Raw genomic sequence first — 288,358 nt, 5'->3', positions numbered from 1 at the left:
ATAAATGTAACAGCACTACTGACCTGGTTTTCCTTGCCAGATCTCATTGCTCATTGGGAACAGTCAGTAATGTTAAGTATTTATGATACATACATCAATTTATGAGCCTTTCTCTTCCCATGCTGCTGTGCCAGAGATGTTTAAAACTTTTGCTTACAGGGGAAATTTGTCCTAAAAGGGAATTTGTGAGCTGGTCAACAGATGCTCTAGGTCTGACCCCCCCATAAATTGGTTGCAGTATTATTGGGGGTATAAACAGCAATAATGCAATTTCTCTTAACCCAGTGCAAAAAATAGTGCAATATTTTTCTGGCCTAAGAGGTCAGACTGTCCTCACCTGGTTCCCTGCTTTGGCAAAATGGTCTGGCTTAGCCCTGTACCAAACATGGGTGATGGATCAAGTTGTTCCAGGCTGCTCTTTAGGGACCCATCTCGTCTCAACACTGTCCCTACACACTCTTCTTCCAGTCCAACAAGAGGAAAGGAATAATCCCCCAGGAGCACAGGTCTGTCCAAGGCATAAACAGTGTGAACTTGTTGTTGATACAGCCCTGTATGATCTGGGGGGCAAAAAACTTTTGCACATGGCAAATCCTGTTCCTGTGATTAATGCTCTTATTTTACCATATTTGCCCTTTTTAATGATTATTTTATACTGAGCCCTACAGTTCTCTTGTAATCAGTCTCTAGGTCAGTTGTGGGTCATGTGTGGGTGAACACAGATTGCCCCGAGCATCAGCCATGCCTCCTACAACAGGGGCAAAACTGGGGAGGATGGGCACCAACGAGAATTGTCATTATCATGACTGAATGAGCAGGAACAACCCTCTGAAGAGGGTGGAAAACATTGATTTTTACCTGATTTATTGCTATTTATGCACATGCTTATCCTGTCTCCCGGAAATGGATACTAAGGCTTCAGCTGATCTACTCATGTGAGTTAAGTACTTCAGAATGTGCAGGCTTTGGGCCTAAATCCATGAGAGAAAGCATCTTGCTGCATGCCTTGAATTTATCTAGACCAGAAACCTTTATTTCAGCTTGAAACTTCGCAGACCCTCTGCCTGTGCTTTCATAAGAGGATGACCTTAAGCCCCCGACATATTCTGCTGAAATGTGATTTAAAGTTCTGGCAGAAAGGCAAAACTACTTCTTTTTTTTTTTTTTCCCCCTCAAGAAAATCACAATAAACAAACATAAGCTCCTGCCTTTCTCTGGCTCTTTACTTCTGCTAGTAAATGGATTCCTCGGTCAGACAGGTAAGACACAATTGAATTTGTGAGCCTAATGCATATCAGTTCATGCACCTTAGATTAGCTCCCAAAACTGCACATCACACCATCTGTCATGAATAGGTGGAGGGCAAATGGCAAAAGAAAGTCTGCCTTGCCACACAGAAGAAAATCATTAGCACTGGAAAGGGTGCTGTTACCTGAAAAAAAAGGCAACACGTGCCTCAGGGAATGAGAGCTCATTAGAGTGCTTGTCTCTGTTTCCTTTATTGTTAACCTTCATGGGTAAACATAAGCCCAAATGTTCATTTAAAGGATTTTAATGCTCAGTCACACATAACTTTCAAGCACTTCCTGGATGTCTGTTCTTGCCACAAGCTGGTTTTTCTCCTTCACAGCATTTGGGCTTTCCCTCCATATTGCTCCATATCTCAGCCTGTGGAACTCTGTAACAGCCTCTCTATGAAAATGCTTCATTTTCTCAGTCCACCCCCTCACAAAGCATCACCAGAAGCCATCAGCTTCCTCCCAGAGCTGCTCCTCATCGTGGTGCAGTGCAAGGAACAGGCCAGGCTTTGCCAAGCAGGTTTCAAAACAATCTGTACAACCAAGGGTCCAAATTACATCGGTCAGGCATTTGTTAAACATCACCACATTCCCCAGTATTTCCTCTAATTCCAGGCTGACTCAAACACTTGTGTGAATGGGCTGTGCCTTCAGTGAGGTTTGGACTACGGTCCTTCCATACGATACAGGGGTGCCGCCATGCCAAAATCCCCATTTTATTTCCACTCATCAGCCTAGAGGAGCATCCCCTTTTCATTTAAATGATTCAATTACAAACTTCTCCAGTGCTCGCTCTGTAATGAATTCCTTGATCAGAAATACTCGAGACGTTGCTAGTCCTGGGTATAATTGAATCTTTGTTCTGTGACTTGAACCTGCTATCAATACTTATTGAAGAACTGAACACACACTTGTCCACTGAGTGCTTAGACCTGACTCAGGTTATTATGTTGTGGTTGATTTACAACAAAACTGTCTGAATTATGAACTGCGTGAGGAAGAGCTAATTGAATTTGAAACATTGTGGCTGATGGTACTTCAGACTGTGATTAATACCAAGTCAGAAGTCTTCCCCAGGGATGTTGGCATCAAGAGATGTTCAACAGGTCCACAGGCAAGTTTTATAGTGGGACGAGACTTTTATTGGCAAAATGGGATTTATCCTTTTAGAGGTGGATAATCCACAAGTTAAACCTGTATGAGCTGCAAAAAAATCACAATAGGAAAATTGTTGAATGGCTAGAGAGTTAAGAAAAACAATAAAATCCTGCATCAGACTCATTTTCTTCCATTACATTTTAGCTCTCAAATTCTGGGCACAGTTTTAACCAGGTGCCTACCAGCAGCCCAGACTTGAATATTTAGATGCCAGGAGCAAGTTTGCTGCTATTGCTACTGCTCAGCAAACACTAAACTGTCAAAGAACATTAATTGAAACTAATAAATAGTTGGTGGAGAGGGATAAGTTCCTCCAGAGTCTGATTCATCCCACTTATCTGAGATATCTAATTTAAGAGGGGATGAATTGTTCTTTGTGAGGCACCCATGTCTCATCAGAGACTGCAAATGGACCTTTTTGCACCTAACCTTGAGAGAAGTTATATTAAAGGAAATACTGCCTGGAATGACCAACTGAGACAGGAGATAACCCCTTGTTCAGTTTGTGTGACCAGTCTTTGCTCCTGTTTTTCCTGCTGCACACATATATCTTCCTCCCAGTGATAAGACCTGGGTGTATATTGTCTGGTCCAGCAATGCAGAGAATAGGAAAAATACAGAGGCACATGAGATGCAAGATTAATAACCTTCAACTTCAGGCATTTGCCATTCAGGATCCTGCACCTCATCAGGCTTAGCTCTTGCTGCAGTCAGTGTGCAGAGAAACACTCATTTCAGGGACATGATTCATCTGACCAGCTTTAGAGGACAAGGTGGATGCACACTTCCAACTGCCAAACTCCATGGTCTATAAGAAAAATAAATAAATAACTCATAAATGGGTGTTTTCAGCAGTTTAAGATGTTCAATCATGTGAGAAACAATTTTATAGTCATTGCAACTGGTGACTGGGATAGACCCAAATCACTGGCCAGAGCAGGAAAGCTTTGGGTGGCTGCTCCTTGAACAAGAGAGCTATTGATAGGTCCAGGATGAGGAATCATAACTGTTTGAGTTAGAGTAATGCACTTGATGTCACATATTTATTTTTAAGGTCCTTCTGAAAACATCTTCATGAGGTTGCTTCCCTCAGCACACTTTAGTCCCTCCTCAAACAGGTGATAGGTGAGATACTTTCTTTCACTCGTTTATTTTGTGTCTGTTACTCTAAAAACAAGACAGCTTTTAGGGGAAGGGAGGCTTTTGCTCTGATTCTGGCTCCCAGAAGTCCTACACTCAGGAAAGATAAATTTTCAAGGTTTCTTTCAGCTCTGTTTTTTTATGAATAGCTGATTTCTACTTTCTATCAAAAGGCACATTTGTCATTGACTTATTGCACACAGTTGTCAAGTTTACAAGGTCTGTTCCTACTGTTTTTGGTGTTAGGAAAAATAGTTCCTAACTCCAGAAGAGTCATTGTTGTTTGTGGGCAGCTTTAAAGGATGTGTTTGTATTTCTTGCTGAATTAAAAGCTGCAGACATGGAAGCACAGCAAAATTTGAGTCCTTAACCAATCTTACTTCTGCAAATACATAAACCAGAGGTTCTTGTGATTTCTTAGCTGACATATATTCACTTCAGTGGAGTTAAAGGGATTTCCTGGGTGGATAAGGATTTAAGCCATTAACCCTGGTCATTCCCTCCTCCCAGCTTTCCAAAGTATCAGTTGTCCTCAGTGCCTGTCTCCTTGAACCCCTCTGTGTGGCACCCTCTTCACCTCTGATCAGCTTTTCCAGCTAGACATTTTGGTGACTCTTACTGCAATACTTGTGTAGATGGCAAAATATATAATAAATATTTTATTCTCCAAGAACCCCATCATGAGAGCATCGTCATGTGCCTGGGGAGGAGTTTGCCATGCAGTGTTTCTGCCTTGCCTGGCTGTTAAAAACAAATTCTGAGCTTGCTGTACATGGGATGACAGATGCCTTTTCTTTTCAAATAACACTATTACATTCCTGACTCAGGGTCCCCTTCGACTGTGAACTGATGCAGAGGAATGTGCCCATGTCTGCAGCCTCCATCACCATCAAAAGGGAAATTTCTCTCTCTTATTAATCAGATTGTGATATTGGCATGAAAATTTGGTGATGGATTAACGTTAACCATTTTATGTGGGATCCCACCAGTGAATAGAAAAAAGTTCAGAATGAGAAACAAGTTCAGGACACAGGAATTTTGTGTCTGCTGCAAGAAAGCAAATATAGAAGAGTACATCCAGGTGAGGGGGAAAAGTGAGAATAAAGAGAAGGGAGAATTAAAAAGGCAAGAAAATGCAGTATTCTCAAATGGATTAACACTAGAACATTGAGCTCATGCCTTATCACAAATTTTCTGGTGAAGGTCACATTCTCCCACTGCTACAAACCACTGGCCAAAGTGGTGATCATTGTCTGCATTGTGGGATGAAGAAACCTTCCTTTAGCTTTGCCTACAGGATGTTAAATATAAAATCTGGTCTTTCTCCACAGTCTCATTTGATGCTTCTTGACCAGACAATGATAGAAATAGTTTTCATTAATTTCCTAGACTAAACCACATCTATACTCTTTGGGTATTCCTGCAAATTCAGCCTCCCCCTCTCCCTCCAGGTTTCAAGTTCCTGTCTAAATGAACTGCACAAATGGAGTTTTCTCTCTGCCCATGAGCATCTGAGCCAGGCTTTGCAATAAGGCTGACAGGAGAGTAGACCTCTATTAAGAGAGGTGGCAGCAAAGAACAACAGAGTGATTAAATGCAAAATTGAAATCATAATGGAAATTGGGGCACTGAAAAGAAATTTTAATTAAGTAAGCAACTGCAAATCAAACAAATGTATTCATTATTTAATCAACTAGTGAGTGCAGAAATCTCAACTAATCAGGAAAGTCTCGGGGAGCAGATAAAGAAACAAATCAAGAAACCAATTTAAAAGCCATAAGAAAATAGCACGCATCCTCCCTACGAAAGACTGTTTGTCTGAGAAACAGAAGTGAAGCTTCTTTTTTTTCCCCAAACATCATATTTCTTATCTTTGTAAGGCTCTATTTTTTCTTTTTTTTTTTTTTTTTTTTTTTTGCTGGATTTGAGATGCTATTTTCTTGCATAGTTGCTTTTAATCTGTTCCGTCACAGAAAGATTGACTGTAAAGTGATGTATTTCTTCGCCTACTTCCACCCATTTTTCACCTGCTGCACAGACCCCTTGAGGTATCACAATAAATGAGTTTTTACAAAGGTAGATAAAACACTGGGTGCCCCGAGCTACTGCTCAGCTCCATGTAAGAAGTGGGATGTTGGCAGTGCAGAGCACACAGGAGAGGTGGCTGGACTGTTTCACACACATGAGCAGGGCCAGCAGAGGAATATGATGATTTATTAACCAGAGCTTTGCCAAAAATCTGCCAACTTGCCCCTGCTTAAGGGAAAGAAGGGATGCTGAGCACCTCATCTGTATGGTCCAGAGGAGGGACATGAAGGTGGTCAGAGGACTGGAGCACTCTCCTAGGAGGAAAGGCTTGAGAGAGCTGGGGTAGTTCAGCCTGGAGAAGAGAAGGCTCTGGGGAGACCTTAAAGCCCTTTCCAGTGCCAGAAGAGGCGACAAGAGAGCTGGAGAAGGACTTTGGACAAGGGCATGGAGTGACAATGGGGAATGGCTTTAAACTGAAAGAGGGGAGATTTAGAAGAGATACTAGGAAAAAATTCTTTACAATGAGGGTGGTGAGGCCCTGGCACAGGTTGCCCAGAGAAGCTGTGGCTGCCCCTGGATCCCTGGAATGGTCCAAGGCCAGGTTGGATGGGGCTTTGAGCAACTTGGGATAGTGGGAGGTGTCCATGGCAGAGGAGTTGTAATGAGATGATCTGTAAGGTCCCTGCCAACCCAAACCATTTTGTGCTTCTGTGATTCAGACCTGCATAAGTCTGTGCCCCTGGGTATCTTTCCACCCTAAATTTTTTCTGCCTGACCCGTGTGAGTACCAGAGCAGGTATCCATCATTCACTTCAGTGAACTCCTTGCAAAGTCAGCAAACAGCTCAGCATGAGCCCTTTCAAGCCTCAGAGCTACGTCAGGGTAACCAAATGAGTCACAAGCAGCCATGTAATTACTTTTCCAGGCTTCCTTACTTAAGAATGTGGATCTGTGTACAAAAGCACAAATCCAGAGAGAATTTGCCATCATACCTTGTGAGTGTAGACATGTTTGCACTCAAAGCAGTTGGATAGGGGCAGGAGATAACTTAAAGAATAGTACAAACAAGTCATTTACTGCACCGTCTCGTAAGTATAGCCTGTCTACAGTCTAATAAAAATCACATATTTAATTAGTGGCTTCATTCAGCATTGTGTGAACAGTGATTCACTATGCCAAGCCAGAGGAAATGGGTAAAAAATAGACCTCCTTGCATGAGGTATCTGAGAAAAAGAAAAAAAAAGCTATTTTATTCTAAGAGTAAAAATCATCTGCTTAACAAAGATACGTGAGAAAACATGGTGGGGATTTTGAAACACCAGTGTAGCAACCTCTTATATAGAATAATTGGAAATTGAGTCTATCTTTGCACCAAAGGGAAAGGAGTCTGATTTCATAGCCAGACTCAGGGACTGGGACACCAAATATCTGGTTTCTTATCCTTTCTCTGTAGCTGGAGCACAGTGCAAACACTTTTTGTATTTCTGTTTGTCTGCATTATTTTGTTGCTCCTACTGCCAAAAGGGCCGAGCACTTCACACTCATAGCATTTTTCACCTCACCACACCTCTCCCACATCACACTGTGCAGATGAAAGTGCACATCCCTTCCTCTGCACTGAAGTCCCAATGGCCTAAACGCTGCTTGGAGCTCCAAGGTGAAAACCCCTTGTTCTGCAGGGGCAAGGCTCAGGAGGATCTCAAGCTCAGAGATGCTAATGTCTTTTGAAATTAACATTTTCAAGTACTTAAAGGTCTGACTATAACACTTCCCAACACACCCATCTTGGGAGAACCAGATATCCCAGAACCTTGCTCATTCCTCAAGCTGATCATATGGCAAAATTAGGAGCTACCAGGTGCAGTTTGGGCTGCAGATGTGCTTGGAAGATGCTTGCAAAATCAGACTTTTCCGTCTCCAACATTTAACAGTTCCCCACTGTCCTCCTGAAGGTCTACAGCTGAGGAAGCCTCTTTATTTATGGAAGCATAAATTTAGTTCTGCTTCCAACAATAGGAGTTGAATCTCCCTTGGTGAAGGGGTCAGAACAAAATGATCTTTAAGGTCCCTTCTAACCCAAACCATTAATGATTCTATGAGAACCAATTTCCTGGGCTCCGTGGCCACAGAATCATAGGGTATGCTGAAGGGGTGATGTGTGCTTCATTCCCTGATGTTGATGCAATGTTGGTCTTTGAAATAATTAAATTATAATTGGGTTGGGCTGGGAGGAAAGGAGAAGTGTGATTTTATAGCTTCATGATTAGGGTGCTCCTCTAGGAGGAAGGGTAGCTGACTTCCAGTCCACTTAATATCTTACTGCTTAATAAATAAAAGCTTTGCTTTTGTCCAGTTTTGCTGTCAGTTTGGTGTCCAGCATGGGAGAGCAGAAGTGTTGCAAGCCCAAATGGATGCCTACCACTCCTGTCTCTGGAGGGTCCATGGAAGCATGTGCCCATCAGGAGCTCATGGACAGTCCTAGGGAAGTCCAACTCAAATTTCACATGGTTTTTTTGGGGTTTTTTTTCTGAATCAGAGTTGATTTTTCTTAAACTGCAGAAATCACAACAGAAAAGTAATTTTATATGGGTGTCATGCTGCTGCCTAACACTGCTCAGAGCAGTCTCAGCACACAGGCTGTATTCCAGTGTCCCACTTTGAGCATTATTCAAATTCATGGTCAGGATAGAGCATCCCTGTGCCCTGCAAGCTGCAACTGCTCCCACAGCCAGGGGATTGCACACGTGCTCTGGTGCTGCTTCACCGCCACCAGCCAGCATCCCAGAGCATCTCCTGCTCCCTCTTAACCACATTAGCGGGAGGTAATGACGTTGTTTGGATTGAAAGGAAGCAGCAAATTGGATTGTGACCCCCTGGCAGGATGGGTGTGATGGGTGTGCTGTCAGCCAGCACACGCACACGGCCCCACGCACATGCCCACGGAGTGACCTGTCCTGGCACACACACCAGGGCTGGGCTCTGCAAACACACTCCCTATTAATTAGGCAGAGATCAGAAACGAGCCTCTTAGTCTACTACGGGAGGTAATGCCACTGGGGGCTAAAAATAAATCTATCAGCTGGAAACTGGATGTATAAGACTGGTTTTAAGGAGGGTGAGGTAATTTTTAGGTTACATCATGCAGCCATGTTGCATCCTGTTTGATATACTATGAGAGCATATAGCAATTTCAGCTCTGCTCTAGGACCATATTTGTGTGTGCAATCTCAGGAAAGAGGATAGAAATCTTTCTGTGTCCAGAAAGCTGCTTTATGAACTTCTCCATCCTACAGCGAAGGAAGCATTATTATCCCCAGAAAATCCATCTCCCCAACATCCCTGCTTATATGTGGAGTTGGAGGTCAGAATTGTGCTTGCTGGAGGGAAATCCCAGTCAGCACACATCTAATTATTCTCCTGTCTTCCAGATCCCACACAGCAGTTCCTGATAAAAGAATAGACAGGAAAAGTGGAATCAGTTGCAGTCTGGCTTATGATTTTACATTATTAAGCCATTGGGGACTGCCAGACAAGCTGAGAGCTTAGTGAACTGAACTCTCTAAGACCTGCTAAGTACTCAGGAGGCACTATGCAAACCCACAAAACAGGAGCATTAATCATCAGGCAGACTTGTCAGGATACTCAATACATGAGTGACAGATGAGAATGGAGTGGAAAAGAGAAGAGGCAAGGGCAAAAAGTAAGAATTAGGAGCTTTCCACAAACCCCTCCTCAAAATGTCACAGTTCTTCAGAACTTTTCTCCTTTTTTCTTTTTGAGCAAACCTTTGTTTTTCATTTCATCCATGCTTTAGCACTGATTTCACTGGAATTACTCCAGATTTACTGCGATCTAGCTGCACAGCATTGGCTCTTTATAATAATGTGCCTCATTAGTAGCTACTTACAGTGTAACTGAATTATGGCACATCTAGTTCTGGGCAGTTGCTGGAAAATGGGGCACTGACGTGACACCTAATAAAGTACTTGTTAGTGCCTTCTGGGAGTTACAGTGTTGTATTATTTACGAAGTGCCATTGTGTTTTAAAGACAGAAGACCAGATGTTAAAATCTGTTTTATTTACACACTGTCACCAAGGATTAAATCTATTGTCTTGGCTGAGAATATCCCAATCTATGCAATGCATATGTTGGCATGGAGCATCCCTGGAGGCACAGGCACGCCAGGGTACTCCAACACCATCTTTGGAGACAGAGCGGTTCAAAGGGGATGTGGCCTGGTGTGAGCACTGAGCCAGATGTTGAAAATTTGTGCAAAAATAAGTAGGGGATTACGTTCTTCCCAGATGTGACTTCCCACGAAGCTTTTTTGGTGATAACTGGTGCAGCACTCCTGCTAGCTGAAGAGTGCTCTTGGACAGCAGGACACCTCCTAAACAATAGTTTCCCTCTGGGACTTTCGGGAACAAACGGATTCCTGTCAGGTTTGGTTTTTTCCCTAAGAAGCAAACCTTTGTATACAAGCTCTGCATTAAAAGAGGCCTCTGCTGTGAGAAAATAAATGCAGTGTACACTTCCATCTCCACAGCAGCCACAGCCACACTTGCTGCTCCCGATGCTTGGTGCCTGAGGGCAGCACGCTGCCTGGAGTCCCGGAGCACGTAGTCAGAGGTGTCTCCTGCCACGTAGGAAGTATAGCCTGGTCCTGCCCCGAGGCTCTGCCACCAGGCTGCTGCAGCTCCCACCCAGCTGTCACATCACAGTGCTCACTGAGTGCTGCTGTGCAGCGCTCCAGAGCCCTCCCTGCCCAGTGTCCCATGAAGGAGAGCCACGCCGAGCTCACTGGCAGCAGAGCAGGAGCCTCTCTTGGGGGGAAAAGAAAAATTTAAAAAAAAATTTAAAAAGTGGATTTGGGAGCTCTGAGGACATTCTCCTCCTTGAACTAAAGGGGATCCAGCTTTTATGAAACCCACGCGTTGGTGAAGCAGCTCTCTTGCCAGGCTGGTGCCCAAAGTGGGGCTCTTGCGAGCTCCCACACATCCTCAGCCAGGGGGCCCATTGCTCCCCTGGGCTTATCTCCAGCTCTGAATATCAGATTTGGTGAAGTCACTCCAGTGGAGAGATTTTCCTTTCTTTTGTCACCAACACGTAGAAGCAAGACATATCTTGCCCTCGAAAATGCAGTGTTTTTCAAAGTACTTTCCCGAGGTGATTTGAGCATTCCTGGTGCCTTCCCAACAGGTGTGACCAGCAGTGTCCGACGGTGCGAGCTGCTGTAAGCAGCCATGGCAGCCCCAGGAACACAGAGGTTGTGCTACAAATCTTGGAATTACCCTGTCTGAAGCTTTGCTGAATTTTTGAAGAACACCTGAAGTGGAAGCTTGACTGGAAATGTTGACCTAATTAAAATAAGCACTTCCCTAGGAAGTGGGCTTGTTCTTGAGCTTTTCAGAGTAGTCTGGGACTTATTCTTTGCTTGAGTCCTGTCTGTACAGTGCTCCACAATCTGCTCTTCCCACTGGCCTCCATCTTCCCACTGCCCCAGTGTTTTCCCCATGAACGGGAAAACAATTTGTCCCATGAAAGTACCACTGACCCCCTCACCACCCTGCAGCAAAGCCCCCAAGGCCCTCCAAGTCATCATCACTCTCTGAATTCATGCTGAGGACTCCAGGGATTTTAAAAGATAGAAGTTTTGCTAAAATTATTCCACAGGCAAAAGGTTTTAGTTCATTTTCTAGAAAGAACGACTTTAAATTGTGAAATGCTTAAAACCCAAGGTTGCTTTTGCTTCCACAACACTGAAGGAAGGCAAACTAGAAATCCTGAGATGGATTTACTGAAAAAGTTAATTCATCTACAGGAGGCCACTGGGCTAAGATCTGCCTTTGAAGTATTTCCTACAGAAACTCAAAGGGGTGTGAAGGGGGCGAGGTTTTTGACAGGATTTCATGGTGGAAACCTCCGAAGCTATGAAGGTAATTAGGATGGTGAAGGCTGGGGAGGGTGTGAGGGTGATAGGAAAGATGTGTGCTAATGTCTTCACAAACAGTTCCATGGGTGAAGGGATGGGCTTTGGCATCTTTGAAATGGAGCTTAACGTCTCTACCAACTTCAAGCAGCAGGTTTGTTGCAGAACCCAGACAGCTTTACTCCTGAAACAAACGGGGCCGCACAAGCCTGGACTTCTGAACTTTGAGGGAAAAGGACAGGTCTAAGGGAGATATGTGCTAGGCTGTTTGGGAAGGCTGCACCTTCCTGGTACCTCAGCAAGGGAGAAAGGAAGAGGGCAGTATGCAGCCAGGAGTTTAGGATTAAAGGAGGCTGCATCCTCCAAAACCTTGAGAGAGAAAACCCCGCAGGGGTATGCCCCAGTGGAGTGTCTCCCTTTATCTGAATAAAGTTGCAGGACTCCTCTGTCTCCTTTGTGGACACTGGCTTTTCATAGCAGAATTTTCCATACAAGGGCAATGTTCCTCTTGAACAAAAAGACTGGAGCTCCAGGCAGCCATCCCCCAGCACTGGGGCAGCAGTGGGCTTGTGCAGGGACATGGAGTGGCACAGGACCTCTGATGAGCTTTGGATAGGACCAAAATCAGCTTGTGTTGCAAAATGTCCCAAGAGAAATGCTCTGTAAAAATGATTGCTTTCCTATAACTCCTTAAATCTTTAACAAAACAAATCCCATGTGGGGTGAACCTAAGAATGCATTGTTCTCCCACTGTGGAGAGCCCTGGGTGTTTAAGAGGTTTGGGACCTGGTCCAAGCTATGCTCCATGAAGATGGGATGGTCATTCTCTATTCAGGAGAGATGGAAGTGGTAAATAAGCTTTTTACAATGAAAAGAACTGAGTTGCAAGACTGATCAGAGGAACATGTGAGGCTCATCAGAATTATACCACGCAAGAAGAGCCTGGCTTTAGGACTGGATCCAGAGCAGAAACCTGTGCACTAACGCTGGAAGAGTGCTGTGTGTTTAAGAAAAATCAGGGGGAAAAAAATATTATTTTATGTATTGTTATTTGTATAATATTTATTTTATATAATTACATATTAACTATAATTAATAATATCATTCTAGTTAGAGTGAATGATTAATTGTAATTGTATATTGATATATAGTATGTAATTGTATAATATATATTAAAATATTAATTACACTATTTATTTATTATTAGAAATATTTAGAAAAAATTAAGAAAAATAATAGAGAAAGTTTGAGGCACTGACTGGAGGAGAGAGCCTGGAAGAGGAAACGTGATCTTATTTGGTTCCCGAAGCACTGAGGAACCAAATTAGGATTACAGACAGTTCCCATCCCTTCTGGAAGCAGCCTGTGGACCCCACAGCATTCAGTAGCTGCTTGACTGAAACTGGGGGACACGAATTCCCACCCTTCAATGAGAGCAGTGCCGTGACTCTGGTGGGTAGCAAAGGCTTTCTCAGAGATAATTTTGCATTTCTCAGTGGTTAAACAGTGTGGCTGTGTCACACATCCCTTTACACGCCACCTGCTGCAGTGTTGTCCTCCCAAATCCTGCTTAGCTCAGAGCTGGGTGTTCAATGAGCTGTTTGAGTGCACCACGGGCAGGGAGTGCATTTCTCCTCCGCAGAAAGCTCATAAGGACCTTGTAAACTCTGTGGGATAAACTAAACCTTGACTCAGCTCCAGTGGCCCAACGAAGCTAAAGCAAGGATGAATTTAATCACAGGATGGTTAGTACTGAGTGGCAGAAGAGTGTCTCTGCGCTGTGTTTACCATAATGTGAAAAGCAGCTGGTGCTGCAGAGGGGGAGCTGCCTCTTGCAGGTAACACTAAAGAGATGCTTAGGAAAGATTTATGTACTCCCTGTTCAAATGGATCCAGACTACAGTGGTCTCTATAGGCACACACAAAGTGTTTCTGTAGGAACAGCACTTCAGAGCAGTGATATTTTTCCCCTGAGGGTACCAGCAGGAAAGCGTGAAGTTTATTGGTTTCCTAAAGCAGCCCTGTTTGTAAACACAAACTGAGTTTTAGTTTGGGAAAAGTTTTCCTTCAATTTTCCAATATGTTTAGCCTTAGAGAGTGTTTTGTCACAGGGAGCATCCGGATGAGGCGGATCTGAGCTGTGACCCTGGGAAAGCTCTGCTCTGGAGGGGATGAGCAGGAGCAGGGGGGCACAGGAAACACAGGGGGTATTGATTTCAGACTTGCAGGCTCCTGCCAAAGGGTCGGCTCCGAGGCTGTGAGTGCCCTGCCATGCCATTAGCCGGTGTCATTTCCCAGAAGCGAGGCTGTGCCGTGGTCTCCCCTTGCTAATCCGTGAGGCACACTGCCACGCTGTAGGTTTGTTTTGAGGTGGCGGGCAGGGGGGAGGCAGGGAGGAGATCAAATTATCCTCCTAGGCATGTACACAGGCACATTGCCCCCCTCCTGCCTCTCTGGGATCGGCTGCCTGCATACAGCTAACATTAAGGGAAACTTATAAAATGCAACCAGCAGGATAACGTCGTGGGCACGTTTTCCCTTTCCAGAACCATGAGTGCCCCAGGGACAGGACCAAAGAGCTGAACCTGTGAGCAGCTGCCTCCTGTGAAGCCTATAACATTTGTGACTCAGCTTCTGACTGCTCAGTGCAGGGCAATTCCCCCAGCTGGGGAGAAAACCCACTGGGGCTCCCTGATGCAGGTGTCCCACGGGAGAAGCTGTGCCCCAGTCTCAAGGGGCTCCATGGGGACTTGTGGCAGTTTTTCAGGAGAGGTGAGCACTACAGCCACCCCACAACATTCCCCAAACACATCCAAGCTGTCCTTTATCTCACCACCATCACCCCAAAGAGAACCCCACCACCCTCACCCCAAAGAGAAGCACGGGGAGAACACCAGGGATGAACTTGAGTCGCTCGTGCTCCTAATGACTGTGTGTGTGCAAACACTGCCCTCTGCCTCCTGCAGAAAGGCTTTGTTGTCGGGTCGGGGATCTGATGGGTTTTTAATTTTCAGCTCCTGTGATTACAGAGATTCCTCCAGCCTGGCTGCATGCCAGCACACAAAATGTTGAGAGCTAAACGCCGGCGTGCCCAGCTTGGCACTGGTAGTGCCAGCCCAAATATTCAGAGCCATGTGGTGAGTGGGCTGTAAAGTTCTTCAGCCCTACAATAAGGAAAACCGGGAGATTTTCTGAGATGTCTTATGGAAGGGAGAAATTTGGGCTTGTTTTGTCTTTTAGACTCATATTTTCCAGCATTTTTCTCCTAGGAGAAAGGTTAGGAACATTTTTGTTAGTTTTAACTACTCAAGGGAAGGGGAAAATAAAATGCCATCGGACCTAATACCCAACCAGAGACACCTGGCCAGGGCTGACTCCCAGACCGTTCCTGGAGGACCAGCAGTGTAGATAAGCACAGCAAAGCCAAAGTTGAGCAAGGAGATGTGGGAGCAGAGCAATGAAATGATGTTTCCCAAAGTGACAGCTGGCCCAGGGCATGGCCAGAAGTCAAATCTGTGCCTCTGCCTAACCAGGACAGCAGGACAAAGTCCCCAAGCCTGCTTGGCTTGCAGGCTGTTCCCAGCTGGCCCCAGGAGGGTACATGAGCTGTGTCCCATTGTTGATGCCCCTGGACCTCTTGTGGGGTGCCCGTCACCCAGAAGTCATCTCTTCCCTTCAGCCCATGAAGGGCAGCACAGACAGCACCTCCCAGGGACTTCCAATAGAAGGGAGGTGCCTGGCTCCTATCACACTATGGAAAACCCCCTTGGCCTTTTATCTGGACCATGTATGGCCCCTGATAGCTGCAGTGTCAGGCTGGAGAAGCACAGAGGACAGGGAGGCAGCCAACCCAATCCTGTGAAGAGAAGAAAATGCACAGAGGTTGCACACAAACTGCTCACGGATGAGCCCGTAGGAGGGACCTGGATCTCCCAGGCATGGCCTGTCCTTCCCCAGACTTTGGTTTCTCCACAGAGCTGGCAGCTCTGCTCCCATTTCGTGTTGTTTTGTCTCGGAGGATATCACAGGGAACACACCTCTAAAGAATGCATCCTTTTTTTTTTTTCCCTTTCTGGTCAATAAAACTGCATTTTGACTTTAGGGTGAAGATTTGGATCAATTCTCATTTTCTACAAAATGATTCTCACTTATACACCAAGGAATAGAATTGAAAATGTAATCTATCTTGTTGAGAGGTAGAGTCAGGGTCATGAATATTAACCCCCAAGCGCCATTTAGTGTGTCTTTTCACATGCCAGCAAACAGCAAAGAACATCTTTGGATTGCTAAACAGTAATTTACTAAAAAATACAATCAGTTTTGCCCAGGCCTCTGAAGGAATCCTGCCACCAAGTCACTTTTTCTCCACAGTGTAAAAATAACTGAGAACAACCACTTTCAGCCACGATTTGCTAGCAAATACTGTTGCCAGATGAAAATCAGGATCCAGGTGACTTTGTCTCACAGAATTATATTCTAGTATTGTCTATATAAATTGAAGCAGAACTGGACTCTTTTAATTAAACAATTTCACTTTCAGAATCCATAGGATAAAAAATTGAAAAATATGGAATAAAATGTTGTGAGTGTTCTCATTTAAGGCCAGGAAAACGTGACACTTTAAAATGACTCAGACTGATGAAGAGAAAATGAGGTGTAGCCGGGCCAACAGAGAAAGCTTTGATGAGACACTACTCAGATATTGCCTTTAGATTTATAATTTGGACTTTATGCTGCAAGCAGGGGTACTGGAGGCAGACATTTAATCCATCAGGTCACTTGGACAGTTGTTAGTGCTGCTCACCAGAGATGAGGCTCGTAAAGGAGGCCTGGGCTGAATAAATGGGAAATGTGATCCACCAGGGTGTGCAAGAAGTGCTGGAATTTGGGGGTGAGGAAGGAGAGTGTTGAAATCTACTGAAAGGGTGGTCAGGCACTGGAACAGGCTGCCAGGGAAATGGTGGAATGATCATCCCTGGAAATGTTCAGAAAATGTGCAGGTGAAGTGCTTGGGGACCTGGCTTAGTGGTGGATCTGGCAGTGCTGGTTTAATGGCTGGACTTGATGATCTCAGAGGTCTTTTCCAAACTTAATTATTCTATGAAATAGGACAAGACCTAGGAATGGCTCCTCCTGGTACAAAGAATTTGTGTCAGCACCAAGTCACACCAATGGATCAGTTCTGCAAAAAGCATCTGGAATCTTATCTGGGAGTCAGGCTGATGGGCTCCCTTCTGTGAAATTCATTCAGCAATTGTCTGTCAGGGTTTTGACCAAGCACTTTATTCTCTTTAAACCAAGGAGTGGCTGCTTTCCATTTCCATTGCTTTGTGCTTTCCATTTGGACTGATTACTTAAAGCAAGGAAAAAATGTTACTCAGGAGGCTGCTGGTGATGGATGGCAGCAGTGATACTTCGTGAATTGGGCTTGGGCATGTCTCAATATGCTGTTTCCAGGATCTGCATGGTAACACAGGGACTGTGATGTACCACAGCAGTGATATGGGGGACAGGCAGGTAAATGATTTTCATTAAAACATCAAGGCTTCAATTCTTTGCAAAAGAAAATAAAAAAACCAAACAAAACCAAACAACTAACAAATGAAAACAAAAAACAAAACCCAACAAAAACAAACAGCAAACAAACAAACAAAAACCCCAACAACAACAAACCAAAGAAATAAACAAAAACTCAAAAAAAAAAACCACAAAAAAACCCACCAGAAGGAAGGAAATTTCACAGTGGCATTGCAAACAAACTAGCCAAGCCAACAAAGAGAAGAACCTTTGGATTCCATTCAACTGATGCATAAAGAAGAAAATTTTGAAAACAACTCAACTGTCTTTTATCCTCAGCTCTGAGCTACATAGTAGCGGTCGGCTCTTAATTACTATTCTTTTATTTGGCACTTAAGTTCCTGTAGCACTTCAGAGAGTACAGGATATCTTTGTTCCAGGGTCTAAAAACGCCAAATAAAAAACCCTCACAAGAGTTTCCAGGCTGAAGGAAAGAAAACATTTAATAACAGGTGCAATGGATTACTGGGAAATGATGAAGTGGCATCTGTCAGCATCATGGCCGTGATACTCATCCATCAGCCACTTAATTACTACCCAGGGCTCTCTTGCAGCAAAGGCAAGTTCAAAGGAGGGCAATGAGAGCACTTTACAGGTATTTCTAGGTGTCTCCAGGAAAACACAAAGTTGCTTATTCAAAAATTGTATTTGAGTGAGAAGGAGAAGGTGTGGGGAAGGTTAGAGCTGGGAATTAGAGGCAGAAAGAAACAGACAGGAGAGGTTTTGAAAACACAATCTGACTGCTCTGCCTGATGCAAAAGGAAGGCAAAGCGGGGGAAAGTTAAAAGCAGAGAGGTGTGCCAGCCAACACAAAGGGATGGGGAAATGGAGAGTAGGACTCTGCTTGCCAAAGGTCGGGGAAAATGCTGCTGCAAATTTGGATAATGTAAATTTGGAGTAAACTTTTTCCTTTTTGGTCTGTGGGAGCATAAGAGAGGTTGTGCTGGACAGTAAGAAGAACAAACCAGAAAGAACAAGAAACAACCTGTGTGGGGAAAGATTGGAGGGGTAGAAGAAGATTCTTACTAAGGGGTTGATAGGAACCCAGTTCATGCTGTCCGCAGAGGTTTGCCAGGGATGGAGTCAGCAGCTGAGTTTGGATACCCAAATGCCAGTGAGATAGCTCAGCCCCAAGAATCAGAGGAACATATTTGAACACCTTCCTGCCTCTTTCTGCCATCTCCACTCTCAGCAAGTGCATCTCTGTGGAACAAAAGCCGGCAGAGCTGCGAACGTGCCCAGGGCACAGGCGCCCATGGGTGGGAGATGTGTGCACAAAGCCACCCACCGCCAGCCCCTGCTGTGACACCCATGGGTGACCAGGAGAGGTGCCACCCAGCACAAAGACATCCCCCTCCCCACATCCCTGGTGGCCGTGTCCCAGAGCAGCTGGTGTCAGCTTTTCCGCTCTCGCAACAGCTGCTCAAGTGCTGCTGTAGTACTTCAAAAGGGTCTGTCAGAGTGGCGCTCCGGCAGGCACCGAGCAAGCCACTGCTATCTATCTTCAGGGAAAAGATAAGGCATCAAAGTGATTGATTCCCAGCTCTCCACGTCAAAGCGGAGTGTGGGGGCCGGTGACAGCCCACACATCCCCCCCATCCCGCAGGAGTGTGGTTGCATGTGGGGAGGGCTGTCAGATTCCCAAAGGCTTTTTTTTTCTTTTTTTTTCAACTTTATCTCCTTCCTGTTGGCAGCCAAGCTTAATTCGTGCTTTTGAAATAATTTCCTTACCTTTAAATAACAATAAGGAACACCCACGGAAAAATGTCTTGGTGCCCTGACAAGCAGATTTTCAATGGGAAATTGTGACCACCCAGCAGCAAAAAATGATCATTATAGGCACATAATCCGTTCTATCAGTCCACCAATCACCACAGCATGAAATGGTCCCATTAACACCCCCAAGACTTAATCATTCACCTTCCTCCAATGCCCTGTCAAATAAACAGCTCATGGAAATGCCTGTTATTTTTCTGGGTGCAAAAGCCTGCCTGCTAGCCAGTGGAAAAATGAAGGAAAGTTGCAAAAAATAACTTTTCCCTGATTTATTTTAAATTTGCTAGCAGGTAGTTGTTGATGGCCTACTTGAGAAGCAGCTGTCAGGCTGTTTTGCCCTCCCTCTCCGCTCTCCTTGTTGCCTAATACACATGGTATCATCCCTCCTCAGCAACACTGGGAGGAATACGTTTGTCACTCTGAGAACCCAAAGAAAATAAGGACATCTCTTATCAGAGCTGAGTCACCCTGAGAAGGTGCTGGCTGATGGAAGATAGGAAGAGGCTTCTTTGAGGGACCTCTGAAAGCTCCTTATGGCCTGTTGTGAGGTATCCAGATAGGGGCTGCCACAGGGTGATCCAAGGCTGTGTTTAATACGTGGCTTTCAGAGATTTAACAGCAGAAAGGAAAATGCATTGTCCCTACTTCCCCCCAGAGCGACTTCTGGGCTGCCACAAGGTCCCAGGTTGATGGTTCTCCTGATTGATGGATATGCTCACCAGGGAGAACCCAGCTGGCTGTGTTGATATGGCATTTTTAGGGACTCTTGCAGGCTGGTTCATTCAGCCTAGAGAAGGGGAGATTGAGGGGAGATCTCATCATGGTCTGCAGTCTCCTCAGGAGGGGAAGCAGAGGGACCGGCACTGATCTCTGTGACCAGTGACAGAACCCAAGGGGACAGCACGAAGCTGTGTCAGGGGAAGTTTTGGCTGGATGTTAGGGAAAGGTTCTTCACCCAGAGGGTGGTTGGATGCTGGAACAGGCTCCCCAGCACAGTGGTCACAGCACCAGCCTGACAGAGCTCAAGAAGTGTTTGGACAATGCTCTTGGGCAAATGGTGTGATTCTTGGGGTGTCCTGTCAGGGCCAGGAGCTGGACTCGATGATCCTTGTGGGTCTCTTCCAACTCAGCCTGTTCTGTGATTTTGCTGCTTGAGTGAAGGTCCCCAGCCAACATTTCTTTCACATCCTTCACACTGTGAAACCCCATTCCTGGAGCCCACCCACAGACACATAGGAAGCCACAAAATTAGGAAACAACTTGGGAAAATGCAAGTCTTTGTGCAAAGCAGAGTGTAGAAGTGAATGGAGTTGGCCTAGAAAGCCAGAGTTGCATAAACCCCACTTATTTTGCATTGAAGAAGGACACTGTGCTGGGACAACATCAAGCTCCCCTAACACATGGTGTGGAGAAATAAGGATGTGCTGCCTACTCTCCTAAAATCACCTCCTGCTGCACAGCAGTGACTGAATAAATGTGAGAAATTGAGTCCTGAGGCTGCTGGACTGGCAGAGGAGGGAGAAAAAAAAAAATAAAGAGAAAGAAGTGTTGCAATCAGTTAAGGGACAGAATTCTTTTCCAAGGAGGCAGTCAGTAGGGCAGGATACAACACAGGGATGCAAATAGCCTGGAGGAACACGCTGGTGGCTTTAGCACTTCTCCATTAGCGGGGAGGGATGGCTCAGCCGGACACGCGGGGTCACTTTCCGCTGGGGTTCCTCCCAATCAACAGCTCAACCAACAGGTGCAACCCGGTGTTTAAATCTGAACAGGGACAGTGGAGAGCTGCCAGAGCAGCGAGGAGAGGAACGGCGTCAGATGCCGGTGGAGATGAAAGTGGGGATAACAGCACACAGGCTCCAGGGAGGGACAGCGAGGAGAAGAGAGGTTCAGTCCTTCCCCACCACCACGGCTGCTGGATATCCTGTGTAACATGAGTGGAGGATCGGGACACAATTACAAGAGGTCAAGTATCCACATCAGAAAGCTATGAAAATCACGGGAAGTGATTATTTATAGCCATAGCAGAGAGGCTGGGGACTTGGCAGGTGGTCCTTTCACAAGAGGGATGTACCTGTTTTGCAGGGACAGCAAGGTCTTGTCCCTTGGTGCTGTCAATCAGCCCTTTCTCTCTGACAGAAAAGGTCTCTGCTGCAGGAAAAATACAAATGGGAGTGAATAAGAGCAGTAGGTTGGACGTGTGTCCTGCTCTGAGCCACCCTTTATGTGAAACCATGGGCAAAGCCTCCCTATGCCATCCCATTTGCCATCCCACACAAGCAAATGATTATTGTCTCTCTTTCTCTTGTGGCCAAGCATTGGACAGATGAGGCACATGGGAATCATGAGGGAGATGGTTTTCAAAGAACCCCTGGGTCATGCTTAATGCCCTGCCTCATGACTTCTCACCTGTAGGGGCAAAATCTGATTTTCTTACCCTAAAATTTCAGGTATGGGATGTGCCTTGGGGTAGAGAGGATCTGCCCTGAACAACTGGACTTCCATTGCTTCCAGCAGGCATGAGATCCAGCAGCAACTCCTGCTTTGGGCTGGGTGTCACACATCACAGAAGCTACCAGGTCATAAGCCAGCAATTGGTATCAGCAGTTTCCAAGCTTTCAGCCAGACCAAGGCGGGAGCATTTTCTCTCTCTGGATGGGTGACTTCCCATGGAACAGCCTCGTTTCTGCCAATCCTCTCCTTGGTTTGCCTCCCTAACTTGGGCTTCTCTATTTAATCTAGAATCCAGTTACTCAAAATACCCAATTTACTATCCTGGGAGACACCAGAATGTACCAGAAATTCATGCACATTTCTCCTCAGTAAAACACAACTTGTTTTCAAAATGGTTTCGCTTTTGGGGGAAAGAGGGCATGGGACCAAACTCCATCCAGGAGCACCGCTGAGGATGATGCCAGATTTGGGAAACCCCTGAGGATGATGCCAGCTTTGGGGCAAGTTAGTTCTCTGGTCAGAAAAATTCTTTCTCTCTGGGTGTAAGGATGAGAAAGATGTGGTACATGCTGCTTCGAGGGGGTTAGATGGCAAATGCATCCCTGGTGTTTTCTTTGAAACAACTCTTTCTCCTCCACTCTTGTGGAAAAACAGCTTACAATACCTGCATTTCCAGGGCACCTTATTTCTCTCGTAGTCTGAAGCCCATAGTTGTTATCCTGATGCAAAATAAAATATGTAGACATAAAATGGTCAGAAAATCCCTCATTTGCTAAGCAATAAATATGACTAGTGCTGCTTTGTTCACCCTGAGAGTCTGCAAAAAAAGGCCTAAAAATTTGAAAATGTAGATTACCAGCAAACCTTAAAGGTCATCTTGACACATAAGGCATTTAATGAATTCTGGATTGATCTTTTCCTTAGTTCTTCTGGAATTGGATTATAATGGTTGCATTTGCAGAGTTTTATTTTTTTTTGAAACAAAGTGTTTGGTTTCATTAAATAAACTGGGGGCTTTGCTTCGGAAAGTTTAATTGCAACTAAAATATGGATCTAGATGTTGCAACAATCATCCAGCTCCATTATTGTTTCAGTTATTCAAGTAGTCTGATGTACAAGAAAGGAAATTCAGCTTCGAGTTGAAGGCTATGTATAGTTGGAATTTTTTACTTCAGGGGATATTTATTAGCAGATTATTTTGAGAAAATTCATGCAGGTAGGACTAGGACTGCATTTTTAAAGAGATTGTGTACAGACACCAAAATAAATGATCATAGCTTATGATAGTTCAGCTTGAAGATCCTCTGATAATGTAGGTCCAAACACTTGAAAAAACTCAGATCCAGAGCTTCCTTACACAGAGGGCATGACATTTTCATAAATGCTTAAATCTACTCAGGAATTACCACTAATTCCAACTTCCAAGAGCTACATTGAAAATGTGCTTATTTAAAATTGCTATTCAGCAGTTCCTTAATTATAGTTTACAAAGCCTGGGTGTGCAGGAACTCCCACTGGAAGACCTGTAATTTTTGGCAAAGGGCAGGATTGAAGATGTGCTTTTTTTTCATGCTCCTGCAAGACAGCCTAGGGAGCTTTCTGCCATTCAGCCTTCCTGGTTAAGGCACCAAACCTCTCCAGATTCTGTGTGCAGCTCCCCTATGCCCAGCTCAAGGCTGCAGGGTCCATGAGATGTCACGGAAATAAAAAGTCAGGATGAATATTGTAGCGTTTAACCCAAGTGAGTCAGGTTTCCAGGAGGTTTTATGTCCTAGCACAAACTTCAGCAGTTAGTCCTGTAACATGTGTGACGCTTCTGAAACCTTATCTTCTCTTTATCAGTTGAATAATGCAGGCCTCTGCTTAGCCAGATTAAATGGGATTTTAATTGAATGTTTCCTTTAAAAAATCAATGGCATGGCAACGACAGGGTCAGTGTTGCTTGAGCATGTGCTCCACCCTCCCAAATGATGGCATGCACCCCCCAAACACATCCATGTGAGCAATGCAGCTCTAGTGTGATTACCATTGTTATAATAGACTTCTGAAATCTGCATTCAGCTCTCATTTCCTTGGGCTATGGGTAGGCATACACTTGGGGAGCAGGCAGGGAATTCTAAATGTTGCAGCTGGTGCCCGTCACCTCACCCAAAAAGCCTGGGATGGCTGCAGGAATCGCTGGGCACATCCTCATGACCTTCCCTCACCGTGCAGAAAGGCAAATCAGATGAATACTGTGGTCTCTTCTTGTTCCTGTCCTTGCTAAAATAAAAGTCACCCTGTTCCTCACCCCGTGATTGGTTCCCGAAGGCAAGGGCCAGCTCTCACATGGCTTTTCCAAAAACCCATGCACCACAGTTTGGATGGGCTTTTGCCTGTCCTGATCTGATTGCAGGAGACAGCCGGCCATGGATCTGCAAGGGATGGGGCTGTATTTAAGGGCTGGCCTAGACTTCGGTCTGAACAGAGAAAAAAACGTCCCTCAAAAGGAGTCAGAAGGGCTGGGACTCAATGAGAGCCCTTGGCGGGTTCAGTGCGAGCTTCACCCGTCCACAAAGAGAGCTGTGCCTCAGACTTGGCATCAGGCACCCTTTGTCTCCCAGTTTCAGCCCTCCCCAACAGGAGGGGTGGCCTAAGCAGTAGTTTGGTGGTGGTGGGCTCCCTGCACAGCTCGGATGACCCACCAGAAATGCTTCTGCTCCATCTCCTCTCCATGGATGGGATGGGTATTCCCAGCTCAGCTTCTGCAGGTGCTTCATAGTGGCATCTGCAGCTACAGGGCTCTGTTCCTGCATTTTGCTGCCCCTTCCCATGCCCACAACCCATGCCCATCTATCTGCCCCTTCTCAGTCATTCCCTGTGCACTGCCACAGGGCCAATTCTGAGCCCATTGGTGCTCACTCAGCTCAGATAAACATGGTGTGTGCTGTAATTCCTGCTGGTTTTCCTTCCTGTGCTCCAAAAGGGACACATCACGTTGTTCCCCCAACCAAACTGAACTTGCTTTGCCAAGTTGGCCCTTTGTTGGGTTTCCTGGCCCCTCTGATGCATCTCTGCAAATCTGTCCCCTTTGCCTACACATCCCCTCTGCTTTCCCCCATCATTCCCTTCACTGTGTCTAGACTTACCAAATGTCAAAGCTGTGGCTCAAACAGGGACATTTTTAAGCTCTGTGAGCACTCTAGAGTTAAATCCCTCTCCAGACTTCCCTTTTATTTTTTTTTCTTAACCCAAAATAAGGATGTTTTTTTCTGGTTAACTCATAATATCTGCACCCCTCTTTGCTCCCAGCTACATCTGAGCCACTTCCTAGTAGTAACAGAGAAAGAAGAATTCTGTGCAGTGTGAGCAGGAGAGACAAGGGCTGCTGTGCAGCAGCATCTGCTTCTGGGACCACTCCACGTCTCCACCTGAGCAGAGCTTGCATGGATGACTCAGAGCTAAAAAAGGTGTGTGCCCAGTACAGTCTGCACAGTAGAAATCTAACCCTGTGCTTGTGGAGCTGGAAGCTAAAGAATTCATACCAAGATCAAAATGCAGTTATCCCTTTCAGATTTGCTGCCATCTCAGTGAGGATGAATATCAGTCATCTTCATCACAGCCTTCTCCAACCATTGCTTTCCAAGTTTTGCTTTCCCAGCCTGAGGTCCCAGGTATTTTCAAAATATTGCAGCAAGGCAGTTGCAGTTTCTGGGACAATGATGCCAGTTTTAACCTACAGAATGAAGAAAACCTTTAAGAATCCTTTTCTTTTTCTTTTTTTTTCCAGTTGAAAACTCTGCTTTTCCCTTTAAAAGAGCAGGAACTATTAAAATCAGATGTTCTGTAGCCCTCATAGCTCTAGGATGGGCTATTATTGCCCTACCCATGTTACAGCACATCAATCTCAGTAGCATCAAGGCAAATTTTTTCCCTTTCACCTCCAGGCTTATGTTACCCATGAGCTGAAGGAAATGCAAAAGCTGGTGTTTGACTTCGGGGTGAGCTTTTTGGGGGACCGTGTGCCACTTGTTTTGCCACTTGCTTTGCCAGCAAGGCAAATGTTTCTCCACACCCCCTGCAGTGCTTGGCTGGCTTGGCACCCGTGATAACCCCACCAGACTCCTTCAGACGGCACCTTGGCTCAGAATCCACCCCCTGGCTCTCCAGGGAAAGGGCTATTAGAGAGAACATGCTTCCCTTCAACTTCCCCTGGCTCACTCAGGCTTGGAAATTCTCCATTTGCAGCTGCTTGTACCAAAGGTCAGGGTTTTCTGTCGGCTTTTTTTCTTCCCTCTCTCTGGCCTGGAAGAAACCAGCAGAACCACAGGTGATGCAATTTGATTAGAAGCTCCTGAGGCTTAAATTAAACAGAATGACTTATCAAATGTCTCGGCCATTCACCCTGTCTCTAGCAACAGCCATACCAGGACCTCTCCCTCTCTCCTCCCAAATACATTTCCCTTCCCTTCCAAGGGCTCAGTGAGATCTAATAAAATAAAATAAATACCCCCCTCCTTTTCAAAAAGAGGGAAATGGCAGTGACAATAACTAACAAGTGGCAGCAGAGCTGGATGCTGGATGCTTTGCACAGCTCTGGCTGTGCTGCATCCCTGGGGGGCAGTGATGCCCCCCCAAGCCCCTCCAAGGACCATGTGGGTGTTGTGAGGATGGCAGTGCTGCCCGCTGCCATTGACCTTTCCTTCATCCTCACCCTCAGCCTGCACAAGCCAGCCAAGCCTTCATCTGTATGAATAAATCGGAGTCCCAGGGGCGTGTAAGATCACTGCCAGGCAAATTTGCAATGATGGAGACTGCACTTAGCACTGTGCATTCCCCTGATGCTCTTCCAAGGGCTGATGCTCCCTATGCTGCCACCAATATCCCACACCTCCATCCTCACCAAGGAGCACCCTAAAGAACCAAGATCTCATGGCTGAGACTGTGTGCATTTCGTTGGTTTTTTTTTCAAATTTCTCTTTAGCTTTTTTGTTCCCTAATTGATGAGAATTTAGGTTTCGGGAGAGCTGGACTTGTTCATATTCACCTCTGCCACAGCAGCTGGGCTTTATCTGGGGCGAGACCTTGTAATGAAAGTCAGACTCTGCTCTGCCTTGTTGATGGAACTCGGAGCCCAAGTCAATCATCAAGTTATTTTGCAACGTAAGGTAAATCCATAGTAGCTGATAATGTGGCAAATGATCTCAGTGTTGCTGAAAGGAAATCAATAAACTGGCTGAGCCTGGAAATTTTTACTCCTCTGGCTTTCACATTTTATGCCATAGGTTCTCTTTGTCTGCTCGAGTTTTTTTCTCCAGGACAAAATCAGTCTGACAGACACGAAATTTCTGTTTACACTGAGAAACTTTGTTCTTTCCTGTTTTCCTGCTTAAGCAAACTAAACACTTTAAATTTTAGTCATCTCCAGCATGCCTGCCCTGCAGGAATGTTACTTGTGCTATTTGCAGAGAAATGATGCTGAATAAAAGAGCACAACTCATCCCTTGGTATTTTACACTTCCCCTACCCTTGGCTGATTATCAAAGGTTTCAGTTCTATTTAGTACTTCTTCCCAGCTTTATCCAAATTATTTGTCTTGAACAATTTTTGTCTTGAAAGCACGTCAAGTTCAGTCTCCCCCATGGGAATTCCAGGACTTCTGCTCCAGCTAGGAAGTACTGTGAGCGCAGCCTGTTCCAAAGCAAATAAATCAGCTTGCACAAGGAAAAGTGGCAGGAAAGCCTCCCCTCCAAAAATATCATTCACCTCTTGGGCCAAAGTTTGGAAACGCTTCTGTTTGACTTGCAGCAATTTATCAGTTCCCAAATGAAATAATCACACAGTTAGATACAGACCAAAGCAATCAGAAAACGTGGGAAATGTGGGGATAAGAAACCCACAGAGCTTCTATGAAGGTTCTGTATTTATTTATATGTATAAAGACAAACTTTACAAATATAAAGAAGATACGGGTTTACTGTCTTCAAAGAAGAAAGGTCTGTGTTTCATTTAATATTTAATTACAAGTATCAAACATTAAAGTTCTTCCAAACTCTTGCTTACTAATTGGAGGTCTGTCATGATGCTTTGAAATGGTATTCAAAGTGTTGAAATAAATGAAGTAATATACATGATTAAGATAAATATAGCAATTGTCTGATTAGGTATACAAATAATACAATAAATCTTATTTGAAAGTACGTTCTGACTGCCTCCTGAGCGGGGAGGCAACTAAAAATTAAAAAGGAATGAAAAATCCAGCTCAAAATGTATCACACCAGAACTGTTCTTTAGACAAAGGGCAAAGAAAAGTCCCAAGGCTTAGTGGTCACTCCTAAAGACAGAAAGAATTCAGGCTTTCTGAGTGGACTTTGTTTTTGACAAAACAAGTCATCCCATGTCTGCATTAAATCATAACCTGAAAATAAAGGGCATTTCAAATGTCACAATGATGTAGTGCTCTGACATGGCTGCATTTTGGTAAGAAACCTATCTTTAGCTAGATTTCTCTTTAAAGTTTGTCCAGTATCCTTTTCATGTTCTGCTGCAGCACCACAGAGATAACCTCAATCCTGGCCTTTTTTCCACTTGTCTGAGCTGGGCTGCACAACCTTAAGTCCAGTGTCTGTATGTGGCAAATACTTACTTCAAGAAAGACACTGGCGGGCTGGGAGCACGTCCCGAGAAGGGCAACAGAGCTGGTGAAGGGTCTGGAGAGTGAGTTCTATGAGAGGCAGCTGAGGGAGCTGGGGAAGTTTAGTCTGAAGGAGGCTCAGGGGGGACCTTCTCACCCTCTACAACTCCCTGAAAGGAAGGTGCAGCCAGGTGGGTGTTGGGCTCTGCTCCTGGGAAATAGGTGACAGGATGAGAGGACACAGCCTCAGGCTGAGCTACGGGAAGTTCAGGGTGGACATCACAAAAAATTTCTTCACAGAAGGGGTGGACAAGCATTGGAATGGGCTGCCCAGGGAGGTAGTGGAGTCACCATTCCTGCAGGTGTCCAAGGAATGACACTAAAATGGAAATTTTAGGGAAAATTTAAGGCTTTCAAAGAAGAAGGAGGATTTGCTGGGTTTAGGAAGTTCCCATAAAAATGCCTGCCTTGAGCCCACCTCACCAAGCAAAGTCAGGTCTCCTGCGCTCCAAAGTGACTTTGGGCTTTGGTCCAGTTGACACAGTGGGGATTTGTCAAAGGTTGGACTCGATGATTTTAGAGGTCTTTTCCAACCTAAATGATTCTGTGATTCTGTGGAATACAGATCCTATTTTTCCATTTCCTTACTTTTGCTCTGGTCATTCAGATTCATGCAAAGCCAGCGCAAAAAGTCACAACTGTGCTCATGCAAGGTCAGTCAATGCCAGTAATGTTGCCTCAAAGTTAATTGCCCTCTACTTCTGGAAAGGGGGAGTAAAACTACGAATATAATCCTGAATTTAACAAACATAAAAGAGCATTTAATTATTCTGGTTACATTGTTATCCCCAGACACTTTCTAGTTCTGGACAGGATCTGCGCCTCTAGGGCAGGAGGTAATTGCTTATTTCCTTGTACACTTCAGTGATGGTTCTGGAGTAGTTAATGATTTATTAGGAGAACTGGGAGTGTTCAGCTGCTCTTCAAGTCAGCCAGCATCTCTGTGCCCAGCACCTCCGATGCTGATAACAAAAAATCCAACAGCCCAGAATCGGGGTCACTAATCAGGAGTGCTGCCAGGCGGTGACACAGTGATGACACAGACTCTCTGCAGAGATTCCCCTCCTGCCATGAGTCAGGCCCTGGGAAGAAAAGATAATTCTGGTGTTCTGACAACTCTCCCACCCCCTGTTTACCTGCTGAAAAAACCTCCTCCAAGCCAGGGGAAGCCCAGCTGCATTGGCACAAACCCTGTGGTCTGGCTGAAACTCTCCCCAGACTTATAGGTTGTCAAATGAACATTTGCATCAATTAAATTTTCAATGACTCATGGTTGAATGATTCAGTCCCTCTCTGGACAGCCTTCAGATGGATCTGACCTTTCTTTCAGAGCTTGACCTCAGGTGGGGATTTAGAGGAGGAACAGGGGAGTGATTCAAGCACACATGCCAGAGTCAGGCAGCTTTGGCTTGACAAGGTGCAGCTCGCAGAGGAAGAGCTGTGACTGCAGAGATACCCCTGATTCCTGCTTTCCTGCTGCCTTGGATCCATTAGCAAAGAGGACAGCGTGGATAGGGACAGGGCAGGGAAGCCACTGCAGAACAGAACAAGAGCAAGTACAGGGACCTTAATGCTAAGGCTGAAACGTGTCTGTGAGGGGAGACCTACCAGCTGGAGGAGACTTACCCTGCTGAGCCTCTTTGCCCTGGGGTGTCTTTTTTGGCCACAACAAACTGGGACACCCCGGTGTTAAATATCAATAGAAGGGAGTATGGAGAAGTACTTGTGGGGGACACACCAAATTTTCTGAAAGCAGAAAGGCCCATCCCTTTTCAGCCTCTCTGACAGCTCCTGCAGGTCCATGTGCTGCCCCCAGACACCTCTCTAGTGCACAGAAACAGTGATTTAACACCCAAGCTGTCAGGCAGGGGAGTTTTGATGACCAGTCCCTGTACAGGGGATTTGCAAAGGGCCTGTGGACTCATCACTGCTGGGGAAGCAGAAGGGGCTGCAGCACATGGCTTGAAGGATGCAGAAATCAAATGTGGGGGTGACTTTTGTGCTTTTATAGAGGGGGAAGGCAAAGCTATGAGGGGAGACAAGCACCAGAGCAGGAATCCACTGATACCACTGGGTAAGATTTGCCAACCCACCCCTCTGGATGCATCTCCTGCTCTCACAAAACCAGCAAGGGAGCACACACCTGAAGTAGGTGGTCAGTCAGTCTGAACTCTGTTGTCAATACTTGTCCCAAATTGCCAAAATGTGGTTGGACAAGGTTGGGCTCAGCCTGGCAGTCACCTCCTGAGTGCAGCATGCCACTCTTACCTCACCACCACCAGCTAATGGGCCACCAAACAGAAGCTTCTGGAGGATGTCCTGGCAAAAGACTCACACAAGTCCAGGTCTGCATTCAACCCATGGTGATCATCCTCCACACCTCCCTTCCCTGCCCGTGTCCCATATTCCATATCTACAAAGGTGCAGTATTAAACCATTTCTCTAAAGCACCTACTTCTTTACACCATCCCAAACAGTTCAGAGGGAAACTCAGGTTGGATGAGACCTGCTCCAGTCCTCCTGTGCTGTCCCACTCTGTTTCTTGGAGGAAAATTAAAGGCTTTCAAAGAATAAGGAGGAATTGCTGGGTTTAGGAAGTTCCCATAAAAATGCCTGCCTTGAGCCCACCTCACCAAGCAAAGTCAGGCCTCCTGTGCTCCAAAGTGACCCCATTCCCAACTTCCCTCCCCTTCTTCTTGTGTGTTCCCACTCTTCAGCACCCTCCACATCAAAAATCCTCCTTGCTTCACCCAAAACCTCTTGTTTGCCTCAGTTCTTTGATTTACTCCAGCTTTGGGAGCCACCAGCAGCCTCTGTACCCTGCTGCAGTCAAGAGGGACACGAGCCTGATGTGGAACATTCTGTCTTCTCCTGAAGGCTTGTTTTTTGGAAACTTTCTGTTTTCAGAGGTTACTGGCTTGCTCTTATCATGAAAGCTGCCCCTGGCAACACTCGTCCTTCCTTTGTGAGAAAAACATCCCAGGCCTGAAGTTATATAAGTGTCACATGGGTTTAGGGCATTTTTTCCCCTCTCACTCATAAGTGTCAGCCAGAGTTTCTTATCCATGGGCTTGGAATCTAGGAGCAGTTTGTGTCTCTTTGGCTCCCCTATCTCATCACAGGGCACTTTTCACTTCAGAAATCTCTCTTCTCTTCTCAGGCTGCTCCTCAAGTCAGGAGAAGGATGATCAACTGATGTCTGAAAGGGGGGGTCAGCCCACCAAGTGGCTTGTTGGGAGATATTTATGAGCTGGAAAGATGCAGGGTTCTGATTCTTTCACCTCACATTTCACTGGGAGGAATTTGCACCGGTAATTTTCCCATGCGTCATCAAAAGGGACACCAAAGAAAGTCCCTAAAAACTGCTCTAAAAACTGCACAGCAAGCAGCAAGAGTCCCTTTGCTTGACAAGTGACTGCATTCAAAAACATGTAGATAAGCATGAAAAACTCTGGGAAACAGAGACAAAAAGCAAGAGAAAGAAAAGTAGTCCCAGGCTGTCCCCATACTTGGGCACTGAGCCAGCCACCAGCAGCACATGCAGGCCCAAGCTGGAAAAGCCCAACAAATCTTTGTCCTTCACTCTGTTGTGGGAATGTTCCTGCAAAAGCATTGCCAAAATCTCCCGGAAACCACGGCTTCCCAGGGTGTGAAGCTGTGTTGTTCTCCACAAGAAGCACAAGAAAATCACTAGCAGGAGATAGGCTCAAATTTCTCACAAATTGGACAAGATAGATAAGATGGGAAGATGTCATCCCATTTTTTCCTGACCAGAAATAATTCCATTTGTGATGGTTGTGAGCAAGAAGCACAGGATTTGGGTGAATGTCTCTCGTACCTCTGAAATTTTTGTTGCTGATCTATAAACTGTTCCCATGACTCAGCCACAAATTCCAGCTAAGGTTTAATACAGCTCTCTTTTCCCTCATGCTACATATGCCTGATTCACCTGTTTTCACAGAATCATAGAACCATTAAGGTTGGAAAAAACCTCCAAGATCAAGTCCAATAAAATAAAATTCAGCTAAATACACGCAATGTCACAGAAACACAGTTGCTGCCATGCAAGGAAATACTTTCCAGAGCTGAGGTTTGTGCTCTTGTTGTCCCTTTCTCCGACATGCTCACAGGTTATGGTTGGCAGAAAAGTTTAATATCTAAAATTAGAGTCCCACTGTGGACACTGTGATGTTAATGTTTCAGCCAATGCCCTTAATCCTTTACAGACGGGTGTAATGCGTTACCTGGTTTTAGTTTAAATAAATTTTGCCTTTTTTTTCTGATGCTTTGATCTTTTACAAGATCTTTACAGCCCACCGCTGGGCTCTTTTGATGTGAACTGTCACTGATCAGGACTGATGATACAGCAAAAGGCTGATGTGATGGGTTTCTTCACACCTCAGTCATCCATATGTTAATGAGAGCAGTTCCAGATCAATTGTGTTGCTGTGCACAAAACCTTCTAAAATAAAATATCTTGATACATAGCTTGTTTTGAGGTTTTATTTGGTTGGGTAATTTTTTTTTTTATTTGATTGGTTGGATTTCTTTACAGGCTACACGAATATATCTTGTTTAATAGAAACTCAAAAAGAGGGCATAAATGCAGACCAAAAGCAACTTAGACCCTTGGTGCACCTACAGATAAGAGAGCAGCTGAGCTATGGCTTTTAGAGCTTGGCTCATGCTGAAATGTCTGTCTTTAATGTTTTTCTTTTGGTTTTTCAGTTAAAGTTTCAAGAGATTGGAATTCCCAATTAATTTTACTTCTCCAGAAGGTTTTAATGGGTCATTAATATGTGCAGTTTATTAAGCAGGCGATAATAGCATTACAACAGGAAAAGAAGGGAAAAACTCAGTGCAGTAACTTAATCAAGTGGCTAAGCCTGCAAAACCAGGCGAGGGCTTCTGGGTTTCACTGACTCCACGTCTGACCTTGAGACAGCCCTGTCCATCTGCTCATTCATCAAAATGATAACCTGCATCACGGATGTGCTCCAAACTTTCAGTCCTGCCTAGGGAGTCCTCGAGGAGCAGGTGATGAGTGGTACCTCCGTGCCCTTCACAAACCGAGTTTGCAGCAGCACGGCTGGCAGGGAAATCCTGCCACGGGAGACAGCAGAGCAGCGCCTGTTAGACCGTGCGAGCACCCGGTTCAGACCCCGCTGTTCTCCCACTTACATTTCTTTCAGTAAACTTATATCGTCACCATTGATTGTTCTGCTGATACGGGGCAGCAGCCGACCAGCCCTCGATCAATTACCTGAGCAGGCATCGCGCCCCATCACCTGCCTAATTGCATCCCTGAAAGAAATGGTGCTCGGTAATGCTCTACTTAAAGGTAATACAGTTGTTATGGGAAGCTGCTAATGCTGCTGTGCCGCGTTCGGAAACAACACAGCTGTTAAAAACTCATTTGGGAGGAAGACGCTGACGGTAGGTATTGAGAGGAGAAGTGATGTAAAGCCTCTGTGCTTGCTGTTCTAATTGTTTCATGCAGGAAAACTGGCCGAGCTTGTCAACTCTGTCTTTGTTTTAAAGACAGAGCCCGTAATGTGAGGGCGGACACGGGGAGGACGGGACACACGGCCACTGGCAGGGGCTGGCACGGGCCCAGCGGGGTCGCCACACTTTGGGCAGATTTTCCATCAGCAGCAAACCTGGCTCTCCAATTGTACCTCTCCAAGGAGATAATTGCATGTTTCATGGCACGCCCTGACTCACCAGAGCAATCCTTGGTGCTGATTCCTAAATAAAAGTGCATCTCAGAAGGGTTTGGCACCGGAGGCACCAGGTGATCTGCTGAGGGGATTAATATGTGCACAAGGACAGCAAAAATACTGGGTGTCTTGCTACACTGGGATGATCCAGACTGCCTAAATTGTGTCTAGCTACATTGGGATGATCCAGACTGCCTAAATCCCTTCTCCCTTCAGTGGGAGGAGACCTCTGGAAGTTGAAGCCGGAAAGCTGTAGCTGAACCAGCAAGAGCTGGTAGGAGGCACCAGGCAGAGACAGGTACCTGAACTCCTGCCTTTCCTGGAGCTTGGGTCTCCCATCAAATATCTTCAGTCACTTTGAACTGTCTTGTGAAATGAAAGGAGAGCTCCTGCTCTCCAAAACACCACCAGTGAGGGAGCCACCACCCTGCCTGTGCAGGATGTGCTGGTACTGGTGTACCCTGGGGCAGCTGACAGATGGGAGGTTGAGTTTCTAAGCAGCAAGAATAGAGCCAAACCTACAGCTCCTCAGTTCCAGCCTCCCACAGGCTGCGGGTGTGCTAAGACTCAGGCTTTCTCCGTGCCCAGCTCTGGAGTTGGAATGGCCAAGATGGACCACTGCCAGGTTAGAGAGATGGAAAATTAGACCATCACCCTCTAGTGCAGGCCACACACAGGAGGACAGAACTGCTTTCTGGCCTGTCCTCACGGGACCATTTCTGAGTTTTTCAGTCAGTGACTGTCTCCTCCAAAGGGAATAAGCCACGATTAAAGCAGGGATCAGCACCCAGGAAGACCCTCAGAGAAGACTCAGCACCACCCAAGGATCACCTGGGCCAGAGTGTCACACGTCACTTCATAGTTAGGATGGCTTTCCCTCAAGCCTAACTTTGATTTTCTTTGATGACAAAATACGGCAATTTGTTCCTGCTCTTCCCACAGAGACATTCCCCACCATCCCAGGTTAGAAATTCCTAGCACACACAATAGGACCAGGACTGCTCATTTCCACATTCTGGTCACCATTTGCTTTAGTCACACCTCTATAATATTTAATAAGTGCTCACTGGATGTGACAGCAGTCATATGCACAAGCACAGACATGGCATTAGTCATATTTCCTCTGGGCTGGAGTAATGCAATCATGGCTGGGTAATTAAAACTGCCCCTTACTAACATTTTGCTTCGTGCTTTTCCTTTTATATATTCAAAATCTGGTCATTTTTCCCTGCTGATCAGCCCTGTCCGAAATGGGCAAAACCTTGTGAACTGCACAGTGAAGGCAGTGCCAGAACACCAAGGAATGAGGGACGAACAAGTGAAATGAGAAGAAAAAATGGAGAAAGTACACAAAAAACAGTAATGTGGATGGAACAGTGAGGGAGGGACTACCTGCAAGGCACAAACATCTTGGGCCATTTTCCAGTACCCATGCAAAGTCACCCCAAAAGTGAGGTGGCCACACCCATCCACCTACCTACCTCTAAAGAGGCAAATTTCCTTTTTTATGAAGAGCCCCCTTGGAAGTAATTGAGAATACTTGTGTGAAAAAGGGTTAGTAGGATCACACCTGAAAACTTTTAAGTCATTTGGGTAGGAACCTCACTTTCTCACACAAACACAGACACAGGAAGTAAACACTTTAATTCCTGTTAAGTTATACATCGCAGTCAAGACCATGTTGGATCTGTTCTGTGCTCCATTAAAAAGAGTGGATCTACTCAACAGCTGATGGAACTGGAAATCTCATCCTATGTTTGCAGATACAATGTCAGAACCAGAGGGACCCCATGTTTAGGATGAACTCCTTGAGCAGACCTGTCCTTTCATGACCTTCAAGGCATGGTCAGGTATGCCTGTACTAGTAAATTAAATAGGGTGCATATAGAATGGCTTGCATTCATTACTGTGTCTCTTCCTCCCCCCAAACTGGCTGCTTTTATCCAGATTTCTCAGGAAGAAAAGCCCCCAGCCCATGTCATCACCCCACCTATGTCCAGGTGTCCCACAGAGGAGTGGCAGATGGCATGGGCCAAGACTGTGATAGAAACTGTGCTGCCACTTTGCATTGTCCTAGCATTCTCCCTGCTGCCTTGGAGTTCCCAAAAGCAGCTTCTCCAGCCTCCTGCCCAGCTCAGGCAGCCCCACTGCTTGGACATAACCCCCTCCAGCAAAGGGATGTTGGACACCCTTGGAGCAGGGCATGGAACTGGTGTGTCACCACGGGGGATTTCACCTGCAGCCAGTGTCCTCTGGCATTTTTTGTCTTTTCTCCACCAAAACGTGGTGGACCTTTGCTGCCAACTGCCTGGAGGTGGCCTCAGGAAGAACTGGGCAGCTGCTTCTGCTTTGCCCCAGCAGGCAAGCCCTGCCAGGGTGAAAGCAGCCCCTTTTGGGATCTGAGCATGCTGAAACCACATCTCTCCTGTCCCTCAGCTTAAAAACAAGATTATACTTCCTTTTATAAGCCCACTCCTTCTTTCCAGTTCCCAGGGATCTCTGAAAGGTCATGAAAGCTGCATTAACAGTCTTTAGCAATATGTTTCTTTTCTACTTGTGTTACATGTTGGACGCTGCTTAATAAAACATTTACCTGAAGGGCACAGAAACACCCCCTCAGATGCACACACATATATCCTGTGGGTAAAAGATCCTTCTAATTGCAGCAGGATATGTGACATTTCAAACTGGGTGGATGAAGGCACAAATCATCCCTGGTGAGGAACGATCCTGCGGGGATCGGGAGAGGGAGTGCGCAACGGAGCTGCTCCTTTCCAGCTCAGTGCCAATATGCTATGGAATGTATTTTCTTAATTTAATAAACAGCCCTTCCCTCCCTCACACTACCCACTGCTCAGGAGGCAAATCCGAGGTGGGGAGAGCCTGTGTTGCAGCAAAAGTGGGAAGTTGGTTCTGGTTGTGAGAAAGTTCCTCCACTTATTTGTACCATATGCAAATAAATTATCTCCTGCTTCCAGGTTGTTAAGGAGGCAGGTGGTTCATTGCCATTGACAGACTTGTAGCCTCCATTTAATTCTTTTTTATCTCAAAAGGGAGGAAATCAGTTTCACTTTTATATGAATACAAGCATATATCTTAAATATGCCACACATAAAGCTGCTTTACTGCCTGTCATTGTCCACTCCCACAGGCTGTCACAGCTCCTGCAGGAAAGCCAAAAAATTATAGTAAATTCAGACCTTCACCTCAGTGTAAGCCCACATATATGCACAGGAATACCACTAGTTGAAAGGCACTTGAAATGACACATAGACACACTGACACATGAGCACACAGAAAATAAATTATCCGTCTCTAATTAAAAAAATGCCATCTCCCCTCTTCTCACCACCAACCACTCCTTCTCAGGCACAAATTTGCTGCATGGATTATTTTTTCTATCTTTCTTCCTTACCCCACCTCCTTTCACAGGTCCAGGCTCTGCCATGGGATGGTAGGGGGGAGCAAGGCTCAGTCCAGTGTGCCCAATGCCTAGAGACCCAGCACAGGCTGGGCACTGATTAGGTGGGCACAAGGCCCACGAAAGGCCCACCAGGAAGGGCTGATTGCTGCGTGCTTAACTCGCACTCCTCAAGGCTTGAACATGCCAAAATTGGGACAGTGTTGCCATCACCAAAGACACCTTCCTGCAGACATGCTCAAGATGCTTTTTAGAAAGTCTGGTAGGTGGTGCACCTCCTGCCCGTCCTTTGGGCAACCCAAGAAAGGTGAGATTCATCTTGGACTCATCTCGAAAGATGCATCCTTCCCTGCAAAGGCCTTGCCATGGCACATAAGGGAGAGGGAGACTTTCCCTGTGTGGGAGGCTCTCCCCATGCAGAAGAGCATCAGCATTGTTTTCAATGAGCAAGGTGTGCAGGATCAGGCATCAGGGACAGATGCATCTCCAGGCATCATTGGGATGCTCACACAGAAAACAGGAGACACCATTCCACGGATTGAGGAAAAATTGAGCTTTGTCTTCAGCTGCAGTTCAGCATGAAGTGGGTGGTTCAACCACCTAGAGCTGGGAAATGTTTCATGGCTGGCACTGGTGGGCCCCTTGTCCTTGGGCCTTCCTTAGCCCAGAGGTAGCCGTGGCCATTGGAGTGGAGGGGAGGGTGTCAGGAGGGACACAGGCTGTGCTCCTCCCATCTACCTCCCAAAGCAGTTTGGTGAAGGGACAAGGAACATCAGGGTAGGGGACACCCCATGCAGGGACACAGAGGTGAGTACCGGGATATGTGCCCACAGGACACTGAGCATGGCACAGGCAAACCTGACTCAGTGGGAAAAGGGATCTGGCTGTGAGTGGCAGCATCATCCTGGCAACAGGTACCAGGCTTTGGGCTCATGGGAGCTGCAGCAGGGATGTCCCTTGGCAGGGTGTTACCACTACCAGGTGCTCCCCTGGGCCCCTCTCCATCTTTGCCTCGCTGGCATCTTGCTTTTCTTGAGCTTCTCATTTCAGTGTTACAGTACAGCTGTACTTGAGGTAAAAATTTGTTGTCTTGGCAGAAAAAAAAAAAAAAGTAATTTACTGTGAAGCACTGGCTGAAAATCATTTTCTGAACCACTGCACAATTTTAATCAGACGACCATACTGTATCCAATCAAGGGAGGATTTGTGAGGGGGGCAGAGGGGTGTTTCTCTGTGGCCTTCCCCAGAGGACAGTAAATCCAAGCTCTGCTCAGGAAGATGAGACATCTCGGGCTTCACAGCCTGCCCAAACCTAATTTGCACTAGAATTACATGGCCATTACTAATGTATACAGTGACTCAAATTGATTACCTTGCTATTAGTAAGAGCAACACGCTGGCTTTGGTGATGGCAGCTTCCAACAGAGGACGAGGACAAAGGATCGAGAGCAAAGTGAAGTTGCTGTCTGTGGGGATGAGGGGGATGAGGGGAATGAGGGGGATGAGCAGGTGAGGAGGGCCATGGGGGTGAGGAAGGTCACGCTCCAGGGAGAGTTCAGCAAAAAAAAGAGCATGTGAATGCCTGGACTTCATATTTTCTGTGCTTGTCACATGTTGCATTAAAAAATATCACCTGGCCTTATCTTCAAGTCCCTGAGATCTCAGCCCATGTAACAGGAGTGTCTCTAATTCAGGACTCCTAAGGTCACGGGAAATCCCGGATCTCCCAGGGTTCTCCTGTTCACGTGTGCAGCACTGGTGGTGCTCCTGCACCTGCAACATGCTCCTGTGCAGCCTCACCCACCTCTCCGCAGCACTTACAGCCTCTGTGGGGCACAGACCCACACCTTGCAGCACCCACAAGCTCTGCAGTGAACACTGCACCTTCCCTCGTTGGCCCAGTGGCAGCCAAACCTTCTGAGCAGTTTTGGGACAGTAGACGCACTTTAGCAGGAGAGTTCACATCCCACTTCTTGCTACACCCCTACTGAGGACATGTTGCCCCTGCAACTGTGAGCCCAAGTTCAAATCCCCGGTGCAAATCAGGCGCAGGGGTGGTTGAATATTGGCCTCCAGCGTTTCCCATGTGTTTATGTGCTTTTCATATGATTTTGGAGAAGAACATGGCCTGTCCTGGACACAGAACTCCTGGCAAGGGCTCAGGACAGACAAGCCCAGAAGTGGTGAAAGTGCTGCTCTGCTACCAGTGGGACTTACCCTGATGGCAGCAACAGCAGCTTATTTCCTGAAATCTCCCACGCGCCACAGCACAGATCTCACGTAACGAAAACACCACCCTGGAGCCAAAACTCCTCTCCCACACAGCCACACGCTGATCCCAACTCCACATGAACACACATTTTACATTCCTGCCCACGGGAATCTCCTCACACTGTAAAACACCTGAAGACTGGAGCAGAGACAAGAGAGGATGGGGAAATTTCCATGCGGATTTTCGCTGCTCCTGCACAGCTTCTCCCTGCGCAGCTTTTCCCTGTTATACTTGCTTGACATCCTGGGATGCCTGTGACACAGGACAAGGAAAGGAATAAGGTATTGTCTCCCAGGATAACACACACCAAGCAATCTCTGCATTTGCTCTTTAACCCTGGCAGTACTTGCAGGGCTCCAAAGACTCCCCCCCCCCGCCAGGCAGCAGGGGGCAGTGGGGAAAGGCAGCCCTGTCACCAGCACATCTCTCACCAGTGAGGTCCTGAACTCTCAGTGAGCACTACTGGATTCCCTGATTAGATTTCTGTCGGCTGGAAAGTCAGTCTGATGTATTAATAATACAAAAATACAGTTAGCAGTAGGGTAGCAGTAGGAGTAGCAATACAGATGTCTTCAAGACGCAGCTAAATCAAGCTAGGTGAATCCCAGCACCTTTTCCTGGAGCTCCAGCACATCACAGCTTGAGGTGAGCCGATGCCTCATGTCAGGGTGATGCTCTGTAGTCCCTCAGTTCCCACTGAAGCAGATCAGGTTCAGTCCAAGGGACCTGATGAGGGGCACAGTTTGGCATCTTCCCCTCTAGCAATGCCATCGGTTGGGTCAGCTCTCTCAGCTACTTTCAAACCTTCCAGTTTTAGCTTACCTTGCACCTTACAACGCTCTAACAAAATCCAAGCTTAAGCTCAGTTTTACAGCCAGGTTGCCTAATCCTTTGTGTCCCACTGTGGCTCCCCAGGAGCTTGTGCATGGCCGCCTCACTTTTGGAGGCACTGCAGCACCAAAGAGTCACAAAACAGCCATGTGGACAGGAATATCACATTTCTTAATATATGGGAGTAAAAGGAGGCAGGCAGGGATACGGGATGGTCTTCCTCCATGTGGATGCATCCAAGGAAAGATGGGACAGGACATAGGGCTGTTGAGCACCAGCAGCTCAGCATGTGCTCCCATTCCCTCCCTGGCTCCAGACTGCTCGATGCCAATCCCTGCTCCATCAGCTGCTGAGAGCTGATAGAGAAAACTTGCATGGGCTTTTATTTGTTGTCTTGGGAAATATTTATTCTTGACACAACCCAAATTTACTTCTGTGATCTGCTAAATAGCTCTGCTCTGTTTCTTAAGCAGAGTTGGAAGCATTTCCTTCCAGACCTGTTTCCTGCCTCTCTCCCCACCCACTGATGGAGACATCAGAATGGCAGCCATCGTATTTCTCAAACCAACATTATCAGCCTTGTGTTCAGCTCTCAGGAATGAGTATTTTGGGAATACTACATTGCCACAGCTGTTCATTTTTCACACAGCAGGTGGGGAACCTGCCCTGTTTGAATGGCACGATGGGAAAGGCCAGTTGTTCCATAGTAATTTACAACATGGGAAGGTGGGGGTTGTTTGTAGCCAGCACCGAGTTCCATCCCAGAGCATCCACACACACACTTCAGATATTTTAAGCAAATACTCAAAGCTCTGGTTCAGTCTTTTCCGCCACACTATGGCAAAAGCAATTGCACGGGCAGATGGTTATTAGGAAGTGTGTGAGAACTGGCTGCACCACCACTGTGTGAGCAGAGCTGATTAGATGGACCTGAATCAAAAAATAACAACAAAAAAAAGAAACATTGAAACATTTCCTACATTTCCTTTGCTGCATAGTGAGAAAAGCTTTTCCCCTGTGACTGCAGAAGACAATTAAAAAATACCAGCAAAATTGCTCCTCACCTCCCCCCTGAGCCATGTTCTCAGCAACAGCACGCTGGGGTTTATATGCAATTCCTCCACAGCTTTACTGCTGGGAAACAAACATACATGCACCAGGATTGGCACAGGAAGGTTTGGGGTTTCCTCCACCAGGCTGGCAAAGGTTAAACATGTAAAGAGACCCAAGTGCTACAGTACCAGAGGTGCCACTGCTCTGCAAACTGTCTCCAAAAAGTCCCTTCCTTTTCCTCTGCTGTCCCAGCTCTGCTTTACCCACCTGGCTGGCCCTACCTGGGGAAGCATCTTTGGAGGAACTTCATCATGGAGACCTCCCACCAAAACCAGTCAAAGCAAGGTTGCTGTACTTCAACAATCCATTCCATCCACCAGCACAGATGCCAAGGGCACCTGGCAGGCAGGAGACTTTCAAATTCTCTGGGGCTGATATGGCTGTGTCTCCAGCCCCAGGGACAGCATGGTTCTAGCTGCCCAGTTTGGTAGGGATTGCACAAACTGTGGGTTTCCACTAGAAAGGTCAGGGGCTTCACTTCCATGAACCAAATCAAAGAAGGCTGTAAAAACACATCTGCTTGGACACCTCACTAAACCAGGTAGTGTAATGGAAGAACAGAATCATAGAAATGTTTAGGTTGGAAAAGATCTTTATGGCCATTGAGTCCAACTGATGCTAAGACTACCACTAAACCACGTCCCTGAGTGCCACATGTACCTGTTTTTTAAATACTTCCAGGGATGTGACTCTACTGCTTTGCCTGAGTAGGCTGTTCAAATGCTTAACAACCCTTCTGGTGAGTAAATTTTTCCTAAAATCCAATCTAAACATCTTCCAGCATAATCTAAGGCCATCTCCAGCAATCACTGCTTGTCAGATCAGCAGCTTATGCAAACCCTGGGTGTTGCTACCTGTTTGTCCAGGGAAGTTGTGCAATCACCATCCCTGGAAGTGTTCAAAAAACATGTAGATGTGGTTCTTAGGGACATGGTTTATGGGTGGACTTGGCAGTGTTAGGTTAATGGCTGAACTTGATCTTAGAGGTCTTTTCCACCCTTAATGATTCTATGATCTATATTGCAGGAGACACATGAGTGTCTTTGTCAGGGAGATGATTCCAGTGATGGAAAAGACACTCAAAGGAGGGTGTTGCAGCACCACTGAAATCCTCTGAGAGAAAAAACCCTAAGATTTCTGGTTGTGTATCTTCTGCCCTTCCAATTGTTGCCTGGTGTATCCAATATACGTCACTTTTTCAGAAGAGAAACCGTTTCTCTATAGTTTAGTGCAGCACTCAACACAACTAGCAAATAAGATCCATCTTTAAAACTACAGGACAAATTGAAAATTGCTCTGAAGTAAACCAACCACACAAAAATAAAAAGTAGAACTTTAAATTCCACTGCCTTCCCCCACCCAATTGTGCTTGTAGGTGCAAAGCAACAGCACTGCAAGACATCAGTGCAGGGTTAAATCCTCAGTTAAATCCTCACCTAGAATGAAATTCCTGAAGAATATGGAGACAAAACTGTCTTTATAGCAAATACACAACTTGGGTGGTCAATGTGAAAGCACTTCCAGACATTATTGTCAAAACCCTTATCTAGGAAAAATCATTAGCTTCATACTGCACTTGATATAATGCTTCAATATAATGCTTGAAACAGCTCATTTTAAACAGGTATTTCAGTATCACAGAGAGAAATACAGTTATTATGGGCCAGAGACACTCGATCCATGTCTCCCGTCATTTTTGGCTGCCGGGGCTGACACTGTGGAAGGAGTCTGCCCTCAAAAGGCCAAATACCAAAGTGCACCGAGCGCAGCCCAAAGTCCACGAGCACAGCAACAGCTCTCCCCTGCATTCCCTGCCCATCTGCCTGTCTCCCATCACTTTCACCCTGATTCCAGACCAGCAGAAACAATCAAGAGCAGACAGTCAGGGGAATATCAGAAAATCACTGTATCAGCCTAGCTGTCAACTTCCCCCCGTGATTTGGTTGTTCATCTTCTAAAACAAACATAGAAGAACAGTGGAAGAACAAAGAACAATTTTCTCCATTTCCAGGACTCCTGCTGCTTAGCTGCAGCACAGAGGCTCCCCTTGTCACTACAGATGCACGTGATTAATTGTGCCACAGGAATGACAGATGGACATGGACACCAGCACAGTTCTCATGGACGTTGAATCAATTACTCCCAGAGGTGGCTCAAACAAGTGTGTAAAGCCTCACCCCTTTGCTATTACTCATCTTGTATTTCCTACAGTAAAGAAAGCACATTTTTTTCTCCATGCCAGACTCCACAGTTAATTGAGATCAGGGAACCAGCAGGAGGGGAGCAGGTGAATGTTCTCTTTGGCAAGCAGCAGCTCTGGAAGTGGTTTCACGGTTCACCACCTGCTGCTGCCCTCCGAGGGGAGCTGAGGAACACCAACCACGCTCAAACAGGGCTGAAAACGATCCCGGGAGCCCAGTCTGTGCTGTAAGCCACGAGGCATGGAAATTATGGTAATTGGGGCTCTCAGGAATCCAAGGGGGCACGTAAGGCCTGAAGAGGTCCTCTTAGGGAGCAGCTGTCGCCATAGCAGGATTCCACAGGAACGCACTCGGCACTTCTGTTGCCATCACAGTGGCAAGTTGACAGCAGCGAGGGAAGGTACCTGGAGCTCCTCACGGGCACCTGGAACTCCTCACATACACCTGGCACTGTCCCAAGGCAGGTTTTTGCTATGGATGGACACGAATCTGTAGCACTGAGATCTGGGTGTGTGAGCATCGCAGGAGAGATCTGTAACCTCTCAGCTGAAAGGATGAAAAGGAAGGTGGAAGGCTGAATTTAAAAATGCAAATAATTCAAATAATGGGGTAGAAGAAAGAAAATGCAAAGGGCAATTAACTGGTACCTTTTCCAAAGGGTCACACCAAGGCAGTACCCAAAGGCTGCTCGGACTCCAACAAAGCACACTGGACTACCAAGAGGCATGTGAAGCATCTGGCAATTTCTTATTCCATGCAACACCCCCTGACAATCTCCCTGCAAAGGGAAATGTGGCTTCTTGTACTGCAATTTACTGTTTTTGTTACATCTGACAGGATTTACAACCACAAATCAAAATGAGCAAACATTCTGTCAGGATTTCACCCAATTTCTCTCTAATTCATGTGAGCAGTAGGCTTTTATGATGGCCTTAGCTAGTGACAATTCTCCGGATTTAAATGTCTGGATTTTGTGTACATGTTCTTGGCAAACAGGAAAGTGTCATGGGAACCATGGCTTGTTTTATGAAGTGATCTGCTTTGGGATACTGCAACTGAGCAGAGCTGAAGGAAACTACAGTTCTTAGAACCCCCAGCTGATGATTCACAGCATCCAAATAATGCTCCTGATTCATCCCCAATGAAAACAGCCCCATTCAGCCAGGCACTACATGACCCTTCTTTCATGTGAAAACTACTGAAGGTGTTTATGGCACAAACTCCAAATGTCTATCAATTCTCACCTTCAAAAAAAACTCTACATATTTCCAGATTTTACTCTTTCTTTCCAGATGTAAGATGTCAGAGGATACAAATCACAGTAGGTTGCACAAATAAAGTACGAAACTAATGAAAAAAAATTTCATTTAATCTTCCAATAAGATGCAAATCTGAGAAACATCAGTTGCCACTGAAAAAGAACTGGAAATGCATTTTCAGTCAATATAAAAGTTTTGTTGCACAATTTATAGTTCAAAGGCAGATGTTGGGGAAAAAAGCCAGTGACTACCAGAACCATGAAGAAAGCAGTGCTCACCTCTCAAATCAAACAATATACAAGAAAACATGTTTATCCAAACTTAGTGGTGAAAATTAAATATTAAGCTTACATTAATTTATGAAAACACAACCTACACTGGTAGTCACTTGTGTAAACTTCAGTTCTGTTAGGGTTTTTTTACAAAAAAATTTGCAGAATTATACATGCATGCAGTAAGTTTGCTGCAAATGACAACAGCTGACAGCTCCTTGATGTCAAGAGGCCTCCTAGACACAGAGACTGGACGGGAGTAAAATAATAAAATAAGTATTTATTTGAAAAGCCTTCAAGGGTACACCCTGGGAGCCACAGGCTACTGCCAAAAATGGACCCCGAGATGGATGGCAGGTCACGAGTTCTTCACACCTTTATAGGTTTGGTTCATTTGCATATCAGGGTTAATTCTCCAAGTAAAGCTTCAGTTCAGTGATGTAATTTCCCCTCTGCTTGCCACTCTTAGAAGCTCTTTGGATAATACTTTTGGGCCTAGGACAGTCTGGGTGACCTTGGAGAGCAGGCCCGGAGAGGCTTTGTTATGTCTACTTAGCACAAGAGAGCAGAAATTAGCAAGCTACAAGAAATCTCAGAGTTACACTCTAAGCAGTACAGAATCAGGAAAATATAAAAGCTAAAACCTAGGCATCATCCTGACAAGCCAAAATATCCAAAGCACACAAGATAAAGAGAGGTTTTGGTTAGTATAACTAAGGGAAGACCATAAGGGGTTCAGATTATGTCTTATAGGTCTCTAATAAAAGTGTTAAATTAAATACTTCTTAATTAATTTTCAAAATATTCCAGAAAGTACAATTGCTTCTACAGCACTGCAGTGAAAGACATTTGTGGGCAGAATTCCATTTAAACATGTTCCAGTTGTACTCCCAAGGTGTCTACTGTCTATTTTTGTGATATTCCTAGAAGGAAATCCACAGAAACCCTAAGTTTGACGTCCCAGGTGGAAAACAGCACAAGGCCTTTCCTGGAGGTCCAGTGATCTACTCAGGCCAGAAAGGGGTCATTTACACTTCCCATATCTAAGTACTGCAGCAAACCACGTGTTTGCATCGTGTAACACAAGAATGAGCATTATTCCAAACCCATCAGCTTCCAAATATTTCTTTATTGTTTTCACAGCTCAAAAACAGAGTTTTTCACAAAAAAGGATGATTCAAGGAGCCCTTGTCTTTGTTTGCCTTCAGTTCCCCTTTCCAAAAACCCAAACAACTTCCTGAGGACTCAGCCAGCTCTCCCCTCTCTAGCTGCTACTGGTTTTTCCTGCAGCAGTTCTTCCTCCTTCTTCTTGTGAAGCTTTAGGAGATACTCATCAGGCTCAATTCCTGCCTCCTGTAACTCTGCCATGGCTTTCTCCAGCTGGCGCAGTGTCCGGGCGCCCTGCACTTTGCGGGCAGTGATGTACAACGTGAATTCCTTGAAGCCCATCAGTTTGCAGGTATCCACCTCACAGATATTTTTAACATCTTTGGTCTTGTCCACCTGGGGGAAGAAAACTAAACCTGACATTTTTTCCACATCTTCAATACTGACTTGGAAGTCAGTCAGCTGGTGTTTGAAGCCTATGGGATCATTTGGTACCACGAAAGCGCCCAGGACCAGAGGCTCTGAGGATATTCTGCTCCGTCTGGCAAGGATCACCTTGTACAGGTGGGATGGTACAGCCACGTCATCCTTTCCAATCACCTACCAAAAGGAAAGGACTGTTACAGGTACAGATCACAGAATCATAGAATTGTGTTGGTTGGAAAAGACCTTTAAAATTATCAAGTGCAATCATTAACCCAGCGCTGCCAAGTCCACCACTAAACCATGTTCCTAAGCACCACATCTTCATGTTCCCTCTCTCTGGAGTCCCTCTACTTTTTATAACTACAATAATTTATATTATAACATATAATAAAAGTTCCTGACCTGACAGTTCCAAATCATGGAGGTTTTAATAAACACTTCAAGTCTAAGTTATCTTCTGTCACTCATTTTTTCTCTATTACCCACACACAGGAAGCATTTAAAAGCTACATTACCTAAACAAGCATTTTTTGAGAGGACCTGAATACAAAGCACATATAGTAACTGACTATCCTCCTGAAAGAGAGGCCTATCCAAAGAAAATGCACCTATTTCTTCCATAAATTCCATATGATCCAACTTAAGTGCTCGTACATGTTGGGTTTCCTCCTCTGTCCCTCAGACCAGGACCTAGGGATTTAATGGATCCCCAAGAGTGGAGGATCAGGACTGTTAAAATCTCACACTCACATGTACACAGTAGACACCCCACCCTGTGCCAGGGATAACTCCAAGGGAATACACCTATTGATGGCAAATGTAATCTCCAGGACTCAGAAAGTTATCCATGCACTGAATTAGGCTTTTTTTTTTTTTTCTTCACTATTCCTGAACTGAATCTGTCATCTTAAGAGAGTACAACAGGCTCACATGTGGAAAACCTGAGTTTTGCATAACCCTTCTCTAAGTACCTTCTCGTATCTGTGCTTTTATTCTAATTGCAACAGAAGAAGAAGACATAGATCCCTTACAAAAACCACAAAGGCATTTTATTCTATATATAAAATCCAGTAATTTGGTGCCGTTTCCAGGACTTGCAATACCTGCAAAAGCAAAGACTGCTTGTTTTGATTTTTTGACAGCTCTTTTTAGATACAGTTAAAATACCCTTTCAGGCAAAGCAGGTATTTATCACATCCACTGAAAGTATTTTACAAACTAGTTCAGCGTTATCAGCTCAGACATGCCTTGTCCACTCATATATTCAGTACAACTCTATCACATAACAAACACTTCCTATGTACACCTTTTTCTGAGTATTCAGCCCTTCCTCAAATGAAAATGTGTTTTTAAAATTAAATTTTGCCTGTGGCTACTGAACCAAGGTTCAAGTTAGTAATTCCAACAGTTAATTAAATTTTAGTTACAAATTCTTTCAGTGCTTCAAGTGTGTCCTGTACCTCTGTTGCCAGTTTTTTAAGTGACTGGTCTTTAAGTCTGGTTAGAACAAAACCAGAGAAAGTACCTGCAGGAGAAAACTCTCATAAATTTTTTTCATGTTTTGTGCAGTAACACAGGGGAAACATTACTCCTGTTTCTGGAAAACACGTGCTCTTAGATTTCTTTGCTGTGTTCTGAAATACTTCTCTCCCTGGCCCTAAACTAGGCTATTTAATAGTTTTCCTGTAGTTTAAGCTTTTTTGTTTGTGGGGTTTTTTTGGGGGTGCAGTGGGGTTTTGTGTGTTTTTTGGTGGGTTGGTTTGTTTGTTTTCGTTGAGGTTTTTTTGTTGTTTGGGTTGGGTTTTGGGGTTTTTTTTTGGTTCTCAGTTTCTTGTTTATTTGGGTTTTTTCTTAATTATCATGGTTATACCAACCTTCTCCCAAGTAATACTCTGCCTAGACATCAGTCACTGAAACTGATTAAGGAATAAATGCCTTATGCCAAATGTCCTCTTCCTTTCAATGATGACAAACGTGTTGATAGGGAAATTAGAGCTCCTGAGTGTTAAAGCACTTTGCATTTAGCATTCCGTGTAGGTGAAATCAGAGCTACAGCTCCCCAGGACCATAAATAATCAAAACCAACTGATGCACAGGTAATGCTAAAATGTACTAAAACCAACGCAGCAACACTCTGTTCTATCTGGTGAGTTAACACTGAATTACAAAATGAATGGTGCTGGGAGTTTTAACCTATTTAAGATCAGTGGCACTTGAGCTGGGGAGTAAATACTGGGGCAAAATACTGGGGGTGAGAGGGAGGGAGCCAGGAAAATCCCTGAAGGGGAGAGTAAGGAGTTCATATTTCCATATTCACCCAAGGGCACCCAGTGACGACACTGCCAAAGGCAGGAGGCTGGGGCTCCTTTTCTCCCCTGGAGCAGGGAGCTGGCAGAGCCTGCACTGCAATCCCACCTCCAGCATGTTCCTAGGGCAGGGAGGAACGGGAGGAGAGGACAAAGAGGCTGTAGCCTCCTGAGACAAGGCAGAAGTGAGGCTAAACCCAGTCCTCAGCTTCTCCCTGGGCCAGCAATCTCCTGACCTGCAGCATTCCCATGCCTGTACGGCCTTTTCCAGGCCTCTTTGCACACTTTTCCTACTACAAATCCATGGATATGTACTAGGTCCTCCTTAGCTCGGCTCCCTCCTTCTCCACACCTCCCACACACATCCACATCCCGGCATCCTCGCTCTGGTGCATAGAAGACCAGGGGAAGAGCGATCACACAGATGGAGCTGTACAAGGATCTCCAATTAGGGGGTTCATGGAATATGTAAAACAAACAGGTGAATGTGTGTGGAGCGAGCTGAGGGAACTTGGGATTGAGGCTGAGGGCTGAGTGGGTGGATAGGGAGGCTGGGGAATGAACAGAGCTGCACACAGAACAGTTAGGTATGAGATGGAAATGCTGAATGCCTGAAGTGGGTGTTAAGGGAAAACAGACCCTGTGCTTGTGTAATATTATGCAAATATATATATTCTATGCAAAATAATGCACATTTATGCAGAGTATGGGCACCTAGGAAGAGAGAGAAGAAAGAGAAAGGACTAGTTCTAAATGAAGGAGGGGCTTTTGAGAAACGTAGATCTAAATTCAACTCCATACATGCAATGGCCAGATATGTAATTTATATACCATTTCAGTTCCATGTAAACTCTCTTCTGAGAATTTAAATAAAATTTAAGCAGTGCACAGGCTTCATACCAATTCTCTGACCAGCAGCACACTACTACTGCAATGACTTCACTGAGTGCTAATACTATTAAAGTGGTTAAAACCATCTTCAGCTGCCAAACTGCCAGAGTCCACAGGTGTCCCTTCCTTACTCAAAACAGGGCATCAAAGTTCTATCCCCAGCTAAGTCTGCTGGAGGTGAACACCATCAAAGGGCAGTGCCTGATTTCTCTGACAGAGCAAATATGCATGACTAAGAATAAATGTCTTTTTCTGCAGTTTAACACTTATGTGAACCATGCACAGGATGCATCACCAGTAATTTCTGCAGTGTGACCCAATGATTTCTGTTAAAAAAGGAAATGCAGCTCTGGAGCACAGCAAATTATTTCCATCATTACTCCCTGTAATATCCCACAATTTGCTTTTTTATGGGAGTAAATAGAGAAGCTGCAAATCGAGAAGATAAATGTTTCCATAGAGCTGCCCCTCCACCAGCTCAACTAGCAGGGAAAGAAGTAAAGCGTGACCCTGCAAAAGTGAAGTTTGGAATAGAAGCAAGAGGCAGGAAAAGCAAACTCCACAATTCCATTTCCTATTGCCACCTAGAGGATTTTCCTCCTGAACTTCAGCAGCCTCAATCACTATTCAGATCTGCACCATCCCATTTATCTCAGAGCTTTGCCCGACAGAGGCAGAGAGCATATGCTCCCACTGTAACAGGATGGAAAATGGTTCCAGATTATCCATGCACAGATGTTGACTTTGATTTGTGCCTGTCTATCCACAGGCAGCAGATGATCTTTCAGAAATCAAGGCCTGAAACAGCTCTCTGTCCCAGCTGGAGAAGAGCAGCAGTTTTTAAGGGTATCTGTGATTCTAACAGGAATTTTGTGCTCCAACACAAGCAAGAAAATACAGCAGTGGCCTGTTGAAATCACTGCTGTCCCATATGCTTTCACACTGTGTTGGTAACAGCCCAAAAGGCAAATTTTTGTGCAGTCCTTTGAAAATTCCCATTTTGCTATTGCTATAAAATTTTGCTTAATCTTTCAAATTTTCAACACCCTCACAACATGAAAAAAAAAAATGGCACTCAAGCTAAAAGCCTTCTTTTTATAGCATTAAATATATTTCTTTCCCATCATCATTTGGGAAACCAATGTGAAATTTCAGACACTCTGCTGTCTGTATCCGTTCAACGTAAATATGTGCATTGCCCTAACTTTCTGCAGCTCCTTATTCCTTTTTGGTTTTTTTCTTTAACTGAACTGGTATCCCCTAACAATGTAACATTATCATAATACCATTTTCAGAGTAGTGCTTACTATTTTTCCATCATTACTGGCATTGTTACTGACATTCCACAAGTGTGTGTGAATTTGTTACTCTTCTCAAAGCCCAATTAAACATGGGCAGCTGTCACGAGGGCAGGTCATTAAAATGTGTGCAATTCCTGACATTTAGAGATGTTTACACATCACTAAAACAACACACATGTTGGTAAGCAGTTATAATACAAACCTAAAGAGCTCACAGGGACAGATAAGAGCAGAAGTAACATTTCTTAAAATAGAGAGAATTCAGTGAGCTTCGATAAATTCATAGCCAAGTCACTGGATGAGGATTTGTCTTAAGCTTGGTTTTCCTCCCAATTTTGGCCAAATCCTGTTCTTGACTGCAGTTTTTAAAAATAGAGGAAGCAAATTTGATAATATCTGTGGAGTCCTTCAGTATCACAATAAATAATGAAGATATTTGCTAATCGCATCCAGGGTAAGTTTAAGCATCTGGCATTAACTAATGCCACCTTTATGGTGGCAATCAGATAAATACAAGGCAGTCCCTAAAAATGTCACTTCGGAGTTTATGATATAGAAAAGTCCATTCCTACATGAACAAGTGAGAAGAAATATATGAAGTATAATGGAAGAACAGTTGAGATTATATGGGAAGAAAACAGAGTGTTACTATTACTGGAAATTTAAAATACAAACCAATGTTATCAAATTTTCATTTTACACTGGACTTGTTACAGCTTCCCACTCTGCAAAAAAATTTTCTTCCTCTGCAAGGGTATGGATCATTTTTAAAAGAAAGGGCTTGTGAATCCAAAAGTGGTATTTTGCCACCTAGTGACTAGAAACCGAAAATCAACCGTGCACAGAATTAGCAGAAGGAATTAATGAGCCCTTCATCAGCGAGAGCCAGCTCTGGATTGCCAATTATCCATGATTCTCTCAGAACCTGGCAAACAGAAATCACACTCAATCACGCCTTAACCACCAGCACACACTGAAGACACACACTGACACACACGTACACACACTCTATGTCCTTGCATCAGACGGTACCACTATCAAATACTTTAAAATGTCAGCTCCAGAAACTCCCTGGGCATTCCAGTACCTGTTTCTTCACTCTCTGTGAAGTTCTAACCTCAGTTTAGAAGTGAGCCAGAACTGCAAACAGAACTGTCTGAAAAGAAGCATACACAGCTCCCTGTGACAGACCTTCCCCCTGCAACCAGCAGTAGCAAAATTAACACTTCCATCACATTCTTGGTGGACAGAACTCAATGAATCATTCCTGTCCCCCAAGCAAGATCAGGTCCATCAGATCTTTCACTGTAGATATAACATAATTCCTGCTGATATGATCCCACATTTGACAACCCAGAGCTTTATTATAATTTGATACTGAATTCTGTATAGAAACAGACTTTCTGGCAGTACAAAACATTCCATTTACTATCAGTGTAACTTTATTTACTCAATCATTGTGACAGCATTAACTGCCTTCACTCAAGTTCCTTCTGGGTTTGTTAGGCAGCACTGATTCTGCTGAGAGTGTTTTCCCCCAATATTTGAGAGAGCTCTGTCAGATGGCACTGAGAAGAACTGAGGGGTGTGAAGGCAGGCCTAGCAACACACAAACCAGAAAACACTACAGATAAAAATCATAGTAACAATCTGCACAGCCAAGCACTCCAAAATGCAAATGTATGTACTTCAGGAAAATTTAATTTGTTATGGCTCGTCTGATTGCTATTGCCAAATCATTTGGCAATCCTAAAAAGGAAAGGAAAAAAAAAAAAATAAGACATGTAAAAAAAAAAAAAAAAAAAGCTGTTCCTGCGTACAGAGTTATGGCATTAAAACACAGACACCCCAACTCCTTTTTATTTTTATTTAATAAAGAGGGTGGGTATACACCTTATGTATGCAATAAACTGTATTTACATGACAACAGACTACTACTTCCACAGAACCCACTTAGTTTACTTAAAAATTAATCCACCACAGAGCTTAATACCCCTTTTCCTGTAACAGCACAACCTTCAGGATGGGTACAGTGCTAAATAAAAGCAATTCCAATTAATCTACCCTGCACCTTCAGTGTGTCTTCTCCTCCCATCTTAACCCAGTGTCTATTCCGTTCATTTGTACCTCACATCTAAATATAGGGCTGACAGAGCTCTGGTGGTTTACACCAGCTGATCTAAGACAGAGCCCTTTGCACAAAGTTTATGGGACATCTGTAATGGACCTATATCCAGCAGTTACCTCTGTAGCCTTAGGACCACTTGGAGCAACCAACAAACAAGTAACAGCTCCCAGGTTTATTTCCTCCTTTAACAAGGATTCCTCCCCCCATAGTATCTTAGCAGAAGACGACGACCTCTACTAGTTCTGAAAGTTAACTGGGCAAAACCATAAAGTACCTTCTTGTACTTGAGAAGTGCAATTTGTTTCCCAGTTATTTGCCACAGACATAGATGACAACTGTATCTTCTGGGATGGCTATTGTGCCTCTCTGGCCTTGCCTGGTCATGCAATGTAGAAAATTAAACAGCAAACACAATTCCAGTATGAACCTCATGTATCAGTTAAAAAGTACATTCAAATGTCTTTTTCAAACAACAAACACAGTATTATCTAAACTGTATTTTCATTTGCCAGCCACAGCTGATTCTTCTTAAATTAGCATTCACTATGATGGCATTGGGAATGGGGAGGGTGGAACACAGCATGATGCAGTTAATTATTGCAAAATTTGTATTTTAAACTCCAAATCTGCTGACAGAGGAAAATCACTGAAGTGACAGTCACTGGACAGCAGTAATGTATAAGACAAGACACTGTCATTTTGATCTGATCCGGACAAAGACGAAAAACCTGCATCTGCCTCTCCAGTGACACAGAACAGATTTTTCCTGTTGGCATTCTATTCTACATATATTCTCAAAATATGTTTTTCAGATACCAAGCGCGGTCATCAGTCTCCTCTTTGCAACAAAAATCGCTGCTGGAGACAGATGAAATGACAGAATATATCTGAGGATACCAGTTCAGCCAATAGATAGAACAATGCTGGCATCTAAGGAGTTCAAGGTTAACTCCCTTTCTGGAATTAAAGAGCAAATGGTACCAGAGTCCAAGCAGAAACTGGGAACAAAGCCATGACCAATGCTCTGTTTTTCCTCTATAGTGATCTAAAAATAACCTTTTTGGATGTCTGATGAGAAAAACACCAGCATGTAAACCCATGGATACATATTTCATCACTCCTTTAGCCAAAAATAAGGAAACTAAGATTGAAGAGAGGATCTGAAACAAATCAATGCAGATACATTCACTGTAGCACTTCTGTGTTTTCTTTTTTTCCTTTTCACAGTTCTAGTCTGAGAACAAAAACATCAGAGAGGAGCTGAGCCTTAACAGTGGCACTGGCAGATTACAGGTTGTGAGTTTCAGCACTCTTGTGTGTACTGCAGCACTTCTCCTTGAACAGCACAGACAAAGGAAAGGACATCTCCTCACATCAGCTTCTCATGCCCAAACAATGAAGACTAAAACCCCTTTCAGTCTGAAGTCATTTGTGGGAACTTAGCAGAGTTCACTCTGAAAGACGGCTAAGAGATACCTTCCCTTCACAAGCCTTAGTGTTCTTCATTAGGGGCAGAATCCCAGGCTACCAAAATCAATGGCAATGACTGCAATTATATCCAAGGTGTCTGTTTGAAAAGAACTTCTCTCCGGTGCTTTGACAGGTTGCATTCCCTCCACTAAGTGTATGTGTTGATAAAAGAAAGAAAAAAACCAAACAAAAAAACCCAACACACCACTCTACTCTGAAGTCCCACTCCTCAAAGTACAAAGTACACAGCAATGCAAAGCACAAAAACTTAAGCCATGAAGATATTTCAAAACTTAAAAGAAGCCAACATTCTCAGCCTGTATTTATTTAGAGGACCCAAATCAAAAAATTTAATATTTTAAAGAAACAAACAAACAAAAACCCCACAAAATCATTATTTTACTTTTCCCACCTGGAGACAGCATTATCTGTACTTAAATAAGAATCAATTTACATAATGAATGTCACTGTGGGAAGCTGAGAAAAAAGATTTATGAATGTGAACAAGTGGTGACACACAAACTTCCCTTCAGTTCATTGTAAGACCAAAACTGGTAACACATTTCTAAAAGACCTATGTTGTCATCAAACCCAAAGACGATGAAGACAAAAGACAAGAACTGAACAAGATGACAATCACAGCAGCATGAGCATTTTGTCCCACTATTATTTCACCACTGTATTCAGGCATCAAGTTATTTTGAATAAAGCCAGTAAGATGCAGTGTCTGCTCTGATTTTTACCTGTGGAATACTAAAATTTACATTTCAAAACCAAGACTGAGAATGACAATCATTTTTCAGGAAATGCAATCTTCCTCTTCTAAGTAAACACTTTCTCTAGAGAAAAACGAGAAGAAGGTGAGCAAGATTAAAGTGAAACTGTTGGTGGATGCAGTTGATAGATGATTCAACTTCTTCCTGGAAATGATTTCCACTTATAAAATGTTCAAGTCAGCTCAGAATTTTCAATTCTTTGCTATGTTAGACGAATATATATTTTTAAGGATGAAAAATAAATGCAATATCCTGACAGCTACCAGGAAGCAAATCCCAGCAAGCTGTGTGCAAGCCTGGAGAACTCTGTACCATTCTGAGTGACAGTAAGCCAAATGCTCAGTTGAAGATTGTTGAAAGGGAACATCTCCCTCCTGCTCCCAGCTATGTGCTTTTGGACATCTCATGCTGTCACCAGGAGGCACTGGACTACTCTGTGTGCTGCCTCTACAGCAGTACAAAACAAGCCCAGTAAACCCAGTATGGATGGTTTTCCATTGCATTGCGTAATTAAGCATTTTGTGGAAGGATCTGACAGTCACCAGTGCAGGCAGACAAAAGCAAGGCAGAGAAAGGCCTGGGAAGTAGAAGGGGCAATGGTGAAGTGAGCACCTTTGGGTGGCACAGGATGACTGCCAATCTAAAGCTGGCTTTGCTGCTACTAACTTACCATCTGGCACTGGTCATATCCCTTAACCACGGCTTATTCATCCACTTCAAAATGAGCACAGTCTGCACTTCCCTCACAAAGATGTGGTGAGAGATGAAGGTTCGAACTGCCACTAAACACGAAGAAGGTAACACTACTGCACTTCCATGTACATAACTTCCCCCAAAAATACCAAACCCAAATCCAAAGCTGTGATTTTGTGACAGTCAAGGTTTGACATGTGTAGCTGGGGACATAAGGGACAGTTTTTGAAGAAGTAAAAAAGTAAAAGCAAACAGGAAAAATCACATTCTATCATGACTGAGTTCCAAGTTCAATCAAGTGGAATTCAGCTGTGTGTTTATAAAGGAAATAGTGCCTAACTCTTACTGCTAAACAAGCCAGTGTTGAAAGCTCAACACCTCTCTCTTTTGTGTCTCTCATCCCTCTGAAATAAGGGGTTGTGCTGGCAAGCTCATTCATTGCTCCTCAGAGAACTCGTTGGAAGCTGAATCACTCACGAGCTGAAGCCACAGTTGAACCAACTATTCATTTTCAAGGAAAAGGGGTTTTTCAAGAGGTGCAAAATGCAGCATTTATTATTTTCATTATACCAGCTTTCATCTGCAACTGAAAATAGCAATGATATCTCACTGTAGTGGGGGCAGAAGGTAACACTCCCTTGAATAACTTACTATGCTCAAACATTACAGATGTCTAAACACAAGCCTACAAGGAGTAAGTCTGGGTAAGCAATAATAAATTCACCTCTCAACTTGATAGCCTGTCCCATCTGTCTGTCAGTTTCTACAGACTGTGCATGATCAATCCTAAAAAACTTCAGAGTATTTTAAGCAGGTAATAAAAACAGGGGGCTAAAAGAAGGGGAGTATCAGTACCATTGACCCGTGATTACACTGCACTTGAGTGAAGTCTTCCAAGTGACTCTGGCATGCTCAGAATCTCAGTTGCAAGGCTTCATCCAAGTGATGCCTACGGTGTAGCAGCAAACAACTGTTGGCGAAATTAATGGAGCACAGCACTCCAATACCCTGCAGAGTTCTGAGAGACCCATACTACCTTTGTATTGCACTGTCTCTAAAGCACATGAAGAAACTGACTGAATAGATGCCTGTGCATTAGCAAACCCCACTGACTCTCTGCTTAGATAAACAGTTCTGCAGACCGTGGACATGAAATAGGATGATTTTAAAATAATTTGTTTATTTACAGAGATCTTTCTCATGTCTAGGCAAGACATAACATTTCTGCTCATCTTGTCCCAACAAATATTGCACATTTTATACATTTTGCCTGTACTAGGATGCCCAACTTTTGTTTTATCAAGTTATTATATAAATTTTAAATAAATAATTACTACTGCACTATTATCCCAGCAACATATATACATACCTGATAAGTAACACTCTTCTTTCCATCACCATTTGTTTGAGGCAAGGTAAGAGGTCCAGAAACTACCCAAACATCTTCAAATCTCTCAGTCAATTCCCGACAATACATTTCCATTCTGGAACATATTTGTCAGATAGGGAAAAGTCAGCTGGGAAGATTTAATCTTTTGAGACATAGTGAGAAGGAAAGGGTCAACCACTGACAGGGAGCATTTTTCCAGACTCATCTGGGTGATTCACAAGCCAAAGAAAGTAAAATGTAGGCCCAAGTCCTACTTCCCATTTGTCCTCTGTAAATAAGGTTCATTTATTTACAGATAGATGTGTTTCTGCACACATCTGAAAATAGTTTCTGCAGCCTTACCACATGTCTGAATAGCTGAATTCTCTACTTACTCCCACACTTGACACTAGAAATATACTGTTGATGGTCACTTGGGATTAGTAAAATAGAATTGTTCTAAACAGCAAGATGAAGCATTTTTACTTTGAAAGGTTTTATCATATTATTGGATTTGTATGTTTCTCCCCAAGGATCAAAGTCCTGCAACACAGTTCTTTCTGTAGCTCAAAGTACTGAGCAAAGTTTCTATGTGTCATTCCCACTAACTCTACCTCTTTTTTTATAGGTATAAAACTGTTCAAAAATAAAGTAGTGGCACCAGAAATACTACCATATTTTTGCTTTTTAAACTGCTTCAGTTTACAGCATATAATATTTCTCAAATAAGAAGGTTTCTGGACCCCACCTATTTTACATAAAACAAAAGATTAACAAGGTCAGGTTGGATGGGGCTTTGAGCAATCTGATGTAGGGGAAGGTGGCCCTACCCATGGCAGGAGGTTTGGAACAAGGTGATCTTTAAGGTTCCTTCCAATCAAACCATTCTATAATTCTATGATTACAGCCCATCTTTGATCTAACACTCAATTGTTACAGAAATCACATAGAGTGAGGACCCATTGCTCCTTTGCAAAGGTAAGAGTTACACTTCACACAAACGGACAAACAGAGTATCAGACAGATTACCCCAGCTAACTTGGCTGCTACTGAAAGGGGGAGGTTTCACCCCCTTCTCTGTCTCATTCCTGTTCCTCACACCTCTCCCTTGGGCGACTTGAGCATTCTTCATCTGTCAACAACCCTGAAAAAACTAGTTTGGTTTTTTTTTTGTGCTGGGTTAGTGAGTTAAATCAGCAAGAATGAGCAACAGAAATGAGAATGAGCAAGAATGAGCCCTTTCTTCATGGGATACATCAAAGCATTGACTACAAGTGAATTCTTTTCCTGCTGTCACCAGCTTTGCTTCCAAGCAGCAACATATGTGAAATATGGTATCCTTAAAAATGTTCATTATTAAAGAAATGACTGACAAAAAAAGTGGCATCGCTGCCTTGCTCATGCATTTAAACTCTGGGAACAGAGTGCTGGGGTTGGGAAAAAGTGGCAGTAACTGCTTAAATTGCAGGGCTCATAGTACCAGAGGAAATTTTCAAACACTCCCCACGATTTCCTGATTAGGCAGAGATCCTGCTTAAGGGAAATGAAGAGCATTTTCCTACCTTGAATCGGTACAAATGCCTAGCTTTGGTGTAAGGAAAATTTATGTTCAAACACTTGAGTTATTAAAATAAGAAAAAAACCCTCTTAAAATGTTATGGCATTTTATTTGTCCATAAAACAGTATAACCTTACTGAATGGCTCATCTGATTTTATACACATTCTTGTAAAAAAGGAAAGCAGTGTGCAGACGAATGATGATGCATTTCTGATGGACTTTTATTACCACACCGTATATAATTTTGCTGACCTTCCCTTAAGTGAACCTTGAGAAATCTGTAATTTTCCCCTCCTGTTTCTGAGCCTTCACATTTTTTAAGTCCTATGCAAGAAGCACTGGATGAATGCTACTTTTGCTATATTCTCTGCTCAAAGGAAGGAAAGAATAAAAATCTTACATTAAGCAAGTTTAAATTTATCAACCACTCCACCTCAAAGGCGATCCAGTCAGCACTCACAAGTGACAGAGTGACTGCCCGACTGCTCCTTGGGAGCCAGGACCTGAAGGAACACCTCAGACCTGCAGTAGTGACAACTCAGTGGGGAGCGCTCAGTTCTCCAATTCAAAGGGACCCAACATCCACACACAGACATGGGAATACTCTCACTGCAAGTGCTTCTTTGAGGAAGATCTAAACCCTCTCCTTACTTCTGCTGAAACTTCCTTAAGGATGTTAAGCCTGGTACTTTTACCCCACATCAGCCAGAAGAAATAATTACATCTAAATAAATGTCCTCGACAGTTTGATTGAATAAAAAACTACAGTAGTCATTACACTGTTCTTTCACTGAAAGGACTGAGTTGCCTTTCATTTCAGAGAAAGCTCCTATGACCTCTACAGGTAACCTATAAACTGCTGTAGAATAGCTGGATGTGAAGAAACTTCATAAATAAAGCATTTTTGATTGATGCTACTGCCTGGTATTTTTCACTTTGTTTACTTAGAAGTAATTTCTCACCTGTTCCAAAACCCAGCATTATTTTCATAATTCTGAGGCACGATGTTAGACAGATAAAACGTTTCAGCCATAGCTCTCTGCATAGAGAAAGAAAATAATATCATTTCACTGAAACATTTACAAGCTGAGAACACATTTCAGCAGTTTTTGGATCAGAATCCAATTTCTAGTTTAGTTTTAATATTTATTAGCACAGAAAATAAGATAAAAACCTAAGTCAGAACACCTACAACAAAATTGTTTTGGATTAAGAGGTACATAACTGAGGTGAAATCTTGCAAAGTCATCTACTTTTTTTTTTTCCCCCTGGCAGAAACAACATGACAATGTCCAATTCTAGAACCACAGGAATTACTATGTCACCCAGTGTCAGTTTGGTAATGTCTTTGAAAGCAACTAGTCATTTTTCATTTTGAATGGGAAGGACACTTTCAAACACGCTTTTCATTTATTTGACTGCTTAATGGCCAACCTTTTCTTTCCTTTCCAAGAAAAAGTTTTATTAAATATACTCATCAATAACGTACAGGCAATGAAATTATTTATGAGACCATTAATGGTCAAATATCCATATATCTGCTTAATTTCATCTTGTAGAAGTGTCATAAACATCTCTGAACAGAAGCTCATATACCTCCAGAGGTGAAGGACCTGATGCTAAAACACTAGGCATATGCAGGGAAATACAGAGGAAAAAAATTCCAAGATCTCAATCCAGAATTTTCACAGGTCCTGCATTTGTCATTATTTTTCACATACTATTTCTGCAAAGTGAAGGGACTGACAGAACACTTTAGGATAATGAGCAAACACTACCTCCACTAATTAGACTGTGAAATTAATTTTTTATTGCCCTGTATTTGAAAGATTGTATCATCTCACTGCATTTCAAGCTAGGTCCAGGAGCTCTGTGCACAGGGAGCTCACCAGCAAAAATTCCCCAGATATCACAAATAAATAACAACAAAGACACTTCCAGTAGAAATAAAACTACTGATTCTTTCATTTACCACATGCCACTGTGCTGTCACTCCACCCCACTGAATCCTATTCTGCCTGGAAGAAATACGAATTCAAACTGCTTCTTAATTAACAAATTGCTGCATTAGGCACATTTCACAAGAGGATCCAATAAATTCAAGGCTGCTTTGTAAGTCAGCCAAGGCATTAAGGCATGCTTCTCTTACAGCTTGAATAAATGGCAGGTGAAGACATTTCACAGACTGAGAGAACCACGGCAAAAGGGTCTAATTTACCTCATACACATTGCAAGAAAGGAAAAAGCCTTTTAAATCATCCAGGCAATCCCCTTGCCAATACAGAACAGTACTTAACAGCATCTTTGCTTTGCCCAATCTAGCCTTAAATATCTCAGCAGCTGTTGGCCAGAATGACATCATTGTCCCTGTCTCCCTTTAACTGAGCTTTGAAGACTTCCAGGGCTTTCCTGGTGAAGGTTATCATCTTCATTTTACACGGAGACAATGTGACACGCAAGAGGCTGAGAAGACTTGCTTAACACCACACTGTTCAAAACATCATCTCTGCCAAACAAGCTGATCTAGGTGTGATTTAATTAAGAGAGGTATGTCATCAGAGCATGCACCTGATTTAGATGCCTGAAGCAGACTGTGAGAGCATCCTACACTGCTCAGTCAGGAATAGACCTTGTAACTCCAAATCCAGCTCTGAGCATCAATAATGACATCATGTTCCACCTCAAAACAAACTGCAAAAGGAATGCTGCACATTACTTCTAAGGGTCTTTTGACCCTTTCCAACTGATAAACACAAATTAAAAGGATAGGAGAAAAAAAATCCTACTGTTGAAAATTTGTTATCTCCTGCTGGTGCCATGTGTCCTCGTGACCATCCACTGCCAAGGTAGTCTTCATTGACAGCACTGAACATCAGAGGGATGTTAGGATCTGGTCTGAATTTACAGTGCTTTCGATCTGCATCACCTGAAGAATAACACACTAAATGGTCATCTTATCACAAAACCATCATAACCAGAATACAAAAAGATCTAATTCTGTCACATCTTGCCAAATGACCCATGCTTACGGACTCAGCACATTAATCTGAATTCTGTGCATCTCATGCTCATTTCTCTCTGCTATGTGTTCGAAATCTTTAAGTCCTTACTTACCAAAAAAATATATGGTTTTTTGCATCACAACTTTTCAATCTTCCCCAAACAACACAGGCCTGCTTCAATTCTCAATTCGAGTAGCTACAGACATAAATGAGAGCTGAATGCCTCAAGATGTTTGATTTCAACTTGCAGGTTAGTTGTATCTGACTATTTGGAAAACATTTCATCAATTCAGCCATTAAGGCCCACTTGAAAGTAAGCCTGAAATTACTGTTTTCTTCTCAGAAAGAAGTGGGATCAATGATGCCACTTAGGGGTTGGTCATAATGTTTTCAAGATCATGCTTTTAATTTTGAAAGGTAATTTGAAGACAGTGATTAAGATATATTTAGACGGCTATTGCTTTCATAAAACATTTTACAATTACACGGTTACCTCCATTACTAATATTCTGCCTTATAAAAACTGAACTAATGCTATAAACTTAATTTACAATGACTGTATACCACTCATATTTCATTCACCACCGACAGCAGAAAATCACTGAGCCTCTGTCTTGCATAAAGAACAGAGGAGTGAGTACGAGGTAAAGCACATCAGGAACTACGACAGAACTGCATCAGAGTAAATAATGGCTGCAGTGAGGAGGTAATGCCCTATCTAGTTTTGAACAACTGCTGATACCCTTTGCTCAGTTTTTATCTCACAAATGGACATCTTCCTCCCATTCCAAGCAAATCTCTACAATCTGTACATCAGAAGCTCTGGCTACCACTGGCATTGACTCCACTGACACAAACTGGACCTCAGAACTAACTCCACTAGCTAAGGAAGGAGCCATTTTTATGCCCTCAAGCAACTTTGCAGGTCCAAATCAAGCAAGGAAAGGTTAATTTTCATTGTTTCATTTTCTCTCTATTTGTGTTATAAAAAGGTAAGTTGAACTTCCCTCCCAGAGATCACTATAGGATTTTTCTCCCCTGCCTGCTCCAGGGTGCACCTTCTGTGAGCAGCAAAGCCCATTCAGGGCATCACAGATACGAGTAAAGTAAATAAACACCTACATACCCAGTGTCTTTTGTTTCGAAATATGTTCAATCACCCATCTAGGCACCCGTTTTGCCTGGTCATAAGACAGTGCATGATTTGTGTAACATCTGGTCTCTGTTCCAGCCTCAGGAAATCCGTATCTTTCCAGAAGAGCCTCTTCTATTGGTTCTAAGGAAAAAAATAAACAGAAAGCCATGCAAAGATGAAATGTGATCATAGGCAAGACAGTAAGAAAAACATCCCAGCGGGTGTAAACCTACTGTGTAGGGAATTACTTGAGGTTACTGCCACAATTAAGACCTAAAAAATATTAAGAGAGTTATACAGTTAAACTCTCATCAGCCAAAATAGTTGTGGTTCTCACAGTGCTTTAACATGAGGATCTCAGCTCTAGGACTAACTCACCTACTCTAATGCCTACAGAAAGCAGAAAAAAAATCGATCAGATAATTTTTCTTCTACAGAAGAAAAGCTACCAGATATTTAGGGACAAATCAGGCAAAAAGGAGTTACAGACACAGGAGATCAACACACACATTTCACCCTTTGGAGCCAGAAATCGAACTCCTCACAAACTGAGATTTACAAGCTGGGCACAAGCAAGTCCTGCCCTCACTGGGAACGCTTATACTCTGCTGAATGAATAAAAGCTTCACCGAATTTTCGGGGGTTTTTTTGCAAGCAATAATTTTCTCTCATAGGGGAATATTTACAACCATCTTACTGTCTTGTTCATTCTCCAGCCATCTGTCCAACAGCAACTCATGTTTTTAGAGCCATTCTTCCTCCGCTTTCCAACAATCCGGTACCTTTAAAGCCTTGAGGCTGCGGAGAAAACCATTCACTCCCTCAGGTGCCCCGAACATCTCCCCCCACACCTGAACCCCACCAGACCCCAGATTCGATAAACGAGCCTCGGCTCATCCAGGGCAGCAACAGCTGAAATTTAGTTGTGGTCTGACCCGAAATGTGTGTTTACAACTAAATACACATTCCTCTCCTGCCGTGAGCAGGTGCAAAGGGAAGCGCTTTTAAGCACAAGTTACAGCCCAGCATCCCAAATAACCTCCTCCCACCTCAGCCCGGCGCAGGTACTGGGGGAACCTCCCGATCTCCGCACAGTCTTTGGGCAGACCGGGAATGGAGGAAGGAAAAGTATCTTCTGAGGGGAAAGAGAGGGTTTAGGGACAGAAGCGGCTGTGGGGAGCGGGGCTGCGGGACGCGGGACCACGCTGAGCCGACCGCTCCCGCCTCGCCGGGCCGCCGCCCGTGGCCTCCCCACTGCCCCTGACTCTTACCCTCTGCCGGGGCCCGCCCGGGGCCCGGCTCCGGCTGGCTCTGGCTGCGGAGGAGCCGCCACGCAGCCCAGCAGGACGCGGCGGCCCCGGCCGCGGCCCCGCAGACGAAGCCGCCGAGAAAGCGGCGGTGGCGGGGCAAGGCCGCCATGGCGGCGGCGGGAAGGGAAGGGAAGAAGGGAAGGGGCGGGCACGGCCCCGCAGCGCCCCCTCACGGCACAGCCCCGTGGGCGCCATGGCGGCATCGCCTCAGTGCGGGGACGCGGCGTGAGGGGACGCGGCATGAGGGGAATGAGCCCGGCGGGATTTGCCCGATAGCTGTGGAAAAATAAAGACTGAGTCCCCTCACGGGGACTGCAGGGGCAGTCCCGGAAGGGGCGGCCAAACTGCCCCCATCCAGCTTGGCCGGGGGCGACCACCCTGGGCTCCAAGCGCAAAGGATTATTGAATTACAAGACCATAGAATGGTTTGGGTCAGAAAGGACCTTTGAAGTCTTTAGCTGCAGAAGAAAAGCTCATCTCCCTTATCAGGAGAGACTGCGGAAGATGGGTCTGTTCAGTCTAGAGAGGTCTGAGAGGGGATCTCATTAATACATATAGATATTCCAAAGGTGGGTGCCAAGAGGACAGTGCTGGACTCTTTTCAGTGATGCCCTGCGACAGGATGAGGAGCATCTTTCTTACAAGCCCCCTTTAAGTACTGGAAGGTCACCATAAGATCTCCCCAGAGCCTTCTCTTCCCCAGGCTGAACAAGAAAACTGTGGTATGGGGTTGGCTTTAGGCAATATAGGATGATGTTATATTGGATTTCTTTTCAGGAAAACCATCAGCCTGATTATTACTATTTTTCCCTCCCAAATACTTGCTAATGTTCATATTTGCCTCATATCTGTCCACACTAAGCATTTCCAACCCAGCACCAAGCCAGAGGCATTTTTTTTCAGCAAAAAAGGATCAGTTTAGCAATGGCAAACACCAGAACATGAAGATAGCATGGCCATACCATCACTTTACTGCAGGCAGCTTTCCTGGAGAGCTCTGGCCATGCTTCAGTGTGTGGCTGAGGGCATCTTCATACCTCATGTGAGGATTATAGACCTCAGTGTGGTGCTATGAGTACAGGGAACTCAGGCTTTTTTTTTTTTTTTTTTTTTCCTTTTTTTTTTTTTTTTAATCTTTTTCCTGGTCAAGTTCCCGTGCCTTTGGCTTCTGGCAGTTGCAGCTACGTTGCTGGACTGTATTGATACAGCTTAACATGCACATATTGCCCTGTGTGAATGGTTCTTTGCTAGGAGTGATAAGCAGCGTTACAAGAGGCAACACACTCGAAAGGGCAGTTAAATAATAAAAAAAATAACAATAACGAAAGGACACAAGTTGCCCCAAGATGTTGTGGATGTCCCATCTCTGGAGGTGTTCAAGGCCAGGTTGGATGGGGCTTGGAGTAACGTGGGATAGTGGAAGGTGTCCCTTGGCAGGGGAGCTGGAAATGGATGATCTTTAAAATCTCTTCCAACTCCAACCATTCTATGATTTTGTGAATTTGAGCTAATTCCCTCTTCTCTCTGGAGGTGTTTGCGAGGGATGGGTAGTAGAGGCAGGCCTCAGCTATGCCTCTGGAGGGACTTTTTAGGGATTTTGTATAGCAGAAATGCCATTGAAACACCAAAAACATTCATCTAAGAAGAAGGAAATCCTCCTGCTAGATGCCAAAGACAATAAAATAACAATGAGTTTTAATGTCACACCAACGAGGGAAACAGTTATTTGTAATTTACTGTTTATTTTCATATACAAAAAGATAAACTTGAAATAGTTCTTTCTAGGTTTTTTCCTCCTATTTGTTGGGGTGTAGCTGCTTCACACAGGGCAAATACTACATTCATACTGGTTTATTCGGACACCCAGTGCAAAGCTGAAGCAGCAAAACTCCAACTTGGCAGATCTAATTTCAAACTTGAGACTCATTTCTAAAATACCACAGTAAAAAGGAACAAAGATCCACTGCAAATTCATGAACTATGATACAATGTTCTTTCCAAAATGTCTTCATTTCATAACTGCAATACAATGGATGTCTGCATTAGGCCATTTTATACATACATTTTATATATGTATACTTCTGCAGAATGTATATATATAAAATGTACATATATAAAAAAAATCAGCACACTTCAATCCAAAAGGGGTTACAGCAACGAGCTTAACTCTCTGTATACTTTTTTCTTTAACAGGATACTTTAGAATAACTTTTGTTAACTCAGTAGTACAAGCTATCTCTGTTCTACATTTTTATAGCTACAAGAGTGAAATATAACCTACAACATTTACATTTCACATATCTTGGTATACAAACAGTACTTAGTGAATTTGAGCCAAGGACCAAGAGACTCTTTAAAAATTATTTCACCATCTGATAGAGCTTCCTGTAATTTACACTCAGTTTATTCTGCAATCTTCTAAATCATTTAATCTCATAGTTTGAGTTTAAATCCATTCCAACTGGAAATCCTGGAGAAACAGGTTACTGCAAACTCTTATGTATATTCTATATATACAAGTTAAGTAACACAGCGTAATAAGACTTAGCTATTTATCCTAAAACTGATATACACATATTTCACTACGCTAGACAAGTCTTAGGATTTTTATTTTATTTCTTTAAATAAAGCACAAATTTAGAAGTAGCTGGTAAAACTTACAATAAGATGGTTTTAAAATGACAAATGGTTAGGGTGAGATTTCTTCCTGCTGGTGTCAAAACATTTTCTTGTGAGTTTTTGTACTATGCTGTGTTGTTTAACTGTATGCATCTAATGTTACATGCAGAAAGCTCTTTCCACAAGAATTGACATCGAACTGTACTTAAGTCAACTTTACAGTACAAAATTTGTCAAACTTAAGGACGAATGTGAAAATATTAACAGGTGAAAGATCAGGCTTTCAACTCTATCATGAGGATCATGCAGAATTCATAAGCAGATAGTTTGAACAGATTGACAATGGCATTGTGCGGGCTTATGGCATATAATTGAGGCCAAAAATGTTGCTTAGTTTGCAGTAACCACCTCCTTCAATCCTCACCCACTAATAGATTGATTTTTGCATTATAGTTATTCCATTGGAAGGCCAGCAGCATTGCAAAACACCTCCTCCTGGGAGATTTTAGTACTTTGATTTACCAAAGATAATAATCATCAACCATCAATAGCCATAGAAACATTAGGCAGCCAAGAAAAATATGGGGAAAGGGAAATATCTTGTACTCTTCCTTTAGAAACAGTAAATTAATTACTATCCATTCATTACCAGTAATTAAATGAATTACTAGTAATAGTAAATTCATTAGTATTTGGACAGGAAAAGCTACTATGCTGTCCAAGTAAAATCCAGACTAAAATCCAGACTACATGGATATATTTTTTTAAAAAACAGACATTTGGGAGGGGATCACATACAATAAAATGGTGATTTAAAAAATGGTCTAACTTATATTTTTTCCCCAAAAAAATATAGCCTGAACAGAATTCTTTTCAGCAAAGTACCGTTAAGAAGTTGCTGTAGTTGAAGGTCTGATTTTATGAGCTGGTTCTTGGGAGTAGGTATTTGGAAAAAGGAAAGGGCCAGACAGGTTCTAGGTCTTGCCAACACGTTTTTTGTTATCCACAAAGTTGCTCTGGTGCTAAGTCCACTTTCCAAGCCTATGAGATGCTCCAATCTCCTCCTCTGTCATGGCCAGATTTTTGGTTTCAGTTGTTTTTTGTGGTTTATTTTGGTGTTTTTACAGAGGTGGCAATGCAGAGATGCCAGTGACTACTGAATTAGGATTTTAATTCACTAGGATGGTTACTGGTTAAACTTCAGTTCCTCAAAACACTGGAAAATTGAATGAAATGTGGCCTTCCTTGTCACAAAAACAGAAGCCATGAAATTTTCCTAGAACGTTTTAGTTTTGCAATACCAACCTTATTGGAATGTTATAAACTGAGTTTTGGGGTTTTTAATGACTGGAAAGATTAAGAGGCTTCTGCTTCAAAATGGGCCAAAAATGCAGAAGCAGTGTTTTATTCACATCATCTGCCCCATTAAAATACTGAAATAAAAGGCTAACAAAGGAAGCACTTTTCAGAAAACACTTTTTCTTTCTAGATATCCAGCACAATGCCATTATAGAGCTTCAGAAAAGCCCTTTTGGTTTCAATGTTGGAATACAAAATAAGTTTTGCTTTTTCCTTCAGTCCTTGGGGATCACTTTTCATTTACATATATATATCATATATATACATGTATATATGTATATGATACATATATATAAACACCAATATAGAGCAAAGTTCCTGTTTGTTTGTGTATGTTACAATATTGTAGTATCAAGGAGAATCCAGATAGCAACACTGTTTAACATGAGGTTTGAGGTAATTGGTTCTTGAAATACCTGGATCACAGACTGCATCCAGAAATAACAGCTGGGCAATGAAAAGTGTTTTTTTCAGACAGAAATAAAAAAAAAAAATAAACAAAAAGAAAGCTTACAGCAGTTGCTTTTGCATGGAAAAATAAAGGCACAACAGAATAGCATTACATTTCAGAACAGCTGGATGGACATAACACAAGTATGACCTCTTTCTGTGGACGTGTCCTGACAAAAAGCATTACTGCTTATTCCATAGGCTACTACTTCAGTCAGGGAACTGAGCATCACCCTAAGAACGAGTCATGAAAAGGGAAGTCTCATGTAAATAAGAGACCAGGTGTGCTTAGAAAATGTTCCAGGAACACACACACACACTCGTGGTCACACAGGATTGGATAGAAAATCTCTCACTGGTTTCCACAGGGCCAGGACTTCACCAGAACACAGCTGAGGGACTCGGCAATTGCAGGAGCCTGCTTGAACTAGTGAGCACTAATTGCAGAAGGCATACTGTCAAACCAGCTCCAAGGCAGTGCCATGTGCTGTTTGGTTTAAAGCTTTCTTCAGTACCTCTCACCCACTGACACTGTGCTATCATGGTTGAGAGGACTAAAAAGACTGGAGTGAATTTTAAGTCCAATGGAAAATTAGGTTAAACTCCCCACACACTTTTTTTAAAATTTTCTTTAATATTTTTAGAATACCTTGGATTGGTTACACAGATTTGGAAAGCTCTTTCGCTTAGTAAGACTTTGGACATGACAGTGCTCCTTTTTTTTTAGTGCCTCCGATGCAGACTGTTAAATCTGATTTTGGGAATACAGAGCACGTATCTGTGTGTTCTGGTGAAGCATGATTAGTTGTGTCACTTCAGAGAGAAGGAATTTCTAGGAACTGGTTTTATCAGGACTCCACTGGTAACAGCTCCTTACAGATCATATTGTCAATGCAGCAGACACAGCTGCTGTGAACGGATACAGCAGCGAGCGAGATCAGCCTGGCTATTTGGCCTCAGTAAATTCTTTACACCCTGACTTCACAACTCACTGCAGCACCACAGCATATGCCAAAAGACACACTGCCCACACATGGATACTTGCATGAACACATGAAAAAACTCCTCCCGAGTTAACTGAAGATGGCCGTAGAAAAGCAATGAGCATCTTTAGCAGAAGGGATGTGACATGCAAGATAACCTAAACATATACTCAGTGCCATCCTCAAAGCATGTCCAAGTACATCCAAACTTGCTCCTCAAACTGTTTTCAGGCTACACTTGTTCTATCCTCTAGACTTTGATGTAGTGCACACTTAATTTAAACATTATATATATATTTCTTTATTTATTTGCTGTGCATACACAGACCTTTCTCCCTTTTCCCTGCAGAAACATATTAGACATTACAAAAATAATCTGTGGTATAAAAGAATTCTCACACAATGTAGAATTTTTGTTTGTATATGTAACTAAAATATATATATATTTTTCCAAAAGTAAAAAAGTCAAAATGTCCTTATTTTCCTCTATTATATAGTCTATTTTATTTACAATGTTACCAAACAATATCCTGTATGTAAAAGTGATAAAAGTTTGCGGGACACTTCCTGCTTAGCAACTTCCCAAGTGGAGTGTGGCTTGAAGAGGACTGCAAAAACAGCACTGTCACACCTTATCACCCAGCACCTTCCTCTGCAGTACAAGTTCCTTCCAGACTAAATGAAACCAGACCTTTTCCCTGCAAAACAGGGCAAGCTCTGACAGTCTGCCTAGAAAGTAGTACAAGAGGAATAAAACGTGTGTTCTCCGGTTTCACTGCTACGATGTTAAGGGGGATCAGGATTCCTAATGGCCAGGCCTGACCCAGCCAGCCTGGAAATATCTGCTTCCACTGAAACCACTGACTTCAAGTGGGAACAGCAGGGAGTTAGGAGACCCAAGGAAAATGCATGGGAATTACTGGGGGGCACTCACAGACCTTCTCTTCAAAACAAAGACCTCGGCACTTCCATAGGTGTAACTGTGTAGCACTGGATATTCTGTAAGAGAATTTCACCTGAAGAACGAGGCAGAATAAAAAGTGAGTTTCTTTTGTCTTAGAGATTTCTTAATCATCAGGACCATCTAAAATCCTTAATCATAATGAATAGGCCTGGTACTACTTAACTGATGATTAGGCTGGTTTATAACCATCTCCTATAATATGCACATATATTTTAATATAAGCCACATACAATTTCCAGCCTTGCTGTACTAATCAATTTCATCAGCAAGTCACTGCTCTACCATCTTAAAAAAACTCCCCAGTTTTAGTTCCTGTGGTACTTCCAGTTTAAAAATGTGAACTCAAACTTTCTCCACCCAGGAAACCAGCCCAGCCAGTGCAATAAATTTATAAAAGGGAGTTACACCAGAGAGATGGGGAATCCTGGCTCTTAAAGTCAAGGAGAATTTTTCCTCAGGATATTCAATGCTAATGTTCACCTGAGAACTTCCATACGAGAGAGGGAGATCACCAATAAAATTCTGCAGCCAAATTTTGAAGAGCTGCTTCCTCTAAGTCTGAATGGGAGGTGGAATTTAGTGCTTGGGAAGCAGCATAAGAGGTGTTGTCACCATCATATTCAAGGGAGTGTTTAGAGGAAAAGAGCTGCAGTTGCTTATGACAGCTACACCTATGGATGTGCCCAATTCCTGACTTGGAAAAAGCCTCTGCAGTACCAAACAGAACCAAAATCATGTTGTCAATGAGAGTTCAAACAGATTAGAGGTGAGGGAACTACTTGCTTGACAGATCAACTGTTGAAAGACCAACAAGTTAATCAGAGCTTGTCTTTGTTCATAAAATAAATAAGTGCCAGTTTAGAAAACAGCTTTAGCCAAATTGGTACAAATTAAAAGTTCAGGATTTCCTTCTCTGCTGCAATAGCAAGACACACGTACCTATATACATATAAAACTTGTTACCCAGCACACACCCAATTTGGAAATTCTTTTTCAAATCAGTTTCTGAATCCTGTTGACAAGATGATCTATAAGGAACCATTACACCAGGAAGATGTAACACTTTACAATCAACATTCGGTCAAGGTTTGTACGGTCGTGCAGTTCCCCGCAGTAAGAAAAGCTACATGTGAGAATTTGTGTTATGCTTTCTCAAAAGAGAAGATTTCAGACACTGTTTAATAGGCTATTAAAATCATATGGCACTTTCAATAAATACTTTAAAGCTTCTTAAAGAAATCAGGATAAAAAAGCAACTGCTGTAATAAGCCTGTTTTAGCTATAATACGTAATGCTGAAGGAAAAAATCCAGAAGAGCAAACAGATATTAACAGTTAAAAGACAGTACAGCTTTTTTCTTTCTGCAGCAATAGGAACTGGCTCCCATTCCCGGGGAAAAGGGAGCAAGCCCACCTCGAAACAAGTATTCACTCAATCTTAACTGCTCTACACTCCACCCCAACGCTTACATCACTTCACTTCTAAAACATAGTCACATTTTCATATAAATCTCAGTGCAGAAATGTATTAAACATGAAAAATACTGATCCTGCAAACATTTACAACCACACTTAACATTAAGTGAGTGCCTAATGTCATGACACCAGAAGAGCTACCTACACCCTCAATGCTAAGCATAGGTATGTTGCAGCATCAGGCCCAAAGGTGCCAACGGCCACCGGGGACATTGGCTGGGTCAAAATGGTATCGTTCTGTCTGGTTTTGTCAAGGTTTTCTCAACAGAAGCACATCAAGAAACAGAAACTTTCAAACCTACACACGGAAACACAGTTACATGTGTGTACATACTAATATGCAATATACATTCAGTAACTTGAAAGAATAGGTTAAGACTTTATTCAGATAGACAAATTAAGGCAATTCTCTTAATGTCTCTTCAAGATAAAGGACCATGTCCTCATTTGTGACCTCTAGGTTTTAAAGCTATACTTTTCAAGAAATATATTTCAATTTTTTTTAATATTTTCTCCAATTAGTGGTTTCATTTGCTTAATAAATTATATCTGTGCAAGGGTGCACACTGATAATTTGGCAGTGTAGAGAAGTCCAATTCATTTACATAATACAGACTTTTTACATTTTCATTACAGGGTGATTAGTTTAGGACTGCATTTTGGCTTAACACAAAGAAAAATTTAGAAGATCTGGCCATCCAATGGACATAACTTTGTCAGTCTAGCAAGACACAGAATTCATGTTATATTCAAAGTAAGAAAAAGAAAAAAAAAATTTAAAAAAAGAAAAGAAAAAGAAAAAAAAGATGTACTGTCCTTTCACTAAAACAGACCAAAAAAAAAAAAAAATACAGCATGGAAACAGCCTTCACAAATAAGAGTGAATAATGCCCAGGTACCTTATATAGGCAGTTATTCTACAACTGTATACAGTTATTTACAATGGTGCTTTATTAAACAAAACAACAAAAAAAAATGGTAGCACTTCCTAAAAGATTTTGGAACTTTTTTTCTTTTTTTTCTTTTTTTAAAACTCCCTTGTCATAAAAGCCAACTTACATTAAAATATACTTACTACAAGACAACACAACTAACAAAATATATAATAAAACTCATACAAGTAGAAAATTCTGAGGTATTTCTGGTTTGAGGTGGTCTGTGGTCGTGAAGTTTATAATTTTTTTTCAGTTTAAACCTCGGAAGCCACGTAACGTGTGTGTGTATGTTTTGTGTTTGCTTTTTTTTTTTTAAGTTTTTTTTTTTAAACATTGCATGTTTTGCAAATTAAAAAAATATTTCAATGTTGAATCAGCAGCATTAGGAACATTCACTGACTAGAGCAAGTTTATGGCATAATAAGAGTAACGGTATTGTAGAATATGCACCATTTTAAGACAAAAGAGTTTCATCACAGAGTAAGGAGAAAGCAGGGTCAAAGAAACCAGTGGGAGAGGTGCTGTGGGAATCACTGCTGCAGCCAGGCAGCTCTCAGGCTTCTCGGATGCTACAGGAGCCAGCTGCCACCATTCAGGTGTTTTCACTCTCCCAACCTCAAATTAATAAAGAAGAAAAAATATATACCCACTTTTCACCCTTTTCCTCTTTCCACCGTCTGCACCATTAGTTTGGGTTGACAGATAATCAACCCAAGGCCAAATTTCCTCGACTGACTCACACTTGAAACAAGATGCACAAATTTTCCCATCTTTCAGTATTTTACCAAAGTGCTTCTGAAATCACACTTCCCCACCTGTCCTGATGACATTGCTTAAAAGCATTTTCCTAATACTATCTGGAATTGAAAAATAAAAGTTATAGTCCTGCTTTGTTCTTTTACCGCCCAAACCCAGACTCTGGAGGAAGAAACAAGTGCCTTTCTTCCATCCACTGCCTCTTTAATTCCACTTTCTCCATGCTCTGCAGCCGTAAATACTCTGCCCAGAAATGTCCTTCCCCTCCTCTAATGGTTACCTGAGAAGTAGCTCCATAGCAAATGATGTTTCCCCGAATGCTGCCAAGTCCAACGTCACTCTCCCCACCCCTATTCTATGCTCGCCCCTTCAATTCTACCATCAAGAATTAACATTCTCTGCCCAGTTACTTTTTTTTTTTCCATGTTACAATGACACCCGTTAGATCCGTAAAAGACACATCTGCTGTTTTTTTCTGAAGCTCACTTCCAAAAAAATAAAAAAAAAAAAAATAAAAAAGAAACTGAACCCAAAACCAAAATGGGGAAAAAATGCTTTTGAGGAAGGTGTATTCTTTATATAACAGTCTTAAGTTTCCTCCACAGTTTGCAGCATTGCGTTTTTGAAGGTGGTAGGTGGTTTTCCTGTATGTCACAGAAGCTTATGTCACAGATGCTCCGCTCAGAAGACAGACTGATAAAGAGAAACCCAGAAAACTGAATAAAATAAAAACAACTGAAGTGAGTTTGTTGAGGTTCTGAGGTACCTGCACCTTTTCTGCATTCATTAGTCGGCACCTGAATGCTTGCTGAAATGTCCATTTTTTTTAATACAGTAGAGCAATGTGCTGGTAAAATTGATCCAATCCAAAAAAATAATAATAATAATAACAATAATAATAAAAAGTCAAGATAAAATAGCAGCTGCATTCATGGGTTTGTTGAATTTTTGTGATTTTGTTTTTTTTGTATGGTTTTTTTTTAAAACTTTTTTCTTGTCGTTTTTTTTTTTTCTTTGTTTTTTTTTTTTTTAAATCCACTGGGTCTGGAAAGACAAAAGTGAACCAGGACCCAGGACTCAGATACTAGACTCTTTGGGTGGCAAGTCCACGTTGGTGACAGACGTCACGATGGAGACGAGGCAGTCCGAGGTAGTGCCGTTGACGGATTTGCGGATCTGCGCGATGCGCTCCTCGACGCAGCCCGCCGAGAGCCGCGCCTCCGCGTCGTGGTCCCAGCACTCTTCGATGGTCACACAGAGCTGCGCCAGGCCCTGCAGACAGCAACGGGGAGAAAACGCCTTCAGCAATGTCACCTGCTCTGGGTGATGCCAAAATGACTTTTGCTTTTATATTTCCTTCATATATATTCGTAGCTCTGTAGGCTGTTGTTGTATAGTTATAGTTCCTGGCTAGCTCCAGTACTTTTCCCATCCTGATAGGCAGAAAGATAGAACACATTCCAAAGGCTTCTGTCCTATCTTGCTTTCTCCTGGGAACCAAGGATCAGCTACACTCCCAAGACATTTTCTCATAAACAAAGTACATTGGTACCAATGGGAGGCTCCAGAAGAGGTTTTACCAAGAGGGGGAATTACCTCATCACCTGTGTTTCTAATTGGGGATCCTTGTCAATTTTGCTGATTTGCTAAACTTATAAAACGATTCGCCCTGTGTGGAGTGGGTATTTTTCCATATCTGCCCCTGTCAGCCTCCAATTAAAGACCAGTTTTTATATCACCTCCTATACTAATGTTGTCTCGAAAATGTGTTGTTTTATTTCTAGATCTTTAAGGCATCATGGACACCACCTTGTCAGGGGGTGGGAAGGTCCACTGAACACAGCCCATGCTCTAAAAAAGCCCTACAAGTACTTTTTCCACAGTATGCCAATTACCATCACATACATAAGCTTTAAGAACTACTTAAAATATGTGTTTTCATGGTTTTTTTAAGCATTTGCTTTCTAAGGCTGGGCTGCATCCAGCCCCAAAAGTGCTTTTTTTAATATCAAAATAAATCCCAAGATTTAGCAGTTAGAGCTTTAAAAGACAACAAGTATTGTGATTCCCATGATAAAATTGTGAGAGCTGGCAGCACTGTACCAGTTACGATGAAACCATTTGCTTTGTTTGCAATCACTTCTCTCGATATCCCCAAAATAACTGAATTCATCAGTGCTTGAAGAACGCAGCTCTTATTTGAACTCTCATTGGAAGTGGAACACTCATCTTTTTCTGCAGTCCACAGCTCTCCCTAACTCACGGGAAATGAGTTAGTACACCTGAGTCTAACCAAATCTGTAGCAGTTTGGTCAAAATAGAGGCATTTGACTTCTTACTGAAGCCCAGTGAGATACCAACATCTCTCACCTTCCCGATCTAAGAAAAATCAGCTCTTTTATTAAAAACATGAGCCTGAAATTAACTACCTCTGGGAAACCCACGCTGCATTTTGCTTCATTGTCTGCCTGCTTTCATATCTAATTAATTTTTCCTCCATAAACTGCTCCAAGTCTTGCATGGTATCTCGCTTTGTGAGGAGTGTGTCTCCAATAGTATGGATCATTTTCTTTTTCTTAATGAAAGGACTTTATTTTCCATTCTTTCACCATATTAAGGGAGTCCTACTAAAGCACCACATGCTCCACATTCAGCACTAGCTAATTATTCAGCTTGTTTAGTCTCTAAATACAAGAGATAAACAGAAAAGGGAGCACAAAGGTGTTGAGCAACCCCTCATTCCCCAGAGCTGAGTCTAACACTGGGAATGCATAACCCATCGCACAGGAAAATATTTTCCACTGTTAACCAGCAGGGACGTACGGGATGTTTTAGCCAGTGATCCTTGAACACGGGGCGCATCTTCTTGTGAACCACCACTTCTTGCAGGTCCTCAAGGGATGGGTGCTGACCTATTTCTTCTTCAAAAGGCAGCATGTATTCATCCACTGGACCTATGGTGTGCACAGAGAATCAGGTTAGGGTAGAAATGGCCTCTGCAGAGCCACGGCCTCCCCACGCATGAGTGAGCTGCAGCTCCAGAGCAACCTCAACCCACTGCAACAAAGCCTGGCGTTCACCTGTCACTGCAGACAAATGTGATTTACATTCCTCCTGCACAATGGTCTTTTCTGTCCCTGCTGCCTGTCTGGCCATGCATTTTCCACCTCATTGAGTTACGAATCCAAACCCTCAGCCGGACCTCCGGATCCCGCCATTTCCTTGAGAAAGTTTGCCAGGTAGTCCGGGATTTATTTTAATAGAAAGAGCAGATCAACCCATCCTCCCCACATTTTAACACAACAATTCAACCTACAATAACCTAGACAAAGGTTGCAGCATGAGCATAATTTCATTTTAGCACTGACTAGCAAGGTCAAGCATATACAACACTTATAATTTCTTGCTTTGTGATCTGGCTTGTTCATAGCTTTGAGTCAGCCCTGACATGCTGGAGCCAGATGCACTTGTCCCAAGTACCAGCTCCAAAGTGTAAAATGATTTCTGAATGCTTTAGTTATACCAGTTATGGCTGTGAACTGCCCAGGGCCATGGGAATGAGACAACTGTTATGAGTATCAGTGCAGATGCTGGATGATAGCAATAACTTCTGCTTATTGAAACATCATTTGGCTTTTGGCAATGCATAGATGCTTTCTCAGAAAGAGCAGCCCAGCTTAACTGATGGGCTTCTCACAGTGCTCCAAAGCATCACTTATGGTTTCTCAGTAGCAAAAAGTGACCTCTTTCCAGAGCAGAGATATTTCAAGAGGGTCTTTCCAGACTAAAATAAAAGAGCTGACCACTTCATCTGGTCATGAATTGTGACACCAACAACACGATATTTAAGTACTCTAAAGAATGAAATCACTAAACCAGCTTATCATTATTCTTGTCTACTCAATGGCAATCACTAAACCAAACTGAAACACTTGCTCCAATGCATGGCACAGGGTCACTTATGACTTTCCTTTTCCTCCAAGAGGAACCCAGGCTAAGAAGAGCTGTACTGGTGATCTCCAAGCTAAATGTGCTGTTTACACAACATCACTTCTGAGCTGGAAGTGCAGATGAGGCTCAGTGTAACCCCCTGTAATCCCAAAGGAAGCCTTCCCTCTGATTCAGTGGTGCTGTGTGTGTCACCTGGGGTATCTCAGATGCCTGAATTGGCAGGAAATCCCAAACATGACAGGAGAAATGAAAGTGGATATTTGAGGCACCTCAACAGAGAAGGGCAATTCCTACATGAATGATCTGTGTACCACTGTTTTACCCTACTGTGCTCCTAGCTCCCTGCTTCTCCAGCATTTCACCTGGTTACACTGTACATTTTTGAAGAAGAGACCTTCTGTTACCACATACTTACGGGAGGAATTTTAATTATAATCAAGCTCTTCAGTCCTACTGTAATGCTAACAAAAATATTTCAAGTCTAGGTGAGGTGCTGTTGTTTTATGAACTTGATATTCAGAGCACCCATATCTATACAAGAAGAAAAAAGTTGGAGGAAGCAGCCTTGGAGCTACTACAATGACATGATTGCTTCCCTGTCCTGCACATGGTCACTAAAGGACAGATGTCCTAACTGGACAGAAAAGGTGCCCCACTTTTCAGTATAATTTTAGTATCAAAAAAAAGGAGAAAGGAGACACCATTAAGTTCATAATTTTGGATCCTTCAGGAGAAAGTGAGATCCTCCAAAGCTGTAAATGAAACAATGAACCTAGCCCACTGCTGAGAGAGGGCTTGATGAGCAAAAGTCAAAGGTCAATAACTAATGACTTATGATAGCAGGGAAATGGGCTTGCTGACCCAGGAAGATCCTTCCAGCCCCGTGTTCCTGCTATTTCACTAAGGTGCTTTCCATTCAGGCTACCCCACTGCCCTGCATAAGTGAGGTGACAGCCAAGCTGGCTGTGTGACTCTTCTCTGGAGCCCAAGGCATGCCCTGGTCACAGGCAGGAATGCAGAGTGCCACGAGAGCAGCACAGAGCAGGCTCAGGTCTAAAGGACACCCATACTGTAGGGACCACATTCTCCCTCTCAATTCTCAGAAATTTGCAAGGTAACCAACATAGTAAAAAGCACTTTGAGACTTGGGCACTTAAAAAGGTTACTATCTACAGACCTTATGTAAAAAAACCAAATGAAAAACAGGTTAACTGCTTTTAATAAAAATATGTCATTGGTTATATTTTTTTTTTTTAAACAGAGACAGATCCATTCTTTGGACCACTAAACCATATTGAAGCAGAGCCCTCCCCAGGGAAGAGAAGATCTTTATTCTTACCATCAACTGCTCTGCATCTGGAGACTAGCTCCCACAACACCAGTCCCATTGCATACATGTCTATTCTCAGGAAGGCGTCTCGTTGGAAGTTGATTGCTCCCTCTAACACTTCGGGAGCCATGTACCTCCTTGTTCCCACCTACAGAGAAAAAACACAGCTCAAGTTACGCTGCATTTGGGCCCCTCAGCCTCTGCTGGTTGGAGGTGAGTGACAGCTAGTTTCATTAGCCTGGAGGCCACTGCTGCTGAAGGTGCACCTCGCTCAAAAAACAAGCGAAGGGGAGCTGTTTCTTCTGACACCGGTTCTCATTAAGATCACTCGAGTCCAGATAAGCTACATGAAGGAGAGAGCCAAAGCGCAAGGCTACGTGTGTGATACTCATTCAGTGCACACTTCAGGTCTGCATCCTGCTGCATGCTGCTCCAGCAGTAAACCCTGCATTAGAAAATGCTGTCTGTGGAGACACACACAACACCCCGACGTCAAGTCTGACTTGGTTATCCTAGTTGTTGGGAGGTCAGTCCTCTTTCACTCAAAAAAAACCCCCAAAACCCCATAAAACAAATAGATAGACAGATAGAAAAAAACCAACAAAACACACCAACCCCCCCAAAAAGCCCAATCAACCAACCAACCAAAAAAACCAAAAAACCAAAACAACAACAAAAAAAAGCAAACAAAACAAAACAACAACAAAAAACCAACCACCACCAACAAAAAAACCCAACCAAATAAAAAAACCCCAAAAATATCCCCACCAAACCAAAAACAACCAAGGAGAAAAATTGATATATCCTAAATGGTAGGAATGGTAGGAAAATGTGTTGGTTTGACAGCCCTGGGTAAAACAAGTCTCCTACATCCACAAGAGTAGTAAAGCAGGAACCCTGAATAGTCTGCCCTGCCCTAGCTTGCCACGGTTTGGAAAAGACATCCTCTTGTTTTGAGAGAATGCAGTCCTCATTATAGTGCCTCCATTGTTATGTTTTGTATAGCTCATAATGTAGGAGAGTAGACAGGACAACAAGGGAAAAACCACCTTTTGAACATGGGAATCGAAACACCCTTAATAATTTCCTTTAAGGAAATTCTCATCTGTTCTTGCTGTTACCTGAGGCAGTAGGGGCAGAGTGAAGCCAGGATATGAAAAGACGTGCAAAATACTGGAAAAGTCACAAAAAGATGACAAAAATGAGGAAAGCTGGGGAAGGCTAACCCAGAAGAGTGTTCATTCCTTCTGAGATAAAGGTAAAAAAGGGAGGCTGCACAGGAGATGGGAATTCAGAAAACCCTGGAGGCACAAGGAGGGGATGACGGACTTGCTGTACCCTGGCATGAGAGCAGAATGAGGGGCTGCTTGCTGCAACACAAAGGCACAAAATTAGGAACCCATAAAATTGCAGTATATTGTTTACACAGTGCACAGCCAGCTGTCCCAAAGGTCACCCAAGCAGCCAGCCTGGCTGAATTCTTAAAATTAAATCAATAATTTTAGGATTATTAATATTTGTATTGTGGTATTAGTATTAATATTTAGGAGCTTTAATATTTGTTTTAGGGCCTAGAGAAGTGGTCTGTGCAGCGGACTCCAAAACTAAACACTTCTAAGATTCAGCTGGACTGTCTTGCCTTGCTTTGCTCAAGAAATGTTGAACCAGATGATCCTTGAGGTCCTTCCCAACACGGTATTCTGTGATTCTATGATTCTATGGATATTTATTACCAAAACAATAAAGAGTCAATGAGCCCTGTGTCTGAAGGAGGAAGCCACCTGACCCCAGGGCTGGGGGGACCTCACCTGCACATGAGTCAGAAGCATTTGAGCATCCTCCCCACTCACACAGATTAAAGCAGCTCCCAGAATTTACGTCTGAGCACAAGTTTTTATGGAAAAAATCTATTTTCCCAAGAGAATTAAATGCATCTAGACAAATTAGCCCCCACTCCAGAGGAGCTAGGGCAAGGTCAACTTTTTAAAAAGTTGAAGGTAATGATTACCTGTCCATGAGTGTCCCCTGGAGGTTTTCCAGGTTCAAACCGTACAGCCAGTCCAAAATCAGCTAGCACAGCTGTCAAGTCGTTCTTCAGCAAGACATTTTTACTCTTGAAGTCCCTATGGACAAGCCAAGAAGTAAGGGTATTTCATGTCATGTGTCTAAGTCACATTGCAGTACATTGTATGTCTATAGGCTTAGCAGCTCCCAGTAAATCAGCTCCTTTCTTCCTTTCTTCCCCAGCTTCCCAACTTGGCCAGTGCTGACAAACTTGGCTTCTCCTCACTGCCCTTGTCCCTAAAACACAACCAAGCAGCCCTGAGCTCACCAGCACAGAGTCAGCCAAACTCTACAGTGAATTAATAAAATTAATAAAATAAATTAATACAATTAATAAAATAAAATAAATCTGATCTGAAGGGGCTCTTTTGATGAGAGCAAGCTGCATATAAGGTGCCATTTCTTGCTCCAAGTACCAGCTCTGGACCCCCACATCTGGGCCCTTCTCATTCCCAACAACAAAGCCAAGGCAGGTTAAGGGAGTAGATTACTCTTTATCCTAGTAAGGATGTTTGCTCCTATCTACAGAATTAGGTCTTTTTGGAAATCAGCAGATTCTGGTGAGACTCTCTCCAGCCTGATTACACGCTTCAACAGACTTTTGCCATAGTCATCTATTAGCCTTCTGTTGTAATTGCTGGATTGATCTTCCCTGGAGAATTCGGAGGGTTGGAAAACAAGCAGGGAAGGGGGTGAGGCCACACTCAGACATATTGTCAGGATCGAGCAGGCAGCTCACAGGCAGTTGTAAGAATCTGCAGCAGAGATGGTGGGTCTGTGCTTGAAGGGGATATTTGTGTCAGGCCTGTGCTGCAGAGGGATCATTTCAGGGCAGCTCAGGTAAATCTGCAGGGGCTGGGAAGGGTGGGGGTTGGAGGAAGATCACACTAAGATGCCTAACCAGTCAAGCCCTGTTCCCTGGGCTTCCTGCGTTTTCATCTGAAAAGGAATGTTTGGCAATCTAATTAAATTACAGACCTTAGACAGCAGATGGCAATTGTCCTGTATGCTCAGCATTATAATTTCCCTATCATCAATTCTCTCAGTGACCCTGCTGATTGCAGGACATTGCAGGCCTGCACAAAATAATTAATGAGGGCAGATACGATTGTTCTGCACTAGAGAGACCTGTCAAAATTCTTTGTGAAGAGAGAAACTGCTGGACCATAGAGAAGGGGCTGCTCTCTGCAGCCTCGGATGCCAGAATATCAGCCCAAAGCACTGCAAACAAAAATCATCCTGTGCCACCCAGCCCCTGATTCTGAGCTTAAAATATCATAAGAGAGGATTTATCCTTTCTAAGCTAAGCACAGCATGATGGGCATTTCTGGCTTGAGGATTAAGATGGGGTAAGTGGGTGTGAAGTTGGAGGGCATCCTGCAGCCAGTGAACCCCAGCAGAAACCAGCCTCCATCACCTCTAGGACCACAGTACAGCTTTGCAGAACCTCCCAGACATTGGTGCCCCTCCACTACACAGAAAAATTGCATTTACCACTACCTGTCATCTCAGAGACTGCCTGCTCCCATGCTACAGCAGTTTCCCCACAGGCTTAGGAAACAGCCATCATCTAACGACATGGATAAACGCCTTTGCTCGCTCAGGATTAGGGGATTATGCCCTCAGGGTGGTACAGATTGTGCAAGAGATTTTTGCAAAGCAGTGGCTCGATGAGGACCACACAGAAATTATCAGACAATCTGCCTGAACGATGTGGTTCCAAGGTGAAAGAAGATGTAAACCAGCATTACTGAAGGGGCACGTGCTGCTGTTGCTCACCTGCAGTGCCCGTTGGGCATGCAACAGTTAACTCCTACATCTTGATACACAATGCAGGGATTTCCCTTTGCAATTCCATTTTTTCCCCCTATTTCCATACATTCCCCCATTTTTTTCACACTTTGCTTCCTTCCTTCCTTCCACAAACCACCTTGAACTGGCAAGTCTGAGTTGCAATGCAAACGTATCCAGGCCAGGGAGAAGGACCTAATTAATCTAAGCCATGCCAAGGAGAATTCCCATAACGTCATAAGCACCATCCTAAAATGGTCACTGACAAAGAAAAGTGGCATGAAAAGAAGAAATGTTTTTGTTCCATCTAGCACTTCAAACTAGAGAATACAGAGCAAACAGACTATGAGTAACGGGTGAGTTAATTCGATTGAGACACCGGAGATTTTATTTGCAGCTTCCACGTGGGGGCACTTTTGCACCAACAAGTGATTCCATAACCGTAATCCTCCTTGTAATGCCGGGGGCCAGAGAGGAGTTGGCTGAACCCCTGCCCAGCAGTGACTGGGGAGTTCCACCTGGCAACCCCAGCATCTCCATCCATGTGCACTGTGGGAAGCCGTTCAAAAACATCCCCCACGCCCCCCTCCCCAGATTTAAAATGCATTTAGTGTTCTCTTTCAAAAATAAAATTAAAAGGAGTGGGGTAATCCGAGGAAAATCCCTTGTGTCCTGAAATCCCTCCTCCACTAGGTATGTGCTAAATTCACACAAATGCTGCATTCTCCAGCTTTTATCACTTGCTAAATGGACAGGGACACTAATGAGCACGATCTGTTGTTTTAAAGCCTTTCTATAGCCTTCCTCTGTTCCCCACCCTCAGGAATTTTCATCTATAAACTGCTGCCTTTATTCTACAGGGACAAATGTCAGGGACACAGGGGTCAGCTCCAGGAGCAGCACAAAGGCAGCTGCAGGTTCTTTCAACAGCCCCCAGCTCTTCAAAACTTTCAGGTTTGGGGAGGTGGGGTGTTTTGGGGGCAGGGATACCCTTGCAAAAACAGGGATTATCTTGCCATACATGAAGCCAGGCCTGCCAGAGAGGGTACAAATTGCTGCAGCTGGACGTAGGGTTTAAGTTCCTCCTGGATGAAATGCGGTGGGTGGCGCAGGAGTATGGCCACGGATTACAGCCTGTAAATCCCTTCTGGAAATCTCCTCCATCCTGCCCTACCACGAGCAAACCACTCAGAAGAGATGCTTTAGTCTAGGGCAAGCAGTGTGGGACTTTAGAGAAGGGCTAAATCATGAGGATGGTTTAACCCACTGCTTTCCTGCTGTCCCCACTGTGCTGCCACCCATGTGGTTTGAAATGTGTGCTAGGAGGTCTCAGAGGTAGGATGGTGTCTGCTGTGGTGTCTCTCATAAGCACCCTGGCATGATTTGGGCCTTAAAAAACTACAGGGAAAGATAACTAGCAGCCATTTTCTGCATTTCCACAGTTTCTCCACTTTTTACCTTTTTTTTAACGTTTTTTACAGATCAAAAGCTCTGTGGGAAGACACGCAGTGGAGTTATCAGTCTAAAAGATGGAAAAACAGGGTCCAACTCCTGGTATGGCCATAGAAATACATGGATTATAATGTGTTGGTATTATCAAGCAAAGTCCTTTCAAAGAGCAGTTCTGCAGTGACCAGTATTCCCTTCCCACCACAAGGGAAGAGTTGATGGAAGAGAGAAGCCTCTGCCCTTCAGACATTTGCCATCAACCACTACCAACTGTGCTATTCCACAGGCAAGACACTTACTTGCCCTTCACCATTTTATACGTGGTTGAAAAAAATTCTTGTCTTAGCACAGGATTTGCTGGGTTAAAAGGCCTTCACTTCCTAAAAGCACAACCTCCTCCATTCAACAGCATCATTTCAAAGAGGGTGTCAACAAAAGAGGCTTTACCTGTGTGCTATGGCAGGTTTGTGTCCTTCACCTTTGCACCAGGGGACATCTTCATGAAGGTAGGACAAGCCACGGGCCATCGTTTCTGCAACATGGCATAGCTCATTCCAGCTGATAATGTTGCCCTTCAGGTAATCCGTCAGAGAACCCTGCAGAACAGGACACTGTCAGTTCTTAGTCATAGACCCCTATACGTGATAGATGTGCCAACTCATCAGTTTGGAGAATGATTTAGAGAGTGCTTGAGAAATCTGAGCCTTGATTTAACAGGGGGGAAAAAATCTCTAGTGAAAGTAAAAAGAAGAAATAAAAATCAGAAGCATCCATGAGTTTTTAGCCCTTGACAGCACAGACCTCCTGATGTCTACTTATCTGTCAGGGAAGGGGAGGGAGGTAAGGAAGGGAAAAATCATCTTTAACCAGAGCAATTCATCTAACCTAAGCAAGGGGAAAGCCTTCCATGCAAGAAGATAATGCATGGTATCAGCTGGTTGTGGCAATGATTGACTCAGCAGACCTTGGATTTAACAGGGGGATAACACTGCTGGCTCAACCCCAGATTTGCCCATTTGTTTCCAGAGTTAGTCATGCTTTGTAACTAAAGCAATCCATGGAACAGGAGAAGTGCCCCAGGCCCCAAAAGCAGACATGGAGCCCATCTGCAAAGGGCAAGTTGGGTCTGCGAAATCTGCCTCCTGTGATGCTCATCTATGCACATCAAGAGATGTTGACCACCATAGACATGAGCTGTGGCCTTTTGTGCCTTTTTCCCAAGTCCCACCTTTATTAATCCTTGTTTGTGTAGGAAAGCCTTGAAAGCTAAAGGAAGGGCCTTTGAAGCAGGGGAGCAGGAGCACTTTGCTGCCACAGAGCCGTGGCCCATCAGGAACGGACTGGATAGATTACAGGGATTATAATCCTGCTCTATCACAACAAGCTCCCTCTCTGCCTTCCCAAAATGTACATGCAATGATACATTACCTTGTCATGGAAAGCTGTGATCAGCCAGAGCTCTGTCTCCAGGTTTGTCCCCCTTTTCTCTGCTGCGATAAATTGCAAAAGGTTTTCATGCTTCATGCCAGGAGTGTTGAAAATCTCCCTCTCACTCTGCCAAGATTGCTTATCCTGAAGCAGGGAGAAATGCACCATCAAAGATCACACTTCCCTTTAAAGCAAACAGCTCCTTCAGTTCAGTCAGAGCAGCTCACACTACTCTTAAAATCATGCTCCAGTGTTAGGATGTGATGTATCCCTTCAAAATGAGCCTGTTTTCCCTAAAGAAGAAAGACTGGAAATTGCTGTCCTTACTCTGCCCTCTCCAAAATTATCCTCAGCTATTCCTAAAGGACATGTGTGGGGAGTGGAGAGGAAGCCAAACTCAACCTTACTGAGAAATAAGATTTGTCAAGATCTCCTAAGGATACTTGCAAGAATAAAGCCTGTGCATGCAGCACTCAGATCAGCCTTGTAGCTGTAATTGTTGCAAATGCAAAATCTAATCTAGGCTCAATTGAATATTTACTAGTAGGTCACAGCTGACTTGGACCGAAGTTGTGCAGATCTCCTTTAGCAACGCTATGACAACAAACATGAGGTGGAAAAGTAATGAAGGAGACAGCGGAGGAGCACAAAGATGTTTTAGTCATTTTTCTTTCACTTGACTTTTGATTGCTTTACTCTTTTCATCTGCAATTCCTAGAGAATCAAGCCATGAGTGTTCAAAGGTTTCCTAGCGCAGAAGACAGGAGCTGACAGAAATGCTGCACTGCAATTAGCTTGCACAGCACTGGAGCTCTGCCTTTGGAGGCTGTAAACTGCTCACGAGGTTTGGATCCAGATTTACAACCCACCCAGGCAGGACACAGAAAGCTGGGGCTCTGGCCCTTTTTGTGCACTCTGGACACCGCAGCTGCACCCTGCCTTGCTGGATTTAAACAACACAGGCATTTGCAGGGAAGTTAAAATACCCTGTAGATTTCAGAATGTGCTGGGATTTGCCATTCTTGCAACAAGTACTGCATTTGGAAGCATTTGGTAATGAGATAATGCATGGAGAAGTGTAGGAAGGAAGGGTCCTTGAACTTTTTCCCCCAGCAGAAGAGCTCAAATGCTTCTTTGTTATGGTCTTAAAAACCATAATCTCCATAGGCACTTAGAGCATCTCAGCACTGGTGAGGAAGCCTCTGGCAAGTAAGTGAGTGTCCCTCTCACCTGAATAGGGAAGATTTTCACTGCTACGTAGTCGTTCATCAGCTGAGCCTTCCACACACAGCCAAAGCGTCCCCTGGCCTTGATCTCCAAGAGCTGCAGGGGCTTTAGGCCAACCAGGGGAGAAGGGGGTGGCGGGCCAGGGTCCTGCACAGGAGACAAAAAACACTGTCACCAGCTGAAGCTGGACTGTAAAATAAAGGGAGGGGAGGAATGGAGAGACTGTATGTAGGGAAAGAAGTGTGAAGAAGTGACATTTTATTTAATACAAATTATTTAGATGTACTGTTTGCAGCAAGAACAGCCTGAAATTCCCTCTCTTGCTTGCTCTGTAGGGTATTGGTATAGAAGACATATAACAGTCTACACCTCCAAGTGTCATTTCGTGACACTACTGCCTGCCATGCTCTGGGCAAAACCAGAATTCTCCTGTGTTTTCAAAGCAAAAGTTATTTTGGGCTGTAAAGCACTGATGTCCTCAAGGCTACCTCCTGCCAAAAGTGGGAACCTTTTGATCTTTGTGACCAGACAGCAAACTACATTTAAAACCTCCCACTGCTCTTCACTACATTAGTATGTTCCACGTCACCCCAGCCATGGGCAGTGAACAGCTCTGTCAGCATCATACAGATCATATCTGTTTAGACTCTCTTTTGTCCAGGAGAACAACTTAACCCCACAGGATGCGTGGGGTTGGAGCTCTGTCCTACCTGCTTTAGATGGTAGGATAACAGAATGGTTTGGGTTGGAAGGGAGCCTTAAAGATTATCCAGTTCCAACCCCCCTACCATGGACAGGGACACCTCCCACTAGACCAGGTTGCTCAGAGCCCCATCCAGCCTGGACTTGAACACCTCCAGGGATGGGGCAGTCACAACTTCCCTGAGCAACCTGTGCCAGGGCCTCACCACCCTCACAGGGAAGAATTTTTTCCTACTATCTAATCTAAACCCGTTCTCTTTCAATTTTAATCCATTCCCACTTGTCCTGTGGGAATGCTCTTTACATGCTCTTGTAAAAAGTGCCTCTCCATCTTTCTTGAGGGCTCCCTTCAGATACTGGAAGGCTGCAATTAGGTCACCCCAATGCCTCCTGCATCCATTCTCTGAGGGCTCACAAAACCTGAGCTTCATCAGGGAAAGCATCTTCCCTCCTCCCACAAAACTGGCAGGAACTTTATCATCTCTCAGAATCTCTGATGCTCTACAAAGTTGGCTGAAATCAGGCAATGGATTTGAGAGTTTGGGAGGAAGGGCAGGGTTGTCTAATTCCCTCCCCCAGGTATCTCAGACATGGTGATAACCCCACCTAAACCCATCAGTCCAACACTTCCATGGAGGCCAACTGTGCCACCAACTTCCAAAAACAGAGAAGAAAATTTAGGCCACCTGAAAAGAGTGAAGCAAAAGTGGATGTGAACATACACTGAGCAGCCTCTGTGCCTTTTGCAAGGCCCAAACAAAGGGGAGTGACTCCCTCACCTCAATGATGTCCACGTGGCCGTAGGGAGGCTTCCGGTGCCGGTACATCCAGAAGGCCAGCAGGATGGCCATGGACAGCACAGCGATGGGCAGCAGGGAGTACACCAGGATGTTGAGCAGAGAGGGCGTTGGCGGCGGTGGCTCGTAGATGACTGTGAGGAAAGAGCAGGGTAAGCGAGGGAAAAGGGCCTTCAGGAATGCAGCAGCACTGTCAGCTGCACATCCAGATGCAACCAAACCCCATCTGTCTCTCCATTCCAAAGCTGACAATGCTGGCTGGCATGTCCCATCCCGCCCAACAGTATTCACAAGGCTCCATGGTTTTCTCCTCTCCGTAGAAGTACTGTCAGTAATGGAGTTACAATTGCCCAAACCACACTTTGCAAGCTGAGCCTCCATCTGACCTTTATTTAAGATAGGTATTTCTTGCTGGGATACATAAAAGCAGAACATTTCCTCCTCTTAACCCTTCCAAATGTATTAAGAGAGCATAAAATCCCTTGCAGCGTTGCTTTACCTTTCACAGTGATTGACAAGTTGTCAGTTTTTAGTAAAATGCTGCCGGAGCCACAATCAAATGCACTATTCCCACAGTAGTTCTTGTTCCAAATTACATCAGTGCAGTTGAGACACAAACAATGGGAATACTAAATGGAGCCATGTTGCTATGTTGGAGACAGGGAAGGAAAAAATAGCAAGACTTGCCAAATTAAACAAAAACCTGTGAGAGAAAGAATATTTGCTACTAGGTTGCTACGGGTACGTTAATAACAGGAGATAGTATAACCCATGTAAACAACTAAAAACCTATCAGGAAAGCCCAGGAAAATCTGATAAAGGTCTGTTGGAACATCTCAGTAAATGCAGGTAGTTCAAAGTGGTGGAAACCAACCTGAGGAAAAGATTCACCTGCTTTAATAGTTTTTATTGAATGATACTTTAAAAAGTATACACCTAAAAGAATCATCATTTTTCTATTAGCCTCTGAAGAAGGTCCTGCTATTACTTTTCTTCCTTGATGCATATCCACAGACTCTGAAAGCTGACACACACCCTTTCCCTTTCAATCCCCAGACCAACAAAATAGAATCAAATGCAAAAATCCCAGAAGGTATCTGGAGATTGTGACCTATGAAATTAATGAGGAAGGTGTCAAACACCTTTTAAGAATTTGAGGCTCAATCCATGCTGTATAAATCACTCTGCCCTCTTTCCCTCATGTGGGATTTTGTTTTGTAACATCCCACGGTGAACTGTCCACCATAAACAAAACCTAATTCTTACTGATGGTATCCATTGCTTTAGCCACAGAGTGAAACAACCTTAAAAAACTGTTCTTAAAGAACTGTAGCAAAAGAATTTCTGACTTTGTAACCAAAACATCCAGCAATTCAATGTTGGCATGAAGTTGAATCGGAGGAGGTTTAGGACCAATACTTGGAAAAGGTTCTTCACCCAGAGGGTGGTCAGGCACTGGAACAGGCTCCCCAGGGAAGTGGCCACAACACGAAGCTCAGAGCTCAAGCAGCATTTGGACAACACTCCCAGGCACATGGTGTGAATCTTGGGGGTTTCCTGTGCAGGGCCAGGGGTTGGACTCGATGATCCTTGTGAGTCCTTCCCAACTCAGGACATTCTATGTTTCTATGAAAGTCATTGGAAACTGGGTCTAGGGGAAGAGACCCCAACTCCCCGTCCTCCCAGTCACTCACCTTCTGGGCCGGTGACTTCAGGCAAATGGGTAAATTTCTCATTGCAATAGTTGCCCTCGCAGCAGCAGAAAAACACCTGAGGGTTTTCTTCTGTGGCTACGCACTCCTGCCTGTGCCAGGGAGGGACAGACACGGAATGAAGAAGAGAGAAAAACAACGTCAGCCAACTCCTGCCTCTTGTCCTTGGGAGCCAATCTGCCCCAAACTGTCTTCTCCACACACCTTCTCCTGCGGCTGTGCCACACAGATCAGCAGTCTCCACTTACAGAAAACAACTTGGCACTCAAATACCCCAGTGGATAGCAAGGACCCTTGAAAAAACTGTGAAGGAAACAAATGCTTCCATATGTACTGAGGGCATTAGATGGTGAGTAATAAATAACAGCCGCCGCTGCTAACGGAATGAGGAGAAAAACGACAGAGACGCCTCAGTCCCTGAACAGTGACTTTCCCACAGCCCATATGAATGCTGCCAGGGCACAGAAGCATTTGATCATGCAATTAAAGATTGTGCCATAAAGCACACATGATGAGGGCTGAGCTAATGCTGCTCCCACAGCCTTCAGCATCACCAGCTCTGAGCACTTAAAGGGCACCAGACAGCAGCAGCAACAGCCCTGCTGCAGCAGGAGGAGGCTGCAGGTCTGAGGGCATGTAGTGATACCTCAAAGTGATGGCTTTATACTGAAAGAGGGCAGGTTTAGGTTGGATATTAGATACAAATTCTTTACTGTGAGGGTGGTGAGGCGCTGGCACAGGTTGCCCAGAGAAGCTGCGGATGACCCATCCCTGGGAGTGTTCCAAGGTTAGGTTGGATAGGACTTGGATCATCCTTGGTCCTGTGGAATGTATCCCTTCCCATGGCAGGGGGTTGAAACTAGATGATCTTTGAAAGTCCCTTCCAACCCTAACCACTCTAGGGTCCTATGATTCTCATTTTGTTTCTGGAGTTTTTAAGTTTAATTTTCAAGTGCCATGTCCTCCATAAAAAGCTTATTTCTGCACAAAAAACCTTTAAGAAAATCAGGTTGCAGCTCTCATTTTCTGCCTTAGCCTCTTATCCAGGTACTGCTACAGCCTTCCCAGCACTGAGATTTCCTTCCACATTGTGCAAGGCCTTAGGGGACTTCCATGGATCAGACCAACTCCACTTCCACACATCCTCCCTCTCCCCACAGATCAATGCCAAAAGAGATGTGCAGTGATTTTTGCAGTACTCTAGCTGTCATTTCTTTCTGTTTCTTAAATGTTGCTTCCCTTCCCTGCCACCTTTTGCTATGCTACACTCTGCTTTAGTTATTAGGCTTGCAGAGCTGCTCTCCGCAGAGAACTGTATCAAACTATTTCCTGAAACCCAGCTAAATTATATGCATAACTTCCTTCCCTCAGCCACTTGGAGGAAGTAGCAAAACAATCATATGCGTTTGACATTATTACTCATTTCTGAACCCAAGCCAAGCCTCCCTTTCTGTGGTATCACTGACATACTGCCATGAGAAGAATGGAAAGGGCTATCTTCAATCCTAGCACTGGGCAGTTTTCAGTGCTTTATTCCCTTTGAGAGAAAAAACTGGCTATAGCAAAACTGTCTCCTCCAAGGTTTCATCCGGGAAGCACTTGGTTTGTTTTTCAGGCTCTCATTTTTTTAAACTTCAAAGCAAAAAAGTGGCCATTTGACTTATTCAAATGAACAAAGATGTTTCAACAAGTTAAACAATGCTTCCAGATGCTTTTTTGTGAAATCAGATAACAAGCCCTTTGGATTTAACAGCATCAGTGTTGGAGCCTTCAATAGAAAACACATCCTTTGCTAAATCTGTTGGTTAAGAAATCAAGCTAATGAGTGAAAACAGCCTGCTCCACATCTGCAATTCATTATCCCTGCCTCTGAGTGAAGCCATCCAGGTATGTATGACATGTTACACTTAGCAAATATTACAAATGAGACAGTGGGAGAGAATGACACATTTTTCTGTGGCAGTGAGGGCACATTTCGGAGAGGTTCACGTGCTCTGCAGGGAATGTGAACATGACCTCTCCGGCAGGGCTGTGTAAATAAACGAGCGCACACAAGTCGATTTTTAAACACTACCTTTTTCCTATAACCTTAAATGTACATGTGCCACGTTCTTGTTTCCTCAAGATGAAGAATAGAGTAAGGAGCCATCACCCTCAATGTCCCAACCCTTGCACTCCAAAATTTTTCCACATTGCAGCGACAAAGGAGGCAGCACTTGGCACATCCCAGCGTGTGCTGCCTGTGCTCCAAGAGCAGCAGCAGCAGTCAACAGAGCAGGACCATGCCCTGCATCAGGGAGGCAGAACACAGGTGCATTTGCCAAGGCTGCTCCCAGAAACTCGGCATCCAAAGGTGCCAGAGACACAAAGGGCATCAGCACAGCACCACTGATCGAAAAATCAGCATTTTAGCCTTTTTTGCCACCTTGGTATGCAACACTGCCTGCATGAAAGTCTGCCAAGGGCACTCAAGGGAAGAGAAAAAATGAAAAGCACTGCATTTAAAGAGGCTTTATTCCTTTATATAATTAAAGCTAACGTTTATTTCAAATGTTGCTTTTGATATTTGTACTGCTTTTTAATTCTCAGAAGGTGTTTTAGCTTTGCCCTGGAATTCGTGGCTTTGAAAAGTCAGGCTGTGGCATACTGAATGCTCAATTCTATGGCTGCAAAAGACTGGTGAGGAGCCCTGGAAACTTTTTACCATTGTAACAGAGCAACACATTATAGCAAAGTTTAAGAACCACTACATCCCTGCAGAGACACTCAGTGACAATACAAGTGTCACTGGATATGAGAGCAGGCACTGAAAGGAGAAATCTGTTTACAGTAAACACTTCTGCTTGGAAGTAGGAAACTACAGTGACCTTCTGTTCTCAGAAGAATCAGCATTAAGATGACTAATGGGCCAAGGAGGATTGATTTATTGGGAAAGAATAAAAATTTAACTATATATAGAGCCTGGCTACTCAATTGGCAAGGGAGTAGGTGTGGTAGGAAAGTAACCCTGGAGCTAAAAATAGAACAAAGAGGAGGAACAACTCACAGTTGAGATAAGCCAAAACAACAGGCACAAAAGCTGGGGAAGTGTACAGCACCAAAGGGAGAAAACGCTGCGGCCATTGGACAAATCTCATCCCACTTTAACCCCACAGCTTAGCGCCTGGTGTTCCTAAAACTTTCGGAAGGAGAAGCTACAAACATGCACAGCTGAGAATTGCACAAAGGTGAGATCAACCTACATCGGTGTTATATCGAGGCAAATCCTTGAATTTTATGTTGCTAATCCTTATTGAAAGGGCTGGGCTTGGCTTGGTTTGTTAATCGTTGGTTTGGGTTTTTTTTAACAAAACCCCTGAGCTTAGAGCTACTGAACACTGTCCTTTTCAACTGCGGAACTTCATAGGGCTGTTTTCTTTAGCTGTAATTCTTTTCCCCCCTGTAGAATTGCATCAAGGGAAGTGAGAAAAGACTAGTTAATTTTCCCAGCTATTTAATGAGGCTGGAGCCTTCGTACTACAAAACCTCACTTCTTTTCAGCTCTCTACAGGCAGTGCCACACAAACTCATATTGCTTTTGCTGCCCCACTCTTTCTCCTGGCCCTTCTCTTCACTCAGCCAAAGAACGGTGGAACTTTTTGCCACATCACAAGCGCCAGAATATCTCAACCCCTAACCACCCCCAGATATCTGTGCTTTTCTAGACAACTCCAAATGATTCCAAGTTTTCACTTCTATCGCCAAATGCTCCTGGAAGAACATATTGCTCTTCATTTGATGGTACAGGACAGGTTTTTCAATGAATGCTTGAATTATCAAAGCTTTGCTAGGTATGAAAAAAAACAAAACAAAACACAACACAAAACCCCTAAAAGTGCCTTTTGCAGCTTCTATTTAGAAAGTCAAAGCAGGTAAGTGACAATTCTGAGAGCTGCATTAGCAACAGAAGTAATTACAGGGGATGATTTTGCCAATTAACTTGGACTTGCCTTCTTTTCCTCTATGCAAAAAATCACAAGCCTTTGCACTTAGAGGATTGATTAAACCTGTATTTAGATAAACCAGTTGGGCTATTACCTGTCATAGCAGTTGAAGTCATCTAACCAGCAGCCTTTCTTCACCAGCTCGATGGAGCCCGAGTTGTTTCTCCAGGAGGCATAACAGTGGAGCCGCTTGTCCTTCTCCCCCTCACAGCGCTCCACGCCGCTCTGGTTGGTCTTCTCCAGCTCCCAGTTGGCATTGTAGTAGATGCACTCCCTTGTCTCAGCCTCCCCATGGCCTGGTCCTGAAAAAGAAATCAAGCCCCAAGAGCATTCAAGTAAAATCAGGAATAAATCTTGGGAAGCATATCTCCACATGGCTGTGTTTTAGGTGATGCATACATTTGATTCCCTGGGAGCTGAGCAGCTCAGCAGTGTGAGCTTCAGCACAGATTATTCCTCTCCTCTGGGTTGAGGTGGGGGATGGAGAGGTCAGGTTTGCCTAAGGTCACACAGGAGCTCATGGTGAAGTCAAGAGGCCAGCTGAGAACTTTCCAGATCTCCTCTGCACAATGCTTCAACCTCAGGACCCTAAAAAAGGGGACGCACAAGGCAACACATACCCAGTAATGTCTAACCACAGAAACCTTGATTAGGAAAGACAACCTCCCAGGGTGCTACTTGATGCTTGCTGGGATGTCATGCAGTGGAGTTACTCTCCCTCTCCACCACTACTCTGGGAAACATCACCTAAAAATACAGTTTCTTCCATGGGTAGGATGTAACTGAGAACAGATAATATTCATCCTGCAGAGGAGGGCCAGACCAGTGGCAATTCCTCACTTAGAGCCTGGTTCAGACTTACTTGGGCAAGTCTCCATATGATAAATGCCACGTTTTTAGCTGCAGTTGACACGGCTCCCCGTGCCTCTCCACTCAAACAAGCCCTTCAGCAACAAACTGTTCCCCAAAACAAGACTGGCCACCACAAACGGATGCTTGGCCACCACAAACAAAGGAGTCTCCATATCCTGTGGGTCTTTCCTGCTTTAGAACCTTGTACCAAAGGACTATGGAGCTCCTACTGTCCCCAGGGAAACAATTCCCCCATAGCCACCATATGGCAGAACTGAAATACAATTGCAGACACATCCATTAAAACCAGAGTCAAGTAAGGGAACATTGATATCTGCAGGTGACCTCCTTTGTCCTAAACCTTAGAAATCTTCTCTTCATCTGGAAATACTCTGTTTTGTGGCATTTTGAGGATTACTTTAAAACAAAATGAAGAATGAAACAAACGCACATCTTGTAAGCAGACAAACACAAAAGGTACTGTGTGCCCTGTACCATGAAGCTGATGATTCTGTAAATCCTGAAATGCCCTGCAGCCATCTCTCTTTGGGATTACCCAACCTAAGGCAAGGTCAGGCCTGGCCATTATTTTGATGGATTGCAATCATGGAAAACGTAGGTATCTCAATAAAATATGTTGACAACTGGGTAGAAAACACAAATAGGTCCCGCAGGATGGTAAAACAAAAGTGCTGTGCTCCCAGAATAGCCAGACCTCTGTGAAGGCTAGAACTAGGTTTCTAGATGGAAAACCACAGTTCTGAATAAGCTAGGAATGATGTGTCTAACCTGCCCCCAATCCCAACACCTGGACTCAGCAGTGGGTCATTTTCATGGCACGGAGCAAACTCATCACACTAAGATGTCTTTGCAGGCTGAAGAGGTGTTCAACCCTTCATAACTCTTTTTAGGAAGACTGCTTGATCTGCATCATGGGAGACTGCAAGGGAGTAGGGGTATGAGAATGTCATAAAGCTGACTTCTGAAACTGGAAATTATATTCAAAGCACACATGAACGAGAGCTCAATTTCAATAGCACCTGCAGGTTTTATCAGCGCTTGCAAAGCTCCATCAGAGTTTTCCTCTGACAAGTTGCTTACAATAATGAAAACAACCTACCAATATCCCTCAACACAGAACAATGTCAATATTGACACTCCTTGTTAAAGCCTTGATATTTGTTCTCTTGATACTTACACCGTATATTTTTAGGGCAGATTAAGCACTTTTGCTAAATACTGGTTAAATCAGCAGGAAAGTAAAAGAGCTTTTTCTTGCGTGTGGGGGTGGAGGGCGATATCTTTTTTACTTACAAAGGAAAGAATAAATATCTTAACTTCACAGAATCATAGAATGGCTTGGGATGGAAAGGACCTTTAAAGGTCATCTAGTCCAATATCCCTACAATGAGCAGGGACATCTTCAACTAGACCAGGTTGCTCAGAGTCCAACCTGACCTTGAATACTTCTACAGCCACCACCTCAGTGGACAACCTGGGCCAGAGTTTCACCACCCTCATTGTAAAATGCACCTTCATCGTAACAAGTCTACCATTGTAACACAGCTACCAACTGGTACCTGACACCTAATCCTCACTTTTCACCTTCTGCACAACTCCTGCAAATACACTCTGTAATATCATTTTCATCATCCCAAACTGAATATCACTTTTGACCAAGACAGAAATTTTCTCTGCCTCCCCAACTCCACCTCCCAGAAAGCTGGGAGGTTTAATGAACCATTTCACTGGAAAGCAGCCCCAAAATCTAATCCTAGCTCAGCCACCAGCATGTGCAACCCCAAGCAATATCACATAGGCTGTGTTTTCTCCACCTGCAACAACGGTCAATGCAATGCACAGAGCTGCGGTGAGATTCGATATTTCCACTGTGCTTTGGAAAGGGAACGTTGAAAAGATGTGAAGCAGGAGCTGTATCGGATATGGGACCAGCAAACTGAGGCTGCTAAATCCTGTGTTGAGCCCAGGCTCCCTTCCCCCAAGACAGTTGTCTTTTCTGGAACAAGTTTCAGCTGAAGACTAAGAGCTGCTTGCAAACACGCAAACCCAACTCTGCAAACAGCAACCGCGCCAGGAAAAAGGCCTTTCCCAGTTTTCCCCCCGCTGTCAAAGTTTAGATGATTTGAATAAAAGCGTGCATAAAGTTTTGGATGACTAAATAGATATATGCTTTCTTTATAACAGCTCCTAAGGATGCTTGCATTAAGAAGACACTTTAAAAACCTGCGTGTTTGTTATCTGCTTTCAGATCTCTTTAAAAGCCATTTGGTAGGATCCTCACCCCGCTGGGTGCTCACAACTGCAAGAAACCCTTCTGTTTGTACCCAAGATGGTCTCAGCAGGAAGGGGCACGTCTCCAGGCCTGGGTATTAATTTACCTGCTGCTTTAGCTCATCAAGAAACACTCACACCTTGCTCTGTAATGGATCACGCAGAGACCAGAGTTTGCAGCTAACTGCCTGTTCTGCACTCTCTTCGGTAAAACCCTCACTGAACAGAGGGAGGGGGAGTCAAAACAGGGGCTTTTCCCTTTGAGGGAGAAAGGTGGTGACTAAGAGAAGGAAATCTGAGCTTTGCTCCTGCATCCCCAGGGAGCCAGGTAGTTTTTCCTCCCTCCTCTTCCCACCCTGGGCAATGGATACTCCCAAGGCCACTGTACGTCTGTAAAACACACTGAGCTGGACATTGGGTAATGGTTTTAAACAAAAAAAAATATTTGGATTTGATATAAGGAAGAAATATTTTTCTCAATGAGGGTGATAAAACACTGGGACAGGTTGCCCAGGGAGGTGGTAGATATCTCATCTGTGGAAACATTTATGGTCAGGTTGGACAGAGCTCTGAGCAACTTGATGTAGTTGAAGATGTCCCTGCTTGCTGCAGGGGAGTTGGACTAAATGTGCTTTAAAGGTCCCTGCCAGCACAAACTATTCTTCCAAGTGACAAAGGCATGGATAACCATGTCCTGCTTCTCATTTCAAGTTGCAAGAAGAATCAGAGGGTATTCCCCAAAATATGTGCAGGAAGAGCTTGTCTCCTTTCACACAGCTGATGCATCAGCACAAGGACTTGACTGGGCTCCCCTGTGCCCCCAGCAGTACAACCTGGTCCAAGAGAAGTGTTGCACCAAACTTGAGGATCTAACTGGAGGGACACCATTAATTTTGGCTAAAAGAGCTTTTCCTGAAACAAGTCTTTCAGTGCAGTTACAAACCACAGCCTGATTCAGACTAAAGGGGCTGTGTCCCCAGAGTCCTGCTCTCCCCCTCCTCACAATGCTCTAGTCATCTGCCTCATAGCAGCCTTGGTACATAGGAAAGCTCCTGAGCTCCTTCATTTGGTGGCACTGCCTGGTAATATCCTGCTCATGCAGGATGGAAAATAAAAATCCCAGAGAACTGCCCGGCTTTTGGCAGACAATCAATGGGACTTGGGTGCAATGAGATATAAAACCTTTGCTAAGCAAGTGTTTGAAGATTGCTGTTGGAACCTGGTCTCATTCATTTGGCTCCCATTCCTCTCCTGCTTAAGCCTATTCCACCAAATGCAAAATTTGGGAAAAAAAGTTGCAAAGCAGAAGCATGGATGTGGGGCAGGAGCATGGACATGGGGCAGAAGCACAGCATCCCCAGCACTGCATCCCACTGTCAGCCCCAGCTCTCTCCATGGAAAAGAGCCTCGTGTCAGCAGCCAGGCAAAAACAATCAGCGTTTTAATACCACAATCCATGAATACTTGTTTAAGCAATAAAGCCTGAAGTCCTGTTTGAAATCAAAGTCTAAGGAAGAATCAGGTTTTGCAGGAGCAGATGGGTTTCTGGCATCCCACTGCATCCACCCAGCGCTTCGGGGATGACGCAGTGTGGCTCGAACAAAAGCCACACAGAAATACCTTTACACAAAATACCAAGCCCAAATAACTCCCATACATCATGAAGGCAGAGGGAGGCTACCCACCATCACCCATTTTTGGGGTGGAAATCAACTTTCTGACCTCAGTCCTGAGGAACTGTCATTACGCTGATTCCCCTGGGTCAATTTTGTGCTCCAAATGACTGAAGCATCTCCAGGTTTTTGCCAAGCAGGACCCCCAGCACCCATCTGAGGCACATAATGATGGGAAGAGCAGTCGAAGCACCTTGCGACAGGGAAAGACCTCTCCCCTCTACTTGGGAGTTGCGAGGCGCAGAGGGAGCTCATTAAAAAAAGATCCTCGTGAACTGAAGGACTTCAGCTTGCTGAGACATGGGACCTTGCTGCTGATCTGAAAGTAAACCCTGCTCTCCTAATTTGGAGTCGCTGACAGATCACTGAGGCTGTATCATTATCCAACAGCTTCTAAATTATAGCCAAGATCCAGTGTAGCAACTCCAGGTCTAGGTGTTAGCAGCTGCTGGGCTCCTATCTCATAATTAGATACATAGGGAATATCTTCCCCAAGGCTGAAGGCTGCTATAAATCTCAGTTCTTTATCTCTGCCTGTCCCCTTTTGAAAACCTAAAATGAAAGTATATGTGAAAAGATGGGATGTGTCAAAATAGTCTGCATAAACACTGAGTGATTTACCAGACAGTCTGTTTGCCTGACTGTCAAAACCACCGGGCTTTATATATGAAACAGTGTATGCAGCTGAAGTTATTTGCAAACACTTCGTTATGTCCCTATATAGCTATTTGTACGTGTAATTTTATAATATAAAACGGCGGAGATTGTGCACTGAATTGGGGTAATTGCCCTCTAATTTGGAGGGTAATTGCATGTAGCAATTAAGCAACTGTGGATGCATTCTTGCAAGTCTGATTATGGAAGTTGGGCCCTTTGTTTGAGGTTCGGGTTTGCTTTCAGAGATCTCTCCCTCAAACCATGGCAGGGGTGAGCAGAGCTGGGAAATCCAAGGCTGCTGGGTGCTCACCTTGCAGTGCAGCATCTGCTGGGATGAGCCACTTCACCCCCTTGCCAGGGGATGCTAAACCAGCTGCCTCCAAACCCACAGCTGCATTTTGGCACGCCCTTCAATGGGGGACCACAATCTAAGCATTTGTGGAGCACTCTCGGAGGCACTGGTGGGGAAGGAAAAGCAGGGAAAGAGAGCTGCTGCCTCTCAGCTCTCCCTCTCACAGATACCTGCCCAGAAATCACATGCAGGACTGCAAATTAAATAATTTCCAATAGTTGTTGCTAGAAATTCAAAATCAAGCCAGATGAAGGCTTGCAACTGGGAATGTTTGGAAAATGTTGCTCTGGAGAGACCACCCAGTTGCATCTCTACAAAACGAATGTGCAATTCCTAAGCCTTGCTCCAGCATGTATTCCCCAAGTGGGGTGATTTCATTCCTGCTGTACTTAAATAATAGGGGCTAAATACATTTTTAGGCAAAACATCAAACTCGTGATGACATCTGTGGTTAAGCACATAACTGTACACGAGGATTTGAAAACTTGCTGCTTTTGTCCCCTGTTCTTTCACAAAAGTCTTTAAACAACAGCAGAAACAAACCTCTGTGACTCCGCAGAGCCTCTTTCTGAAGCCAACACTTCACCCCACCTTTGGGGACCTCAGTGGCCAGTGTTTGACCAGGCAGAAATGCCCCATCCAACCAGCTGGATGCAGGGATGGCTAATTAGAAGCATCTACTATTGCAAAATGTTTTGGTTCTTAAGCCAGATCAGGTAAATCTGTGCACAGGCAACACCAAGAAAGCGAAGGTGTAACGCCAAGGGAAGATATTACCTGGAATATTGTTTTCTGTCAATAGATTTGGCTTATCCCACAGTAAAAGAGCTCCAAGTTTTCGAGTCAATCAATGGCTGTTAATCCATTATCTCAGCATATATTGCCATGGTAACCTGCAATGATGCCATTGACAACCACTCTCAAAAGGACAGGAGGCTTTAAGTCATTTTCTTTTAAAATTAAAAAAGGAACTTTAATATTAAGAAATACATCCTCCCTGCTCACCAGGGATGACAACTCAGGGCTTCTATATTCACACCATGACTCACACTTCACAGCTTCCACGGACATCTGTGTAGCAAACCCCCCCCCACCCCCCCCATATATCTCTTTTTTAACTTGGGTTTAAGTCAGTAAACGATAACAAGGAAATTACTCCAAAGAATTAGATCTTTATTAGAATTTTCCCCCAAACTGACAGCAAAACCTGTTCTGTAAAATATAAGGATTGCATTTTAGGAGTTAATACTACAGCTCAGGGAAAGGATGTAATTCTTCTGAATAATTTCCCTGGTATTTTAAGTCAAATGGGTGGGTAGGAAAAGGACATGGAGAAGGACATGGAGCATCCCAGCTCCTCACAAGTCCACAAAACCAGGCGGATTCCTGCAGAGCCAAGTGAGATGACAGCGATACTCAGTTGAGTGAAATACTGAGTGTACACACACACATACGTGCACACAGAGCTGATGAGATTAATCTCTTGGCCCAAAGGGGAGGATCTCTCAGGAAAAGGTTTAGTAAATCATTCCTCTGGCCAGGCAGAGCGATCCAAGGAGGTTTGGCCAGGTCACCGGCTGGCCTGGTGTGCGGCAGGACAGAAACGTTGCCAGCAGTTAATCAATTTTTGGAAGCAGAGCATTTTTGACTTGAACTCAGAGGGTCATTTCTATATTTTATTTAAAGAAGAGATCATTTTAGTTATCCATTAGAAAAATCCTATTTTGTATCATTTCAGTTAAGGACAAAGCCAAAAATGTAATTACATTTCTCTGTTCACATCACTAACTGTATCTGTCTCCCCCAAAAAGATTTTAGTTCTTTAATAAAACCATCAGGGAGATCAATCAAAAGCATTTAATGCCGTGGTGCTTCTGCAGTTCATGTTTAAATGCACTTTGGGTCACAAACGAGGCAATTTGAACAGCAGAGCTCAAACCGGATTAGTAATAACACACAGAAAAGGCCTAATCTCTTTTTCCTTTTTGTTTTATTGGGTTTTTTTTCACAGATACACACCCCTCAGCTACACCCAAGAGAATGAAATCAAAATGAAGCCAGCAGTGACAAACACAAAGTCACAGATCCAAAAAGGGCACTGCTGCCGCCCGCCCGCCTGCGCACGGCGTGGGGTGGAGAGAGCACGAGAAGCTGTAGATCGCTCATCCAAGCTCCCAGAGCTGCTGAGCTGCTGCCTGTCTGTGTGTGACCATCCCCAGGGATGCCACCTCAGGCAGCACCTCTGAAATGATGCTCTTCCATCCCCCTCAACTCACTAGAAGATACCTCCAGGCTTCCTTTACCCTGCTACACCAAGAAAATTACTTGCTCCACAGAGGAATTCCATAATGGAGAAGTTGTGTTTTCTCCCCCAGACCACAAGTTTCCAAACAGGTATATAGTTATCAAGATTTTTATTTGTTTTCCTTGAATTTGAGGTGTGCATTTATAAAAGCATTAAGCAGGCCATTTATTTGGCTTGTAACAGCAGTGACTACTCTTTGGCATGAAAAATGGCCCCTTGTGGGCTGAGCACTCTGCACACAAGCTACCAAGAAGGTGTCTCAGCAGCCAAACTTTGCAATCTCTGTAACGGAAAATATTAGAGCTTAATTGCAAGATTAAGGTATTTCCAACTGCACTCCTGAAAATCAAATAGAGGGCAAGTCTTGACCAGATGCCACAAATCACTAAGTAAAATATGCAGCAAGTTCTGAAATGACATTTAAAACACAATCATTTGTCCTTTCCCATTCTCCTCGGGAGCCAGCATGGGGTCTCCAAAGAGCATGGGAGGAGGAAGTGAAATCACGTACATTCATAAATATTTTCCCCACACACAGCGAAGTTTTGAAAAGCTTTCAAAGCAAGCCTAAAAAATGAATTTCCTTCCACGCAAAGGAACGAGGGTGTGGGAGCATCTCCTTGCGGAGTGCAGAGGTTTAAGGAACAGCAATAATCATGTGGCGATGCCTTTCCCAGCTCTTTCACGTGCATCTGCTCCATCCCACTGTCCTCATCATCCCATACCACTGCCACCAGCAGAAATGCTTTTCAGAGCTCCTGAGTTTTGAGGTCTTCTCCAGGGAGAGAGTGATGTGTGTCCAACACAGCACAGCACACCTGGCATGCCACAGAGAGCTTTGGTACCCGAACAGCAGCACCTCAATTCATAATCTACACAGGGTCCTCCAAGATTTATCAGTAGGAACATTTCAAATATGCTTTCAAATGTGCTGAGTCTACTAAGATTGGGCCCCAAGTGCTTTTCTATTGATTCTGCTTGACATTTCCAAATACCACAATTCCAAATTTAATTCACTGGTAATTGGAAAAACTGTAATGCATGTAAATGGACAAGAAGATGTGGGAAGTCCAAAAGGTCAAGCATCAGGAAAACGTGTCCCCAAGAATTAAATGATGCTTGTTTGTGTTCCTGTCACCCTCTTCTGCTTGAATAATCAAAGCTTGGAGTTGAGCAGTTTTCTCGGCAGGAAGGAGGAAGAAAGGCAATAAAAAAACCACGACCACTCTAAACCATGGAACTGGTTCAAAAATCACTGTTTTAAACTCCATCATTGACCAGAATTCAAATACACCATAGAGATGACTCACTTAATCAGCAGATTACATGAGCAAGTGAGAAACTCAGGGAAGAATTAATTTGAAAATGCTCTCAGTGGAAGAAGATGATCTCTACCTAGAAAGGTTTCTAAGAGTACCTTTCTGCTACATCATAGCTTCTCCTTGCCAGCCAGTTGAAGGGGAGGCAGTGGCAGAGAGAAAATCTTACAGATGTCTAAGTTCAAACCTCACTTCCAGCGTGATGATGGATGGTTGTTGGCAGGTGCCAACTGGTGTCTCTTCTTTATTCACCTGAGAAAACCAAACTTCTGCTTCAGAGGAACCAAGGGCTTCAGTGACAAGAAATGTTGCAGGACCATGCAGGGGGTGCTTGCACAGCTCTTTGCACAGAGCTCTGAGCTGCAGCAAAGCTCGAGAATTCACTGTGTTGATGGGGTATCAAGCCCTTTTGGGCAAAGACCATTCACGTACAAAATACACCATGACAAAATCTCCCTATTTCTCCATGTTCTAGAGAATAAAACATGCACATTTTAGCTGCCAGCCTGACCTGCATTCCCCCCAGCACATAAGCAATCACCGACGGTCTGACAGCCTGGTGCATTTCAGCTCAAAGGATAAGAACATGATGGAAGTGCAGCACACAAAAAAGCATGAGCACAGTTTATAGCCAGTCTTACACTGATGAAGGACAAGCATCCATTACCACATCCCAAGCAGAGATTCCTTCACCCAGCCCACACCAGTACATGTGAAAATACTTGATAACTCCTTGGTGCAAGGGACACCTTTTGCATTACACTCTAGACCTTCAGGTCGTGCAAGGTTTGCAGAAGAAACCACTGACTTTTAAAAAGCTCTTTCCTTGTGTATGCTGGTATTTCAAGAGTTAACAAGCCAGCAGAACCTAGTCTGAAAGAGAAGAGAGGCAGGAAAAAAGCAACTCTCTGGCCCTTGCAATCACAAACTAGCCTTAAGCCCTCCAAAAGGAAGTAAAGACATTCCTAAAATTCTTTGAGGATGAGAAGCAAGTTGCCAGCCAAATCAGAAGTCCAGTTCTCCAGTCTTTATGCTCTTAATGGCAAATCCCACATGAGCAATTTTAAGAGCTTCTTTTACAATGGAATTTTCTCCCAAGTGGCTACGGCACATCTAGGACTTGTCTCATGTTTACAGAAATGTACCTTTCTCCTCTGAGTCTATTGAAAAAAGCTGCTGTCAAACGACCTGAGGAAGGAATGTAGCACAACCCAATACCATCATGCAATTTCCAGTGATTGTTTCTGTTACAATAATGAAAGGCACGGAAGAAACGGCTGGATAACTGCAGTGATTCTCTAAAGACAAGTTATAAAAGAGATGCTGAAGAGATTTTATGTAAAGGGGCATGGGGGGAAATAAAGTCACCTATTAGCTTTCATTTTGATTACATGCATTCACCAGCATCCAGATTCCACTTTGAAATAAAAATGGTTTTGAGCAGATTGTCCCAGGAAATTGAAATCCTGCCTGTTTCTCAGGTGGGAAGCAATAAAATAACTGTGTGCTCTGGGACAGATCTTTGCCTTCCTGGTTTTCTCACACCATAGGAAGACTAAAACACTTTGGACTGCAGTGCACACATGGAGTGAAGGAAGAACTTCCCCTCCATCCACATCTAAACTTTCTGGATGGCATGAGCTCAACAGCTCCACCCCAGAAACTGGGTACATTCCCTTCCTGTTCGACTTTCTATTTAGATGCCCGTTCCCATGGTGACCAGGCTCCAATATGACGTAAAAAAGCATAAAGTAATATTCTAAGATTCAGCACAGTACTCCCAATTTCCTGACCTTGGATAGGTGGCGATCTCCACTAGCACCATCTCTGATGCTGCTAATTAGATGTTGATGTAGGAGAATAAAGAGATGTGGGTGCCCTTTTCTGGGCACTTTCAGAGACACCACAAGTATTTAGAGGGATTTATCTCTGGAAATGCAATGAGAATCCAAGACAAGAGAAGGCTCCGGGGAGATCTTACTGCAGCCTTTCAATATACAAAGGAGGTTTACCAGAAAGGTGGAAGACGACTTCTTGCCTAGGCCTGTAGTGATAGGACAAGGAGAAATGGCTTTAAACTGAAAGAGGATAAATTTAGATCAGGAAGAAATTTTTTCCTGGTGGAACTGGAAGAATTTCCAGTTCCTGGTGAGGCACTGGAACAGGTTGCCCAGAGAAAATGTAGATGCCCCATCCCTGAAGGTCTTCAAGACCAGTTTGGATGGGGTTTGGAGCAACCTGGTCAATGGAAGGTGTCCCTGCCCATGGCAGGGGGGTTGGAACGAAAGGATCTTTAAAGATCCCTTCCAACCCAAATCTTTTGAACACTCCTCCATAACCTGTAACATGAACAATTTAAGCTGCAGTTAAACCCTCTCCTTTTGCCTGAAGAGCTTCATCAGCAAGATGCAATAATCACTTGTTTTGGTCCATGTGCTTGAGCTGGAAGATGGGAGAGGTGCCTGCAGGAATGCACACACAGAGGAGCGGCAGCTAGAGAGAGATGAGCAAACTACAACCCTGAACACGTCTTCTCACTGCCTCCCCCTGCTCAGAGTTACCTGGGGACACAGGCATGCAAACTACTCACACCTCTCTAATAAAAAGGTACTTTATGTGACATTACTGTACACTCCTGCTAATCAGCAGGGACAGAAATGGAAGACATGCTACCAGTAAATTCTATTCTTCACTAAAGAAAATAAAAAGTTCCAAGGCAATGTGAAAAGCTTCACAGTGACAGCAGCCAGTTGAGCAATAAAACCACTAATCTTGCCACTAGGTTTGAACACATAGATCCCAGTGCTCTTCAGCCAATTTCCCTGAACTTTGGTAAGGCGTTGCAGCCATCTGAGAAGAGCAAACAAAGCTTTTGATAACTTTTTGGAGGGTGCAGGACCATCTGCTTCCACACCAACAAGCAGGTGAACACACCTGCCCCAGGCAAGGCAGCAGCACAGGTGGGAATCCCTCCACCTTTATATCTTTCTTTGGGAACAAAGATAAGACTGTAGGAAAGTGTCAGCCCACGCTGCTTGTATTCATTTTCCATGGGCATCATGTCACAGTTCAAGTATTTCAATATAAATACTTTAGTACAGGATTCACTGTCTTTAATACAACAACCCCAGGAAAACATAACCTACTATTCTAGCAATATCCTGGGAGCTCTGGTGAACACTGAGAGATCCACTCTTCTTCATGATGAATTAAAACTGGAGAATAAAACTGCTGATCAACCTCCTCCAGCTCTATGATGGCCCGAGTGGGGCAGCTGCTGAAGAGGGAAACAAGTGATGAAGGGTGAACCAATCACAGCTGGTGAGAGCCAGGCTCAAAGCACACCTGCAGAAGGCAGTTCCTCACCCAAAGGGCAGGTGATGTGGGAATCACAATCTTCTCAGAAGATTCCCCATAATGTTTTAAGAAGAACCACATGCACTTTCTTGTTCTGCCTTTTCTCCCCAGGCATCTTTCAGCAAAAGATGGGGTCAGACCACTGGGCTGGGTGGGCTTTTGTTTTGGCCTAGTCTGGCCATTGTCCAGTTCCTATACTGCATGCCTTCAACCTAAAAACATAATTTAAAAATAATTCAAATGTTGAAAGATCCAAGCAGCTACTGGCCAACCAAATGCAGTATGTTACTGACTGCAACTTTGCTCTTGATTTCCATTCCCATCCATCCAGACAGCCTGCATTTCTTTTCATGTTGGGATTTGAGGAACTCAATCCCTCTGAACAACTGCCCTGAGCCCAGAAGTGCCATTTGGAGCCAACAGCTGCTGAGAGAAGAACACAAAGCCCTCTTCCTGCCAGAGTCCATCCCTGCTGCCCTTGCAACCATTTCCCAATAGACAGAGATTTTGCACAGGTTTTTTGTCTCTTTGCTGGTATTTTCCATCTTAACAAGTTTTTAAGTAGCAAGGATGCCCCTGCCATTTAAAGAGGGAAGCATGCAGTAGTAATTATTCATTAACAACACATCATAAGTGACCTTTACACTGAAGCAGAGGAAGCCACGTGCCTGCCTGGCTGTATTCTAGAAGGGCCAAGAGTTTCAAAGGGAGTAAATATTTTCATGCAGGATAGGCAGCTTAAGCTATCTTGAAAAGGTGCCTCATTCTTGAGAGAACAAAAAATGTTTAAAATGTCTCAAATTAAGTATCCAGAAGTCACTACACAGTTTTGCAAAATGTAAGTGGAGAGAAGAAGTCACCATAGTGCTTGGTCCAAGCTGGCATCTCACAACCCCCTTTCAACTCAGCATAGTGAGAAATGAACATTTTGTGTTCCTTGCCATACAAAGAACAATTTCTAGATGGGACAACTAATGGGGATTAGCTGTCTTATCATGAAATATGAAGGGTATTGGTATTTCTACTGAAAAGTAATTCTGCAGATTGAATCAAAATCCAAGGCACAACTACAAGCCCTGCAGCAAGAACTGGAGCCCTTTGTCTGCAGCAGCTGTTTTAGTGGGATACGTAGGTTAGTTTTGCTCATACAAGCCACACATCCCTAAAGCAGCAAAAATATAAATCCTGGTTTTGCAGAAGGAGGTAATGTAGCTCTTTTATTCCTGGAAGAGGATGAGTCCCATCTCTGGGTTGCTGTTTCAGGCGTACATGGATGAATGTAGGAAGCAGAGCATCATACAAGCAAGTGAGAAGCAGATCCAACACACACACACAGAATCCAGGCACCAGAATCATTAGCAAAGCAAAACTAACGTACATCACTTTATGCATGATTACATTTTCAAAAGCAAAAAGTGCTAGGAAATATTTTTGAAGACAGTCAGTAATGTTTTGCAAGAATCGCTGACTCAAGCCCTTGATCTGGCCGTTTAGCTGATGACTGGAAAAGAGCCCTGGCTATGTTTATTCTTTAGACAAAGTCCAGCTAAAAATGCATCCAGGCTTAAATAATCTGTGGAACAATGATCTCAAACCCCCAAATACAACACTGCATTGCATGCAGGTTTCCCAACAGGATAAAGCATTGTCAGGACTCATACCCAGCTATCTGCTTTCCATGCACAGTCTCCCAACACGGTGTTTTCATCCTTAGACTACTCTTGGAAGTAATGCACTCTTTCATTTCCATTTGCATTTCAATATGGCCCCAAGGGCTTAACATACATCTGGTCTTCACTGTGTTAAGATTCTTCCCAAACACCATATTGCCTAAAGATGGTGAGACAAAGGATGTGCTGCATTTTGAGCAACCTCACGCGTCGGCTCTCGGCCAGAACAGTGAGCAGCGCATCCTGCATCCTACCCCATTCCACTTTGCAGGTCTCCATGCCAGCACTGCTTTACAAAGAGCAGTAAATGTCACCATCCCAGTTATCACAGGTGGGGAGAGCCGGAGGAGGAGGCACAGCTCCAAGCTCAAGGTTATACATCAAGTCAGGAACAAGCCACCAGGAATATTTGACTCATCCATGTCAGAAGATCCCAAACTTTCCATGTTACCTAAACAACAAAAGCCTAACGGAAGATACTATAACGGGTCTGCTGAGCACAGCTTGGGAACTACAGATCTCACACACAGCCTGGGAGCTTTTTCTCCATCTCCTTGCTGTAAGTGCTTCCCTCTCTTCCCCCACCTCTCAGCCCACCCAGCAGCAGTTTTGCTCCCATCATGCATATCACCTTCAGTGGCAGAGGACTTCATATATATGATAGTCATACACTTGTACAGTATTATTATTTAGAATCTGTGAGCTCTCCCAGAGAGCAAAATGCTGCTTTTTTTCCAGACTGAGGAGTATTTTTATTCATGCTTTCAGTGTCTCCTGCCCCAATGCTGGCCCTAACTCCCCTGGGACACCCACCATCCTGGGGCTGAGCACAGGCAGAGATGATAAATGAGACCAAGTGCCTCAGACCAGCCATGCAGCTGATTAACCCTCTCTCCTCCTCACAGAGCTCGGATTGGTCACATCGGTTTTGCTTGTGCCATCCAGGGGACTGGCAGTGGGGAGACGGTACCTGCTGCCTGGAACAGAGTCAGTATCTGGCTGCTGGTAAGCAGAGAACTGCAGACAGGAGGATCCTGAGACCCATTTTAAAATCATCTTAAAAGAGGGCGCTGCCTCCCAGTCGAGCCAGCAGCACAAGCCTTGCCAAGATGCTGAAGCTTGCAGGCGCTCACTTTTCACATCGGTGTTTACTCCTACCCAGCCACCCACATGTCCCAGCCCATTCCCAGCCTCCACCACCGACTGCTGAGCATCCTTTTGGCACAGGTGTCTTCAGCAAGGGCTCACTGACATGGAGCATAAGACACTTACCTCTCCATATGTAAAATAAATATATAATTTTCGAAGCAAGGACACCAATCAAAGAGCACAGGATGCAGCACAGTGACTCATGCAGCCAGCAAAGTAGAAACTTGGCTGCATCCATGCCCGCACAGGGCATTCTGCATCTCTTCCTATAATTAGTCCTTCAAATGCTAGAGGGGAAAGGAACAAATTCAAAGAGGTTTCACTTCCCAATTATTCACATATTTCCAAATCAAATGGTTGTCTGTCAGAAAGCAACATGCCATTGCCCTAGGATATCAAAATGCAAACTGAAAAGTCTCTCCAGGAACAGGATTTGCTTTCATTACATTTATATCACCTAATTCATTTTAAGATTATATATAATTAGTCTCTCCCTCCCTTCCCCACCCCAATCCAATATACTCTCCCTAGCAATTTCAGAACATGCCGCACATGCCAATGGCACTTCTAAGGCAGCAGTCTCTTGCCTTTCAAACAATACCTGGAATTTTAATTTCTTTTTTTAGCATTTTCTTCCTTTGACTTGCCAAATCTTTCAGGTGTGCATCAGTACCAATCTGCCTCCACAATATTTTTATTTTAATTTTTTTCTTTTTGAAGCAAACACCTCTAAGGAGCTTTTTATCTTTGCTCTTCATTTGCCTTCTGACTATCTGAGATTTCAGTCTGCCATCCCTAATGTTTCACAGCCATTTTCCATCACCATCAGACTGTGTGTGCTACCTTCATTTGAATGTCTCCATTTTCATTTTAAATCCTCCTGATTCCAGCAGGTAAACCTGCTGTAAGGTTTAATTGAGAGAAAGCCAAAGTGCCTGGATCACTTCCCCATCAACACACTATTACAGCATTGCTCCCAGCAAAGATGCAATTTTCTTGAATCATGGAATGGTTTGGGCTGGAAGGGACCTTAAAAATGTTCTCATTCTGATCCCCTGCCATGGGCAGAGACATCTTCCACTAGACCAGGTTGCTCAGAGCCCAGTCCGGCCCGGTCTTGAGTACTTCCAGGGATGTGAACTAGAAAAAAGTGAGCCCCCTCATCCTGTAAAAACTCCCAGCAAACATATGAGGAAAGTCCTGAGACAGGCAAGTGTATTCTGACCAGATGTGAATATAAAAGAATTATTTCATTATTGTTAATCTTCTAATAGGGAAGGAGGAGGATCTTTCCCCAAGAGGGAGAGACGGTGTTTGCTGCTGCTTCCTGCTCTGCTCCACCCTTCTGCTGAGATTTCCCTGAATTTAGGGGGGAGAAGTCACATCAATCATCAACCCCTATAGCACAGATGATGTTGGAGCTGGATGAAAAGCATCCCATTTCTACCAGAGGTGAAACAGCACATTGTCAAATACAAGGAATCTGCCTGGGGTGTCACCGCCGTCATCCCAAACCACGCGTTGGCTTTAACTGAGATGAAATCGAGTGTTCCCCTAGGGCAAGAAGATGCCACAGGGGTGTGATGAGTCTCAACAGTCCAGGATCCCACAGCATTTTACTGCTTTGCACATTCAGCTGCAGCCCTGTACCTCTTCTCTTCACCCTTTTGAAACAATGGATTTTTGGTTTCTTAAGCAACAAAACAGAGAAATCGGTTTCGAGAGCTTCCTCCACTTTGGAAAAACTACTTTATACAAAAACCCAAAAAACAAAGGGATATTTCACCGAATTTCCACATGTGTCCTGGGCAGCTGGAGCTTGGATCAGCTGTTTAGCATCAGGGCTTTGAGCACCTCTAAATGACCAAGAGAAAAACACCAGAGCTGTTAACTCAGTTAACTCACAGCCCTAAAGGTAACACCAGGGTGAAGATGGGCTCATTTTATCACAGAATAAAGGTGAAGGCAACCTCAAAGGAAGGAGCTGCTCTGTGCTGAAGTAGGGACCAGGACTAGCAGGCAGAGTTGTCTGCATGTATAAATACCCAAAGCAAAAAAAGCATTACAACCCCTCATGAAAAGAGAAGGAAAGAAAGAAAATAAAAGGAAAAAAAAAGAATAACACCATTATTTAACTCTATCAAGGAGAAATGTGGCATCCTGCACTGCTTCCAAGCAGAGGACCCAGGAGTCTAAAATCCCTTCATCCTGCCCAGCAACACTGGTGCTGAGTGTGAGGACACAGGGGATAGCCAACCTGTCTGGGGTCATGGGCACAATGCCAGCTGCACAGGCAGGGAGAGGATGAGGAGGCAGCCTGGTGTGGAAACTTCTGCTGCTGTGAAGGCACCCTGAATGCACCCCAACCCCTCTGAGCTGGGAACTTCTCTCCTTACCCCAGAATCTGTCCAAAGGGGTCAGGGAGGAGAGTTTCTGGTTCGGCATGTCCACATATACAGACAAGCATCAAGAGAGGAGGGGGTGATGGAGGGGTGAGGCAGCCTGGTTTAGGCACACTGAAAGTGTAAAGTACAGTGATAACTTGCTCTCATCATACATTTATGTGGGTTTTTTAGCCTAACGAGTTCCCAGAACCACTTTGAAAAATTCCTCTTCTCCTCACACGACCCTCAGTGCAAACGAGTCCTGCAGAGCTGCCTGTGACAGAGCTGGCTAACTCAGAGCAGGCCTTGTGCCAGCACCCCAGAAAATTCTGCTTTGCAAGGAATTTGATTAACCTTGCTGCTTTTAAAACACTGATCAAGATCAGGAGCACCAGCTCCCATTTCTGTTTTTTCAACTGTTTTTACTTTGTGTTCTCCAACATTAAAACCACTTGTTCCCCTCACTGCAATTCCCCAGTAAGTCCCAGCATCTTATTTCCAGATTTACTCAAGTTTTTTACAAGCTGCACACCTTCGACTGGGGAGGAAAAGTGCTGCTTGTTATCTCTCCCTCCTGGCTGATCCTCAGGTGTGACTGACGTATCATCTGCAAGGGATTTTCCACATCATGGGTTCCTTCTTACAACTGCAGCAGCTGAGTGCTGCCTGCAATGGGTTCGTGGCTTGTGCACACATGGAGCTGTTCCAGCAGAGCTGCTCAGGCTCCTGTTCCTTCTCAATACTCACAGGCGAGCGTGTTTATACTGGAATAATACTGTTTTGTTTCAATTTAGCTTCGTGGATATATTGCAGTGAAATAAAACAGATTAAAAATTAATCCCCACTCCAGATTAGGAATATCTAGATGGATGCAGCCATTTGGGAGCAGCTATTTCACATTAAATTCATATTGCATTTTAATTTCAACAGCTCATGTGACTACATCTGTGGCAGCCACTTCCTAAAAGCTGCAGTGCTGAAAAGCAGGGAAGCTATTGAGTTCCTGCAGATAGTTTCTCCATTCAGGAGCTAGTAACACTTTAAACCAGGTAGGCAAACACGGGGCGTGCTGAGCCAGAGCATTACAACAGCAGTCCAAAGAGCTCTGCCCAAAGCAGCATCCAAGGAGCTGTTGGCAGCAGCACAAGGCAGGTTCATGTCACTGGAGGAAAGCCTCACGTGGATGTAATTTCACTGGTGATTTCACTGGCAACCCACCTTCCTAGAGACTCAAAGAGCACAGCGCTCAGGACAGGGACACCTTCTCCACTGCATTAGTTGTTTTAGCATCAAGACATGGTTGCATCCAAATTGCCATACTCCTGCCCTGTCCCCTTCTGCAGGCCATCCTCTTGCTCATCATCTAGGAGAGTTTGCAAACCAGAAAGCCACTACCTTGATTTTATCTGTACTGGAAATCTCACATGCAGCTCCAGGGATGCTCTGTGTGTCTCCCTGTGCTGAAGCTGCCTTGGATGGGGGTCTTCACTTCTAAGAATGATCACCATAAAGGCAAAACGTGCTAAGAGCTGCTGCAGAACAGAAATTAAAAGTCTTCAGGAATGCTGACTATCTGCTCTCCACAAAATCTTTGTTGCAAAAAGCTGCAGACAGAAAGATCAAAGCACATGTGGAAATCCCCATGGACCTGAGCAACCCCAAGAGGTGTTTCCAAGTGCCTCAGCAGATATTTCCCTTAGATTCTGGAAGTAGGGCTGAGTCAATATCATGTGCTTTTGGGAAATCCCCCCTTGCAAACCATCCACCTAAGGGATGGCAAGAACCGAGCACGCTGCAGCAGTGTTAGAAAGCCAGCAACTCTTTCTCGTGCTTTTCAGCACACAGGGAAGCCCAATGAATCTGCAAGATGTTTTCTGGGGCACAATAGGAATCCCAAACTCAGGGCATCCTCAGTAAGAGATTAAGGAATGACTTTTTTTATCAGAGAAATCATCTCCATCAGCTAAATGTGCATTCCAGGTATTTTCTTCAATGCTATATTACCTCATCTCACTATCCTAGAATGGAAGATGTCTTCATTATCACAGGATGAAAGATTTCTATCTCCTGATTCTTATTTCCATCTTCCACTTAGAGAGGAGGGACACAACTTCTCCCCACACTATCTTCTCACGCTGGACTAGCAGGAGAACTCAAGCAGATGGTTTTCAACTGAAACTCCAGAATGGATATTAGGTTTCTTGGTCCCATTCCTTCAGCAGATCTTTCTGTTGGTAACAACAGCCTCTGCCACATCATGGGCATCTCTGCAGGATTTGGAATTGATTTACCCACTATGATTCTGCTCCTCAGCAGACCCATGCATTTTGCAGCTCAACTGACTGCTAAGCAATCTTAAAGGCTTAAGCAGACTCTTATCTTGGAATGGATTTTAGGCATCCAGCACAAAAAAGACAGGTTGCAGGTATCAGAAGATCAAGTTCCTCTGTCCCTGCTAAGTAGAAGGTTAAATTAGTGCATCACAGTCCTCTTCAACCTTAACACTCAAGCCCGTCACACTAAGCTTCTGCTGGGTAATTCCTTTTGTCATCCCAACACTTCCCTGAATGGTCAGCCTATGGCTGAGTATCACACAGCAAATTCCAAGCACACAGATACATCATAAATCCTGCTGAAGATAGCATCTCTCCAGCTCTGCTTGACCAGGGAAATCAAGTAGGTTTGACTGGTTGCAGTTTTTAAAATGTGCTGGTTGGAAAGAAAGTGAGAAATACGCACCCCACCCTCCAAAAATTAGATATTTTGGAAAGTAAAGCACAGGGCTCATTAGAAATGAGCTTCACTTAATCACAAAGCATTCCTCCCAGCTGGCCTTGTAAAATGTCATGGTTAATCCAGCCTCGTTGCAAGTGGGTATTTTTTGACAATGCATCAGGTGCAAAGCAGTAATTTCCTCATGACGAGGCTGAATTAGGAGGGGCTGCAGCAAAGGCAGCTCCAGCAGAGCAGACCAAGATTTCTTTCTAGTCTATCCCCCTCTGGGGAAGAGGGAGACATGTGTCACAGATTTTCCACGTGGGCATTTCATGGGGTAAAGATCATTCCTTGCCTGTTACACAGGGACAAGCAGACCATGATCTGCCTCTTTGGAGCCACTGCTCATGCAAGAGGGATTTCCCACAGCTGCCTCAGGTGGCACCGACCCGAGCCCAGCTCTGCCCTCCCCCCTGGGTAAACCACATCCCACACTCCTGTGTGAGCAAGGTGAGATAATGGGACAGAAAGGGAGAATAGGTGAGCAATTATATGTATTTTATGCATTATATGTATTTTTCCTCAACCAAAACAAACCACCTCCATTGTTACTGGCGAGATGAGTGCGTACTTTACATTCCCCACTAAACAATTGCTCTGTTTCAAGAGGATGAGAGATTCAGAAGGTGAAAGAGATATGATCCTCATGAAAGAGATACTGTCCTTGAAGCAGTGATTGCAATGATGTGTGCCCATGAGAGGACACCTCCCTTAAAAGCAGGAATCCAGCTATAACATACAGTGATATAACAGTACTTCCATGATAGGGACAGAGCCCAGCTGAGGGTGACACCTCTGTAACTAAAGGCAGAGGTTTTCATATCAATTTATGTAGCCAGAATCAAGCCTCTCTTTGAAGGATTTCCCCCCAACAGCAAAAAATCTGCCAGGTTTCTGGATGCCTTTAATTACTGTAGCATCTCTGTTCCAAAGCCAGACTGCTTACTCTCTACCCCCAAACAAGAGGGGTTTTTTTGTTAACATTGAAACATTCATTCCCATAAGTGTCCATTCTCCATTTCATTTATAGCATAGTTAAATTGAGAGTCACTGGCCAAGCAAAATTAGCAGTCTAGTGTTCAAAGCATGGCTCATCCTCCTGTATAGTATGGAATACAGACAGATCACATGCACATTTTTAAATGCAATCTCCTTCAACTTCCACTTTTTTTTTCCCTCCCCCCTGGAATTCAATCCCTGTGGCAGGTACTATTACAAAAAACGTGTCACATTCAGCAGTCAATGGCTGCATGATGCATGCTCGCCCTCAGTCACTAACACAGCTGGCCAAGGTTGCCCATCCAAGCTGCAGCAGGACTGTGTGGCTGATACACCTCTGCCAGGGGTCACGAGTGCAGGGTGTATATCCCACAGCATAAATCACAGAACAGAGAGATTCTCCACTGATTTTTCCTTCCACCAATATTTTTCACCTTTTTTTATTGTTTTTTAACAAGATTGTATCAATGTAAAGCACCAACTCTTTGTCAGAAGATGCTTGTTCTGTGTTTACAAAGGAACACAGACTAAGCCACAGCAACCATGGGAGGAATTAATGCAATGGCAGCTCAAATATATCCATACTAGGGTCAAAATAAGCCCAAATAGAAGCAGCACATCTGCTCCTACCATCCTCAGTGTATTCTTCAAACAATGGGAAGAAAAGCCCGGAGAAGCACTGACCCTCACTTCATTCAGAGTGCCCCTGCTCAATTCATGAAAGTTTGCCTTTCCTTTTCAAGTGAAAAGGCCAGAAGAATACTTGGGAAACCAAAAGATTGCTTGGGAAAAAAAATCATTTTAACTGCAGGAGGCTTCAAACCATCAAACCCCACAAACTTGTCTTAAAAGATTTGCAGCAAACTAGTGTGCTGGAGATTTGATTTTTTTCTTTCTGGGTTTTAAAAAAGGGGAAAACAAATACAGTTTTTAAATCAATCCTTCCACAAAGAGATTTACAACGCTAATGTGCTGAAGCATAAACTGATACAGTGACAAACCCCCTTTCTCCTTAAATGTGCTAATAAGGTTGATCCTTTCTCCAAAGCTTTGTTCTTGGGAGGTTTCTGCAATGAGTTCACATCTTTCACCGGCACAGAGCCCTGCTCATGTGGAAATCATCGGGCTGAATACATTCGCTGCTTCATCTGGCCCTCAGCATCAGGTCTCAATTGGGATTTGGAGTGGTGGGCAAATGACTGGACAGCAATGGGAAAAAAAAATAGAAAAGGAAAAGAGAAAAAAAAAGAGATAAAGAAAAAAGAAAAAAAGAAGGGAGGGTTGCTTTTACAATGCAAAGTGAAGCATCGTTTAAAATGATCTGTCTGGGAGTGGGAACATGGGACATGCCAGGGACATGCCAGTCCTGGAGTGCAGCTTCCCAGCACCTTCACGTTAATGAGCAGCAGCATTCACCTGCAGAGTCATCCCAGCTGCCCAGGAAGTCCCATCCCACACCACTCATTTATCAAGGAAGCAATGACCCCACACTACAAGTTTAAGAACAGAAACACTAAACTGGAATTACCTGCAGGGGTAAAAGGCCCTAGAGCAGAAGGTTAAGCCAAATGCAAGAAATCCCACCCGACTGAGACATGCATGGGAGCAGTTTGACTTTTCAAGAGAGGTGAACTGATCAGAAGCAAACACAGCCAGAGGAAGACAGTCAATTCTCAGGGTCAATATTCATTTTGCCCATTAACACAGCAAACTGGGCACCTTGCTAGAAGAGGAAGTTTTGGTGTCACAGACTGATTCCTGCAAAAAGTTAGGCTGAGACCCTTCTCCTCACCCTCCACCTCTGTGCAGCAGCAGATTATCACACTGAGGAGCAACCTCACGGTGCTCCATCCTGCAGCTACCAAAGTTCAACTCATCCCAGTAACCTCCAGGTTTTCTGCTTTTGCAGGCAGCAGCAAACAAAGCCAACAGCCTCCTCCAACTCATGTTGCAAATAGCTGCCAAGAAGTCCTACTCCATATCCATTAGAGGATGCAAACAAAGGTCAACAGGGACTTTTGCTCTTCTAACACCCCGCAACAGCATCACTTTGAAGACAGATGAAGTTTAAAAACAAACAAAATCCTGCGACTCACAGCTGCTCTGCCACATCGGGGCTGTGGCCAAGGAAGCATTCCTCCTGCAGTATTTTTAGCTGAACACGTGCTACGTTTATTTCTTGAAGACAGGAAAGCTCCTTAAGGCTGTGGCAATGAACACATGTGAGAAGGCATTTAACTCTTTCCCACTCTAGACTCCATGAGACAAATATGAGGATAAATGTCCTGGTGACATTTTACAGGAAGACAGAAATTTTCTTTAATACCCCACAGATTTCAAAATGTTTTTCTCCACCCCTGTACCAAGAGGCATCTCCAAACCCCTTTTACTCATCTGAGTGCCGAATGGCCTCTTCATACCTATGTCCCAGGGAGGAAAATGTATATTACACAGTGTTTTCCAGGGACTTCACAAGTGGGATCATTGCCATATGAGCAGCGCCAATACCTGCTAAAAATTATCATATGCATGAACCTGTGATTTCTCCCAGCCCAAGGTGCCTGAAAATCTTTCCAGTGTTGAAAATTAAGCTGCCAAGGGATGGAGAGTGGAGGCTCTGCACCACCCAGCCCACTTTAACCTCTTAGTGCAGGATGTGGTCCTTGGAAAGGGTCTAAATCCTATTTAAAACCCCCTTCCCAGCCATATTCCTCCATCCACACTGGCCCCTGCATCCTACAGCGCCCTGCTCTTGCTGCTGACTGCTGCTTAGAGCAGTATTTATGGCAGAAGTCTTTCCCACTAAAATAAACATAAACGACTTAGCAGCACAAACACAGGCTGGACACGCAAGACAGAGTATAAATAACCTGCTTACCCTTAAAACCTTTTTCCAGCTCACCTATGCCAAGTGTTTGTGCAGGATCCCTGTCTCAATTTAGAAACCAAATGTATTTTGAACAGGAGCTGACACCGAGCGTCCCCCGCCTCCAGGCGAGCAAACCGGCCACGCCGGCGCCGCTGACAAGCAGGGAGCCAGATCCTTCCAGCTCATGGTTTCACCTTCCCAGCAGGAAAATACTGCAGGGGAAGGAATAAAATAGAGATGAATGCAGAGCCTTCTATTTAGACATGCCTTCTCCTTCCTTTTAAATGGGGCCTACGAGCAGCCTGGAAAGGCAAATCCCAGCCCGAGGTGCTGGGATCCATGGAAGTGGAAATGCCGACCTGATGGCAGCACTCAGGTGAGCTGGCCAAGAGGGATTTGAGGCTTGGCCCCAAAGCCCATCATGTGCATGCCAGCTGCCTCTCAGGCCCATTGCAAGTTCAGATGCAACCAAGGCTCTTAGGGACAGGAGTTCCTCTAATCTGAGCTCATCTCACCCAGTGCCACACCGCTGAACTCGAGACATTGACTCTGCAGCACCACAGTGCAAGCCCCACACACTTAGCAGGGGCCTTTCCACCTGTTAATTGGTCCCTCTCTTCTGTTTGAAAGTTAAAGCAGCAGCCTCTGTCCAGATGTCACAGAAAGAACAGTTCATGGAGCACAGCTGGAGCCCTGCAGCACCCACCTTCTCCCCACATGGCTTTTTGGCTGTGAAACGTGGTCCCTGCTCAGCTGAGTCAGGGACAGCTCATCCATGAGCTGGCACCAGGCTCCATCACTGCTCTTGGCACAGCCAGCCCAGCTCATCCCCTCCTTGCACCATCCCAGGGCGACAGGGATGACGGCAGGCAGAGCTGATGGAGGGGCGGCTCATCCCAGCACACCTGAATTTTCATCTCTGGTAGTGAAGGTGGAAGGCCAAACTCAAAGTATGCAAACTGGAGTTGTGTTTACTCATGCAATAAGAGATGAAGGGGGCAAGATTATCACAAGATAATCACTCCCTTGATTAGTTATAAAGCAAAGCCAGCTGCTTCTAATTCCTGCATGGTACCGGCTGCTTCCCAAGGAACCCACCAGCACAGGAAAAGTTTCAATTGCTTTCCTCCTGAACTGTTTCATTCCAAACTTTAGGAAATAATCACACTACAAACAGTCCCGCATCCGTCTCCCAAAAGCGCTCGCTGCTTAAACTGAACGGATTGCTGCTTAAACATGAAAAAAACCACCCAGTCATACAAAAACTACTCATTCAAGATTCATCTGCGCTCAATTAAAGAACAGAAGAGCAGCTGACGAAAACATTTACAAGCTATTATTAAATTTTACCAGGTGGGGAAGCCAAGAGGAATCCAGATATTCAAATGTTTGCCAGGATTGATTTTTATTCCATACGCACAAATAAAAAAAGCAGTTGTAGAAGGTTGTTTTGCCTCAACAGAATTGGTAAGTGCAGCTATCAATAACCATTGCAATAAATAAAACATTTGCAAGGAATAAAATACCTGCATAATCATAAATTCAATGGAAGTCATCTTTCCTAGTACGGGGTGTGCTAAGCACAAGGTGCATGGCCTGGCACTAATTACTCAAACAGCAAAGCACTCCAGGACTTGAAGTTCAGGGGAACAAATGAGAACAATTGTAAGAGTGATGAAAACGGGGACGCCCCCGAGGGGTTCAGCATCATCCCCATCTCCCACAACATGGGCATAAGTGAAGAAATCACTGAACATGCTACATTCCTTCCTAGCAAGGGAGAATTGGCAATTCCCCAAAAGCAATCCCAGAAGGAGCAAATCCCTAATTGCCTCATTCCCCAGCACAACCCTCGGGGACCAGCTGTGATGCCAATGGGTAGGGTGTCTCCAGAGCACTCATGGGGCTGATTGTGTAAACCCCAGCTCTTTGGGGGACTCCTGCTGGGCAACAATGCTGCCCCTCAAGCCTTGGGACAATTCCAGCAGCTTTTTGTGACCGTGAGTTCACCCAGGAGGCCACATGACACTCGTATGAAAGGGAACCTGCATCATGGAGCTGCTGTGGCAGGGATCAGGTGAGAGCCATGTGAGCATCCCTGCTTGTGTTTCCCTAGCAACTCCAGCTCCTGCTTCCCCTTACACATTCCCTTCCTCTCTTCAAAGTAGGCCAAGGCTGTCTCTATCACTCAGCCACACAAGCCAGAGATTAGGGGAGTTCAGTGAGCCCTGTGTCCATTCAATACAAATTTTGATGGAGGATGTATTGGCATTAAATCCTCTCTCTGCACCTGCACTCAACCTCCCCTACAAACACAGGAGGAACCCCTTTGGAGAAAGGGTATCTCAGCATCCCACCCAAAGCCTCTCAGCACTCAGGAAAAAAACAAGGATGAAGATGGAAGACCAAACTTGGATGTGCCTGGGCAGATATCACTTAAACCCAACAATCACACAAGGGGTCCAACATCCTTTAAGAAATCAGCTCTAAGGCTCAGACCTGACCAGATACTGAGGTATTTAAGTATTATTTTTTTATGGCTGAAGCCTACAAAATCTTTGCCAGGCTGGAGAGCAAAGCACAGCCAGGGTGGACACCCCAGACTCCCACCCACCATCACCTTCCTCTCACTCAACACCGACACTTCACCAGTTAAACCAGCTCCTGACACTGCTTTTTTGCTTCTCCCTGTCATGAAAGTGACACTTGGAGTTCAGGCATGAATGCCCAAACTCAGTTGTGGGCATTAATCAAGCTCCATCCATTCAAACCTATCCTACAACAGAGGAATTTGCTTGAAAAGCAGGTATTTAATCACCCAACAGTTCCCCCAGCATTGTGGCTGATCCATCCCTGGCTGATGTAGCTACAGCAATAAAAATCTCAAATACAAGCACTGTGATATCAGTGAAAAAAATACCAGATGGGTGGATGGTCTCACCCAAAATACCCCTGTCTGATCAACAAGGGTTATTGGATATAGTTTTGGAATGTATTAAACACTGAGCTATTTATTTACTCATGTCACAGGTGTAGCTGAAAAAACCTGGAGGTTTGTGATAATTTTTTAGACGAATTCTCAGGGAAAGTGGCAGCTCAGGGCTCAATCCTCAATCCAAATACCCAAAGCAGCACGTAAGCACATGTTTAAACTGAAACTAAAAGATGCTCAAGCTTCTAGGCTTTGTGGAAGCAACCTGGTCTAGTGAGAAGTGTCTCTGTCCATGGCAGGATGGTAGATGATCTTTTAGGTCCCTTCTAACCCAAACCATGCTATGATTCTATGAAGGCACACACTTAAAAAACCCAGCCAAACAACAACAACAAAAATAGAGCAAGAAACACTACAGGGAAGAGGAAGCAGACAGTTTTCTCATGAGAAGACCTACCAGATTGCAGCTAAATTTAAACCCACCCCACAGGAACACACCTTCATCCCCAACAAAGCCAAGACTGATCTTTCACCCCCTGGATTAAAAGGAAAAAAACACACCCCAAAAGCCCATCTCGCAAATAAATTATTTGATCTCTGGTTATTTCTCCTGCTTTTACACTGTGTAGACAGAAGGGATCAAGCTAAACCATTTTGATTATTTGGCATTAAAAGAAAACCCACTGTAATGGTGGACCATTCGGTGCTCGGTGCACACGTGCTTTGCCAACCAAAAAGTCTTGAGACGTGCTTGACAGTACACACTCAAAACTCAGATGTTTTAGGCTAAAAACTGCATGTGGCCAGAATGAGAAAGCACTTCAGTGGCCGAGGAGAAGCTGACAATGAGGCACCTTTGAGTGAAGATTCTCAACCGCACAAAATCCATTACAGCCTGAGATGAAATCCAAGTGCTATTAATAAAAAAAGGTGGGAAAAGGCAGCAGCTGTAGAAGCCTGCAGGATTGCACGAGCTCTGGGATGCCCCATCCACCAGAGGTTTGCTGAACGGGTTGCTGGAGGGCTGACCCATGGGGCAATGCCTCCTGCAGCTCCACCTGGCAGCTGGGCTTTGTACCCCAGACAGTCCAGATGGGAGAAAACATCTGGCCAAGATGATGGCAGAGCAGAGCTCTCACAAGCCAGCAGCCTTTACTTGGGACAGCTGTAGGAACACACGTCACCTTCAAAAAGTCCATCCGTTGGAGTTGGCACCAATATCAAAAGGCTGAGCAGGAGCAGAGAGGGCAGAGACGCAGTGCCATCACCAAACACCTTTCAGGAAATACTTGGGATAAGAAGAGCTCATGGAAGGAAAGCCCAAGATATGGCAAAGGACTTAGACAATTTTCTTGAAAAATAGCTAAAACCTGGAACATTTATTTCACCTGGATATAAAAATGTGGGTGATAAACAACTGTGTCCTCGAACTGTTAGAAAAGCTGATAGAAAGATGTCACTGCTACATTCCATCTACACGTCCCCCTCAAAGGCTGCCTAACATCTGGTTAATGTTATTAAAAACAACCAGTTCAGAGCATTCAGACCACATGCTTTAGTCCACCTCTTTCAGCAAAGGCCTTAGCCATGACATTAAGGCAATATAAATTAATACATGCTGGGTCCAAACAAGAATAACAACATGTGCTCCACTAAGCAGGGACCAAAACTGGGACATAGGATGGCTTCAGTCAAAATTTCATGTTCTTGGAGTGAATTGAGCAGCTTCAACAGTAGAATACATGAAAAGAGAGGGAAGTTTTGCTTTGGAAGAACCAAAATGCTCAACTCTACCCTGCACCCAGCTGCCCCATAGGGGAGGACTTCACTGTAGACACTGCAACCTGGAGACTGCAACTCCAGCTGCAAGGGATGGCAAGCAAAATGTATTTAAATCGAATTAAAACACTAATGTACCATAACTAGCACTGGCGGTGAATATATGTTTATTTTATATTCATGTATTCTCTTTAAGTGTGCATGTGTGTATACATGGTATTTTAAAAATTCAATAGTAAACCTTCCACTGGCCACAAATCTCTTTTTTTTTTCCTTCCACAAAAATGAAGCATTGCCTGGGTTATCTGGCCACAAATCTCTGCAAATTTTTTTTACTTTTTTTTCCCCCAAGAATGAAGTACGGTGTAGGTTTGGAGATGAGCACCATGGATCCAGCACAGCTCCATCACACATGAATCCTCCTCACGCCAGGGAACACTTTGTATCAGCCTCGTCAGGTTATATGGGAATATAATTAATAAGGTGACACATCCCACATAAATAACTTATGAGAAGCCTGTCGCTTGGAGGAGAGATGGGAGCCAAAAGGTATCTTAATTCACACTAATAATGGATTGAGGCGAAAATACAAACACCTGGATGAAGCATCCGTCTTTGCACTGTCAGATATCCTTGGCTAAGGGGAATCTGTGCATCAGCCTAGCAGATATCCTTTTGTCTTCCTTTCTTCCCCCTCAGCCCTTTTTGGGGTTGGAGGGTGGCATTTGCAGCACATTGTAGTTTTGAGGTAGTGTGAAAATGAGTGAAGGCAGAACTTTTGGACAAGATGGGCTTTTTATTATTAAACATCCTGCAATGAGTTGTTGGGATCACACACCCTTGTCCACCAAGGGTGACTCTACACCACGGTGAAAATCAGGTGAGATGTCAACTACCAGCTAGGCAAAGGAGAAAAGTTTATGAGGAATTTTCAGAAGTGGCAGATCAGCTATTGAAAGGCAGAATAATCTATAAATCACTCCTCCAAATTAATGGAATGAATGAAATGGCTTTTGAGCACAGTAATCTGACAGTCTCCTCAAAATAGCATTTTACTCTTTTAAATATTCCCAGTAGTGCATGTTAAACAAATTTGAAGTAATTTAGTTTATACCAGACTTGGCATCAGGGCATTCACTTAGAATCATAGACTTATTAAGGTTGGAAAGGACTTCTAAGATCAGTCCAACCATGAGCCCAGCACTGCCAGGCCCACCCATGAACCACATCCCCAAGCACCTCATCTACACCTTCCCTCTCTGTGGAGCCCCTCTCCTTTCCCATCTGTGCTACGAGTGCAGAGCTTCTTCATGTGTCCTTCCTTTCTCCCTGCAAACTTCTGCCTTGGAGCTGCCACCACAAAGCCACTGAACCTTCCGACCACCTGAGGTCACCCCAACCCCTGGGTTTTTGCACCCCTCTCCTGCCCTCATAATAAAACCAGCTTCTTGAGTTGTTGTTTCACTTTGGCAGAGAGGGCAACAAGAAACCACCTCAAGGTCCACCAGCACATCGCTCCTACCACCCCTTATGAAGGAGCACAGAGCATTTCAGGAGGTACATTAAATCTTCAGCTATTACATGCAACAGCTCCAGATTATTTGGTATTTTATAGTGATGGAGCATGGGACACCCTGGCATCGCTCCCACTCTTTGAGCGTAACTAACCTCCAAGACTGCTCAGACTGTCTGGAGGCTGATTACATGAAATAAAACACTGCATTTGACTATTAATTAATATTGACTTCACTGTTTGACCTCCGAACATGTTGAATTTATAGGATCACTCTCCAGGTTTATTAGGGCACTATTAATAATCTGAGGAGTATTTGGAGTCAGGCACCTTAAGGAACTCAAAAGAGCTCTTAGGTATAATGCATAGACATCATCTCGGGCTACTTTCAGCTTGGAAAAAGCATTTGGCTAATTTTCAATTTGTCAAGTGAGCCTCTGACAAGCTGCTAACATATCACAGAGCAGATCTTCGGGAATCTCCAGCGGGCTTTTTCCCAGCTGCGCCGGCCACAGCAGCGTGGCACGGGGATATTACAACAAGCAAGATAATAACCAGACGGAGCAGAGCAATCATCTAGGCTATTTTGGTAGATCCACTGCAGATGAACATGATACAAAAGCCAATTAACTCCAATATATCTGACATGTAAAATGGTTTCACACTGAAATTCTGGGCGGTTTTTTTCTTTTTTCCTTCCACGTTTTTCCTCCAATACTGGGCCTTCTTAATATACGACAGTCTGAATGAAACACAGAACCAGACATTTCAAAAAAAAATTCAAAGGAAGCATTCAAGTATGGAATGTTTTTGAGTCCATAGAAAAGTGGAAAGAGTTAACAAGTTTTCTTAAAAACTTGGGTTTCTACAAAAAAACACAACCCAACCCAAACCACAAATTAAAACCACAACCCACCTTGCTATTTTCAAGCTTGTTACTTGAAAACTAGAAAGCATCTTAGACTCTTACATGTGTCACATATAAAATTGTTAAGGACTATATTTTTGGGTAGCTTCTTCAGTGGCAGGGAAGAGACTTACAACAAAGTCTCCAGAAATCTTGTTTCTAAGCCATCTCTTTCTTTACAAAACCCAACATGTTTTTTAGAAAGACCAAAATCTGTGAATATGAATCTCTAAACACTACAAAGGGTGATTTTAGTCAGCATGCTTTCTCCAAAAGAATAAATAAGCAAAGGATGTGCTGAGAGAACTAGTAGCATCCAGCATTTTATCTTCTAAATCTGTTTGTGACTCACGGGTGCTTAAAAGCAGTGGTCCAAGGCCTGGGAGCTCAGTGCCCGAGATGTCAAAAGCACTTTAAATCCTTTAGGCTGCTTTGAAAAATCTCCACGTCTTTGCCACATGTGGATATTTTGCAGTGCGGAGCCAGGAATCAATGCAAGCATTTAAACTTCCTTTTGTCAGGAATGACTTAAAGCAGAGAGCACGGAGGCTTGTAAACAAAACTGCTGACACCTCCCGCGTTATTGAAAGAGAACCATGATGCAGCATTAATTGAACGAGCACCTTCAATCTGTCAAGTCAAACAACACCCACAGGGGCTGTTCCTGGCAGAGCTCGGGTTGATGCTGCGGCCGTCAGGGCCATGCCATTAAATCGGGAATTTTTCAGGATACCTGAACATCTGTGACAGCACTCGGGTCATCTTGGAAAGATGAAAGGACCAGCACAGCTGCTGAGCCTGGGCTTGATTATCAGTGACTAAGTGGCTCCTGGGAGTCTCACTCCAGTTGAAGATTTCTTTCAGATTGGCTGATTGCCACCTCACTAGCAGATTGTCACCTCTGATGAGTCTTCACTGACCCTCCAGCCCATGGAAATGGATTTTCTCCCACTGAAACAGGTCCTCTAACCCCAGAAAGCGGATGTTCTCCTCCATATCCCCACACACACATTTGTGTTGTTTCCGCCATGGAAAGTATCAGTTGCAGTGGGACAGCTCTGTTTTCTCACCAGGCAGAAAAAGAATAAGAAACTCAGCACCTCATCCCAACACAAAAACCAAACCATTTCTTTCCAGCATTGCAGAGTCACCACAGCAGAAGTGCTTGGTTTTGCACAGTTTGCTGAGAGGACCCCAAATAGCTACAGCAGAAACGAGCTCCAAGAAAATAAAAAATAGCACCATCACAAGGAACATAAAAACTGATGAATGTCTGAGCCACCAAACCAGCACGACTGTTCCTGCAGAGCTCATGCCTCTCCAGACCAGGAGGCTACACTAGTCACCAGTAAACTTCACTGGTCTGAGTGAATGACGATGCCAAAGAAACAAGCCAAAAATGAAATCTGGTTTAAATGGCTCAACTGTTTAAAATCACTTTTATGACGAGAAATCAAGTCTTCCAGTTTTCTCTGTGTTAAAACAGGAGAGAAATAGAAAAGAGTAAGAAGATGTTTTATTTTTAATCCCCTTCATTGCTACCTCTGCTCAGAGGAGACCTGCATTACACTTCCTTTTAAATGAAGAGTTAGAGAACGCAGTGGAGAACACAGAAAAACATGCAACAAAATTAAAGACTAGCTAATTTAGAACCAAGTTTACAACCAGCAGAGCTCCAAATTGTTAGAAAGTGACAGATAGAAGAAAGACAAGGCTCAACACAAAGCCTATTATCCCAAGGATCTTCTCTGATGGGGAAAACCAGAAGCGGGTGGGGTCTGACCCTAAGCCCGTCGGACACACCTAAAGCAGCCATCAAGCAGCCCATTATCATTAACACCTCACTAACGAAAAGAGTGGTTTTACCTTTCCTTTCAACCCTCCATTCTTCTCCATTTCTTTAGGCCATGGCATTTTGCAGCAGAAGCTTCTGCTTGGCACTAGAATTAATTCTCCCTGCAGGCTCATTTTTGGTAAAAACCTGTTAGTATGAACACTTGAATTTGACAGACATTTGCACTATTCACTCCTGCAACTCAAGGCACAAGACCTCTCAGAACTCTCTCTCAGAGTAAAATTACTGTTTTTTCTTAATTACACCGGTGGTTGCAACCTCTGACAGAGAAAAGGTTGAACATTTAATTTGGCAAGGTTTAGTGCCAATCTGCATTAGGCCACAATGATTTAACCTCTACCTCCGTGGCACCGTGCCTACATCATTCTCCTAATAGCACATATCCCTGCCCTACATATTTCACTGGGATCCCTATGGCAGCTCTGCCAGAGTGCCCGGGACCAGCAGCTCTCAGAGAGTCACCAGGGACACTGCGACCCTGTCATAGCAACCTGTATTCTTCCTTACCACCAGTACACTATTTCAGATGTCAAAATCAAGACTTTCGTTAATTAGAAGGCTAATTATACTTCTAACTACACCGTACACACCAATATGCTCCTTTGCACAGAGTTGTGTTTTTGAGATGTGCAATCTCATACTCCGAAGTTCAAACAGAGAAAGTATCCAGCAATGCTTTTACTGCTGAAATAACCCCACAAACCCCTCTCCATAACTTCCATGCACGTACACATATGAAAACATAAGCACATAAGTAAAAACATAAGTAGCAATAAAGAAGAGATTTTTTGGTTGGGGATGATGCATTTTGCTCTTTGCACACTGAACTCACTTGAAGTCCTTCAATCCAACCCAAACTCATGCAATCTCATCACCTAAGACACCTTATACTCATGCAGGATTATCACAGAGGCAATCTGCATATAACCAGGAGACAATTTCATAAGGCACATGCTGGGTGAGTACATAACTGCTCCTTAAACTATTATTTGTGTACTTATTTTTCTTATAATTATTCATTCGTGATTGCTATCTATTATTAATAAACCATTAATAATGCATTAGTTTTTAATTATTATATCTATTATTTGAGTACCCCACGAACACTGATACATCACTTCCAGCCTCCCAGGGCAGCTGGAAAGTGTTTTCTTTGGCTACAGGCATGGGGTTGGGGCGCTGGAAGACAAAGTGACGTACGGAGGACTCTGGGGAAAATGAGCAAGAGAGCAGTGGATCAACCCAGGACTTTCCACATGCCCAGCATGTCTGATGACTGTTTCATCCTTCCTCTCATCAACAGGATGAAGCAAAAGTGGCCCTCAAGTATGGCTATAACATCTATAAAACCAATATGGCCATAGGGTCTTTGAAGAGGAACAAGTTTATCTTTTCATTCCCCTTTTTTTCTGGCTTAGCAGAGGAGTTAAACATGAAGTCTCGTACTTTGTTTTGCCTGTCATTCAAATAAGCAGTGTGGTTTCAGCCTCTCACCACTGATGCATGACCTTCCAAGCTGCACCAGGAAATGTGAATCCCCTTCTGGAGTGGTGAAACTTGGGTGCATTGCACCACCTCAAGCAGAAGGTTTTCAGCTCCTAACTATGAGCATAGATGCTTAGAGAAAAAAAAAAATCCTCTTATGATGCCAGGTTTTAACTTAAAATGCCTCAATACAGTAAAAAAACAAACAGACAAACAAAACCAATGTAAAATGTGGAGGCATTGTGCCACAATCAGCAAAAAGAAGGGTTTGGCCCCAGAGACAGCAGTAACTTCCTAACACCCTGATGTGGTCCATGAACTGTGCAACCCAGGAATGAACCAAAGTCCACACAGGAAGGCAATCACTGCCAGCAGCCCCCAAAGTGCTTTGGGTGTTTGTTTCTCATGTGGCACCTTCTGCTCTTAACATCTCCTTAGTCGCTATCTCTCGTTTATTAGAGAACAACACTTCCCTATCAGCTACGGTTCCACAAACAAGCCAAGGCCACCGATGAGAGGGAGCTCCCAGGGACCAGGCAGCAAAAAGCCTCACTTGGCTCATGTTCCTTAAAGCTGGATGATTTAACTCTTCCAGAGTTGTGACTGTAAGAAGGCTATTTGTCAAAAAAAAAAAAAAAAACCTAACAAAAAAACCAAAACAAACCAAAACAAACCAAAACAAACCAAAACAACAAGAATAAAACCCTCCACATAAATAGCATTTTATCACAGAGATAAGAGTGTCCCTCTGGACACTGGAGTTCTTGTTGCCAGAGAAGGTGAGGATGCACTGGTGACCTCTGGATGAGGCTCAGCACGGCAGCGATGCCGGGGAGCCCCTGGAGGGGCGGCCAGTCCCTTTGCACCCCCTCAGTGTCCTCACAGACCTTCACACCAGGAACGGGGAGGAAAGGGGCAGAACCACAAGCTGATGATATCTGTCTGCTTCAAATCATCTCTAAGGCAAAGGGCTGAGAAAAAGGAACTTTCAGCATTTTAAATGGATCATATCAAAGCAGAGCTGCTCACCACGGGCAAAACAAACAAAGTGTGGGACTTCGTGCTTTACTCCTCTGCTAAGAGAGGGGTGAGAAGATAAGCTGGGTGCAGCCAAGTAAGGGCTGGGTTTGAGGAATCACCCGCCCCTTAGCACTGCCAGGGACATCAGCCCCCTGTCCCATTCCAGAGGTTCGAGCCACTCCGTTGTCTCGGCACTGCGAGTCCCCAGCACAGACACACATTGCCGGGCAGTCACTAATTTCCAGCTCCCAATGCACTCTCCCCACCCAAACCCTGTGTTTGCTCAAACAAATGCAGCAGCACCTCTAAAACACCTCCCCCACCCCCAGAGCCAGCATCAGGCAGAAAACATAGCCCAGGAGAAGGATCAAACCTGGTCGGGAAGGAGGTGCCCCCATGTCCACTTCTTTACAGACTCTCCAAACAGTCCCTTGCAAACTCCCAGCTCAGCCTGGCGTTTGATCTCTGACCAGCATGAGCAAACACCACCGTGCAGAACAAATTGTTCCTTTTCCAAAGTGGAAAGCCAGCCCTCCACGTCTGGGTTCCATCTGGGAGCAATCCTGGAGCCTCAAAGAGGACAGTGCCCCACCAGGAGTTGCGGGTTGCAACCTTCACTTGAGTTTAAGAGAGGGCTCTGGCGACCTTCTTCACTCAAATTTGCCTAATGGCATTTCCAGCCACCAACTCCCACCCCATCCCATTCCCTCCTGAGGGTCCCACTCTGATCCAGACACCTGAAGAATTTAGAAGGGGGGGGGGGAAGCATCCCTGGGTCTCTCAACCAATCCTACATTTTGCAGCATTTTACATTTCACCTTGGGAGATCAAAGCAGCCCTGACATCACAACAGCACAAAAGAAACTTCGTGTTTCAGGTCCTCCTGCTTGGAGCTCTCTGTGTCATGATCCAAAAGCAGAAATTACAAAATCCCAACCTAAACCTCTATAAAAGAAATATCAGCAATTCAAATGAGGCTGATTTTCTTTTGTCCTTTTACTCTAGCCACATAAATCAGATAGTGAAAAATAAGACCATGACACAAAAGACCAATCATAAAAATAGCCCTATTAATTTTCCTCTAAACAGTTCAAATAAATAGAGTGTCATTCCTGCATTTTGAGACTATTCAATTACAGAAGGAAAAGAAAAAATGATCCAGCAACACAACGCAGTTATAGCATTTGAACAGCTATGAAACCAGAAAGAAGGAGATTGATTTCTTTTTTTTAAATTAACACTGCATTACCCGCATTGCAGGATGGTCAACACAATTAGCAGGAAGCTTCAAACAAAGAAAAAACCAACATAAAAAAAGGGAAAGTCCCCAAAATATTTAAGAATGCAAACCCCACAGTGTATGGCTTTTCTGAAGCACATTGTGGAGGATCTGAGGTTATTCTGGTGACAATAACTGCTAAATCACATCAGGACACAGCACAGGCAACCATAAACACTTGATTCTATTGTCCTGCCTCACAAGCAATCATTTCCTCATTATCATCACTATTAAAATCCAGTGCTGCCATCATCAGCTGATCAGTTGATCCCTAACGTCCTGCTCTTTTTTTTTGCAGTGTTAATTCATCAGTTTGAAAGTTTTAAGGAAATCTTACCTAGTTGAGTAGGTCATTAACTGTACTTCTTAGACATCGTATTCTTCTATCATAAATGTTTCTCACTGAGTTTGCAAACAAACTATCATAAAGAGAGGGAAAAGTGAAAAATTCCCTAAATTTCTACTTTTCGCACCTGGTTTTAGTTTGTCATAACTCATTGAAATATTCAAATTTCAGACTAAAATTTAGCAAATCCAAAAAAAAAAAGAAATTTTGTGCAGTTTTTATTGGTTTTAAACGTGAAAGCCAAAGACCCCCAGCTCTCCTCATCCTCTTTCCTTCCCACAAACCTGGCAGGCTCTCCAGGCTGAGCTGTGGTTTTCCTAGGAAGCCTTTCAGTGGAGCTGAGAGAACTGGACTGAGGGAAGTCAGGTGTTCCCCATTCCAATTCAGTCTTTATTGAAAAAGCGTCTCTAAGTGTTCTGATAAAAATTCATTTAATTCGATAGTAACTGGCATTTAATCCGTGCTTCTATATGGCACTTAAAAGTGCTTTTTACTTGCTTCTTTAATACATATATAAAGAGAAAAAGAGATAAAAGTCTTCTTTTAAAAAGTCTTTGATTAAAAATCAGTTATCTATGCACTGAGGGGAAAAATGTATTTATGAAGCATTGATTTTGAGTGTTTCCTTCTAGTCTATTTGCACAGCCTCAGTTGTACCTGGGTGCCATAGTAATTGAAGAAGTCATCACCATCCCCTGGACGGGAAGAGCCTCAGCAGCAGGTTTGGGGTTGTGAGTGCTCTTTGGGGTACCCAACCAACAGCTCAGCCCCAGAGATGATGGGGGACAAGGGAGCAGTGCATGACGGTCCCATCCCTTCTGCTGCAGAGGGACCATTCCCACTTCCCGTGCTTGAAGTCCAAAACCCACTGGGATCTTGGGCTGTCCTGAGAAGCCTGGGACACCCATCCACACGTGCAATGCCCCAGTTCAAACGCAGCGTTTCCAGACCAGAAGAAAAAAGGCAGAAGAAACTTGAGTGACATCAGAAGCAGTTGTAAAACCACACCCAAAACCTACCTGCTTCCCAACCCGGCACCACTTCACCAGGGATCCTCCAGAGCATCCTCACGTGCTTCCCGAGGCCCGAGGGACCAAGGCCGCCCGCAGCATCACCAGCCACCCTGCCCGCAGGCAGCCATTCATAAAATCAGAGCCCAACAAAAGACACACACACGGAGACATCCGCACACACCTCTAACCGGAGAAAGACCATCTTACTCACTGCTCTCTCCTTCCCACGCTACCTCAAAACACTCATCTGCTGAAGCAATGCGCTGCTTGGACCGCAGCCAGCTGGAAGCCAAAAGGGGCTTTTCCTTTCCTGCCGCTCAACCTCATTCAGGCACTTCTTGCTTGTACACAACAGCTATTTATAGCTGCTGGCGAGCACCCAGGCACAACCCAACCGCAGAGCCCCAGCGGTTCCAAAAAAAAAAAAAAACAACAACAAAAAAACCCAAAAAAAAAAAAAAAAAAAACCAAACAAAGGAAAGAAAAGAAGAGGAACCCAAAAATAAATTTTAAAAAATATAAAATAATAACAACAGGAAAATAAACTCAAGTGGAGTCGGCTCGTTGCTCTGCTCCCGCAGACCCTGAAGTGGGAGAGCGCGGTGCAAGGGAGAGGGAGAAGCGCGGATGGGCTGATCCGAGTTAAAAATAACCCAGCCAAAAAAGCCACCGCAGGGAAGCGTGACCTTTACTACTACTACAGGAGGGAAGCACGCTGCACCCTGCGCCTGCCTGGGGAGGGAGAGCTGCTCCACAAGGCAGGATTCAAATTAAAATTGGGGGTGGGGGGGAGAAAGGAAGATGGAGAGAGAGAAAAAAAAATATATGCGCCAAGAAAAACAGATACTGAATTTTTAAAAAAAGCAGCTTTTTTCTTCAGAAATGGTTTGTTTTTCTCACCTCCAAAAAGCAAAACTCTCATTCCTTTGCACACCTCTTTGGAGGGAGTGACTCTGAAATATGCTTTGTTGGGGGAGAGAGTGACTCTGAAATACGGTTTTGTTGGGGGAGAGAGGAAGAACCAGCTTAGTTCCTTGCAGATTTTGATAATAATGATGATCATAATATTAATAAAAATAATAATTACAAACACTGTATAAAACATACAATATAGATGTAATAGATACTATATATATTACAATATATCCTTTATTACTGTTACTGTTGTGGTTGACGTTGTTATTGCTATTATTATTACTATTACTACCACTACTGTTATAACTATTATTTTTGTTTTGGAAGGGAAAGGCAGTAGAGAGGCTGCAGTTTCAGTCCTAGGAAGAGCTGGCCCCCAAGAGAAGCTGCAGCAGGGGCTTCACCTGCCTGCACCATCCCTCCAGTGCCAGGTGCTAGCAGTGATGCCACAATAAAACCCATCCCTCAATCCTCATGGTTTGCACCCATTTTCCTCCCAAATCATGTTTAATCCCAATGGAATGGCACTGCTGCCTGCAATGGAGACTTCAGCTGTTCACATACACCAAAAACATCCTTTGGCCACTCAGCATTGCACTGCCCCCAAATCAATGACCAGAGGAGAGCTTTGTGACCACTACTTTGGCCTCTCCCAGCAAAGTGACTGGAGCTGAGGTTTTCACAAAAACCAGAGGGTTTTGGCCCTTTTCTCTCTGCTGTGACATCCCTGGAGACAGAACATGCGTCCTATAGAGAACACTCAAAATTTCTTTGATTTTGGGGAAGAGTGGCAGGAACTGGCAATGATGTGTCCTGAGCAAGCATGTGCACGTGAGAGCAACTAAACATAAATTGGGCATTTAAAAAACACATCACACCTCATAAAGGGTGGAAAATGGGGGAACAACCCCCCAGGTCAGCAAACATCAGAGACCCCATCCTTCCCTCCCACTCCCCTATTTTTTCTCCCTCAAATGAAAACACTTTGATTTTGCCAAGACAGGTGTTTCAGATACAGCTTGAAAACTAATTAAATCATATCTGCAGCTTGAAAACTAATTAATCCTTTATTCCCTATTATAATAGATAATTACAATGCATGATAGGAAACGACTTGTCAGGTTTTCTGTTCAAAATCCTGGCATTTTATGGAAAATAAAATGGGGGAAATAGGGGGCCTTCCCATTCTTCTGCAGGCCACCAAGGGAGGCTGCTAAAAGGGTGGATTTTTTTTGATATCGAGTAAACAAAAATTAGTTACTGAAATTTGCATGTGTGATCAAGGGGCTACTTGTGAGAGTTGAACCTCCATGCAAACAAACAGCAAAGTAAAGCATCTGTAGTTAGAATAGCAAGCAAGGTAGGGTTCAGCGTGTGAGATGGGCAATAGAGATGCTCCTTGCTTCCTCTCCAACACCTTTTCCTCTTCCAGAGTAACACAAAGCCAGTAATCCAGTGCCACCAGGAAGGTGAGAAAACACCCACACTTACTCAACAGCAAAGGCACCCCAGAACCCGCCCCCCCACCAGATTTCTCTTAAATGCACTTTATTCCCACAGCGAGGTAAAAAACTATGATTGTGCTGAAAGTTTCTGTAACCCCTTTGTAAAAAAATTAAATTCCCAGTTTTGCTCTGCCTTTAAAAAAGGAGAACTGAATGGATCAAAATCTATTTGATCCAAATTCTCAAAACCATAATTCAAGGGATGAGGACTTTGAAGGTACTGATGCACAGACTGTTTATGAAGGGTCTAGGGAAGCAGCAAATAAAAGCAAGTCTATTGCTCTATTGCCAGTATTATTAAAAGGTGCTCCCCAAGACCTGTAAATCCTTAGTAAAAATGTGGATGGGCCCACAAAACCACATTGGACAAAACCAAACAGGCACCAAAAAAACAAAGTGATTCCAAGAGCTGGATATAAGGTTATGATGTGATTTGCACTCGATAGAAAGTAGCGTGCAACAAAGGCACCATGGATGGCCATTTTCCATCAAAAAACTAAACTAACTCCAGTCTTTTTTTGTGTTTACTTTTGCCTTCTCTTCCACTTGGTTGCTATTCTGCAAAACTTCATGACCTTGACGCAGCTCCATGTTGTCACACACCCCCATTTTGGGGAAAGCACAAAGAACCAAGGGCAAGCAATCCTGCTCATTACTTCTTTTGATTTACATCTTTGTTTCTTTAATTTATTTTAGAAACAGATTTTTCTAAAGTACCCAAAGGTGAGAAGAACCCTCCAAACCCCCCAGCTCCCTACTAAGTCCACATGGGCTTCCTCTCCAAACTTCTACCACTTCCTCCAATCCCCCCAAGCAGCACTGAAAACCAACCACAACCAATCACATAAAATGATCAAAAGTATAAGCAAGGTTGTTTTCTTTCCAAAGAAACTCTCTGCTGCTCAGGAAAACCTCCAGAACCTTGCATAGCTGGCAGCAGGGAGAGGAATGACACAAGCAATTAGCATCACAGACAAAGATCTTCAGCACATTCTGGTGCCAAACTCACTTATCAGAGAGTCCCTAAGCAAGACATCCTTGGGAGCAATCGCCCAGAGATTGATTGAGGCCCTGTACACCCCTAATGAGGTTGATTAAAAGCTGTGTAACCAGCAGGGGGACTAAAGGGTGTGAAAATAACTCAAAAGTGCCATCTCCCCTCTTCCCTTCCCAGGGAAGGTGTTATGCTACCTGGTTTTCCTCTTTCCACAGGAGGATGAACAAAGGTCCTACATCCAACAGCGGTTTTAGACCACACCTCATCCCAGCAAAAAGCATCCCCCACCTCCAAGGCATCCAAACTCCTCCTAAAGCAGCCCTCACCGTGCAAGCCGCAGCCTCTCAACTCCAAAAAAGGTCAGTACATCACCCAAATTCACAAACAGTGGTCTGTTGCCGATAGGATGGATATGTAAAAAGATTTGGGGAGGAGGAAGCAGAAAGAAAAGAGGGGAAATAGGTTTTAAATCAACACAATTAATGGGTTTGGTATTTGTTCATATATTAAATTAGTAGACTCTTATGCAATTAAGAATCCTTGATACGAGGATGCCCCATGGCAAGCTTACCCTGCTCCTCCTGCCATTTAAGAGATTGGGATGGAAGGGAGGGAGGGAGGAAATTCCACTATTTTTTGTTAGTTTTTTTATTATTTTGTGCTCAAAGAAGATATTTCCAAAGTTTGCACAACTCGTTAAGATACTAATTTCAAACTAATTCTTTGCATTTATCACTTTCCTTTAGAAAATGGATTTTTAAGTAACTAAGAAGAAACTAATAGCTGTGTATGAAAGAAGAATATCAGAGAGAAATTAAACTCTCCGCCTTATTTTGGCTACACTGATTTATTTTCTATTTTTCACCCCAACGCAAACCAATACTCTTCTAAAAATATTTAGTGAAACCTATAATGGAAAGAAGTGTTTCTTCCAGCATTAAATCATCTGAGGATACTTAAACTGACATTTCATATATATTAGAGCCTATTAAAAAAACCCCTCATCCCTTCACATACTACTGACTTCGTTTTCATTGCTATTGTCAGTATCTCATGGACCTTTCTACCCATGTGACTAAAACCCCTTCCAAAGCCACCGAAGCATAGCTTGGGGGATGGATTTGAAATACAACTGAGGTTATCTCCTAGCTTTGATCACTGGAGCACAGCTCTCCCTCCAATTTGGTATTGCTTAATCTCCACCACCATCCTAATGCTGTTTTTCACCCAAACACTCATTTCCTACTCTTTCCGTAATTAAGGTTGTAATGGAACAGCCTGGCAGCACTTAATGCTGTTTTTATTAATGCTGTAATGACTCGAGTTACAAGATATTGGGCCATTTTCATGTTTTTGCAAACGAGGGTAAGGGCTCCCCCCTCTGCTGCAGGGTTTCTTGTCCTCCATATTCCTGTTCAATGGATCATTTAGATTCCAGGGCAATACAGGCATTCCTAAGGAAGGCACAGCCCTGCAGACTTGCCAATTGAACTATAAAGTCTGCGCACAGAGAAAGAATTTTTCAAAACTAATTATATCATAGCCTTCATTTTTTCTGGTGTCCAGTTGTGTCCCAATTAAAGGGTCCTGACTTTCTAAGACAGCACCAGCTCTTTATCCACTGAATATAAACCCCTTTAAATAGATACCTCTATTTTGAAGCCACTGAAGGCACTGACAATATTTGTAAGACACTGACCCAACATCTTGTTGTTATGCTGAGAGCTACTCAGTGGCATGTCTTTTGGTCAGTAGTAACAATATTTTCTTTAAGGAAACTTTGAAGTGGTTTCAGGCAAGTTACAAGACATATTAAAAATGACACGCCATCTGCTTCCCAATGTGATGTTTTGCATTGTGTAACTAAACCAATTTAAGAACTGAAGTCTATTTGACATCTAATTAGTCTGTTTGGTAGCCTGATCACTTGTAGATGTTTTGGAGGGAAAGAAGCACTATAACAATCTTGATCTTTTTTTAAAAAAGACAACAATTAAAAATAATTAGTCACAGAACTGCTTTTCCTTCCTAAATATTTTCTTTTTTCCCATTTAGGAATCAAGACATATGTTTCTGCCATGCTACCCTCTATTTCTGGTTGAATGTAAATCTAACCATGCTTTTTTGGGTACCACAATCACAGAGTTTTACCAGAGCCTTGGGAAAGGAAGAGGAGCATTCCCTGGGTTGCAGAATCGAAGGATCAATCATCAACACCCAACACCACATGGCACCGTGCCAGGTCATGCCTTTGCTTGCTCAAGTTAATGGTATTCCCCAGGAAATGCGTGGTCACCTCAGGAGTGATTTATCCTGGCAGGGGAGGACTAGGGGATAGAAGTGGTAGGCGCAATCCAAACAGAAACAAAACAGCTCATACCAGAGCATTTAAAATTCAAAGCCTACCCTCCAGCTTCCAGACTGCTGCAGCTTCCTCACTGGCTACTCCAGCACGAGGGGGAAGACTGCAGATAGTAAAATATCAAAGCAGGCCAAACTCAAAATCAGAACCTGCTGCGGTCTGCGCACCACGGATGGGGATGTTCAGGTTCACCCACCCACTGGGAAGGCACAGAGAGAAATAATTGAAGAGCATTGTGCTCGGGACAGCCTGTGTGGTGGTCATACCAAGGAGAAATGACTGTTTTTCACAAATGAGTGGATGATGGACAGGGAAGGGCACACAGCTTCTCCAGAAGTGTTTCAAATATGCCTTGTAGAAATCAAAGAAGACAGTTTGCAGTGCTGCAGACCCACTGCATGCTCCAAATGTGGACGTACGCCAGAAGACCAGTGAGAAAATTTGATTCCAGCATCAGCCATGAACAACAGCATTGCAGAAGCACAATGCATTGCTCCACATACCATCCCTCCAGAAAAAGTCCAGTGGTTCTAACCCATGACATTTGTGTCAGGTACATTCACACCCTGATGGACCAGCTGGGGAAGTTAATGGCAACATCTCAAGCCTTTCCCAGGAGCAGCCACGTCCATCCTACCTCGTCTTTGGAGACAACCCCATCTCCAGCAGTCTCTGCCCATAACCCACAACTGCTGCAAGCCCCAAACCTGCTTGGAGCTATTTTGGATAGGGGGGGGGGAAGATACATGAATGAGAGTTATGATTAGGTAAGGGTAACAGTGGGAGGGAGGGTCAGATCAGGTCATTCCCAGAGGATGTTGTTCCTGGAACAACAGCTGTGTAACCTTCATCACCTCCTACAATGAAATATGACCACTCTTCTGGCCTGTCTTGTTTTCCAAGTTTTATTTTCTATTGTTCTGTACTAAGCAACTGCCTGCCGTTATCAGCACTGTCCTGGAGCCACTTGTTTTCCTGTTACCTTCAGGAATGGCTGAAAACTCCAGTTTTTCAGCCATTCCTGGACGGGCATTTGGAAGATGTGATGAGTTTGGTAGTCTGATCTAATTACCGCCTTGCTGAAACAAGTCAGAAAGAGAAGAAAGAAGTGGGGAAAAAAAAGACCATTTCAGCTAGTTAAACATGCTGCTACCCAAAAAAAGGAGTTGGAAGGAGACGGGGGGAATTTGCTAACTTTCACTGAGCAGCAGAGCAGGGCTGCTTTCAATGTGCCATATTGACTTACCGCTGCTGGAGGCACAATAAAGGCAGCCCTTGGAGTCAATGCGGGCTCCCGCGGCTCTGTGTAAACTCCGCTTAAAATGTATTTCAAGGAACTTGATCTATTGACATGGCAACTGTGAAAACTTGAGGCCATTTGAAATTTAAATAGCATTTCCACCCCTCAGTAAATGCCAGCCGCGGGGTGGGCCCCACGGCCCTTGTGTGGAAAATGCTTTCACTGGAAGACATCTCCCCCAACAGAATGCCTCCAGACACAACTGCTCTCCTCAAAAGCAGCCAGCACAACTGATTGGGACCCCTTTTTGATGCAAATTCATATTATTCTGTTGGGGAACAGCAGGTGTTCAGCCATGCTTTCCTTTAGAAAAATTAGGACCATGCTTGCTCCCCCCTCCTTCTTGCACTTGGTTCCCGGTTAGCTTCGATGGCTCTCACCCTCGGCACACACTTGGGTGCCTCCTGGGCTGGGAAATACAAATCAGCACTACTGAGGAATGGGGCAGTGTGTCCTATAAATCAGTAAACATCACCTTTATTAAACACGACAAATGCTCGCCAAAGAGTGCTCCGAGTCTTCCCGCTGTGGTGAGCACACCTCCTCTTTTCAATGGCATGGCCATTGAGACCCAGTGTGACACAATGTGAGGTTAAAATACAGGAGAAGCATTTCACAATCAATATTTTGTTTGACTTATGGAGCTGGGCTATCAGGCACCTTACCAGCAACCGTGCCCCATAAGTAACTTACTCCAGCTTTAGGAAGGAAATAACTCCTTGCTGAGTATCACAATGTCATTGTGGTCCATATAAGAGATACGTGAAATTGCCTGCCCACACAGTCAGCACAAAGTAACCCCAGGAAGGTGCCAGGGGATGGTTAAGTTGTGGAATTTTGTGTGTCACTCAATGAAAAAGCCTGTATTAAAGTAGTATCAAAAGGTCTGAAACAGCACGAAGCTCTCACACTGGTAGGAACCATCAAAAAAATGTGTTGATGCTTGGAGACATCTGGTGGGCCTGGCAATACTGGGTAAATGCTTGGACTCAATGATCTTGAAGGTGTTTTCCAGCCTTAATGATTCTATGATTCTGTGAAGGGTTCCTGCCCTTCCCCCCTCTCTGCTCTGCCACCTTGTCATTTGCAACTTAATTTGAGAAGAAACAATAGAAAGGGAGAGCAATAGAGATAAGAACAGAAATCCACAAGACACATAGATAATGTGATTTTATACAGGCACCACCTAAAATTCTTTGGGTTTGGAAAGTTCCCTTATCATCCTGTGGAATTTTATCTCCAGGATTCTCTGAATTATCTAAGTAAATCTAAAGGGCCTTTTTCCTGGAACAGTGTGAATACCAACCCTCTGTAGAATCCCTGGAGTCTTAAAGAACAATTAGAAGGAAGAAGCAGCATCTTCATGGACCCATTTAAGGAGCACTGAAAGAGCTGCTGTGGACACCCACAGCAAAGCCAGACAACTGGATGATTAAGGCCGGCATGGTCCACGTGAGGACCAAAGCACCACATCACCTAAGTGACTGGGGATGGAACTTGAAGGAGAAGGAAAAGGAGTTTAAAAACAGATTGTGTTATGCTGGGGATGGAGGACATGTTGGAGGGGAAAAGGAAAGACTGGGGGATGTTCAAAGAAGTGAGGGATGGCTGGAGTGTTCGTGGGTGGAGAAGAAAGGCCAAAGGAACAGAAGCCAGGAGCCTTGACATCAGAGAGTATATACCACTTGTCCATCACTACAACTTACTTTAAAAACTAAAAATTAAGAAAAAACAGTAGAAAGGGTGGAAATTTATGCCTGACATCTTCTACTCAAACTTCAACTCAAACCTGCTATTTGCAGTTGAAGGCGCCTATTAAAAAAGATACACAACCAATATTTCATCTGGCCACTTAGAAAATACTGTCACTTCTGTCCTCTTCAGTAATAAAAAAGGAGAAGAGTGACAAACCAAAGTGAATTTATTTCAGCTCTTCAAAGTCAAAACAAATCATGAAACCTGTGGGAATATTAGGCTAACTTAAAATTTCTAATTTGAGACCCGTTTATTTAAGCACAATGTTAAGATAGACATCTGAAGTTATGAAATCACAAGACACATCCAGCAAATTTGCCACTTTTTATTGCCAATAATGATCACTGTCTCTATTACAGGCTCCAGTTAGGACTCTATTATGCTGGGCTCTTTATAAAATACAATCCACACCATTAAAAACCTACCTGGCTCTCTTACAGCGGTTGGATGACACAAAGAAGAATAGCTAATAAAGATCTGAAAGAAGGTTTGAAAGTCTTCTCTATATTTCTTTTTACAGAATATTTTAATCAAACAGACCAATACTCAGTGGTTATAGCTGCAATGCTTTTTTTATATCTTTATACATTTATATATATAGACATACACATGCACATATAGATATATATAAATTTTTCCTTCATTTGTAAAAAGCTCGGGCAAGTCCTCTTTGGAACAGCTTGATGTAAATAGACAAGCAGAGCTCACAGAAGCAGTCCCATCAGTTTAGCAGAGATGTAGAACACAGGCTGAGGAATTCATCCACCAAGAGCTGCTCACAGCACTAGCACTGAAGTGGCAATCAAATGTTCAGTAGTGAAAGCTAAGGTGCTTTTCCTTTCTTCTCAGCCATAGAGACATAGAGCAAAAGCAGGAACATGCTGATGCAAACTAACTAGTTTTAGACTGTATCAAACTTTCAGCTCTTATTTTCCACCAAGAAATCAATGTCCATTCCTCCACAACTCCACTTGAAACTATTCTTAATGCCTCAAGACCCATCTCTGTAATGGCACAATATTTCTCAAATGAGGGGAAAAAGGCAAAAAACTAAGTAAAAAAAAATTGAGCACATACAAAGATTTATGCTGCTAATAAATACTTTTCAAGATGAATGGATAAACAACATTTTCAGGAGCACCCTGGTCTGCCAGGAGCATGGCTTCTCCTGTGACCAGCATGCATGGAAAGGATGCAGGAAGAAATCCAGATTGCCAGAGAGAAACCTGGGAAATAAATGCAATATTGAAAGAAGAGGTTTTACAACAAATGCAAAAAAACGTGGGAAAGATACTTGTGTTCCCATCATTTCATATGCCTGGCTAAATATCCGTTAACAAATTAAAAGAGACACGCTGAATCAAAGTCAATGTCAAAGCACAATGCCTGACATTTGTTCTTCAAAAATTAGTTATTGGCAGCATCTAAAATGCACTGTCACACCAGAAGTACAGCCATATAATTCACTTTTTAGCTGCTCAGAAAGAAGGATAACAAAAATGTATTGGCCAGTCACACCATGGTTCGTATTAGCAACACTCCCAACATCTGAAGTTGCTTCATTCTGCCTTTGGCAGAAGTTTGGAGTTTCATTCTTGAAGTTGTATAATAGATACTTTTGATTTGTGACTGAATGGAAGATTATAATCAACCTTGGGACATTCACTCACTCATGGAATAAAGCCGCTCATTCCACTATAAATATTTATAATTTTCCCCACATTTGTTAGTATAATTAAAGAGAATGAAATTCAATGCAACAGTTGGGGGAGGGAGGGAAGTAAAACCTGTTATTTACAGTGTCCTCTGAAATTAAATGTATAGACATTAATTGCTTATTACACACACTGTTACTCAACTAGCACCACACAGGGAAAACTGAGCCAAAGCGAAGAGTCTGCTGCTTAGAAACACCCTGCAATAATCTGTCCCAACCGGTCATTCAGACAAGAACAGGCACAGGGCATCTTGTTCACTTCCATCGGTGCCAGCAGCGAATCCAAGATGCCGCGGCAGCAGGGCGGTGTCGTTTTACACCGCAGCACCCCCGTGAGTGACTGCGCCGTGTCAGGTGCCACCAGCCCGATTTAGGAGTGTTTTATACCGCTGCATCCCAAGATAAATTCAGCTGGCCCTGTTATCTCTATATGTGAACTACCTAGGAGCACCTGGCAGGAATACAAGGGCACAGAGGTAGGGAAGTGCAGGTTGTTCCAGCCCCATATTTGCTGCTGTTCCTCTTGGAGGAACAGAAGAAAAAGAAACCAAAAAAATGCACCCATCACCTGGGTACTAAATTTGTGAAGGTAAACAAGCACCTCGCCACAAGCTCAGAAATTCAAAGTTTGCACTGCAGTCCCCAAGGAGAAGCTCCGGTTTTCAAAAGGGTCAAATATTTTCACTTAGAGGTTTTTAAAGCTTCTCTTCAGCAAGAGGAAGGGAGATTTTATTCTGGTTCCATCGCCTATTCATTCCTTCTTTAATAATACATGGTTCTGTTAAAAAGGGCAGAGCACTATTTTTAGACTATCCCATAACATATAAGAAAGCATTAGCTAGGGGATTTTTTTAAGCCTGGTACTGCAAAGGTTTGGGAGTCTGGAAAAATGGGGCACAGGTAGGAGTTGGTCTCAGGTTGGAGGGAAAGATTGGCAGTTTAGGTGGGGAAACACGGAAAATGTGTCTAGCTTTCTTCAACTCTTCTCAAACCTGAGATGTGCCGACAGAAAAGGAGGGAGAGAAAGAAAGAAAACAAAACCACTGAAGTGTTATTGCTTGGAAACCACCTTAATGAAAGCCACTGAAGAGTGTAAGCTACTGAACATACCCTGACAGGGAAAACAGGCAAAGAAAATCCACATAGCCACTTCTACCTGCCCTCTGCTACAGAAATAGCTGGATAATAACAATTTCACAGCCCAAGACGTTTGCAGGATCCAACGCCTCTCTGAACCTAAAGACAGAAGGAAACCCTTCTGGAAGCATCAGCTTTGAGACAGGAAGATCCTTCTTTACTACTGCTGCAAAGGACAAAGAGCTTATAGGAATTAAGGGATGTCTTAGTCCCTTCTCAGTGAAATACTGGTTCTTCTTATTTGCCTTGTTATAAATAGGCTTAGATTTCTTTTCTTTCTCTCCTCTCTTTTCAACACACGAACACAGTGCAGAGAGAGTCTCTAAGGGATGATGCCTATGAAGAAAATAAAAAAAGGGGAGGAAGGGGAAAAAGAAGAGATGGGGGAAAAAAGGGGGGGAAAGGAAAAAAAATTAAAAGTGAAAAAAAAAAAGCATTTTTGCCTTTTGGCAGTGAAACTGAGCTCCTGCCTCAGGATTTGATAAGCAATGCTGACTTTAAAGCCCTGACTCTGGGCACAAATGCAGGGCATTCAGACACCAGGCTCTACAGCAGGATCACATCCAAAACAATACATGTGGAAAAGGTCATTGATCCAACCTTTACTCATTAAATACTTCCCAGAGCCCAGCATAGTTTGCTTACCAGATATAATGGCATCTCTCAAAAATGTGTGACACCTGAGCCTTAAAGCAGATCTCTGAACCCAAAGAATAAATGCCGAGCCAGAGGCAGCTACTTATGCCAAGGGACATTCTGCTCATATAAACCCAAATGCATTTTAAACCTGCTCTGTTGGATAACTGTGTCCATCCAGCACTCCAGGCCTACCTGGATGTATTCTTGTGCCATCACAGGGAATGTCGCTTGTTTCTCAACCACAAAAACAGTGAGAAGCTAAAAAACAGTCACAGAATGGTTTGGGTGGAGATGATCTCAGCTTTAGGAATCCCAATGGCAAATGGGTAAATCAAACAAGGAAAGAAAAAACAAACCAAAACCTACCCAAGCCTAAAACTTGAATTACTGTTCTCTAGCCCCAATATCTAAAAAAACCACCAACCTACTCTGCACTGTTCACACAGCCAAGCTGTCATGGGATTTGTATCCTAATCCCACCTCTACTCTTTTCAGGCCATTCATTATTTTTTAAAGAAATCTGAGTTCAATTGGCCCAGGCTTTATAAAGCATGAGGAGAAGGTTATCACTCTCTTCCAGCAAAACCAGGAAGTGACCCAACCATGTGCTACCTCTTTGGACCAGCAAAGGTTCATGGCTGAGCATCCTGCCCTGTCAGCTGGAGCATTTGGAGGCTTCGATGCAGTGCAGTGGCTCTTCCAAGAGCTTACACATGTATTTTCTGAGCCTCCAGCCCAGAAAAGCACTTCTTTATGTTGCAACACCAGTATGTACTCCTGCTGCAGTCAGCCTAAACTGGAGTCCAGCTAACCACCCGAACCCCACCAAATTCATCCATGAGAGTGACAGTCAGGGGCAGGGGCTCAGCTTTCTGGATTTTTCTATATCCTCTGATCCCTCCTCCAATGCCAGCTGTTGCAGCACAGGGACGGGAACAGCCCCCCATTAATCACAGAGAACATATTCTTCTGCCATGAGAAGCTACTCTGAGATGAAGAAAACACCACTGTGACAGTCTTCACCTGCTAAAGAGCAGGAAGAGCTCTGTCCTCTCCCCCTTCTCTCAGAGCAGCAAGATTTCCGTACCGTAGATCCGCTTAAGAGCCACCACTGCTCCTCACCCCTGGGGAGACTTAGAGAGCCTCAGCAGGAATACGTGCAAAATCCTCATCAGGTGATCAAAAGCTTTGCTTACTACCACCCCTTACGTAACCAGCAGCATCCTAATTATCCAGCTAAACGTAATGAATTCAACTCGCCTTGGCTTCACACACTTTCACTAGATACAAATTAGGGCACCGGGAGACTCATCCCATTGCACTTTAGTGAAAACTAGAGAGTTTGGGGAGGTGGAAATGCTGGGTGAAACCATCCAGGTCTGCAACTGAAACGTTAACCTAGATCAGGCCCAGCAAAACCTGAGTATTCCCGGAGGAAAGTCCCATTTACTGCTTGGGGTGGGGTTTTCCAGTGCTTTTCGCTCAGCCAGAGATGGAGAAGCAAGATAACAGCTGCAGCAGAGGAGTAGATGGATCTTTTTTTTATTGGTCCAGTTCCCTATTGCACTGTAAGTAATCTCTGCTTTCATCAGCAAGAATGCTTGCAATGACTGCAGAATGTAACCCAAATTTTCTCTGTTGGGTCCCTCTACCCTGACTTAACATCTATATTAAGCCTATTTTCTACCCTCGGTTTTCAACTTTGGTTGTTGTGTTGGGTTTTTTTTTTTAACTGAAGCTCACTGTACTCCATCTGAGCCTTGCACGTAATGAAGTAAACAGCACCACAATGCATTCCTCAGCACAAGCTGAAGCACTAAATAGCTGCCTGGAGTCTGAGGCCAAAGCAGCTGGGTGTTGGATTACAAACGCAAAACAAATGCCAAGGCATGGCCGTAATATGTGCGATACATTGATGACCTACTGTGCTTAAATAACTCCTTGGAAAGCAGACCGGCCACTCAAATTGGGTTTTTACACCTGAGAGAGAGAAGAGAACAAGATTTGTGCTGATAATGAAGATTTGAAAAATAAGAGGGAAAATTTTAGCAGGTATAAAAATCACCCTGGTGAGCGGGGGCAGGGGAAAATTCAGCCCAGCACGGTCAGCACGCTGGGAGGGACAGCATTTCAATGCTTCTGAAACATTTCCAAAGGGTGAAATCCCTCCCCACCAACGCCAGGAGCAAGGCTCTCACTCAACACAGCCAGGCAGAGGATTTCCGAGGCCGATCACAGCAATTTGAGCCCCCTCAGATCCTTGTTTTCCTGCCTAGAGCAGAGCAGTGCTTTCCAAACCACGTGGAGTCCCCAGCAAAAATCCCCAGCCACAGGGCGCATGGCATTTTGAAGCACAGTGTATCAGCATACCACAATCCCAAGTACACCCAAGTAAAGCTCTCCTGGGAGTTTGTTGAGTGCCTTTGGGTTCCAGACAAGGTATGCAGGGTCTCTGACCCCGTGAACAGCAGGATGAAATCGGGTGTTTTCATTCAAACCGCAAAATAAATTAAGATAGAGCTGCTAAAGAGCAAAATTTCCCCAAATTTGTATTTTTATCACAAGGTAACAATTGCATTATAGCCCTACCCCTCTGAAATCATCAGAAAGGCAAAACAGGGGCGTTCTCACCACAGTTAAGCGAGGTCCTGGGAGGTCACCTAACCACGTCACCATGAACACTATGTGTCCAGCAAACCTCACAGCACAGCAAGGAGGATGCAGTTTCTTGCCTTCCCACCACAACACTCCTATTTGGGTGCTGTCACAGCTCCCCCTCACCTGGTCTTCCCCAAAATCAGAGCTAGGCCTAGTTTAAAGCTGTTGTTTAAAGCCACATGATATTGGACCACAAGCAACACTTCAAAACCTTAATTTGGTGCTGCAGAGTCAGCTGTGGGAGTCTGCACCGTACAGCTGCCACTCTGCAACAAGAAATGAGCTGCCAACATTCCCAGTATCCCACTTTTGCTAAAGTGCATCAAAATGGAAGCAAGTCTTTGGCCAAGACTGCAAGGAGCTGTAGCACTTCCAAGGTTTTCTGTGGAGTTACAGAGGGGCTAGCATCCACCTCCTCTTTTGCTTTTAAATGCTATGTTCGGTGCAGACAGGAACATCTCAATCTGCAAAGACTATTTCAAAGTGGTTCTAAGGAGTCAAAACTTCTTTAGTAATTCAGCAGCAGATGGGATGTAACCAGCAGCATTTCCCCAGATCTGTATCCTTCTTGGTCAACTGGTTGGAGCAAGTCACAGACTCTTGAATACAACACTTGAAAGCGTTTGGAAATTTTTCCTTTAGGAGACTGTGGAAAAGGTCCCCCTTATGTTCAAATATCATAGAAATCCTAGAATCCTTTGGGTTGGAAGGGACCATAAAGATCACCTGCTTCCAGTCCCCCTGCCATGGGCAGGGACACCTTCCACTAGATCAGGGTGCTCAAAGCCCCATCCAACCTGGCCTTCTCTGGGCAACATGTTCCAGTGCCTCATCACCCTCACAATGAAGAATTTCTTCCCAATATCCAACCTAGACCTACTTACTTCCATTTTGAAACCATTCCCTCTTGTCCTATCATTACATGTTCTTGTAAAAAGACCCTTTCCACATTTCTCGTAGGCCACCTTCAGATACTGAAGGTCATGCCAGAGCCTTCTCCAGGCTGAACAACCCCAGCTCTCTCAGAAGTTCCTCAAAGGAGATGTGTTCCATCCCTTTAATTGTGGCCCTATCTAAACTGCTAAATATCCCTGAGAGCATGGCACTGAAGCTGGATTCATTCAGTACATCACCCCAGCCAGTGGTGGCAAGGCTGTGTCTGGACTTTGCTGCTCCTGGACAGAGTGGCTGTCTCCAGCTGTCCTGGGTGGGTACCTGACAGCAGACAACAAGCAAGAGCAGCAAGAAAACAAGAACAAAATTCCTATCTGTGTGTGCCTGATTGAAAACCTGATGGATTAAGAGGCGACTCAGACTGGGAGGGAGAAATATTTAAGGAGTCAAAAAGGACATATGCTTCACAAACCAGAACTTGGCTCTCTCCATTTTGCTCAATGATAATATTCTTCCCGGTGAAAGATGGGAGGTGCTGCTGGGAGCATTTTTGACAATGCATCCAAGAGAAGAGTAACTCAGAAACCTCTGTGGCTGCCCTGTGCTCAGTCCCCATCCAGCCCACCACCCCTGCCCCAGATGCTCAGGCAGGGAGGGAGGATGACGAGCTCTCAATGCACAACCACTGCCCTCAGTTAAAGGGTTCAGGTAGACTCTTGGGAAGGCAGAAAAGCTCTGAGAAACTGGATTGGGCCTGAGAGCAATAGACTGAGGCAGATGTGGAGAGACCACCAGGGGAAACAGAGATGTTCACAAGTGCCAAACTGGATTAGGATCAGGGCAAGTGTACTTGTCCCCAGTGGACCCCTCCTGCTCCCTGCTGGATGTCCTGCTGAGTTATCTCAATTACTGCAAACTTTTCCTCTAGTCCCTCTGCTACTGGGTCACCAGTTGAGTGCAGCAGAGGAAGAGTCACCTCATCAGGGGGGTGGAAAAACAAGGAAAACTCTGCTATAAGAGGAAAAGCAGCTCTCTCCACTCTGTCCCCTCACATGTGCCATTGTCTCAGGTCACCAACTGCCTGGTGGAGGCACAGGAACCATCCACCACAAAGGAAACCACTGCCCTTTCACGCTGCAGACTTACAGCCCTCTCCCGGTGCTGACACAGCTCAAATTTTAATTAAAAAGTGCAGGATTGTGCTTGTAGCAGAATAAATGGGGGGGAGGGGTGGTAAACCGCTATGGCAAAATACTATTTCTTTTTTTGGGACCCACTGTGTGTGAAACCCTGGCTGGTTTTGCCAACAGCTGGTCCACAACCTGCACAGTATTTCCAGAAGTGTTTCCAGTCCAATCTACTCAATTTAGCTAGAATAACTCACTCATTTCATAACGGCAGCTGGAGAGGTTTGAGCACTGCTGCTTTTAAAGAGGAGAAAATGTCTGGATGATTTTTAGGAATGCAAACAAAACCAAAAAGAAGAAGAAAAAAAAAAAGATGCAAATCTTGATTCAGCTGTGATTTCACATTAGATGGCACTCTCAAACGCAATTCTACCAGGACAGCAGCAGCTTTTCCACACAGGGATTTTTACTCAAAGCAGTTCCTTCTTAGATGGAAAATCCTGACTGCCTCTCCAAAATATGCACTAGTGCCTGGAAACAAGGGGTACGGGAGACCCACCATGGGCACCCTCCAAATGCATGCAAGCCCCCTTGCTCCCCTGGGATGAATCCCCTGAGGATCCCCAGATCTCCTTCACCTTCCTGCTGCTCCCCACATCACACCAACTGCACGTCCCCACACCCCTTTGGTCCATCCTGATGTCCATCTGGGGTGGGATGGCTGTGCAAATGTCCCTCAGGCCACAGTGGTGCCTTGGAGAGCAGCTCCCATCCCACAGCCTGGCTGGTGGCCCGTAGACAACACGGAGCCCATGTCGGGATTACAGTGTGGTTTAAAGGGCACCCAGCAGGGTATCAGGGAGATGAGTGCTGGGACAAGGAGAATCAGGAATGTTGGACGAGATGCAACTGTAGAAGGGGGTGTGGGCAGAAAGTGTAACAGCAGAGCACCCGGCTGGCTTGTGGCTGCAGAGCTCCCCTCCCTACATGCTCGTGGGACAGGGACCACCACATCTTTCTTCTGGCTCTTCCCATTCTTGGGCTGTACCCAGCAGAGAGCCCAATGAGAAATGCAACCCCAGCCCAGCACATTGCTGCACCAATATGGGATATAGATGGGACAGAGGAGCAGCCAGCTCACCAGCCAGCTGCTGGGTTTTGGGAAATGGGATGAACTGAGAAGTTGCTGCCTTTCCTCCTGGAGACACCACACGTGCCAAGGAAAACTGAGAAAAACACGATCTTTCAGCAACTTCTGCTCCCAACGACAGGCATTTCATTGCCTCAAACATCCCTGCAGCAGCTGCAGCTGTTCTGCCAGTCCAAGCACCAGGAGCTGGAATAAGGGCAGGGCATGCAATGGCTCCCACGCCAAGGCGGGACCGCCCATATCTGTTGGCTGCTGATGGCACAATCCAAACTGTACAGTCGTGGAAAGCTGGATGGCAGGCCCAAGAAACCCTCACCCTGGCACAAAGTCAACAGAAAGTATCACAGTGCCTCAAAGCCAACGCTGTTACACAAAGACCAAAAAAAAGCAAGCAGAGCAGCAGTTGGAAAGTCCTACCCAGGCTTATAAATACTAGACCCCACTGAAAAGAAAAACATTACAATACGGAGAGGTGCTTTATTTTCTGTAACCTCTGGCTGAATGCTTCCTGGGGGAGGGACTGCACCTGCTGGAGCGCAGGCAGGATGCACTGGTAACTCCTTCCTCTCAGAAGCACACTGCAAACTTGCAGCTCCTCCACAATGGAGGGCTAAAAAGGGAGCAAGAATCTACTGCCTCCACTTACAAGCAGGGAACATGCACCATATCAGCCATAAAAGCAGAGGGATCATTAAGGAGACTTCTGTTTGACAGAATGGATGCACAAGTTTTGGTACACATCTGCATCCCAATATGCACCAAGTGAGGCACCAAACACGTCAAGGACCCAACCAAACTTAGGAAACTCATGGAAGAATAATAAGTCCTCACCACAGAGTGAAAAACCCCTCATTTTATACAGTTGTAATTCAACCTGAAGATTAATACACTGTAAGGATCTAAAGCAACTCTGAACCAGCCCCGCCATTTCCATTACAAACCTCCTCTTTTCAAATAAGCAAAATGTCAGATGGCATCAGGTCAGCCTCAAATGGGATTTCTCTTCCCCTGCTCTGACTGCGAGCCACTTACCCAGCTTACCTTGAAGGACATGTGGTACAGATCAGCTGAGGTGAAGCCTGGAAGGACACAGGTTACATTATTCCCTTCGCAGATGGAAGGTTTGCACATACAGTGACCTCCGTGTTTTGCAGAAAAGATGATTTTTTACTTGAAAAATATTTATGTCAGCCACCACAACCACTTGAGGAGGAGAGGTTGCAATGTGCTCTGGCAGGCAAGAAACAAGAAATCGCTGCTGGGTTTTGGAGCAATATCCCTGTTCCAGAAATTCTCCACGGCTGGGTTTTGTCTTTTCTTGGACAACACTGGGGCAAAATTTCCAAAGTTTGTACTTTTACTGACAAATGAGGGGAATTAGTTCATCAGTCACTTCCAGAAAATCTATCTCTTGCACCAAAATCTGACCTTTGTCAGTCCCAGCATCCAGGCCTGGCTAAATGCCAGCACAGCTCACAGGAGGGTTGAGCCTCATGCCTTTACAGAGAAGGAAATAGCACGAAAAATTTAGGTAGCTACATCTCATTAAAAGATATCCGCCTGAGACACTTACATAAACTTCAAGCTGTTTTTTCCCCCTGCATTTCCTGAATACCAGGGATTTCCAAATATGTTCTGGTACCCACAAATGCCCCACTGCCCATGCACGTTCTCAGCTACACATCTGACAAGAAACATCAACATCTCCATGAGAAATTCAAAGGGGCATCAGTGCTGAGAATGCTCGGAAACACCTCCCTGTTACTTCATAATTGCTAATTCACATCCCAGGGAACCTGAAATAACACCCTCTGTGTGTGCCACCACCTTCTTCCACCCCCATCCATGTGCCCGAGTTCCCCTTGTAGAGCCCCAGGAAATGAAAGCCAGCATTTCAACAGGAAGGGTTGAGCAGAAGGATAATCAGACATGTAGAAGATGCAGACACCGTAAAATAACAGAATCATAGAATAGTTTGGGTTGGAAGGGACCTTAAAAATCATGTAGCTCCAGCCTCCCTGCCTTCCACTAAACCAGGTTGCTCTAAATCACATCCAGCCTGGCGTTGAACACTTCCAGGGATGGGGCATTCACAGCTTCTCTGGGCTGCTGTGCCAGTGTCTTACCACCCTCACAGTAAAGAATTTGTTCCTAACATCTAATCTAACTCTCCCCTCTTTCAGTTTAAAGCCATTAGCCCTTGTCCTATCACTCCATGCCCTCCCCAGAAGTCCCTCTCCAGCTCTCTTGCAGCCCCCTAAGGTACCATAAGGTCGCACAGAGTCCTTCTCTTTTCCAGGCTGAACAATTCCAGTTCTCTCAGCCTTTCCTCACAGGAGAAGTGTTCCATCCCTCAACGTTAAGTGCTCCATCCATCAATGTTAAGTCACGTGAGATCAAGATCCAGAGGCAGAAGAGGACAAACAAAAAATAATGGGAGCACTGACAGGCCACCTTGTCTCTCTTCCTGCAAATCTTCCCGTTACTCCACTCCTTCCTCTCTAAATCGTGTTAATGCTCCCTGTTCCCCTTCCTTCTCTTCCCTGGGAACTGGACCCTCTAAAGCTCCAAACCTGTGATAATTAAACCAAACAAAACCAGCCAAACAGAAACACAAACAAAAACCAACACTTCCTCCCCCCGCCTGGCAAAAAACCCCAACAAACAACAAAACAAAGAAAAACATCCTCCATAAAACTATTTCTCTTGTACCTTATCTCTTTAAACAAACTTTGTATGCCACTAAACTGCAGTATTATTTTAAACACTTATTTTCTGGTGCTAGATCAGCTTTGAAAACAGAAAGGAAGTGCTGCTTTTCCTTTTCAGGTTCATCTATGGTAAATAAATACCAGAAAGCCAGAGAAACAGGTCATTCCAAGCTATTAGGGTTTTCTTGCTTTGTTTTGGTTTTGGGGCTTTTTTTTAAGTGCCATTGAAGAAGAAACATCTAAACAAAACCATTACATTCATGATGCTGACCAGGACACTTTAAGCCAGTGAAACCTCAATAAATATTTTTACAATGAAGCCTGCAAAAAGAGATAATACTTCAGACATTTATTGGACTTTTATTTCTCTATAAATGTATCATGAAAGTTGAAAACACAGAATTATTATTTCCATTCCAGCTTTGAAAAAATTAGGGAAGAAAGGAAAAAAGATGCCAGAACATTTACTAAGAGGAGGCTTTCATGGAAGACCTCTCTCAGGAGCTCCCATCAACTCATTCTTGCTGCTTCTTTGAAGCCACATCAACAACGATAATTTAACTTACAGTCCAAATAAAAAGACATTTCCAAAGATGTGAGGGGAGGAAGAAGGGGTTTAGTAGGGCGTTCCCAGTTTAATTCAGTCCAGCTACCTACTGCCTGTTTGGGATCTAACTCCTGACAGCTCATCCTCCACCAAACAACAGAGCTGCAGCAGATAACTGTGTCCCAGATACCCAGGGGATGGAGGAGGGACGAGTGTCGCACAAGAGAACCCTGTGACGTCTTTAAATTGCAGCCAAAATGGATCGAATCACAGCGGGCACTGCAAAAAAATGTGGCAAACATAGTCCTGCTGGGAACAGGAGATGAGCCCAGGACAGGGGATGCTCCAGCCAGAGGGTTTGATTCCCCTCCAGGGCTCTTGGAAGACAAGGAGCAGGAAAAGAAATAAGCATAAAGCATTGCAAGCATCCACCCCCAAACATCTACTTAGAGATAGATAAATAAAAAGCTTTTATCAGGCATGGTTTTAAGGAGAATAGACTAATGGCAAATTGTCACTAGAACCCCAACAAGCAAGCCAGAGGATTTTCAAATGGTTTGGGTTGGAAGAAACCTTATAGGTCATCTCATTCCAATCCCCTGCCATGGGCAGGGACACCTTCCACTAGACCAGACTGCTCCAAACCCTGTCCAACCTGGCCCTGGACACTTCCAGGGATGGGGCATCCTCAATTTCTCTGAACAATGGAGAGGATCACACATTCAGTGGGGAAAGAGCAGGGACAGGTTTCTCCAGTTCCACGGAGGCTCCTCCATCTGTGAGGAGCAATGAGCACTTGGGGAGGGAAAGAGTTCACTGCAAACACAGAAGGTTCAACAGGACCATCACAGCAGGATGATCTCCATCACATCTCCAGTGATGGAGATGCTGCAAGAGGGTCCCTGCCCACAACCCCCATCACTCCTCTCTACTGAACTGTGAAGATTGACTTCAGGCCACCCTTCCCTGCAAACTGGAGATAAAAATCTGCAAAGGCATCTAATCTATACCAGAGTCTGGCTTTTCTGCCCAGCACTGCTGATGAGCTCAGCAGCAGCGTCCATAAAAATACCCTGGCAAAAACCCTGCACACACACAAACAAAAAAATCCACCAGCCTCAGCTGCTTTTGTTCTGGTAAGTGAGGAAACAATTACTGAAGCTGGAACAGACAACTTCTTGTAAAGAGAAAGAAAGGTGGAGAGGACACAAACAAAAAGCAAAACAACCCAAATAATGAGAGAAGTAGGCAAGTTGCACAAGAAGTGATAAAAGGTTAATAAAAACTCACAAACCAAGCTCATGTATCACTTGCTACTGGCCATGTTTCCCATTAGGAGAAACTTCCTGTAAACACCACACCTGAGCATTGAGCAAACCAGGATGGACACAGGTATGAAAAGGAGGTGACCCTCATGAGGTAGGGACAAGGCCAACACCTTACAGGAGGTGCCTGATTTACAGCCTGCTGGATCAGGAGGCCAGCAAACACAGCAGACAAGTGAACAAAGCTGCTCTAATCACTGGTGGTGCTCTGGCACAGAGTAGGGGTGACATTTTAGAGCTGCAGCAGGAACGGTTTGTCTTTCCCAGGAAAACTTCCTCCATGACAAATTGCTCAGGGACACCAACCACATTCTGCTCCACATGGAACGCCCCCACAAGGTCCAGAACTCTCACATAATCCATCCTCCAAGTGGTACCTTAACCTGCAGCACCAAGAGAGCTGCTGGCAACAGGGTGGCACCATAAACAACAAAACTACTCTTTGTTTGAAGAAAGCAAGCAATGACAAACACTGCCTCTGTCCAGCTGACAAGAGCCAACCTGTCCCTGCAGATATGGTGGCATCAGTTCTTGCCCTGTTCTTCCTGCCCAGGATTTCTCACTACCCCATGAGGAGCTGGATTTTTGCTGCTACACTCCTCAGGGACATTTAGAAGATGTAAAACATTGCTTTTCATTTAAAGAAAAATATTTTCCAGCCCTCAAAGAATGGGAAAAGAAATACAGAAAAGCACGAAGGCATGATCAACATGCATTCTTGTACCTGAAACCCCAGAAAACAAAACCAACCTCATTATTCTGTCTGCTTTCAATTCCCAATATCTAAAGCCAAGTCTGCAGGTTTTACTGGGAGGGAGGGAGCAGAACAATGAACTCATCACTTCTACCACACTGAAAACAATCTGCTCCTCGGACCTGTCTGTCCAGCATGGTGATGGAAGGGGAGGAGCAGCAGTATTTCACACTCCCAGATCCATGGTCTACATCCATAATCAGCTCTCCAGTACCTCCACACGCTTCAGGAGAAGATCCAAGCAGATTTATAGGAGGCTGATTCTGGATTACTAGTCCCCAAGGAAATTTTCCTCCCAACACCCACAAGTCAGAGGTTGATTTATACCCAAACTATAATAGACTGTATTCCTTAGAGACAACTCCTTGTCTCCAGCCCTGCTGCCATTGCTGAAACTGGAGGTTTGGCTTGGTTTAACAGTTGCAGAGTTTATAAATACCGAAAGCAGCACTCAATTTAGGCTGGAGACAGTTAAACTACCTTAGACCAACAGGATGCCACACAGTAAGGAACAGTAATGAGATGATGACACATTCATAACCTAAAGTTTTCACTAAAAACTCACAGCCTGAGGAAGCTCACCCCTCCAGAGCACAAATATTCAATTCTCCTAATTACTCAAAGAGCAAATTTTTGCACAAACCGGGGAATCCAGGGGAGAGCTCCTGAAGAGCACATGTATCCATTAGGCAGGAACTGGAGAAGTACCAACCAGGGGGTTGTAAATGAGGTGGTGCACAACCCATTTCTGATGCCACTCAGCACCTCAGCGTGCATCATGCAGGGAGGAGTTGCTGGTGGTGGTGAGGTTGGGAGCCCCTGTAAGCAGATTCAGGAAAAAGCAGGACTCCTGAAAAGAAGCTGCTAGATACCAAAGTCTGTGGATAGAGCTTTCTCCATCTACAAGCACAATACAGTCTCTTTTCCAGTTTTTACTTGTTTTTAAGGGCATAATGTGTTGTCTGAGCAGAGCCACAGCACATATGCGGGCTGACTGCAAAACCAGGCAGTGTTTGTCATATCATCCATCCAAATAGAGGTGATGGAAGCCACCAAATTTTAGACTCTCCAAAACCTTGAGAAGGAAGCTCTGCTAAAGCACAGATTTAACTTTTATAGCTGTGCAAAGTCAGATCTAACTGCCAGTAACTGGGAAAGATCCATTTATCTATCCAACTAGAAAAATATCTGCTGGTTAAAGAAACAGCAATCAAACAAAGAAATGGCAAGCGTTGGCTATGTTTTACAATGCACAAGTCAGAGCCACAAAAATACGTTCCTGGGAGTGCCAACATCTCAATGAAAACAAATCCCAGAACACAAAAACAGGGATAAAAGCACAATACAAACCTCTTTCTTTCCCCCACAATTCTTCCCCGTGACCGTGTGCCACAGAAACAGAAATCTGGCTTGGGTAGAAGGCTTTTTTTCCCCACCAAAAAAAACAATTAAACCCCTTTTGTTTGGATTTAAAGATAAAGTAATGCCAACCACTAATAAATTTTGGGTTTGTGAAGTTTTATGTTTTTGGGATTTTTTTATTGTTTAAGAGCACAAACCAAACTGAGTGGTTGCTCTTTCCAGAATATCTCTTCCTACTTTTCAACACAAGATGAAGAGGTTGAATATCCCAGCTCTCATAACCCTTGTCACAAACAGGAGCCTTTTGGGAAAGAAACACCACAAAAAGAGGAAACCAGCAACTTTTCATCCCAGGTCATTTTTCAGACCTTTCTCCTTCATGGGGTTCATGGAGCAGGAAAAGAAAGGGAAGCCATAATGCGAATTCAGATACAGAAGTACATTTAAGAAAGCAAAGCACCAAGATTGATTAGAGTGTTCCTCTGCTTTAATAAAGAGCCTAATGATGTCCAAATTATAGCAAAGCTCAATTGTGTAACCAAGGAGCCAAGATTTCATCCTTGATAAGGACATGGATTTCTGTCTTGCAGGAGAAGCCTGCAGTTCACTAACAAAGATGACCTTTTATATTATATCCTTCAAGGCCACAATTAGCTGGAGAAATACTGGACTAACTTGGCAACATGAGTTTTTATACACTGTGCTAATTTTGAGCAGAAACTTGCCAAGACCATTACCATCATCTAACAAGGCAAAACAAAAAAAAAACCAAATACAAAACCCACTGCTCTCCAGACCCAAATTACTTTCCACAATTCAATGCAGTTTTAATTAAGATGATTAAATTACAGCAAAAATGATTAAGATGATATCCCGCAGCAAACCACTAAAGGTATAACACCTTAATCCAGAAGAACCTGGCATGCACATATTCGTGATAAAGTATTCATGAAAAGCTAGAATTTTACACATGAACCAATTTTACATCACTCAAACAATACCTTGGGAGATATTTGTCACAAGTAAAAAAACAGTGACATCCATCAACAGAGCACAGATTTTCTGAGACTACACAGAAAGAAATCTACGCAGAAAAAAATTCAAAAGGCTACAATTACTTTGACAATGTTTCTACAGCTCAGAGGAATTTGGGGGTTGAAATAAGTGGTTTCCTTCTCCTTCACAGGGCTCCCAAAATCAATTTTATATATAACACTTTCTTTTTTTCCTTTCTCTTCTTCTTTTTTTTTTTTTACCAGAAGTCAGATCAGAAGTGCATGTGAAATCAGGTCACTGCAATAACCATGTACATGGTACATTTCCACTATTGCCTATTAACTATGAGGTTTAAATGAATGAGCAAAGTCTCAGATCCATATTTCACCAGTGGAAATTATTAATATAAACATAGCACAGCTCAGGTTTTAACCTTACCATCCAACTGGGCCTACTCTCCTTTGGAGAAGGGTAAATGGTATTAAATTAACAGACAAGGTTCAAAAGGCAGCTACATGGAGGCATGGATTCCATTAAGACCTGGGAAACAATCCTGTGATAGGAGCTCTGGACTTCAGGTAGCTGCTTGTGGTGCTTCAGCACTGGATAAATTCTAGCCTGAGATCTCCAAGGAATGGTAGCTTCAGCTTGTTTTTTAAAAAAGCTGCGCCACCGTGATGAAAAGAAGTGACAAACCAGCTATTTCCAGGTGCAATCTTCTGGAAACCCTCCACAGGGACAGGGCGAGGTGACAGGACATGGTGGGAGAGTTTTGCAGGGAGGATGCAAACCCAAATTGTCTTAAAAGTTGTGGCTGAATACATGAGAAGATACCAAGTAAGGAAGCTTTGCCTCACTCCAGACCTCTCTGCCCCCAAGACTGACCCACACCAAGGGGTTTTACAGAGTTAACTGCATCAGAATAAAGTCCCACAAAGCAGATCCATTCCCAAAATGCGGCTATGCTTTGCATCTGAGACTCCTTTGGGGCTGTTTGCTTGTTCACACAAGAGACCTGCTAGCTCTCAAAATGGGGAGAGGGGTGGAAATCACTAAAAAGTAAAAGGAAAGAAGAAATCTACATGTTGCACTCCATGGCCATACTAGGGAGCTACTAACACCTGAATCACCCATTCAGGACACAAAACCCCTGGAAAGCGCACAAAGAACAAGTGCACTAGAGAAACTTAATGATTTTTTTTGTTTGTTTGTTTGATTAATATGGCTCTGAATGGCCCAGTCACCAGACAGCTTCCCCCCAGTTGTAATGGATCTGATGAGAGGCGAGCCTCAGTCCAGGTGAGAGGTTAACTTGGTATTTTCTTAATTAGACGAAGAAAAGCCTAAATCGAAAAAGATAAAATTCCAACATAAATCCCCCACCGAGGCTGCTATGAAATAACTCTTTTGTTTAATTATTATGAGTTGGATCGGCAAACACTGGATCCCGATGGACAGAGAGCAGCTGTTACTATAACAGAAAGACATTCATCTTCCCTTCTCGGGACTCTGAAACTCTATCAACAATGCCTGTAAAATGACTCTCAGCTTCCCCCCCTCCCAGTTTTTGCCTGTCTTTCATATTCAGACCTATTTTTAGCCAACTTTATTTTGTTGTACCACATTTCAAAGCTGTGCATGTTAGCTCATTTGAAATCGTTTCTAAGTACAAAAAGCATCGGGGTGACTCTGGGGTGCAGGAGAAGGGCACGTCCCTCGCTCAGGGTTTCTTCTTTCACCAGGGATTCATTGAGAAGGAGCCTACAGACACAGTTACACAGCCAGACACACTTGCATCTCATTTACCTCTGAGGCTCACGGTTACCTTGGAGGGCTTCTTTTAGCTGCTACCTAATGAAATAGTCAATCTGTACATGATTGCATGGGAAACAAAATTCTGTTACCAATTAAGAAAAAAAAAAGTTCCTCATGTTTGCTTTTAGCAGCACTAACTCTGCCGCATTAGATGATAACAGAAGCTATGTATCTAGAGAAAACTTTCTACAGCAATAAAAATTAGCTGTAAAAGACTTCCACAGTTATCTAAGGCACAATATAAATGTTAAAATACCTTCCAGGAATGGGCACATCCAGCCAATCTCCAGCCAGTGTGAACAGGCAGAGTGTCATGGCACCAGGAGACAACAGCCCTGGGACAACACATTCAGCGGCTTGGGTTTTTTTTCCTTTCCTTCTTTTTGGCATCCATCAAAATTCAAGCTGAATGAGCTTTGTGCCACCAAGCTGTAGTCACGAGAGGAAACACCCAGTGACAGCAAGCGTGCTCATCAGAAGGCTCCATCAGGCATTGCTGGTCTTTATCCCATGCCTAAAGAAGCCTGGAAATTTCAAGCACTGTAAAAGGTGATTAAAACATACACGGGGATTTCTTGCTATTACTGAGCCCTTCCACAGGGCCCAGCTTCATGCTTTCACTTTGCAAAGATCCTCCAGGAGCCTGAAGAAGAGACTAAGGTCTGTCCTAACACTGAGGCATTAAAACAACAGCAATCAGATCAAAACATTCATCTCCATGAGTTTTGGGTTGTTGAGGAGATTTTTTTGCTTTTTCTGAGGTTTGCCTTTTTGGGTGAGGAAGCTGGCCTTTGTGTTTTGGTTTGGGGTTTTTTTAAGCATTTGTCTTTGAAATATTTCAGAGGAAGCCCAGGAGCATGGATGAGACAGCTCAGCATCAGGGAATGCCCCATGACAGCATCCCCACCTGAGGTTCCACGCAGAGATGGTGATGCTACAGCTCCAGAATTGTCACCAGACCTAGGCACTCCATTCCACACCACATCTGCCAGCAGCCAGAACCAGCATCCCACTAAGGCAGCACCTAGCATCAAAAGCACCATCCTGCTTCAGGTTGTGTTGTGCTTTATCTGCATCCCAGGCTCCTTACATAAAAAGGAATTTCACAGCAGGGAACTGACCCAGGTGTGTGAGCACCAGTGCCTACTGCCCACAACAAAAATCCACTTTTTAGGAGCCAGGCAGGTGAGTGCTTTCCAGCACAACTGCAATAGTTATTTGGAAAAATGCCTTACCCCAGGTGTAAGAATGTGCTTTAACAGAAACTCCTATAAAACTAAAAGTGCCTGATAAGCTTTGGGTGCATGTGAAAGCAAAGGATTATGAGTTCAAACTTTTGTGCACCCAGGAGCTGCCCAATAGCTGCTGCCAGGCTGTAACTGGATACTCTCGCCACAAAAACCCAAGGACAACCGAATTTCTCAGCCTGCAAATATAGAGGGGAATTAGCATTCTTAACCCATTAATTACTCTCAGGAGCTAAAGTGGCCGTACAAATCCCACTGTTTCAGTTGCCACACTGAGGGGGAAAAAGCCCAAATCATAAAGACTTGGAGAAAGAAGAGAGCTCTGAGCCTTAAGGTCACATTGCCACGGCTCTGTTGTCCCAGAAATCCCAAAAAACCACCAGGATAACCACAAATCTGCACTTTGCTGAGCAATTGCATCCCAAGTCAACTGTATTTTCCCTCTGCTGAGTACAGGGACTCCTGCAAATCCATGTGGCAATGCACAGGTCTGAAGCAAAGCCAATGCCTTCCCATATTTGAGTGCCTACAAAGACCAGTGCCACAGCCTTCTCACAACTTTCCTATTGTAAAGCTCAGCTTGCTGCCTCAGAGAAAGGCCTGAATGTCGATTTTGCAAATCTCAAATGCCCTCTTTTCCCAGAAGAAGAAAGTATCAGTAGCAAACAGAGCAGCTGGAGAGGGGAGTTTGCAGACAGCTCAGCCAAACGGCAGCAACAGCCACCAGCCCTCAGAAGCAACCCAGAGACTGCAAAACATGAGAGCAGCACTAAAAGGGCTTTAAAACCCTGCAATATTCTCATTTTCTGAAATGCTTTTAGAAAGTCACAAAAAGGAGACAAGAGTTTTGATTGAACATTTCTTCACTTCAGAGGCACGGTTGCATTCCTCCCTCCCCAGGAATTCAAAGCAGTCTGCAGAGGTAAATTATGTATAAGCAAAATATTCCTAAAAGCCAAATTTTAGAAGTTGCACACATTACACAAGGCATTTTTAAATAGCTAAATGTTGGAGAAAAGAAGGGTTAGCCACCTAGATTGACCATTTGATAGATCAGGCACAAATGGAGCTAACTTTATCCCTCTCATCCACTCAAGGGCTTATCATCTCACACCTTAGAGGAATAAATTAGGAAGAAGCATTACATTAGCACTACTGCCACCACATAGAAAATTTAAAGTTCTGCTCCCATTTAGAAAACAAGTTTTATAATGGGAAAAAGCTTTAAATTAAAAAAAAGAAAATTTAAAAAAAAAAAAAAAAAAAAAAAAGGGCAGAGGCAGTCCTGGCACCTAAGACCCTACAATGTCAGCTACTATGGAATTTTTAAAATGACAACCTTTGCTGCTGTGGTTTGGGACTCATTCAGCACAGGTCTGGGATTTGGGGTTGGTCCGGGAAGTGCCAGAGATGCACTTACTTCCCCCAGGTTTTGTTTATTTCTCTATAAAACTGACAGCAATACATTCCATTTCCAGCTTTACTGGAGGAGGATTAACTCACCCCCTCTGCTCCCAGGAGCACCTTTTTCTTCTCCCGTTGTCACACAAGGGTACATATTAGACATAAAGAGTCCAGTTCAAAATCCATGTCTAAATTTGCATGAATATCCACTTCAGTGAAAATTAATGGAGCTCAGATTGTAAAGCACTGCATCTTTTCATGCACGTGCTTTATTATCTTTATTTAAAGAGGAGGCACTCGTACACTACACATTATTATGAGACTGAGACAGGAGAAAAAAAAAAAAAAACAACAGAATGATACCTCTGGTTTAATAAAATTACCAGAACATTCAATTTTTCCCAGCAAATTTAATTCCAGGTGGACAAAAAAGGATAATGTGGTGGTCAGAGCACCAACCGTGGACCCAAGAGGATGAGGAGCAATGCCCTTGCCCTGCCACTGACTTCCAAGATCTCAGAAAAGTCACTCCCACCAGGGAATAACTGGTAAATTCCCAGATGAAACATCCAGAGATACAAGTTTTACTTCTTTCAGAAGTAAAACATTTTCAGAGGTTTATTTCAGCTCCTTAATACCCCAAACCCATCAGTGTGGCAAAAAAGGGTGCTCCAGGTCCAGGCTGCCTCTTGCCCTGCAGCCAGACCTGTGCCCCCCTCCAAACAGAGCTCCCCCAAACTCCAAAACTGAGTCTGTGATGAAATGGCACACCAAGGTGGAAATCACGGAATTATTAATGAGAAACAGCTCATTCACATCTTCCTCCAGCTGGGCACAAACAGGCTGCTCCTTCCTCTGTATTTCTTTTTGCACACCCGTATGCATGAGCCAGTCCCTGCTTGCAGGCAGCCCAACCTAAGAGAAAGGGATCTTTCCAAGACCAAAAATACATCAACCACCCCTAGCAGAGTCACCAGATGAAAAGAAGTTCAATAATCACATAAGATGGACAGAGCACCCCCAGGCTGCAGCCAAATTTTACCCCATACTGAAACATTTCCTCACGCAGATTAAATTTTTAGTACAGGTACAAAAGATTTGGTGTGACCTTGGGTGAGCCACTTCATGATTCAGCAGGGAGCACTTGCAAACAGTAGAATTTTCTCCCTCTTGGCCCCTCTGCTCAGTGTTTTTGGGGCAGGGACCCTCTCTCTACACAAACAGCACTTTGCAAAAAGAGGAGCCGTATTTTTCTGAGGCACTTAGACACCAGTTACAGATTTTTTTCTTAAGTAGCATGATGGACCAATGCCACATGCAATAACCTAATCAGAGTAAAAGACTCAAATACTGGCAAAATAAGAGGCACTTGGAGGGAAGCATATTATTATTTTACAATGTACACTGACAATTGCTGCTCTTAACTTTTAGTTTGAATTGAAGCTATACGGTAGTAAAGGAAGAAGATGACAGAGAGAAAAGAACATGAAATTGGTGAAAAAGACCAACAGTTATATTCAAATCTAAGCATAAAATGTGCTGGGTCTGCAGAACACAGAGAGAGTGTTTCATCTTTAATTTACTTCTTTGCCCCTCTGACTTCAGTGGCTCCAAGAAACCTTACAAAGAAGATTGGGGGGGAGTGGTGTATATTTTTCTAATATACCTTAAAGGAACAAGTGGCTAATGAGATACAAAATTATTTCAGAATGAAGTAATAATGAAGAGATTAGACATTAGTTGATCCTCAATGGTTAACAGAGGGGAAAGGGAAGGGGAAGAGTAGAGCTAATACTGGTGAATACTTCGGCCACAAACACCTCTCTTAAACACATCCAATTTCACTGATGTGAAAATCTCCACATGAAGGAACAGGCAAAAAAGAGCTTGAGTGGGAACAGGGTGCAGAATGCCAAGTGCTACACTGAATAATTCAGATCCAGGCAGTGCTATTGGCCAGGCAGGAAAATCACACTCCCCTGCTAGTTTTAAAATCAAAGGCCAAGGAGGAATAAAAGAGAAAGACAACACCTCTTTAAAGCAGAGATTACACTCTGCAGTTCCCATTTCCCAACTTCCCACAACGTTTTGTTTCAGGGAGAGTGCTGGAGCCCGGGTGCTGCGGTGGTGCCGAGGCACAGCACCTCGCTGCCCACCTCGCTGCCCGCAGCTGACCGAGGGACCTGGGAAACTCGGCCACCTGCCTTGGTGACACCACTCCTCCAGCCCAGCAGCAAGAAAATGCCAACTCTGCAGCAGGCACCCACCAGCCCTGACTTCCCAAGCTGCCTTCACAAGACTCTGAGTGCACAAGCACTTCTCCAGTTACCAAAGCTGAGGGCAAGACCCCATCAGGGCTTTCACGTGGGTCTAGATCACCACTGAACTCTAGCAGGTTCTCTCCCCTACCTGCACCCTTCCCAAATTACAGTCACCCTTCTCCAGTGCAAGCTGACAGGGCTGGACACAGAGATTTCCAGGCAAGGGATGGGAGGCACCTGGAGAAAGGAGAGCCGTGCCTGGCATTGGGTGTGGTGCTCCCTGCAGAAGGGGCATCCAGGGTCTCTCCTTGCCTGGGCCCTGCATAGCCAGAAGCAGGGGGTTATCAAGTCACTTTCACAACTTTTAGGCCACTGTCCTGGCTGTGTTTGATAGAAAGATGTTACATTTCATAGGGATTGAAAGATCCTGTGCTCCTAAAATCCCATTTAATTCTGACTATTCTAGTGCAGCACCACAAGGTCAACTACTTTTAACGCTAAATTTTAGAAATTCTTCTAAAAGCAGGTCCTGAAACATGACAACCAAAACACCTTCTGCTACAAGGCCCCGAACATGGAGTAACTTTGACTTCTGTTTATTTTATTTTAAAGGTGTCCCAGCTTTCTAGGAACAGGCACCTTTTCCTTTGGGCAGAGCACACAAACACATCTCTGACAGATGCCCAGGCTCAAAAAATCTCTGCCACCCACCTCCTTCACCCTTGATAAATAAACATCCCTTGGTTCCTTCTACACCTGCAGGAGGACCCACTCCATGGACAGGCACGATGCAAATCACAGCAGCAGGATTCCCATCATCCCATTACCAACGTTTCAAAAGATGCCCTCCTCCATCTCTACCTGTGCACTGGTCTTGCTCCCCAGAACTGGAGAAGCCAGGGAGCCCTCCTAGGCTGATCTGCAGTGCAAGGAGTGTGTGCATGGGGAAGGGGGAAAATGGTGGGAGGGAGAGAGGAGAACAAAAACAACAACAAAACAGAAAAGAAAAGAGAAGAGAAAAAAAAAAAAGGATGGGGGGGGAGGAAAAAACAGTGAGGCTGGCCTGTTTCTTTCTTCTCTACCATCTATTCAGTGTCAGCAGGGGAGGTCCACAACTGTTGCGTCACATGGAGCACAAAAAAACCTGACAAGCGTGTTTTAGCTGATGGAGAGCAGAGTGGACAGGAGGCTGGTGACAGCTCGAACGCGGGGAGTGCGAGCCCTCCGCTTTAATTGGCTGTTTCTTCCTATCGCATCCAGCGAGCAGGAGCCTCACAGCCTGCATGGGCTGCTCAAAGGCACCAGCAATGGCAGAAATTTCAGCGTGTAAATACTTTAGTTAACTCCCCAGGCTCAGGTTAGACCCTCGCTCTGGTCCAGGGATATGGGATTTTTAATGCTGCTTGATCCGCAGAAACCAAAGGAATGATGCAGGAGATGCTTCGAAATGGAGAGTGGGGAGAAGGGGGGAGTTAAACCACAGGTTGTGCAGGACCTGGAGAGGTATTTATAAATAATGCCACTAAAAATAATACACTGATCACTGGCGTCTCCAACACAGCATTTTCTTCTCCACAGAACTCTGACAGCGGTTATCTCGGTGGTACAATTATGTAGATTTGACAGCAGATTAAAAAAATATATATCCTAAACACCTGTTCAAGAGTTTTGTGTTTTTAAAGGCCATTGCCATTAAGCTTGGGCCACGCACTTCATTGTGTTTAATTAGCAAGCCAATGAAGCCAGTTTTATTCTCTTTCTCAAGCACAAGAGGATAAATACAAGACAGTGAAAGAGGAGACCAGATCCATTTGCTGCACAGTTCCTTGCTGCATGGCATTACTTAAACTTGCACCGAAATAAAAGTAATGCAATGGCTCGGAAAACACATAAGCAATGCATTCTGCAAGGCAAATCCTTTTACACCTTCTGTATTTTCTCAAGCTCATCGATTAAAACATGATTTCTGAACATTTGGGCTGCAGAGAATTTGCAAACAAAGGGCTAAAAATGAACATAATGTTTTCCTCAATGAATCCTCAGTATTCCAAAAAATTAAGCATAACAGAGTCTTTTTTTTTTTTTTTTAAAGAACAGCAGCCCGTGCTTGCTTTGTTACAGCCAGCCAAGGTAGCGATGAGAAGCATCAACAATGGAGGTCAAGCAATTTTCGAAAAGCCCACCACTTTCACAGAGCCCTAACATGTTCACACACAAAAGACATACTTTGAGCAAAGCCCAGTGCTCTGAATCCCAGCAACACATTCCAACTTCGGGTATCTGAGCTTGTTTTCCTCTTTTTTTTTTTTACTGAACAGCTTTAGGAAAAACTGGACAATGAAGATCACGTTGATAAATACTCATAAACATCACAAGAAAGGCAGAAAGGCTTTAAAAGAGAGTGAGGGGTTTACAGAATGGCTAATGCACTGATTTAGTGATCAAGAGGACCTCTCTAAATAAACAGAATTATATTCATTTTTGGGGATTTCTTTATTGTATTTTCAGGGGACGAGGAAAAAGTCAGCACAGGTATGCCCTGTCAGATTATCTTTTACATAACATGATACATTTAAGAAGGTTTCAGGGTGCCTTTTTTTTTTTTCCTAAGAAATTGCTTTTTTCCCCTCCAACTTAGATTTCAGTCACTGTGCACAGAGCCACAGGATCAGGTTAAATACCAAAATCAAACCAAACAAAAACCCAACGCCATACCCAAAACAAAACAAAAAAAAAAAAATCCGGAAGCCATCTCTTTTATTGAATCACCCGAGATAAAAGGATTCCAAGATATATGGAAAGAAAATACATTGACCATAAATCTCCTTTATGCACATAATAGAATTTTCCAGCCAGGAGAGCTGTTGTGATGATAGCAACGCCAAGCACCAGGAATGCTGCTGGCACACACCCCCCCCCCCCCCCCCCCCCCCCGCCTGCTCCTTCCAAAATACCTGCTCTCCTCAGCACTGCTATGTAAATACAAACCCGCACAACCCCCTTCCCAACACATGGAAACAAAGCTGCGTACAAGTGTCCCAACCATCAGATAAAAAAGCTCGAGCTGGCTTTGCTCACTAAGACATTTTTTTTTTTTTTTAATTTTTATTGTCCGCTCCCTTTTTATTGCCACTCGCGCACACTTTCGGTGTGACTTAAAAAATAATGAAGCGCTGGCACCGCCGGTAATGGCAGAGGCAGGCGGTGGCAGCGCATATTTAATGGGCACTCGGAACAAAGGAAGCCCGGTTGCAGGAGCGCCCCGGGGCCGGCTCCGCGCCCGCTCCCCTCGCTCCGCGCCGCGGCCCCGCCGGGCAGCTCCTTCCCCGGGGCGGGGGACCCGGACACGCGGGGAAACCCCCCCTGGCCCCCACCCCTACAGCGGAGCCGCGATGGCAAAGCCGCCGGGAACTCCCCGGCTGCCCATCGCGGAGCGGGCACGGCCACAGCATCGCTGCCTCCGGCACCCTGCCCCCGGGAACCCCCGGCCACAAACAGCCTCCCCTCGGCCCCGTCCCCCTCCCGCGTCCCCCCAGTCCCCGGCTGGGAGATGGAGGGAACGTAACAAGTCACTGCCCAGCGCCGGGGCGGGGGGCTGCGGGCTCAGCCCCGGGGGGGTCGTGGTTACCAGGCAAGGGGGGGGGGGGCACAAAATTGCATCCGCACCGGTTTCTCCTGAGGAAAATGCAGCGATAATAAAAAGCAATAGGGAAAATAATAATAATAATATAAACAGAAATTAAAATAAGGAGGGAAAGTGGGGAGCGCGGGGATTTCCAGCGTGCCCGCGTTTTCAGTGCTAGGAGCAGCACAGGGATCTGACCCCTCCCGCCCCCCCGAGGGTTGCGGGATGGGGTACCCCATGGATACCCCTCCCCGCCTCCCAAAGCGCTGCCCGGGTGCCCCCTCCAAGTCCCCCGGCCGTGCCCGGGCTTTGGGCGAACTTCCACCCGCGTCCCTCGGCACGACGCGCACCCCGCAGGTTGGAGGTGAAGTTTGGAGGCCAGCCCATGTCCGTAAAACAAATGGGATGAAGAAGATAGAAAATAAAGACTCTCCTCCGCCACAGAAGCCTCCTCCGGAGGGATGCTCCCCAGGCACCCCCTGCCGCACACACCCCCTTTTTCCCAACTTTCTCCCGGCTCCCCGCGGAGCCAGCCAGCCCCAATAGGCTCGTTCCGTGCTAACCCCCACGGGACCGCGGCGCCCCGGGGGGCTGATGAGGAACCGGGGGGGTCTCTTCGGGGCGGAGGCGGGGTCCCCCACATCCCCCCGGGTTACACAACCCGAGCCCGGCAGGAGCAGAGCGCACACATGGCCACTACCTGAGAGACCCCGCACCATTCCGGAGCGACCCGCAGGTCTCCTCCCGCTGCTCCCAACTTCTCCCCCCCCACACAACCTCGTCGGCTTCTCCCCCACGCCCCCGCCCAGAAGTAAATGCCCATTTTTGCAAAGTTTCCTCGAGATCGCGCCGTGTTTACATTGCCGTGAATTCCCACAGGCTGCCTGGAGGGAACAAAAAGCAGCACGGGAAGGCTCGTCCTGCGAGCAGGGAGAAAACGGAGAGGGAGGGCGAGGGAGTGAAAAGAAAAAGAGAATAATAATAACAATAATAATAATAATAAAGGAAATTAAGCCGATGCAGCAGTGGGGGGATTCCCCAGCTCGGGTGCTGTGCTCTGCTTCCGAGGGTGCTGGAGGGCGGCTGCAAATAACCGCACGGCCCATTCAATTCTGCATTTGGAGACGCGACCGAGAGCCGGAGCGGGAGGTAAACACGCCGAAAGGCTCTTACCTGCACAGAAAGTTCCCCAGAGCACGGCGAAAGTCAGCCACGAAGCAAACATAGTCCTTTACTTTTTTTTTCCCTCGCGTGCACCTCTATCCCCCAGGGAAACAAAAATAAAAAGATCGAGCGCGTGAAAAGAGGGGGGAGAAGCCCGGCTCTGCCCTCCCTCTCGCTCTCAAAAAGAAAAAAAGAAGAAAAAAATCCTGGGGGCAGGGGGTAGGGAAAAAAAAACAACAAAACAAAACGAAAACAAGAAAATCGGATTTAATTCCTTCGCAGTTGCAAAATTTATCCAGTGGAGACGAACAGACCCGGACGGTTCGACCTGCTCCTGCCCGGCCCCACCGTTCGCTCCCAGCTTTCCAAGAGTTTCTTTCCCTGGGCTTTTGTGCTGGGAGCGCGGCGTGCACCACACACCGACTCCCCCTCCTCCTCCTCCTCCTCCTCCTCCTCTTCCCCTTCCCCCTCCTCCTCCTCCTCCCAACCCAGCCCCTCCGGCTCCCCCAGCAGCGAGGGGCGAGCGCACACACGCACACGCCCCCCCCCCCCCCCGCGCGGTTCCCGCGCAATGCCCGCGCAGCCGTGCGCAGGTTGCGCGCTCCCCCCCTTCCCCCGCACACAGACGCGCATCCCCCCCCTTCCTCCTCCTCCTCCTCCTCCCCTTCCCCGCGCAACCCACGGGCGCTCCCCGCGCCGGCAGCGAGCGGGGCGGCGGCGGCAGGACCAGGACCGTGCGCGGTTTTTACGGACCCCGCATCCCGGGAGGCTGCGGAGCGGCAGGCAAGGGCCGGCGGAGGGGGCGCGGGGCTGCCGCGGGGGGCCGGAGGAGGAGGGGGAGGAGGAGGAGGCGGCGGGGGGCCGCGGCATCGCGGGGCTGCGCGGGGCGGCGGGCGCGGGGGCGCGGCGGGAGGTGCCATGTGCGGGATGGGGAGGCGGGAGAAGAAAATTTAAAAAACAACGTGGAGGGGGAAGGGGAAGGGAGTTTTGTTGGGGTTTGGGGTTTTGTTTTTGTTGTTGTTGTTGTTTTGGGGTTTTCTTTTAATAATTAAAAAAAAAAAAAAAAACCCTGAACCGCGTCCAAAATGGCTTCTAAAAAAAGGGAGAAGCCAGCGGGGAAACCCGGATGTTGGATACAAAGGGGCTGGAGGGGGCGGTGCGGCGCGGGGGCTCCGCGGGCGCTGAGTGGGGAGCGGCGCTGCCCGTCACGGCCGCGCCCCGCGGGGAGGCCCGGCGGGAGCGCTGGGGGCGGGGGGAGAAGGGGCAGGGTTAGGGGCAGGGGGCTGCGGAGGGTGTGTGTGGATATGGGCAGGGTTAGGGGCAGGGGGCTGCGGAGGGTGTGTGTGGATATGGGCAGGGTTAGGGGCAGAGGGTGGGGTGAAGCTTTAGGGGCAGAAGGTGTGTTTGGATAGGGGTAGGGGACTGCAGGGGGAAGGTTTGGGTGAAGATTTAGTGTCTGAGGCTGGAGGGAGAGGTTTAGGGGAAAAGTATGCGGAGGGTGTGTGTGGATAGGGGCAAGTTTCAGACCAGAGGGCTGCAGTGGGGGGAGGTTTAAGGGCAGAAAGTGGCTGAAGATGCGTGTGCCTAGGGACAGTTTTAGGGACAGGAGATTTTAGGGGCAGTGGATAGGAGTGGGGATTTAGGGCCAGAAAGTGGCAGAGGGTGTGTGTGAGGAGGGACAGGTTTAGGGGCAAGGGGTGGCAGGAAGAGACTATGGGGCAGGGGGTGAGGGAAATGCAAATAGGGCACAGAATGGCAGAGGAGGCTGGCGGGAGAAATTTAGGGGCAGAAGGCTTGGGCGGGGGTAAGATTTAGGGGAAGGGCAAAACGAAGGATATGTGTGGATAGGGGCAGGTTTAGGGACAGGGGGATGCAGGGGGAAGGTTTAGGGGAAGGGGGGAGGTTTAGGGACAGAACACGGCAGAGGGTGTGTGTGGATAGAAGCAGGTTTTGGCGCAAGGGGCTGCAGGGGGGAGGTTGAGGAGAGGAAGGGAGGCTTGGGGGTAGGGGGGCAGTTTTAGGGGCACTGGATGGAGAGGAAGGTTTAGGGGAAGAGGGTGGTGGAAGGCGTGTGTGTGGATAGGGGCAGGTTTAGGGGCAGGGATGGCTTAGGGGGTTTTGGGACAGGGGTCGTGGGAAGTGCAAATAGGGGCAGGGGGTGGTGGAGGGAGCTGGGGGGCGAGGTTTAGAGAAGAGGATGGGGCAGGGGGTGGTAGAGGATGTGCGTGGATAGGGACAGGGGATTGCGAGGGGGAGGGTTGGGGCAGGAGGCTGCAGGGGGCAGGTTCAGGGCCAGGGGGTGGCAGGGCAGAAGATTTAGGGACAGGGAACGGCTGGGGGAGCAGGGAGTGGGAGGAGTGTGAACAGGGGCAGGGGTTGGCAGAGGGGACTGGCAGGGCAGGTTTTAAGGGCAGGGGGTGGCTGGGGAGGATTGGGGTCAGGGAATGGTGGAGGGTAGGGCTGTGGATGGGGTGGGGGGAGGGGTAGCTATGAGGCAAAGCCACCTCAGTGTCTTGGAAAAATTCTCTGGCCCCTTGCCTTCCCAGGGGAGAGGGCAGCATAGCCCCCACCAGGGGAAGGAATAAATCGTGTCCTTGCAGAAAAACCAGTCCTCCTCTTCCAGGCAGTGGGATGTGTGCTGCCTGCTCGTGTCCTGGAGCTCCCTTCACCCACAACAGTCCCTTGACCCCAAGATCCAGCAGCAGCAATGGCTCAGTGACAGTTTCCAGGGACCCCAGGGCTGAAGGGGCACCTCAGCAGAATCCATTTTTAGACTATTTCAGGGTTAATAAGGTTTTTTCCGTTACCAGGATTACAGGAATTGAATGCTCTCCACAATTTATTTTAATTCTAACTAGGTAATATGGCAATAGGGAGCACCAAAGGAATCTTAAGAGGAAGGAAGAGAAAGGGGGAGATGCTGAAGTTGGGTTATTCTCAAGACTTTGGGTCTGCAAGGTCCACTGACTCACTGGAGAAAGGGCTGTGGCCTGGATGGACGTTGTGCACAGCAGTGAATCGCAGGTCAGCTCCCTCGAAGTTGTCGGATGGGGACTAAGGCTGAAAATATTCCTAAACTCATTTTCTTTTTCCTCTGGAGGGAGATAAGAGTAAACATGAATCATTCTTCTAAAAGTTTGAGAAGCGTTTTGTTCCAAGAAGAAATATGTAATTTTTTTTTTCTTCTTACAGTAACAAGTTCACAGAAAGCTTCAGGAGGCTTTTACAAAGGCTTGTAACCACTTTGAAGCTGGAAACTGTTTTTATATACGTACAGCACTTGCGTAACAAGGTCTTGACAGTGAATGGGATTCCTGGGTGCAGTTGCAATAAAGTGATTAATAGTATCATTCATGGTATCATACCTCACTCATAGGTTTCCTGTAAGTTAAGAGGAATACATTGGCAGGAACACACTGGTTGTGACTTTAAACACGATACTCTTGGGGGGAAAGTTACAGCTAACACATGCACTGAAGGGCAGTGCAATTAGTAAAGCTACGTAAAGGGCTAAAGAAAACAATTTTTAGAGCAAAAGGTGTGGAAAAACAGGACCACAAAGATCTAGTTCTGAGCTAGTTCTGTGGCACAGAGAAAGCTAAGTGGATATTGCCACACAGGTGGTGAAACCAAGGACAGAAAACAAGATGTGTCTGTCAAAGGGATGGGTCAGGGGTGATCACTATTCAGAAATACACAAGTTGGGTGTGCGTTTGGTTTTTTGGTTTTTATTTTTTTAATCTGGACAGAGGGAGGACCGATTTTGTCACCAAAATGTTTGTCACTTGCTTGTGGCACAAATCACTGAGAAGGCCAGGCAAGATGCAAAAGAGGGTGCAGAGCACTTGTCAAAGGAGAAGTAAGTGTTCTGGCTGTGGGCTGCAGCAGCTTGGGATGCATTTGGAGCCTCAAGAGAAGTGACAAGGTTTTGGGTCAATATTCCCTAAAAAGCGGCTTATTTCATTTGAAAGCAAATAATGGGTCAATATTTCTGCTTATTTCGTTTGGGGATTAAGTTGTTAAACAGCTACCACGCGGCTGAAGCATGGAGAAATGTGCGGGGTGATAAAATACGACCTAGTGTTTCACTGTACCAGCATCCCATGATTAGCTCAAACGAGACATTTAGCTCGGTCCAAGAAAACATCAGCCCTCGGGAGCAGGCGGGGTGAGTAACACAGGATCGCTTGGGCTGCGTCCCTGCCCAGCCTCAAAACACTCCCTGGCCAGCGCTGCTCCTATTTTTAATCGCTGCGCTATGAAAAGCCCCGTTTCTCAGCACCTGACCTGGCGCTGCGCAGGCACGGACTCGGCAGCGCGTTTATCACGCGGCTGTCATCGCTTTTGAGGAAACGGGCCCAGGGCGTTTCGGATGTTGTCCTAAAGCCACCCGGTGCGACAGGCACAGCGTGGCCTTTCTGCACCGGGGCAGCTCCTGCTGCGAGGCGCAGGCAAAGCGATCCACCCACGAGAGCTGGACCCGGGGGGATTTTTGCCCAGAGCTGAATGACACCCCGAAGTTGCATTTATTAAATTGCCTCCCGTCTTGTTTACATTGTTTCACAGGGAGGTGTTTACCCGCCCGAAAAGCTGAAATGTTTCCTCTACTTGCAACACAAAAGCGCAGGAGTGAGTATTGTCGCTGGAGATAATGTTACAGCTTTGGCAGGATGAGGCTTAAAAACTTCATCAGCCTTCCAAGAATTTCGGAAATAGCGATGAATAAGGGCAGAAAGTGCTAAGAGCAGGCAGTGCTTGCAAGAAGTGCCCTCACCAGCAGCGCTTTCAAGAGCTGTTTTCTGTTTTCACTTATCATTAGAGCTGCACAGCTCAGACTGCTTTTAAATAATTATACTTAACAGTTTAAAAACCCTCCCGTGCTAAAATAAATTTTAGCTAAGATGGTTTATGCTTTGCAGCCTCACATGACACTCAATCTTTCTCGTGTGACTCTTGTAACAAGTCAAATTCATGTATTTTGATACTGCGCACGTGATTAAGATACTTGGATCACTTAAGCCCGCACAAAACTGCAGTGCTCGCATGTCATTTATCTTAAAATCCCATTGTAGCGCTCGTGAAGTGTAATTTCTTCAGTGAATGGAAATTTATACTGACAGAGGTGTTATAAAACATGGAAAATACTGGGAGGAGAGGGCCCAACGTTTTCTTTATCTCTTCAAGCGTTCACTAACGGGGATTTATTTTTCAGCTCGGCGCACGTTACAGAGCTCTGGTGCAATTAAAGGGACCCGTTTCCAGACTTCTTAAGCAAAACTCCCATTACTTGCAACAGGTGGGGACTGTGTGCTGCGGCCTCGAGGCAGCAAACTGGTTCATGGGCTTCACTTTCCATGTTGGTCCCTAAAGCTACTTGCAGAAAATCACCCAAAGAAACTCCTGGGATCCCAGCCTCTACCTCCCCGTTTCAAAATGCATGGGTAAGAAAAACCAATTTATATTCATAACCTTGAGTAAATAAATTGTCACTTTAACTACACATTTTATTGTAATTAAGCGCTTCCCGGTAATAACCAACCCACACTATGGAGCTGTTTCCTAATATAACGGTAAGGCAAGTTCTCAGATGAGAGCACAATTAGGAAGCTTTTAAAAGCACAGACCAGTTGGTACAGCAGGGTGATGTTGCACAGTTCTCAACATGTGGAGAAAAGGTAGTTTTGCTAAAGAGGTTTGTCCTTATTTTCAAGAAGTGCTGTTGCTGTGTGGTCAGCAAAATCAAATCTCACCTGCGGAATTTCCCAGCAGGATTTTTACCCAGTATTAGCTTGAGTCCCAGTGGATTTGTCTAACACCAAAGGGAGCATGACTGAGGCAGATTTAGACCTTCCCCAGCTTTCTAAGGACTCGTTGCTGTCACCTCTCCATAATGTGGCTACAATTAACTTTGCTGGAATTTCTATATTTGAAGCAGCTTGAAATTAGAGCCTGAACTTCCAGACATGGATGCAGATAGTCTTTGCTACTGTCTGTATGACCCCTTGGGCTTCACACTAAAAAAGCCCACTTATGTTGACAAATTTGCCCTTTGCAGTCTGGCTTCACTGCGGCTGAGCAAAAATAGCAAGTGATACAGCAGACAGAATGGGCCCTAAACTATATTTTTTGATAGCTTTTCTTAGCTCCAGACTAAAGAGCAAGGCATCAGATGTTGACAAATTAGCAGGGAATATACGGAGCAAAGGGATTTGTTACTGAAATGCCCACAATCCAGCAGTTTTGCCGTCCCCCAGAATTTGAACTTTTCCCTTGGTTTTCAGTTGTATTTTGATTAGAGTGTAAATACCAGCCGCTGGCACATGTCAGCTGGCATCAGAGCCGCGCGCCAAAGCTTTGTTCAGGTTGGAGCTTTAGTGTCGTTTTGTTCATCCACGGATTTTGTTAGGACTTCTGGGGCATAGCCCATTATTTTTACCACTGTAACCACCAGTTGTTGTATAATTATTCCTCTTTAAATCCAGGAGAGCTTGTCTGGCCTTTTGGGTGGGGAAGTTAATTGCACGAAGGCTCTGGAGGATGGGTGATGCTGGATAGTAACTGTGCTGTTGGTGTGTTACCTGCCCCCAAAAAGGAGAATCCAGGCGCTAATCCATGCCCCCAAGCCATGCCAGCTTGCTGGGTACCAGAGCACACCCACACTGAGCTGGAGACTTCTGTGCTGAGACAAGGAGGATTATGGGCACCGCGTGACTAATTCTGCAATCGAGGTATGTGTTTAATTGGTGAACAACTGCATTTTCTATCCTTTTTTAACCCAGGTCACAGTGCCAAAGGACTGCCTGATGTTTGAGGTTCCTTTCAGGTATTTTCTTCATTGAGATGCACTGTGCTTAAGGTTACTGTTGTTGCCAGCTTTGTCTTATGCCCTCAAGCACTACTTTGCCTTCTAGTGTTGAGAAACCAGCATTCAAATTCCCCTGAAACACCAGGCTGTGCTGCTTTCACAGCTCACAGAGGGCCTTCCCTCAACCTCAGATACAAAAGCTCTGGCTTCTCCAAAGCCAGTGACCAGGAGTCAGGAAAAGCACAGTTTAGAGATATATATAGATATAGATAGATATATATATATATATATATATATAAAAGCAGACTACAATCCCAAACTTTAGACATGTCCTGCTTTTAAGCTCTCTGCCTCAGATGCCCTGTGAAATACAAATAACAGCATTGATGATGTTTAGCTCATAAAAAAGTAAGTATTTCTAACTTCCAAGAGTGTGTGTTGCAGTCAGTTGAAGTCAATGCAGGTTGAATTCAGTGGAAGGAAGGTATTTCTACCAGCTGATGGTACGTAACCATTCAAACAGTTTACCAAGTGCCACGGCAGCAAAATTCCTTCTGTTTAAGACTGCCCGGTTGCCTGGCAGGAAAATGTTCCCAAATTGGCGTAGTAACACTGGAATCACTTCCTGGTGACAGTCCTGTTGACTGAAAGCCTCCAGTAATGGCAATCTATTAATCTCTTGCTCTGTGGCCATAAAGCATTTTGTCCTCCTTCCATTAAAAGCTGAAAGTAAATAAATACAGGTCACATCATCAGATCATTTTGCTTGCATTCTTGCTGTCTACAAAGCCTCTGCATGACATGGACAAGCAGAAGGGCTAAAGAAAATGTCCCCATCATTGGCATAAGGCCAGCCAAGATGTGACACTGCAAACGTGGGGCTCAGGAGCTGCTGAGTTGCAGGGGTCATTCCACTTTGCTGTGCACAACAGCCCACGTTGCTGACATTGTCGGGGGGAAGGGCGAGGTGTGAAACCTGCTCTGAGCTTGGAGCATGTTTGGGCCGGGTCAGGGCAGCCTGAAGTGCTTCGTGCCTTTGGGTGGCTGCCAGCAGAGCCTCTGGGGTTTTGCAACACCTGAAAAAGAGCCTGGGAATACAACAGCCCTTGAATCTGCAGTGAGGAGAGCCCTTAGTCTGCCCCCCAACTTTTTCTGCTTAAGTTACCATTCCCTGTAAAAGAGGACAGGAATTCTTTACCCACATTGTGTTCAGGTGTTGATGTTCTACCTGGAAATGCAATGCAGGTCTTTTAAAGCACATATGGTGGCTACAGCAGCCTAGAGCCAAAGCCTGTCTTCTCTCCTGCTCCCTCGCCTTCCTCTCTCCCCAGGTGTTTAGTTGGCAGAAGAACATCTTTCAAATTCCAGTATTTTATTTAAAAAGCTCGACTCGGGGATTTTAAATTGGTTGCAATTAAGATTTAACAACGGGAAAGTTCTTACAGAGGTGCCATGTCCCTTTGAAATGGCTGTGCTGAAGAAAATCATCCCTATCCGTCCTGCAGCCAGCTGGACTGCACTGCAGGGTTAACTTTCACTGTTACCTGTGGCCTTGTGCCTCCTGACACACTCAAGGCATGTGTGGAAGGACCAATAAAATATGTCCTGGAGTGTTTGGTGTATTTTTAGAGTTTGTCCCAGATTATTGGCCTTTGTCCCAGATTTCAGTGGTTAGGGTATAAGAATGCCCGGTGGGGCTCAGTGCTTCCTGCCTTGCTCTCAGGAAGGCTTTAATCAGGAAAAATACCCTCTCAGAGAAGGCAAATAATTAAGTTTTTGTGGCAAATCCTCTATTGCCATTAGCAGGAGATGATAAACACTCAAGACCACAGTATAAATAGAGCAAGGCAGATGCACTAAGATTTAAAGTGCAACATTATTGTGTTACATGGTATTGAGTAATGAATTGGACACCATAGCAAGGTAGTTTTCCTTTTTTCTTTACTGGGACCAGAGTTTGTTTTTACACTGTAAATTATCTGTCTTGTGGGGAAACGCTGGTGCAACCCTCCTGAAGGAAGCTCATCCCACCTGCTGGCAGTGTGCAAGCAGGCAGCTAACGATGGAAGGGATCTTCACGTATCATCCCATCCATCCTACTCTGTTGGCACTGGTTAACTGATGTATGGCAGTCCTGGCAAATGCTTATCCAACCTCCTCCTGCAGTGCCCCTGCCTCCCAAGGCATTACAAGTTTTGCGTGCAGAGCTTTTTGCCTCCTGTGCAACCTCAGCCTTTCCTGATGTAATTTGGTCCTTACTGAGCACATGGGGAACAATTCCTCCTTTTCCCTCTTCTTCAGCTTTGTCACATGGGAAGATGGTCTCTCTTTATAATGCCAAAGCCAAAACAATCAAATTCTTTTGTCCCTTCCTTGTATTTCTGGTTGTGCAGCATGACCCTCACTCCATCCCTGGGCTGCTTAGCCATATCTCAGGGGCTAAATTCCCTTGCTGAAGTCCTGGGCTCCCCATGCCAACATATCTGTCATCCACTCCTCAGCTCTGGGGGACTTCTCTGGATTCATCCCTCCCAGTGACATTGCAGGTCATTGGGATGCTGGAGAGCTCCCTGATGGACTCATCCAAGCGATTTCTTGTTTTCGTGTGCTTCCACCTTGGTCTTGCCTCTTTACCTGCCTACCAACTACTTCTTGTCAAGCTGCCTTCGTGCACTTTCTGCATAGGACATTCCATGTGTCACAATAAATACGAAATACAAAAACTATTCTGTGAAGATTCCAGTCACTGATGCACCAGTTTTGTAGGGACGTGAGAGTGACACATTGCCAGTACAGATGCAGATAAAGTCCTGCTGCACCCAGTCGTGCCTATGAGAACTTGCTTTCCTTCCCAGTGCTCCCCAGTACTCAGCTCTTGGACATTTTGGCACATTATCAGTGATAAATGTATTCACAAGTGAGAGCAGACAGTCCTGCAGGTTCTGATGCCAGGGTATTATGGGTTCTTGGCATCAGCAGTGCCTCTCTGTGGATTTCAGACGAATGAAACAGAAATATTTTTATAGTCAGCCTCAAGTTTTTATCTATTTGTAGGTGTCTTGGTTCTCCCTAAATAGGGATTAGGTCCTTTGGAAGGAAGACTGCATTTTGTGTCTTGACTTTCCTGGCCTTTAATGCACCCAGGCTGCTCTTGCTCCCAAAGGCCACTGATCTTGCCCTTTATTTTTACCAGGAAGCAATAATACAGGAAGCAAACAATCTGTTTTCTATTTCTTGTGGCCTACCCATGCTGTGGGATGGTGCACAGACCCTTAATTATTCACCTACATTAGTTCAAATGCTTGCAAGTGGCTACTAATATCAGGTGTGAAAAGAATTCAATAATAATGGAGGGAGAAGGATGATTTTTTTAAAAACCAAGGATAGTGTGAGACAAGGGTGAGAAGGGTGAAGGACATACAGCAGAGGTACTGGCTGGGGTATTCTGGTGTCCTGGGTTCCAGCTCAAATTTCTGCAGAATTTCTGATAGGCTTTTCTTTACTTATCTGTTAAGTCCAGATCAGAATGGGAACAACGGACTTTATCCACAGAAGTAATTAAAATGTTGCACTCCCTGGCAGGGGAGTTAAAATCAATTTCTCAAACGCAAGATCAAGAGCAGTTGGCCAGGCTTCTGCCATGTGGAAAAAGATCCAGGACTGTGATGCTTGGGAGTACAGCTGAAACCCAGTGCTGCAAAAATCCAGCAGTTCTCCTGGGGTGCCTGTTCTGAGGGGCATACACTGCAGAAGACATTGGACAACCCCTCCATTCCACTTGGTGAAGGTCTTAGCTCAAGGACAATTTCCACACCTCAGGAAACACATGGCTTAGCTGGGAAAAGCCCAAAGAGGTGCACAAAGAGTTGCTGGAGGTGTAGAAAACGTTTTGCCTTTGAGGTAAAGCTGGGTGTGGTCTGAAGAGGGGACTGAGCTGACACAAAACAAGTTGCCAAATACATGCAAGGCTGATGCAAAGAGGAGAGGCACAATGTGTCCTTGTACCTTCTGCAAGTAAGGTGAGTAATCGGCTTCAGCTCCAGCAGGAGGTAAAAGATTGCGAAAAAATTCCTGGTGCTGGGGATAGTTTAGCTCAGGGATATTCCCACAGACTCTTGTGGAATTGGCACTGCAGGAAGTTGTTAGACAAAGCTCTTGCAGGGATGGTTGAGGTGTTGTTGATTGTACTGGGAACCTCTTAAAGGGATTTATCCAACTGGTTTTTTTCCTATTTTTTCCAGTTGCCACTGAAATCATTGGAATTCAGCTCTTCAGTGTTTGGGAAGACCTGCCACAATAGCAGTCCCCTGTTTGTAATCAAGAGGATTGCAAGACCAATCAAATGCATATTGAGCTGATGTGCAGCTCCCAGGATTGTGAGGGGCACAGAATCAAGCTGAGAAGTACGTGTGCCATAGCTGTAGAAGTTGGTCCTTCTAAAGCATTGAAAATCCAGCTTTTCTTTCACAAGGAGATGCTGCACGTGAGGAATATCACAGGTTATATTTAGTGTTACAGAGGCACGAGGGAGATCTCATTAGAGCCCAGCGACAACCATCCGTTTTAAAGGGAACAGGAGCAATTTCTAAGTCCTCAAAAAATAGTGTGTCTCTGTTCTGCCCTGTCCTCACTGACTGCTGCTGCTCTAGGACACAGCTTTCCTGAGAGAAGGATCTGTGCCTGCCTGCTCAGTTAGCCCTGATACATCACGTTTTATTTGCTGGGGGACTTGAACAATGAGCAGCAAACACTCCTGTTCCTATTTTAAACACATGGAAACTGCAGTACAGAGAAATAAAATGACTTGCACAGAGTCACAAAGCAATTTCATGGCAGGGCTCAGACCAGAGTCTAGCTCCCTTGCTCCCAAACCCATGTGCCAGCTTTTCTTTTCACTGACCCTTAATTTTAATCACCTTCCAATAAATTCTGTTGGCCTTTTCCAGTTGACTTCCATGGGACTAATGCCAGGTACCAAATGAAGTCACCCAGAATATCGAAGCAAAAGGAGGCAGTATTAGATGCAAAGAAAGAACTGATGGAAGAGGACAAGTAGATTTTACAAAAAAGAATAAAAAGGAGTAAGTTCTAGTGCCGCTTCCATAATATCATTCCCCTTTTAATTTGTGCCTGATCAAAATTAAAAAAAAAAATAGATTGCTAATATTAATAAATGAAATGAATCTTGAATTTTATAATAGTGGAGGAAATGAAAGGACCAAAGTAATATTGTGTTGTTAACTGAGATTTTAATAATGATTCTGTCTTCAGTTGGTGCATTTATTCCACAGAAAGTAAATAATTAATGAAGAGGAGGGGAAAACAGTTTGTGGTGATGGATTTTTGAAAGAAAAGTTTAATTTTGCTTAACTTGTAGAGACTCTGAAATATGCTTGGAGCACTAAAACTAAAGTACCACCACCTCAAAAACCATTTTTAGAGGCAGAATTTAGCCAAGGGGCTGACAGTGCCTGGGGTAGGATGGAGAGATGCCCACAGCTCCGTTCTGGGAGAGCTGAGATGAGTGAAGAGGTGGGTTAGAGATTTTGGTTTGATGGAGGAAGGAAGGTTTGCTGTTGCTTGGTTGCATTCTAATAGGTATTTCTGAATGACACCTGGAGAGCAGTAGGGTATCATCCTGACCCTAAACCAAGGGAGATCCAATTGGGCTCACCCCACATTTTCTGTGGACTTTATCAAGACCTGCTTCCACCATGTCCTCTGCAGTGGGGAGGGTGGACTCAAACCCCTCTCAGTTCTTTGAGGGTATTTGACTTCCCAGGTGAAGAAAAAAAACCCACCAAGGCTAATGTGTCCACTACCCACCACTGTCTTCAACCACTTCCAAGGCGTCCCCAAAAAAGGGCTCCCTGGAGCAGCCCCCTGGTTTGAAATGTCAAGCACAGGGAGGTCTCACAGCAGTGGAGAAGAAAAACATCTCTGTAGTTGAGATTTGCTGCCTAAGAAAAAGCAAATACAGAACTTACATCCCTGTGTGTGCATGAAGGAGGTGGGGGAAAATGCAGAATTCCCCTGATTCCTTGATGAGCACAGCACCCCGAAAATGAATGTAGAAATTTGCAAATTAAACCACATTTCTGTATCTAAATTACCAAATCAATAAAGAGATGTAAACATTAAGCAACATTATATGAGAGCCTGGAGTGTCACCACAAAAAATTAGGACTCTGTAATTAAAAGTACAATGCAATTTATTTTTATATCTTTCTTCATTCAAATCAACAAATCTTATTACTTACCCAAAAATGTAAAGCAGGCTGCAAACTAATTCAAAAGATGAAGATGGAGTGGCTATTGAAAATCCTATGTTTCTTGTTCCCTTACATCTGGCAACAGTCATGATTTAATATTTTAACTACTGTGATAGGTTTTACTGCTGAAGAAAAGTGCATTAATTACTATGGGAAACCTAAAAAAAATCTAATTAAGAACAATAAAATCACTCTTATTGACTGGGAAAAATAAAACTATGTAAAGGGAAATGAGGGATGAAAAAGCTGACAACACACAAATACTAATAAATGTCTGTGCCGGGTAGAAAACACACTTGTGCTGTTACTGGGGGTGTGGATTTGAAGTCTGGCTGGAGATCACAGTTTGGCTAAAGCTCTTCTCTCACCCACTGGAAGCACCTTCTAATTATCTGCAGCTCAGGGACTTGAGTTTGCTCTGAATTCAGCTCAACATGTCTGTGCAGAGTCAGCCCCACTGGCTGTGTCTGAAACAGCACACTAGAGCAGGAGATTGAACTGCATTTCTGGGTGTAGTGTGGAGTAATGAAGTAATTATCTCAATAGGTGCCATCCTTCCTGCAAAGTCAGAGAGGACACATGTGAGAAAGCAGCCCTGTGTCCCAAACACTCATCGTGTCCTGCCCAGGGACGCCACAAGGAGGAATCGCCACGGGCAGATGTGAATCCATCTTTCAACCAGCCACAGCCACTTTGAAATAATGTAAAAGGAACCTTTCTGTGTGAAATATCCACCACCTTGTTTGCTCAGCCCCAACTGAAGCCGTCTGTTGGCTCTGCCATAAGGAAGGACTGGCACCCCCATCCATGCCTTCTGAGGATCCCCAGGGATGTAGGGCTCCTTAGGGAGCAGGTGCCTCTTGTATCGGCCAGAAACAGCAGCCAAATGTGTTAGGAGGTGTTTGTCTGTATTTTCCAGATGTGAAACTAGATTGGACTGTCTGGTTTTGTCATTGTGGGGATCGGATTCTGGGGCTGTGATTTTGAAACTCCATCCCTCATGATCTTGAGCATTCTTGTGATGGCAAGACTCATTTTCTGCCCAGCTTTACTGCCCTCATTCCTAAAGATCTCACCAATGTTGAAATGTCTGTGGATTTTAGAAAGAAGGGAGAAGATGCCACAGGGTCAACATTTATACTAAATATTTAAATATGTACATGTGATTTAACTACTTCAGCTGATATTAATAGTATTAATGCCTTTTCAAGGCAGAGGTAGTCCTTTGATCATGTATATTTACTTCACACATAAAATAGACTGCAGGAGTTTGACCAGTTCTCTGGTACCAAATCCAGTAGCTTGCATATCATTAATATCTCCAAATATGAAAAATTAGTAGTATAAATTTTGCACAGTCCTTCCAGGATTTCAAATCTTCGTCAAAGGCAAGAGGAATTGTCTGAGGAATAAGGACTTCTCAATTCAGTGAGTGCACACTGTGCCAGAGAGGAAGAAATGAAATGAAACCTTCGCAACAGATGATCCTATTATAGATGTGTGCTTGCACAGAAAGCCAGAAAAAGGGGGCTGCAGCACCTCAGCTATATTTTGGAGGTATCACTGACACCCAAAGTTGCACAGCTTTGTGCTCAAAGGTAATTATGTTCTCCTTTCCCACCTTCTCCCCCAGGAAAAAAGGTTGCAAGGCAAAAAGCATGGACAGGGGTTTTATGAAGGAGTTTTGATTGACTGGGGGTTATTTTGCAGCACAAAAACATCCAAGCAGTAATGCCTTTTGATTTGCAAAGAATTTTTATGTTGAACCTTGCAAAACACCTGAGGATTACTCAGGAAGAGTGTCACATACACCATGTGCAATGATCTACACAAGGGTTGCAGAAACAGCCTTTAGATATAAAACAGGAATAAGCAAAGCTTAAATTCACTCTTTGAGAGGAAGATAGAAGGGGTTTTGATGTGGTAGCATCTGAAGGTGTTGTATTAGGACTTGCCACGCTGTACATGCTCTGCTAATCCAGGATCCATAGACATAGGACTTTGTATAGTCTATGTGGAGCTCTGCACTGCCAGGCACCCAGGGCTGATGCAATCCCAGCTCACACACGGCTGTGCCTCTGGTTTGTGCATGGAACTGGGAGCTTGGGGTCTTAGGGGCACCCAGAGGCTGTGAGCTGTTGCTCAGGGGTGGAATGTTTCAGCTACCTTAGTTTGGGACTGCCTCTCTGTTGTGGCATCCCTCAGTCCAGCTGTAAATCTCTGTGCACTGCAGGGTACAGGGAGAGCTGCACCACCAAGTGCCTGAGGTGCACCAAGAGCACCAGGGCAGGGGAAGGTCATGAGGGCAGTGGTGGGATTAGACTCAACTCATTTCAGGTATTTACAGAGTAGACTTCTAAGTGAGAGCTGTCACGCTGGGCTTTCCAGGCAGCAAGGAGAAATAGGTGGGTTTATTATGCCATTCATCTGCTCTGTTTTAACCATCTCCTTTAGGAAGAGATGAATCACTTGTAGACTCCATCAACAGTATTGACTGGCTCTCCATTGACTCGCAAGGGAACCACAGGTGACCTGCCCAAGTGCAGATTTCTGCTTTACTGGGGTGAACCTGCTGAGAACTTCGTGCCCATGGTGTAGGACTTGGCTGCTCTGAGCATCTCAGACTGTGGCATTTCAGTCAATAACTACTTCAGCAAGCTTGGTATTTTTGGAGAAGCGACACCCCTCAGGAGGAGTTTGCGGCGTTAAGTAGACAGAAGAAACAGCAGGTGGGAAACAGAGATGCCCTGTGGTCAGTAGGAAATAAAGTCTGTGCTTCCTGCTCCCGCAGCATGTGCCTCAAAACCTGCCTCTCTTTTATAGCAGGTTTTCGTGTCTTGACAGAGAGATTAGTTCAGGTGTGAACTCATCATACTGATGATAAGTTCATGATGACTGCTGTCATCTCCCTCCAAACTGAAGGGGTCCTGTTGAAGCCGTATCTCATCCCCTGTGGCTATTGCTGCACCTTGTCCTCAGAGCATCAGCTGCTTCTGAGGAAGCCTTGGGTCATCAGGAAATAAACTGTCTGGGTCGTCAAGAAAGCGTGTGCTTGAAAGAGAGAAAAAACCCATCATACTGTAGGAGCAAAAAAGCAGAAAACCAGCCTACACGTGTAAGAGTGGCAGCCTCTACAGTGTGGTGTGTGTCCACACGTTGTTTCAGAAGCCATCTCCCTTCGGCTGTGATCACTCTCAACTGTTTGCAGTCTGTGTGCGGTGACGTGCACGGAATATTACTATGAAAATGTGCATTCTTGTTAATAGGTATAGTTTAGGATGATTGTTAGCAGAGCATAAGGCCTTATTGATTGAAAGTGGCATATGGCAAGGATGTATAATGATTCGCTTTGGCTGCTAGTTTGAAATCCTATTCATGGGTGAAAAAAAACCCCACTCGCCTTTGCAGTCAGGCTTCATTCTTTCTGCAGCATGTTTTTCAAACCAGGCCATTTTACAAGTGATCCGTAGGAGAGATTTCCTGCTCTCCTGGGTGTGTGCTCAAAGCTTTTTTCAGTCTTGCAAGGGCAGGTCACAAGAACAAAAACTGAAGTTATCATATGCCTCCCTTTGAGGGAAAGGTTGGTTGTCTTGCAGTTCTCTCTCTAAAACTCTATTTCTGGGCGTTTAGTGTTTAGGAAAGGTGGTGGACTTGAAATCCTGATCACAGTAAATGCCAGGGATAGGTACAAGGCTGGTTTCCAGCAGCATTCCTTGGTGCCTGGTGGGAGAGGGTGTAAATCCTCACCTGCAGCAACAGCCTTGTGGAAAAGGTTTTAATATTTTTTCCAATTGCATTTTTGAAAGGCAAAGATGCCAGGGCTCCAGCAAGCTGCAGGGAAAGTGAGCTCTTCTCTGGATCCAGCTTCTCTTCACAGGGGGAAAAAAATGCATGTTCCTACATGGCATTGGCAAATACAGAGTAATTAACCTGAGGTAAAATCCCAAAGTAGACAAAGTATTAATAAATGTGAACTGACAGAGATAAGCCCTGAGGACCTCATCTATCTTCCCCATGCTTTAGCAGGTCCAAGTGAAGCTGAAGTTGTCTCACCTGTTCTGCCTTGTGTGGACTGACAGGGTAAGCACAGGCCTTGCCCTGGGTAAAGCTGGCACCTTGTGAGTCCTGAATGCCCCCCATCCCCCATCACTGGTGCTTCTGAGGAATCTGTTGAACCTCAAGAGAGTTGTCCTGAAGGATGACAGCTCAGAGTGGCACTGTCCTGGTGCTCAAGAGCAAATATGGCTGCAACTGATCCCAGTACTGACCCCAGCACCCCCTCAGCCACTATTGCTGGGGGGCAGTGCAGGGAAGGGTTTTGCCAGGTTGGCTGGACATTGGAGGAGAAGGTGATCCCAGCAACCCAGAGCTATCTGGGTTGCCTTCACTGAACAGGGAAAAGCTGCAGGGACTCATCCTAACCCAAATGGATCAGCTCATACAGGAGGATAACTAGCTGGCAGAGGAAAAGGGTATGATCTGTGCCCATTCCTATGAGCCTGCAAACCTCCTTGACTTTTATCTGGCTGATGTTCAGTATTATCTGAACACTTTTCCTGGCAACAGCACCAAGAACAATTCAAATGGCACTCACTTCACTACTGGAGGCACAGCTCTTGTGTTTCCCCACCAGCAAATAAAGAGCAGAGCCGAGCCTTCATATATGTCTTTTCTGGGAACTGATGCTTTCTAAGAATTGCTTACAAAGAATTAAGTGATCTATTTGATTGTCATCCAGAAGTCCTGGGCTTGGTAAATGATCTTGCACAATTCTTTTTTCCAGGAAGATACTCCTTCAAGAAGGTCTCAAGGATTTGCCTGTGGTAGGCAAAACAGGGCTCCCTTGAATAAAATAACCCAGAGCAGGCAAATAAATGGAATGTCTTTCATTATACCTGTCACCAGTTTATTTACTCTGTGTCCTCTTTCTGCCATAAAAATCTTGAGTGATTTCAGCACAGTAAAACATCTGCACTCATTTTCAGAAAATAACAACAACTGCCAATGTATGAACTCACTATTTTCTCAGAACGCCTATTGTTCTGTGTCCGGCCCTTATTGTTTCTCATCTCCTGTGAGTGGTTTACAATCAAATCCGCTTTATTTACAGTGGAAAGCAAAATATGTCAGAGCAAGACAATTGACTATAAGCCTTCAGTCAATAACAGCTTATTTTTGTGCATGCTAAAATGTAGTAATTTCTTGCCTTTGTTGAAACCAGTGGCAAAATTCCCATTGGGAGGTGTCAGTTCAGTCCCGTGCCAGGTGCTGGGCTCCTGCTAAGCCTAAGTTGGTACACCTTACCATGCACCTTCTAAACCTGGATCCAGCACACACAGACCATCTTTCCACAGGCTCCACAAGCCATCCTGCAGTGAGCACTCACAATTAAGGCCTTGTATCAAACAATACTTTAGCACTGTTCAACTGGTTTGGTGCTTAGGGACTTTTGTAAGATACTGAGCTGTCAGCAGGCAGATCATCTCTATCCCACAGTGTCTCAGTCTTTACTCTTGGTTTGTGGCCAACATCAACTCCCACTGAAGGCCTTTCTTATATAGTTTTCCAGTGAATGCTTTCCATGGGGTCATCACATCTCAGAGATAAACACTGAAAAGCTGAAGCGTGCTATTAAGCTTCTTAAAACATTAGAAAGACAATCATTTTGACAGAAGAGATGTTAATCACACTTCTATAAAAGCTTTTCATCTTCAAAGCATTTAACCAACATTAATTACAGGTAATTGGCTTTTCCACATACATCATGCAAAACACACCTTTCATGTCACTTGTCTCTGCTATCTTACCCGGGATTTCTGAGACAAAGCTGTGCCTCTCCAGTGCAGCACAGCTTCCTGAAGCCACCTGAGGCCTCATCTTGCAAATCCCAAAGGGCAACATTTACAACAGCAGTTGTACAGAATACAGACACCTCAGCTGAACTGAGAGATCTGGGAAAAAAAATAATGCCATCCCACTCGGGTGACTGCAAAGCTGTGTCTCCATTTCCCCAACAAAATCATCTGAGGAGACTCTCTGAAATTTTGATGTCCCCCTTGCCTGGGGACGTCCCTGTCTTCACCAGGCCTATCTAGGTCCCACACCCACATTCTGGTGTCTGCCCAAAAAGTCCAGGACGCCCTAGCCAGAAGCAAGCTGCTCTCTGGACTCCAGCAGCACTGCATTTGATAGGCTAGAGTAAAAAGAGAAGAGACCACATTTTCCATGGATACCTTGTGTCCAACCACTTACCCAAGAAGTCGAGAACTTGGGTCCACTCCCTTCATCTGCTGGGGGATGTCTGAAACCCCCATCTGCCGCCACCTGCCTTGCTTTTCTTGCATGACCTTTTCATTGGAACAACTGCTACATTCAGCCACAAACAACCTGAGAAAGTTAAGATTTTTATTCCATTTTACAGCATGTGTGAGACAAAAAAACTTTCTTGCCCAGTGAACTGTCAGGATTCAGCTAGGAAATACGAGTTCCATGTGTCCTTGGAAGAGCTGGCTAGTATTCAAGCTCCCTGTTGCTCAGGGCTGAAAGAAAAGGATTTTGGAAGCATAAGTCACAAAACAGTAAATTTCACCCAAAAGGCCAAATGAAGAAAATGCCCAAGAAAAGAAAAAAAAAAATGTTTACAGGGACTATTGCACAGAGAATTTATCCTGGACATGAGCACTGGTTGGAGGATAAGGTTCACAACAGGTAAGAAATAAAACCCAGGCACTATCTGGGATCAACAGCACTACTCAGGTCAGGAGATAGGTGAAGGTCCTGATAAGTGTCTTCCCTCTGTTTGGCTGCCTTTCAGAGGGCAGTATTGAAGGTGATATTATGCTTGTTTTCATATTCAGTGTAGAGCCATTTACAAGCTGATTAGCTCCATCACTGTTTATATATGTAGCTAACAGAGCTAAAAAATGTGCTGTTAGTTCAATGGCTCATGAAGGTATGAAGGCTCCACCTGGCAGCCTGGCATTCCTGCATTGCCTTGAAGTAAATAAAGGTGCTTTCCCAAAAGTTCAGGACTTTGCTAACTTTTATTCTTGGCCCTCAACTTGTATTCTTAACCCTAGATGGCTGCAAAGCCCTCTTGCCCCCTTAGCTGGAGTGGCTGTTTATTTTGAAGACATCTTCACGACCTCATTCTCAAGATTATAATTCAGTTGTTGGCCACACAGTTCTGTCAGACTACTCCCACCCTGGAAGTTAAGTAAATGGTTATTAAGTAAGTGTGTTATTGGTTCAGAACGAGGAGACTCCACCTTGCTGGATTGAGCCCTGTATTCATATTTCCTTTTAAACTTCTCCAAGTAACCCCAAACAGGCTGGCAACACTGAGTGCAACGTTACAGGAGATGACTGTGGCAATTTCTGAATGACAAGAGCATTTAAAAGAAATGTCAAGAGTCTGTGGGCTGCAAGCTTTTATGTTTCAAGGAGAAACAAGAACAAAGGAGGGACAATAAATCAAACGCAACAGCTTAGCATGCTCCATGTCTGAGAGTTAACCTCTTGAAAGCCACGTCCCTGACACAGCGAGGGCCACACTCCTTTGATGGGGTCCATTATTTTGTGCAAAGTGATGGAAGCAGCAGGGTGGGCACCTCTGTGCATGCCCAGGGGCCATGTACACTGTGCTTTGCTTGACATGTGCTATGCATTTATGGGTTAACATCAAACATGAGCTGATTTATAATTTTTAATCAAAAAAGGATTATAACCTAATAAATCGTAATAACGTATTCTGTCTGGAGGTTATGTGGTGTAGTCATATAATATACTGGTAGCTTTGCTCTCCTGAGCCTGGAAGATGGTGTAAAGTTCTTGATTTGTCAGTAAACTGTTCCTTGGAAATGCTTAAATGGATCAAGACCCTCCAAGCACCATGAAGCAAATGACGATCCCCTTGGGTGGAGCCTTTCCTGCTGTCGCAGGTTTTGGAGTACTTGAATGAGACACATTTGGAAGCTTGCAGCACCCCTGTGTAATGAGGATCTCTTCTCACTTTCAGATGCCAAGTGTTTCTGGTTAAGTGCTAATTATTGACAGTTAGCTAGTTGAATCTAAGCATTAAACATATCAAACACATCACTGATCTTAGAGCCCTAAGGAGTCCTCCAGCCACCAGAGGGTAAGCATTGGTTTGTAAGGGCCCATCATTTTTTGAAGTTAAAAAATTATGGCCACACAAAGGAAGACTTAGCCCTCGCTACTGGATTTCCTGGGTTTTGGTTCTCCCACCCAGATAGACTGGTATTATCCTGGGGAATCTTTGAGCAAGCCAGACCTGTCAATTATCAGAGGGGATTTCTGAGCCTTCTGTTCCCAAAGAATGATCATCTTCCCTCCAATCCTTACTCTGCCTCCCAGCAAAAGGCTGTCCTGGAAGAACACTTACTTCCCAGGAGACCTAATTAACATTACAAGACTAATGGAGACTAAGCGTAAAGAATTTTTAAAAAGTCCTTTGACTGCAGTGCCATTTTTAAAGCTGCTCCTCCCTGCTCTTTGTTTGCACACAATAGCTGAACAACCACAGTGGGGATGGGGCAGGGGTCAAGAGGTCCAAGGTATTTTCAAGCTAGTTTTAACTATCTTGCTGTTACCTCACACTCTTCCGCTATGTTTGCACCCATCTGTTGTTTGTTTCAGCCTCCTCCTAAAGCTGCCTTCTAGCCAGGGATGTCCTCTTTGTGTGAGTGCAAGTGCATGTCCTGATAATGCTCCATGGGTGGTCAGTAGAAAGGCCTCAACAGAAGCTCTTAGTCTTGCCACATCTTCACCACTGCTGGAGGATAATGTCACCGGGGGCCTGATCCAAGCCGTAGGAATCTCAAAAGCAGTTTGGAGCTACTCCTTTAACACTGGTTTACTAATTAAGGAAAGATTTCCAATCCAATCAGATAATGAAATCCATCAGGATCAACCAAGTCTATGACAGTAGAATCGCTCTCAGGTGTCACAGAACCACAGAATCATTTAAATTGGGAAAAAAACCTCCGAGACCATGGAGTGCAACCTTCGAGTGACCACCGTGTCAACTCCACCATGGCACCGAGTGCCATGTCCAGTCATTCCTTGAACACCGCCAGGGATGGTGACTCCACCACTTCCCTGGGCAGCCCATTCCATTGCTTAACAACCCTTGCCATGAAGAAATTTCTCCTCATGTTCAACCTGAATTTCCCCTGGTGCAGCTTGATGCTGTGTCCTCTCAATCTGTCAAAAATGAGAATGTGGAGAATGTGTCCTGTGTCAAGAGGAGAGGATGTTTCTCAGAGGGGATCCACTTACAACCCTTTGGTTAGGAATTTTTTTCCAGTACAGCTGCGATCTTGTAGATATACACCTGGAAAAGGCAACTTTTTTGGCTTTTTTTCCACTAGGCTATAGTTGAAGCTTCTACTTTCTCCAGGGTTCAGCTAAAACCAGCCTGGGCTGAAAGTCTTCAGTTGCAATCTTTTGTGATACTCAACTAACAGTGTTTCCCAATAGGTCTTAGACATGGAATTCTTACACTTTCATCTTAATTTTACCAAAGCATCCTAAAATACTGCTCCTTCCACACTCTCTGTGTAAAGAGGGCACAGAAAGAGTGTCTCCTCTCTCCCTGGCTCAGAGGAAAGGGTTGCCTTCAGTTTTTATTGTACTAGCATTGACTGTATTCCTATAATAAAAGCATCTGCCTGGTATTTCCAAAGTCGTCTTCTGGGAAATAGCAGCTGTGCTTTCACTGTTTCATTGAAATTCAGGATGAAAAGGGGTGTCTGTCTCCCCACCTAGGCCCAGACATCCTCACCATTTCTTTCCTTGCACTCTTTGAAAACCTCTTCTGCCCTTTGCTTCTTAATGGTTCTGATACAAAAGCAATGAACACAGCAGTGCTGTTCCTAACAGCCCATGAGCCAGCCAGGCTGTGCACAGATGAAGATGTTAGATCCGAACCTATTTCCTGGGAGAAAGGGATGCCTGTGTGAACAAACAAAAGCTCAGCCAAGTTCTCAAAACAGAAAGTTTTCTGCAATCTCTGAGTGGGATTTATCCAAAACCCTGTCATTTCCAAGAACAGGACTTGTTAGACCAGACAGAATCCACCCAAAATTCCTCCAATTTAAAGACTGCTGCAATTAGAAATTAATTTTTAAAAAATAATCTCAGTTTAAAGCAAAGTCCAACTGCAAACAAAGAAATGAAAAGCAGAGGAGTCTGCCTAATTCAGACAAAGTGCTACAGAGAGGAGCCTCGCTCACCGCAGTCATTGCCTTTCACCAGCATGTTCCTGGAATGTGAAAACTGGAGTTTGGAGAACAGGTAATTCACAGACCCAACTCAGCTTTTAATTCTGCTTTGCTCTTAGCACATCTTGACCCTAACCCCGATCCAAAAGGATGGATGTTACTAATGGCTGCACACAACAGGCAGAGTTCTAATCTCCTCTCCCCTCCAGCCAGTCTCCACCGTATCTGCAGCATCTGACTGTGCCCTTAATAGGCAGCTGGATGAGCCCATCTATTACCACCACCGTCTTTGCCAAACCCGAAGGCTTTCAAGCCTAAAATGGGGAGCTGCCACAGTTTGGATTAAAGACACCAAAGGCTGTCTTGGTGGAGCTGCAATAGATCTTTTCTCTGAGGGTGAGATAGCAAGAGAGTCATGCAACACACACCTATGGCTTCTGTCACCCAGCTTCCCAACCCAGCCTCTCAGACTCCCTGCACAGCTGGCGTTTTGGGGAGCTGGAGATGCAGTCCTAGGGTACAAAGCAATTTCTGCATTCCTGCTGGGTGAGACACAGCGAGCTGGGAATTCTCAGGGAGGTTGTTTCTTTACCTGTGAATGTCCCTCGGCAAAAGCACCTAAAAGAATTCATGCCGCAGTTTTGGGTTTACAATCAAAGTCTGAGACTGTATTGCAGGTCTTAAGGAGTTGTTACCATTTTTTATGAAGGCAAAACACTCATTAAGGACTTCTTTAATTGCACGAGCCCTGATCTTTGTAGCTCCAATTTTATAAAATATGTTCATCTCTTATTGCCTTAAACCATCAGAGGTTACAGAATTGTCCCCAGGTTTTTAAAGACCTGATTTTTCAGTCGCATTTTAGAGTGTCCTGGGACTGTTATGAAAAATGAGGCTTTAGCCTTGCTAATAAAGAAGTGATAATAATTAGAAAATCTCCTGGCCAGTGCAGGTTTTATAACTCCATAGATACCACAGTATTAACATTCTGTTTGTCCACCTGTTAGAAGAAACAGATCTGAAGAGTCATAACTCTAAAACAGTGGGTGACAATTTAATGAAAAATTGAGCTCTGCATTTAATTTCCTTTTAAGTTCAGTTGAGCATTCTGCGAGATCAAAGGGGCTTTGTGGCTTGCAAATGATCTATGATATCAGAGAAACAGATTATAACCCAGGCACAGTTTGGTATTTAAGTAAGTATCCGCTTTTAATACCGATGTTTAAAGTAGGCTAATGGAACTAAAGCACAAGGATAATTTCCTATGATACAACTCTATAATCCAGTTTAACATATCAGTTGAACACTAAAAGCATATTTTGAATTTATTTCAGTGCTTTGGTCCCCTGTGGAAAGTATCCTGAGACACCATAAAACATCTTTAACAAAACAAAAGGTCCTGCCATAGTTTGTAAGATTTGGGGGCAGGGACTGGACTTATGCACTTGTAGAATGCCTGGAGAAATGAGTCCCTCGGGTTCAGTGTATGGAGAATAGTTAAGCAACAGCAACACTGCATGTCAGTGAGGATTTACTTTTAGTGTGGGTTCTTGAGTTCTACATAGAAGGTTGCTATCTCCCCCCTTCATATCCATGCAACATAATTGTGGGCAGTGGACTTGAAAAAAAGAAAATAAAAAGAAAGAAAGCTATTCAAGGTTAAAAGGTGCCTCTGTTTTGTTTTCTTTGGGTTGTTTTTTGGTTTTTGCCTTTTTTAACAAGTCCCTACAGTGGCAGATATCCCATATTTTCCTTTTCAGAAATGATCATGCTCCAAATTACACCTAGCCAGGGGTTTCCCTCCATGGCTTAGAGAAGATGCTGCTACAAACTCACTTCTGTTGCTTGAACTCTTCTTCCCCCTTACTACCTTAAATTTATGGACAATTCATTCTTGTTTATTCTCCTGATAGTGTTGTCCTTCAGGCTAATAGATCTATTCCCCCCTTAATGTTTACCTTCCTGATAGGTTTATAAGCCATCATTATGCACATCTGTCTTTCCCAGGCAGAAGGAGTCACATTTGTAATCTGCTCTTGCAGAGCAGTTTGATGTTTCCCTGATCAGTGTTCCTTCCTGCCTCTGTCTGAATTCATCAGTTTTGAACACCAGGGATGGGAATTGCTCATGCTGTTCCAGAGGAGGCTTCACCAGCCACGTGTACAGTGGCATTAATACAGCTGCAGCTTTGCTAGAAATGTCTCCTGGTGCATCCCAGCCTGGCATTAGCCTGACATGACGCGACATGGTGTTGGGGGCTCAGACATCTCATGATTAACCAGTGGATCTGGATCTTTCTCTGCAATCTCAGCAAATCCACAGAATCTTTGATTATGTCAGGAATTAAAGCAAAGTGCACTCAGGGTTTAGTTTCACCCCCTCTCTGCTATTTTAATCTGTGAGGTCATCCAGACATTCCTGTAGGGTATCTGGGGCCCTTTCAGGACTGATAGTGCCTCTCAGCTTGATGTCACCAACACATTTCTTTCCCTCCCTTCTACCCTTGGTGCTAAGACCTATCTGTATCTTTTGTCCCCTAAAAAAGTCACTGCTCAACTCAACTGATTCATATCTTCTCAAGATAATTCCTTGCCCTTCTCGTAGTCTCTTGCTTATTCTTGCTTTTGCCCACTAACTCATCATTTCTCATGTTCCATTGCATAAAAAGCAAGATGAGAGGTTTAGGTGGATGGAGAATGACGATGAAATCCCCAGTCAAACTAGCACCACATTTGGAGTTAGATCCATTTTACTAATGCCCACAAGGACTAGTCTGCTGCACATCTTTGGTCTGGAGTATCAGTTGTCTTTTCTGTGAAAACAGCAACAAACCCCCTCATGTTTTCCTGACTGGAGGTATGCTGGAGATTTTGATTTCCTTATCACTGATTTGTAGAGATGAATATTTTGCTGCACTCATGATTAAAGCAGCTCTTTGAGCTGGCTCAGGCAAGACTGTCATGGCTAGTTTGGGATGCTGTTGATGCTGTGGTAGTGCTGCTACCTGTGGCCTCACAAGGAACAAGGCTGGTATTTTCAAACAAATTCAGAATATATGCTGAAATACCAGCAGGGCCTGATGCTTAGTTCCTCTGCTTTGAAAGTCGAAATTTACAGGCATAACACTTCACATCCCAAATTCTGTTTCTCATATCCCAAAGTGAAGGAGGAGGCATCTAACTAAGAACAAAAATGCATGATTTGGTTGTCAAAATAGGTATGTGGTAAATGGATGTGGGGATATCCAGGACACTTGGGGCAAGTCAGTACCATGTAAAATCTACTTGTGCTCCTCTGCAGCAGCAAGTGGGAGAAGTTTGACCATTTCAGATGGCACTAGATATATATCTCCAGGGAACTGAACATGCTTCTTCTGGCTAATGGAAAGAATTTGCTTTGAAGAACATTATTGGGCAAATGGATACAAACCTACTGCACAAGACTGAAGTTTTGGAACAAGCTGAAGAATAAAGATTTGAGGTCTGCAGGGAGCCTGTAATGCAGAAAAATTGGAAGAGTTGGGTCCTGGGAGCAGGGCAAGAAGAAGAGCAAAGACTGCATCCCAAAGATTTCTTTAACATCATTGACCCTACTGACCCATTTTTAGCTGAGTTCCCTCTTCTGAAGCTGGACAGACTGAGGTCAGCAGCTTTGCTTGGACAAGAGGAGCAGGAGAAGCACAAGAGAAAGTATCTTAGGATAAATTAAAACATAGAAGTATCAAAGCTTGATCATCAGTTGTAGAAGAAAAGGGTAGGTGCTCCAGTTTTTACCTCATTAATCCAGTTGTTCCACTGGAAAACAACTCTGCCTTGCAGTTAATCTTCAAATAAATATGATCTTAAAATCCAGTGGGTACTTATGTAACACAGGATAACTGTCTTAGTGAAGCTAAATTAAATGCTTTTGGATAAACTTAATTTGGCCTCCTGCTGAAATGATTTTCTGAATGAGATGGAGAAGAAATGCTTAACTCTTGCTCGGAGTAAGGATGGTGGCACTCACTGACAGCCAAATACTCCAAATAGTCTGTTCATGTTCACCATGGCAGAACTGGGTTTTAACTTCTCACATGAATGGTCAGTTCCTCCTTGAATCTCCATGAGTCCTTGACCTCTACAACCTCCAGTGGAACTGAGCTCCACAAATCCATCACATTTTCCATGGTGACATCTAATCTTGAAATTCCTGCCTTCTACTCTTTCATTTTGCACTGTGTGTTGGGAGACATGAAAAAACCCAAACATGAGCCTCCTTTCCCTTTGGAGCCCTCATGTCCTCCAGCCTAGCAGGATTTCTGGCTCCTTCCTGATCCTCCCAGCTCTCCCATCACCCTGCCGGATGCCTTCCCCAGTGGGCTCAGCAGCCCGTCTGCCTGCAGGCTCAGGCATTTTCACACCTCCTGGGTTCTTTCACCACTCCCCCTCTTTCTCTTGCCACAGGCCTGACAGCGCGAGCTTTTATCACAGAACTTCTATTTAGCTCCCTTCCACCGTAAACACCACTTATCTTTTCAATCTCTCTCCATATAAGATTTTTTTCCCCCCCAAGTCTCAAATTATTCTTGTCATCCTTATCTGAACATCCTTTAATTCCCTTGGCAGTGACTTATAGCATTCCAGATGAGAGAGAAGCCTTGGTTTTATACCACACTGAAATTTACTCCATCCCATTTCTTACACATCCTAACCTTTTGTTTGCCTGTTCGACAGAAGCTGCACCCGAGCTGAAAACTTAAGTGAGAAGGGTGCAAAAATGATTCAGAGATATTTCTGTTGGCCAGTGCTGTTACTAAGATAATTCATTGTTTCTAAAGCTTTCTGCAAGGGCATTCCCCCTTTGAGCTCATATTTCCAATGCAATACTCCAGACAGGGAGCTGCAACCTACCTCCCATTGCTGCCAGCTGTTCAGGTCCTCCAGGGTGGAGGAGGCACCTGTAATTAGTGGCTGCAGAGATAAACATTAGCTAGTCCCCATAGAGGACTGGTATTGAGCCAATATAAGTTAACATAACTCAGGATTTTTCTTCCTCTAATTAAAATCTTTGTGATTAATAGAAGTATCTTGTAAACCCTTTGAAGTCCCTTTAAATTACCCTGAGACCTCCTGCCATCTATCACTGCAGCAGTCTTATGATAGTGCTGCATCTGCAACTGATAAGTGTTCTCATATTCCTTGCTACCCCTTCTATATGGATTATTTCAACAGCAATGGCTGAAGGATAGCAGGGCAAGGTCTCTCACCTTGATGTGGGTTTATGTGGTGCCTAACAAAGTAAGACCTTGATCCACAGCTAAGCCCACAAAATAAGGCTGCTGCTAATACTGACTTGTCAGGTCTTTTCATGCTGTCCACTCGCCTATTTCAGTTATGACCTTCAGAAATACTTTATCACCTATTGTGGACACAGGAGCAATGTTAGCCATAAATTTTACCACCTTGCTTTTCCATCCTTTTCCTCTATTGCTCTTTCTTCTCTATTAGTTTATGTCTTCTTGCCTGTCAGTTCTACATTTTAAGTTATTTTGGATTCAAATGTTCCCTTGTTGAATATATGGTCTAAGATGCTATGCACTCTTCCAAAAACAAATATAAATTAATAGTACCTTTATCACATGAACCAGCCCACTGAAGTTAAGAGAACTCCTGATGGAAAAGGGCCCAAGGTAAATAACAGTAGTAGAACGTGTCCCTAAGAGTTTGTCTTAATTAAAAGTATAACTACACACATTAATAATTTACAACTGAAAAGGTTATGAATGTGCACTGTTTAATAACAGTAATGCAAAAAGGTGATATTTAGTTTCCAGCACTCACACGAATGTTCATCCTCTGAATTTAGAAATAACTGTGGCTGTGTGGTTTGATCTGTAATTAAGATTTAATTAATCCCTAAAGCTCAGTTCAAGTTAGATTAGACCTATATTGATTTGAAATTCTTTACAGCTGCACTCCTGGTGTAGCAAACTCACCTGCTCCTCATGGTGTTGTTCATAGGGACAGCAATGCATTTCAGGGGTCTCTCTGACCTTTAACAAGGGTGTCACCAAAAATCCTATAGAAAAAGTGGAAAATCATCCAGCTCACTTTGTTCTGCATGCCATAATGAGCAATTCCTGATGCAACATGAACATCAAACATCACTTCTTCCAGAACTTGCCTTTTACCTCTCGGGTCTGCGTGGTAGGAAACACAAACCAGTGTTCATCAAAGTCGATGAGACCTCTTTCCCCTTGATCACAAACACATAGCTGTGGTTCTGACAATGAATTTATCTTCTCATAGAGGAGGCAAAATCCCCAGAATGGCTTTCATTGCCAGTGGTTACCAGAACTGGAGGAGGTAAGGGCACACCTGCATCAAGGTAAGTTCAACTCTTTCCTGTGAGGGTGGTGAGGACCGGGCAGGGGTTTCCCAGAGAAGCTGTATGTGTCCCATTCCTGGAAGTGTTTAAGGCCAGGCTGGACAGGGCTCTGACTAACGTGGGATAGTGGAAGGTGTCTCTGCCAACTCCAGAGGGGCTGGAACTAAATGATCTTTAAGGTCTCCTCCAACCTAAGCCTTTTATGAACCTGTGACTTCCCAAGGCAGGAATAGACCAAAAATCTTCATGCAACCTCCGTTGAAAATCTCAGTGATGGTCGGTGCAATTCCCATGGGGACCCCTCACTTGGTCATTACAAGACCAAGAAATCTTGGACCTGGTTTGTGCAAGTCCAGCTTTTCTGGCTTCAGCAGAACCGCAGATGATTGTAATGGCTCTACCCAATGGGGCTCAGTCACTCAGAACAAACATACCAGGCTGCAGATCTCAGCTATGCTAAAATGAAATAGGGAATAATAAAATGTTTCTCCTAGACTTCACATTAGTCATCCAATAACAAAATCAGGAAATCAAAGAAAGGGACTTCTAACCCTGACTGAAGACTTGGAGAGCAGCACTCCCCACAGAGTCTGCAACAGCCTCTCATGTATATGTTGGTGGCAGAGTTTTGGCCTGACTCTCTTCTCCCATGCCTAACCTTGCTGCCTCAGACAGAGATGTGCTGAGCTGGAAGGCTACCTGAACACTCAAAAAATCCTCCTGCAGATGCTTGCCCTGAGCCTAACAAGCAGCTCCTCTTATCCAGCTCCTGAATGAAACCATCTGTTAAACAAGTCCCGTGATCCACATGAGCTCTACAGGGGCTCTGGAGTTACGACTGCGGCAAACCAATGCAGCCAGGCTTAAAAGGCATTATTAGGAGGATTCATGGGGACTCCATAATATCCAGAGATACATTTTAGATAATATATAAGCAGATATAATATTCCGCTTTCTAGGATTATTCAGTTGAATATTTGTTTTCAGGACCTGCTGGCTACCTATTAGCAGCATATTACCCTGAAGTGGCACTTCTAAAATAGCAAATTAACCTCCACAGAGCAGACAGCACCCTGCCCACAAGAGGATACCTGGAAAATGATCAACATTTGTTTTCCATGTTAGACTGCCTGGTAATGAATGGCAGCTTGTTACAGCCCTTGCAGACGGAGTGAAAGGGCGTTGGACTCGTGTCTGTTGCAGTGTGTTTTTTTCCCCTGGGTCCCTCCATGTTTTAAGAGAGGTTTCAGAACAGGGCACAAAAAGTCAGACTCATTGTTCAACAATGACAGCTGGTGGGTAGGGATGGTCCAAAGGCAAAATCCTGAGCTCCATCCCCAAATGTGTAAGGAGGGGAATTTCAAAGGCACCCGCCTGAGAAAGTCCTGGCTTTGAAGATGTAGTAACGTTCATCTATCACTGCAATTGCAGATACAAAACTTGGAATAAGAGTCATGATCCCTCCTGTTTAAAGGTGCTAGCATCCCTGCAGGTAGAGGTAATGGCTTTCTTTCAGCTCCTAGAAATGGGAAACACTGTGTAAACAAGACTGGAGGCTGTGTTGTGCAGGTTCCTGAGGTCTGAGCTCTTTGTTTCTGTTCCTAAAGAAGGGGCAGATCTGTAGAAGTGGAGAACATGAAGACTACAGCAGCTGCTTTAATCCTGCTGGTGATTCACACAGTGGCTCTGCCTCAGGGAGAACAGGAGAGATGGTTCTGGGGAAATCATATAGACAATATGTACTGTCTGGGTTATAAAAGGAAAATCCTGGTTACTGCTCACAAGTAAAAACAGTGTGCATGGTGTAGCTTTATATTTAACACAATCTGACATGCAGTCTGCTGCTGGAGGTACAAAGGGGAAGGTTCCTGATATCACCTTGCAACCCAGCACCTTAACCTGGGCAGGCAGAGAGCTACATCTCCAATAACTGGGAAAAATTATTTTTATATTTATTTTTTCCCTCACATCATAACCAGAAGACATGGAGGACACGTTGCCTTTCAAACTCTTAATCTCAAAAGTCTGTTTAGTTTGGGAGGGTGATTTAATTGTTCACAGCTCAGGTTATCTGAAGTCCTGTGAGGATCAAAACATTCAAATCTAAAGAGTTTCAGTTTGGGTTTCCTCTGTTCCCATGCAGTCTGAAAAGGGTGCTGTTACACAGTTTTCTGTTTATGGCTCCTGCTGCTTGTCTGAAACAAGCTCCCCTATCCACAGATGTTGCACCCATGGTAGCTTTCCCTTGCTGAAGTGACATGCAAGGTTGACAATTTCTGCCCCTACTCAGGGGAAACTGGGGTCTGAAAGGGATAATGAGCATTCAGAAAAGAACAGTCAATCTAGGTTTCTAGATATCTCCAAATTTGTCTCGAAGAAAATTGGCAGAGCTTCCTTAAGAACTGTCATTATGATGTAAGATTAAACCAAAATTTTGGTCCATTAGTTTTGATACTGTTGAGTCTAAGATCCCTTTAGCCACTGGCTCTGGAGGTGGCCTTTAAGGTCTGTATCCCTTCCCACACCATATAATTTCTGAACACCCTCTTATATAGACTTGAAAACCAACAGGAGCCTTCCCGCTCACCAAGAACACTTGCATACCATCAGCAGAATTCCTGGTCACCTTGACAGTGTGAAAGCAGCTAAATATCCCAGTGGCACATTTTAACAGCACTCTTAAACCCTGTGCACACTCGACACAGACACACCATCACAGTTACAGACCTGCAGGAACACACACCTGAAAATCTGGGTAACAGCCTTCCAGAAAGACCCCAAATATTGCCCATCTTTCCCTGAATCTTTTGTTGTGCATTCGATAAGTCCCATTCACTGGAAAGAGTTTTGCTTATACAGTAGTTCTCTTTGATTATCATAGTGCCCTTTGTCAGATTTCGAGGCCACCCTCCATCACAGAAGAAATCCAGCCTGGAAGAAAAACCTGTGTGGTTGCTGGATCTCCACCCACAGAGGTTTTCCTCTGAAGAGATTGTCCTGACTGGACATAGATATTCACTTTGTGTTCTGCTTTTTCAGGTGTTTTCTCTAATATTTCATATCAAGTCCCCTGCATTCTTCAGATCAAGAGAGAGGGATTTGTGCAGAAGAGAAGGCACAGTGTCATTTGGCAACTAAAACAGCATTCACAAAAAGAGTGAGTTCCCAAGCACTTTCATGTGCCTCTGTCACAAGTATCTATGCTGACCAGAACAGGCTCAGAAGGAAAAAAAAAGAACAACATGGAAGTTCCATTCCCACTTCTGTCTCTGTGCCATTTAAGTCATGAAAACTTTCTCAAAGTGTAATAAAGCTGGGAAAGCAAAGAGATAAAAAGCCATTTCTAGGAAAGGAAGACCAAGAAGCTTCCAAAATGACAAATTCCTCATTTTCTTAATTCATTTTCTTACTGAGAACTTGGAGCTGCAGAACATGTACCCATCAGTGATGAGAGCAAAGGTAATAAACACTGTCATGTAACCTTGGCTGTTCCCTGCAAACTGCAGTTACCCAGAAGCCCAGCCACCTAACATAAAAGGAAACTATCCACTTTAATTAGCAGAGCAATCAAAAGACTCTTACACAGGAAAGCATTTATCACCAAATAGAAAATGAATGATACTTTAAAATTAGAATATGCAGAATTCATAGCCAAAGGCACTCAGGGGAAAACGAGCTTTGCACCAAACAAGACGGGGATTTTTTTTTTTGGCTTCAGTCTAATGAACTTTAACAATAGATATCAAATTCTGTCTGGCAGCACATTTTAGCAATGGATCTGATTTTTCAGAACTACTAAGCAAACCTCACCAGTTACAGGAGGAGGAGACTAGCATTTAGAAAACCATTATTAACCTGTATTCAGATCTCAAACCCAGATCCTTGTAAATCTGGTTTGTAAAAAAATTCTTTGCTTATACTTTAAAAGTACAGTAGAAATAAGCAGCAGGGAAATTTAATTTTAATTGTTCATGTTGATGAAGGTTTCATTGTATCCCACTTAAATGCTGTGCAGGAAGAAACCAGACAACACCACATTTCATTATCAGGAGTTTGGGCAGAGCTTGAATTGGAGGATGAAGAGAAGAAGATGAGGATGGAGAAGCAATCTTCTCTTGGTCTTCCTGTACTTAACAAAAAAAGGAAATGCCCAAAAATCAGGGAAGAGCTACAGATAAAAATACCTTCCTCTCAGCTTGAAAGCTTACAGGGATATTGAAATATAGAAGACTGGAGATGTTTTGCAAACAGTAGGAAATGTGGTCACTTAGAGGTCAGTCTTCTTAGAAATCATTAAAAAGCAAAATACAGATTTTTCCACAGAGTTTACAAATCTCATCTCAGAAGGGAGCTGAAACCCATGGGGACTAAGCTTTAGCTCAGACAAAATGCAGTTCCATACCAAGGCAGTTCCATAATTACTGCAAAAAGACAACAGTAAGACAGCCTGCTACAGACTCCCAAGTACAGATGGGATTATTTGATTGCAACATTTCAAAATGCACAAGCTTTGGTTCATATCAACACAAATTACCCAAGTTACCTTAGGTCTGCAAAATTAGGATCCCACAAGTTGCATCCAACAGGAAAGTTGGTCTAAAAGGTAAGTAAGGTCATAATGACAGATTTACTCAGTAGATATTCAGCCATTTGATGTAGAAAGAGCATAAAGGGAATGAGACAGGGTGTGGGTTCTGATAAACAGAAAGGAGACAATTCAGGAAGTCAACGCATATTCACCCTATTTGTTTCTGCTTTCTTCAAAGGCCCTTTAAGAAGATCTGTGATTTTTACAGACCCACTGGGGTTTCCGTGATCTGCCAACTGTAACTTTTAGAACTACGATATACAAAAGGTACTTTGTCCAGGGAACGTAAGTTTGGGTCCGCAGTGTATTGCTCCAGCTTCATATTCCTCAGTTCTGGGAGTGGCAAGGGATATCTGTGCCTTTGGTTACTGTTGAACTCCCAGTTCTTTTTTTACCAACCACTATAAGCAGGCTCACATGTGGCTTAGCTGCAACAGATTTGCTGGATCAGAAAGTGCTAATGCAGAACTGTGTAAACAAGAAAATCACGATCCAAGAAGAAGGTCCTTGTCTGAACCCAGCCTCGCTTCACATCTCTACACAACCAAGCAACCCTAATTCCATCTATTTCCAGTTGGTACTTGCCTTTTGCTTTTGGTATCCAGGATGTTCTGCGCTTCAAAGACACTATAACCACCAAGATAATTCCTGAAGCTCTGGGCACTAAAGATATAAATTTGTCTGCAGAGATTTTAGACGCACTTAAAACCCTCTGTATGTAACCCTGCTGTTTGCACAAAAAGATCTCTTAATACTTTAAGTGCACTTGGATACCAAACTAGCATGGCTAGCACAGATATGAACAGGATAATCTAAATGACCCCTTGTTACATCCTGGCGGAACAATGACTTCCTCAGCAGAAGATTTGAAGAACTTTGTTCAGCTCGCTTGAGAAATGTGTCTCACTCAGTAGCTGGTAGCAGTCATAAGCTGTGGAGTGGGGAGGGTGGTATCTGGGTAAAGTCCTGCAGAACAGGTCCATTGCCATCTGCCAGGAATGGCCTCAGAATTACTCAGGATGGCAAATCCATCACCATTTTTCTGTTCATGGTCTCAATGGAAGTGGAGCTGGAGGTTGCCTTTTGGATGGTCATATCCTATCTCGGGGCATTTAAATCTAGACCTGGAAACAAAAATCAAAGTATTAGAGCTGCCACTGGAAATCATTCCATGGTGTAAGAGATTGCCTTGTTAAGAAATTATCTTGATTTCTAGGATGGCATTCCTCTGGTAACACTGTCTCTGCCCGGCTCTGTGGGGTCCCCCATGCACCCATATAAGCATGAGTGGGTTCAGTATCACAGTCAGCAGCAAAGAGTCCAGAAGGGCATTTGGGTGCGTTCTGGCAGGAGCATTTATTGCTGCTACGCTGCCGAAGGTTGCAGAGGCAAATACAAACATGATCCCAAAGCTCAGTTTTATCTGGGGGCAGGGAAAAGGCAGGACTATGGAATGGGGACCAATGGGGAACTCTGGGGGAATGATGAGGGGTAGAGGCTGACAGCCAGCTGGGGAATCCAAACTGGGGTAGATTAACATAACAATGCATCCTGGGAGAAGCCTTTTTGGTCACCCTAACATGAAGTGGTTCTTGTAGTACTAGGGACTTGTACTGAAAACTCTCTGTCCCTTGTAATGTGTGTCCACTGGCAACCACACTTTGGCCCAGGCTTCACCCTCTTTAGACCATCTTATGAACGCTATAAGATGGACATGTGGAGTGATGGGAGATTCCAGATCTTCTTCCAAATGGTCTGGCTTGACTATGCAGCACCACATTGGTGCCCTGGCTTTAATCAAGCCTCCAGTACCCGCAGGAGCATGGAGATCTGCCCAAGCTCATTAGGCCTCCATCTCAGTTGCAGTCGCTGCTCCCGATTTGGTAGAGGCACTCTTTCCACACTCCTTCTCTGCCTTAACAACGTCTCCAAGGTTATCTGCGTAGGGACAGTATAAAGGACATGCCTTTGCAGCAAAACCAGATGCAACTGGAGCTGGAATGATTCCTACCTCATTGAAAGGTGTTGTAAGTATCTCCATTGTGAGTTTGCGTGGATTTGATAACAGCCTGAAATGAAGACAAGAGAGATCCGTGGAAGAAATGTTGAAAATATTGAACAGGCCAAACACAGTCATGGAAGCAGCAGTCTGGCTACTTACAGCATTAAAGGAAACACTGAGCTTCTGGTGATCATTTGCAAACATGGAAAGGAAAAGAGAAAGACCCTTTTCAGAGAGGACTGGAGGTAGCTCCACTAGAGGCAAAGCTTGAGTTGTCCCCAAGCACAGCCAGCACAGCTCCTGCAATTATACGGAACTGTGGTTTGAAGAAGTGGGCACCTCTTGGCAGCACCTACCCCTCAAGCTGGACCTGTGCAGAAAATGGGATCAGCAGTTCCAGATAACCTGCATTTACCCTAAGCCCAAAAGTTTCTTGCCAGCCTTGGTGAAGGAACTCAACTCTGGAAAAAGGGATTGATACCGCAAGGAAATAAACAAGCTTTATGAAGTCAGTCCCTCTGCAGGGAAATGCAATTGGTTGAGAGCAGTGTGGAACATGTTGTTCTTTGGCTTCAGCATCTCTAAGACCATTCTGCCCATTTGGTCTCACCTCCCTCATAACGTAGACTGCAGACTCTCCCTATGGGAATCACGAATCAGACTCTTGACTTTTAGCTAATTTAGTGTATTTTCTAGGAACACATCCAGACTTGATTTAAAGCTGTCAGATGATGGGGAATTTAGGTAAGTTGTTCCAGGAGCTAAAAATGCCTATGGTTATGTGTGTATGCTCATTTTTAGGTTGAATTTTGAGATATTCAGCTTTCAACTACTGTATTTCATCATGGTTTTGATTTTTCTCTGTTGGGGGGAAAACACCCCTATCCCAAATACAAGCTGTAAGTATATAGCACACAGTACTAATGCTGCTTGTAGTAATTCTACTCATGAAGAAAGTGAAATGGGCCTCCTTGTACTTACTGAGCCAGGAGAGTTGTTGCACCCTTTACCTCACTGTGCAACAGCTTCCCCAGGTAGCCTTTAATCTGCAAGATGAAAGAGCCTTCTAATAGTGTATCAGGAAATTTACCTGCACAGTATGATTAAGTCTCAAGGAAATTTCTTTTTGCTAAGTTAAACAGAATAAACCTCTTTTCCCCTCCCTCCCCTTTTATGGCTGGTGCAGACGCTATGGGATATTCCAAATTCCAGAAAATCCGGATCATCTTCTGTCCAAAAGGCATCTAGTTCTTTCTTTCTTAAGTCAGAAATTGCTAAAGACTTTCTGAGATACACTGCAGATAGGGATTATTATTTTTTTCTACACTACATAAAATAAGGAGACATGAACAGAATGACTATTAGGAACATATATAATATGAAAGCATAAAAATCTTCTTGTTGTTAAAGACTTTTATAAGATGCTGTAGGATCACAGGCTATTTACTCTGACATCTCTGCAAAAGTTGCTGAAGCTGCCAACATTAAAAAAAACCTTAGCAAAACCAGTGTCTTTGGGGATTTCTCCAATGATAGTTCTTTATTTATGACTCCATTTAAAAAATTTAACTCAGAGCATTTGTTTACTTAGGATGGGATTGGCTTCCCCCATCCCACACGCCTTTGTAGGGGAACAAAAGAGTGCCAAGAGCTAGCCCTATAGCAAGCAGCCCCACGGGATGAGTTAGTGCTCTCTCTCCAGCATTTTTCCCATTATGCCCAGGGCAGGGAGAGAGTCACAGCTTGGCATATAGGAAGCTAAGAGGAAATTAATCCCTTGGGCTCATGTGGGGGGCTCATACCCAGCACTTGTGACAAGTGAGACAGCATTCAATGCTCCTGGACGGGTACAAAGTCAGCTTCCAGCGTAGGAGGGGTAATCCAGAGAAAATATGGGAAAAATTCAGTCACAGCCTGAATCCCCAACAGCCAGCAAACCCTGATCCTAACAGCACTCCTATCACCCCCAGAATTAACACCCCCTTTTCACCCCACTGTGGATACAAATCCCTACCACAGCCAGAAAGAGGGAAATGTACCCTCTCCTTGTCCCCAGCTGAAGAAAACCTCAGGTGATTTGTGGGGAAATAGAGCCAAAATCTAGGTGGGAAGGCAAAAATGAGCCAGCATGGGACAAGGAATGAGAGAGATGTGCTCAGTCAGCAGGCAGCAGATCACTGAAACCTGTACCCACTCGGATTTCGGCATCAGCTTGTCAGCATGGAAAGAGCTGACTGCCATCATCATTCTGTGCTTGAAACATCCAGAGGTGCTCAAGCAGAGACACCCCAAAGCCTGCCCTTAAAACTTCCTATACCTTAAACACCCTTGCCATTTGCAGTAGTAAACGAGGGCACATTTTTTACATTAAAGATGGAATGAAAAGGTTTTGAACGTGCTGGATTTCTGCCTGGCTGCGGGACTGGATTGTGTTAGAGAAACTTCACAGAGCTTTAAAAGGGATTGTGTAAGGGCAGCCATCCCCCTCCAAAAAATAAATGTCTCTCTGGCCTGAGTTTTGTTTCCCCATTGTCTTCCTTCAGCAGCCCAGTAATCCTAGCGCTTTGCTGTTTTGCTTTGTCCTATTCAGAAGGAAACCCCTCACACAATGAGAACCCTTTGGCACAGGCAGGACATCAGGGGTGTTGAGCTGTGAAGAGCTGTGTCAGTTGTAAGCCTGGTCAGAATCAGCATGGGGTGTTTTTGTCCCCAAAATTTGATTGAGACAGGGGAAAAAAGGAAAGGAAAAAAAATAAAGAATGTGGGGGGCAGAGGAGTATGTGCAGACCTCTGAAGTCTTGAAAACAGTAGGAATGTCCCATTTCCAAGTGCCGCTTGCAAGTGCAGCTACATGGATGAGCGAGGGGAGCTAGAAATTCCGGTGCTCACTTCCACCGGCAGGCAGATGCCCCCCAGGCTTGCAAAACGTCTGGCTCCAGGGAGCAGAGGATGCTGAGCCCTGCCTGAGCCGCCCACAGCCTTGGACATGCCATCAGGGACAGCATCAGCACACAATGCCCTTTTTCCATCCACCCTCTTTGAGGATTTGTTTTTGCCACGCAAGGGCTGAATGTGAAGCTTGAATGTCTCCTTAGAGCAGTGATGATTTACCATGTTGGAATAAGTCTGTAAAGTGGCTTTTACAGAGCAGCAGGCCTCCAGCCAAGGGGCCTTTTTTTCGTACATACTTCTGAATGGCAGAAATTGGCATTCATCTCTCCAGGCAGGTTTCTGAAATGTATACTGTCCTTTAAGTGATTCCTTAATATTTAATATCATGGTAGGATGAAGTCTGATTTTATGGTTAAAAATGTCAATTTTCACAGCTGATTGGACTTATTTAAATGGCAAGCAGTTTACTTGTATCAAAAACCATATAAACAAATCAACTTATTTACTGACATTAAAAGAAGAGGGTACTTTATACTCCAAAGCTTTTCGGTTTTTGAAACTGAAAATGAGCTCAGATGACTAAGTTCATTTTGCAGTTTCCCCCCCAATGGCAGATTGATTGTAGTTTATAAAACAAGCCCATGTATCCGGCAGCAAAAGGAATTGCTTAAGATGCTAAGCCACCCTTTCAAAAGTCCTCTGTAATTAATTATCAGCTGCTTGCAAGTCCATTCTGTTTTTCCTTTTGTTTGTATTACTTTAATGGTGACTGTAACATACATATAATGAGAAAAGCTGCATCTTATAAACATACAAATAAATCTTAAGACTTTAAGCAGGATTAGGCAAGCTAAAAAAAAACAAAACCCACCCTGAAATCCAGATGCGTGGAATCACAGAAATCAGCTTTGTTAATGCATTCCTAACTCTGAAGCCAATTAAAGCATTCATGGACATGAAGGAACCAGAGTTCATACTGGCACAGATTTCCTGTGCCTCTTCATAAAAATAGCTGGAAGATCCAGTCCCATGTCTGTGCTATTAAAAAAAAAGAAAAAAAGAAAGGTATTTTATTTTGATTCGAGGGAAACAGGGAATATAAAGAGATCTGGATGTGGCTAGCAAGTCTCCTGCCTCATTAATTGGTCTAAGGATCTTACCAAAAATTCCAGTGGATGGAGGAGTTCGACATGTATCCATTAGAGGACAATGCACTGTCCACAGTGATGTCAGCGAGCAGCAGCATGAGCTTCAGGAGGGGGCAAAGAGAAGGGCAGAAGTGATAGGCAAAGAGAAAACTCAAGAATGAGGGCTTGGGTGGTGACTGGAAGATGTGCTGGATGATGTGAGCCAAAAGCAAATGCAGACGACCAGAGGGTAACATGGAGCACCAGACCCCTGACAACATCTGGCTGATAGGACCTACAGGTTTGTCCTCAAAGGAGGGCAGCCCAAGAGGGGGCTTCTTCACAGGACAGTTGTCATCAGCAGCTGGGTGACCCTCATGCAGTCTCCACAGGCAATGACCAGTGGAAACTCAGGGTTCAACAGACAACTGAGATCAGTCTTTAATATCTAAAAGGCCTTAAAATTTTGAGCTTGCAAGGGGAACCACCATCTGTCTCTGAAAGCTGAAAACAGTGAAAAAAGTTCTTCTCTGCCAAAGTGTTCCCAGGGACATGATGTTTTTAAGGAGCTTGTTTGCCTTCCAGTTCTTGCCCCCAGGGCAACTACTGAATTTGCTGTCTGAGCCAACCGCTAAGGCTTCCCTTGAGGGCATCAATTCCCCATCACCTTCCCACAGTGCTGATGGATCTGCTTCTTTGGAGACTTTCCTGGGAGCAGCCCCAAGATGACGAAACTAATCCAACCTGCAATGTCTGGAGATGCCCCCCATCACCCATCCCAGGCTAGACACAGGTCCACAGCCTGGCTGAAATCCCTTCCAGGAGACGTGGGCACTGTCCCTCCACACCTAGCTGGAACTTGCAGGGCTGCTCTCAGCAGACAGCTGGGATGTGGCCTCCCTTTCTTTTCAGAAGAAGAGTGTTTGCCCATGTGGATGCCAGCATGGCCGTGCCAGTTGGCAGGAAGATGGGAGGATGGGTGGCAGCCTGCTGTGGTCACTGGTCCAGGCATAGCCTCGGGAAGCACTGGCTGGGAGATAAGGAGCAGCACTGTGAGCCTTGCTCACCAACCACCTTTTTATTGCAGAACGCTTTGAATGACGGGGCAGAAATTGTTCAGTGAAGAGAGAGTGAAGAAGGCACTTGGTTATCACTGAGACGGCTGCTTTCAAGAGAAGAGTAATTTGTCTAATATACAATCTGTCACCCTCCATTCATGCTGGAAAAGTGAGGAGCTGCTGGAAGCTAACCACACATATGGTGACATTGCTCCATCATTAGCTTGGGTAGGAGACAAATCTCCCCACATGGCTTTGGCATGCTGCACTGCAAACACTTATCTCTTGGGCTTGTGTTAAAAGACTGGCCAAGATGGACCCCTCTTTCCACCTGCTTTCCCTCACAGGCTGTGTTGTCACCACACAGCCTCCATCAGGAAATAAATGTTTCTCTTAACTCCAAGCAACTTGTCCCTGGAAAAGTTAACTGGTTACACTGGGGAGCTCTGTGCCATATATTCAATGAAGAAAAACACAATATATATGCATACACATAAATCAGCAATTTTGGCTCCCGGTGTAACTCCTCCCTGCATCAAAACACACCTCTGTAAGTGCCATCTTCTGTGATATTTTAGAGTATGCAGAAATTGCCTGCTGGGTGGGTGTGGATATTGCCTCTGGTTCTTCCTTCAATGCAGTGTTTTCCTAATAGAGTGTCTCCAAAAGGATCTCTTCCCACTTACTGGGATTTCCTCAGGCTTCATTTTGAAGGACCAAGGAGGGCAAGGAGTATTTATTACACCAATAATAATAATTAAATAACTACTAATTCAATTACCATGTCTAATAATGACGATAACTGCCTGCAAATTGTTCTTTCAGGGCTCTCCCTACAGCAACAGAAATTTTATGGTGGCTCTTCCAAAGACGCCTGAGGAGTACTGCATAAATATTAATGGTAAGGGGGGGGGTCTAGGTCTTCCTGACAGCATTGAAATACTCAGCCCCGCTGGACAGAGGCTCATGCACAGCAGTTTTGAGGTGGTGTAACTCTAGCATCAGCAGAGTTATTTCAGATTTACACCCCGGCAGCCGGGAGCAGAGTCAGGCTCTGATCATTTAGCAGAGCCTATAAAACAGCGACACATCCCCCTGACTTCCCGCGAGCCTTGACACCTCCACGTCAATATTTATTTCCAGCCCTTCTCACTTTCCCCTGGCATTCAGACGTACGGCCAGCCTTTGCTAAACATTTTATTTGTATTGCGTGTGGCTGAAACAAGTTTGTGTTGGGTGAGGGATGGTGGTGGGTTTGAACATACACCGGCTACAAGGGCCCTCTGTGCGCGGCGGCGGGCACTGGCTCCGCTCCTCTCCAGCAGCTGCGGTCTCAGACATGCACAAACACCCTCACATGGCGCTCTGGTCATGTTCATCTGACAAAGACAGCAGCAAAGCTTTAAAAAGGCTGTGGGATGCAGACCCTAAAGAGAAACCCCCCAAAAGGAGATGTTTCAGGAGGGCTAGCTGGCTCCCATGTCCTTTTGCAACCAGCGGGTTTTGCTTCTGACTTGGACTTGGTGGGAAGGTACAGAACCCCTTTGGAAGCAAAATAAACTTTGATGTTTTCTTAGAATAAAGGACTGGGCACAATGAAGTAAAATTAAATAATCTTTCCATGCCACCAGCCTTCCCCCAGCCTTGCTCCTTTCCCAAACCCCAGGACAGCAGGCTGCCTTGCTGTCTGCCTAGGAAAAGCAGCTCTTAGGTGGTTATTCTGATACACAAACACTCTGCCAGGTCCATGGAGGTGGCTCGGCTGCCTGGATTGTGGATGAAATTTTATTCCAATAACACTGGGGCGGGTTTCTCTTTATGCTAATCCCCCGTGCTTCAGGGTGTCACGGTGCAGGGGAAGCACAAAATCATGCTTTATGAGTGTGATCTGTCTGCAGACTCAGTATCACTTCCCTCCCAATCCTACCTGCCACAGTCAGCCAGAGATCATAAATACACCCCTAATGCCACGATTAGCATACGCTCTTGAAAGAAAATTGTGCTTGTAGCAAGAGTCCCCGAGGGCCAATATCAACAGAGAGACATTACAGAGAGAAACTGGAGATTGGGGCTGAGCTTTCAAGTCCGTGCTCCCTTGCTAGGCAATGGTTTCTGCAGAGATTATTCCTGCTTTTATCAGGAACAGACCTTGCAGAAGGACTGCACATGGTGACTCTGCTTTGACTTATGGTTAGACCATCTTTTTGGTGGGGCAATAATCAATACCAGGCTTTCAGCTCCACACTTCACTAAATCTGGCTGAATAATTATAAAAAAACTCAAAACCAACCACCCTATTATTTAGCTTAGTTTTCTTTCTCTTTTCCATCGGTTTTATAAGCTGCTCCTGGCAAAGGGTACCAACTCTCACGCCAGCTCTGATGAGATAGATTGACAGAGTCCCTGCATAAAGCACGAAGGAGAGATGAAGGAGAGGAGAAAGCAAAGGAACAAGAGGAACAAGACCTGGTCTTTGGTTTGGGTGTTTGTCATCGCAAAATGAGGTCCCATCTTGCACACCTTTTTTAGAGGAGTAGAGTTAGGCACCTGCTTAGGGGTTTGCAGCTGGGGTACAGTGCACTGCAAACCCTCCCCAGCAGCCTTGGAGGAGTGTGGGTTTGTCTACTGCCTGCTCTAACAAGCCTTTGATCTTCCTGAGACTTCTAATGGGATCCAATTGCAACTGTAATCATAAATAAGTGAAAAATATAAAATAGGTAACAAAAGCTGCATAAATGTGTTGCCACTTGAAGGTTTCAAATTCCTCCCTTACTCAGCGTGGGGTGCCAAAATAAATGGAAACAGCAGACCTGCTGAGGAGGAATAGTGACATTTTGTGGCACCTGATTTGTGATGCAATGGGGATGCTGGGGGGCAGTGGGGACAAATTTTCACTTTATATTCTGCTCAAATGAGACAAAGATTACAGTTAGGAGTCAAGTACTATCAAATTATTTATTGAATTCTGTTGGGGTGGAGAGGGTATTTGCTCTTTTTTTCCAGAAAAAAATATTGATTCTAAGGATGGCTTTGATATCAATTAGGCTCAACATGAGAGACAGGCAGTCACTTTGTATAGGGAATTTAATTAAAAGCTCTGTACTTAGTCAGAAGAGTGTTCTAAGGATAAAATTGTTTTCCCCCTTTGGGTCAATTTTCTGTTATGTTTGTATAATGCAATTAAAGAAGGACCCATGCCAAGCAATACTCATGCCTGGTATAAAACTGTCCATGCATAATGACTGACTTCTTGGACTTCCAGTCCACAACAGATTAATGAGTGTTAGCTGCATTTAGATGTGGTTATCTCTTGTTTTATTGCTACAAGAACACATTGCCTTGATTCTGAATTTATCTGATTTTTTATATGTATGTATATATATATATATGTATGTGTGTGTGTGTGTGTGTGTGTGTAAGGATTCTGATTCCACATCTCTATATATAATTCTGAATAAGTTTTGAATACAGCTAGTTTCCATTTTGCATATGATATTCTTTTCCTAAAAAACTATTTCCATCTCCTCCATTTTAACTCCTAATTAGACATGTAACAAGTAAGACTTAGGCCTGGACAGGTAGGAAAGGGTGTCTGAAGCCCTTCTGATTTTCTGGGAAAGTCACAGCCAATCACCTTTTGTTTGTTGGAGGATACACAGCAACTCCACGCTGTTTCTGATGCAGGATAAGGCAGGATACCCAGGAGAACTCAGCCCTGCTGAGTCTGCTCCCAGTGAAGCTGGCGGGAGACCCCTCATCTCAGCAGAGTCAGAGCAACAGTGCAGGATAACTGAGAATCCCAGCCACAACTTTGGAGGAAAAGTGCAAAGACAAACACGCACAGGAAAGAAGCCAAAAGAAATTGGCATTGTCGAGGATGATTCCTGCCTTATACACTGCAGTGGTGGGTACTAGGGAAAATAAACACATAAGACAGTTATGTAAACAGAGAGGAGAATCACAGACAGACACAGTACACAGGGCTGATGCCAGTCCCGCTGAAGTCAAGGAGAACCCAAAAATGGATGTACCAGATAACTTCAGAACAGGTTTAGGTAACGGAAGGGATAAGGGAAAAGATCCTGCTTGAAGCCAGTCTTTCAACAGAGAGCTGCTCAGATGACTCAAGCAGACACTGAGCCTCTCAGAACAATGCACAAACACCTCTTTTATCCGTTCGTGCTCTGCCGTAGCACGTGCAGTCCTCACACGTCCTCCTGGAGAGGCAGAAAGCCCACATGAGCCTCCTGCAGCACTGAAACCCTCCCCACATGGCTTGCAGCATCCTCTGCAGATCCTCCTTGCTGGAGAGGGTTTTGCTCAGATGGAGTTTATTACACATGATAAAGCTGGTCGGTGTATATTTGCTCTGATGCAATTATCGTTTTACAGCGAGAGGCTGCAAATCACTCAGAAGCCTGCCTTCCCAGTGGTGCCCGGGATTTTGGGGACAGGTAGGCAGCAAAACACCTTGGGGGACGTTCATATCTCTTGCCTTCCCCTCCATCTCTGTCAGGAATTTTCAGCCTGTGCTGCACCAAATCCATTCCCTCGCTGCTACAGCAGCAACAAGTTTCAGGACCCTTTGCACCCATCAAGGAACGTATGGAGGCTGTGACCCCACACGAGGCCCCATGTTCCAAGTGATTTCTCACTTGAATGCCATATGGATATGCCAGCACATGCAGCCTTTTTTTTTTCTCTTCCCCTCCAATTTCCATCTGCTAAGAAGGAGCCGGAGTGTAGGGCTTTGCAAGCAGTAGATGAAAATGTTAAAAAACTGAAAAAAACCTACAGTGTTGTTCAGGGAACATAAAAATAATGTTTGTTGGATCTGATTTTTCTGTTGTACACAAGGAAAATGTCTTTCCTTCTCTCCTTGTACCCTGTTCTGCAAATCCTTCAGTCTAGCAGAAGCAGTTGCCTCAGGGATGCTCCCAGACACACACAATTCCTTTGATTTTAGTGGGGCCCTTCCAAAGTTGGCCCTTTTGACAGCTAAAATGTGGTTTCATTGGCTTCCACTGATTTCCCCGGAACCAAGATCTAGCCTGTTGTTCTGGCTACACAGAACAACAGCAACTTCTCAATTATTAATATTCTGATATTTCTTTTGAGTCCTATAATCATTATTTGCACTCACTTGAGTAATTTCACAAAAAATGTGGACATCTTGGCATCAAAATTATTATGCTTTCCCATCATACCAGGGATCCTGAAGCAAGCTTAGGCCATGGATTGATGACACACCACTTCTGGCTTTGGGGTCAAAGTTCTGGATCTAAAATACCCTATGGCATAGAGAATTGCTTTGGTAGGGGCTTACCAGTTGTTCAGAACTATTCAGAGATTCACCCCATATCAGGAATTGCTCTGTCAGATCAAGTGGTTAGTCTTCCCACAATTATCTTGTCCCTTTCCTGCAAGTTCATGGAAGGTATGTGGCTGCCCAGACTCAGGTCTGTAGAGGTGTCTGATCTGGCCTTGCAGAGACCTGACACTAGAAATCATGGAAGGGTGATTTTAAATTTGTAGCAGCAGAGTTCCCCTCCACAAGACAACCTTCCAGCATATTAAGTTTCAAATATTTTGTAAAAGGAGAGGTGTGGGAGCAGCGGCAGCCCCTGAAGGCATTTGCACCATGTACACTTAAACAACCTTAGAAATGAAGCAAAGATGAGCAGATTTCTAATGACAAGCAATATGCTGGGTGATAAAAGTGTGGGAAGACCCACTGCCACCCAGACTGCACTAAGGAAAGATGCCCATTATTCCCCAGAAAGAAGAGATTCATTTACCTAACCATCATATGCAGGTAAGACAGCAAAGGAGGTGTCACAAGACAATACAGACAGGCACAGAAGCCCTCCCTTGTGAAATAAAGTCCAGCAAAACAAATGGAGCTTTGTGTACGTGCTTGCAATGGATTTTAGCTGTGCCCTCTAATCAGAGACCTGGTCAAAGGGAAAACATCTCACTACCAGCAATCTTGGGAGCTAGGAATTCCTCGTGATCGTCATTGAGTGTTATGGGTTCGTACTAACTGGGATATTACCACTGTGGGAAGCAGCACCGACAGCCTCATCAGCTACTGAGACCTGCCCTACCCTTCCTACTCCTCACTGCTGAGCTCAGCTTTAACCCAGATGCAGAGAAATGCCCTCTTACACATGCAGTCCTCATCCCACTGATGGGAGAACACATCCTTTTTGCTATTTAATTCCTCCACACACACAACTCCACGCTTCCCTCTCAGCATGGGACATCCCACACTGAGGGATGGAGCTGCTGACACACAGGAGCTCACAGTGCCCAGGCTGCACCTCTGCATCCATTTCCCCCAACACTCAGACCCTTTCTGCTCCCTGAACCTGTAGCAGCAAGAACAGAGTTACCCTCCTTGGAATAACTGGGAAACCAACACTGAAAAGAAAGCCCTGTCATGCTGTTTTAAAAAACACATTTCTCCCATGCCAGCCTGTGTATTTTGTTCCCTCTTTCTGCTATCCAGTAAGGAATCCTGCAGAGACAATGATGGTCCCTGTGTCTTCGAGTAGTGCAGCTCCTGCTGGCAGCAGTGCTGCATCCAGCATCCAGCAGAGCATCCTTCCTGCGCCCTGTACCCACCACCCATGGAGGCTCAGACCCCCCAGCTCTGCTGCCACCCCCCTCAGGGTCACACCAGCACCTCACCCTGACACGAAGCTCTGTGCTCCTCATATGGCTACGCAATTTCTTTGTCCTCCAAGCCTGCAAGGATCATGTTGGGAAACAACAGCAGGCCCTCTCCAAGCCCACGCAAGTCAATGGGAGTTCTCCCATTAAATTAGGTCCCCAAGGCATATGCCTCAATGGCCAATAACCTTTTAAATGAATTATTTTCCTGTGCTGGTTTCAGGAGGCCCAGCTAGTACAGTTATTTCAAAAGACACTGCTACAGGCATGATCTTAACATTTAATTACATAACATTTTAATAAGTGCCCGAGAGCATTTGAATATGTCTCCCACCCTTTCTGATTCTGCCATGTTTGCTTCTCCTAAAAAAAAATTTGAGCAAACAGTGCGAACTAAGGTCTAGTTGTTTCCAGCTACTAAGATCTCCTTAAATTTCCCCAATGAGTACAGACTCTCTGCCATAGACAGATCCTCATTCATTTTAGGAAGAAACTGGGACGGAGAGAGTGGGGGAGAAGAAAAGACAGAGATGGAAAAAAAGAGTGGCTTATGTTTCAAAGATCACTACAGGCCAAATATTCTCAGGCACCCGGCTTTTACAGAGAAATCCTTAACAGTATAAAAATGGAAACACTTCAAAGATAAAATAAATAATTTAATAATAGTCTGCTTCTCCAAAGGGTTTTGAACAAGTTTTATATTTGCCAGTGAATGTTTCCCTTAGGCTGTAGGCCAGTGGAAAAAAAAAAGGCACAGTGTGCCTCTTCTTTCGTAAAATGTACTTTGTGTTATTTTATTTCTTGATAAGATTCAGAAACAATTCTTTCCCCTCTCACCCTGCCTCCACAGAAGGAAAAAAAAAAAGCTTTTTTTTTTAAAGAAAAGCCAAGGACTGTACAGATGTAAATGATCCCTTATATACAACACACTCTAAAATAATTGTTGAAATAGATCCAAACCCATCCAGATTGCATATTTTCCTTTCTGGTTGTTTCACTTACTATCACCCACTGAGAAGCACCTCAGATTCTTCAGCCAGATGTGTTTAAAGGGAAGCCATTTGAATATCCCAAGAGCCTTTTGTGTAATTAAGAGAGTATTTATAAGCAAGACTCTACAGTATTTATAGGCTTGTAAGGAAAACACACAAGAGTAAACTGTGGCATTAGTGGTTGTAACATACTTGATAGGTCAAACAGGCTGCTATTCCAGTAAAAAAACCATTTATTTGGCAATCACATGAACAGTAGGAAGGACTGAGCTGCATTAGAGTCCTCTTCAGACACTACACTGCCTGGCCTCTACATTCTACATTGTTTCATCTCAGTTTAAACACCATTTCTTGCAATTATTTACAAGGTAAAAAAGATGAGAGGCTGCCTTGGTTTTTTGTGGCTGAATGTTGTCTTTTTCTTGTCTTCACTGATAAGACTTGCCTTTAGGAATCGCAGAACCCTGTATCAAAGTATGGAGCAAGGAGAGTTGCCCTCGGTACAGTAGGATCAGGTTAGGTTATACTTGAAATATCTGAATATACAGAAGTCCCTGGAACCTTGTGGTGTGCACCCAGGAGCGCTGAAAGACCTGGCCAAATGTCACTCTAAATTATTTTTGGAAGGCCATGGCAACTGGGAGTGGTTCCTGAGCTCTGGAAGAAAGCAAATGTCACTAAGGTCTTCAATACAGTCCAGTCAGCCCTACCTTGATCCTTGGCATGATGATGGAGCAAATCTTCTTGGAAGCCTTTTCCAAACACATGAAGAACAAGTGGATAAATACCTAATGTGGGGGCGTAAAGAGGATGGAACCAGATTCTATTCAGTGCTGTCCAGGGACAGGACAAAAGGCAATGGGCATAAATTGAAATATGTACAATTCCATTTAAATGAAATAAAATCTTTTTTACAGTGAGGGTGGTCAAGCACTGAAACAGGTTGTCAGAGACTGTGTGGTCTCATTTGGAGATACTAAAAACTCAGCTGGAATAGGTCCTGGGCAACCTGCCCCAGTGGCCCAGTGCTGGATGGGGTACGCTGTCCCCATCCTTTGCAGAGCACATCCCCAGCACACTGAGTGCAGGGAGCTCTCCCACTAGGACTGGACCAGCTGCTTCTGTGGTTTTGGGCATTACAGGCTGTGGTGCAGACTCCAACAATGATGATAATAAAACCAGTCTTTTCCAATGATTTCACCACCTCTTTATTTTATTCTGTGGTTTTCCCATGTTATCTGAGCACAGATGCCTGTGATTTCTTTTTCTGATCCATTACTCTCTCTATATTAACCTCTTCCTACCCAATACCTTTCCTTTACCAAGGTGTGCTTAGATTATGTGTGCAAAGTAAAAATTTTAAGCCACATTACTCCATATATACCCACATTCAAGGGCAATAATGAGGTCCATACTTTGGCCAAAAAGAGAGGAGACCAGAGGAAGAGAAGTGATGAATGGTGAACAAAAGGTCAGACATCTCCCTTCCACTGTAACCCTTTCTTTACTTTTCCATGGGCTACAGCATTACACTCAGCATTATGCAGACTGCCTTTGAACAAGGTTGTTGTTCAAAGGGATGTTGACAACCACACATAGGATCTGACTCCTTTCTCGTGGATGCTGACACAGGGCAGGAGGATCTTCCTGCAGATATCCAGTCCCTCAGTGCTGAAGGTGTTGGAGCAGGAGACTCACAGGCTTCATAATGGCAGATTTGGGAAAGAGGCAGAAGGAAATTAGAGGGCTGGACTAAGAATCTGGGTAATGGCTTGACCCTCTTGAACTAGCACAAATCAAGGATTATTCTGTTGCCATCCAGTGAGTTATGTGGCTGTAAAACTGGTACAAGTGGAGAAACAAGCTCTACATCTTCCTGACGCTGTGTCAGTAAAAAACATTTTGACTTATTTTGTCTGTGTCACCCTGATATTTACCACCATAACTGTTTCCTCTGACTTTTTTTATTACTGGTTCACTTTAAGCCATTCTATATAGATACACAATATTACCTTTAATGTGCAAGATCATCCCTCGGTCAACACACCATTCACTGGTGAGATGACATTCGGGCAAAATGGGGAATTTTCACTTCTCCCTTTCCTGTCCCTTGCTTCCTATCAAGCATGGGGTATACATGGAGATAGCATACTAGACCCGATCCTTATCCTGGTTGCAGCCTTGGCATTGATCTGGATTTACACAGATGTAGCAGAACAGAACTGAGCTTGCTGTCTGTCTCTTTTTCATGCATACACATCACAAGTCGAGATTTTGTTCTGACTTCAAAGCAAATGCGGGATGTAGATTAATATGCTCTACCTCAAAGGAAGTTGTCACCAGGCACACAAAGTGCTTCTTCTTTTATGATAACTCATAATTTATCAAAGAAAATCAAATCAATTTGTTGGTAAAAGAAACATGTTTTTCATTAATTTAGACCACGATGAAGGTTTCGATGACAAAGCAAGAGAAGGCTGAATTAATCAGACTTGGCATCTAACACTCAGTGGGAAAGAGCACAAAGCTCAGTTGGAACATTTATTCTCCTGGGATCTCAGTCCCCAGACGGCAGCTTTGTCCCCTGGTGTCACTTGCCCTCTCCTCCCATCTCCCTGCTGCTCTTTGCCCTCTGAAGATCAATAACTGCATGGAGTGGATGTAAAACTCGAGTACATCCTGGTGCAAACGACTGCTTGGGGTACAGGTCACTGGAGATGGAGCCAGGAGCTGATGTATGCAGAGCAGCCAATGTCCCTGTGCTTCCAGGGTAGTGTCCCTTGTCACAGGCACAAAAATGAAGGCCAATTTCATAACATACCCAGAAGTTGTACCTCAAAGCCAGGCAGAGATTTTCTCTCACTTCCCAGTGTTTCAGATTCAGGGTTTCCATCAGTGACCTCTCTATTTAGTTCAGAACCAAGGAACATTCTGCAAACATAAACAAAAAAGCTGGAAGAATAGGACAGATGACGCCATCAAATGAAAGGAAGAGCAGAGCAGCATCCTACAGCTTATATAGAAAGGTGATAGCTGAAATAGTCACGTCTAGTACACATCCAATCCCAGGGCTGGATCCCAAGGGACATTGTGTGCAGACAGACAATACAAAGATTGTTATGAATAAGGATTACTTCACCACCTCCTGCAGCCACTTCAGAAGAGAGTTAAAGGTAAGACTTGAAAAGTGCCTGGAAAAATTGTAGCACGTCTGAGGGCAAAAAGTGTTATATTTATAAACCAACAGAACTGAAAGCGCCAGAGCTGGAAGAAAGATACTGAGTCCCAGTCCCAGGGCAGGTTCAGGTAGAGCTCAACTATTCCTGATGTTTTTTAACCTATTTTTTTTAACCTCTAAACTCTCCAGCAATGAAGTTGCTACACCTTCCCCAGGACAGAACCAAACAGGGATTGCTGGGAGGCAGCAGGGAGCAGACCCTCCTGTTTTGTGGCAGATGAAGGGTTTAACTATGCACAAGAAAGCTGGGCTGGGCTACCTGTGCTCAGATTCATTTCATTTACTAGCACAGGTATAGCCCTTTTCTAATAAAGCATTTTTATAATTGCAAGCAACGTTCCCACCTTTTTAGCAACATTTTTTTTGTAGTTCTAATGGATCTTTCTCTGGCTTTGAGGACCAGAGCTGCACACTGTACAAAAGATGTGGTCACACCTTTAGTTCAGCATGCTATTTTTAGAAAGCCTTCTCTTTTCTGTTGAGACCACCTGGTAATTAGTTGGCAACACTGGGCAATATTGTTGGAGTCTTGATAAGCTTAAATTTAACAAACGCACACATTCTTGAGATCTCTATAATTGAAAGAGTCTGGTTACAGCAATCTAAGAGAAGAAAGGATGATTTTCCCTGCTGGCATGGTTTTATGTAATTGTATTATTACTTGCTCCTTTTTGAAACTAAGTCAAATGAAATGTGCCCTCTCATGATGCATTTTTAACATGCTGATATAATTCCTTAAGTACAATATTCATGGCACCAAAATGCTCTTCAGTATTAATTACTGTGACAGTGACACAGACTTTTTTTGTCAAATGCCTTTGCAGCTTAGCTGGTCAAGGCTCCTTTTCATCATTCATACTCTGCTTTCTCCACAGTAACTCCTGCTAAGCTTGTGATGCAGACTGAACTTAGCAGATGGGCCAGGTTACATCATGGAAGAGCAGAAATACAAAACTCCTAAGCTCCAAAGCCTGCTCTGGAGACAGACACGATGTAAGACCCTTGTCAGGGAGAGCATAAACCACATCCTCTTAAATTTGTTCTTATTAATAAGAAGTAACAAGACCAGCTGTAATTTATATGTGCTGGTTGGTCATGATTTTCCTTGTACAAGCAGCCAACATATGCTTTCAGTCTAACATCACCTAGTTCAAAGAAGACAATAAAAAAGGACAAATGTCAAAGGACCATGAACATCAGCTCAGCAAATGTGTCGTGTCTGTAGCAGGCAGTGGCTGTGCCAAGGTTTCAATGACAGCCTCTTGCCACACAGGCAACGATCTGGAGCTGCAGAGGAGCGGTGTGTGGAAGACAAGATGCTGTAATTTTGGCCAGAGCCTGGAGCAGTTTCTCTCCCCTTCCATGATGATAATCACTACTGTGCAGTTCTTAAACTTTAGGCAGTAGTAATAAGGCCAAGATGAGTTTTGTGCCAAGATCAGTTTTGTTTGTTTTTAAATAGGAGTTCAAGTCTTCTCACTATTTTCCTTCTGCAAGATCAAGCCTGCTGATTATCTTTCACTTGTCTGGGCTTGGGACTCCAGCCATTCATTTTTTGGTTCCCCAGTGCAAGTTTCTAGTCTGTGATTATTTGTGGCAAGTCTTCCTTCAAAAACATCCACATTTACACATAGTAATAATGTTTGTATTCTTCTACCTCCTCTCTGGGCTTCATTTCATTGCTCAAGTGTTGCTTAAAGCAACAAACAACATGCAGATATGTTAAAAAATCTTGGGTGTTTTGTTCTCCTCCTTTCTCTGTGCTGGTGTTGATTTACCCTGTGAAAATATTCGCCTCCTGATTTTGTCTTTCAACATGTTTAGCAGTGTCTTCCAAATTGCCCTGTGTGAAGGTGAAAGGCATAATCTCTGTCTTATTAAAGCTCAGATCTCTCAGAGGGGTCTCTTTCCCTCAGCTGAACTAGTTGATGCTTTCAGAGGCAGGCAGCACCCTGGGGCATAGCAGCGAGGAGAGAGTGAAATTTCAGCATTGATGTATCTAAGAAGTAAGTAAACAAAACAGTGCCCAAAAAACATGTCAGAACTCCGTTTTCGTGGGTTTATCTTTGGCTGGACCACTGCAAAGCACTTCTAATTCTGCAGTATAAATGCCAGGCAGTTTAGGAATAGTTCCCAAGCATTTCCAATGATGCCAGGGCCATCAACGTGAACAGAGTTTTAGAGAAAAATCTGGGTGTTGCATATGTCCACCATGTCAGGCTCAGAAGTTCCACTGAACTAATCCTTTTGAATGTAGTCATGCCAAAATGCTTTCCAGACAGAGATGAAGAATCAGGAGAAAAATTTTAAATAAAAGCTGTAGCATGCTAATCTACTGCTCTTCAATCTACACCCCTTTTTATATACATCCGCTTTACAATTTTTGTTCCTAAAATGCTTCTCAGTTATGAGAAGCTCCTGTCAATTGCACAATCTGATTCTGTATAATAAATATTAAAAGAAAAAAAGCAAACCAGAGTAAAAATATCAACTTTGTTTATAGTGATGACCCTTACCCACCTCTTAAACCCTGTGTTCCTTATACCCCTTTGTGCCATCCACCTTCTCCTCAAGAAGATGAAGTAGGGAAGCACGTCTATGACCCAGACTGTAAAAGTCAAACCCACCAAACAGCTTTTAAGCAGTGAACTCCTTTTTCCAATCTCGAATGCAAGAAGGTCATTTGCAGTCCTCAGGGTTCTGAGATTATTTATGAAGCAACAGCCACTACACTCATTGTACCTCCTGCTCTCAATGGGACTCATCGTTCAGAGCTGTTGAGCAGTTGGGAACAATTACAGAGGATAAACTGAATGAAATATGTGATGCTGTGAATGTGTCAAGATTTCAACCAGTGGAATTTACATACATGAATAAATATCAAATGCTGTTTAGTAATGGCACTCCTGCATGGCCTCTGCACTGAGCATCCTGCAATGTAAAAATAATCACTACCTTTATTATCAGTTACCAGCCCTAACAGCAAGGAAGAAGCAGCTTCAAATCTACTCAAGACAGAGGGGGAATTAGGACATGTATCTCCATTAGCTTGTGCAAAGTGTAAAAGCTCCCTCTTAGCCTCTTTTTTCAGCAGGGAGAGTAAGTGGACTGTAGTTTTCTCTTTGCCTAAATTTAGACTATGACGAACAGAAACATAAGCATGTTGTGGATTAAGATAAATTCCCCCAAGATGTTGTTGTAGAAGTATTAGGACCAAAAAAAAGGGATTCTAAAAGTCAACTGAGCAAAGCTGTTATTCACAGAAGAGGAGTGATCTCCAGACACACAGTGATTTCACAATCCTGGCTGGGGCCTCAATGTTCAGGGAGGCTCATTTCCACCATGACTCAAGCCCCAAATAACTCTTTTGCTCAGCCAAGCACTTCCTTGGCTTGCTGAACCTGGCTAAGTGTCCATCGGGTACGAACACAACATCTGAACCGGAATCACGCAGACACGTGCCAGGAAAGGCACCCAAACTTTCCTTTCCTCAAAAAGCACGTGGTTTGTAAGATGGAAAGCCTCATGGGGTTTCAAAAGCTCATAGCTCTTCAAAGGGTAGAATTTTGCCTACAGCTCCTCATCCAAACTGAAGTGGCAATGGGTTGCTTTTCACTTCAGGCTCGGTCATGGACACAAATTTCCCTGACTCCTTTCCATCACGAAGAGGGAAGGAGATGTATAACACAATATGAATGTGCTCAGTGTCCCAGGCCAGAGAGCTTCCCAGCATTGTAAGCTTAACAATAAGGGAAATAAGAGTAATATGTGGAAGAAGAGGACAAAAATGAATCAGATTTTATGATAAAGATCACAAGATCCCAGTTCAGGGCAGTATTGCTGTCCAGGGTAAACTGGAGAAAATTTCTGATATAAAAGCACCCAGTCAGTAGTGGCCAAGAAATGACTTAAGCAAAATGCCCAGTGGGCTGAAAATGGCTTGAAACCAGTTTCTAAAAGAGGTGTGACCCTTTGAAAGGCAGAGAAATGCATTTGCTGTTTCTGAGTTCTTGGATAGCTCTTGACCATTTTAGAGGGAACTTTAGCCCAAATGTAAAGTTAAATATTTGTGTACAAGTTGTCCTAAATGCAGAGCTGTGGGTTTGGTCCAAGGCTCTGCCATGTGTCTCCTGCACAAAGAAGTCCTAATTCATTCATGCAACTGGGGATTTAGAGTGCTCTGGGGAAAATGATTCTGCACTTCTCCCATCCCATCCATCTCTGCTCCTTTACCTACTGCAGGTTCTTCAGTGCAGGTTTTGTTTCCTATGATGAGCCTTAGCTCTTGCAGGAGCTCTTTGCCCACGTGGCTTTCCCATTCCTGAGGACAGGAAGGTAAGATGGGTGGATGGAAATATTTGTTCTTTCCTGCTTTTCCTCCCTTTAATATCACAATGCCAGTCATAAGGCTCTGAAAGCCACATTACGTTCTCCTAATCATCCCTTGCTAACTCATTAATTCATCAATTGCTATTGTTTGGCCCTGCTATTAAATGCAATTAATTGCAAGAGCTGACAAAGCAATGCAGTTGGGTTCACCTCCCCGTTGGTGTTTACAGACCTCTGAGGAGCACACCAGCACCAGGCTCTGGGCTACACCAACCTCTGTGTCTCTGCCCTGGCAGCAGCTCTTGTGGAGGCAATAAATGGAAGGATTGCAGGTTTTTCAGCCACAGATTGGAGTTTACAGCAACACTACTCCAAAAGCTGACATGATAACTCCTGGCCTGTGAATGGTAAGGTGAAAAATACCCACGTTGTTGCTTTGTCCATCAGATGTGTCACCTGCAGGTTTAAACATGGAAGTATTTGTTTATCTTGCCCCACTTTATATTTAAAGAGGATATCCTCATCAAACCTCTAAACAACCATTTTCCTATGAGCCATGTTACTTCTCTGGTTCAAAAAAGTATTTTTTGTCCTTTTTCTTCCCCAAATGAGGATGGAGGTTAAGGAAATTTTTCTTCTGTTTCCACCGGTAGATATAATGTATATATATATATATATTTTATAGATGCATACATGTACTTTGCTCTGTGACTTTCAGCTTCAGCAGGATGGACATGACCTGATTTTTGTGCCAGTTGCACAATGGATCAGCAAGAGCTGATGAGGGTCTGGATGGTTTTGCATCCCCCCACTTTGACAAAACCAGGAGCATCAGGAAAAGCACCTATTTGATTCCTGGGCTGGGAATATGAACAAGTCCCAGGTAATTATCCAAGTTTCTAAAGGACTTCCTAGCAACCTGTGGGCCTGGGGATTTCTTTCCATTTTAATGAATGTTTGGTTGGGTAGAATTCAAAGGCAATTTACAGAGTGAAACTTCCTACTTGCTACGAGCTATTGGCATTTTCATGTTCTGTTTATATGTCAGCTGGATACTCAGAAGTATTGTTTAGGTTTTGAGGGAGAGGTGTGCTGTTTTAGAAGCACAGTTTTCACAGAGGAGTGCTCTAAGATTTCTGAAAATCACCTCTCTAAGGGGTTTTAATGTGCACACACAAATAATGGCATCCAACCCCACTGAAATCACTGTATTTGTAAATCTTGGCCAAGTCTTTGCCTAGTAAATATTTTAATGCTGTTTTCTTTTTTTTTTTTCTCTTTTTTTTTTCTTCTTTATTCTGACACATGCAACCACCATCTATGTTAGACTATAGAGACAAAAGGTTATATGGGCCACACACTGGATCTTTCACCCCTCATATTTTCTTTCATCCCAGTCTGGTCCAAAACAGGCTTGGAACACATTAGCATGATGATGTCTCACCCTGCCTGGAGTCTATTCTGTCACTATTCTGGCAACAAGCAGAGTTGTCAATCTGGCACTTTATACCAGCTCGGGGTACACTTAAAAATGTATAAACAACAGCAAGATAGAGAAACTTCCTTCAGCATTTATTTACCAGATAGATAGGATGAGAGATGCCCTGTTCATTTCAGTGAGCAATATGCATTTTATGACCTTCTCATGATGGTTTTATGCCTATTGTGATCGGTTTGCCTTTTTTATCAAATAAAGAAAAGCTAATGTAAAGAGCTAACATTCAAATAACATTTAAAACTGAGATAAAGTGACAAAGCTCTGCTGGGCTGACGTTATGACTGATATTTTGTCCTTTGTTGGGAGTGGCAAAAGGATAGAAATGCAAGGGGAAACAAAGGAAATAATTTCCAACCTTCCATTTAATTATGGGAGATTATGACAATTAGTGTCACAATTCATCATTTTAAGGGTAGGCCCCTAAAGCTGCAACAACAATTCCTCTCTGAGCATCACTTGCTGCTGTTGACAACCTTCACATGCTACGTGGTATCTGCATGGAAGATTTGGGTCCAGCGGCTCCCTGGATGGAGGAAATTATTTTCTACTCATAGCACTCTGCTACTCTGCTGTTCTGTAGAGTGGAAGAAGCTAACCTCAGTTTGAAACTTCTTCATTTTTATCCCTGGCTTCTTGGACAAGTGGCTATTCCCACCTTTAAAATGGAGGTGAGGATCCCTGGCTAAGAAACGGTGAAATAATGATGACACTAGAGATACTGATAACTCTGGAAAAAGTGATATTGATCCATACATTTTTCCCTCCTCCCCTGCTTTCATAATTGAACAGTTATGAAATAAAGTGTTCTTTCCCCCTTCTGTACTTGGAACATGGTGATTTATCAGCATAGACAGTCTGAGGCCCAGCAGATAAAATGCAAAGCGTGAACTGAAGTAAATAATTGAAGTTCACAGCATGAACTAAATCACATTTTATTACCTTTAATAATTCAATTGCTTCTTAGCATGAGAAGCAGAGACCAGGATGCATTCAGGAGCTCTAAACCTCCCTCTCCTTTGTACGGCTTTAGTCTTTCTCCTCCTTCTCCTGGGAAGCCATCCTTCACTGCATGGAAAAGCAGAGATCCAAACTCACCCTCCTCAGGAACCAGCTCTGGGATGTGGCAATTTCAGGATTCCTCACAGAGCAGCTCATTAAGGAATCTAAGCTGGAAATTTAATCTCTTCGGGCTGCTTCTGTAACAGAGGGAGCCGGGACTCCCCAGTGAGGCATTCAGATCTCACACACCTCAAATTTTTCCCCAGCAGGTGTATTTTTCTCTGACATTTATGGAGAGCATCTAAGGCACTTCAGCAATCCTACCAACAAGCTGACATGCTTGGCAAGATCAAAAATCATCTTTTCTCCTGCCATTCTCCCAGTAGTTTATTAACTAATATCAGCTGTGATTTCCATTTTGAATCTGGCTGACCCTGAAGATTCTTTTAGTGTTTCAATACATTCTTTCCTCTTCAGCAGACCATCTCTAATGTGTTCAATCCTCTTCAGTAAATCAGTGTCTCCTGCATGGGTCAATTCAGACTGAAGTCTGCAGCTGCATGCAGGCTGGATGGCAGAAGGACTTCTCACCTGGCTCTTCCATAGTCCCTCCAGAGAAGAGAAACACATGGGAATTAAAAGCACACTGGATGAAAAACTATGGGCTGCAGCTCATTAGCAGAGATCATGACTAAATGACTTGCTGCAGGAATTTAAGCATGGAGGAGTTTGCTCACTTTCTACTAATTCTCACTCCTGAATCCTTTATTTTCATGTTCTACCACCCTCAAGTCAATTATTAGATCCCCAGAACCACAGATAAATAACCACAGAAAATGTTTAATAAACTGATTTTCACCTTTCAGCACCAGAAAGAATCACCGCATTAAACTTTATTTATGATCACTGAACATTTAAACACTTCTACTCCAAAAGTTTCCATTTTTTATGTTTAGGAATTGGTTCAATTCTTATTCCTAGATAAAACTGTATTGGGCAAACCAATTACTTAAAATGACTGACTTTTGCACCAACAGAAAAATGGGAAGAAGGGGTTATAGCACAATATATTTGGGAAAGTCCTCTGTCTTGCAAACCAACAACTGCAAACTTTTATTCAACTGCTCTCTCAAAAGGCTTTACAATTTCATACACAAGTGTATTGGCAGTGTCTACTGAATGAATATGAGGATGATTCTTTTAAAAGAGTTTCCTGGAAAATACCACCTTTGGTTATTTTTCTTTTCCAGGAATTCTGAGAGTTTACACAAAAGATTCAGTGGAGCTATACACACAGACAAGTGAACGTGTTATTTTCAAACTACTCTGCTGCTACTTTCTCACCATTTCATGCTTTTTACTCAGCCATTCCGATCATCTTTTCATTATCAGACAAATCCTTAAGAATTTCCTCTGGCGACTTATCCGCTGCAACAAGAGAATGTTTTCCTTGAGCAAGGATGAATCAACATTAGGTAAAAGCTTCAGGATTTTACCGAGGCTTTAAAAGGCTGGAAAGTACCAAGCTAAAGCACATGTGTCTTTTCAGCCTCGTTCTCCTTTCACCTACCACACTTAATGCAGTCATCCTCATTTTACATCCACTGTTCCAAGATGAAAAGCTTGTAGAGGTGCCAAGTGTTTGTAAATCCAGCTGAAGTCATTAGACTGAAGGATCTCAGCAATTCTGAAACTCGGGGTGTGTCTTCCTTCCTTTTGCTTCCCTGATTGCTATAAAGGAGATCTTCAGACTTGTAACATCTGCTGCCTTATGCACATCTCCCAGCACGAAGACTGGGACCTGGGCACTGCTGCCATCCTAAACCACGTGTCCTTAAAGCCAGTGCAAATGTTTGGGGTGTGCTCTCGCCCACGAACTCTTTGTTTTCATGGGCTTGGACAGCTCATCAACAAAGGCCAGGTCAAAATTCTCCAGTGCCACCTGCCAAAAGCTGGTTTCCATGTAGGCTGGTCCTGTGCCTGGTGCCTGTGTCTCAGGGAGGAGCAAAGGAGCAGCCCTTGAGCTGCTGGAATTGCAACGAGGGCTGGGAAGAGATGGGTCTCTCCATCCTCTCCTGCCCACTGAATTGCCAGCAACAGATGAATTCTTCCCTTGGAGGGTTTCTTTCCACTCACATCAGTGCCACCTTTTTCCCTTCACAAAATTGCTCATCTCTCCAGTCCTAATGTGTCTTTTCTTCCCCAGCTCACCTTCCTCTAAGGGGAAAATTATTGCAGTGATGAACAGATTTCCCAAGCAGGGGTATAGCTCAAAAGCAGGGTAGAGGCTGAAAAATTGCATTATGCATTAGGCATTATGATGTTTTAACAGGGCTCAGGATCACTTTGCTTCCAATCACCCAGAGATCCAGCTATTCTTCTGCACTGGGAGCACCAGTAAATATTTGATCTGTTCAATCTGCAGTCAGCCAGCCAAACAAGGACTGACTGTTCCACTAGTCTCCTTATTTTCTTATCCCATGCTCTTTGGAGGGATTCTTAAGTCAACAGACTCTCTCTCCCTCACTCCCTCTCTCCTCTCTCAGATAATGCATCTCAGCCCTGATTTCACCGTTAAACTCCATAGCATGGTGGAAAATGCCAGCCACAGATGTTGCCTCCACTTCATTATATTGCATGCGCATAACAAATTCCTCACCAAAATTTTCCAGGGCTGCATTATAACTTATCCCATAATGTAGGAGAGGAGTTAAAGCAGGGGGATGGGAGCTCAAGAATGCTCAGACACACAAATATCCCTGTGCACAGACCCTCTGAGCTGTTCCTTAGCGTGGAGAAGTGTTTATACCCTTAAGTTGTGGTAGGAGTGATAATAATTTCCCACAATACTAATTCCCCACAGCACAAATTTAGCAATTCATTCTCCTTTGAGTGGTCAAAAGAAGCTCAGCAACCGTAAGATTTTATAATTAAAGAGCTGGAATAAGGCTTGAGAGAGGTAGGTTGATTTATCTTCTTCAAACTTGCATATTCTCGAAAAACACTTCACTTCCCCAGACAATGCTGGCTGATGTGACTCGTGATTTTGAATGTTCCTCTTGACATACACAGCTTTTCAGAGATTGCTAAGCACCTGGAAAGTTAAATCCCTGCCTGGCAGCTGCAGGCATCCACTAGGGTAAAAATGAAGAAGTTCAAAGCATCTGGCCATTGGAGATGCCACAACCAGCACCAGAGCAGCTCTGCCCAGCAAAGGATTAAATGTGCCATTGAATTAGGACCCACAAAGCATCCAGGCTCCATGTGTACCCATAAATAAAACCACAGCTTCATGTCCTGGCCTGGCCTGCAGTGACCCACATGGCTGCACTGTCCCTGGGGTGTTTTTTGTCTCATGCTCTCTGTCCCTGTCCCTGTCAGGGGTTTGTGCACCTGGCCATGGACAGGAAGCAATCTGGACACAGCCACTCTGAGACTGTGAAGGAGAAAAGAGGGAAAAAGGGTTTAGCAATTCAAGTATAAAGTGTGTTACTTCTCCTGGCTTCAAATGAGGGAGCAGTCCCTTCTTGTTACCAGCTTCAGCCACAGCCACCATCCACAGGCTTGGGCATGGGCCTCTGGAGCCCAGGGAGTCTCAGTGGGCATCCAGAGGTGATGGATCAGGATGTTCTCTTTGGAATGTTCGAGCATGGCCAAGCAAGAGGTGGTGAGGTCAGAATGACCAAGAAAGAGGTGTTGAGGTCAGAAAATACATCTGGGCCCAGATGTAGAACTTTAGGTCTTTACTTTCCTCAGAAGAGACTTTAATGTTCATGTTTCTGTTGTCTCTCTTTTCCCTCTCTATGAAGGAACAAGCCCCAAATAAATAAATAAACAAATGAACGAAGCCTCTGTTTGATACTTTCCATCAGGAGACAAAAAGTTTAAAAGCTGGGAGATGTTACACGTACAGACAGCTGGTACATTCTTTTGCTGTCAGTTCTCTCCAGCAATCAATATTATGAAATGTTATGATTATTATCAAATATCATTATGTTCATTTTGAAGCTGTTATGAGTCCCATCTACTGCCGTCGTTACACTTTGAATAAATGATCTGAGTTTTAAAAAATAACAAAAAAAAAGAAGAAAAAGTGTTTAAGACAAAACTCCCTGCCTAGCTGTTAACTAACAAGGAAGATTTAGGTAGGCAGACGGATCCGCTCCTTGCGGTGTTCAGCTTGATAAATCATGGCTTTCCTCCAAATAGAGGCAGAGTTCAGTATTTCACACCATGACAGGTTCTCTCTGTACTTTGTGGATAAGGTTGCTTGGATCAGAACCAAACTTGCAGCTATTCACGGAAGGTGGTAGAGTTTCTAAAGAGGCATGTCTTTATTGTGTGCTGGGGCTGCTTGCCGCAGGCAAGCTGAGCCCCCAGTGCCAGAGTGCCAGGCACTGCATAAACACAGGGAAGAGACAAGGCAGCTATGGAAAAAAGCTGTATGGAGAAGCTGGAGAAAGGCTGTAGCTGGGGTCTTGCTGCCCAGTCCTGTGCTCTGTAGCCAGTGGACCGGATGTTTCATCAAAAAGCTTCTCAGACCTGTAGCAGGCAAACACAGTCATTGCAAGGCTGGTAAGAACATTACAGGTTATCTCAATGGCTACAGTTTTGAGGTGAGGAATATCTGACCATGAGAACTTGCAGAGGGAAATTATAGGACATCATCAAAAGCAAACGCTGCTGTCCCAAAGCGCACTTCTTCACCCTTAGGGATCTGAAGCTTCGCGGTGTTGTTTCTGCTGCTCTCCAACTCACCTGGATTTCATTTCACACTTGAAGCTCAGCTGTGTTTTCTCAGGATGGTGGTGGAACCCGGGGGCTGCTGATGCTGATTTATGGCCCTGAGGTGCAGAAGCCAGGTGCAGACTTGCCAGGGGCTTCAGGTCTGCTTTCCCCCCAGCCCAGGGCTCCCTGCAGCTGGCTCTCCCCTGGTCATGTGAGGCAGGAATGCCTGCGCAGCCTCATGGGAATCTGTGCGGCATCCACCTCTCATAAGCTGGATGAATCTCACAGTTTCCTGGTATTTGCATGCCAATGCAGAAAAAACACAGAGGGTAAGGCTGAGATTTGCTGCTGAGAGTTTGGGATTTGCAAGAGTGCCAGATTCAGAGACGCTCCAATGACAAACAGAGGGTTAAGGCACAAAGGTTAAACAAGCAAAAATAAAAGAGTTTGCACCAAACCCTGCAAGCAAAAACCACCCAGCTAACTTCAGCTCTGAGGTGCAAGCATGAGGCTTGCTTCCCAGGTTTAAAAAATATACACTCTGCTATTTCAGACAGAGAATTAAATAAAGCCACTCCTGCTCTTCTCATCTCACATGCTAACAAAATTAATGGCAGTGGTTTTTTTGAGCCAATCACTCATTAGCCTCTTTTCCCTGCTCTCTAAACCTCCACAAACACAAGCCAAAATCCTCCCTGAGAGAGATCTCCACTGCAGTCAGGTTTTGCTTCTCTCCGGGCCGGTGTGAGATTATAATGCTTCTCAAGGTGTTCCCTTCCTCATAATGAAGCTCCATCTGTTCTACAGATGGTAAAGATCACAAGAACCAGCACTAAATATCCCTCCCCCACTGAAGAGTTTTTACCTTATGGTAATGTTGCTCTTTGTTTTCCCTGCCTTTCCCAGGAGCACGGGGACACCTCTATTGCCCCAGCCAGGCTCTGTGCTGGTGGCTGCCTCTGCACGAGGATGGCTTCATAGATTTTGTCCAGGGGAAAGGAAATTTTTTTCCACTGAATTTTCAGGAAGCTTCACAGTGGCCAACCTTGAACACTTTTTATCTCATCTCCTTTCGACTGCTGCTCGCACCAGCCCCAGCTTTGCCCCCAGCAGACACCTCCCTTTCAAGGGCAAACTGGAATATGCCACAGTAAGGACCTGGCAGGTGAGACACAAAGGGAATTCAGGAGGTCAGATCCTCCAGGATGGGAAAGAAATTTATAGGTGTTAACTGCTAGTCTCTGCCCTACATATTTCTGTATGCCTTTGGCTCAGGAAAAGAATTTTTTTTTTTATTTTTTTTTTTTTTTATTTTTTTTTTTTTTTTTTGATACCTGAATGAACATTTGAGCCTGTAGAGAGGCCAGCAGGGCAGAGCTCCTGGGTGTGCTGCAGTCTCCAAATTTTGGCCTCTGGTGTAACCTTGCTAAGCACCTAGACACTGAAGCAGAGAAAATGGAGTTATCCTTGATGGTCTTGCCCTCCATACATAATCCAAATAATTAAATTCACTTAGCTAGATAAACAAGTTTTACTTCTGAAACAGGATAACCACAGTGGATCTTTAGACAATCCTCTAAGGCAGCTGGCAATGGACTAACTTCATTTATGTGGTTTAACATTTGCCTAGCAGAAAATACTACTACTTTTCTCTTCTTGACAGGTAGATAATCCTAAGAGGTTTGACTACCACATTAACATCCAAACCACAAATGATGGGTAATCTAAAAAGCTGGATTTTCTGACACACATGCACCCTTTACTTCTGCTTTCTACATCAGAGCCTGAATTAGTTCTAATGTTGTGTTTGTATTAAATATGTGGATTAATGGAACTCAGCAAGAGTGCTGAATTAGCTCTTCCTGTCTCCAGTGGATTTGGACTGTAGCTCCCCATGCAGAGGCAGATGTGCAGCTCGTTACATTTTGTGTTTTGCGCTTGGAAAAACTGTGGCTCGGTACTAAATCAACAGTTGCCTGTTCAAAAGAAGTGATTCCGCACATCTCTTGGAACTAAGTAAATTTGGAAGTGGCAAAGTCCTACGGGGAAACATTTTGAGACTGTTGGCTCAGACTGTAGCCCACCAACAGTGCCATCGCTCAGGGAAAACTGACCCCTTCCATGCATAGTAAAAGACCAAAGTCCTGATCCAGGAAGATTTAATGGCACTGGGGAACCCAAACAATGAAGATATTTTGCTTCAATGTCCTGGCTCTGTCGCAGCTCAGGTAATTATTCCCACTTATCTAAATTTCTTCCTCCATTTTCCCTGGCATTTAGCAATTTTCTTTCCTTCCTGTCCAAAACAGCAGTTGAACAGCCCAGCTGGCTGCTCGACACTCACTGTCCTTTGAATCATGACTACAAGTCCCCTCTGTGCAGTTTGAAAGGCACCTTGGGACCTTAGGAATTGGGCAAAGGAGACAAGCAACGTGAAAGTGATGGGTTTTGTTTCCTTTGTTATTGGTCTTGCAACTGGGAGCACTGGCAGCACAAGATCTTAGAAGCCAAAAGGAAGTAAAGCAGCCTTTCCCTGAGTTCAAAACTCTCTGAAAATAAAGGAAAAATCACAATGAAGCTTGCCATAACCAATTTCCCCTGGCAAATGCCTTGGTGAAATAATAGTGTTAGTGGATATGCTCATGACTGAGGTGATGGTGACACCTCAGGCTACCTGGCTGTAGAGTAGAAGCCACAGCGGAGAGCTGGGTTTCAACATCACTTAGGAAGAACCTGAAGGTACATCAGGCTCTGAACCCACAGATTGGGGCACCACAGGTCTGGAGTTGCACTGGGCTGCAGATGTTGATGCCTCAATCAGGGCCATGGACAAGATGACATCAATGCCACCCCCTGGAGCTGCCTGTAGGCACAGGGACTGAGCTGAAGAGTATCTGCAGATGGGGAAGGGAAAACCTGTCTTCCAAGCCTTCTGCAAAACTGAGCCTGCAGCTCCCTGTTCTTCAGGTTACAACAAGTCTGGGGTGACAGCCTCTCCTTTTCCTTCTTTTAAATATAGACGAGAGTACAGGAATCACAGGATCAAGCAAGAGGGGCTTTGGCTTTGTAGCCCAACAGTTGGGAGGGACAGATCTGCATTGGTGTGACTCATTCCCTAAAAATATCTGCATCTCTCCATTGACTGTGCAGGGAGCCCAGGGTGACCAGCTCGATGTAGATGTGCACTGTGGAGATGTCTGAAATTAGACGAAGTAAATCCCGTCCCCAAAGCCAGTCTGGTAGGAGGGAGTGTGGGATGGTGTAATGCAAGAGTCTACATGTGAGCTGGAAGTCTGCACTCCCACTGCCAGCTCCGGGGATCTGGTTAACGTGGTCGGCGGAGCCTAGGAAGCGATTTGTCTCACTGTAAAGCAGACTCCTACGTCTGGTCAGTGAATCACTCTCTATACACCCACATTTCTGTGAGATGGATCCTATCCCTGAAGTTAGGAGAGATGAATCTCACCCCTAAGTCTTGTTCCTCTTTTTTGTGTCTGCTGCTGAGTTTCCAACGTGCTAAAGCACTAAATCAGTTGCTCAAGTTAGGTTTTACTTCACTTTTCCTCCATCTCGAACTGAACCATGATAAAAACGTTTTGATGTTTATTTCTCAAATTCAGCTTTCAAGCTGAAGTCAAGCTCAAAATCTTCCAACCCTTCCTCAGTTTGAGCAAAGCCCTTCAGTATATACACACCTCAGCAGTGCACCAGGACCTTCTTCCTCCTCCAACTTTTATGTTAAGCTTTTAAAACTCTCCATTTTTACAGAGAGCTCAACCTGGCTGGCTCTTTTGGAGTGCAATTGAAATAACACACATCTTTTCACCATTCCTTCTTTCCCATCTGGATACTATGGAATGTTGCAAAGGGAGAGTTTATCTTAAACAATTGCATATCAAGTGCACAAATTATAGAACTAATACAGGCTGTGATTACAATTTGTGTACGGGTTTTCAAGGCATATGATAATGAATATTAATAGAAAATATTTCTCCAGTAAATGATTATTTTCTCAAGAGTTGGTGTAAATAAACCCACTTGGATACAAAACAGATTTTCTGACGTCTATATCAAACAAACGCAGAGATGTATTTCCACAAGAAAAGGCACACCTGCCAGTATACAACAGTAGAAATGTAAATATTTGCAACTTTTGTGATAATTAAACCCAGTCCTCCATGCCCATCTCGCAGCATCTGAAGACAGAATTTAGGTTCATTAGCTAACAAAGAAGGATGAGGCACAAAACCAGATAGATTGAAATGAAACTTGAGAAATCAGCCTGAGAAGGCAGAGTCTGCCTTGGCAACCTCCAGGTGCCTGGAAAGAGATGTCACAGGTGAGTTGGTCACTCAGAAAATCATTCCCTCACAGTCAGTGGAGACAAACAAGTACCTAAGGCAAGATTCTCTCATCCATTTTAAGTGCCTAATTTAGGATGAAATGAATCATTGGTTCCCTGGACTAGACCTCCACTGACTAGAGAGGGAACTGAGGGTGACCAGCCAAGATTCAGGCAGTTAGTCTAATGTACATAAGGTATAACAGCCCACCTTATAAACATACTTTTTTGAATAAATGCAAGTTTTGCCAATTTTAAAATAAGGGAAGAGTCATAGCCCCCAGACTTTGCTTATTTATCTATTTGAGGGAGTGTCAACTTCATCTTCCACTCCTTTTTATTGCACTCTAGTCAGAGCAGCTGGAGATGTAGCCTCCTCTGAATTGCTTCACTTAGCAAGTAACACTTGTGTAAGGATGGAGTTATAGAACTAGAGAAGAGTAGAATGGTTTGGGCTGGAGGGGACCTTAAAGATCACCTGGTCCCATATCCCCTGCCATGGGCAGGGACATCTTCCACTAGCCCAGGTTTCTCAAAGCCCCATCCAACCTGGCCTTGATAGGTAATGGGGCAACAACATCAAATTGAGGAGGATATCAAGAGAAAAATTCCTAAAGGGAAGAGAAGCCAAGGCAGGGCAAGGGAGGAAAAAGGAAGAGAAAGGAAATTTGTGTGTAAATGTCAGTCCTTTCTGCCGAAGTGGAAGTCTTCTTCAGGAAGCAGATGTTATCCCTAAAGAGCTGTGTTTACTGAAACATTAAAAATAAAAAGGAGTTTTGACAGATTGTTTCTGGACTCCTACTGTTTAGTTGCAGTCAAATCTGTCAATATGAAGTGGACAGGGGACTTGAGGGAATATCTTCAGACATCTATTCTGAGGGGATCAAAGGGAGCTTCACTGATGAATTTGCTGTCCTACTGACTCATTTTTTTCAGAATTTCTAGACACATGGAGGGGTGTTAAAAAGATGAAGGGGTAAAAAAAAAGAACAACGTTCTTCTCTTCAAAAAAATTACAAAACTTAGTGTATTACATCCTCCAAACCTGGCTTCAATATCTTTTGAAGGGAACAAATATTGAAAGAAATGAAAAAGCTGTAACAGACCTATTAGCTCTTACACTATCTATACATGTGGGTTATGGCCTTTTTAAAGCATCTAATAATCCAACTAAGCCACCAAGTGCTCTTCTCATGCTTTCAGTGTTGCTTCTTTCCCTTTCCTTTTTTCTCTGCTGCATTATTTTCTATTAGATCACAATCTCTTCAAGGCAGGAATCCTCTCCTGCATTTGTATAAGCAGGAGAGACATCTGTCATGGCTGAAGCCCTGAGGTGCTGTCATGAGACACAAGAAGGAGCAGGAGGAAAAGTGAGGTTTAAGAAGAGAAAATAAAAACCAGACAAACCGGGTTCATGAAGTCTTTTGTTCGGTTACACTGTTAAAGTGTCTGACGTGCTGCGCTTGGATGCTGCATGGTCACTAATTCTCTGTTGCCTGTATCCTTACCTGGCTCAAAGAAATACAGGAAACAAAAAGCAAAGTACTCCAGAGTAGGCTGCTGCTTTCCAAACAGATTCAAGAAGCTCAGCTGAACTTTGCATTAAACCAATTTGTCTTCATGAGCAGAGAAGCAGAGCACTACGATCCCAGTTTAGCACAACGCTTAGACACGTGGTTCGATTTAAGCACGTGAGCAGGATCCTGAAGTTAATGGGATTAATCAGAGGTCTTGTACACTTGTACATGTCTTGCTTGGTATCACTGTAAAGTGTCACAAAGATGAGCCTTTCTGAGGGAAAACACTTCCATTCTCCATCAGGTTTCTTTTCCTCTAAGTGAAGAGGAAATAAAATTGCTCTTGACTTGCTCGGACCCTGAAGTGCCTTTCACAGTCATTATTTCCCTTTTAAGAAGGGCAAATGAAGCAAATAAAAACAAAGACCAGACCCAGAAAAAACATTTTAATATCAGATGCCTGTCCCAACCCCACTCATGCCATCAAGACTGCTCTGGGCATACTGCTGGGTATGTACCTGGCCCTGGTTCATAGGCTTGAGTAGTCCTAATTCACTTCAACAAGACACAGATTCTCAAAAATAAGGCAGTTTATAGATATTTTGTCTTGATGACAGCAATGGGGTTAAGACCTTTAAGAGGAGCCTTCCCTACTTGAAGTGCTGAAATATACGAGTTCACATGTCCCAGGTAAATGGCTTGAAATTGGCCACTTTTCAGGAATATAAGTTCCATGAGTCAAAAAAAAATCCTTGTTCTGCAGCCTGTTTTGTATACTCAGGAAGGGGTAGGGTGTTTTGGGGCCCTATCCTGCTTTCAGTCCTGATTATGAAGTTGATATTTAATGGTATTTTTTAAAAACACACAATGACTCCCTTGAACACAAACCCAAGCTTCAGTGGTATGACTCTATTTTCCCAGCTGAATAGTGCAAAAAGGAGGAAAAGGAGAGAAGCAATATAATAGTGATGAAGTAAAAAGGAAAGTTCAGACCCATTTCTCGGCAGTTCTGTGGAAGATTTAAGGAATATGTTGCTTTTTCTTGGTAGGGGAGGATTTCAGTGACAGATTAGCCCTGGTGTCAGTGAGACACACACATGGCACAGTTCTAATGCTGCTTAATTGCCAATACAAAGGATATAATCTCCACTGAAGCATGAACCCAAGGCTCTGATTTTCAGGAAACTGGTAGGCAAAGCTGTGGGGGGATAAAAAAAAAAATCCCATCTTGTTTGCTAAATCAGTTGGTGGATGTGGTAACGTAGGGACTGAACTCACCGAAAGCCATGCTGGAAATCATACAGCCACTTTTCCCCAGGCTGAGCTCAAGACTGTGTGGTCTGTCCTGTGAAAAGTAGATGAGGAATCCAAAAATAAAACAGCTGACAGTAAGTTGCAAACCATACATATGTAAATCGTTGCTGACCCTGAGAAGAGCTGCCTCCACAATATGATAAGGTCTGAAACCTGATTGAAATTTTTCATAAAGGGCATTATTTTGGAGGTGATCCTTAAACAAGCAGAGCAGGCAGATCATCAGCCTCTTTCCTCAATAGGCAGAAAAATAGGTTACTGGTGAAAGGGACTTTGGCCAAATGAATTTCTTTTGAATTCAGCCGCTGAATTTTTTTATATCTTGGAGCCCTCTTTAATGACAGTGTAGTTCTGGGGCACAATTATATAATTATTATTGTACTGATAATGCACAGGAATTTCCTTGTGTTATCACCACTGCCGTTGCAATCTAGCTGATAAAGGGCTTTCACAATGCAATATTAATAATACCAGAGTGTGCTGGATGCTGTACGGTGTCACTGTCCCTTATTGTGTCCTTTTAGCCTCAGTGAGATGATGGAGCAAAATGACACAACCCACCACCATGACAAATGCATTTAGGCCATTAGCATTTTTACTTTTTAATGAAGAAAACTGAAACAACAGAAAGATTAGGAGTTTGTTCCCACATTTCTCAGCTACAAGAGGGTCTTTAATTTTTTTTCAAGAAGTCTGAGGATTTTATATTAAGTGAAAGCCAAAATTATTTCTCTTTTCCTGTGAACAAGACCAGGAGCAGGAAGGGCTTCCTCTCTGCTCCACATGTGAGCCATGCTCTTGCAGCTTGCAGGAGGAAAGGAAAGCTGGGTCTTCAAAGATCCTCTGTTTAGGCTGGTGCCTCTGCACTCAACAATATTCAGATCAGACCCGTCTTCCTAATATATCTTTCTCCCGATTTCTCTTGCTTCAAATCTCAGAGTCACTCATTTCCTTGCTGTTTGCCCAACAACTGCCCATCTGAGAGGCTGCAGATGTTTCAGCAGCAGCATGCTCCCTTGGAAGAAGGATCGCAACAAGCTCCAAGGCTGCCCTTGCTGTGGCTCTGCTGTTCACTATGCTGTGCCAAGAGCCTCTCAACAGCTGTGGATTTTACCTATTTCCATTAAAATATCCTATATATGCAGTGGGATGGGCCAGTTCGGATGGGAAAGACTGGCTGAGTTGCAAAGGTCAGTCTGTCACCTCTAATAAGCAAGTCTTAATGTGTGTACCTTCAGTCATCTGGGAAGCCATGGAAAGCCCATTCTTCCCATCCTTCTGTGTGCCCACAATTTTGCCTGTCTCCTAACCCAGCAGCTGGACCTCACCTGACCTGCTGTCACCCCCTACACCTAAATTCTATTTCACCTCTCATCAGCTGTGCCCCAGACTGCCTAAAGATCCCTCCCAATGACCCTCACATCCCATCTTCCTGGCCTAGGGCAGATGCAGAAATTTCATCCCTTTTCCACCATCAGCCTCAACCCCTGTCAAGGCTGACTCATTTCTCTGAAGAGAAGGGAGATCTTTTACCTGCCTGAGCCATTCTAACTGCTACATCTGCTTTTTTTCCCAACCCACCTTAACTATTACTCTCAAAAAACCACAGTGGAGGAGAAGGTGGAAGATGAAAGCAAGGGAACTACTCTGGGGGCGGAGGAAGAAGGACATCTCCACGTCTTTGCTCACAGTCCTGCTCTGCAAATGCTCTTTTGTGTGAGTTCTCTCTTCCACCCCAGGATGGTGGGTGTTTCTGCACACTGTCCCTTTGAGTGTTTGTATGTTGTGCTAAGTAAGCCATCTTTCCTAAATTAGCCCTGTAGCTTTTCCCCACCCTGTCTCCAGGTACATCTTCTTCCTTCCCATTTCTTTCTCCCACCTACAAAGAGAGAACATTCCTGATTTAGTAGTCTCTGCGCTTCTGCCTGTGGGAGTTTGTGTGTAAGGCTCACAAATGGAAAGGACAACTGTAAGGCACAAGTATTCTGCTGTTTTTGGGCCAAGGCTGGCAGAGGAGAAGGAAGGAGGGTTGCTTTCAGGTTCAGCTGAGGCCAAGCAGATCTCAATTAATCTCCTGTTCATGAAAAGGGCTGCAGCATCTGTTGGATACACAGAGCTTCCCTTGGCTCTCCAGAAAAACAGGCTGTCCTGAGTCCCTTCTGTGCTCTCTCTTAGCTCCAAGCAGCCTCGCTTGCCCTCACACAGCACAGACCAAGAACCAGCGACACTATAAATCCCAACCACGCTTGCAGTGGTGGGATGTTCCAAAAAGACTCTCTTCAGCTGTGCCTGGCAAGCAAAGAGAGAGCCAGGGATGCCATGGGTGCTGCATCCAGCCACCTGAGTGACTACCCCAGGTACACCTGCACTGAACTGTGGACCTCTGTTCTCCACCCCAACCTTCATGAAGCTTAACTCACACATGCAGATTGGGTTCTCACCTGTGTCCATGACCACACACTGCACTGAACTGTTACCCAGATCTGCTCAATATTCTGGCTGTTCTATTTTTAACTCTATGTTTTACAAACTCTACAAAAATGTACAGGAGAAGGCAGACTATGCATTGGTTATGGTGTAGAATTTCCCCTGGTAACCCCAGTACCAAGACTTAGCTGATGCTCTACAGAATCAGTTCCAGACACCTTCAGAGTAAGACCTGTACCTGCCTTCAGACAGGAATTAGATTCACAGTCTATGAATTTATACGGGCAATGAAAAGGAAAAACTCTAAAATAACCTGCTCACTGTAAAAAGACTTGAAGAAATTTCCAATGAAAGCATTTCCAGGTGGAACATAGCTTGGAATAAGTTTTTATATCAACTAGCACCGGGGTAGTAGACATTTAACACCCACAAGAATTTAAAGGAGTTGTTTTATCTGCTGGAGGAAAACTGTACTATTCCACTAGTGTGATCAAACAGACTGAAATTTATAGAATGAAGGAAGAAAGCTATTTGAATTGCATCAAAATCACCTGAAAGTTCAAAAGGGTTGTACATACAAGACACATAGGAACAACACTTGCAAAGACCTGAGGTTTGACACTTTGTGTCAAGTGATGTGGGACTGGAATCTTGACATAAGTCCTTGTTTTAAATTCTGCTTTTTGTTCACAAGTCTATCTATAGCTGGTGCCTGTAATCCAGTAATGTATTAAAGTACCATTAGGGTAAGAGGGTTTATAACAAAACACTCAACTATTAAATCCCCATTGTCTCCAGACAAACTTTCAAAATCCTTATCAAGTTCAGTGCCTATTATACAGCATATGTAAGAATATTAGAGCTTCTTCCACCCTGGCTTCAGGTAACTACCCAGACTTTAAATCTGAGACTCATTTATTTATTTATTACCTCTAGGCAGACATATTAAGCCCATTGCTATTCTCATTAACAATCAGTGGTTTCCCTGTACATTACTTCAACGGCCAACTATTTTTATAATTAGCTGCAAATTTTAGCTCAAAGTAACACTCTCCTGTCTTAAGATGTTTTAACAAATTCAGGTCCTTGGTCTTGATCCAAGTGAAAATCCAGTGAAATTGGTGGTAAGGTTTGCATGGACTTCAAGGGGCTCTGGAGTAGCTCCTATGAACATGCCATAATTTGTTCTTAGAAATGTGGTTATTTATAATCCCATCCATGGATAAACAATACTGTTTTTACAGAAGCTAATACTGCCTATCACTAATCCAAGCCAATGCTTTTCATTAAAATGTTCTGCTTTCCATTTCCTACAACCCTGCAAATTTTTGGCTGTATAAGAGAAGGTTTTCCACACTGAGTGTTTGCCTCAGGTTGATTCTTTTCAATCTAATCAAAAGCAGTCCAGGGTTTTCTAAGAACACTCTTGGGGAAAAACAGTGGGTGAAAGTCCAGCTTACTAATATTAAATATCACTATACTTTTTTTTCCAAAACATCCCATCACTTTTTTCCTTCAGATGAGAGACTTGATATTTGGGAGGAAGGGTGTCATTTTTTATAGCATTTTTTACAGCATTTTTTACACCCCAAAACTGGCTGTGATGTTTTGATGTGCTATTGTTTCTTGATATGTTGTTCTAATCTCTGTCTGGAGGAGTGTAGATTTTGGGAGAAAAAGAATATTTTTTACTTCACACTTTGCTCATTTAACTGCCACTTTTTATTTTGGTCTAGGTGGATCACCAAGCTGGCAAACACTGTGATCCTCATGCCCTGGAGGGACAGCAGAGGCAAGAAAAGCCATCTTCCTAAAGAGCCTGTGAGTCCTCTGAATCCCCTTCCGTTCCCAGCATGGACTGTATGTTTTAAGAAGCACTCACTTTCTGACTATTTTGCCAAGTGTTTTTTCTACCAATACCTGAGGCTGTCATTCCTCTGACTGCACTCATCTGCCAGAAAGCAAAATCTCTAGAGAGCTGGGTTTGACATCACTAAATAACATATCTAAAACCATATTTTCATAGCAATTTATTTTTTTCTGGATGTCAGTGGGATACCTTTTCCATATACCTTCATGGTAACTTGGCTAGGGTTGCCTTTCCTGTATCAGATTTTCACATTAGCAGGCTTGGCCTTGAATATGTGTTGTCCTTTATGATATGGTGGCTGGACAGAGAGAAAATTTTGGAAGGCAAGCACACTCAAACACAAGGAGACACGTCCATGTTCTCCTGACATGAGCAGGAGGAACAGGGAAAACAAGAAGTGGCCAAAAGATGACATTTCACCTCATCTCCTGAGTAAGGCAGCAGAAAAACCAGGACCCTGCACAGACACTGTGCCACAGGGCTAAGATGGAGAGGCAGGTAGTTATGGGTCTGTGTGGATCCTGGTGTCACTGCAGCTAAAATGAATCCAGTATCTGAATGACCTTGTTGGAAATCCAGTGATGTGTTCCTTGCACCACAGCCTCAGGAACGGCGCTCAAACGCTAAGGATCACGAAGGTCCAGTGGGATTTTTGCAATTCATATTTTTATCCTGCTGGCAAATTGCCACTGAAAATCTTGAAGGAGGAGGATCTCTCTGATGCCCTGACCAGCACTCCATCTCCATAGGCTCCACATCCATCGGTGAGCCCTTGCTGAGCTGACAGTCCAAGCAGCACATTGCATTGCTGCTACTACACCAATCCATTACTTTGCAAAGCACACGGTGAGTGTACAGCTCTAAATAAAACCACACTATTCCCTGCTGCGTGGTGCTGAATATGTCAAAAGCAAAAAAAAAAAAAAAAAGAAAGGTAAGAGAATTCCACTACAAGTGCAAAAATGTTTACTGTTGCTGCTGTTGCACAGCTCTGCACCCAATGTGAGACAATCCCTCTCTCATTAAGTTGTGATGAATGATAGATATGGCCAGCGGCTAAGACTGGTTCTTAGATTAAGTGTTGTGAGAAATGCCTCTCTACCACCAGGCAGGTGAGATAATTTCTTTTTCCCATTATACCAGTTTCTTCTCTCTGTTCCTGAGTAACACAGCATGATTTGATAGTTTCTGCCTCTAAACTATTGACGTATATTTGCTTTGAGAGGGGCCTCCTAAAGCGTGAAGAATGGGCCAGAGAGCTCCTAACTACTCACAAAGAGTGTGGCTGTTAGGCTGGAGCCTTTGTAGTCCTTAACTCTTTGCCAGGTGTTATAGAATTAGGGGACTCCAACTGGTCTTGTAGGATTTTCTTCAGGAGAAGCAAGAAGGCAGCTTTCCTGCATTCTCTTTCCATCAGCTGCAGCCTCTCTCGAGCTCTAGATATTCTTTATCTGCCTCTACCTCTTCAGAGCTTGTACTTGCACATTCCCAGGTGAAAAACCACCTTCAGCAGTACTGCAAAGTGTCCTTCAGAGGGGACAGCAACAGCTTCTTCATTGAAGGAGCCACTCGGGAGGGTTGGGTGGACTGATGCTAAGGAGAACAGGATTTTGTTTCTGGTGCTATTCCCAGCTGATTTTGACCATGAGCAAACCGCTCCTTCCCCGCACTTCTCTCAGTCAATGCCTTGTTCATTGGGGCCCTGACTCTGCAGATTTCCTCCTGTATCAAGTTTCCGTGCGCAATATTAAGCAGAGCTATGTATTTTTGGAGGATTGAGGCCGAAGACTGCAAGGAAATGTCTTTACAATTAATCCAAAGAGGTCTAGGGAGGAAGCCACAGTGCTGATCCCCTAATCACCATTGCTGGTCCCCTTCCTTGCTGGTGGTGTCCAATCAGACTTTAACAGTTACAAGCGCTAAGAATTTTAACTTTTTCATTCATAGCTGAAAAGAAAAAGGGAAAATCTCATGTGCGCTTTACTAACAAGCAGAACTTTTATTCCTATTTCAAGTTGGGACAAGGAAAGAGACAGAGAGTTATGTAAACCCATGTTTGTAAACCTTGGATGCTTGACCTGGACATGTTAGTATGGATTGCTCACGAGCGACAAAACAGAGTTGGAGGTGAAAGGGCAAATTCTAAACCTTATGTTACTTGAGGAAAATAAAAATTCAATTAAAAAATACCTTGCAATCCCTTGGAGAGGAATATGAGTTGCAGAAGTTGGGTCTGGATCTCAAACTCTCCAGAGTTCCAGGATATTTATTCCTGTCGAGAATTTTGGCTTGGATTGTTGGCGGGAAGAGTCAGCCATGAATTTTGGATCTAACTTCAGACTATACTATCATAAGTTCCAAAGAACTGGATGTTCTCATCTAGGAATTCATTTTTTTCTTTAAAAAGTGATTCACTCAGCATGACTAAGGGCATGTCTACATGGATGGATGAACAACTCCTTCCCACTCATCCCACCAGCCAGCTCTTTTCCAGGGGTCATATATGGCCACCTTGGCATGGTGCTGCATGTGGGTTAGTAGAAGTACTATCAAACAGACAGATGCCTCACAGTAAACGCTGAGAAGTGAAGAACAGCAATTGCCTCCTTTTAGAGCTGACCTCAATATGCAGAAAATAGAGAATTTTCTTTCAGTATTCAACAACAACAATAAAAATTAACGTGAAATATATGTGTGTATGCATACATGTTCTCCAATACATACAAAAAATCCCTTTGATATATCCTTAGACTCTGATCCTATAAAATTCCTGTCCATTTGAATGGAATCCTACATGTAAGTGTTTTGTTGGTTCAGGGCCACTGCCAGGAGAGTGGAAAGTGCTTCCCATATTATTCTAATTGCATAGCAAAAGGGATTGTAATTAATATCTGCATCACATTCCAGCATATTCAACCTGTGGTACAAACAGAGCTGGAGTATAAGCACCTATATGCTCTTTTTTTAGAGTGCTTTACCTAATAGAAGCTTAGTAAGTGTCTTGTTAACACCAGAAAAGTCAGATATAAAGATAGATAGAATGTAAATACAGAAGACAGCACTGCCCGTAACTGGAGCTTCACAGTGTCAAATAGAAACTTTTCATTTAATTTTTCATGTAACTTTTCATTTAAGGGTAGAGGACCCAACACCTAAGAAAAAAATAGATCTTGGAAAGAAACACATAAAGCTCTTATCTCCATCTCTAATTCCAGTGTGTATAGGGTAGACCAGAAGTGGTGAATGAGTGTCCTAAAGTAAACAACAAAAGTCTCTGCAACTTGAAATAAAGCCATTGCATTCTCCTAGCCAGACATTTCAAAAGTATTTCATTTTCCAAAGCAATACTTGTAAATCCTATCAAAAGACCATATATTAAGGCACAAACATATAAACCACATTTAGTTATTTACAAAAGGATCTAGATAGCTCAAATCCTGCTTCAAATGAAACCTAAATGCTCGAAATTCATCAAAAGTCCCAAACAGGCTATGTATACACCAAGACTGTCTTGCCCTGGAGCAGTCTAAGGGCACTCAAAGCTTGCTGGCTTCATAGGTGTGGTCACCAGCTCTCACCAGACATTCTTGATTCAATACATAAGGGCTGTCTCTTATTTTGCTAGAGGTACTAAGACATGATCAGGGCCTCAGCAAAGATGGTGGTACAGGGTGGTGGATTCTCTCTGTCAGTGTTCATGATGGTAATTTTTCTAGCAATTAAATGCTCATCCTCACTGGGATGTCTTGGATGTTTCCCAAGGACTAATTAAAGACTGGGGAAAGGAGTGACTGGTGGTCAAGGGAAAAGACCTGGGCTTCTGGTCCCTGCTACAGACCTTTCCAGGGTTCCTCCCTTGACGAGTTAAGGAAAATGACACAGGATTGCCAGAAGCTGGGCCTGGAGCCCAGCTTTGATTTCCTCCAGCTCAGAGTCCTTACAGTTAGGCTAAAGCTAGATTTTTCCTTCTCCTCTGGCCAGCCTTGTGTGTCTGCCAGTCCCGGCTGTTCTGCAGCCCCAGGAGAGCAGGGAAGGCAGAGATTGTCCCAGCACTGTTGGGCACTGATTGGGGTAGACAAAAGGGGTCCATGCCCCTCCTGCTGAGCACAACTTAGAGACCAGGGTCTTCCTCCTGGCTGGATGTGTTACTGCTGGGTAGTGGCACCCACGGCTTAGATGTCTTAGGAGAATTGGGCAATATCACCTCCATTCTTCCCCAGGATGAGGCACCTAGGATTCCAATGAAACAGCGTAATAAACATCAAGCAGTGAAGCTTGGCCAGTGGCTCGCCACTCTCATGTCAATGCTCATGGACAGGAGAAGCCCATCTGGTTCATGTGTGCTCTTCATGCAAGAACAGCGCAGGGAACGGACGCGATGTCAGGGAAGAACTGCACACATGGGGGAAGTTGTCATCCCAGATTAGGCTCATCTCTTCTATCACTCAAAATCAGGGAGCAGAGTCCCTGACTCCCAGCATTTCAGTGCCCCTGAGCACCAGGGGAATTTGGTTTTCCCCTTTGATTCCCAAACAGGGCAATAATGTATGCCAGGTGACATGAAAGGACCAAAGTTCTTAGAACTCAGCCTAAAACTGGGCAATCTCTGTGGTAATTATGCACCATCAAGCATCTTGATAGTGACAGAACACCAGGTCCTAGTGGGCTTTTTAAGCAAAGAAATTTTATCTGCTAGATTCAGACTGTGGAAGTTCAATTCATTTTGAACAGAAAAATGGCCATGTTCCTTTCCTAAAAGTCAAATAATGCAAAAATTGAGCAGAATACCAAGAAAAAAAGAAAGATTCTCCATGGACTGTGTTATCTGAAGCAAAATGAGAATTTTTTCTGGAAGAGAATACTTAGCTGGATATACCACTAGGATATACCACTGGCATAGTTACAATGGGATTTTTAGTTTTGTTTTCATGAGCTGTTCTAAAGGTTTTCTGGCCTTAAAAATGAATAAAATTTGTTCTCTGGTTCTATAACCATTGAAAATTCAATGGTCTTATAAAAATCAGGCAAATTTGAGTTGATTATGTTTAGATTTTAGATATCTGCCAGTGAAAACAAACATTTGAAAACACTGGTCTTACATAGAAGCCTCAGTGCATTCCTAAATTGGAAGATCATGATTTGTACCGGGTGGGCATGTGATACCTTCTAATAACAATTTCCATTCTAAATAGTAGCATATTCAAATATTTCCACATTTCCCATGGACCAGTATTTAAAAGATATCTTTGAGTGTTTAACTTAAGAAAATACATTCTGAACTGTTTCAGAACAAAATTGCTATTTATAAATTTATTTGGTTCCTTTCACACTATTTTGTGACAACTCATTAGTTGCTGTGGTTTATACCTGTCATATAATGGGGTCACAGCAGCATTATCAAAGTGTGTATTTTTGTTCTTAGAGCCTGAGAAGAAGTTGTGATTTAATATTGATTGAGGAATCCTATTTAGCAGCCCATCCTCTCAGAGTTGTAATGAAATAGCTTTGTGCACCGAACAAGGAGAAAAGATGAGATTTCTGTGTACTCTCAGAATAGTGGCTGTTTTCATTTCTTGGAAGAGATTTCTGAGTATCACAATAAGTGGTACAGAAAAGGCATGTTTTTCTTAACCAATTGAGGTGCATAAATTGTGTTTCTCTCTTCTGAGTTTTCTGGTGGAACCATTCTGTTTTCCCCATTGAATGTGACCCGGACAGCCTAAGAATGGGAGATGGCTCACCCCAGCGCAAAGAAAGACAAAAAATACTCAGGATATGCCCCAGTGGGTGGCAGACTCCACGCAGTAGGCATGGTTGGATTTTGGTATGGCTCTGCCCAATAATCTCACCACTGCAATTCAGCCAGCCCTGTTATGACCACTCTGTAGAGAAATCTAGAGAAGCACCTTGGGAAATTTCTGAAGATTTCTGGACATTCAGATCATTTAGTTGATGCCCACTCTTCAATTACCAGGTCAAATGAAATCCTCATCTCCTTGAATGCTTCCTTTAATTCAAGGTTCATTCCTGTTTCACATGCTAACTATGACTTTATATTTTCAGGAGGGGCAGAAATCCACCATTGAACTGAAATCCACTGAAGTTGCTTCTCTGGGGCAATCAATCTGGTTGCTGAAACTGGATCTGGTTTGAAACCTGGACAACCATTTACTCGAGTGGGAGAGATGAGATGAAGAATTTGGGCTTGGCAAACATCAGGCTGATTAGTTTGGAGCTGGTTAGCTCTGTTTAAGTGGAGTCCAGCTCTGATCCTCCCAAAGGCTCAGCATCCTGGAGTCCATGATTCTGCTTTGATTCTGCCTTAATTCACATACATCTTTGAGGAACATTAGCTCAAATAATAACATCGCTGTTCCCATACTGGCCATGATCAGAAAGACAGTGAGCTTATGGACCCTTAGCCTCACCCAGTAGGTTTCTATATTATGCTGTAAGCTGCATGCAAAACAACATACACTGAGAACACTAAAAGTATATTGCTACTGAGAAAATACAGAACTTTTCAGAATTCACCCTTCCCCCTTTCCCATAAAAATTATACATATAAAACAAAAAGAAACCAAAAAGAAAAGGAGAAGAAACAAAGAGTTGGCAGCAAAATGAAAATCAAGATTAAGGGTTTATCCTCAGAATGCATATGGTTTAGGTAGCTCCAATGTGACCTTCTACTCAGATGTGACCTATGAAGAACACAGCTAAATTATGTATAATGGTTTTGTGATGAAATGCAATGCCAATTATAGGAGTGAGATGAGGCCATAAACATACTGCACATAAAAATCAGAGAAGGAACTTAAATCCCAGTCCCAGAACCAAAAGATTAGTGCTCTAACCACTGACTGTAGTCAAAGCTTCCTTCTGGAAATGAAGGTTACATTTCTTCTTGTATTCCTGCTGTGTGATCAGGAGAGTAATTTAAATGCTTTCAATAATATGGAGGTTAGAGTTTTCATCCTTTTTCTTTAGTAGGTCTTCTACTTTTAGTGCAATATTTTTCAATCAAAATTCAGGCAATTTACTTGTAAGGCTAAAAATGGATAATGACTTTTCGGTCAATTGCTTTTGACTGTCAATATGAAGCCCGCATTACCATTCCACAATATCATTAAACAATCAATAGCAATTAGTGTCTAGTCAAGCCTGGTGTTTTAATCATTTAAATCAAAATGCCCATAATTGTTATTGTATGTAAATATTTGAAGATGTTTATAGTGGAGATGAATTTTACCCATCTTGCCAAGAAAACTAGATTTAGAGAGAGCAAAGGCAGCCTTTAAGCCTCATTTCTCCTCTTGCTGAAGCTGGGACAAAAAGGATTGGGACCTTTCCATATCGTGGGCCTATCAAGGGCCATATAAGTTTGTTGGTGATTGACCACAGTGTTCTGGGGCTGTCAGAGATTTGCTTTGTGCAATTTCACAGAGGCTTAGGAAATCCAGAGATTGCACAGTGCATTCAAACCATGGGTTGAATTTATTCTCCATATCACAGATTAGCACAGGCTTTTTGTACTCAGAAGAGCCCCTGGCTCACAGAAGTAATTGTGGACTATTTGGGCTAAAATATCTCCAAGGCACAACACAAGGAACTGGAACTCAGGGCACTGGACCTGGGGTACTTGGTATCTCAGCTTGCACAGGGGTATTTTCTGCAATCATTCTCCAGAACATGTGATAGGATTTCACATTTAGGGACATTCTGCTGATGGTGCTTTGTGCCTGTAGCAGTGATCCTTAAGCAAATGACAGAGCAGCTCTCCCCACTGCTGGCTTTACCCAGAGTTGTCTCAGCTGAGCGCAGGGAGTTACATCCAGGGCTGCTCTAAAACTCACTGAAATTGGGCAGAGAAGGAATTTGTCCTATTGAGCAGACCAAGAATCTTTCCAAGTTACAGCATGTGAATTGCTTTTAATGGGGTGGACTAAAGCCTCACAAACCACAGCTGCAGGGGTCAGCTACGCGTCCCCTAGCCTGCCACATCCATGTTTATAAATCCGCATTTATTTGAACACTTCCCGGAATGATGACTCTACCACTTCCCTGAGCAGTCTGTTCTAATGCTTTGCAACCTTGTAGCAAAGAAATTTTTTCTAATATCCAATTTAAACCTTCCCTGCACATCTTGAGGCTGTTCTCTCTCATGTTACTGCTTGTTCCTTGGGAGAAGAGACTGATCCCCACCTGGCTACAGCCTCCTTCCAGGTAGTTGTACAGTGATAAGGTCTCGTCTGAGCCTCTTCCAGGATAAACTCCAGCTCCCTCAGCTGCTTCTCATCAGACTTGTGCTCCAGGCCCTTCCCCAGCTCCATTGCCCTTCTCTGGACTCACTCCAGTGCCTCAATGTTTTTGTTGTCATGAGAGGCCCAAAAATATGAGTAACTAGCTCATCTGGGCTGATCCATCCCTCTTTCTCCTGTACAGATCAGCTCCTAGTACCTGTAGGAGTGATTTTCCTTAGTCAGACAGCATTCAAGGTCCTGGGTTCCATTTTGAAATCCATATGGGAAACAACAGCAGGAGGTGTTTGGAGTTGCATCACTAACAGTTTCAGATGATTAAACAATCATTAAAAGGGTGTTAACTGGACAAAGAGAAGTTTGGAAGAAAGATACATGAGTCATAATGTTCATGATTTGGGTGTAACAGGACACATTAACAACTGCAGCAGTGATTTATTGTGGTGGCCTGTTCCCTCCCTAGCCTTGGCCACTCCCTTGGTTTCTCCCTGTTTGTTCTGTACCCCAACCCCACCCAGGGACCGCCCCTGGGCCCCTGACAAAACCACCCCGCACCCAGACCCCACAGTCTCTCTACCTCTGAACATCGTGGGGACAAGATGTGATTAAAGCCATCTCAAGCCCTCATGAGAGACCCTTCTCTACCTTCTTTACCAGCACTGCCCTGTAACGCTGCTGTGTGCCGGAGCCAGATCTCAGGGCTGTCCGAAATGGACTCCGGGGTGCGACTGATCGCATGGCCCGAGGAAACCCTCGCTGAGCTCTCAGGGAGCAGCAGCCTGCTAGGCAGAGTCCAGTGGTTACAACAATTTATATCCAAACATTTTTAGGAAACACAGAATGGTCTTTGAATTCTGCTGCAAATTAACATGTCCACTGCAATCATTAGAAGGCCAAAGAGATAAGTGAGAAAACCAGGAAACACAACAGAAAACAGCACAGGAAAAGCATGGATCATCCTAGCCTATTGCTGGAGCTGCCATGCAGCCAGAGCCATTCCATGAATGCGAACCAGGCTACTACCACAGGCAGCACATTCATTTTCCAGTTAATACAAGGAACAGAGATTAACAAAGTACTGCAGGAACATTAAAGACAACCCCATGTCATGCAGATCAGTTCAGAATATGGAAATACAGAACCTGTTTTCTTTCGGTTCAGGTCCCGGAAGCCTAAATATTTTAAACCTGCTTCTTGGCATTCTAAGCCACCACCGGCAGTTTATTGTCCTGGTAACTAATCCAGGGTTCAGCCTGGGAAAGGCTTGCATGTATGCTTAACAATAGGCTCAGGTAGTCCCAACTAAGTCCGTGTGTTCAGGGGGTGAAGTCCTTGCAGGATCAGGGCCTTAGACCTTCTGGACTTTTTGTCTGTGTCAGAGCTCTGCCTCAAAGAACAGGAGGTTCTTTGTTCTTACCTGGGTAAATGGTAAGGCAAAGTCCAGAAAACAATTTGCACACATGTCCACAGCAGCAAAATGTTTAACTCCAGAATGGAGCAGAGGCAGAAGGACATTTTGTGTTTGACATTTCAGTTCAGTGGAGTCTCCATGGCTCAGATGTTCCTAATGTCACATGGATACTTTCTAGGAGGACTCTCTGTTGCAATCTGAGTGTCCCACTGTTAGACACAGCATTGTTGGGAGTAATTCAGTCCTGGCTGCCCGAGCAGCCCAGTTTTGTTCTTCTGGGATGTCTGAACAAATCATTCCCTGAATAACCAGTGACTACTAGGAAACATAAAATTGCTGACCAGAAGGGAACCTCTGCACAATTGGGATTCCCAGTTCTCCCATTATACACAATTTCTCCTGGCTTTGATAGCTCATGAACAATCAGGTTTTAAATGTTACTTTCTTCAGATTATTTTCTTGTGTAAACCACCAAACTGCAGCCTGAAATAGGTTCAGCAGAACTGATGCAAAATATCAAAGCCAGCCTCCTACACCCTCAAAGTGTTAAGAGCAGAGCCTGCCTTCGGAATCTGAGCCCAATTTCCAAAATACCACACCAAAGGAAGATGCAGCACCAGCATACAATGCCCTCAAACAGAGAGCTTCAGAAAAAAAACCCAGAAAAAGCCATTTTACATTTCAATAACAACAGGTTGTGTGTTCAAAACACCTCTCAGAAACTTCACATAGCTGCAATTAGGAACTTTATTCCTTGAATACCGTAATTATATTATGTTTGATGCCTAAACTAACAGCAACATTCATGAGATTCCTGGAGCAAAGAGAAAAGACCTGGTTAAAATGTTCCACCTCCCAGTGTTGCTAACAATTTTGCCACTTTATTTTTGGTCCCTCCTTCCCCATTCCTCTCCTTCTATTTCTCTGCAGCACGTGCAGTATCTCTTTACCATTTTGGCATCTGGGGGTATCAAAAATGAGCCTGAAAGTCTGTTGAATATCTCCTAATAGACATTTCAGCTAAAATTTTTCATCTGGTTCCAGTCAGCATCCAGGTTTTTTAAAAGACAAGCCAGCAGTACTGGACAATCAGTTCTCAAAGCTAAAGGCTCTCCAATAACATACCAGCAGAGGAAGAATTCTAATAGAACCCACAGGAATTTAGAGACTACAGTTTTTGGCTTATATCCTTTTTTTCCTCTCTTTCTCTCTCTCTCTCTTTTTTTTTTTTTTTTTTTTGGTAAAGAAAGGCTTTCCTTTTTGGTGAACTCAAGCAACAGGCAATTTCCATTCATCTCTTGAGTTCAGTTATTCAGACTAATGGCCCAGATGCACATGCATTGTTTGATTTTTCAGTGAAGTCCCCGCCCAGTTCCAAGGCTTAGGATTCCAGCAAGGCTATCACAGTAAATTTTGGGACACCCTACCTTAAAAACCAGTAGTGCAGCAGGACTGATATGTGCAGCCACAACCAATTTCGTGGGTCACTCCACTGAAGGGCTTTATCATTCCTACAAGTAAACTGCTCCCATGCAGGATGATGTCAGGACCCCTACAGGAGCTGCTTCCACAGAAAACCAGGGAGAGGAGGAGATGGGGAAGGGGGGGGGGGGGAGGGGAAGATGCAATGAAAGATTTTCAACAATTTTCTAATATGAAACAGCTCTGCAAAACGAGAAAAGTGGCTGTGGGAAGCAGTCAGAAATCTGTTCTTTATCCCATCTCAGCACTGCTAAATGGTGAGAAACTTGGCAGAGGGCCCACACTTTTACTTATCTTCTAAGTCTAAAATCATGCTGCTTTATTCCCCCGTCTTATTTCTGTGCTAGGCGTTGTGCATAGAAGGGAAAACACTGCTTTAGGTTTGAATTCAGCAGTAGTGAGACTGTGGCATTTGGGTGTTTTATTCTATCAAAATGAGCTTTTCTTCCAAGGTGAAGTGTACAATGTAACATTACTTAATTGCCCACACTGCTTGGTGGATGCTGACATGTATTGTAGAAATGTTAACTGTTTTACATTTCAATGCATTCCCTCTCCCAGCCCTGCTACTCCGCTGCTTTGCTGGGATGAATCTGGCCAGCTGCCAGATAGGAAGCTTATTTTTCACTGGTGATCATAACTCTGGCTGGTTGTAGCAAAGAACGTAACTGGCGGTGTTAGGAGGTTTATACAGGAAGCCCTGCTGCGCTGCCTTAATTGGGATCACTCTGCTAGCGATGGAGTAAAAAGGCATTAAGTTAAGATAAATGAACTGCTTATTGGAAACTACGAACGTCTCTCTGCATCAAGTTCACACATAGGGGAAAGCGAACGCCGCTCCTCTCCCCTTTCTCCCGAGCCCCTCCTTCCATTATCGCAGCTCCCCGGCCGCGCATTCCTCTTCTCCAGCCTAGCAATGCAGCTTTACAGCCCCGGCCGAGACTACATGCACTAGTCTGCCCTAAAGACCGGATGGCATCCCGGGGCTGACTCAATTTTCCCTTGTTCTCCGTGCCCTGCAGCCCTGACGGAGTCAAACTGCGGGGACTTTTCTCTGGGCTGGAGTCTCGTACACATCTGGCCTCTGGTTCCTTTATAACCCTGCTCTCTGGAGGGCCTCCCCACTGCATTGCATGGGACTCAAAACACAAGCCACAGGCCCACGGGAAGAAGGCAATAAACATTTACATTGTGTGGCTCTGGTGGTGCCATGAGACGCAGTGTCAAGCTCGAGTTTCCTATAGCCAGGACCAAATTTTGTCCCTCTATTGTAAGGATGCTGACTCCAGAGACATGCAACACACATCCCACAGATCCTCCCTGTTGTCATCCCATTGTCTTCTTAGATCCAGGCAAATTGAATCCAGGGATCTGCCCAATTTTCAGGGGAAACTTGGGAAAGACACATTTACACAATCCTACAGAGACCGAAATGTCACATCAATGCATTGGTCCAGCAACCAGTGCCCACAAGAGATGCTGAGAGCTCTGAGAAGGACCAGCTGAGCTGCACTGTGTAAAGAGACAGGCTCTACCTGCAGTAATGCAATGAATCAATGCTTTCAAATGGTTGGAATTAGGTTAAAAAAAAAAAGTGAAGAACCTTCTAGGTGCTGATTTACTCCAGGGTCATTCAATTCTCTTTAGCAAGGTCCAGCAGGTCTCTCTCACCCTTCTAATCAAGCTGATCTAAACCTGCACTTGACAGAATCCATGCCAGCACAGGAGGTGACATCAGAAGCCTTGACTCATCACCCATGCAGGTCATTGTCTCCCCCTGGAGCTAGGAAAGAAGGAGATCAGGAAATCCTGCTGATATTCTTGCAGCAGCACACTGCTTTGCCCTCAGATATGTACCATTAGGACAAAAGGAAAGCAGACCTGATTTAGATGATTTGGGTCTGATCACTGATTCCTTAGGCTTCTGTAAATTGAACATTTAGGCCACAGCTTTCTCTTTGTGGTGGTGAAACAAGTTCAAACAATGCAAGGACTCTGTGGGCACCTCTTGGAGGAGCTGAATTCCCTTTCCTTCTTCACTTGGTTAGAAAGGATGCCCTGAACTGCTTCAAACTCAAACCCTCTCTGAGCTTGCAACTAAAACTCTTTTAGGTGCATAAACTAGGCCAGCTGAATCACACCTGAAGCAAAAAGGGTGTAAATCCTCCACCCTGTTTCTCACAGGAATTTGCTCCCCTCTGTAGGAACATCAGCTCCAAAGAATGGTGCAGCACCAGGAGGCTTCCCTAGAAGTGACCATGCTTCTTTCACTTCCATGGGATAATCAAACACCCTCTGCAGAGCAGAAGAGTTCCTCAGCCTGAATCTTCACCCACTTGAATGCAGCAGGAGAGATCCCAGTGGTTTTCCTAGGACCAAGACTTGGGAATCAGCTAAAGACTCAGCCAACGTTTTTGGAGGACAAACTACATGCAGCAGAGTGTACAAATTACCCACTGCTGCACCAATAGCTCACTACCTTCCAGGCATACTAGTCATTCTCTGCTAGTCATACTTCAATAGCAAATGAACTCATTCTTCATGCAAGACAAAGGTCTGACATTATCCTTCAGTTTTGAAAATACTTAGGGGGCAGGCAAGAGAGTGTTTTAAATCATGGTAAGTATTCCCTTTCACCTTTTAAGTGTAGTATTTTGGCGTGTGCTCTATGTTCAAGGAGCATAACTGAAACCTGGGTGATCCAGCCCCCATCCAGCTTCCTCTGCCTCATTTCCTGGAGGCCAGGGGTAGGGGTCACTCCATTCAAAGCCCCCACAACCATAAACTGGTGTTTCAGTCACGCTATTGTCCTTTGAGACTTGATGGCAATTCAGCAATAGCCTGTTTACAACCAGACCCACCAGCAATCTGACTGATTTGATGAGTGCTGCTCCTCCTCCTATAAATACCTACAGTGATGAGCTCACTGCTGCTCCACCTTCCAGAGCTCATCATCAATCTCCTCCTTGCTCACAGGATTTGGATGTAATATCAAGTTTGACCCCATCATAGCCAAGAAGTCTGCCAGGCTTTGGTCAAGTCATGTTGATCCATAAACATTGTGTAGAGCTGCCCATGGGCTCACCCCACCCCAGGCTGCATCTGAAGACTCTTGAAGGAGGAATTCCCTGTTTTTGGCCATGTTTAGACAAGGATTTATGCTGGTGAAATAAAGTCTTACAAGAACAAGGTCCTAAGAAGAGACAAAAAGACAAGCTGCTTGCACTTAAGGCTCTTTAAGTGAATGTGGATGCCTGTTCATTGCCCCCACTGCATTTAGAGAAACAGGATTTTGTTGACATTCTTTGGTGAACAGAGGAAATCGCATCAGTTTGGTACCTGGCCCACCTCTCTGCTTCCTCACCCTAAAAAAAACAACCTTACAAAACTCACATACTGACCTGCCATGAGGGCAGCAGTTGTATTTCCTTCTTTTAGCTGGTTTTTGCACTTGGATGTGGTGGCAGAGCAGGAGTTTGTGAGAGAAGATTTTTCTCCTCTTTTTTCCCTGAAGAAATCAGTGCCCATATCCATAGCGGGTTTGGGTGGGCTGTCTGCCCTTTAGCACCCACAGCAGGGACCAGGCACCCTCCAGTGCCACTGCCCTGGGTTGGGAATCATCGTGCCATGGCAGGAAATAGCTGAACTTCGTCCTCCAACCCGTGGGAGAGACCTGGAGCACCTGGGAGATGCCCCCAGTCACATCCCACTTCTGCAAGGGGTGATGAAGAGCTGGAAGAAGTCGTGGTGGTGCTGCCATGAGCAGCAGAGCAGGGAAGAGGCGGGCAGGGAAGAAGACCTGCATGTCACCACCACCTTCTTCCACTCGGATGACACGGTGACAAATTGCGCGGTGACGTTCCCGTGCACTGTCTTGACAACCCATCAGAAAGGTGCAAACAGCAAAGTGTGGCATGATAAGGGGCCTGGCATAAGGGCTTAGGCAAAAGTGCAGGTAGGCTGGAGAAAAGCCCGCAGTTCACACGTACACATGACAAGGGTGCTATGTCCACAAGGCTCAGAGATCTCAATTTTGGCCAAATAAGAGATACCAATTTTTTTTTGCTTTTCAAGGACAGTAATGTCACAGCAGTATTTATCCAGGATACATCAGCACCCTCAGTGTCTGTAAGAGAACCCTGACCCATTCACACAACCCCACAGCCCTCCCCTATTTGCTCCCCACGTCTCTCAGCCCTGTGCATGGCATGATGCCTCCTGTGTGTGATCCCATAGATCCCACCATGGTTTGCATCCTTCACATGCCCCCAAAAGACTACCCAACTGTGTAACACCACAGTCCTCCTCCTCCCCGAGCCACATACTTCTCCATAAACCTCATGCACCAGGCCCGGACTGGGATTCACCAGGAGAGAGGGATGCTCAGCTGCTTCCCATGGGCACTTCCAAGCTGCCTCTCCTTGATCTCATCCTACCACAGCTTCTAATCCCTGCCACTCAGCTGGGACCAAGCTGACTGGCACAATCACCCCAGCTACGGGGTTTCTTGGAGGCATCATGTTATATATTCGTGCTAGGAGTTTAGGAACCTACCTCCATCAGCAGGGAGATAAAATGGTGCTTTAGGGAGGACATACTTCGAGTTTATGGGGATCTAGAGACACTGAAATTTCCCCAACAAAGAGAAGTAAATAGATAGCGAGGAAGGCTTAGGAAAGAGATTTGTTGCACTGAATCCCATGTAATTCAGGCATGGGAATGGAGCACTCATGGCCTTTCCACAAGCCACAATTCCATTTCATACAGCTCATGAACACAATGATTTTTGGCATTAATAGGGACTGACGTTCATTTCTGGTCCATCAAACAAGTCTGAAAGACTGATTCAGACCTTGGAAAAGTTTTCTAATTCCTGCTTCAAAACACTAAACAAAAAGCACCTGCCCTGCCCAAAACATTTCACCCCATGTTGCCAGTAAATCCTTCCAGAGCAGACATCAGCTCCAGCCTGCATCTCTGAGTGATTTTCTCCTTTTTACACATTACTGCTCCAGAGATGCTTCTGTCGAGCTGCTTTCCCAGTGCCTCTCCATCGAGATTTGATCTGGTTGTTTATCGAGCTTTGTACAGTTTGTTATTTAAGGAATGCACAAGATAGAGGTGAACACTTCCAGCCTAGCTGTGCTTTGAGTTACCAGGACAATCATTTAACAAGTCCCAGGCTCCATGGGGCTACTCGCCAATTTAAAGGGTTCCAGCAGGCTCCTGTTAACCTCCCTGTATATTAAAGTGAAGTAATTTTTATCCTTACTTCCTAAATTTCCACAGAAGTTCTTCAGTCATGCCCAGAGCCAGGCAACCTGCTGGCTATGAGCAGTCTCAGAAAGTCAGCTTCTTTTCCTTTTTGTGACTTTGCCACTAATAGATGCTGATCTTTCCCAAATCTGCACCTACTCACACTTAATTAGCTCATCTGGTTTATACAAACCTATGCTGTCATCAGGATTGCTCACACACTGATCACCACAGCTATGAACAAAAGGATCCTGGTTCCTCATCTGCTCTTCATGCTGCTGGGACCATGCACCTCATCCCACCCTTTAACTACATAAACTGAGAGTCACAGAATTGCAGAATGATTTCGGTTGGAAGAGACCTTAAAGATCACTCAGTTTCAACCCCCCTGCCATGGTCAGGGACACCTTCCACTAGACCAGGCTGCTCAGAGCAATCCAAATCCAAACCCACTGCTGTCATATGCTGACAGCAATGGCTCCCAAGTCTTTCATATCATCATTTTGTGAGACCCCTCCATATCCCCCTGAATTTCACCTTAAAATTATATGGTGAAGACATTCCATGGATTGCCACCCAAATGAGTCTGTTTTTTGCTGCTGTTCTTTCTTCCTTTGGAGCCCCAGGGATGTGGGGTTTCACATGGACCACACTCAGGTATCCCTCATCCCATAAGGGGAATTTCTTGCACACACCTTTATATGACTGCTATGATCCAGCAAGGATGAGGAGACACCTAAATTTTGCCCACACAAGGGTTCACGTCTGCTCACGATGGAGGAAATAGAAGGTCAGGAAGGGAGCACAGGCACTACTCAGGTCCATTTGGGGCCAACCCCAAAAGTTGGACTTCAGTGGTCTATTCAGTTTCCTGCTGTCTTTTCAAGCGAACCAATTTACCTACGTATTTCTATAGCCTCATTTCTCAACTCATTCTAAACAACGTCCATGACAGCAGTGAAGACAGACTGGGGAAATATCCAACATGACTGTCACCAAAGGGACAGTTTCATCCTTGCAATGACAGGGAGGCATCCTGTATGTGACAAGAGGAGGGAGCATGCCCGCTACACAGCCGGACATCCGAGTGTACGTAGGTACTGCGTGGTGAGGGTTGGGTGCATTTTGGTCACTCTTAGGTGGTTCTCCAGCATTTTTGGGATCTCACATGGTAGACTGCCAGAGTCACCCACACAGTCCACAGCTTTCCCAAGGAATAAGAACTTAGGGGAGAAGGGAAAGAGAAATGAGCTGGCCAAGCTCGCCCAGGGGCCACGGCACAAGCAACGCTGAGCTCTGGAAAAACACAAGTCCTGGAGCATGAGTGTTTTTGTGTGAGTGATGGGATGGCAGTCTCATGGATACCTCCAGCCCTGCCTTTTTGCACATCCAGCTGCAATCAGTATGTCACAAGAATCTGTAGACAGTCAAAAAAATTACAAAAACATGGCGTGGGTTCTTTTTCCTTTCTATGAGCCACCTGCTCCCAGTCAATGTGGAGCACAACGCTTTGTGTAGAAAATCCAATAAACAAAACTGTAAAGCATCTGTCCTGCAACTGGATCCTAGCCCATGGCAAAGAGTGAATCTGAGCCATGGCAAACAGCTGGGAATAGCTTTTAATTCTTGCACTGTGCCTCACAGCCTGTACACAGCTTCCAATCAAAACCAAAAAAGATGGGGAGAAAGAGAAAGGTAAAGGAATTCTGCATCGTGAGAGGCTCAGGAAGTATGGAAGGAAATGGAGTTTGCCACAGTTTTATCATGACCACATACTACAGGTGAGCAGCCCAGCTCTGCTCTTATTAAACTAAAATGCAAAATTTCTGAGGGATTTTATGCGATTAGGAGAAGAAAACCTCATAGGTCAACTTCATCTACATGATAAAGCATCATCCTCAGCAGACAGAAAGCCTTGACTTAGTCTTTCAGTCAGAAGAGTTCTGAGTCCTGGTAGGCCAGGAGCTAAGCTTACAGCATTCAGGGCTAGATTTAGGGAGTTGCCATGTCAACACACCTCCACCGTTAGCAAGAACACCTCAGAGACTGGGATGTGAACTAGAAGCCCTATTTTTAAGTCTCCATATTCAAATTCAGCACAACACAAACCTCGGACTAAATTTCCCCTGAAACTGGAGAAATGCTCTCCGCTTCACCCAAGGTGAAATTTATTCCACAGCCCCATGACCACCTTGGGCCAATAAAGTAAAAAAAAATGTCCTTTCTGCTGAGCAGTGGCTGGAACATCCTTCTTCCTTAGAAGAATATCAGCCCATGGAAAAGTAAATTCACTCAAATATAACATTTCCAAGGGGGCGATTCCTCTCTCTCACTCTCAAAATGGGGGAAAGCTCTTTGCCAGTATGTAATTTCTTTCCTAATCACATTGCAGTGTCACATACCAGTGAGCTAAGGGCTCCCACAGCAGCGTTATTCTCCAGCATATGTGACTTTGTATAACATGTGCTTCGCTCGGCAGTCATCAGCAACAGAGAGCAGGAGCATACTTCTTCCTCTATGACATTATTAGGCATTAAGAGCACTACATAGCAGTGCATTTCAGCTTCTTTATTTTCTCCCAGTAAAAGCAGCTTGGCCACCTGGTGTGCTGCACACACAGTTAAATTCCAAATGTAATGTATGTTGTAGCGAAAGAGATTAGAAAGCTGCTGTAATGAATCTCATTACCAGTGTCTTTATATCCTCATCTAGTTGGAAGCAGAGATCATCCAGACCTAGGTACCATACGTATTTAAAAGAATATCATCTACCTCTCAACCCTGTCATTACAAGACAAATTGTTTCCTTTGGCCTGATGTTCCAGCCATGTTTTTCTCAGTCTTAAGATATGTTAGCAGCCAGATTTTCTCGACAACTGAAGGCCATATTTCTAAGTGCTCAGCACCCACAACTGGGCTAGATTGTTTTACAAGTGTTTGATTCCCATTTAGACACCTAAAATAAGAGCCAGATTTTCGGATACGCTTAAAAGCCTCCATGATCTTCCAAAAATCTGGACCTAGAGTTACTCCAGCAACTTGCCAAATTAGTGGAAATTAAAGTAGACAGCATCTCATCATGTTACTCTCTGCAATGATAAACAAGCAAATTTACTGTTGCTTCCATTTCAAAGCCCCATCCCCCTTTTAAAGGCAGTTACTTGCTGGTCTATTCAAACACAGGACATTTAAAACTGTGATTTCTGTGTTAAAAAATCCAGATTTTCATATCATTCTTATATGTTCTCAGAAGAAGAGAAAGATATAATTTAAGCTATATTGGGTCAACATTCCAAGGCAGCCCATGTACAGGGAGAAAGATATGGCCAGGAAACTTCAACCCAGAAAATGAACATTGGGAACATAACTGCAGCTGGTGGGTTAGAGGGCAGAGTTGTTTGCATCTTTGAAAGCTGAATGCACACATCCTCCCCTGGACCACACCTGGGTTATGGCAGACAGGCCTCTCTTCCTGACTTTTCAAGTGTATGATTGGTCAAGTATGTGTAATTACATCACTTTTTCACTCTGTAAGTGCTTCATAAGACTGCAACTGAAATGAAAGGACCACCCTCCCTTTCAATTCCATCGCTGTGCTCTTCCCTGACCTAGCACTTGACAAATAGATGTGGGCCAAAACTGATTTTCCTCTCTCAGAAATGTTTCCAAAATTCCAAGAATTTTCATATGAGCCTGACAGAAAGCCTCCAGAATGAAAATTATGGAGAGGTTCAATCACCAAGGAGTAATTGTGCAGGAGAATTCTTTAACTAGTTCCAGCCAGAGTGGGGATTGCTCTGAGCTAAGCTTCAGATTCTGCCAGAGCTGCTCCTCTTCTGCTCAAGTAACTTAATGTTTATTAGGCAAGCAAATAAGATTTACTAGCTATCATCTTGGTGGTTGTAATAAACAGAACATTTCAGTTTCAGTGAGACACATTCTCTTCTACTCCTTCCTCGGATGAACCTTCACATTTGCTGATTTATAAGCATTGAGATTTCAGATCAGCCAACTTCTGACTCGTGCTTCTATTTATCTATTTATGTACATAAACTTGTCTGATATGACTGTTCTTGCATGTGCTGCACCACATCTCAATACAGATTAACTCCTTCATCTATTCTGAACACTTCAGTGCAAATACAGAAATTAAAGAAGAACATTTGAATTTATCCACAGTGGATCTTCTGACTGGATGGGAACACATTGCAAGTATCCTTTGTAAGCAAGTTTTGCCTGTTTTAGAGGTAAGTAATATATTTCAGTGTGAAAATATAGCAGATTGGGATGATACAATTTGTCTTATGATCAAAACTCGGAAAAAAGACCTGGTTTTAGTTTCCTGATCTGATGATACAGATTTTCTGTATGACCTTGGGCAAATTATTTAATGTTAGTTCCTCTGATGAGGACAAAGTCACCTCTTTCCTCCCACTCTGTCTGATGGTATGGTGTGGTCTCTTCCTATTTGTTACCATGCCAAAAAATTAAATTTAGGACTTCTGCTGCACAGTATTTAATAACAAAAGTATTTTAAGGAGAGCAGAGAAAAGGAGCCAGCCAAATGTGCATGCACCATTAAGAAAATCTCAGTCATTTCAGGTGACAGATTCAGTGCCAAGTAGGAACAATACTCACATACATATTCTAAAGAGAGCTTTCAGGTTTCCTCAATAGCCTTTTCTACCAAGGCTGGCTCTGGAGCACCACCCTGCAAACCCTAAGGGCAAAGACATGCTCTGCAGATCGTTTAGAGACTAGCAAATAGGGAGGAGATCTGCTGGAAGATGCAAGGGAAAAGCCAGGCGAGTGAAAATGCCATCATTTACAGATAAAGAGAGAGTGCATTTTATTTTTGAATCCACGAGGTTTGGTAGGCACAACAAGTTACCCGTCCCTGCTGCTATCCTTCATCTCTTGCTCCAGTCTATCAGCATTGTAAGTCAGTGTATCTGGATGAGAAGCACTCCCCATCTGAATGGGCCATTCATCTTCTGACACCGCGCGGGCAGAGCATGTGAAATGTCGAGAGATTACACACTGCCAGAGTGAGAGATTCCTTGATGCAATTAAAGCGTGGAGAACACATAAATCCCGGGTTTAAATGACTCTATCCAAAGAGCCGCCACACAAGGCCCCCTCCGCCAACAGGGTGGGCTCAGCACCCCTGAAACCAGCCCTGAAGCCAACGGAGAAGCTGGTGTTTGGACCATGGAGATGGAGGTTTCCAGGGTGCAGCCTTTCCTAACGGGCCGTGGTTGAGGAGACAGTGATGGGTTGCTCTGACAGGTGAGGCAGACCTGGTGAAATGGCCCAGGGAAGCAGACTGAGGAGCAGAGGCGAGATGAAACAGCAGTATCTGAATAAAACTGATGTCAGGGAGGCGGTCATGCTGATATAATATCAGCAATGAGAGGGAGAATGTAAGAAAAAGTACATGGTAAATTAAGCACCAAGGCTGTTAAAGGTCCTGTTATTTTCCAGCTAGTTGCCTTCTGATTGTTCATTAAAGTAGAATATCCAGCCCTGAAAAACAGCCAGTGAAAGTTCACTCATTTTTCCTGTTGGCAAGTGGTCACAGGATCTGGAGACAACCTGCCTCCCCAGATCTTGACTCACTGCAGTGGTGCCTTGGCCATTAATATTCATATAGAAGCTAATGGTGCAGAATTGGGTGTTTGCATTTGTCCTTCCTGGTGTTTCCTACACTTGAATGTGGGCAGCACTCCCATTTTTCACGGGACAGGCACATAACTTGGTACTGTGCTCAAGCCCTCCCAGACACAAGATGGGAACACCTATTTTCCATTAAAAAACAAACCAAATAAAATAATGCATTCCTCAGAGCTGAGGACTAAAGCATGACCTCTACGTCAAAAACACTAGAGGACAAGGGAGAAGAATTGATTTCTGTTTGGTAGAAATCTTATGATTTTTAAGCCAGACTCCTGATCGTGGCAGTGCTGATGTTTTTAGCATTTTCTGAGTCATCAATCCTGGCTCTCCCGGCAGGAGAGGAAAGGAGATGCACAAGCAGCAGTGTCCTAAAACACCATGTTTCCAGAAAAATGAAAGAAAAAAGAGAGTCTGTGGTGGCTTAGGGGAATTCTCACAAAATCTCTTCCTCAGTCCTTAACCCCCTCAGTGCCCATGGAGGCAGCCTTGGCTGCAGCCCCAGGATTAGCAGGGTATTGACTCCCCAGCACTTCTCTGCCATGGGCCTGCAGGCAGGGAGATGTCCACTACAGCAGGCTCAGCAGGGCACTGCCGGGTCCCTCGTGCTGCCCACATCTGGCACCAGGGACGGCCGCTCAAAACCCTGCCAGGCTGACTGTGACCCGGGGCCTTATAGGGAAGGCTAAAATCCCTGACTCCACTCCCAACCCCACCACCAGTAAACTTGTGATCATGGCAAAGCTGACTTTCCTAAACACGCCAAACTCCTGCGACTCCCGCCTTGGTCTGTAGGAGCTGTCAGCAGCTATGCCCGATGTGCAAAGGGTGCAGAGGCTTCACTGCTGCATGCCCAGAGCGGTGCTGAGGGCGCAGGATGCTCCCCACGCAGGCGGGGTCTCTATCAGCACCCACAGCAGGGCTCCCTCCTGGAAGGGACCTGCCACGGCTGCAGACATGAGCCTGCCCCTTTTCGTGCCACCACTGAAGGGCTGTGACACCCTCCCCCAGCCCTGTTCCCTGCCACAGGAATGAAGTGAAAGCAGCACCGTGGCTGAGCGCTGGTCCCAAACGCCTGGATCCCGCCGCGTGGGCACGGCGAGACGAGCTCGCCGCCTCCCAGAACGTCGGCGGGCGGCATTTCCCTCTCCCTGCAGATATCACTCCATCTCCGAGGACGGTGAGGGGGAGAAACAAACAGCTAGAGATGCAGGCTGGCTGAAGGTACGCTGAAGTGCCCCGTGCTAGCCTTGAAATGCGGGGCACCGCCGTCCTCGTTCGTGCCTGGCAGCGAATCTCTGCCGCGTTTGCCCCTGCTCGTCGCGCTCGCAGCGGGGACTTTTGGGGCAGGGACCTGCTCCCGGGTTGGCGTCGATTCATCTGCCGCGCAGCGTCGCGGGGCTGCGGTAGCTGGCAGGAAGCTCCCACACTGATTTTGTCAAGAGAGCCGGGCAATAATGGAACGACACCTCGCCATGTTTGCAAACAAACACTGCCTCCTTTCCCGTTTAACACCATCTGCCACCCAACCCAATTTCCCTGCCCCCACCCCTTCCCAAAAATGACAGCCAGAGACAACTCCAAAAAGCAGCTGCTAAGCCAAACCGTGCTCTTTTGTGCTCAGTTTTGAGAGGTGCTGGCAAGGAGTCTGCGGTCCCACGCACGGCACACACCTCGCTGCACGCTCACGGCTGAGCAGCCGACTGGGATGGGGGTTTATTTATTTCTTTTCTGCAGACACAAACTAGTTCAATGTAGGTTTGCTTTTGGGCTCTCCACTGCATGACCTTCGTGACCTCTCTGCTCTGCAGTAGGAGCTGGTGTGGACATGGGAAGCAAAGGAAGAAGAGACTACACTCCCCATCTCCATCAGCAGATTAGTTCAGCTTTTCGTTTCACGGGTCCTTGTATCCTTCTCTAAGAGCACTTGTAGGCTCCAAACCTGGGCTGATCGGGTTAAGGCACGTATCTGGCACCTACACAATCGCAAACATTTGTTGACTGATGTGCCTCCAGGGAGCTGATGAAAGTCTTCCAGACTAGCCCAGCTTTTCTCATATGCTCTCCTTGAAACAAAGAAGAGGGAGTAAAAGGAAATAACTTCATACAACCAAGGAACAAGTTTAGCCAAAAAGGATCAGGCTCCTCAGGGCTTCAATGAAGGAGAGGGAAAAAAATTATTCCTTGAGCAAAGAGACTGTTTGGTTGAAGAAAACCAAACACTCCTCACAGCACTGCAGGTGGGAAGCTGCTGCCTTATTTATCACAGAGCTGCAGAAAAGAGACAATGAGGCTGTTGCATTCCATAATGCCCTGGTTAAGATATTAACACTTGTGTGACATCCATCTCTCCATTGCATTAACAACCAAGACGATTAACTAGAGCTCATATGCACTGCATTAAAAACCAGAGGCTCTTTCATGTCACTTATTTTATACCTGTTCCCCATGGCACCCATGTCCTCTCCTTCGCATGGCAGAGGTGTCCCCCTTTAATAGCCAAGGAATTGAGAAGGTTCCTTACTATGGGCCCAAGTGGTGCACACATATCTCATGGTCTCAGCTCCTTCATGGAAGAGGAGCCAAAGCTCCAATATTTAAACATCACCTGGTAGACACACTGTTGTGATATGGTCTTAAGCCTCAGACACCACCTGGAATCAGAACCATCAGATGGTTTGGGTTGGAAGGCACCTTAAAGATCATCTCATTCCAAACCCCTGCCATGGGCAGGGACATCTTCCACTAGACCAGGTTGCTCCAAGCCCCAACCAACCTGGCCTTGCTCAGAAAGTCTTCAGTATGTCCACAATCATTACTTTTCAACCTCCACAATCCCTACTGGTTGTTTCTGTGTAGCTGCAACTGGTTTGCTCTCTCTGAACTCCACTAGCAGTGGAGACCACTGAGGTGACCATGAACATCCTTGTTCTATGGGTGTGTATGTCCCACAGCACAAATTTTTAAATCACAAGAGATCAATCCTACATGCTGAGCATCCCAGTGGTGCTGGGGAGGGACAGGAGAAGAGAGTTCCTTGCAAGAAACCATGCTGATGGACTTCTCAGGTCCTCACCAGCTTTGAAAATATTTTAGACAAAAATACTCAATGCATTTGATACAATTCTGGGTCTCTGAGTGTAAAACAGTGTGCACTGTGCACAGAGCATGTGATGTGTCCAAGCTACCACTTCCCTGGGCTGGGGTAGGAGATGTCCTCTCTTTTTTGAGTGACTCCATCTCTGCAGTTGTTGGTAGAGGGAGGATGTCTATATTAGCCTTCACCTTACAGACTATTTCCTTTTTGGGGTGCACTGGCCAGCCTGCCCTTTTTCCATGGAAGGATCCTTTCAGTAGGCTATGATCTGCCAGAAAAATAAAGTACTTCCCATCTAGACAGAGATGAAGATGTTTTATTCCCAGCACAACAACTTAGCTTTCTTTTATCAGCTAATTTAGTCTTTTCTGCCCTAGTCACTGACCTGAAGATGAAGCCATCTGTCCACCCTCCAGTTGCCTTCACATTATGTACCAAAATGTCACAGGATGTGGCACTGATGATCTTTAAGATGGTCCAAATGGAAAGCACTTGCCATGACCTCATGGCTTTCTATATTTCTCATGATCCTCTCTGACTTTTCCCACTGGTACCAAATCACCTCAGGTTTTCATGTGATGACTCTAAAGGAATTTAAATATTTGAGAGCAACTATCATAATCATTTTTTCAACTGTGTTTCATAAGTTAGTTGCCTCTGAGGTGGCTGGCCTATTTAAAGGCCACAAGTGAACACTATAAGGTAAATCCTCTCCCTGCCCTCCAGGTACTGCAGGTACTACCCTTTAGACCTTACAACACTTCTGGTTTTACAAGAGAACAGACACTTGGTTATGAAGTCATGCTGCCCCCAGTTACTGAGATAACTTCTCTTGCACTTGAGGCCACCACCTATTCTTGCTGTAAAATACAGGCTCCCTTTCAGTGAAGTTTCTTCTGCTCTTTCTGAGGCTTCTCATTGCCTATTTTGTTCTCCTGGTAATCAGATCCTCACTGTGTTCATCTATCACTGTCTGCAGAGATTGCTGCTGTGCACCCACTCCACTAAGCTTTCCACCCCCTTGCCCTGCCCTGACAGCCCATGTCCGAGGGATGGGATGCTTGTTTCCTCCAGAGACTTGATCCCATGTGGCTTCATGCTCAGTTGCTGCAGAGGAAACTTTTTTTTTCCTGATACAAGCACAGAGACTCAAAGTGCAATGGAGGCAGATAAGAACACCTGTGAATGATGCCCTCCTTCACCACCCCTCCTCAATCCTTCCTCCAAGGGCATGGGGAGCTAACCCTACCAGCAGCTATTTCGGCATGAGCCCATCCTCTCCATGAATCCCCGTTATTCTCCCTTCTAGATGTCCTAACCCTTTATTTGCACCTGCATGTATTTTCACAGAGAAATAGTGTTATCTGCAGGCTCTATTTGACATTTCCCTTTTAATTCTTGCAAACAATATCTGTCTGACAGGTTTTGGGTTTGGCCTAGGTATTTAGGACAAATCCATATTTTATCTCTGCATTTGAGTTTTGGAGAAACAAACCATGAGTCTGTCACCAGAAGGAGTCCTCCAAAGCAAGCCCACATATCAGTGTGGCACTCAGCAGTAGGTTCAGTCCTCTTTTGCCATTTGGGGTATAAATTCATTGATGGGTGTTGGATGTGCTTCTGTGGAAACTGACAGGCAGTTCAACTCTACTTTTACACCATAAAGTCCATCATTGCCTTTTAGAAAGCAGATATTTCTTGCATCTTCTGCCTCCTCAAAATAAAACCCTCCCTCTGCTGCCTTCCTTTACCTCTGGATGAAATAGTTTTCAGAGGCTGTTTTTGAAAGCTGCCATTGCTTTTTTTGTCTGCACATCCCATCTTGAGGCATAAATGACTCTGAGCTAGCTCATATGCAAATTTTGCTACAAAACAAGCTGCTCTTTCATTGAGTTTTTCCATTTTATGGTTGGTCAGCTCAGTTGATTCGGGTATTTATAAATACTCGTCTTTTCAGCCTTTCATTTTCTTCCATTGCTGCTGCTGACAGCGCTGTTCTGGGCCAGGTGAAGATCTTCTCCACCAGCAATCAGCGATGGTTTATGGCACTTGTAATGATGAAATTCCATCTGTCTCACAGCAGATCCCTCAGGAGGTTGCTAATCAAACAACATTCAATTAGCCCCTCCAGCTCTGCCACACATTCAGCTACATCATCTCCTCAGCCTATGAAACTCAAAGGAGACGACCAAATTGCTTGGCTGTGGTGCACAATGCTCTATTACATCTTCTGTAGCTTTTCCAAGCATTTATCTCCTCTTTTCTGAGGTTGTAACAAACTTCTCAAAGTGAGTCCGTTTAATTGCTACAGAAATCAATTTGCTTGGTGCCTTTTGGTTCTTATCTATAATCTTTTCTGAAAGAAAATAGTGGCCCTACTATCCACTATATTGCTTGCAGTCCTCATTTTCTTCCTTAAGGACTTCAACTTGTCCAAGGAGTTTTCAGTTCCAGTTGGGTTTTTTTACAAAGGATTTTTCAGGCCACAGCAAACTCTTTACTCAAACTGGGAACCTGTTGCTTTGCTTAACCTGTTGCTTTGTTTTGTTTAACTGCTTTGTGAACTTCTGCTCACAGAACTAGGGGAAATAGGGCTGGATACCAAAAGCACCAAGCATCTCTGCTTAAACCCTTTTATCTTTGTTAACACAACCTTCACTGTTGTCTCCAGAGATCTATCACAGTGATTTTAGTAAGGAGACTCGGAAATGTGTGGAGGTAGAATTGAGTCCTTTAACAGCACTGGGGCAGAGGGACATCGATTTTGGGGAGCTACAGCCACACTCTGCCTGAATAATGGACAGACGACGTGTTATTTAGGATGTCAATTGAATGTCTTCTAGGTCATTTGGTTTGAATTAGTAAAAAAGACATTTGTCTGAATTGCAGTAATTGATGAGGGCTGAAAAGCCACGATAAGATCTGGAGTTAGAGGATATAACCTAGGCTCTTCCCCACAGCTGTGCTGGGTTTTAACAGGACTATTTCAAGCCTATTAAGTGAACACGATGGAGCCAACACAATGGAGAGATATGTCCTTCCCACCCATCCAGAAAAACCCTACAAAAACATTGGCTAACAACAGAATTTGTGTGCAAACTTTTGAATAGAGCTTTTCCAAGCCTGGAGAAAAAGGTCAGAACATCCCCAGATACTTGGGCCTATCTTTTATTTTACACAAACCTGTTCACCCATCACTGGTCTCAGGGAACGACCTTCCATAACCTACATGCTGGGTTTGGTTTGGAAGCAATGTCCCTTGAAAGGAGCTTCACAAGCATCTTTCCTGTCCTGCATGAAGTAGCTGCAATGGCGTGGCTCTGGATGGCAGCAGGAGGTGGGCAAATTGGATTGCATGTCCCAAAAAACACTTGATCTTCAGCAGGGGCTTATCTTGTGTTGCACATCATTATCAATAAGAGGAAATATCAGGAAATATTCAGGACTGTGCTCCTTGTCCAGACAGCAGACTGCCCTTAAAGGTTTGGAGGGTAAAGTGCGGTGTTGGATTTCCTTTTTCGTACAGCCTCTGTTTTTAATGGCAGACAAGGATGGACAGATCTAACAAAGTGTGGAAGTGGGATCAGGCAGAGCTGGGTCCATTGCACTCCCCTGCTGAGGGCTTCTGTGCTCTTGATCAGTGACATATTTTCTCTGTGGCTGCCATGCAAAACACAGACATGATATTTCTCTCCTCCAATGCCTTCCTTTCATGTTCAGCTTAAAGCACATCAGGCAATGGTCTACTTCTTACCTTGTTTTTACTGTGTTGCCATCACTGCAGAGCCTTGTCTCACTTTAGCTGTCTAGACATGACCACAGTGCAAATATTAAGCAGCACTGACAGCTGAAACCCTGCTTCCATCTTATTTCCTTAGATGTCAGCAAATAATATCATGGCACAAGGGATGATACACCATGGCCCGACATAACAGAAATGACACAACATGCTGAAACCAAGACATGACAAAAATTCCAGGCATACATATATTCAGTTGGCAGGGAAGAGACAGGAGTAGACCCTGCGAAGGACATCACACTTTGCAGGAGTTTTACAGCTTCCAACAGGTGAACCAGCTGAACCTGCAGCTTGGCTGGGTTTTGCCTTCATTGTTAAACTGCTCTGAGGAAGAGAACAGCACCAGACATCAGGTTGTTAGACAGGAGGAAATATGAGGCTTTATTTCTAGGTCATCATTTCCAGCTAAGTCTTGTGTACCTCACTATTAGTTAAGAGCCATTGTCACTTGACTTCCATTGTGAATTGAACAACAGTAGACTTTGCCACCACCAGAGAGGCTTGATGGTTGAGGGAGAATGGCATGGCAGGACTTACAGACCCTGGTGCATCCATACTGAGGTGGTGATGGCTAATCTGCTCTCGGTGCTACCAAGAGCTACACAAAAACAGACTTAGAGCTCAGTAATTCCTCTTTCAAATCTGTCCTGCCCTTTGCCCAGGTCCTCTCTGATGTCTGTGTACCCACAGCGGTGAGCAGCCAGATTCCCAGCATCCCCACCTCCTCCCAGGCAGCCTGTGCTTCTGCCAGCAATAGCATCCCCCCTGCTGCTGAGGCTATTTTTCTTCTGCAGATCAATAGTGAACTTCAGCTCTGTCTCATCCCAACTGCACTAAACAAGCGGCACTTCAATACCACAATGACAGCTTTGTAAAATACTCCATGACAGATAGTCAGGGAAAGCCCCATGGGTTAGACTGGAGTGGGGCAGAGGAATGACACCCATCCAAAACATTAAACTTTCCTCAAGGCTGACCTGCCCCTGTCCCAGCCCCAGAAATGAAGAGTTTTCCTTTGCCACAGGGCTGTGGCCTTTGCCATTTGCAAGGCGCAAGCAAGTGGTCAAGGCAGAATTTTGTTTCTTGTCCCCTTGATCAGCACCTCAAAAGCTGAAGGTAAGTCCTTGTGCACACAGCAGGAAAGAAGTCTTTCAGACAGCCTTGCATCTGCAAACCCTCTGCTAAACACAGACTTTCTGTCACAGAGAGTTCCTCCTTGAAAAGAAATGTGCCCATGACCATTTTGGAGCAATCTGACCTTTTTCATGGAGATATATGCCTCCCTGTCAATGGCTCATAAATGGATGAACAGCTCAGCTCTTTTTAATAGAGTTAGGCACAGGGTAATAATAGACTTGTGCAGCTCTCTCTCTTTGCTTAATTCATCTTTCTACAAATCATTAACATTGTTGGAATAACTGCTATCATTAGCTTGGATTCCTCCTCGCAGCAGCCGACAGCAGCATTGCGGTGAACAGCTCGTGGAAAATGGGGTTTCCCACTCCTGTTTGCACAACAGAGACTCAGGGCAGGGCCTTTCATTCTCCTGTCAAAGGAGGAAAGGTGCTGAATAAAGCAGACTGAACTCCTTTCCTCCTCCACCAAAGAGCAGATCACCAGGATAAGAGGAGAAGCGTGGGCTTCAGCTGAGGCTCTCACCTCAGAGGTTGTAGCCCAAACCCAGCACAGATAAAAGCCATGCAAGCATCTCCTACACCTTCTAACCCATGCAAATGATCCTGTGGTCTCCACATGCAAGCAAATGATGCCTTCCTGCTGCCACAGTTGCTGTAAGGACGATGCTCAACAATCAATAATGGTAAAATTTCTCCGCTTGCTCTTATTTTCATAATTTCTGAGCCAAGACCCAAGTGCCTACAGGCTTCAGGGTACAGCATAGCCACAACAGTGATGTCCCTGTACAGCATCTAGCAGGTTTAATGCCAGGGTGATATTCCTTTTGAAGTGTTGGCAGCTGCTGGAAGTTGAACAGAGCCTCACTGCTGTGTGGCCTGGTGGATCCAGAGCTGGGCTGAGCTGAATTCACAGCGGGCATAGCCTGGTGCTGGATCAAAGCAGCCTGTTCCTGGCACTGGTCTGGGCAACCTGCCTGCCTGCATGGTGGAGGGAGCTCTGCTTGTTTGCTGCTGCCAGCCACAGGGACATCATGGAGAAGGAAGCAAAAACCTCTGGGTGCATTTCTTGGCATGTGCTTTGGTTCATCAGCAAAACAACCCAAAGCCCAATCCTGTGGTTCATCAGCCCCCAAATCATTAAATAAGTCCACAGCAGTGGATGGGGTTCAGCCCTCAAGAGCTCTGGGCCTGATCCCATGGTTGGAATCTGCACATGTATCTGATTAGCATTGTGGGATCATCCTTTAATTAAATTTACTGTGTTTGGTTTATGAGCACAGCGGTCTGGACTTGATGACAGCAGTACACAGGATGGGGTCCGTGGCTATTTATGCGTGTTGGGGCACGATGTACGCTCTCTTTTCATGTGCACAGCCCTAAATGATATCCCTGGGATTGCACATGTGCAACTGAGAACAGCAATTGGCCTGGGCTCGGCAGCATTGTGTGACTCTTCCAGTAATCTGAAATGGTCATTTCCTAGCAGTCTGTTTGTTTCTGTGTCAAGGGAAATAATCTAATTTGAGCGCTGTAAAATTTACAATTATTGTGCAACAATTTTAACGAGGCGGAGTAGGGGGGGGATATCAGGAGAACATTGGGATAAATTGATGTGGTGTGAAGGTGAAAAGCAAGGCACAGCTTCTCCCCAGAAACCAAAATCTACGACTCCCTTAACAGTGGTGCTATATGCAATTAATGAAGGCCCAAGAGTGAACCCAGTCCTTTCATATACCATGAGCAGAGATATGCAGAGATGAGAGACCTGTAAAGCACATGGTTTAAAGGCATCCACATCTTACAAAGCAAGCTGAGCTGGAGTTTGCTGCTCTGACACAACTTTTTCCAGTAAAGTGTCTGGGCCAGATTACGTGTACTATCAAACCTGCTCAGGCCACTGGGAGCCAAAGTGCCCTGGGCCAGGTTTGTGCACATTGTGTTCTCTTATAAAAGATCTCTGTGGTGAGTCCTGTCTCTCCTGCATTCAGCCTATCCCAGTATTATAAATTTTCAGTCCAGTGGTTCTGGTTTGGTGCAGAATTGAGGCCGTTTTCAGGTCTGTACTGGGATTGACTCAGAGACCAGAACCCACCCAGCCATTAGCACCAACTCATGCAAGGCATAGTCCTTGGACAGGGGATTGTAGGGGCTTCCCTGGTAGCAGTGTAAATTAATACCCTCCGGATATGGATCTTGTCTGGATCCTTTATGCTCACAGGGATGCATCCAAGGATCCAGACAAGATTTTGACTCTGTGTTCCTAAAGTTCTACTCTGCTCATTGCTTCATGTGCATAAAGCCAGGCAGTCCTGTTGTATTTAGTTGAAGGAGAGAAACCGCTATGGAGGTGGAAGCACAGCACAAAAGGTCTGCTGTGCTCCTTTGGGGTGGAAAGCCAACCTGCAGATCCTTCTGGTATGGGGTAACACAACAGTCCCACCTCAGTGAATAGTCTTTGTGACAGGCAGCTGGGATGAGAAGAGAATGGACTGTTGTGTCCTTGGCAAGGTGGGAAAACCTCACTGTCAGGGGACTTGACTGGTTCTTCTTGCTGCTGTTGTGCCCAGTGAACGCACTGCAGAGAGGGTGACTTGCACCAGTGCCTCCCAGAGCTTTGAGGGAGCCAATACTGTGGCACTTGGTCCTAATTTCCTCTGAGAAGGAGTTTTGCTGGCTGCGTTTCTAAGAGAAGAGCCCTGCATTCTGTGTCATCATTGAACCACAGTTATACATGTACCATGTGGGCAAAGACCACAAGCACCGACCAAGAGATCCCAGGGTAAGTTCTCTGGGGTTTCATTGCTGTTGGCAGGATGATGAAGGAGAGGATGGGGTTGCCTGCACAGAGTATTGAATGATCCTGCTCATGTTTCCCCCATAACACTGTGCTCATAATGCTGGGAAGAGTCTTCTCTCTGTTCTGGCATTGCCCGTATCTTAACAAACAACTTGACCAAGTGCATCTTTAATCATGCAAGTCAATCCCTCTCCACTGCCTGGGCTGTGTTCATGGTGGCCATTATCCCGTTCCTCCTGTCCCCCTCTGGTGTCAGACAAAAGGGGAACCACATCTCGACCACAACTGGGGTTTTGTGTCTTGTTTAAAGCATTCCCCAGGAGGACACTTCATGTTTCTGTCTGAGCCACTTTATTTCCATCACAAAAGCAGCACTCCAGCTAATGCACAGCGAGAGCCCTAGAGGGAAGTTCTTCAGGAGGAGGTATGAGCCAATATGCAAAGTGGTTAATGAGCTTGTCAAAGGCAGCAGTGCTTTGAGTTACCACTACCAGAAGTGGCTAGAGCCAAGCAAACAGTCCTCTTCTCCAGCACCCTCAAGCCTCTCTCTGCCCCAGGGCCAGGAGCACTGAGAGTAGGCAGGATGAAAGGGAAAATTACATCTCATAAGCCCGAGGCAAGCTAGATCATTGAAATAATTGTCCCTAATGCTCAGGGGAAGAAGTAGGAGAAAAACCCCAGAAGATGTTACACCTCCCTCTGCAAGATCAAGCCACTCACATTGGTGCTCATGTGGTCTCTTCCAAAGCATCTGGAATGAAGAAAACAAGCCCCAAAGAACAGGAAAATGGGGGTGTAAAAGATAAAAACCAGCTCTGGGAGGAGGAGGAGGTGGAGAACCAGAACAGCTCCTCCATTCCTCCTTTGGACAGTCTAGGTTGAGGTAACACTATTCCCTTAACAGTAGCAGGTTGGCAAGTACTGCACAACTTTTAACAGATATCACATAGCTCACAGGATAAATTCAAAATTCGGCAGGAGACTGGTACTTGGCACCATGTGTAATCCAGCCGTGCTGCACCAAGGAAATGATGGCATCTTGACCACGGCTGAGAGCTTGGAAGGATGCAGAAAAGGGAAAAGCCGTTTAAACAGACCTCAGACTATCCAGATGTGCCATAGACTTAATTAAGGCACAGATTTTGGAATTGAGTGCAGCAGAACAGAAAGACAAACCTGTCAGGGCACTTGGCAATGTCTAACCAAGGAAACAGGTGTAAACATGGTAGGAGAAAAGTCATCTTCTGGCTGCCACAGGGCTCTTCAGCTATCCCCTGGTGATGGCCACTGGCTGCTGTCCTAGGCTGGTAGAGCCTCTCTTCACCATAATTTCCCCATGGTGCATTGTAAACCCCAATAATAAAAGAGGAGACAGTGCTGTTGGGGATAGGCACAAGGGGCCATGAACCAGAGGCCCAGTGTCACTTTTAAGAAGCCTGGAAAGCAGATCTGGTCTATGGGTTCATGTTTTCATAGTGCTGCAGTTTTGCAGCACTGAGACAAGTCATCTGTCAGCCCAAAGAAGTGCATGATGTCGAGATGAAATAGATATGGGAACAGGAGGCTCTTGACATTTGCAATATGCATTTCCACAAAGAAAACAAACACTAAAAGAAAGGAAAATACAAAATACAAAGCAATCATCTCACCAGCTCCAAGTACGGGGGGAAAATGAAAGGGAAAATTTCCACCCAAGCTACTTAGAGTGCGATGAAAATGCAAAATTTATACAAGGCTCCTTTTCCTCACTTCAAAACCCACAGGGTCTCTTGACACAGGTCAGCATTCCTCTGCTTTACAGACTCAACCTGATTATTCACCTGATGGTTACAGCACAGGGATGAACTGTAAGAGCTTCTGTTGTGGCAGCATGAGTAGATACACCGTGTACCTTCATCTTTCCTCATTTGCTTCCCTTCATAAGTAAATACAGCTCAGAAACAGTCACTGCTCAAAGGGTGTGCGGGGATGGATCTTGACCTTTTAATGTTGTTAATGTACAACGAGACTAAATCAAGGACCCCATCAGCACCATGCTAATTTCAATACATCATTCTTTTTAGGCCTCCAATCTCCTTCCCCACAGAAATGATAAATCATGGAAACATGTAAGAGATGGACTTGAGGCAAGGAACAAGGACAGGACAAATCATGCTAATTTAATTTACTTGCTTAATTACATTTCATATCTCATTTATTTGAGATATACAGATGAGCAAAATTCACATGGACACAGATATTGAAAAGCCAAAAATAAAGCCATGAGCAGTTTCGTCTTTGAGTTGTGCAGAAAATGAAAGTGAGAAAAGGAGAGAGAGAATGTGTTAGCTAGCAGATGCTTCAAGAGGACAGGGAAAATACAGTTTGTTCTTCCTGTAATGTCTCTGACCTCATCTTTCCCTTTCACACACTATTCCATAATTATTTTTGTCTTCTTGGTTCTATTGCTACATTTTCCCATTCTTGTTTTTGTTTTGCTCCAGAATCCAACCTTCTTTGAGAGGATGTTCCCTGGGCCACATTCTTCTGGTATTCATTGAAATACTTCTAGTGGATGACCAAAGGAGATTATAAATGACTTTGAGTTACTCAATCTACAACTCAAATCCATCAAAAGTAGAGTTTCTCTGACTTACACATGTGATCCTAAGAAAAAGTTCCAACAAGCAGGATTTCCTAATTTTAATTCCTGAAATGAATGGTACAAAAAACCCCCAGGGATCTGCCAGTTCTGTGCCACCCAGAGCTTCAAATCCTAATTTTATTGCTGTGTTGTATTTCGAGAGCAGCTGGGAACAGTTGAGAATCTGGGCCTCTATCTTCACACATCCAAATCTGTCTTTAAATCTCACTTCTTCAAACAATCTCTCCTTACTTTTTTCAGCGCTGACAAGTTCCAGGTGCCCCCATACTCTTCTCTGATGTCTGCTTATCATCTTAAGTGTTGTTCTTACTTTGGAAATAGACTAATCCTCATTTACAACCACACAGAGCAATAAACATGACCATAAAATTATGTTTTTCAAACTATCAGCCAGTGGCCAGATGTGAAGCTTCACAGAGGAACACTGGCACAATATTTCAGCTCCATGAAGTCCTGCATTCTTGCAGAACAACAAAATTGTCGCCTGGAGGAGTCTCCAGTGCTCATGACTACTAAGAAAAGCCTGGATAAAGCAGTGGCAGGTTCACCCAGGTCGTAAGCCTGGACAATCAGATAACAGCATGCCTAAAACCTCAAAGGCCTCCTGTCCCTCCTCTGCCACCAATGGCACAGAGCCTCCCCTGTTCGACAAGAGAGGTACAGCCTTCCTGCCTCCCACTACCTCCTCCTGACTTTCACACATCACATCTCCATGTTTACTTTATGCCTACATGTAAATCCTATGATCAACATCCACCCCTGATCTCCAAAAAAAAACCAACAAAAACCAAGGCCTGTAGATCATTCAGTCTAGTCTGGGGCACTTCTTAGTCTAATTATGAGTGTAAGAGAGTTCAGATGCATGGACATGAGCTGTGAGATGCCAGTGGCTCTAGCACCAGAGCACAGGCCCTGGCCTATTTTATTTATAAGCACAGATGTAAGCATTATATCTTTAGTCACCATGTTTTTTGCTTCTCTGCATCTTAAACAATCCCATCCAAAATTCCTCATTCACACAGGTCCCAGCAATGCCTTACACTGAGATAAGTCACACTTGATGTTGCCTCGAAATACAGGAAGCAAAAGTAGCACATTATTAGTTACTGAAGAACAGAAGTCAACAAATGAAAGAGTTAACTCACAGGAATCAGATCAGTATGTGATCACAGTTCTCAAGGAAGTGAGCAACAAATCATCATCTTTTACATCATCTTTTTACATCATCGTGATGATTTACTTCATCTTTGGCCTGGGCTAACACTGTTTGCTCCAGTCATCACTTCACAACCATCTGAGAGATCCGTGTCCAAAGCCTGGTGGGAGAGATTCAGCTGACCCAGTGCTTGCACTGGCACTGTGAATGTCTCCACTGGAGCTGAACCACCTGTACAGCTGACTCTGTACCCATGCAGAGAAGCAGACATTTGTGTTGTGCAGTTCACCTCATCCTAAACCACGCAGCTCTAGGGTCAGATAATCACACTCATTTCTACATTGGCTGTAAAAGAAGCCATTTTTGGCACCTTCAGTGCCCACCTCTGTCTCTGCTCTGACCATCATGCCAACACCCAGGCCAGGCAAATTCCCTGAAATACGGGATTGGTGCCTTCAAGCACACTCTGTAACAAACACCCTAATATTTATCTGCAGGTAGGACTGTGTTGGGAAATTATTTGGCATTTCCCCAGCAGGCTCTTGAACACACAGAATTCACAGATGTATCAAATTTATCTTTTTCCTGTCCAGGTCTAGCACCTTTAAACACACTGAGAAGACTTTCAGTACCATCCAAAAGGAAACTATATCCTTAAAAATGGTCCTCACACAGTTTAATCTGAATCAGACACATGCTGGACTATATAAATATCATTGTTATGTCTCATTCCTATAAAAACAATAAGTATTGAGAGCTTTGCTGTTTGCCTAGGAGGCAAAGCTGGTGCCAGGCAGCACCAGGCAGGCTGCCAGGCAGGAGGTGGACATGGTTACAGAAACAGTCTTTTCTAGATCTGGCCTCTGAGTCTGGTGAAAAAGGCTTCTGTGAATGAAGGAGGTTTTCATACAGGTTGCACATGAAAGGCAGGCAGATGCAAGGGGAGGCTGAATGCTGCACTGATCTCACAGCTTGAGTGAGCTACAGGGGCAAACTCAATGGCTCTTTATTTAAAATGAGGGGAATCACATTAATTTTCAACTCTAATTATGCCTCCCTATCCTCACTTACAGAAGAGTTTTGAGTTTTCAACAGAAATTTAGATATTCCACAAATTCTTCAGAAATGTGTCGTTTTTCATCTAAAAGTGCTGCAGTGTTTCCTGAAGCTGTCATTGATTTATTCCATGCTCCTATCACTATCATCATTACCTACAGACCAGCTGGATTACATCCTGCATGACAAATGTCAGCTATCTTTTGGGAACCCTTGTTTGCAGCATAAAGGACAAGACAACAGGAACTCAGGCCTTAGAGGGCAGTGGATGAAGTAATTTCCACAGGTCCCTCCAGTTTTTACTCTTTTGCCAGTATCTTTTTTGTGTTTGGCTATTTGAAAGCAAGAGTGCTTGTCATGTTAAGTAATAAAAGTTTTGGGAGAGCTCTAAAATGGTCTTCCTTCCCACCTCACCCCTAGCACCCATCTGGAAACCCTGACCTGCTGTATCTCTGAACAACTGCATCCTTACATGCAGCACGTGGTGAAAGGGTGGTTAGAGCTGTTGCTGCTCCCTGGGTAAAGCTCATAGTCAGGCACAGCAGCCCTCAACCCCATTTCACAGATGTTTAGAAACAGGTATTTTATTTTACAGAAATTTACACTACAAATGATCAGGTCATACTTGCCAGTAAGCACTTAGGAACTATAATCCTGTGCTCTGGCAGAACAGTAAAGTCAACCAAGCTACATTTACAGTATTTCCTTTCTATCATACATATTTCAGCCATAGTAAAAAAAAAAAAAAGGTCATCAAAACACAGCCAAGTTGTAAAATCTGACCATCTGCAGGGTGGTTGGTGGAAAACCATTTTTACTTTGCCTTGAGAGGCATTTTTCCAAAGCTGTCTAACAGCTACCACCAAAGACCACTAGATTATTTACTAGTCCAACATCTGTCAAGAAATAATTAGGTTGTTAAAGGGAGATTGTTAGTTACCGGCATTAGGTGTCCATTAACATTAATTGAACTCCTCAGAATTATTTAGGAGCAAAGTCTGGCCCCATTGAAGTTAATGGGAGCCTTTCAATTAACTCTTGACTGACTTGATGGATTTGACTCCTGGCAGATAGAAAAGTGATGGGTTTCTTTTCAAGCCATAGATCCATGAATGGCAACATCTGCTCCAGGGACATTGTCTCAGAGAGGCTACATACTGAGGAAGTGTTTGAAACAACCCATCCACTTTGGGGTGCTCAGTAAAATCTCATCTCCCCCTGACAAAGTGCTCACTTGCCATGTTTCTTCTGTGCTTGAACTGGAAACACACACTGGGGCATTGAGGTGCTTGCTTCTAAGTCAAACCACACATCCCCCACACTCATATCAGCACACCATGTTTTAAAGACTTAGTTTTTAAATCCATCAGCCTGAACCCAGGGAAATCCTTGGGGAGTATGCATCAGAGCATTCAGAGGATGGTTCAAGGTGTAAGTCAGGGCAGTCTGCAAGGTGCCTTAGTCCACCCTGTCCTTCATCAGGATGTTCTCCTATTTGAGCTGATGTGGTTCTGGTCTAACACAAATTTCTGGTCTGCTAACAAAAGTTTCTGTGGTGATTTTGGGATACCAGGGATCGGCCCCTCTGCAACAGTGGGGTAAATGGAAAGGTGGATCTCGCACGGCTGAATTTCAGCCCATCACCCACAGTCCTGAAGCTTAGAACAAGCACACCTTCACAGCCACAGGTGTCTGAAAGAGAGCAATGAAATCATTGGTGGGTAATTAGCATTGCTGATATTTATACCATTAAGGATCCAGGGAGAAGTGAAACAAGGGTGTGCCATGTATTTGCTGATTGGAGATGATTATGTTTCTGCTGATGCTGAGATTTCAGTGTAATAATTTGCCCTCACCATGTAGTCCACAGGGACAGGTTTGATTTGATCTTCTAGTTGAGAAGAGAGGGTCTAACCTCAATGTCACCTGCAGCATGGAACAATAGACTTTCCAAATGAAAAATGTTAGTTTTGCAGTAATACATGAATACAGATTTCTGGACTTCACTGCTAGGTTAGGAGTTAAACTTTTAGTTATCAGATCCCTTGTGTGATATAAAGCATCATTATGAGATACATTTTCTTTCCATTATGCTGTAATAAAACCCTCTTGCTTATAATATAAATATATACATTTCCTCCAAGGCATCCTATTTGCTAAAGAACATCATGGAAATCTAATCTCCTTTTAACCAATAAAACACCAAATGATGTTTCTATTTAATGCAAACTTTGCTTCTTACCATGTAATGAACCTGTTTCTATTAAGAACACAGCCATTAATGGAATAAGTAATGCATTACTACTATTCCAGTGCTACAGTCAGGTTTCTCTTAGTATTTCCATTATAAACTCAACTATTTAAGAGTCTGCAATTTTCTGAGCTGGTTTGCCTATAAAATCCTTTTATACTGCTTGAGGGCTTGGGGCTTGGGGGCATGGCTGGTTATTGTCATGTGCAGGGTCTCTCTCTCTTGCCCAGCCACAGACTCACTGTATGACCCTGATCAAGTCATTTAACCTTTCAGGACTTTAGTCAGGCTAAATGGAAAAGGGTCTAAAAACGAGATATGCCTCAGAGGCAAGAGAGATCCAAGTTTAACTACATTTGAAAGAATGACCCTGGGGAATGATAATGGACTGGAGAGACTTTTGCTTTTGGGACATGAGTGCAATTTATTGTAAGCCAGTAATGAAAAGAAAATGGAAGCATGGCATTTTTCCAAGAATAAAAACTATGGGTGACTGCTCAAACCATTTATGATGGATGCCTATAAGAAGAGATAAACAGCTGTAATTTGGGCCAGAAAATACTTATGACCCAATCTCTGCTTTTGCGAAGGTACCCTTTATTTCTGCTTTTGTCAAGCTATTGCTGAAGGAAGTTCAAGACCTTTTTCTTCATAAGATGCTCATCCAGAATATTTTATATCCTTATTGGGTTGTGGTAGATCTCAGTCATACTGTTTCTATTATCTGATAAATGACAGGGCTTTCAAGAAAAAGGACAAGAAACATGTATTAAGAAACTCTGAAACATGTATTCACTGGAGCAGAAGTTGAAGGGAAGTTGAAGATTAACAAACACTTTGATGAGCAGACAGCAAAATAAAACGAGGGGACAGACATTTCACAGCTGAATTTCATGCTCACACTCTCATGAACGCTGTTACCTCCCATGCAAGCAGATTAGACTGTGAGACTGGATCCTCCAATAGGGCAGGGGAACGTGCCTCCAGTGCAAAAGGTCTGTCCCTTGCACGGATTGCTGATCTGACATTGCAGTTAAAGGCAGCAGTGGTAGGACAGTTTGAATTTCAAGCTGGTTTGGCAGCTCTAGCACAAAATAAAAGGGAAGATAAAGCTCTACATGCTAACTAGTGCTAGGGTCCAAATTACCTTCCCTTTGCTCTTACTCCAGCCTGAGTGAAGAGGAAGAACTTCTTCACTGTGCAGGTGACTGTGCACTGGAGCAGATTGCCCAGAGTGATTGTGGAATCTCCCTCACTGGAGATATTCTAGAACCGTCTGGATACAATCCTGTGCAATGTGCTCCAGGAAGAGCCTGACTGAGCAGGAATGTTGGACCAGATGACTCACTGTGGTCCCTTCCAACCTCACCCATTTTGTGATTCTGTGATTCTGTGAAGGACTTGTAGGACAGATGTGTGTGAAACAGCCTCAGTGTACGAGGAAATCTGGCTGCAGGAAAACTGGAAAGGCCATCCTTGATTCCTCTTTCTTTCTCCCTTGTCTCTGAACACTGAGACTGAATAAAGGTAAATTATTGGGAACATCACAAGAGGGGACACCACAGCTTTGATCCTTCTTAGACAGCTTGGACACCAGCCTGGAGAACACTTGTCCAAAAGTGCTAGACAAGGCAAGGCCCTGAGGGTCAATAAAAGATCCTCTCTTATTAATCCAGTAACCAGAGTATATTTGCTGGCACTTACTGCCATCTTCAGTTTCCAGTCAAAGCTAAGGCATGGATGGCTTGGCACTGTGGCTTCGGAGTCTGGCAGTGGGACTATGATTCCCTTGTCATGTTCTTCCGAACTATTGTGTCAGTTGCCTCTACACGTGTATAGATATTATTTTTCTCCATAATACTCAGTTCACATTTCTGAGTTTTACTTCACAGGTGTGAGTAAGACCCACCTTTCTAGACATGGGAGTGAATCCCTACTCTGATTGCCTGACTCAGGAGCCACAGACAAGACCTGTCCATAAATATGGAGGAGAAAAAGCAATAGTCACTGTCTCCTCTTGACAACTGAGGGAACATAAAGCATGAACGACGTTTAAGGTCATTGGAGGTCCCCATGGCAGAGTCAGAAACCAACATTAGTTCTCCTAATCCCAACAGAGAGCCTTAATCACGAGATGAGCCAGGTATGATGTACATGATGTACAACAGGTCTTGACAAAAAAAGATGTCTGAGGTGTTTCCTGCGCCTGAAGATCCAGGAGGGTGGTCTGAGGGAAGGACCAGTCTATCCATAATGTCCAGTTACCAGCCATGACTGCACTGGTGGAGGGGGCAGGGAGGAAAAGCAAAGGAGGAAATTGGCAGAGAGAGCCATCACAT

At 44.3% G+C, this 288,358-nt stretch overlaps 2 protein-coding genes and 2 long non-coding RNA genes across 11 annotated transcripts; 2 read left to right on the top strand and 2 right to left on the bottom strand.

Annotated features, from left to right (window-relative positions):
• Positions 1-46,233: 46,233 nt before the first annotated feature.
• Positions 46,234-64,741, bottom strand: EXOG (exo/endonuclease G). The gene is made up of 6 exons (XM_042043646.1): positions 64,559-64,741; positions 63,279-63,428; positions 61,937-62,076; positions 60,113-60,189; positions 57,592-57,706; positions 46,234-46,831 (listed from the first exon to the last, which is right to left on the bottom strand). Exons 1-6 carry the CDS (start codon positions 64,704-64,706, stop codon positions 46,370-46,372), a joined length of 1,092 nt encoding a protein of 363 aa, XP_041899580.1. The 5' UTR covers positions 64,707-64,741; the 3' UTR covers positions 46,234-46,369.
• Positions 64,742-66,319: 1,578 nt separating this feature from the next.
• Positions 66,320-171,176, bottom strand: ACVR2B (activin A receptor type 2B). 2 transcript variants are annotated; one of them, XM_042042904.1, is made up of 11 exons: positions 170,731-171,176; positions 94,667-94,874; positions 90,572-90,681; positions 88,860-89,011; positions 87,382-87,525; positions 86,152-86,295; positions 85,171-85,319; positions 81,428-81,542; positions 79,429-79,567; positions 76,962-77,092; positions 66,320-75,410 (listed from the first exon to the last, which is right to left on the bottom strand). In XM_042042904.1, the coding sequence occupies exons 1-11, from the start codon at positions 170,780-170,782 to the stop codon at positions 75,216-75,218; spliced, it is 1,539 nt and encodes a 512-aa protein (XP_041898838.1). In that variant the 5' UTR covers positions 170,783-171,176; the 3' UTR covers positions 66,320-75,215. The 2 variants fall into 2 exon arrangements, with proteins under 2 accessions (XP_041898838.1, XP_041898839.1); XM_042042905.1 differs by lacking the exon at positions 170,731-171,176 and adding an exon at positions 131,090-131,172.
• A 2,026-nt stretch (positions 171,177-173,202) lies between these two features.
• Positions 173,203-191,546, top strand: LOC121671381. Of its 7 annotated transcripts, none has more exons than XR_006018499.1 (6): positions 173,756-175,350; positions 175,934-176,162; positions 177,501-177,544; positions 181,768-182,607; positions 184,345-185,396; positions 188,582-191,546. It is a non-coding gene; the product is annotated as an uncharacterized LOC121671381 (long non-coding RNA). The 7 variants fall into 7 exon arrangements; XR_006018498.1 differs by having other exon boundaries at positions 186,253-191,546; XR_006018497.1 differs by lacking the exons at positions 184,345-185,396; positions 188,582-191,546 and adding an exon at positions 173,203-173,745 and having other exon boundaries at positions 175,288-175,350; positions 181,768-183,741.
• Positions 191,547-200,542: 8,996 nt separating this feature from the next.
• LOC121671880 lies at positions 200,543-215,282 on the top strand. Its single transcript, XR_006018652.1, has 4 exons — positions 200,543-203,565; positions 205,175-205,263; positions 212,901-212,976; positions 214,417-215,282. It is a non-coding gene; the product is annotated as an uncharacterized LOC121671880 (long non-coding RNA).
• The last annotated feature ends 73,076 nt before the right edge of the window (positions 215,283-288,358 follow it).

This window comes from Corvus kubaryi, unplaced genomic scaffold (genome assembly GCF_017639235.1).
Source record: "Corvus kubaryi isolate FWS band 111438036 unplaced genomic scaffold, C.kubaryi_AGA036_p1.0 37398, whole genome shotgun sequence".
Classification (NCBI taxonomy): domain Eukaryota; kingdom Metazoa; phylum Chordata; class Aves; order Passeriformes; family Corvidae; genus Corvus; species Corvus kubaryi.
The sequence above is the reverse complement of the archived record's forward strand: the minus strand, read 5'-3'. Positions and strand labels throughout refer to the sequence as shown.

Coding starts and splice junctions, on each gene's coding strand:
- EXOG (XM_042043646.1), bottom strand. CDS start 64,706: ATGGCGGCCTTGCCCCGCCACCGCCGCTTTCTCGGCGGCTTCGTCTGC. Junction 60,190..61,936: donor GAGATAACAAATTTTCAACA/GTAGGATTTTTT, acceptor TTCTCTATGCAG/AGAGCTATGGCTGAAACGTT. Junction 46,832..57,591: donor AGAAGAGTGTTACTTATCAG/GTATGTATATAT, acceptor TCCTTTTGGTAG/GTGATTGGAAAGGATGACGT.
- ACVR2B (XM_042042904.1), bottom strand. CDS start 170,782: ATGTTTGCTTCGTGGCTGACTTTCGCCGTGCTCTGGGGAACTTTCTGT. Junction 94,875..170,730: donor CTGGGGAACTTTCTGTGCAG/GTAAGAGCCTTT, acceptor TTTCTTTTTCAG/GACCAGGCCATGGGGAGGCT. Junction 85,320..86,151: donor TCACAGCTTTCCATGACAAG/GTAATGTATCAT, acceptor CCTGTTCTGCAG/GGTTCTCTGACGGATTACCT.